This window comes from Melanerpes formicivorus, unplaced genomic scaffold, assembly GCF_026170545.1.
Source record: "Melanerpes formicivorus ecotype bairdi unplaced genomic scaffold, bMelFor1.0.p_v2 SCAF_1, whole genome shotgun sequence".
Lineage (NCBI taxonomy): Eukaryota > Metazoa > Chordata > Aves > Piciformes > Picidae > Melanerpes > Melanerpes formicivorus.
Window position 1 is genome coordinate 19,377,079 of NW_027142353.1, and position 288,358 is coordinate 19,665,436.

The window sequence follows — 288,358 nt, forward strand, 5'->3', positions numbered from 1 at the left end:
TTATTTTGCTGGAAAATTTCTAATGGACTCAAGTCAGGTGTACTACACTGTGGGGAATAGCGTAATAACACTGAAGAAGTTTATTGCATTCACAAAGTGTACTGTAGTCCTGTAGCATGGGGATATGAACTAAGATCCTAATCTTATTTTTTTTAATTGTTCTGCAATGATATCGAGTGGATTGCCTTAATACGTAGATATCAATTGCTTATCTTTGCAAAGCCCATGGACTTAGTCTCCAGATACTTACATCACATCACCTAAATCAATGCATGGTGCAGGCACCTACATACCTTTGCCAATCTCAAATTCAGGGGATGCCGTCTTACTCTCAGCCTGGAGAAGAGAAGGCTCCAGGGAGACCTCATTACAGCCTTTGAGTACTTAAAGGGAGCCTGTAAGAAAGACAGGGACAATTGTTTTAGCAACGCCTGTTGTGACAGGACAAGAGGTAATGGATTTGAATTAAAAGAGGACAGATTTAGACTAGATATATGGAAGAAATTGTTTACAGTGAGGATGCTGAAACACTGGAACAGGTTGCCTGGAGAGGTGGTAGAAGCTGCATCCCTGGAAACATTAAAGGTCAGATTGGATGGGGTTCTGAGCAGCTTGATTTAGTTGAAGATGGCCCTGCTTACTGCAGGGTGTTTGGACTTGGTAAACTTTAAAAATACCATCCAACTCAAGCTGTTCTATGATTCTATCATTCTGTTACAGCACTCAGGGGAATTTCTTCACAGCCAAAGTCCTGCACAACCAAATGCAACAGGAAGAGTTAGACATTATTATGAATATACTAATGTCACAAGAAATAACAGGTAAATCAGAAACCAAAATTTTCCAGTTCATGGAGCAGATCTGAAAAATTACTTCATGATTCTCAACAGCTAGGTGGTGTGTGTTAGCTTGTTAGGCTGATGTCATGTTTAATGCAACAACTACATCACATTCTGAGGACTTGCTTAGACACAGCCCCCCTTTGCCTTCTTTCTTTAGCCAGTAGTAAGTGGCTTGGCATATGCTCCGCAACTGGCCAAATCTGATAAATGTAGAAAAGGGAGAAAATTCAAATATTTACCATATTTCATGGTCTTCACTGTCTCATCCCATCCAACTCTGTCAAGCCTGTATCTCAAAGGCCTCAAAGTCTGGCTCTGACCTTCTCAAAAAACTGCAGGGGTAATGCACTTCAAACAGACAAGATGGCACAGAAAGACCTACTCACTAACTATCTGTCCTCATTTTGCTGGGATGAAAATCACAGGCCAGCCATGGGCTACAGGCCATCAGCAATTCTGAGTCAACCAGGAGAGCTGACTCAAGTTGGCTCACAGGTGTACCCCATACCATGAGCATCACACTCACTATAAAGGAGGAAGTTTGGTGAGGAGAGTGGAGTCTACTGCTATGTTTATGTCTTGGATTTCTACTTGTTCTGCTCCTTTCTGCTGTTTTTGTGGGCTCCCTTCCTGGATGTTATGACTGATGAACTTTTGTTGGGTTGAGTGTAACTTTACCTGTCTTGTACTAATGCTGATATTAATTTGGCTGTTTCATTAAGATTGTTTTCATTTCAAACTGTGTATCTTCTCTCCTTATGCTGATTTCCCTTTACTGCTGAGACTGTCAGTGGGTGATAGAGTAACTACTACAGTTTAGTCCTACATATGGGCTAAAACTAGTTTTTGGCTGGACTGGATGCATAAGAAGGGAACACTTAGTTTATTCTGTGTCACCTAGATAGCCTAAAACTGTCTCCAGTACTGCTTAGATTACTATTACAGAAGTGATGTTGTTCCATCAAGGGTATCCCTAGCAGAACAGTATTAGCAAATAAGGCTTTTAGCATTGGCTGGACATCCTGATACCCCTCTGAAGAGATGCAGCAGACCCTGTAGTCTAGCCTGTTTACTTTGAGAGAGGGAAAGTACTTTTCAGGACTCTTAGAAATGGATGTAGCATGCCCAAGCAGGCCATGTGGAAATGCAGCATCTCTGTCTCATGTTTGTAGAAAACAAGTCTTCTGGGTTTGTCCTGGAAAAATACCAGAGCCTGGTTTTGGCAGGAAGCTATGTTTTCAGACTGCAAGCTACTCCTTCAACAAGGGTGAAAACTAGGAATGTGCCTTGTAGCACTGAAGGGAGCTTGCTTATCTTCTTTTATCCTTGAGGCTTTCTCATTAGGTAGCTGTGTGTTGTTCTAACCACAGTACCTGACTTAGTTGCCTGGGCTGAGATGGCTGGAGCTGAAAGCAATAGGTAAAAAGCACATTTAATTCAGGAAATCTGGGAAAGTTTAATCTGATGTAGTTGAATCTGTCAGAATGCTAGTGGTTCAAGGCCTGCTGTTCACTGACAAACTTCTGAGTTTTCTGTGGTGGTCTGAGTGTAACAGTCCCCATGTTACACTGCCTTAGGAGGCGTATGGAGCACAGGACTGCTGCTCTTTGGGTACTGCTTGTACGAGTCTACATTTGCCGGTGGCCTTTGTGAGCAGAATTCAGCAATGGTAACTGGCTACTTTTGGATTGTGAATGTGTCTTGTTGCACGTGGGCCTTACTGGATGAAGTACTGCTTTTTCCTGACTTTGCCTATGTGCCCTCTGCCTTCCTGTAGTCTGAGCTCTTCTGAATCTGGAGTACCAGAAAGAGAATGACATCCAAGCATTCTGCCCAAAGCCAGCAGTTAAAACTGATTTACTGTAACATTGCTAATAAAATTAGGTCAAATAGTTAAATTGTTATAGTTGCCCAAATACTGTACATTCCCATTGTAAAAGTATTCTAACTGTACATTGAACCTTTTGATATGTTTTGGTAATTTTCATATTAATAAAGGTTATTTTTATTAATATTGCCATATAATTTATAATTAAAGGAAATATTATATTCCTTTATATTCCTTTTTACATTTGTAATGAAGATAATCTAAATTTTATCAATGGTTTTGTCTGCTGTGATCTGTTGTATGTCAGATCCATTTTCAGGCAGGGGAGGAGACCAACTGGATTGAGATGGTTTTTAAGGAAGTGGCTGTGTATATGACTATGTAAGAATACAGGTAGTGCATGCTCTCATTCTGTGACTCCTGTGATTCCTTGACTAATACAGAAACACATCTATGTAATAAAAATGAGAAGGTTAATTATCCCAGTACCTGTGCAGATGTTGTTGGTAATGCCTTTTATGTGAGAAACATGAACAAATAAGATATCTGAAGTTCAAGAGACAAAAGAAAGGAAATACTATGCCAAATTTTAAAAGACAAACCCTTAAGGAAAAAAAGTTTGAGAGTACAATATTAAAGAAAAATCTTGTCACTACTACACTCACTAGAAAGATTCTCTTCTGAATAGTCATTGTAAAATACCAAAGCTTCATATCCCAGAAACTAATGTGAAAATAGGAGGGTTAAATTATTATATATTTCTTTAGTTAAGTCTTCAGTTACATATGCCCTTGGCCTATAAATGCACTGATTTTAGAAGATAAACATGCTTTTACAGGGTCAGAAGAATAGAAATCTTTGAGTCAGATACTGCCTGAATCTAGTAATAAATACATCCTTGGTTTGAAAAGCTACCATCCTGTTTAACACTTTACCTTCTCTTTTCTTCATGGTTACTCAGTCTGTCTGTTCTATTTGTAGTCCTACTTAAGGCACCAAATGGCAGAAGGTTTTGTATGAGAAGAGGTGTAGTCTGGCAAAAGCCTAGCCTCCAGACTGGAGGGGTAGGACCACTGCATTACAGACATAACAGGGTAAGTCAGGGATATCTGCCATGTGCCTTTCAATCTGAATGTAGGGGAATTAAAAAACATTGCCCATGTACCACGAGTTTTAGAAACACTGGTTTGGAGTCAGTTTAAAAAGAATGCATGAACCTGTAGAGGAGCTGCTAGTCCTGGAAAGGAGAAGTTGACAAAAAGTCAATTAGTGATAGATTTAAATGTGGTCCCAGGAAAACTAAACATATTGAGAGCTTTTTAAAAAAATCAAAATCAAAAGTTTTGCCTCTAACAAACTCTAAATTTAACTTTTGTAGAGGGGATAGGTAGAGGAGTATTAGCTCTGTTGTTGAGACAGCATTAAAAAGACAGGTAAGGGGATATGCAGGGATTTTATATATATTAAAAAAAATTCAGTATTCTTCTGGCAAGACAATTTATTCTGGCTCTGTGGGGTTGTGTCAAAATCTAAATTGAGAGTAAAAGCAAAAGCAATATTTTGTTTAAAAAAAAAAATATGTTGTGGTTCTATTTGAAAGGGGTGGCCCTGTACATCAGGGAGGCTCTAGATGCAATGGAACTAGAGATCACAGATGATCAAGTTGAGTGCCTGGGGTTGAAAATTAGAGGGAAGGCTAACAAGGCTGACATCCTGATTGGAGTCTGTATTGGCCCCTTGTTGTTACTTGTACAAATTACGTGCACTCTAAACATGTTTTGCCAAGGGTACTTTTAGCATCATGTTCCATTAGGGAGATAAAGATGTGCCTATCATAAACATTTTGCTTTATGACCTGTAATAGTTCCCAGCTTGAAGTAAAACTCTAAGCTTATTTACTGGCTACTATAAGGCAGCACTAGCAGGAAGTCAAATGCAGGCCTTTATCAGTTAGGCATTTATGGAATTAGGCCATATTATGTTACTACTGAGTTAATGTGTGGGGTTTGGGGGGATATTTTGTGGAAGTTTTTTGTTTGGTTGTTTTTTTCTTTGTGTTCCTTTTGTAATGTTGCCACCCCTTTAGAAGAAAAGTACATTCTGTGAAGTGTCACCTAGTCCACACAAAGTGACAATCTACGGCACTTTGTTTCTGGTCTAAACTCACATCAGGTTAAATCTTTCTGAAAAAAAGTAAGAGCTGTGGGGATGCTTAGTGCTGCATTTCATATTTGGACTTACCTGAGAGGTTGTACAGAGAATGGGAACAGACTTTGTAGCCTACCGGGAGCTCAGTAGGATGCTACTTTTGTTTTAATTTCCAAAGTTCTTCTTGCTTCTATTTACCTGTTTGGGTGCTCTCACTCTCATTTATGTGCAGATATGTCCAACAAAACAGCTGGTTGTACTGAGTCACTCCTGCTGAACAGAAGCTCTGCAGGAGGAAGTAGGAGAGCACTTACCCAGTCCACCTACTCACAAATGTTCCAGTGCAGAAATTACTAATGTCATGGTGGTGGTCTTATGGGTGGACCTTCTTACTTCAAAGAATGACTTTTCTATGAGGAAATAGAATTCTTACAAAATTACTGAAGGAAAATATTTTTTAAATTTGGCAGATTGAATGACTCATTGAAAAGGTCATGATGTGTAGAACAAAAGCTGGCAAGATTGTTCTCATTCGTTTTCTATGATAATGTAGCTCCTGGGAATCGTGCTCCCAAAGCAGGAGCGCTATGCCAGTACTGGACAAAGAATGAAAAGGATAGCAAATCAGCAGAGGAGCTCAGCATCCAAGTGTGAAGATGATGATTTATCCAGTCCTCTAAAACTCTGTGTCATAAAGGTAACCTCGTAGGAAACTGACTGTTAGGGTTGACCAAGATTTTTCAGTCTTCATTTTCCTATGTTGAGGAGAGCAGGAAAGAAGGCCCATCAGGCATAGCTGTCATGTTGGAGGGGGGATTCAAAAAGATCCCATCTACATTGTTAGCAGCATGGCAGGTTTTTCTGAAACAAATTCCATCAGAGCCTCTCGCTGAGGAAGGATAATCACAGTTCTACTTGCACTCACTGGGAAGCTTTTGTGTTTCCTTTTAGTTACTGCCATATAGAGGAGTGGTAGTTTTGAAGGATATGAAATGCATTTAGTTACAGTAACAGAACTACAGCTATGACTACTGATAGAGCCCAAAGCTATCCCATCCACAGAGATAGGAGCCTATAAATATACACAATTTATCCCACCTATTCCTGCCTGCCCTCCCACCCCCAGTCACAGCTGAGAGGATTTGTAAAATAGTTTCCTATCTATCAGTTTAGTCTTGAATTTCAGTTGTTGTTGGGACCTGACACACATGATTGGCATGTTGGATAAGGCAGTGACTCCACACTTCACCATCTGCTGGTCATCATAGTACCTGACACAATCATCCTTCTTTCCTATCCCCCTTTCATGGTTAACTTCACCTCTGTGTGTGTTGGTTTTTCGTTTGTTTGGGGTTTTTTGTTTGATTGGTTTGGTTTGTGTGTGTGTTGGGTTTTTTGGTGGTGGTGGTTTGGTTTTATTATCATGCTCAGTCTTTTATCACTCCACCTTATTTTCCTTTCTTCCCTTTCTGGTACTACTTTGGACCCACATCCCCCTCAAGCTTTGCAAAATGCTTGCCCCCAGCTCCTCTTTTGTTATTATTCTCTGTGGTTCACCTAGTAGTCCTTACTGCCACAGCTGTTGTCCTTATGCTGACATTTCTAACTTCATGGTTACTTCTCTTCCTTGTACTGTGCATGGAAGTACCACTCCTCTTCTAAAAACATCCTCAACCTTTTAATACTTTTTCTGTTCTGAGCTATAAAGTTTGAAAGGCCATCATAATTAATAAGCAGGCAGGGAATTTGATCAGAGAGATAAGAATTGTTTGGAAAGGATGAGGACACTAACACAGAACAAGATGCAAATATAACAAATGCAAATAGGGCTACAGCATTCCCAGGAATGCTTCACAGCTTCAAAGCAAGAGTAGAAGGTGTGTGTGTATGCATGAGTTTACATTTCACTGGTTCAAGTCATGGCATGGGAAAGCTCTCCATTTCTCACCAACACTAACCTTCTGAATAGCAGCAAACATAAGTAACTCTTATCTCCCACAGAACAGGAAATGGTGATTTGGTTTGGTGTGATGTATCTGAAGCCATGGTGTTCTTCATTCACATTTACCCACCTGCCTGTTTCCTTTGGATAACACCCACTCTCTGGATTTGGGTGTGAAACCCTCATCCCATAGAAAATACATGAAGTGCAGAATACAAGGTGCACATCCCCAAAGTAATGCACAGTACTATAAGCACATCTGTGGTCTGTTCTCTGCTTTATCTTCCTGAAACTATTGTTAAATGCAAGGCTCAATTCTTGCCCTCCAAGTGCACTGTTGCTTATTCTCAGAGATCTAAATAAATGCCAAAAAAGACCAAGGTAGACATCTTTTTGACCCCAAAGTGATTAGAGTGCCCTTCTGTAAGAGCAAGCCTCCACGTATAGGAGACAAAATGTTCCACCTTGGTTTGTCTGATGCTGAGAAAAAAGTAGTTATGGCATGAGAGTAATAAGGAAAACCTCACTGCCTTCTGCTCTAACAGCAGTATGTATTGCTTCAGCCTTTTCTTCTCTAATGTAAACACAGCTGTTGTCATATTAGCCTGAAGCTACATTAAATCAAAATGGATTGAGAGCAAGAATAAACAACAATTGGCAAGTGTTAATCATGATACCTAATGTGTTGCTAGAACATACCCAGATGCATTAGTGATTAAGATGTAAGAATCTATGCACAATAAACCACTGGGCTTGTAAATATCCTTGGTTCCTGTGAGTCAATATTTATAGGTGATTGAATCATAGCATTGTAGAGTTATAAAATCATTTAAGTTGGAAAAGATCTTTAAGGTCATCAAGTCCAATCGTAAACCTAGCACTGCCAAGGCCAGCACTAAATCAAGGCCCTGAGTGCCATTACATGTCTTTTAAATACCTCCAGGGACTCAATTGCTTCCCTGGGTAGCCTGTTCAAATGCTTGATTATCCTTTTGCGGAAGAAATCTTTCCTAATGTCCAACCTAAACCTTAGGTGGTGCAGCATAGAATCCCAAAATCGCTTTGGCTGGAAGAGACATTAAGGATCAACAAGTTCAACTGTTACCCGGGTGCTTCCAATGACCACTAAACCATAGCCCTCAATACCACATCAGAAAAAGACTCTCAAGATCTAATCCAAACATTAGCTGAACACTGACAAGTCTTTGACTAAGCCATACCCCTAAGCACTATGTCTACACAACTCTTAAATCCTTCCAGGGATGGTGACCCCACCACTTCCCTAGGCAGCCTGTTCTAGTGCCTCACAACCCTTCCAGCAAAGATAATTTTTCTAATGTCCAACCTAAATATTGCCTGGAGCAACTTGAGGCTGTTTCTTCATGTAGTAGGATCATTTTGCTTCAAAAAGACCTCTAGGATCATCAAGTTCAATCGTCAACCTAACACCATCATGGCCATTAAGCCAGATTTCAAAGTGCTGTGTCTACACATTTCCTTTAATGTCTCCAGGGATGGTGGCTCCACAGTCTTGCTGGGTAGCCTGTTCCAATGCCTGATGACTCCTTCAGTAAATATTTCCTAATATCCAGTCTAAACTTCCCCTGGTGCAATTTGAGGCCATTTCATCTCATACTATCACTTGCTACTAGGTACAAGAGACCAACACCCACCTCACTACAACCTCCTTTTAGGTAGTTGTAGAATGCAATAAAATCTTCCTTGAGCTTCCTTGCCTCCAGGCTAAACAATCCCAGTTCCCTCAGTCGCTCCTTGTAGGACTTGTGTTCTAAAACCTTCACCAGGCTTGTTGTTCTTTGGACACACTCTAGCACCTCAATGCTATTCTTGTAGTGAGGGGCTCAAAACTGAACTCTACTTAAAGTGAGGCCTCATCAGTGTAGAGTACCAGGGACAACCACTTTCTTAGTCCTGCTGTCCACACTATTTGTGATACAAGCCAGGATACTGTTTGCCTTTTTGGCCACCTGGCCATGCTGCTTGCTTATATTCAGCCAGATGTTGACAAAAGCTCTGAGATCCTTTTGCACCAGGCAACTTTCCAGCCACTCTTCCCCAAGGCTGTAGTAGACCCAAGAGCATTACCCAGTATTTGCCCCTATTAAGTCAAACCATAACCCAACTTGAGGCCATTTTCCTTTGTCCTATCATCTATTACTTGGGAAAAGAGATCAACTCCCACCTTGCTATGACCTCCTTTCACAGAGCTGTAGAAAGTGAAAAGGTCTCTCCTGAGCCTCCCTTTCCCCAGGCTAAACAATTTATTGTATTTGGGTTTAAATGTACCATTTTAAAGGAAACCAAATAAGAGGATTTAGCACAAATATAATACAATAATTATACTGCAAGTCTAACAACATAAAATTCTGACTTAAAAAATTCATATGATTCAGAAAAAGTTTCCTATATTCTTGTTATGTAGTCCACCCTTGCCTGTGTCAGGCATCAAGTTCCAAAGAAAGAATTAAGGAAGAAGAGCCTTGTCCAGTGGTGTGTGTTAGGTGAGGAGGATATGTAGTCCAGGGTTATGTGGACAAAAAAATTGCCTTTTGCAAGCTTTGCTTTGTCAGACAACTGGTGATCTGCTGAGAGCTGCCTCCAGAACTGTCAGAGAAACTTCTGTTTCTTCTCAAATTAGGGATACCCCAGAAAAAAATGGAGATTTTGTGTGATCTAGCCAAAAAGTCAGGCCATGGACCTACGCATGCTAAACCCTGGTGAAGCAGCCAAGAGCTAAGGAAGGGCAACTAATAACAGTGTTGAAGGGCTGTTGGCCAAGGTTGAGAGTAATTATGTTTGCTGACATTTGGCATAGTTTGTGTTATGATTTGACTGCCTATACTTGATATAAGTGCCTTATATCCAGGTCAGATATGCCATTTTGAAGATGTCTCTGCTGGCTTGCGCTTATTTTTGTTAGGACAGAATTGCTTTTACCCTTTCTATCACCAGGTTTCCAGTGAAGTATTAAAACCTGTGTAAACCAGCCTCTCCTTTCCCAGCAGAAATGGGAAGAATACTTTTTTCTTACTTTCCTTTTTTTTTCTTTTCTTTTTTTTTTTCTTTTTTCTTTTTCTTCCTTCCCCCCTCCTCCCTGACCTTAGCACCTTTCCAGAATGCCTGGTCATTTTCTGTGCCTTCTGTGATCTCAAGCTAACAGCGTATGCACAGAGTTGTATATTTAACTTGTGAGGTGGAAATCAGGTGCAGTATAAGTGTGTTTCATTTGCTGTTAAAATTTACATGAGTGCTTAATTTTGTGACCTCTAAATATTATTTGACCTAGAAGCATTTTAATTTTTTTCTGTCTTCCTCCAGAATGCTGCAAGGCATTAGGCTTTTGCTTAGTCTATTCATGGTAGCAAATACCAACAAGGAATCTTAAAAGCAGTGAAAAAACAAATATAATATTTTTTAGGTTTATTGTTACTTGAAGTAAGTGCATAGACTGAAGATTTCTGCTGGCACCATCTGTAGTTTCTATTTTAAAGTCAGAAGTACTGTCTTATAAGAACAGAAATCATTTTAATGACGTCCAACCTCCCATCATAGTTGGTAAGCTTCAGTAGGGCAAAAGCCACACCGTGCGACTCATTTTAAGCAAGCTTTTCTGTGGCTTTATGTTACTAAAGGAAAAAGCTCAGATCGAAGTAGTAACTTATGAATTTGTCTGTGGTGCCTTCTGTCCCCTTGTTATTGCCAAGAATAACTTTCTTAGGTCTGGCAATGCCAAGTGAAATGTGATCAGGATCCACATGACCTTAATAGTGACATTTCGTTCTGAAAAGTGACTGATGTGCCTTTTCTTCTGGACCAGGTTGATTATTTGTGTTATTGCTAGAAGGAAAGGAATTCATTTGGGAAGAAAGGTAGTTTCTTTTGACTGTCTGTACAATGTGTGTTTTTCTGATTTTAGTATGGAAGTAGACTGGCTTCAGGAACAACCAGAAATGTCTGTGCCATAAGAGTGAACCTGTTGATTGATTTGCTGTGTGGCATATAAATGCATGAGTGCTCGCCATCAGCTTTTTCCTTCCTTCTTCACATTTTAGGCGAGGATGAACTTTCATACTTCCATTGTTGATGTCCTCTTCCTCTTGCCTATTTAGGTTGACATAAAGCAAAAGAGATGGAATAGAATAGAATAGAATAGAATAGAATAGAATAGAATAGAATAGAATAGAATAGAATAGAATAGAATAGAATAGACCAGGTTGGAAGAGACCTTTGAGATCATCGCGTCCAACCTATCATCCAACACTATCTAATCAATTAAACCATGCAACCAAGCACCCCATCAAGTCTCCTTCTAAACACCTCCGGTGATGGTGACTCCACCACCTCCCTGGGCAGCACATTCCAATGGCAAATCACTCTTTCTATGAAGAACTTCTTCCTAACATCCAGCCTAAACCTCCCCTGGCACAGCTTGAGATTGTGTCCTCTTGTTCTGGTGCTGGTTGCCTGGGAGAAGAGACCAACCCCCACCTGGCTACAACCTCCCTTCAGGTACTTGTAAGACAGCAGTAAGGTCCTCCTCTGAGCCTCCTCTTCTCCAGGCTAAGCAACCTCAGCTCCCTCAGCCTCTCCTCAGAGGGCTTGTGCTCCAAACCCCTCACCAGCTTTGTTGCCCTTCTCTGGACACATTCCAGCAAGTCAACATCTTTCCTAAACTATGGGGCCCAGAACTGGACACAGGACTCAAGGTGTGGCCTAACCAGTGCTGCGTTCAAGGGCACAATGACCTCCCTGTTCCTGCTGGCCACACTATTCCTGATACAGGCCAGGATGCCATTGGCCTTCTTGGCTACCTGGACACACTGCTGGCTCATGTTCAGCCTACTATCAACCAGTATCCCCTAGGTCCCTTTCTGCCTGGCTGCTCTCCAGCTACTCTGACCCCAGCCTGTAGCACTGCATGGGGTTGTTGTGGCTGATGTGCAGAACCCGGCACTTAGATGTGTTAAATCTCATGCTACTGGATTCTGCCCATCTGTCCAGCCTGTCAAGGTCCCCCTGCTGAGCTCTCCTACCCTCTAACAGATCAACACCTGCCCACATCTTGGTGTCATCTGCACACTTACTGATGATGGACTCAATCCCCTCATCCAGATCATTGATAAAGACATTGAACAGGATGGGGCCCAGCACTGAGCCCTGGGGGACACCACTAGTGACTGGCTGCCACCTGGATGTGACACCATTCACCACCACTCTCTGGGCACAGCCCTCCAGCCAGTTCCTAACCCAGCACAGAGTGCTGCTGTCCAAGCCATGGGCTGACAGCTTGCCCAGGAGTTTTCTGTGGGGGATGGTATCAAAGGCCTTGCTGAAGTCCAGGCAGACTACATCCACAGCCTTCCCCACATCCACCAGGCAGTCACCTGATCATAGAAGGAGATCAGGTTGGTGAGGCAAGACCTGCCCTTCCTGAATCCATGCTAGCTGGGCCTGATCCCTTGGCCATCTTGGAAGTGCTGTATGATTGCACTCAGGATGACCTGTTCCATAATCTTGCCTGGCACTGAGGTCAGGCTGACAGGTCTGGAATTCCCTGGTTCCTCCTTCTGGCTCTTCTTGTGGATGGGCACCATGTTGGCCATCTTCCAGTCATCTGGGACCTCTCCAGTGAGCCAGGACTGTTCCAAAATGATGGAGAGTGGCTTGGCCAGCTCATCTGCCAGCTCTCTCAGCACCCTAGGATGGATCTCATCCAGTCATGCAGATCATGCAGTGGAAACCAGAGTCACGAAAATAAGTTTGAAAAATGCAAGAGAATGTTGTAAACCTGGAAGAATCACAGGTTTTACTAACTCAACTGGAAGAATGTTGTTTGTTGATAATTTGCTACATGTCTTCTTACCTACTGTTGGAAACAGCTTTCTTACCAAAGCCACTTGAATTCCATATTTTCCAGTGCTGTATGTCCTAAATGTTGCTTTAGAAAATCAAGACAAAACTCTTATGCCTAAGATCCTCATCTATTCAGCAAAAGCACAGCATCACAGGAATCAGACCTACATGAAACTAAGTGGAGATCTACCATTCACCTTCAGGCTCTGACAACAAGTTTTAAAAAGTGCATTTCCCATTTGTTGTCTTGAAGTTATGGCAACACTCTGGCAATCTTGCCTAGCCAAATGAGTCCATGGACACTGACATTCTTGCAAAACACAGATGTCAGAAGGTCAGCTAATCCACTTCCTATCCTTGGACTAGGTTGCCTGTGTTGAACAAATATCATAACAGTGATTAATCTACTAAATGTCAGGGATGGAAAGTCTTTATTTCCTTAGGCCATCAGTCACAGTCTGCACAATATTTACAGAAGTTTGCTTTCTGATTGCTGACTCACCCTTGTCCTGGAGCTAGTTCAGTCTAATTTTTCTGTTACTGTAATTCACTGGTGCTTGGATATTATTCTAGGCTGTGCAGGCTGGTATTAAACTAGAAAAGCAAGAGATCAGGATAGGAAGGTGGCAAATAAAGTGCAAGATTTTCTGCAAGGTATCAGCTGATAGAGAATGTAAGGATAGGCTTTGCTCTCTGGAACCTGTATTATCAATATTAGAAATGTGGGTTAAAAAATGGAAGACTTGAAGCTGTAATGAATATAAGCACAATGTTTAATATCTGTTATCTGGTGAGAATAGAACAGTGAAATAAGTTTTTAGCTGCTTAGGAATGGAGAGATAAAGATATGTAGGTCAGGACAGCAATACTGTAAACACACATTAATTGGTGTTTTAACTAACAGCATAGGGACCTGCTGCCGAAAGCCTGCTGCAAGGTCATCCAAATAATCCTATGGAAACATCAGCCTCTAAGTATCTGTGCATGAAGCACAGAGATGAAATTGTTGGGGGCAACTGAACAAACAGGTGGGAGGTGTGTCAATTTTAACCTTTAGTACAACCTTTCTGATACTTTTCTACTGCATTAAATGTTTAATTCAACAGAAAATTTGAATCTTAGCAGATAATCAGCAGAAACTATTTAGTATGGATTAATGATTTTTAAATAGTTTTGTGTAAAGCAAATAAGTAGACATCCAAACATCAAAGCAACTAAACTATGGAAGCTAACAGAAATATTGTGTGTGCACATGAGATTTAGATAGAAAAATGTGAATGGAAATCAAAAGCTCTTCAGGAAGAATCATATTTGCCAGAACAACCTTAATGCAGTAGTTAAATATGGTGAGGTCTCTGGCTTAAACCCCAAACTAATTCAGTAGTGAAGATAGTAAGGGAAAGATTTAGTTGTTTAAACATAGGTGACTACTGTCATTCATAAGACATCAGCATGGGATGATTAGATACAACACAATTAATGAAAGACCTGAAACCTTCTGGAAAGGTAAATTTTGGCCAAGTAGAATATGTGTCTAAAATGCAAAAAGGCACCTATGCTTAGGTATCTAAATTGCGTTATAATTCAAGGAGGGAATAACTCAATTAGAATAAATAAGAAACTCTGGCATGTAGAAACTTGATACACAGATGTTAGAAAAGATATGGGGAAAACAGATGGCTGGGGGGATAACAAGAAGAAACAGGAAGAGCATCTGAGAAAGGCTGTTGGCATTACACACCGATGATCACATCAAAATGGTGAAATTATTTACAGCTGGGTTCTGCAACATTAATATTTCTGTGCTGCAGCTGAACAAGAACAGGCCAATGTGTCTGTACTGCAGGGTGAGAAACTACTCTCCAGTTGGTATGTCAGCAAGATGATGAAACAAGCCACTGGATAGTGACAAGCTGGGCTCACAGCCAGTGGGACAGCCTGCTTTCTTGTCCATGGCATGGCTGGAAAAAAAGGCTGCCTGTTTAGTTTGTCAGGCAGGCACATGGTCTGCTTTTATGCCTGGCTTCAATCAAAAACATGAAACCCAAACAATGTACTGTTGTAAAGCCTTCATGTTCTGCTATAATAGCTTGTCTTTGAGAAATGGCTGATGTCTTTCAAACAGCTTTGAATCTGATTCTGTTCCTAGTACTGCCTCAGAGATACCAAATCTTTTATCGGTACTTTTCAGACACACTCATGTACATCCGCTTAGTTTTCTAAGTACCTGTCTCAAGACCCTAGGGCATGATATATATTATTGTGCAGCCCTGAAATCAGTGACCATTTGCCTGAAAGGGAAATGTAATAGTGCTACGTCCTCTGAAAGACTAAGCTTTAGGCTCCTGTTGCATCAGGATCAGTGGCTATATTTCATCTTAAGATCCACATGCTTTTATTTGTCATCTGGAAATCAGTTGAAACTGCACATTACTTTCTAAAGGTTTCGAGAAAAGCAGATGATTGTGAGCTTGTCATACTCCAGCCATAAATGCCATAGAAATTGTACATGAAGGAGCTTGTCAGTGTGACTGTATTCAGAATGAGAAGAAGAGTAAAGCGAAAAAGCCTTAAGGCCTCACATCATATAGAAAATTATTTAGTGACTATTGCCTTTCTTGTGCACTGAATTAAATAGGGAATCTTGTATGTTTGCATCTTTGTGGTATCCTCTGTGATCATCAAATTTGTTTCCCTAGCACAACGTATATACATGATGGGTTTAACTCAGATACCCCTGGCTTAATTTGGCTGTTACCCTGTTTGAGTAGTTGCCTTTGCTAGACTGTTGTCCATATTATAGATTTATTAAGCTGCACTTTCATTAGTTTGTTATCTTGCTCTTTTCATGTTATGAATATATTGTTGCTATAGCAAAATATTCAATGGATAAATTGGAAGGTGCTTTTCTTTCCCCCTAAAATAGAAAGATTATTAACTTCATTACTGTGCTATTTTCCCTTTCTTCCATATGCAGTCTCAGATTTTCCTGAGCATACCTGTTGCTAATGGCTTTACACTTCTTTATTACTGCATCAGTTTCTAATGGTTACTTGCAGACTTGAGTTACAGATTAACCTGACTTTCAGGATATTCTTTTTGTTGTATTTTATTTTGCCCTTCCTTTTTAGTTTTCCACTCTCCAAAACTTCATACAGTGTTTTGGTTTGGACTTAGAAGTAAATATCATTTTAAAATCAAGTGGTGCCAATATTTGTCCCTGATAATGCTGGCAAAGGACAAAATATATTTAAGATTCGTTCTCTGTCCTTTTCCTACCTACCATCACAACACAATACCATTACAATACAATTACAACTGGAAAAGGTTTAACCTTTTGCTTCAATACTTTAAACTGTATTCTTAAAATAAATTACTTGTTCATTACTAGTGTTCTACTTCCTTACAAAATTAAGAAATGTTTGAATAATCTTTCATTGCACATCTTCACAAAGTAGTACAACTTCATTAATAAAACTCAAGTTTGAGGTTTATATCTTTCTCCTACTGTCTGGCCCAAACTTTATTGATATTTTGGGACTTGTATTGGGCTGCTATAGTTTTTAATTCTCTTATGAGTTATAAAAATTTGCTTCACAGAAATCTAAATCTGCCAGATTTTGCTGATGGGCAGAGCTTTTCTTCACATGTTTTTGTGAGGTCCTGGAATACATAAGCAATGTTTCATTAAAGCTTGTCCTTTAAAACCACAGGACTATTTCCCAAAGTTTGTTTCCTTCTTTTAATCTGGAAGGATCTACATGCAGTTGTTGACATGGGACTTACTTACTGCTTGCAAATTATGTGGCACATTGTCTAAGCTCAGGCAGCACACGCTGTTGCCAGCCCCATCAGTGTTTACTGACAGCAAGCTTAAGCTTAATTTGTCTGACTTACGGCTGTTACAACATTCTTGTAAGCATGAACTGATGCTGTTTCTTCTATAATAAAGTGTAGCCCAGACCTCTCTTTTATCTCAAAAACATATCAACTTTAACACCTACAATGAATTTCAGCCCTGTTAATTGTTTTTCTGTCTTTGCTGGGAAGAGACAGGGCTGGTCGCTTCTGGGGGGCATGAGGTGAATACACAGAACACCAGAACAGTAGCTGTCTTGCAGCTGTCTTTGCACCTGGCTCAGCTGGAGTGGGAAGGAGTCCAGGAGATCAGGGTTGTGATTAATTGCATAAAGTCTAGATGGGGTCAGTAACTAGTAGTGTATATCAGGGGTCAACATTGGGTCCAAAACTCTCCATCTTCTTCATAGATGATCTAGATTATGTGGCAGCGGGCACTCCCAGCAAGTTTAATGATGATACAAAAGTGTGAGGAGAGGCTGATATACCAGAGGGTTGTGCTGCCATACACAGGGACCAAAATGGGCTGAAGAAACTAGCTGACAGTGATCTCATGAAGAAGCATAAAATGAAGAACAACCTCAGCATCAAAGAGTGCTGCCAGCTAGAAAGCAGCTTGGCAGAATATGATCTGAGGATCCTCGTGTACTCCAAGTTGAACATGAGCCGGCAAAGTGTCCTTGTGGCAAAGGCTAACAGTGTTCTGGGCTGTATTAGGGGGAATGTTGCCAGCAGGTTAAGAAAGGTGATACTTTATCCCTGCTCGATATTGTGAGGCTACACATGGAATCCTGGGTTCAGTTCAGGACTCCCCAGTCAGCACAACAGAGACATGGACATGTAGGAGAGAGTTCATTGATAGGCTCTGTCTGTTATATGAGGAAAAGTTGAGAGAGCTGAGACTCTTTAGCCTGGAGAAGGCTCAAGGGGATCTCATTAGTATATGCAGTGGGTGCAAAGAGTCTGGAGCCAGGCTCTTCCCGGTGGTGCCCAGTGATGGGACCAAAGGCAATGGGCACAAACTGAAACATGGTATCTTCCCTCTGAAAATTAGGAGGGTGACAAACCACTGGCACAGGATGCCTAGAGATGTTGCGGAGGCACTGAAGATCTTCAAAAGCTATTTGGACAATTGCCTCTAGGCTGCCCTGCTTCAACAGGGGAGTTGGACAGGCTGACCTCCAGAAGTCCCTATCGAACTCAACCATCAGGTGATTCTCACGCCGCCGAGAAATAACAGCAGTGCAGCGCGGCGACCCTCGGCCATGCCGGGGAGGGTGCAGATCCCAACCCAGCGCGGCCTCCGGGGCTCCAACGCTTCAGCTCAGCCTTCGCGCTGGGGCGGGCGCCGCGGGGAAGTCGTGCCGGCAGGAGGCGTCCTGCGGCGGTTGGGCGGGACAAGACGGAGGGTGCTGGCTCTCCCGGAAACAGCGCCGGCCGGCGGCAAAGCGGCGGCGGCGGGTGCCGCGGTGGTGAGTTGTCTTTGGTCTTGTGCCCTGGCTGCCGCTGAGCGGGTGGGTTGGCGTGGCGGGCGACATGGAAGCGGTGCCCCGTGAGGAGAAGCCCAACCCGCTGGAGGATGCCAACTTCTGCTCCCGGCTTTTCTTCTGGTAAGTGCCCACGCGAGGGCAGGGGGGGAGGGTAGCAGCGCTGCTGCCGCGGCGAGGTGCGGCCGCGCCGGTGCTTAATGCAGCTCTCCCCGCCTGGCCGCTCAGCTGCGAGGCTCGCCCGGCGGTGTCTGGGGGGATGCCGAGCCCCGGCTAAGGGACTGCCCGGCTCGTACTTCAGTGTGGTACCCAGGAGAGTCCGAGCTCCTCCGCGGCGGGCAGGGGCGGGTGTGTGTGGGGGATGGGAGGCGGCGGCTGTCGCCCGAGCTTCTCCGTTGGCTGCCGGCAGTGACTTAGCAGCCGCGGCTCGGCACCCGCCCCTGCGGGCCCGGCGTGTCAGCCCTGCCGCCCGGGGCAGCCCCTTGCACGCAGGTGGCTGCGGGGAGCACGGCGAAGCGGAGCGAGGTCTCCTGAGGTGAATCCCGCGGCTGGTACCGGACAGTAATCCCCGTCCGCGGTCTGGGCACAAACCATCAGGCGACCTGCCCGCCTCGGTCAGGGCAGCTCTCAGCCGGCCGGCCGGGCGGCTCAAAGCGCAGCCTTGTTGCCCCTTGGAGCGCACGTTTAATTCTGTCGGCAGCTGCGTGGAGGGCGGGAGCGTCCTCTCCCTCCTCTCCTTTGGTCCTTCGTCCTGGGGCCGGATGCAAACCTGCTACCAGGCATTGTTTTGCTTCCCCGCTTGCATAACGGATCGCGGCCAGGTATTGCTCATCTCGGCAAGGCATCTGGCTTTTGGCGTGGGGCTTTCCGCGTCCGTGGGCGAGGTGGTTTCTGAGCCGCATAGCTGCGTGGGACTTCCCGGTGTAAGGGACGGCTGGGGCAGCAGCCAGCTGCTGTCAACCATGCTTCAGCTGCAGTCGTCTGCCTTGATGCTAGGTAGCTTAGAGCGTCCCGGAGAGAAAGCAGGGGGTATTACGTTGTCACCACAAACTTCTATGGAACCAGATGACTACCAGTCCAGAGTTAGTGCTTGTTCTCTTAGTGTGGATATATGTAGTTACTCAAAACAGTGAGGAATTACTGCTCAACAGATTAGTTGTTTTGAGGTATAATGGGAGAAGATGTGCAAGGGGAGAGAACTTTTCTGTCTTAGCAGATTCCTTTTGGAAGAGAGCAGTCACAGCGGTAGCGCTTGCCTTGATTCACCTTCCGTAGGCTGAGCCAGAGGACACGTGCCATGTTCTGTGATGAAGGAGGGGGAAGGAAGAGAGGGCACAGCATGTGAGGCTCTCTTTTTGGAAGCCTCTGAAACGCAAGTGAAAAAGTCTTTCATCCTATTAGCAACTCTGAGGAGGTGCAGAAATCCCTTTTGGAAGGTAGGGGGATTTTAAAAGTCCTGACAGTTTATCTAAACTGATTTTCAGTCAAGGATATTTTCTCAGAAGTACTCTCTGCAAAAAGAAAGAGGAGAAAAAAAAAAAAAAAAGGAGAAGGTTTATATTGTGCAGAACTTCTTGTGCCTGGCTTTCTGGCTTGCAATTTCTTCTTTTACACTGAGGTACCCACATGGGAAACAGCTTGGGAGATCCAGACAGAGCAAGATGAACCTCGATTGACCACCTAGCATTCCAAGGCCTCTTCTGATCCTGCACCCTTTCCCTTGCCGAGGTCTTATGGTGGCACTGGTAGTTCTGCCAAAACCAACCTGGCAAGGTGTGAAAAAAGGAAGTGTGCAGTGTTTGGAGATAGTTTTTTGACTGCTGCTATCACCCTTTTTTAGGCCTTTTGTATCAATTTTCATGTGTTGCAGTGAAGTGTTCAACAGCAACAATGAAATACCTTAAATTTCCCAAGTTTTAGGCAAGCACTTGAAAAGTTCTTTTTACCCCAATCTAATTTGTAGGTTCTCAGTTGTGCAAGGCCAGAGTAAGTGAAACTCTGTGCTTGTGGGTTGACAGGCCTCCTGAAAGTCCAGAGACTGACTGGAACATCATGCTTTCCAGTCAGATGGTAGTGTACAACTATAGGGCTTGTGCTTTCAAAAAGGGTTTAGTGGGGTGTGAAAAGCTCTAGAAGTTGCCTGTGCACTGGTTTTGAGGCTTTTACAGGCATAATAATTCACAGCAGTGGAAATACCCTTCTAAAGTCTCTTCTCTTACCTGTGCTGCAGGTGATCATGAAAAGTACCAGTATATTCTTGTTATTTGCTAGTCAGAAAGCATAACTATTTTCTTAGTGAAATATTTGCAGTGTCTTGAATTGAGTAAGCATCAGGGACTGTCACTCTTCTGCAAGATAATGCCGTTTTATATGAAATCATGAAAGTCTTTAAACACCCGTCATGGCGCATTGTGTTTTAAAAGTTGTTCTTCCTTCCTGCAAAGCTTACAGCAATTGACAGGCATATGTGCAAATACTGCTTCAGCACTGCTCCATTTAACTGCTGTCTCACACAAGAAGTTCTAGGGCTTTTCAGCTGGAGAATTGTAAAAACAATGCTAGAGGAGAGCTGTCTTGGGAGTAATGGCAACCACCACGATGCAGCTGTTCAAGTGTGCCTGCTCTGCTCTCTAAATCCCTGGTGTTGACTGCTTGTTGTCAGTGAGGGTAGAAAGTAGGACATCACAGGTAGCTGGGCAAGGATCTTTCTTATTTTTATTTAATTTTTGTTTTGCTGAAAAAGTAGAATTTTGCCAACTGTAAGGAAGCATACTCTCATTTGTTGCTAGTGGTGCAGAATTAAAGCTGAAATTGCTGCTTGGCAGAAACAGGATCAAACTCACAGGAGAAAAGAAGTCATGTTTTTATTGAATTATAAAACTAAGATAATGAGTGTGTAGGCTGAAGATACATTCTTCTCCCATTGTTCAAAGCTTGTCTTCTGGCTTTCAGGTTGTGACTTTGACAAGTATGAGCTTGATGAACATTAAACACTCTAGTAGTATGTTCATGGGAAAAAGGAGCATCTGTGTGTGAATGTTGTTATTTTTACAATGTATCCCTTGTGTAATAATAGGATGTTACAAGAAAAAAAAATATTTATGACAGAAGTATGAAGATGAAGGCAGTTGCAAAATATTTTGTTCTGCATCTCTCACTGAATTATCTTTGTTAACATAAGAATGTCAAAACCCAAATTGTTGGTCTGGATGTTCTAGATACTACTGCAGCTACCAACCTTCAGAGTCACAAGTTCCCGTGCTCACTAAATTTCTGTAAGCTCTGGCTGGTAATGCAGCAGTTAGCAGAGTTAGCAGTATTTGTGCGTATTTCTGATTCACTGCCTCCATGTTGTCTTGTTAATTTTTTGTTTTATTTGTTTGTTTTTAGTGTTTTAATTGCTGACTCAGCTTGCTGGTGAGAATGCATGCTCTGAAAGATGCATAGGAGGATTTGCTTTCCTTTTTAGGTCCAACCAAGAAAGAGAGAATTCAGTCCAGTGTTTTTTATGTTTAAACAACTGTTTCCTTGTAGAAAGTATTTTGAATTTAAAAAGCCTTATACTCTGTACTTTGCAGTTGAAAATAGCACTTTTCACATTATTTTTCAGCTGGGAGATGGCCTGGGGGTTATAAAATTAATAACTGCACACAGAGTATTTGTCTTTATGAATGTAGCAGGTATATTTTTCTGTACTTAGAGCATTTGCTAGCTACATGGCAGTTGAAGTTGTGTGCACTCTGTTGTTCATGCATCAAGTCAGCTTCAGTGGAAAGTTACAAAACGTGGGCTATGATTATCCAGTCTTTTAAAAATCTAACTTCTGGCCTGTTAATATGAGAAGGAGGGCAAGCTGGAACACCCTGGAAAGAGAATTTGGTGATTTTGTTCAGAGAAGTAAAAAACATTAAAGTCCTGCTAAATTTGATATATTTACTTTGAATAATACTAGCAATTACTTATCTGTTACAGTCTCACTATGACTAGACACTATCAGCATCCTGAGGCCAGATGTCTTTTTACATTATCACTTGACATGTGGCAATTGCAATTACAAGAGCAGTATTAAAACATGAGCTGAAAACTTGCTCAAAGGCATTTGCACAGTTATAATTCCAAGGAATAAACATCTGGTTTATCATGACTTGGTGGCATCTGACAGCATTGTTCTTGGATTACTAAGCATGTGCTTTAGGGACAATGACAAACTCAGTAAGTTTTCAGAGCTCGGACTTGGTGTGTAGTTAGAGAGGATTTAAAAAACCAAAACCTTTAGCTTCAGATTTCAGCATGAACTGAGCAAGGTAAGCTTAGACATATGTTACAGGTTTAGGGCTAGTGTCTGAATTGCAAATAGATTTTACCAGAGAATTGTAGTCCAGAGGATGAACACTTCAAAGGGACTGAATAGAACATAAGAGATCTGTTTATCCCATTTCATTCGTCTGCATTTCTATATAGTTTGAAAACACTACTTGTTTTCTCTCTCTTGCTCACTTCTTTCCCTCTATCTCTGCCTCTGACCTTGCTTGCTTGGCTTGCTGGTTTCTGTTTGGGTTATGGTAAAGAACAGCGACAGGACAAGAGATAATAACTTTTTTAGCTGGTAACAGCCCTCTGGGCTTTGTCCAGGGGGGTCTGAACTATTTTCCAGGGAGGTGTTGTGCTGTTGTTGATTTATATATATTTTTTTGTATATGTTTATTACCTTTTATATTTAGCCTACTTCTGTAAATAATAATTTCATTTAATTTCCTAATTCTGAGTAGTGTGGTGATTTACTCCTTCCAATTTGTATGGTGCTGCAAACCCAAACCACCACAACATATAAGAGGCAAGATTTTCACTGATCACAAACCTCTCTTGTAGTGGTGTAAATGACTACATACTTTCATTACTTTACGTTTTATATCCCTGTATCTTAGAACTGGGAGGACCACTGATTGATTTACTTGGACTTCTAAGTAAGCCTGAATAACATCTGCCTTTTAGTCCTGTAACTTGCCTCTCTTCAAAAGTGTATCTTGCCTTGTCCCACACATTTAAAGAAGTTAGGGAAAGAATTCATTGTGCTTCTTGGAAGTTTCAGCTGTAGTTTAGCAATGCCACTGGTAAAACTGGTCCATGTTCCTTATTGTGTTAGTGAATAGAGATTTGCCTCTGAGGATTTGACATTCACTTAAAGTAAAAGCAGCATCAGGCTTTGAGATATGCCTGGAATCTTGCCTGATACCCAGTAGATTCCTCCTGGCACTGCCTGAAATTGGTGATGGTTAGAACTCCTAGAGATACCTCAGGTCACTAACTGTTAATTAATTTATGGACGATAGTGGATGATAGTGGTACTGTAAGAAACTCCCAAGAAATATGTAAGCATCCTTAGTATAGAGAAGCAGAAAACCCATCTTCAAAGAATGAAATTACACTTGGTCCTGCTTGGTTTTGTTTTATCTCCTCATTGAAAGAAGACTGAGGATCATAGATACAACTTGTTTTAAAGATAATGCCTTGTTTGTTCCTTTATCAGGTATTTAATATCCTATAGTCAAATTTGAATCACTCATTCTCTTGAACTGCTGCAGTCATTTTTAAGTTCTGCTTGTTTGTTTCCAAGATTCACTTTATTATGCAGAAAAAAAATACTGTTAGAAAATTATTGTTTATGAGCTAGTGAAATTAAAATAGGTGAGTAAAGAGTGCTAGGTAGACTATATTGACCACAGGAAGTGTGTGTAAATTATCAGATATTAGCATTTGCTATCTACAATAAACATATGTTCTTAGATATACAATTAGATAAATGGTTTGGGTGTAATGAAATGCTGAGGCTATTTGTCATTGTGAGGCCTACATAAAGCATGCTGTGTCATTTAGCAGAGAAAAGGTCCCTATTACAATTCCTGCAAAGCTTCAAGATCAGAAGCATGTTCTGCTGGTTGTTGGTTTGTTGTTTGTTTTGGTTTTTGTTTTTTTTTGCTTGTTCATGTTTAATTTTTGTGTATTTGTTTTTGAGTTTTTCTATTTTTATTCAAAGTCAATTTCTCCCTCCACTCCTAGAAGAATTTTCAAGACTTGGAGTGGAGAGCAGAGATAACACAATTAGAGTATAGGAGTGGAAGATTAAGAAGGCAAATGATAATTACTATTCTTTTTTTTTTGAATTCTGACACTCAGTCTCCTGTAAGTGTGAGCAGCTGATTGTCATGCTTATTTCCATTACTTGTCAGAAAGTAAGTTCATACAGAAATTGCTACCATTAGGTTTTAGCGTGTGTGTTTTCCTTTGGAAATTGCTATCAGAGGTCACCATGCTCAACTAGACTTTCTGTGTAACTGTGGGTTCAAGATTTGAGCCTTTTTTGTTGTAGTTTCTTCTTTTTGTGTGTAAACTATAAAACAACAGTTTTTAAATGTTTCAGTAGTAACTAACCTGAGATTAGAAACTTGTTTGGATGACTAGTTCTTTTATGTGAAATGGAAGAACTCTTCCTTTTGCTCTATGTAATTACTTAGGCTATCCTTCAACACATGGTTTGTACTAACATTTGTTGTTGTAAGGCATGATCTTCAGACCTTTACATCAGATCTTTTGTATCTTGGATATTCTTCCTGATGTGTGGATGCCAGGGTTGGTATCAATATTTTACTGATATACTATACTTATACTTACTTATCCTGATATACTTATATGTGGTGTTCCAAAGACTCCCTTATTCCCTTCTAGGCCTTGCAGAAAATATTTGTCCTGTTTGTACTATTTTTCTTGCCATCCGAAATAGCAGGACATATGTTAGGGTAATTTTTCATACTTGATCAATGCAGGGTGGATGAACAGCATGAGAATAGCCTGCAGTAAGTGCAATCAAATACCAACTCAGTTACTGTCAGCATCAGAAAGTAGATATTCAGGCACCTGGCAGTGTACGCTGTGCTGTGAAAATGAGCTGAAGCAGAGTATCAAAGGTTAATACAGTCTGGCATTGAAACTGGAAGCTTGAAGGGTGTTTTTGAGTTATTATGTCTTTGAAGTAATTTCATTGTATTCCTATTTTTTCCTACTGTAAGCAATGAGAAAATCTACTCTTTAAGCCACAGTAAGCCATAGAGGGAAGTTGCAACCAAAACACCATTTGAAAAGCATCTCAGGAAATGTCAGAACTTACTCTGTTTACTTTATTAATCATAGATGATTGCCTTAGTAAGGGGAAGTGGGAATAGGCAGTTTACTGGGGAAAGGCAGTTTACTGAAGAGGACGGGTGAACATGTGAAATGGAGACAGGTTTAAAAATAAACTACAAACTCTTGTGGTTAACTTTATAAATTCTTGTGAAATATCACTGGAGACTGTCAGTATATAGCCTTCTGCCTGTATGTCTCATCCCAGCCGTGCTCCTCTGGCCTGAGAGCAAGTGCATAGCAGTGTTGGATTTGCATTGCTGATTCCAGTTGTGAAGGTAGGTAATGAACAGTCAAATGAAGCAGGTAGAAACCTGAGGTAAGCCACAGAGGATAACCAACTTGGATTTATAATCAAAAGGTCCTGTGAGGAAACCCCATTTATTTTACAAAAGTAAAGCTTCAAAGTAGATGATTAAAGAGAAAGAAATACATGTTATTTTGCAGCTTAGTAGTTGAAGTAGTGCTTCCAAGCAGCTCAAGGAGATGAAATCCTAGTGTTGCGGAAGAATTTGAATAAACAAAGACTCTCCTGTGCCACTGTTGAAAAATAACTGGACATTGAGTGTAAACGGATGATGCTTGTAATGTGATGTACAAATAGGCTTAAGAGGAGTGGGGAAAATGTAGTTTGTAAACTACCTCCTTAAGGAATGAGTTGATGAGAGTACATAGGATGTGGCTTTGACTAGGTGCTGTAAAATTATCCAGGAGTTGCTTATGCCTATAATTACAAATAAAGACAGACAAAAGGAGAAGATTTTTCTGACTAGAAGAAAGTAGTCTGTGTAGTCTTTTTTACTACTTGACCAGTGATGAAGCAAGGGCTTTTGTGAAACTGGTGAGAGCAAAATTTTGTACTTGGGCAGGGGAAAGTACAGTAATATGTTAATGACGAACTGTGGTGTAACTGTTGTGGGACTGGTCAGGGCAACTGAAGCCAGTGGGTCCCTCCAGGGCCCCAACAGACACATCATTTTATCTTGGCATGTTTTGTTTTTTTATTTCTATCAGCTTTGTAATGTAATGCAAATGATTTTGAGCTAATGTTTTGAGAGAGACTTTGTCAGTTCATGAAGAAATTACAGTATTTGCATGGGTTTCTGCAAATCTCTACAAGACTGCTCTGTAGTGTGGCACTGGTAGTTTTCAAGGCATTTGCAAGCAGGACATGATACAAATTCAGAGACAGAGAAGGGCTCCTTCCTGGGTTAATGAACCAGTTGAGCTGGATACTGCTATTAGCTTCATGTGCCTGTCTGTAATGTATTTTGTCCTTCAATGAAAGGAAATTCTTTTGGGATGGTAGCAAACCCAATTTCAAAGCTTTCTCATTTAGGACATTTTATTTAATGTGTGAAACAGAGTAGCTTGACTATTCTGACAGCATAGTGACCCTGCCTTTTTGACAGCAGAGCCTGATTCTATTGTATGCTGTCTCTGTGAAGAAGGGGATGACTTAAGACCTTCCCTTGAGGTCTCACTTCTCTTACAGGGCTGAGAAGACACTTGTCTGTCCTATCTTTTTCTGCAGGCAACATTAGAGGCTTTCCAAAATCCTGGTAGAATTGTTCTAATAACAGCTGGTAAAAATGGCATCTTCCTGACCAACCAAGTAAATTGTGACTGATTATGTTGTAATGTTACAGGGTGTGTAATGTCAGCGCTCAGGAGTAGGGAAATGCAGGAAGTGAATGTTTATATTCTGGTCTTTGTGTATCTGCTCATTCAGAAATGAATCACTTTCCTTTTTTATCAGTTCTCAAGGTACTGCTGTAGAGGTGGAAAGCGATCTGTGGTCAGAGCAGTGAGTTCCTGATTTGCAGTTTGCTATCTCTTGGGTTTGTACCAGGTTAGAATGCTTTTTCTAATTTAGTTTTTAACCTTTATTCCTAGTGACATCAGTATTCTGGCACTAACAGGGACTATATCTGGGCTTCTTTCCAGACTGATGTCTTTGATCAGCTAATCACTTTGATAGAACAAAGACATTCCCAGCAAAACAGAAGGTACTCAGGATTCTTTCATATACTCACATTTTTATGTATAGTTAATGCTAGTGAAAATTTGGGTTAAGGTATGATGTGAACCCTGTGTTTTGAGTGCCTAAAATGAGGTGATATGTAAGAATCAGCATTTTTAGCAAACAGGAAGGTACTTGGAGACAGAGAAGACAATGACTGAGGGAGAATCCTATTTTTACTTAAGTTGAACAGCTTCTTCAGAAAGAAATATAGAAATGACAGACTGAGGTATCATCTTTCTTCCTTGTCATGCTGCTCCTCTTCTTCAGGCAGTAGATTGTTATTGAGTCCATTTTATGTCCATCCTTGGGATAAGAGTAGTTTACATCACCGTCTATATATGCTTCCTTCAATTCTTTAGGTCATCTTTAATTTTGTTTATTATTTTAGCTTTTCTGAAGTTAAAGAATAATGCAGCTTGCACAGTTTCTGTGTTATAACAAATTCTACTTTTTAAAAGAATTTATTGGTTTTTTTAATGCTTCCTCAAAGACATCAGTGTTAGGTGATCTCTGGTTTAACAAGAGACATACCACTCTTAACAAGCAGTTTTCCTTTACGGCTAAGTTGAGGTTTCAGGGATGTTCTTGATGTAAGCCATTGCTTTACTTGCAAGCTTTCTTTAGCAGTGCTCTTATAGCACTCTTTAACTGAGCCTGCAGGCAGGAGAAGGTCTTGGTTGGTTTACTTGTTAGGAGTGTGTGACTGGAGTAACAGCAGGCTGTGTGAAATAGTAGGTTGGTCTCAGTTCTGCTCTAAGTGCCGAGAATTCCACAGGGCATAATCTGCATGTGGCATCCTGGTGGAAATTTTTGCTTTAATGACTGAGTATGAATATCTGCTAAGTTTTCTGTCTGAAAGTAGACCTTCCAGTGCAAAGTTCAAGATTGGAACTAGATGATCCTTGTGGTCCCTTCCAACCCTGAATGATACTATGATACTATGATACCTCAGTAAGGTGGTGAAACTTGAACTATTCTGTCATACTGAAAATTTGCAGTGGCCAAACAGAAGACCTTATTCTTGGGCTAAAAGTTCTTCAAGGACTAAGTGTCATTTAAAGTTTGAAAAGAGAAAGAATTGACCTTCTTCTAAAGATCTTCAAGTATAGCCTCCAATAACACAACTTAAAGCTTTTGTAAAAAACTTATATATTATTAAAACTTCCATAATAGTAGCTCTTGGAGATTGATGTTCTGGGGCAGAAAGCTCAACAATAGTTGATTTTTAATTATTTTTTCCTTTCTATGCCTTTTTTTTTCCCTCTGATGTGACAGAAACCTGTGGACTTGGGCTGAGTCTTTGACACGTTGTCCATTATAATAAATGAGTCACAAAATGAATTACCACAGTTTCCTGCATACTCTGGATTGATTTTGTTGTGGTTAATGGTTTACATGAGCTTGTAGTGCAATATATTACTGATTTCAAAATTATGGAAAAATATGAGAAGCTCTGAATTTGCAGTAGGTATCAGTGGAACGAGTAGCCTGAAATCCCTAAGATGTGTGGCAGTGTTTATTCTGCACTATTACCTTCATCTGCTGCTTGATTTGGAAATTCTGCCTCATAGTGTGTACAGTACTTGATTGGTATGCAGATGAGGAGCCAGAAGGGATATGACTGTAAGAACTCAGTGGAGGTGGATGTATCATCAGTATGGGGTTTTTGAGAGTTTCAGGCCAAAGGGTAGGTGAGGTGACTCCAGCAATCCTGTAAACATGAGACTGTTACCTTTCATCCAGTTACTGGATGTACTGTGTCTGTGGTCAACACTGCCTGCTGCTGTTGGCTGTAGTGCTGAATTGAACTGACATCAGGACAGAGCAGTTGCCCTCAACAGAAGTGTTGTTCTTGCTGTAGCTTGGTTGTGGTTTTTTACCATGTTTTGAAAAGTGGAAGTAAAGGAATGGAGTTCTACAGAGTAACATTAAAACCATTATTTCATTTTGCAAAGCTGTGTGTTTACACATTTTTGAGAGTCTTGTTTTCCTCCATGCATTCCTCCACATGCCAGCAATAGACAGCACTATGCAGCACTGGTGAGACCTTGAGTCCTGAGTCCAGTTTGGGGTTTCCTAGTACAGGAGACAGATAAATACTGGGGAGAGTCCAGTGAAGGGCCACAAGGATGATGAAGGGACTGGAATATCTGTCCTACAAAGAAAGGCTGAGAGAGTTGGGACTGTTCAGCTGGGAGAAGAGAAGGCTCAGGAGGATGTCATCAGTGAATATAAATACTTGAAGGGAGGGTGCAAAGTGAACGGAGCCAGGATTTTCTCAGTGACCAGAGGCAATGGGAAACATGGGAGGTTCCCTCTGAACATCAGGAACTACTTTTTCATTGTGAGAGTGACTGAACACTGGCACAGGTCATCCAGAGGAATTGTGAGGTCTCCTTCCTTGGAGATGTTCAAAAGGTGTTTGTACATGGCCCTTGGTAATTGGCTCTGGATTGTCTTGCTTGAGAAGAGGTTTGAACCACATGACATCCAGAGCTCTCTTCTAACCAGTCTCAGCCAGTTTGTGGTTCTGTAATAAATATCCTATTTATGCTCCTTGCTTGTTTATTTTCATGACCTAGGCAGCAGTAACTAGTGGAACCTTGTAAATATTTCCATAGATGTGAAAAGACTACCTCATCCTGATTCTCATACTAAAGGTGTTGGAGAAGAACTTGGTTCTCTGTCCTTCTCTGTCAGAAAGGAGACCTGTGTAGACTTACAGTCTACACTCTAGGCTAATACTGTTCCAAGAGGAGGAACACTTGGTATTGGCCACAAGTCAACTGAAGTCTGCAGATCTTTCCTGTAACTATCTGTCCTAGAGCAAACAGAGCTCTCTAGCAAGCAGAAATTGCCTGAATGGCTTTGAGATTATTTGCCTCATGTCTGCTTTTACGTATGGTTGACAGCAAGAACTGAGGCTGAAGAAGAAATGTTTCAATGGAGCAGATTAATTGGGTCAAACCAGGCAGAAGCTGGTTTGGTGGGTCTTTGAGACATTTTGTTAAAAGCTATAGGAAAATTGTGGCAATGATTTAGGCCCTGAGTCCATTTGACCATCCAATCCAAGTAACAGACTTGTCTGACAAGTACTTTCTAATTGTGCCTTTAACATACCACAAGAGCTTAAAAAGGGCTGTTAGGCATCAAAGATGCTGCTCTTAAGGATAGAGACTTAATCTTTGAATGAATCATACAAACACTGAATGAGTCACACAGACACTGTGCTAACATGCTAAAGTACTGAAGGAAAACCACTATTAATTCCATCTGTAACATGCAGTTGTGCTGTGGAGACTGTGAAAAAGATCTTTTCTAAAGTTCTGTCTTCAAAGAAACTCTCAGAGCCCCACCTCCTAGAGTGCCACCTGCCCTTCTACTCCCTATAAACCAATTGACAAAATTCTCATGAGGCAGCATATAGAAAATTTAATTGTAACGTGCCTGAGCAAGAAATGCAAAGCTGGTCAATGAGTATTCATAACCACTGTTGTGGTTGTGAATAAATAAATGCTGCTGTTGTAAACCATCCCAGTTTTGGCTTCTTGCATGTAGGTCTTCGATCAAGTAATACACTTACTCTGGTGCTCCTTTTAAAAAAGGTGGGCTGATGAAGTCAGGGAATAGTTATGCATCAAATTAAACAGCAGCTATGAGCTTTCATAAGCAATTGACATCAGACAAACACCTTGACATGGGTGCAAGAGTGTTTTTTTCCAAAACAAGTGCGTCTCTGATCACTTTGGCTGAGAAACTAATAGGAAACAAGCCTGAGAGGCAAAATCCACAGCTGTCCTGAAAACCAAGTATCATGGATTCGGTAGAGACAAACTGTGTGGCAAACTTAGGTTCCCACTAAGCCATGCTTGTTTCAGAGGCATCTCATGAAAAACTTGGTTACTTTTGTGCTTTTTTGCCACGCATCTGTTTGCTTTGTGGAGTACAGCTGAGACTGTTTGGATGTCCTTGACCTGTGTTTCAGGCTTGAAGAAAAATTTAGATGTGTAAAAGTTAGTCTTATTGTTCCTTGTCAGTATTATTTGATCTAACAAAATATTGTGTTTTCTGACAAACCTACAGTAGCTTTGTTTTCAAAGTGCTCTCATAAAATCCTGAGCTTTTAAAAATCTGTTTGCTAAATGAGCTATTAGCCAATAATTTGGTTTTTTGAACCCAACACGTTGTGGCAGGGTTTGCTTCTAAACATGGGTAAGATCACTTCTTGCAGTAATCAATTATTTACCCACTTTTTACATTTCAGTGGAACGTCTTTAAATTAGGAACTTCTAGTATTTGTCAAATTGTCAGCTGAGCTGCAGTTAGTATTTTCCTCATGTAAATGAAGAGCCCTGATAGTTACTAAAAGTGTCTTTTGATGTGTGGTACAATTTTATTTACAACTCTGTCAGTATTTTAATAATAAAATTAAGTTCTGTTTTTTCCTAAATATTTAAGGGAATACTGATTTTCCTTAAATATAAGGAAACACTGTAAGAAAGCAGTCACATTAAGGCCAAGAAGAGTTGTACTGTCTGTCTGGATGCCTGGGAGTAAGGTGCTATGGGGCATAAACAGCTTCAGGAAATGGAAAATATTTTGCTATTTGTAAAATAGGGGTGACTTAGAATCACATAGTAGTAGGGGCTGGAAGGGACCTCTGGAAATGATCTACTCCAGCCTCTCTGCTAATGCAGGTCCACCTGGATCAGGTTGCACAGGAAAACATCCAGTCAGGTTTTGGAAGTCTCTGGAGCAGGAGACTCTACAGCCTCTGGAGACAGCCTGTTCCAGTGCTCCATCACTCTTAAAGAAGTTTCTTCTTAAGTTCAAGTGAAACCTCTTGTGTTCTTGTTTGCACCTGTTTGTTTTGGGAAGATTAATAAATCTAAATCAATTCTTTGCACATCCCTTTTTTTCCCTTTCTTTTTTTTCTTTTGTTAATTTTATGAGTGTGAGGGACCTCCAAGTTTGTTGCAGGCTACAGAAGAAAATCTGACTTGTGCTGATGTCCAGGCAGTTTAACCAGCTCTGCTGCAGCAGGCAATTGCTCTAGTAATACGAAGGCTCTAGTGACTGTCAGTATTTATCTTTTTAGCACCTGTTTGTATTCCCTTCAGCATCTGTTGTCCAATTTGAGCATTTTTTTAAATGATGACTTCCAGAGCATACCAGTGTTTGCACCTCTTCTTGTGACAGATGTATATTGTTGATTTGCTCTGTTGCCTGACACAAGCATAATCTCAGGAACTCTTATGTCTGGTATTTAGTGTATGAGATGGATGGCCTGTGTCAGGAGTACTGCATGAGACAGTGCCATGGTCTAGTTGATTGGATAGGGCTGGGTGATACGTTGGACTGGATGATCTTGGAGGTCTCTTCCAACCTGGTTGCTTCTATGATTCTACGATTCTAAGTGTGGGGCTAAACTATGAAAAATGACTGGTATAACTGGAATGTATTTGTACTCCCAGCTGAATACTTGGCTTCTTTTGGACAAAGGTACCTAGAGTTATAGAGATGAAAGTGTTGCAGAGTTGAGAGTCTTGAGTGGACAAGCTTTTCCAGTAGGGGCTGGTGGTTCCATGTGTGAAAGGACAGTAAAAAGAATTTTGGGGGGAGTATGGATGAGGATAGGTAGCAAGAAGCATCTGGAGTTAAAGGGAGGACTACAGAGAAAAGGTAGCTGTATGGAGAAGGTGAGATGGAGGCAGAGAAAGAGGTGGCAACAGTGATACTGACTTCAGAGAGTGTTAGGAATCATAGCACAAGGGTAGACCATCTTTATTGCTTCTGATTGCAAGGGCGGCATTCTTGGTGGACCTCAGAGGATGACTGTAGTAATACTAGAGCAATCAGTATGGCTTAGCCCAGGACAGAAAAATGAGAAGGAAGTACATTGATTCAACTTTCTGACTCTCCTGCTGGGAGATCACAAGTGAGATTTTGACTTGGAGACTATTAATGAAAATTTTCTTATCTTATTCAGTTATTTTCCTGTGACAAGATTTGTGGGTAGTGGTGACATCTTTTATTGGATCAACAAATATAGTGAGAAAATTAAACTCTACGCCAGCTGATACAGAGTATTGCCTCTACTTACAGATGTTTTTATGCTTATGCATCTGTAGAAGAACACAGCTACAGAATGGAAGTATATATTATTTTTTTTCAAACTTGTGTAATAGGAATAGTTTGGTTTAAATGAATAATGAAACAAAAATGGATCTCTGCCATTTGTCTTGCTGCTTTCTAACTCACTTGAAACCACCAAATCCACTGCAATTGGAAGTCTAATCCTTGCTTCTCAAAGAGCATCTCTGTTTACAGGTGTTTCATGGATGAGTGGATTGGCACTGTAATTAATGGGTAACGGCAAAAATATCTTATGAACTCCAAAATTGTGGAGGCTGAAGAGGGAAAGGAAGACTATGGCAAAGTGTGATCACACTTAATAGCTGCACTGCTGATTAGCCTTCCTATTTGCGTAGCAGGCTTCAGAATTGGGCCTTTCTGGCTAAACAGCTTGTTAATATTTACTGTAATGTCACATTAGGCCTCTTTCTCATAAGTCTGTCTAGCACTGCTCTGTGAAGCTTCCTGTGAAAGCCCTATAATGGAATAGAATGCACTGGGTTGGAAGAAACCATTAAAGGTCATTTAGTCCAACTCCCCTGCAGTAAGCAGGGATGTACCCAAATAGGTATGTTGATTAGAGCCCCATCAAGCCTGACAAATGTCTCCAGGGAAGGGGTGTCCACCATGTGCCTTGGCAGCCACACTCATAATGTTCAATTGTCTTGGTTTCAGAGCAGACAGTTACCCCTTCCAAAAGGAGTAAAATAAAAATGCTTGAGACACAGAACTGGAAAGTGAAATGGAAATTCTTACACAAACAAAAAATACCCAAAGTTGTATTCAGCCTTGGCCCAGTCCTTTGGCCTGGTCTTAAAACAACTTCATTAGGCCAAAAACCTTCCAAAACCTACCCCCAACCAGGTCCCATTGCCAAACCTTGGTGTCCCCCCACCTCATCCCTGTTTCCCCTTCACGAGGCCCGATTAGCACCGTAGAAATGAACCACGCTGCTCAAGGCCAAAAGCCTCAACTCCCCCAAGAAAATACTAGAGAGATAACAGCTTGATGTGCTGAGAGAAGGGAGAGAGAGTTAAAAAGGGCAGAATAGCCTGTGCTGTCCATTTGTATAGGGGAGATGCAGGAATGATGGGATGAAATAACAAAAGATTAAGTTTTTCCGGTCTCCAAGTCCTGAGCTATCAAGTCCCTGGAAGACTTTTCTTCTCTATGGTTAAGACATGGTTAAGTTGGTGAGGGGTTTGGAACACAAGCCCTATGAGGAAAGACTGAGGGAGCTGGGGTTGCTCAGCCTGGAGAAGAGGAGACTCAGAGGTGACCTTATCATTCTCTACAACTACCTGAAGGGAGGTTGTAGACAGGTGGATGATGGTCTCTTCTCCCAGGCACCCAGTACCAGAACAAGAGGGCGCAGTCTCAGGCTGCGCCAGGGGAGGTTCAGGTTGGATATTAGGAAGAAGTTCTATACAGAAAGAGTGATTGGCCATTGGAATGGGCTGCCCAGGAAGGTGGTGGAGTCACCATCATTGGAGGTCTTCAGGAGGAGACTTGATGGGGTACTTGGTGCCATGGGTTAGCTGTTTGGGTGGGTTGGATTGGTTGATGGGTTGGACGCGATGATCTTGAAGGTCTCTTCCAACCTGGTTTGGTTTATTCTAAATAAAGTTTATTCTAAACATCCAGTCTTAAACGCACTAAACCAATCTAAATCTACCCTTCTCTAGTTTAAAACCATTATCCCTTGTCCAAGTGTGTCATAGGGTTGGGGGAAAGGCTGGGCCCTTTTCCCCCCCCGTGAGTAGAGGGAAGAAAATTGAAAGGAAAAAAACTGCACAGCCGGATTAGCAAAGGAGTGGGTGCTGTATATTTACAAAGCAGTTTAGGGAACGCAGGTTTATGTACAGAATTTACAGTATTTACAATATATACAGAAGTATACAACAAAGTGGTACAGAAATGAGAGTTCCCTCCTCTGCTGAGGGGGGTTCCCCACCCCTGTATCCCCCTTCTCTCCCCTTTTCCCCAGAGAGGGTTAGAAAGAGAGAGAGAAAAAAAAAAACAGTTGTTAGTTGGAAAGCAGTTAATACAGGCCTTGGAGTTTATCAGTTTCAAGGTCAGTTTGGCCGAAAGCCCAGAAAGCTGCAAGCTGCCGCAAGGAAGGAAAAAAAAAGAACTGAGACTAGTCCCACTGGGAACCAAACTTAAGGCAGTGCTTCTGCCTCTCCACCAATGAAATTAGTTTAGATCTGTCTTGCGTTTACAAACATTCGGCCATAGAATCCCTTTGTTAAAGGCACTGCCTCAAACGGTCACAAAGTGCTACATTTCCTTGTAAAAAGTCCCTCCCCAGCTTTTTTGTAGGGCCCCTTCAGGTACTGGAAGGCTGCTGTAAGCTCACCCTGGAACCTCCTCCTCTCCAGCCTGAACAACCTCAACTCTTTCAGCCTGTCTTCATAGGAGAGGTACACAGCCCTCTGATCATTTTTGTTGGCCTCCTCTGGACTCTCCTTCAAGTCCATGTCTTTCTTGTTTTGAGGGCCTCAGAACTGGACACAGTACTCCAGATGTGGTCTCACCAGACTAGAGTAGAGCAGAAGAATCACCTTTCTTGATCTGTTGTCCACTAATCATTCTATGGAGCCCAGTATGCAATTTGCCTTCTGGGCTGCAAGTTGTCATTGTTGGCTCACATCCATCTTCTCACCCACCAGTGTATGCCAAGTCCTTTTCTGCAGAGCTGCTCTCTTATCACATCCTCTCCCCAGCCAATACTGATAATGGGGAGTGTTCTGAGGCAGATGTAGGACCTTGCACTTGGCCTTGTTGGACCTCATGAGGTTCACCTCAGCCCACTTCTCCAGCTTGCCCAGATCCCTCTAGAGGACATCCTGTTCCTCTGGCATATTGACTGCACCAATTGTCTTGGTGTCATCTGCAAACTTTTGAGGGTGCACTGGATCCCACTGTTTATATAATTGTTGAAGGTACTGAACAGCACTGGTCCCATTACAGACCTGTGAGGGATACCAGTTGTTGCCTGTCTCCATATGGACATTGACCCATTGACCACTACCCCCTGGATGCGACCATCCAGCCAATTCCTTATCCACTGAGCAGTCCACCCATTAGAGAGACGGACGTTGTGGGGAACCGTGTCAAAACCCTTGCAGAAGTCCAGATAGATGACATCCATTACCCTTTCCTTGTCCACTGATGTAGAGTTAATTCATAGGCAAGAAAAAAACTGCACTAAAATGTGTGGATAAATGACTTGGAAGAAGAGGGTGAAAAAGGGGTAAAGTAATTAAATTAATGTGCGAACAAATTACTCTTGTGGTCCCCTGATCTTTTTACTAATAATTTGTATTTCAATAGGTGGTTGAATCCCTTATTTATTACTGGCCATAAACGGAAGCTTGAAGAAGATGATATGTATAAAGTGCTGCCAGAAGATTCCTCAGAGAAACTTGGAGAGGAGTTGCAGTGGTAAGGCGAAAAATGATTGTTCTCTTTCAGTGTTTTTCTGCTGGTGAAGGCGAGGGCCTAATTCCTATCCTAAAATTAGAAGTTACTGTAAAGTTTAACAAGGTCCACTGCTTAAAATGCTGAAGAACTAATTGTCACATTTAGTACTTGTTTATGATGGAAGCATTTTAGTTTTTTTAAGCTATAGATAATGAAAATGCATTAGAGTGTTTTCATTATGTCATTAATTTGATATCTTGCAGAATGCTTGGAAAAGACATCTTTTAGTCAACTGTTATTGGAGTAATCCTTAATAAATTAGTGTGAATCTTCTGGCCTGTGGTAAAACAGCTATGGAAACCTTTTGAATTTCTCTTTATAAAGAAAGTGAGCAAAATGGTTTAGGGTTTTTTTCTTGTTGTTTTTGGTTTTGAGCTCAAGCTAAGTTAAAGTTATAGCTTTGTGCCCCTTAATATGTGTGTATACAAATAGATGTGTGTTAAAAATATGCCCTTCTTTAGTAAAGTAGATAAAATGCCTTGGACATCTAAAAACTTGTGTCTACAAGGTGCTCTTACTCTGTTATATATATTCTTTCATGGACTGTGTAGAAATTTATGTTGTTATGGACCCAGGAGGATTTAGCTTTTTTTCTTAATAGTGAGATACTTCTGAGAGTAGTATTTCATGTAAATTGTCTTGAACCTTACAATAGAGAAAAATTTTTGTCTTAAAATAATCTCTGGTTAATTATAATTAGAGGAAGAGGTGTCTGCTAGTGAAAGGTATCCTCTGTATTAAGAAATTGTGGCATTACTCTGAAGGTAGAGCAAATTAACTTTGCTAGTAGTTTGATTTAGAGTCAAAAAGTAAGAACAAAGGTTATGACCAAGTCTTACATCATCCTGCTGTGGATGAGCTAACTAAAAAAAGAATGATGAGCCCACAGAAGTGCAGCTTTTAGCACTTTCATAGCTGAAATTCTTTGCCAAATTCCATGGTTGTGTCTTGAAGCAGTTTAGGGAACTTGCTGTGGAGGAAGATGGACTCTTGCCAGTGATTCCTACAGTAAAAGAGCATGCTTTCTGTGAGTCAGGAAATGGTAGAAAATACAGCATCAAAAAAAAAAAAAAGGAAAAAAAAAAGTGGTTTTTAATTCTTTAGTGTACTTGGCCAAGAAGCAGAGAATATGATTCATAAATAGCCAGCTAAGGAAGTAACTTTTTTTCATGAACTAGCAAACACCATGGACTCTACAGAGTCTCAATTTTGAATCTGAGGTATTTGGACAGTAGCTCTCTAATCCTTTTCTTAATTAAGAAAAATAAGGAAAAAAGATAAAAAAAGAGGTGTTAAAAAAAATCTCTTACCCATACTATGTACTTCAAACTCTTGTGCTTTGCTGCAGAAATAATTCAGCTTTCATGCTTTACAGTCATTTCAACATTAGAGAGCTTGACAAAATATATAGCCTCCAGAAGCAAAGAGGAGTATCCTGGCTGGCAAGTGTGCTTGAAGAGGCCTGCTTAAATTTTGATACTTTCTTGTTAAAGTGCTTATCATTACTGTCTTTGGTTTTAATGTTGAACAGATTGTGTCATACTTGTGGGCAGAGATGTAGTAATGCAAAGTTCTTTGCTGCTCTGCTGCTGTAATTCAGAAGCACATCTGGAGTCCTAAATGACAAAACTACCATAGACAGTTATCTGCACTTGTGCTTGTCCTCACAGAAGCATGTGGTGGATAAAAAGAAAGGGCCAGAGGTGAGAAAGCGTTGTGCCTCACAACCTTTCTGGGGAAGTGCAGAGCTTAGAGGAAGATAAAGACACTGCCCTGCTTCAGTTTAGTCCATAGTCAGGAGATCATATAATAGGCTCTTAACTAAGGTGAATGGCTTTCCAGTCTGAACTGGAAAGAGAAAAAAGAAAGAAAAGGTTCCTCTTTGTCAGGTATGTCAAGGACAGTAGTGGTTGACAAAGGTGAATTGTTTGTGATTCCACAAGATCAAATAGGCCTGTAATGCTAAGCACTACATGTTTTTGTGGATGAAGAAACATGATTATTAACTTACTATGTTTTTAGTTGCTGTATGAAACCCATCATGGCCATTTGGCTGAAAGTATTTTATTGCAGGTAATTGCCTTCTGTCTTTCAGCATGTTTGCATTTTATTTGTTAGGTACTGGGACAAAGAGGTACAAAAAGCGAAAAAGAGAGGAAAAATGCCACATTTAACAAAAGCCATTATTCTTTGTTACTGGAAGTCCTATTTAGTTTTTGGAATTTTCACAATGATTGAGGTAAGTGGTGTAAAATATCACACAATACTTCTTAGCTAACAGCAGTGTGAAACTTGGCCTCTTCAATTGCATGATATATACTGAGATACTGTAATATTCATGTATTCTCTCGGGAAAGTAAACCAGAGCCATAGGCCTGTAGAGACTGAGAAATTGAATTTGTAGCTGCTGGATTATGTGTGTGGAACAGAGAGCTGATTTCAGTGCTGTATTTTTGAAACTTTACAAACCATTCACTTGCTTTGTAAAGCTGAGCTGTATTTTGTGTATCTGAGTTGTGTCCAGTAGAAAAAGGGTTTTCTGCTATATGGAAATAGCTGTAAAGGACACTGTCGTCTTTTAAAATGGAAGCATAATACATGTTCATGTAGTTTTTATAACATCAGGCTTTGAATGGAAACTGATAGAGATATTTTTAATTATTCAGCTAAATTTTAATGTGGAACATATTTCTTTTGGATTACCTTGATAAAAATCGGGTTGATATTTTAGAGCTCAATAAGAAAACAATATGGGTTGTGACTTGTTTGCTGGGTTACAAACTTGGGCAGCATGGTATGATATGAAATTGCTAATACTTCTTTTTCTTTCAGGAAACCCTCAAAATAGTTCAGCCAATATTTTTGGGGAAAATTATTAATTACTTTGAAAACTATGATTCCTCACATGAGGTTGCTTTGAATTTTGCATATGGCTATGCAGCTGCTCTGTCTGTGTGCACACTTATTCTAGCCATAATGCACCACTTGTATTTCTACCATGTACAGCGGGCTGGCATGAAGCTGAGGGTAGCTATGTGCCACATGATTTATCGTAAGGTAAGCAAATACTGGGCTGTTTCTTTAGGGGAGTGTAAAAACACAGTTTGTAGTTATGTTCATGCTTGCAATTCCATTGAAGTTACTCATTTGTAGAAATGTAATGCATGTCAATATGTATCAGACCTTATATACAGGTGCCTTTGCTCTCTCTTTGGTAATACTGTCTGAATGACAGCTTCAGTCCTCCTAAGTGAAGGTGGTGAATTAAGTACCCTTAAAGCCCAAGAAGAGCTGCTATTTCTCTCATGCTATCACAAGAAGAGCCCCACATCCATTGCTGGTGGAAGGGTTGTGTGCTGGAGTGCTAGGAGGAAGTTGTCATTCAGCAGGAGAGGGGCAGAGCTCTCAGGGGATGCTGTCAGATACAGAACCTTTCAGTTTCATACTCAGGGATGATCTTGCACTTGGTTGTCACTATCTGCTTCAGCACTTTCACTTGCCTGGGAATTACTTCACTGTCCTATTCCCTCCCACCCACTCCCGCTGCCTCTGTTGTAGGTAATGTGAGATTTATTTCTGTTTTATTACAGCAGTGTTGTGAAAGCAGTGAGTTGCTTCTCTTGCAGGCCAGACAGGATGACCTCTGCTTGGGGCATTCATCAGATTAGTTCAGGAAGAGGCAGCTGTGCTGTGGGACTGCTGCTGCCCCCTCCAGGCTATCGAGTATGCCTAGCTTCTTCATAAAACATTTTGAGTTGGAAGGGATATTTAAAGGTCACCCTGTCCAACCACCCTGCAGTGAGCAGGAACATCTTTCTCTAGATCAGGTTGCTCAGAGCCCTCTCCACTCTCACCTTGATTGTTTACAAGGATTGTGTAGGGGAGCATAGAGGGATTGAAATCAGCCTTGCTGAGAAGGACTTGGGGGTACTGGTAGGTGAAAAGCTGGATGTGAGCTGGCAGTGTGTTCTTGCAGCCCGGAAGTCCAGTTATATCCTGTGCTGCATCAAAATAAGTGTGACCAGCAGGTCAAAGGAGGTGATTCTTCCCATCTGCTCTGGTGAGGCCTTATCTGGATTTGGCGGAGGAGACACGGTTCAGAATGAAGTGGAACCCTAAACCTAGGGTAGAGGAATTTCTTAGTAACATTTGCTGGTTTTACTGTAGGAGCACTGGAGTCCTTCATAGGCTGTGGTTTCTTAGCTGTCTGTGTGTCCTGATCAAGAAATAGCTGTCTTTCATTACAGATGGAGCAAAGACTGCTGTGGGATGGAAAGTGAAACAAGAGAAATTATAGATACAGGAAGGCCTTGAGTCACATCCAGGAGAAAATCCTGGCTTTGGTGTGCTCTGAGGAGCAAGCAATCCAGTTATGAATGTTTGCTTCTCTCCTCTGAAGCTATTGACAATATTCAAACGATTGAGCCCATGTCCACTTCTAAGCAGGAAGTCCTGGCTGAGGATGCTGGAAGGGAAGATCTTTTTGGCTTTAGTGCAGCTAAAATAGTCACCTGGCAGTTGTTACCTCAGCAAAGAAGTTTACTTGAAGGATTTGGACAGTAAATTCTCTTTAAAATGTAAAGAAATCCATATTAAACACAGGTAGTCTCCACTTATGGTGAACACTTGTAATACTGGTATAGGTCATACAAAGATTTTGGGCAAGGAGTAAAGTAAGGAGAGTAAAAATGTCCCCATTGTAAGTGATGATTGCTTTTCATGCACATATTTATTATCCTCCCTCTTCTCATACCTTGGAAATTATCCTCTGGGAGCTCAGCTCTAACATGTCACACTGCTTGCTTGTACATAAGCATCTCTCTAAGGTACTAATTTACCAAACTGATTATCATAGCACAGTTGGAAATTCGCAAAATATGTATAGCAATGTTATTTGTCGCTGTGTTGATATTAGCGTAGAAACATGGAAAATAAACATCCATAGTATGCATCTTTATTTCTAGAGATGTGGTTAAATGGAAAAGTGGTATTCCCTCTTCTCATAAATGAGGGTGAAGGCTGAGGTCACAGCGGAATGTTGATAAACCTTTGTAATCATTTGTCTTCGTTATCTTAGGCTTAGAGACAGGTTCTGCTTTTTTCTTTATCCTCATTCAGGCTTTTGAAGGAATCTGGATGCCAATTTACCAGCACTTTGTAGTGTTCATTAATTTTTGTAGTAAATAAAAACTTGTATTTGCAAGGATAAATGGATTGGATGAGATCATCCTTAATGGAGTACTTCAAATACTCATAACTCTTAAATTTTTTAACCTTTTTCATTTCCTGGAAAGTTAAAACCTTACTTGCAACAACTCTGTATTGAAACACCCAAGACCTTTTGTGATTGGTAAGAAGTATTAGTAATGCATGCAGAAACCTCCTAACAAAAACAGAAATGGAATCCATCTCATGACTCACTGTCTCATGTTGTAAAGCCGAAGGCTACTTATGGGAGGCTGATTATTTATGTTTTTCTTAAGACTTAACTCCTAGAAGTTCATTGAGATTTGGAATAAACCCGAAAGCAGTTCAAGCTGTGGAGTAGTAGGTTGAGACAGAAAGCAGCCAAAAAGGTGTCAGAATTTATTTGACTGAACAGTTACATTAAAAATGGAGAACTGACCACAGAAAGGAATAATGTGCTTTGGAGTTAATTATTTTGTCGTAGGGAGAGATTAAAACGCTAAGGCAGGAGCACGGAAGGCAAAGAATAGTTAAAGAATTGAAACAGGGCCTGTGCATTACATTGGAAGGAAAAAATGTTAAACATAAGACATGAAGTGCGCAAGCTGGTTTCAGTAGCTCATATAATGTCTTTGTTTAAAGAGTGGACAGGTATAATTTTACTCCCCCATAAGAGTAAAATAACATGATCCCATTGAATTGGAGAGAAGTACAGAAATTGTATTAAAAATGATAAAGAAAAAATACAGAACACCTGAATCCTAACACCTAATACATATTCCAAAAGAATACAGGATACATGAAAACCTCCCTAAAACCTTGCCATGTTGTCGTATAGTTGATCTAATTATCTTGAGCACAGCTTCCAGGACAAGATGTAAGCAGGTGAAGACGTTTATTATGTTATAAAGCAAAGTTGTATAGTCTTTTTGAAAGCATAGGTGTCACATCTTAATTGGCTGTTTTCTACTGGCATGCGTGTAATTAAGGCACACAATAGGTCAAAATACCAAAACAGTGTTTTAACACATCCAACCAAATTCTGCCTAGTTTCCCTCTTTCAGTTACAAGGTGTTTATATTCCTCTCTGAGCTGTAGACCAAACATAGTTTTCTCTAATTTGAACAAAGGCAAATCTTCCCCTACATTTCCCCAACCAGATTAAACCAAGAGTCCCACTGCTCCTTCCCCACCATTGCCTGCGTTCCATTAGGCCTAAACAGGCTAAAATTGTGCAGGACAAATTAGTCAGGTTTCTACAGGCCATAAACAGACCTGCTCCCCCACGTTACCAGATAAGGACTGCCTCTGGAAAGCTGAAAGGAGGGAGAAAAGATAAAAACTAACTCTGCAGCCAATTTTATAGGGATGTAGGCATTAAGGGAATGAAAAACAAAAGATTATGCTTTCTGGGGTGTATCCTGGGACTGTCTAGTCTCCCTGGAAGACTTCTTTGTGATGTAAGACCTCCTAGGGACATATAATTAAAATATACTTTCCTTCAGAAAGGGTGCTTGCTGGTAAATGTATGAAAAATTTATAGACAGAAATTCAAGCAGATCTTTGTGCTGAAAACAGCTGACAAATTTAAAACATAAGGTCAAACTACAGGTGCTTTTTAGGAAGGTGTGTGGCTCTGAATAATCTTTAGTAGTATTTCTTACTGTACTGAGTTAACAGAGTCTGCTCCTACAAGCCCTCCTTCCCCCCACACTGTCAGTACAGTATTGAATATTCATCAGCAGATTCAACTCACTGATTCAACTCAGTGTCAACCCTGACACTTGCCTTTGGAGTGAATTTGTAAGTGTTGTTATCAAAGCAGTGTTTAAAGCCACAGCAGACTGACTCACTGGGATGGAATTAATTTTCTTCATAGCAGCTCATATGGTGCCCTGTTTCACAGGTACTAGAAAGGGAAACTACTAAAATAGGACTTTTTGGTAAAAATTGATTATATAAGTAAAACTGCTGGTTTGTGGCCAGTGTTTCTGTTTCCTCTTGTACAGTGAATGGTGCCACATCCAGCTGGCGGCCAGTCAGTAGTGGAGTCCCCCAGGGATCAGTGCTGGGCCCCATCCTCTTTAACATCTTTATTGATGATCTGGATGAGGGCATTGAGTCCATCATCAGTAAATTTGCTGATGACACCAAGCTGGGGGCAGGAGTTGATCTGCTGGAGGGTAGAGAGGCTCTGCAGAGAGACCTCGACAGGCTGGACAGATGGGTAGAGTCCAACGTCATGAGATTTAACACATCCAAGTGCTGGGTTCTGCACATCGGCCACAACAACCCCATGCAGTGCTACAGGCTGGGGTCAGAGTGGCTGGAGAGCAGCCAGGCAGAGAGGGACCTGGGGGTGCTGGTTGATGGTAGGCTGAGCATGAGCCTGCAGTGTGCCCAGGCAGCCAGGAGGGCCAATGGCGTCCTGGCCTGCATCAGGAACAGTGTGGCCAGCAGGAGCAGGGAGGTCATTCTGCCCCTGTACTGGTTAGGCCACACCTCGAGTCCTGTGTCCAGTTCTGGGCCCCTCAATTTAGGAAGGATGTTGACTTGCTGGAGCATGTCCAGAGAAGGGCAACGAAGTTGGTGAGGGGCTTGGAACACAAGCCCTATGAGGAAAGGCTCAGGGAGCTGGGGTTGCTTAGCCTGGAGAAGAGGAGACTCAGGGGTGACCTTCTTGCTCTCTACAACTACCTGAAGGGGGGTTGTAGACAGGCAGAGATTGGTCTCTTCTCCTAGGCAGCCAGTACCAGAACAAGAGGACACAGTCTCAGGCTGCACCAGGGGAGGTTTAGGCTGGAGGTTAGGAGGAAGTTTTACACACAGAGAGTGATTGCCTCTTGGAATGGTCTGCCTGGGGAGGTGGTGGAATCGCCATCACTGGAGGTGTTCAGGAGGAGACTTGATGGGGTGCTTAGTTGCATGGGTTAGTTGAATAGGTGGTGTTGGATGATAGGTTGGACACGATGATCTTGAAGGTCTCTTCCAACCTGGTCTGGTCTGGTCTGGTCTGGTCTGGTCTATTCTATTCTATTCTATCAATAGTTTGTAATCTAGACAGGTCCACTCAGCCAGAAAAATGTAAGGCTTATTTCACTTACAAAAATTTTAAAAACCCCAACAAAACAAGAAATAAAACAGTACTACTTCAAAAGCAGTTTTGGAGCAGAATGGGAAGAAAAAACTGAAATTGCCTTGTCTGCATTGCCACTGCATGTGCGTGGCAGTCTCTTCCCTGAGAAGACAAATTAGTGACAGATGAGCACCCTTCTTTTGGCTGAAATGCTTGCGTTGTTCCTCCCAAGAGTCTCTTGGTCAAAATGAGCTGGTCTAGTGCATCTTGAGACTGCCTGCGATTTGCTGGCTATGTCTGAAATAGGAGAGGTCAGAAAGGTGACTCATGTGATGGGTCTGAGATAGACCTACACTGTGAGCCACTAGCAAGATGCCAATGAAGGGTTCTTGAGTGGTTCAGGTAGACCTCAAATAGCAGATAGGTCTATGTTGTAGAGTAGTAAGTTGCAGAAGGTGCTGTAAGCAGCCTACTCAGCAACTTCTTCAAACATGCATTACTTGAACTCCGGTTATTATGATCTATGCTTTTCTAGGATTTAACAGTTTTTTCTAGAAGCTTATCAACTTTGCTCTGTGGTGTGGAGGAAGTGTGATAGAAATGTGGATGTGCTGTGACTGCATTACCTGCAGGCAGCCTCACATGGAATTTCAGATGTGTGAGAGGCAAATGGCTTTACACAAGGAACGAAACAATGACTTGCTTAAATAATTAAATCTCATCTCTCATATCCCCAGTATGCTAGTTTTATTACTGGGTTCTCAGAGGAATTTTATAGTGGAGTTTTAAATGTTTTTGTCTGCTGGTTTCAATGAAGTGAGTGTTGGGATTCTCTCTGTGATTTAATACCTTTGAACAGTGAGGGGCAAGAGGTGTAAGACGCTTAATTTTAAATTTTGCTTTGAATAGTACTTTGATGTATGATATTCAGGTCCTAATAGTTGTTTGGAGAGGAAGAAGTAGATGCTCAGTGCCTGTAAATGTGAAGTATTTCTTAGGAGTGAACTACTCCTGTTACTGGATAAAATTTAACTTTTTTTTTGGTTAATTTGTTCTGCAAAACTGTTTTCAGCAGATGTAGAAGGAAGCAGGGTCTGTTGTCTGCATCTTTGAGCTATTTCAGTTTGCATCATTGGAGTAATGTTCAGGCTGCATGTTTCCAGATGTGATTTTTCTGAGGGTTATTTTACAATCACATAGTATTTTCTACTGATTTACTTATTTATTAGCCTATACAAATATTTGATATTTACCCTTGTTTTTCATAGCACATGCTAAACTTCATTTAATATAATTCAGAAATGCTATGATTTTACAAGTTATTAACAAGGGAAGTATTTATTAACTTGTAAAGGGATATTAATTCTGATTTGTGAAGAGACATAGCATAGTTAGCAACATTAGCAAGAACTGATAGTGTAAAATTAATAACTTGGGGTTTTTTTGTCTTCTATCAGGAATCTCATCCAAACCAAAATTCTTTCAATTGGCCAAATTTCCTGATTTTAATTCGGTCTTCAGGTAGAGTTTCCCTATTTAGAGTAGATGCTCATAATGTGGAGGACAGCAAAGCAGATGAGGAGTTACAGGCTCTTTTGTTCAGCTTTAATACTTTTGTGTTGCTATTTTTGCATTTTTAACCATTTTGGACCTGAAGGTAGTTACAGCACTTTTATTCTTGCAGTCCTTCCCTAGAGTCCTGGGGGTTTTGGGTTTTTTCTTTCTTTTTCTTTCATAATTGGGACTTTCTTCAGAGGACATTACCCATATATTATCTAAGGTTCCTGAACTGTGCCCAGATACTCTCAGGCAAAAGCTGAGCTGTGCCTTCAGGATTTGCCCTGATTATATTTGTATGTGGGGTCTGCTGTGTATAGGTGTACAGTGCTTTATAAGCTGTGACAATTTGAGGCTCTTCTGACTTTTTCAGGCACTTCGTCTCAGTAACGCAGCTATGGCAAAAACTACCACTGGTCAAATAGTAAATCTTCTGTCAAATGATGTGAACAAATTTGATCAGGTAAGAAGTATTACAAATCTTTTCAAGGGGCTTAAAAGATCTGGGGTTTGAGTTAAGAAACAATTATCAGGTGTAGACTAAAAGTTCTTATAATTTATTCTAGTTGCTTCTTGAACATCATGGAAATAAAAATGTTCTTTTAAAATATGGGAGGAAAATGTACTTTTCCTCTGCCTTACTATTTTTCTGCTGTTTTTTTAAGCTCAGAGGAATGTTGGTGCATGAAGATAAAATAAAATCAATGTAATATGCTTACACTCTGAAGGTCAGGCACCTGTGTGTAAACTTAGTCTCTGAATGCCTCTCACTGGATGCCTTATTAACTGCTTCATGCAAAGGTGCTTCCTCAACTTTGTATTAACAGAGTTTAACATTTTAGTTAAGTCCAAAAGCTAACTTTTGTTTCTTAACTATTTGCCTAGGTAACAATTTTCCTGCACTTCTTGTGGGCTGGACCAATACAAGCTATAGCAGTAACAGTGCTTCTCTGGATGGAGATAGGCCCATCGTGTCTTGCAGGAATGGCAGTTCTGATTATTCTTCTTCCTGTTCAGACATGCATTGGGAGGCTTTTTTCTTCCCTAAGGTAAGGTCATGTATGCTGGATTGTAGGTATTTTCTGTCCTGGGTTTGAAAATGTGCATACTGGATGCTGGTGGAATACTGCTCTGAGATCACCTTCTGTCTGGTGAGGATTTTGCTTTGTCTTTCTTTTGATGTGAGTTGCTATTTAGGGACTCAGTGTTCTATCTTCCAGGAATGCTGAAAAGAGCTGTTTCACATTAGATGTCTGGTATATGAAAAGACTTGAGCCACTTCTGCAGATCATGGGATAGAATTGTGTCACTCCTTGAGCTTTGCCTTCCTGCATTGATGCTTAGGGAGCAATGCTGTCAGTCTTCTGATAAGCTTGACTTACTGGGGTGTCCCGGTTTTGAGCCACGAGCTGTACAGGCCAAAGGGACAGAAAATAGATTTTACTCCTTTTCAGGGAGTAAAAATAAAAATACTGTACACTGATTGGAACTTTAAATGGAAATTCTGTACATACACAAAAGGCATTCAGGTATAATGAATACATTATACCTGCTCAGCCTGGAGAGGAGGAGACTCAGGGGTGACCTTATTGCTCTCTACAACTACCTGAAGGGGGGTTGTAAACAGGCAGAGGTTGGTCTCTTCTCCCAGGCAGCCAGCACCAGAACAAGAGGACACAGTCTCAGGCTGCGCCAGGGGAAGTTCAGGCTGGAGGTCAGGAGGAAGTTTTACACAGAGAGAGTGATTGCCCATTGGAATGGGCTGCCCGGGGAGGTGGTGGAGTTGCCGTCACTGGAGGTATTCAGGAGGAGACTTGATAGGGTGCTTGGTTACATGGGTTAGTTGATTAGGTGGTGTTGGGTGATAGGTTGGACGCGATGATCTTGAAGGTCTCTTCCAACCTGGTTTATTCTATTCTATTGACAAACTAGGCCAAGCCTACCAGGCCAAAGCCTTCCAGAAACCTCCACCCTAACCAGCCTCAGCACCCCCACCTCAGGCTTACCAGACTTCATCAGGCCTTGTGTAAGCTCAAATTCCCCTGCCAGCCAAAGCCGTACTGCCCCCCCACCCCGCCCCAACAAACCATGAGATTAAATGTGTGCACTCTTCTTGAGGAGGAGAGAGAAGGGGAGAGGAGAAGAAAATGCTACCGGTTGTGTGTTCCCTTAAATAGAGGAAACATCAGGAAATGGAATAGAATAACATATTACAATATCCTGGGACGACCTGTCTGTCCCCCTGTGACTTTCTGTCTTTTGAATGACTTATTCTTTGTGGTTATCTTGAAAGCGCCTGAGCCTCAAAACCACCACATGAGGCAATACAGAAATTGCAGCAGAAAGCTCTGAAAGTTTTGTGTTCAATGATCTTGCTCTTTCTCCTCCTAAAAGATGCAGAGAGAAAAAAGGGGAAGGAACTGGGAGAGAAAGGGAGAAAAACATGATGGTGGGTTTTGTGCCAGCTATGGGGTTTCCAACTGTAAGGTTCTAGGCTGTGGGGATATCAAAAGAGTTTGCAGTAATTTCTTATTATCAGACAAATTTAATTTGTTTTTCTGTGACTTGCTCTTAAAGACTTGGCTCAAGTGGGAATATTGAATTATATCTTCAATATGCTTGCTTCCTAACTTTCTTATGTAATTAATCATGCTCTACTATCTGCGCATCCTGAGTTCAAAAGTGGCTTTTGCATCTAAATATTTTTGTGTGTTTTACTGTGTACACATCTGCTTAGTAGGGTTATGCATCTTGTTTGCATTTGCATTCAGGGTAAATGGTTTCCTTCTATCTCTTTGGATAATTTTATTTTTATTTTTAAAGTCAGCTGCTGCTGTTTTCAAGTTGTATTTTAAGGCAAGTTTTCCAGAAGTCCTGAGAACAGCATTGGTGCTGCACAGCTAGGTATAAAGAGAGAGCTAATAGTTGCAAAATGAGACTGACTGATAGACTTCTATTTGTTACCACTATGATGATCTTCATGATGAGTTGCTATGCTCACAGGCTATTTCTCTAATAATGAGCCATTCAGTGTTCTCTGTTCATGTTATTTTTTTTTAAATAAACCTCTCTGTAGAGAAATTCCAATATTTTCTTACATGTGCATTTTTACTGCATGTACAATATGTATGCATAAGTATAAAGTTATTTCACTTGGGTTTTTTTTTAGTTTGAAGTTTTTGTGATTTTGAACTTTGAGTCAATAGTCAAAATGCTTTGCACTTCACTACAGTCTTATCCATGGCAGTAAGCATTATTATCCATGCTTTAGAGATGGGAAATGGGCACAAGGACATTAAGGGACTTGCCCAGGGTCAGACAACAAGGTGACAAATACCTGGAGAAAGTTCTTTACTGAGAGAGTTGCCATTGGAATGGGCTGCCCAGGGAGGTGGTGGAGTCACTGTCCCTGGAGGGGTTCAAGAGGGGATTGGACGTGGCACTTGGTGCCATGGTTTAGTCATGAGGTCTGTGGTGACAGGTTGGTCTTGATGATCTTTGAGGTCTCTTCCAACTTTGGTGATACTGTGATACGGTTTTAAAAAGTCAGTCAGTGGCAATGTAATGTTGTTCGGGATTTCCCACCATTCATTCAGCCACTTGTTTGCATGCAGTGCAAGGGAAAGAATTTGTTATCCAGAAAAGCTTTTGCTTGTCTGCGTGCGTACGGATCTTTGTATTTGCGAACAGAAATGTGCTGCGAACAGAAGGAGTTAATGGTAAAAATGAAATGGATTCCAGCTCTGTAATGATGAGTGTGTTCACACAGCAATTGCTGGGAATCTGTATGGATTTAGGGAGATCAGCATATGAAGAAGTAATTTAAGGATTAAAGCTTTTGCTAAAATCCAGGCACGCTCAGTGTGGCAGCTAATTTGTGCTATTATTCAGCATTGTGCTTGTGACCCAGTCTTGTAAAGGCAGATAGGCACACCAGTTTATGATACGGGCATTAGCTTCAGTGCTGTCGGAGCTTGCAGAAACAGACTCGGTATCCTCTGGAGTATGGTACACGCTGTATTGCTCAGTATCGCTTTCACATGCACAAGTACTAGAAGTTCTACAGAATACACAGTACTGCGTACAATATTTGAGAAATACTTCAGTTACTGGACTAATGAATATAAATAAAATGGTCTTAAGAGCTAAACCCTTCCACTGCTTAGTCCTGCATCTGCAATAGTCTCATGTAAAACCCTTCTTTAAAACTGTGTAAAACTTATACATGATTAAAACCCATTAAATATGCCTCATGAAGGCAAAAAGGATTTTTTTAGCTTGCTTAATTTAGAATGTTATTGGTATCACAGAGAAGACTTTTCAGATGCTTGAAGAATTTTCAGGTCTTTTCCTATTACACTCTTAAGCATGCTACATGAGCATGTGCTTCCTAGTCATCCTGATCTGCATGTACTCTGAATTTAGTATTTTTAAACCTGGAGAGTAGTCTTCCTGTCCTGCTAATTGCCGTCAATGTGCTGTAAGTTTGTGTACTCTACAGCTGCCTGAAAGAATGCTGTAATGTGGTGGAGTATGGTCTCTGTTGTCTCTTCTCCCAAGTAACAAGCAACAGGACAAGTGGAGCAGGCTGCCCAGGGAAGCAGTGAAGTCACCATCCCAGGAGATATTTAAGAGATGTATGAATGAGATGCTTAGGGACATGGTTTAGTGGTGATGGCAGTATTGCGTTTACAGTTGAACTTGATGATTCTAAAAGTTTTTTCCAACCAAAATGATTCTATGATTGTACTGTAAACCATTATATAATATTTTTGAGACTCTGGCTCCTGGCATATATGTACAAAATGTAGAGGAGTATAACTTAAAAACAAAAGAAACCCCAAACAAAACAAAACCAACACAGAAAAATACCTTCCTGGCCCCAACCTATTGAACATTGTAAAGCAAGTTGGAAGGCTATAGTTGCTATAACATTTCATCAGGAAAACTGAAAAATTACTTTGTGAGAATTATGGACTTATTGATTCATACAGTTTAAAAAAGACACTTCTATTAACTTTCTTATTTTGAGTCACCTTAACCTTCTGTTATCTGGAGACCAATTCTGGGAGTTAGGTCTGAAAGATGACTGTTTCAGAAGATTGCAGGTAAGAATTGTTTGCAGATGGGTAGCACAGGCTAAATTTTGCCTTTTGAAGTGGAGGTTTGTGTATGGAGAAGAAAAGATGAGTTCTCTCATTCTTTGAGGAATTGTTTTTCTTTTACTGTTTCTTTTTGAAAAAGGAAAAGATGATTTAGCAAAAGATAATCTTGTTCCTTGTCAGCACGGTTCTTTTAGGTTAAGCTGTCTTCCTCAGTCTTAATAAGAAGCCTTGACTGTGCTAGGGCTGAGTTCCTACATATCTTTTGTTAGTTTTCTTGTATAAATGTTTCTTAATACCATGCTTCAGCTATCCTAATATTATGGAATGCTGGTGCAGAGAAAATTTTTTTAAATGATGAGCAGGTGCCTGGAATTCTTTCTACTGAAGTGCTTTGAACATGGCTATTTCTTCCAGAGCATCTGAGAATTTTTACAGGGGTCAGCTTAACCTGACAAAACCTAGCCGCACCTTCTAAAAAGCTTGTGGTTTGTTTTATTGTTTTGGAATTTTGGTTGGTTGGTTGGTTTTGGTGTTTTTTGTTGTGTTTTTTTTCCTCTTTAAGTATGATCTCTGAATCTTAACTTTAATCAGTATATACGAAAACAAGTAGTTTAGCAAGAAAAGGCATTTTTCTCAAATTAAGGCCTGCCATAGCTCACTATGTGCTAAGTATGTTTGTCTGCATGAATGAATTCAGAATTGTAATAGGCTTTATTACCATGGTTTATGCATTCATTACATGGCTTCTAACTTAAAGGCTTTTTTCCTAATTAAAACTGTGACTTTATTATTTAATTGTACATTGTGGTGGGTTGAAAATTTCCCCCCCAATATAAAATTGCCAGACCAGCTCAGTTGGAAAAGCAAATGAAGCTGTATTTACAAGCAGAACTACAATCTGAAATATGAAATGCAATGAATATGTACAAAATATACAATGTTTACATATATATACAATTTATAAACAGCACAAGAACCTCCCTGGACAAAACCGGGGGCTACTGATAGCTTCCCCATTCCCTGCTCCCCTCCCTCCCCCCTGTACATGGGACAAGAGAAAGAGCAGGGAGTTGCTGTTAGTACTTAACCACAGCAAAAATGCATTCAAGGTCAGCAAAGCCAGCAGAAGCACAAGTTAGTATCTGCCAGAGTGAGGAAGCTGAAAAGGGAGAAAGATAGTTTACCAAACTAAGTATGTTAGTTATCTGACCAATGGGATTATTTAGGATTTACCTTTATTTTCTCTTTTACATCCAATGGCAATTTATTTACATTCTATCACTTTCTATTCAAGATCTGTGGAAAATTTTCTAGGCACAGCCTAAAACGACCACATTTTCCAGTTTGACCATCAATGCATATATAATGTGGAACTAAAATATGTGTATTTACCTTAGTGTCATTTGCAATTAATGCTTAAACAATATTTATTTCTTTTGAAAAATCTTGTCTTGATTAGCTCTAGCGATTGTACTGTTACTAAGTCATCTTTGCTTAATCTCCACCAATGGAGGCCAGTTTCTTTAACAACATCAGAAGAGCCTTGTGGGATGACATACTATTTTGACATTTCAAAACCATTAAAAAAAAAAATTTACTGTTTCTGGTTTCGTGGTGTTTGTTTTTTTTGTTTAGTTCTAAATTTAGTATTTGTAAACTTATTTGAGTTTTTCTGTTGTTTGTTTGTTTGTTTAAGGAAACACCTTTTTGTAAGGTGTGTGCTTGCAAAAACTGAGATAGAATTCTGAACATTGAGGTGACTTGCAGTTTCCAGGCAATATCTGGAATAGAGGCATACCAAGTCTGTCTGCTGCATGTCAGCTTTTAGATACTGTTCAGGAAGAACCTTGAATGCAATTACGATTACGTGAATCCTCTTTACAAACAAAAGTAAAAACTTCATCAATATGAGTGTGTTGTGTTATTATAAATAATCTCTTCTCCTATGAGAATCTGAGAATTTTTACTCTGTGCTATTTACAGAAGCAAGACAGCTGCCCTAACGGATGTCAGGATTAGGACCATGAATGAAGTCATAAGTGGTATGAAGATAATAAAGATGTATGCTTGGGAAAAATCATTTGCGGAACTTGTGAGTGGTTTAAGAAGGTAATCCTGGAAAGATATGGCTCGTTACATCATTTGTATCTGTTTCCATTTTTTGCATGTGTACAAGTACATTATTGTGTGCTCTATAGTGCAGTTTACTTGAACATATTTTGTTGGTTTTTAAAACTTTCTGTAGCATGAGTGAAGGAATGAAAATATGTTCTGTGGGGCCATAAAAAGAAAAAAAAACTACTTTGATATTTATAAATGATTTTTTTTATTCCTTGTTGTGATTGTATTTAACACCAGCAGCTGATAAACTGTAGTAGTTGTAATTAACAATTCTGTAGTTTAACGTTTCTGTAAACTGGAAGCAAGAAACCAATATACAGACATTTTCCTTATGAGAAATAGATAGAATCTGACTTTCTGTCCTGAGTGGTCCTGAGCATCCTCAAGTAGTACTCTGCTTTCCTTTCTGCATTTTTAAGTGTTACTCAAGACATCTGAGAAGGGGAGAGAGGAGAAAGACAACAACTTTGACATTCCCTTTCCCCTTTTTTTTCTTTTTTTTTTTCCCAACTGGCAAGACTATCTGAGTGTAGTACCCCAAGGCCTTTCATTTCAGGGGTCCATCACTTACTCATAAATTTGCTTTTTTTTCAATTAGTGTTTGTGCTTCTACTTGACAATATAAGAGAATTTGCTGCTCAGGTAGCTGTAGGATTTCAGGTGCATATTGTTCATCATCTGATTTTCATGTTAGGTTCCCCTCTAGCACCTGAGTAGAAGGCTGTTACTCTGCTGCAGACTTTCTGTTTATTTTATTTTTTAAGGAATTTATTTTCCTTTCTATCCACTTGCAGGCTTGCAAACTTGCTAATATTCCTTGAGGTGTTTCTTCCTATGCATATAATCCTTTCCTCCCTCAGATTATATGATCCTGCACTGATTGAATGTTCTTGATTGATTGAAAGCTTCACTCTCTTGCATGGAGCCAGAGAAGAGGATGTTTTATTTAAAGCTTCCTCAGTGGGTGTATCCACATCACTAAACTTTAGATTTCCAAGTTCAACACCTCATTAGAATTAGAGGCTTCCTTTTTAATGATGGAATGAAACAAGCTCTTCCAAAATGCATCCTTAGCCCTGTTTCTTTTCTCTAACTGCATGTGGAGCACTGTAGTCAAAAGTCTTAAATTCAGACAGGTGATTTATTGCTCAGTACTTCCACAGTGACACTTTATACTTCCTAAAACAACATCTGAACTCCTTTGTTGCTTTTTTTCCTACGGCTGTCCATATTAGTTTTCTTTTATATAAGTCTGTGCCTTAAGACAGTGTAGTGTATTACATATAGCCTGCAGGTAGGCTGTAATTTATTTGGTATTTATGGAGAGTAGTACAAAGAACTTGCTGATTGTCCAGATAGTGAGAGGATTATTAAGGATTATTAGAGGGTGGGAAAAGAGTTTCATCCAGGATTGTAGAAGTAATTGAATTAGACTCAATTCAAATAGTTTATATACAAATGTTCTTTCGCTGTACTCTGGATGAGATCAGAGATTGTGAACCCTTAAGCTGAAAAAATAAGTCTTTTGAAACTCTTTGAAAGTCTGTCAATTCGGCCAATTTGGCAAGTGTAGTGGGAAGGTTGCTTAACTAGCTTCCCAGTACTGCATCTGCGTCCTTCTCTCTAAGTCAGAACTTAAATTAATTCAAATTGCATAATCATAACTTGAATTTCTGATCTCTGTATGTAGTTCCAAGTGGAAGGTAATCAAAATGGTCAGGATTTTTTTGCTGAGGATTGCCAGAATATTTGGAAAGATAAATTAGCAATTTTCATGATTTCATATTTTCATACTTATTTCAAGCAGAGAAGGTTAGAATGTATGGGGAAGGACTATGATTGATAAAGAAAAACCTCTTACGTTTAGTAAGTTAAGCTTGATGGCATCCACAGTATAGATAGTGCAGTAACATTTTGAGGACGGGACTTGGTGAGTCATTTAGAAGTGAAACTAAAATTTAACTGAAGTAGAAATGGAGAACATAAAAAAAAAACCCAAACAACTGCATTAGCAGCTTTTGATTTGCTGGTGGGAGACATGCCTGTGCAGTTCTTCAGTCACTATTCAGGTTGAGTAATAGCCGACAGAACAACTGGCCTCACAGATCAATATTTTCTGAATTATGAGCAAGAATTTCTAGCGCAAAAGAAGCCAGGAGCCCAGGAGCAGGGTCTCTATGGGGAAGGATTTGGCTATCAAAAGAAATACTGCAAATCCTGTGGTCATGCTTGACAGCCAGCAGATACTTGAGCCATGGTTGAACTCTCAATCTTTGGAACTCTTGTCCTGTATTTTTGCAAGTGTATGTTAATCTTTTCAGAAGTTTTGTGACTGAGCTCTGCTGGATTTTGATGGTGGAAGGATAAAGTTTGTGGGTACTTTTTATACAGAGCTGTGGGGTTTTTTTTTTATTTTGTTTTTTTAATCTTTGGAATCTAATATACTACGTTGACCAAAGCAGGAAAAAAAAAAAAAGAATATTTTGGTTTCTGTCTCTGACAAATAATTATTTTCTATAGCTGTTACAGTAATTTTCCCCATTTATTTTCTCCCTTTTAAAATTCTATTATTTGCTACACCATATAACATACTTTCTTTACAATTCTTGAGATACGAGTTGGAGTGGTGCAAAAGGAGGAGAAAGGATATAAAAGTAAAATCCTGAGAATGTGTTTCCTTCACCCTATTGTTGAGGGCAACTGTGTTGAGAAATTGATGTGATTGTTTATATTTTGCATTTTTAGGAAGGAGATTGCTATGGTTATGAAAAGCTCCTACCTTCGAGGACTGAACTTAGCCTCTTTCTTTGTGGGAAGCAAAATAACAGTTTTCATGACTTTCATGGCGTATGTGCTACTTGGCAATGTTATCTCTGCAAGTCGGGTGTTTGTTGCAGTGTCCCTGTACGGTGCAGTGAGACTGACAGTAACTCTGTTCTTCCCTGCGGCTGTGGAGAGAGTATCCGAGGCAGTGATTAGCATACAACGAATCAAGGTAAGGTTATTGATTTGAATGGTATGTGGATTTCTTGTTCTAACATTGTTTTAATGTTGCTGACATTAAAGCAGCCTTATTTTGGTTTGGCAGTTTGGGTTTTTTAATAAAATAACCTCTTTTGAAAATGGAATGTGTTGCTGAGTATGCACATGCAAAAACATGACATGCACCGTAGGGCAGACTGAAATGTAGGGGAAAAGTGTACATGCAAAGAGGTGGTGTAGACATTGAAGTAAGAGGAATGTGTATACAGCTGTGTGTGGTGGGTTGTAATTATCCCCAAAATAAAATTTGCCAGACCAGCGCAGTTGGAAAGCAAATGAAGCTATATTTACAACCAGACTAAAATCTTCAAATATGAAATGCAATGAGTATATACAAAATATACAATATTTACACACAATTACAATTTATAAACAACACAAGAACCCCCCTGGACAAAACCAGGGGGTTACCAACAGCTTCCCCCTCTCACCCTCCTGGACAAGGGAAAGAGAAAGAGGACAAAAGCAGAGAGTAGCTTGTTAATATTTAGCCACAACAAGAACACAGTCAAGGTCAGCAACAGCCAAGCAAAAACACCAGCTAGTATCTCCTAGAGTGAAGCTAAAAAGGGAAGAAGTTAATTTATATAGCTAACTTTGTTAGTTATCAGACCAATGGGATTATTTAGACCACATCATTATTTTCCCTTTTACATCCAATAGTAATTTATTTACCTTCTACCACTATTCTACTCAATCTGTGGAAAATATTCCTAGTCATCAGCTTAAAACTACCACAGTGTGCAGATATGTTGTGAGATGCAGATACGTGTTCAGATGGGAGCTGGAGGTCAAGGCAGGCAGATGGGAACTGTAGCCTTCATAGCCTGTGTGTGCTGCACTACCCTGTCAGCTATAGGGGACAGATGTGAGCCTAGATGGTATCTCAGTACTGGAGTGAAAACTCAAATTCAGCAAGGATGAACATCAGTAATGCTGCTGATTTGGGCAGATGGACTTTATTTTGTTTGATTTGCCCTGTTTAGAGTGTGTTGTGAATAAAACAATCATGTTTGTCATATCTACTTTAGCATAAACTGCAAGAACAGAAGAAATAAATGCAAAATGAATTTTGAATTTAAAACTTAAAAAATCCCAAATTTTCAGGTTATCAAAATACAGAATGAAACCATGTCAGCCATTTTAGAACTTAATTGGGGGAAAAAATAATATTAGTCTAGAACAAGGAAAACAAACACTTTAGGTACAGTCAGATTGCTTTCATAGTGTCACTATGCCATTTTCTGATGAAAGTAGATAAAACCCACCTATTTTATTTTCTTCTTCATGTTCCTGAATGTAATAAATAATCTGGTAAATTTTCTGATTTACTGCTTACTGTGTGAAGCCCCACAAAAAGCTATACATTAAATAGGTAGCCTTTGAACTTCAAAGAAGCATTTTGTAAAAATGTATTCAAATGGAATTAGAAAAGGTTAATGTGTGAAAATCACAACCACATCACTATTTTAGGCTTTAACATTTATTATTACTGCTTCATCTAAACTGTGGGAGGGGAGAGAGGTGCTTGGGTTACTGGATGTTGCACACTGTCTTTTCTGTACTCCCCACATGCCCCATGTTCAGCTGCAGGGCAGTGCTCTTTCAAAGGATCTTTCGTGCTGTGCAAGTTGAGAGACTTGGATGGCTGAAAAGATGCTTTAGAAACAGGAGAATGACACTTGAGCAAAGGCAGTGATGATCTGTTCCTTTTTATCCTTGTCTCCATTTCCAGCATATCCTAGTGATCAGAGGCTTTTGCTTCTGATAGCTGGTTCAAACTCTCTTGCTCTTATGATTCCTTAAGGATGGTTTTTGGAAACTAGATCCAGAATTGAGATTTGTTGGATAAAGAATTGTCCTAATAAATCTGTAGCATCCTTGATGCCATCACCAGTTTTTTAGTTTCCATTTCCCAAATCATTTAAGGGCTGAACATTTTTTCTACTGAATGACAAGATGCTGCCATGCTGCCTGACCAAAGATGTGTTACTGAAATGTGAAGAAGTGGAAAGGAATTAAGAGAGTAGGAAGTATAGGACAAAAAAATAATTAAGATGATGGTCTCTTCTCCCAGGCAACCAGCACCAGAACAAGAGGACACAGTCTCAAGCTGCACCAGGGGAGGTTTAGGCTGGAGGTTAGGAAGAAGTTCTACACAGAGAGAGTGATTGCCCATTGAAATGGGCTGCCTGGGGAGGTGGTGGAGTCACCATCATTGGAGGTGTTCAGGAGGAGACTTGATGGGGTGCTTGGTTGCATGGTTTAGCTGATTAGGTGGGTTGGATAATAGGTTGGACTCAATGATCTTGAAGGTCTCTTCCAATCTGGTCTGGTCTGTTCTATTCTATATTTGGGCACAACTGAAATACTGTGTTTTTTTTTAAAGAAGATGCTTTCTCTTAGGTTTTTGTAGAACAAGTGAAGTTTTTGTGCTGATCTTCAAGCATGTTCAGATGGAGAGAAGGAAGCAGGAGATATGGTTCAGGTGACAATAAAGAATGATAGTCAGAAAGGAAGTAGTAGCCTTTCCTCCATGTTAATTTATGCATACATAAGAACTGTGTGGCAAAAAAATAGTGGCTTCATTTGTTTTTCACCTAAGCTCTCTTTTCCCTTCATTCTAGCTACACATCTGAGAGCCAGTTTGCATCTCTCCTTCAAGGTCATTCACTCTGTTGTGATGGAGCAGTAGGCTCAAGGTCCCTGTGTGAAACAAAGTGAGAGTGGTTGTTTTTCAGAGGGTTATTTTGGCAAATACACAAAATGAGGATAAGTTTCGGCTGGGTGCAAAAGATACAGGTTTCTCTTTCAAGGACACAACCATATCTCAAACTAATGTTTGCTTCTCAGCATCCTGTGGGTGGTAGAAGCTTTATTTTGCTTTGCATGGAAGATTGTCGAATACAAGAGAATGGAAGAATGTTGTAAGATAACATAGAGTCTCTAAGGCTTACTTATTGCATTAGGAAGTTTTATTTGTAGTGTTGATTTTTTTACATCTTAAAAATTCATGGTGTTAATCGTGTGACTTTTTTTTTCCTTCATTTGGACTAGTTTTATTTGAAATCTTCCATATGTGATAGTTTAACATCTTTTAGTTGGATGGCTTGCTAGGATTTAGGCATGGAGTGAAAGCTACTGCAAGAAAGAAAAATTCCCCTTAAACACAGAAACAATAGACTGATTCTCTGCTTGTAACTAGCATGGTATTTCAGCCGTCATCTAAATCCAAATGACACTTCTGAGGTATTTTCTTAAGCCAGACACCTCAGTAGTGATTTAAGCAGTGCCTGGAGTTGTTTTTTTCTTGCCTACTACTCTCTTATTCAGAGTTCTCTTTTACACATGTGTCCATTTGGGCCTGCCTGTCTAAAGCAGCTCTCAGAAATAGTCACCTGGGTGGACTGCTCAGGCATGTCACTTTTGCCTTTTGGTAGAGATAGATGCGTACGTGTATTGAGTTGCAGAATGCTGACTTAAAACACTTGACTTGTCACTGGTCTCTGAAGTGATACTCACCAGATGGAGCTTAAGCAGTACCTCTGTGCCTGTTAACACTCTTCTTGCCTTCCCATGGCTCCTGGCATCCTCCTACTGCTTCCTCTTGGTTACTTAGTTCTGAAAGCTTTCAGTAGCTATCTGCAAGCTGTTAGCTTAGTACTTGTTAACTAAGCTTGTCTTCTAAGATCAAGGTCTTCCTTCTACTCTCAAAATACTGTCTGCTAGAGCCTATTTAAGGACTCTGTGCCCTGGGATTCAAAATGTGAAAGAACTTTTTTTTGGTCTTAAAATAGTGCTAATTCTTATTCTTGAAAATTTTCTCTAGAATTTGCCCTTTTCCTTTCTAAATGTATTTGAAGTATTTATAGTGTAGCATCAGGCAAGTTATGCTAGAAACATGGCAGTGGTACAAACGTGCAAGTTTATGCAACTGGAAGGAAAGTCTCTCACTTGGATACGATGTAGAAGTACAATAGGAGTGGTGCAAGGAGCCACTTATGCAGATGCAAACAATTTAAATTTTTTTAAATGCCCAGAACTTTAAAGGTAGAGGTTCTGATAGTGTTCTGCCTCTTTTTTGTCACTTGAACAATGCTTAAAAGTGACAGTAGGCAGCTTCTTTCTATCTTGTCTCACTTGGGAGAATTATAACAACATAAGCTTTACCATCAAAGCAGTGAAATGATAAAGTGTTTCAGTGGGGGTTTCATTTCTTTGGCATGGGAAGAGGGAATCAAACAATTTTAAGATATATCAGTGTTTCAGGGAAAGGACTTGACAGATTCTTGAAGTCCATTTGCTTCAGGAATTCCTGTGTTATTGAGCAGTGGATTGATAAGAGTCCTGTAGCACTTCTGTGCTACTTAATCTGCACTTTAGGGTTTTTTGGGAGGACAGTTAGCTACATAGAGGTACACTGTTGAAAGAGTTGTACTTTGGTTTGGAAACGTAATCCTCACTCTGTTTGTGGTGGGCTTCCCTTCCCCCCCATAGTTAATGTCCTGTATTCTGCTTCCAAAACCATGTTCTTGGGTTCCTTTCTCAGTCTCACATTAGGCAATATCCTGTGGTTTTCTGTTACTGCAGAACTTTCTAATCCTCGATGAGGTCTCACACTTCGAGCCACAACGTCATGATAATAATGAGAATGCCATTCTTCATGTTCAGGATTTGACTTGCTATTGGGATAAGGTAAATTTACTTATATGAAATATAAAGTACATTGGTGGTGTGGGCATTTTAAGTCTAAATAGCAGTATATCTATGTATATTGTGCTGATATTTTTTATTCTGTTTTTTGTATGTGAGGATTGTTTTAGCATGTCAAGTTCTGTAGAACAGGGCTGAAAACACTATCAAGAGCATTTTAAAAGTAGCTGTTCATTAATACTGTATTTTATGTGAGAATATCTCTTGTTTTTAACAACATTGTAGCTGAGATACTTAAATTTGAGTTAAGGACAGACAGCACAGTAAGGTGGGCCTTAGCATGTAGGGTTTTCTTCTGTGAGCTGAATGCTGATGAGTCAGTCTAGAACCAGTACAATCTTTTATTTCTCATAGCACATCTGAAAACTCTAGAGACTAGTCTGCACATACTTGTTACTCTGTGTATTATAATTGAGGTTGTTGAGATACAGTTTTTTCTCTGCTTAAAATGCACTAAAACTGACAAAATGGTTAGACAAAGGGACAATACACAGGTGGTAAATCTGTTATGTATCAGTTTCCTTAAGGCAGGCAAAGAATGAGTGTTGGTTCTGTTTTAAAACTGCAGTTGAGTATTGTATCAATTTGCCTTCCTGTCCTGTGGTCAGTAGGCATTTCTCCTACAGCAATTTGTGATGAATTGTAGGAGCTATTATGAGGTGTCAAGAGAAGCTTCAGTTTCCATAAGAAATAAGAAAAGTTCAACATTAGTTGTGCCTATAAATTTCGTGACACACGTTTCCCTTTATATACCCTCTTCTCCTACTACGTTGGGTCCCATGAAAGTGTAAAAACATAGATGAGGATCTGCTTACAAGTACTGCTGCTCCTCAGCTATGAAAGAAAATTGCTGTTATTTATTCTGCATTACTTTCTCCAAGTTCTCTTTGACATAAATCTTTCTGAGACAGTGAAGAATTTTTTTTTAAGTTAATTGACATGAAAAACTTTATGGTAAATACATTTTGCTTTAGGACGTGTTTCTTAGTCTTTGTTTTCTTTCCAAACCAACTTTGGTACCACTGTTAACAATTTATAGGAAGTGGTTGCATAATATGCCCATAAAGCACCTTCTCTTTTTTTGTGTGTGTGAGTTGTTTATATTGCATAGAACAGGGCAGCATGACTGGAATTACTGGTTGTCTTTCAATTTTAAAAGAACAAACCCAAACCAATAAACCACCCACTGAACTGTCAATGTAACTTTCATTCTGATATTTAATTACAGTCAGTGTGCAGGGGAGAAGAATTGTTTTCCCTGAAATGTTAAGAGCTGCTCAGAAAGCTTGACTTACATACTCTCACAATGATACAAAAGAATTTTTATAGAGTTGCTGACTGAAAAGATTATGAGCTCTGAGATAGGGAAGCTATAAAAAGAATAATAAAAATATGCTATCCTTTGTCAAGTAACCCAGTTTAGCTTGCTACCCTGGCTAGGTTTCTCAAGACTTTTTGGATCTCTGTACAGACATTGTACAGCTGGGAGATAATTTTTGTTATTTTTAAAGATTGTGAGCCAAAAAAGATACTGAAAGTCTCAAACAAACTACAAATCCAAACCCACTGGAATTAAAGAAAAAGATTGTTTGTTAGGCTTTTAGGAAAACAACCTGACATGGTGTATTACAGGTTAGTAAAAGACAGAACCAATTAATTCATGGTCATGCTCCTGTTTTACTAAGTCAAGTTTTATCTTGAGTCCCACAGGCTAGTCTGATAGCAGTGTGGAACTATGTGTTCTTCAGTATGGGTTTTTACTCATGGGCCTTGAGTTTACAAAACAATCTGCTCAACTGAGCAACTTCAGATTTAAAATTCAAATGCTTAAACAGAAGCCAAAGTTATTTCTCGTAATATGAGTCACTTAAAGAGGAGCCAAGTAGTATAATACTTCTGTGCAATATGTGGCCTCTGTATCCCTTAGGTGGGATAAAATGCTATTTTCTCTTGACTGTAGGACATGTACAGGCTGCCCAAGATCACCTAAAGAGTTGCTGCCCCAGTGTGCTCTGTTGTGTCACTTCATGTCTTGGTTCCCTTGCTTCTGCTGGTATTAATGCTTGTATGCATGACCCAGTGATGAACCAGTTCAGAGGGATAAAACAATAGAAAAGGAATCACTTAGTATGGTTTGTTTGCTGATAGCTGACTTCCATGAACAACCCTTCTGCAGGGTTAGGCAAGAGCAAGCAGCAGCAGAATGGAAGTGAAAGACATGGATAGTTGACAGGTCACAGAAGAGCTGGGACATTTGTGTTAATGAGCTGTTACATGAACTAAGCTTTAATATTAGTCTGTGCTCTAAGTGCCTCAGTTTAGTGCCTAAAAATAGGTGTGACAAATTCAGGACAAATTGTCTTTAATGATTAGCAATGCTTATTTTAAAAAATGCCATGGGTGTTTGTGGCCATACTGATTGCTTGCCTTCCTACTTTTGTATAGAGTCTATGATATCTCAGAACACTGCTTTAATATATAATATTTGGGTATTAGTTTAATAACTCTTGTAAGGTGTTCTGTAATGCTTTTAGGCTCTTGTGATTTTTAATTTTTTTTTTCTTTAAAAGCTACGTAGGGGAGGAAATACCCTCACAGTTCTGTAAATACCAGAAGCACAACTTCAAGATGTCTGAATGCTCTGTGTGTCTGAAAGCTTATTTGTTTTTTTTCCATGTAGACTAATCGATTCAGTAAGAGATATTTTCTCTTTCTACAAACTTTGCATTTAAAACAAACTAAAACAAACAAACAAAAAGCACCCCACAACAACAACAAACAACCCACCCAAAAAAACCCCAACAAACCAAAAAATCTATGGCTAGCATTAGTTGGTAGAGTTCCCCTGAGCATAGCATTAGCTGAGCACCTGAGGTCTGTGCTCTGGGCTGAGAAAGAGAAATAATGGTAAAATGATGGTGGGGAAGTGGAGTGGAAAAAAGGCAAAAAGTCCCGTTGTTGCCACCTTGTGGAAATTAATAGTAGCAACAAAAGTAGTTTTGCAGAGTCAAGCAGCACACACAAGTCTGGGTTCTCACAGCGTGTCTCTGATTTTCATGTGAACCCTGAAGTCTATCTATGAGGAGGCAGCTGTGACAGGGGATGTGTGGATTTGAGTTCTGGGTATGGTGCTGCCTACTCACGTTAGAGTATTTCTCCTGGCTTGTGGAGATAAGTGTGTGCTAGCCCAGCTCTCCCAGCTGTTATAGGTGTGGATGTATGCTGTACTTGCATCTCTCCCAAATAATTTGAAGCAAGTTATTAGTTTCCCCTTTAGTAGTCCCAGAACCTGCTTCATGTGCCGTCTTCTCTGCTGGGTCAGGTCATAACCTCTTCAGTCCCTTAAACTTCAAAGAATGACTGGAGATTTTAAGTAGTCTACAAGCTGTTAAGATGTGCACTAAATATTCTTCACATAGCTCTTTCTTGAATCTTAAGACTGAGATTTTGTTTGATACTTTAAAAAAAGAGGGGGGGAGGAAGTGTTTCTATTAAAAAGCATATATTTTCAAGTTTGCATTTTAGTGTCAGTCATGCTTAGTGTGGTCTAAGATCCATGTAAAGGCAGATCCTATTACAAGGGTATTTTTCTTTAATGAGAGGGAGATACACCAGGCCCTTAGGAATTGTGGTTTAGCACAGCTACTAATGACATGAGCACCCTTTCTTTTCACAATGAACAGGCTTTTTTACTACCTTGAAAGAAGAGGTGCAAAATATGTTGGGAAATAAGCTCTTATGGGTAGTATAACAAAGGATAGGCACACTGAAAGGAATATTAAAGAAACAATCCTAGGGTAGTACCTCTTCACACAAATAGGCACTGTGTTGTCCATTTAAATTATCTTAGAATCCATGATACACAAGACAAAATAGTGTAAAATCAAATGATGTTTTTCTGTTTTCACTTTGGATAACACCTTGAAAAGAAGGAAAACAGACATGGCTTTCCTGGAGCTCCAAAAGAGCTCAAACCTTCCCTTTTCCCAGCATTTGTCTGCCTGCACCAGGTGTGCCAGGCTGGGGCTGTGAATGGTGCCATGGCCAGCAGAGAGCTCCTGTTTCTGAGGCTGCCACCCCAGCCCAATGCTGAGCTGCAGTGAGGATGTGTGGGCTTTGAGGAAGCACTGGTTCTGCTGCCTTTGGGTTCCTTACTCCTGAAACAATGTTTTATGTGTATTACTTCTGTGTGGTGAAGGAGCAGAGTCTTTCAAAACTGTTTGTGAGTTACTGAAGAGGCAATCTGTATGCCTGAATACGGGCACACGGGTTGCTAACTTATAGTTATTTATGCACATTGTTTTCTCTTTTAAAAGAGTTGCTTTGATGTTGTATATTTCATTACCCAGAGCTTTGCTTTTTCTCAAATCCGTAGAATTTAGAAAGCCCAGCACTTCAACAAATTTCATTTACTGTCAGACGAGGTGAATTACTGGCTGTGATTGGTCCTGTAGGAGCTGGAAAAGTAAGTCTTAATGCTTGCTCCATTCTGTGGGGGGTTTCTGAGTCTGTTAAAAGTGATTAGAGATTTAAAAATGTGCAGTTCAATTCTGTGGTATAACACATTTCACATCAAGATACAGGCATTCAAGAAAGGCAGGTGTCCTTCTGGGTGTGGGCAGGACATCATTCAGAGTTGAACAGTAATTTGTACATTGCTTCTAGACTGCATGTTAAGGGTACTAGTGCTCTTCTACTCTTAGCAGAAGTTTGAGTGGCAGGGTGAAATAGGTCATTGTGCCAGTAAACATTGCTTAATCTAGGATATCTTTAACGCAATCAAACGTCACAATTCTTATTTTACTTTTAAAATCTTTTGCAGTCTTCACTCTTAAGTGCTCTCCTTGGCGAGCTGCCTAATGACAAAGGTTTGATAAATGTCACTGGAAGAATTGCCTATGTTTCTCAGCAGCCTTGGGTGTTTTCTGGTACAGTCAGAAGTAATATACTCTTTGACAAGGAATATGAGAAAGAAAAATACGAAAAAGTTTTGAAAGTCTGTGCTCTTAAAAAGGTATGGTTTTCTCTTTGTGTTGTACTTTCACAATCTTTGTTTTTATCTTAGTGTTCTTTCATACGTGGGCTACAAGCTGCAATATATAACAAGCAAAATTGACTGAAGCAAATCATATCACTTACCAGGAAACAAACGCAATTGTTTTTGACATCCGTTATGAGCGCATTCTTGTAGTTCTGAAAACTTTCACTAGAGGGAGGTGAAGCACAGACAAATTAGGAAAAAGCTATTCCCAAATATTTAATTTCATAATTACATTTAGCCTTTGTCAGTGATACAGTAGGTCTGTGTAATTGCTGTAAAAGGTGGAAAACCGATAATCAGGCTAGAATGATTGATTTTGTAAATATCCTGTATGCTTAAAAAAAAGTCATGTATGTTATGCATTATGCATTACTAGTGACTGTCAAAAGAACCTTGGTGCCACGTATTGCAGAACTCGCTGAGCCCAAGAAGTTTTATGAAAAAATATTTTTGAAAGGTCTGTGTGCAAAGGAGTTTGTGACATGAGAGATAGAAGAGGATTAAGCCAGATTTGTCAAGAAACAGCCATTTTGCTTGGCAGCTAAAAAGGTTTTAGGCAGCATGTTACGATATTCCTGTCAGCAGAGACACAGGTGAAAAGTAGATGGTTACTGTGATGAAAATTTTATTGCAAGGTTTTTACACATGGTAGATAGAGTGTTAATATCTTCCTCTGGTATTCAGTCATGCTGTTGCCTAAACGTAAGGTTTTAGTGACTTTAAAAGACAGCAAACTGCACTGAAAACAACAACAACAAAACCCACCACTTCATCTTTGATGGTAGGCTTGCTTTCATAATTTTCTTTCAAATTTATGTATCTTATGAAAGCTGTTAATAAACTTTCAGAATATGTTTTTATATCTTAATATAAAACTTCTGTGTTTACTGAATAGGAAATACAATCATATGACATGGAACACCATGCAATTCTGTTCTCTTATTTGTAGTCCCGAGCCCTATAAATGATCCCAATTTATGTGATGAATGTTCTGGTTATTTCTCTCGGATACATTAGTCTAAGAGTAAAAGTAATACAATTCTTAGGGTCATTGGCAAGTGGAAGATAATTTACTGATAATAGTTCAGTTTTATTTATTGTGACAGCTCATTTCATTCTAGTAAAAAATAATTTAGTGTTATGGTTCCTACTTTTTATCTTCTGAATCACCAGCAAATACTACTTAACTCTAAGAACAGCAGAGCACTTCTCTCTGGCAAAGCTGTAAAAGAAAGTGAACTTTAAGATCTCACCTGGTTTTTTCCAGCTTTCTTAATTGTTTTGCCTGAAAATGCGAAGTCATAAAGTAACTGCAGGTATTTTATTTAGTATGAATCCTTACATTTTAAGTTGAGATAAGTTAATATTTTTCAAATAAGCAAATGTTCTGTTGAAGCAACTTTGTTGGTATTTGAAGTTAACATTATTAATTAAAAAAAAAATAAAATCATGCTGTCTGTTTTTTTTCTCATTAACAGGACTTAGAATTATTAGCAGATGGTGACCTAACAGTAATAGGAGATCGCGGAGCTACACTGAGCGGGGGACAGAAGGCCCGTGTAAATCTGGCCAGGCTAGTAGTTTTTGCTGTTACTAGAATTTACAAAATGTCAGACTTCAGTGACTAAAGTAAACACATCTACGACTTTATGATACTGACTTTTCTTTCAACCTTTCAGAGCTGTGTATCAAGATGCAGACATCTATCTTTTGGATGATCCGCTGAGCGCAGTTGATGCTGAAGTTGGAAGACATTTGTTTGAAAAGTATGTTACTGCTCTGTTTTCATTTAGAATACAATTTTTATCTTGTAATTCCTTATAGAAAGCTTGAGAGAGCAATTTTGGGGAAGATGGAACTCTTCACAGAATTCTGTGCATTCACTTTATTTTTTCTCCATTTTACCTCTTTGGAAGACATACTGTTTTTCCCTCTGTGTCTTTAATTTTGTTCTTTATTTTTAAAAGACTTTTAATTTTGGAATTATTAGTTTAGAATTGTCCTTTCAGTATTCAGGATTCCTAAGGTTGGAAGGGACCTCAAAGATCATCGTGTCCAACCTGTCACGACAGACCTCACCACTAGAGTAGGGAAGACACTACTGCCCACTGCAAGATTGAACTCATGACCTTCCCATTAAGGGTCTTATGTGCTACCAACTGAGCCACCTTCTCTTGCTTGCTTAATGTCATACATACATTTTCTTGATGAGAAAAACATCAGATTTCATACATGAGTATTGGGGTTTCTGAATCTCATGTTTTACAAATATTAGTACTGAGTGAAGCACAATATGGAGTGAGATTTTAAATTACTTTTTAGTTTGCAGATTTTTTGGGGCAGTAATAAGCAATTGATTCAAATGGCTAAGGGAGAAGACTGAACTCAGATTCTTGAGTGATTTTTCATTTTGGTTCTTGAATGGTTGAAAATTTCAGGTAGGTGAAACGGGGACTGTAGAGTAGGCTGTGAAGAGCAGACATAGAAGAAAACAGACTGTATGAGCTAACCATCAAAGAGAGAGATTGGACCTTCCTTTCTCCATTCTTGAAGAAATAGGAGAGTGTTCATTAAAGGTCAGGTTCCCCTCTCAATAATTTTCTTCTCAGTCTCTCTCTTCTTTCAAATTGCCTAATCTGCAGTACATAGTGAGTATGAGAATAATCCAGTCATTCCCAGCCAGTGATTCTTGCTTGCTTATTCTTAGCCTGCAGCTCTCTGTATCAAAAGCTATAATCTAGAATTTATTAGAAGGAAGAAGTTCCATTGACTGAATTCAGTAGGCTTTGATTTGAAGCCTTAAATTAGAGTGTTTTCTTGAGCATACTTGCATCCTTTGAATTCCACGCTCCAAATACATGAATTAATTTGATTTTACTCTTGTTCCCTCCTCTCCACCTCTAAACAATCATAAAAAAGTGTTCTTGCAAAAATGGTTGTCAAATTTGAATTGATTAGTACTGCATGTATGTTTCCTTTCCCTGTCTGGGGAAGCTTTTCATATCTGAGTTTGAAAATTGTATATCCTGCTGATGTTTACAGTTTGAAATCTGAAGATTGCTCTGAAACCCTGTCAACATTTTAGTTTATTGATTTCATCAAATAGCTAGTGTTTGTTTTTGTTAGCCAGCATGGAGTAAGAGTTTTATAATGCATTGGCTTTACGTTCATTACTCTGTGCAGGATCATTTTTGCCTGCCATGACTGATAGATGGAGTTCATTACTTCTGTAGTTCACCTGCTCTTTCAAGTTGCTTTAATGCCTATTGAAGCTACCTAGGCTTTACCTGCTGTTTTTCTGTTTCTGCACAAGATTGCTCTACAACTCCAGCACCTGACTGTTTCAGTGCCTGAGTTCTGAGTTCCCTAGCTCATGGGGTCTTTTCACAAAGTGGGAAAACACGAAAATACAGTAGTTGCTTGCTAAGGAGGTTGGCTTGCCTCTGCAATTTACTGTACATTTTATGTGAGCTGTGACATGAGAGCATCTATATCCTACTGCAAAATCTGAAATCTGGATTTTTGTACTTGAAAAATCATAAAGAAGATAGAAAACGTTGGTCTGTGGTGATGCCATGAGTTTTGCTGATAAATATTTGGGGATGGGGAACAGCAAGGAGGCTACTTCAGAGAATTGGAAACCCATCAAACTAGGTGGGGGTTCTTCGTTTGCTTTTGTTTAGTTTTTCTTCCTAACTCTGGGTCAATTTGAGACAGATGGAAGTAGAATGAAAGCATTTGGTGGAGAGAATGAACTAGGTTGGTAGTAGTGGCAAAGAGAGCTGAGCAATGCCTCTCAGATCAGGATCTTCAGGGAGGACTTTTATTACAAAGAGAAGTTGTCTTCTGAGGAGTATGTGGCAGCTGTAAAAGGTGCCGGGACTAGTGGGGAGAGTGTTATGTTCAGTAGCTCGCTTTGAAAAACAAGGCAGGGCATGTTCTTTAATTCTTCCTGAATAGTGCTAGAAATGTGGAAAAGACAGAGAGCACTTGTGCAAGAATCATTTCTTACAACATGGTGCTCTAAGGAATGTCCGAGACACCACTTCATACAAGCTGTCCCCAGGAGTCCAAACTGCGAGGCATAAAACAATGGACAAGATGGAGAAAATGGGATTATTTAATGAGAATCTGAAGTGGATATTGTTCAGTTCACCCACTTTTTTTTTTTTCTTGTCTTATTTTTTTCCCCTTGTAATTTTATATTTAATTAAATTAAGAATTGTTTTTAGAAGTATCTGGTCTATGTATGCAGCAAAGATAGGTACGTTCCTAGTTATTCCCTGAAGCTACAGTCTGTGGATGACTGGTTCATTAAATTTCACTTCTCCCTGTTCAGTTCAGCTACTGCAATAAACAGTTTAAAATATATGAATACTTTTCAAATTAGAAAGAATGCAAGTAGCATAGCTCCAGTGGGAAAAAAGTCCACAATATTATTAAGGGATTGTGTCTCTTAAGAATTTCTCCATAATATGGACAAGTTGTTCCATGGATGATGGAGCAGATAAAGCCAGTTTTCCAATGAATTCTTCTCTTCTGGTCAGATTCCCTGGGGCCTAGTAAGGTGTAAACTAGAAATTCCTTATTTTTGTATTATTTGTAGCCTCTTATCCAGTGAGTTCTCTTGATAGTTAACAGTAGGCATGCTTCAAACTTTTCTCAGTGGGGAGGCACTAGTGTAGTTTTGTGGGTTTGTATATATTTGTGTGTGTATATGAAAATACACATCTATTTATATATATATGTAAATAAAAATAGCTTTTCATTGCTTTCAAAGGAATGTGATATTTAAAAACCTTTAGTTTCTAAATGAGGGACAGCCATACAGATACAGCATAATTTTCCTCATGAAGTTTGGAATAGTCTGTGATGTTTTAAGAAAATCACTGTTGTGTTTGGATCCCAAGACATTTCCTACTCTTCCTGTGCATATTCGTAAACATATTTCTGTGGATTACATGGTTTCACATCACCTTTTGATAGAAGCTAAATTGTCCCATTCAGTGATACTGACTCAAAAGTTGAGTCTGTAAGTGAAGTTTTTATTCCATCAGTCTGTTGAGAGAGATGCTGTCTCTAGATACACAGATCTGAATATTTACTTTGTTTAAAGTAATTTGATGTTAGAACCCTTAGGAATCCATGAATACTTCCAGTCTGATATTTCTTAAAGTGAAGTATGCTTATGGATCTCCTGTGACACTGGAACTTTTGAGGGGAAAGTGCTATTATGGAGGTGTAGGTAATGAAAAGCAAGTGGAGCTCATCACTCATGTAAAACTAGCAGATAAAGCCTGCATGTCACGTTTCTGTAGAGGGTGGTTTTGGGTTTTCTTTATTGTTGTTGTTTGGTTGGGGTTTTTTTAATTTTTTTTTTTTTTTTTTTAAGTATTCAATATAAAAGCAGAAAACCCCACTTGCAGAACCCCAATATGGTTGTGTGCTTTAGTGGTCTGCAGGTCTGCAGTTGCAAAATGATACTATGAATACAAAAGCAGAAATGAGCTCAAGAAGGAGGTATGCAAATTATCACAGGAAAAGTTCATAGAGAACTACTTTAAATGCTAAGATCTCTGACTCAAGAGGTCACTAATACATGGACTCTGGAAGCTAGAAATATGTACCAAAGGAAGCATCACTCTGTGTTTACTCATATACTTTTTTCCCAGCCATCCTCTGCTGGCTGATGTTTGGAACAGAACCATGGATTTTGTGGATTGGTTGTACTTACATGTTAGCCCAGGGGAGGCTTGCTGACCATATAACCCTGGATAAGCATAGAAGTAGAGTGGCATGGTAGAAATAAGTGTGGGGGTTTTTGTCTCTGGCAAACACAGCACATTTTTTGTCATTTTTTGTTTCATTTGTTCTGAAGTTTTAGAAACTTTCAAATGTACAAAGACAACTGGGAAATGGTTCTCCCTAAACCACTTAAACGGAGAGGGAAGCAAATGTAGTAAGAGAATTCATATAACAAAGATTTTATGCCTGTGAGCACTTCAGCATGTGCTTTAATTTCATTTCAGTGGTTATTTCCATTGAAACAAACATAAATATTAACTAAAGGTAAACTTGAATGTGAACTTCCAAAAGGAAAGACTAAAAGAGTGGTAAGGAAGAAAACAAAATCACTAAAGAAGAGACACTCTGCAGAGGTGAAAGAAAGCTGGTTCTTGGAGATAAAAAACTTTAGAAAGATTAAAGAACAACTTGTCTCAAAGAAAATAAAACTTGATTGGGAAGAAAGAACAAATGAAAATACATATGCATGGAAAGTGCCAAGACACTGCCTTTGCATAGCGGAGCACTCTGGTGTCATACACCCCCTTCTGAATAAATGTCTTTTCCTGCATGCTTTGCAGTATCAAAGCTCAAGCTATTTTTTTTTTTTTTTTTTTTTTGGGTAAATGTGTAGAAATTTGTTGTTAAATTGCAATGGGTTTTCTAAATGGGTCATAATATTCTGTTAACACAGGTTTGCTAACTTAAAATGTTGTTTGTTTTGTTCATTTTTGTTGAATCGGAAGAGTGTAATTTATGGAGAGGTCTGTCCTGAGTCTGGTATTCCTGATGATGAATGAAGATTGTTCATGTTACATATTTGGGGGATAGAAAGCCAGGCAATGCTTCAGGCAGTTCTGGAGACAAGCAGGGATTTTGAATGTGTTGGTTACCGGATGTGAACTGATAGATGCACACAGCAAGGATAACTGCATAGTGTTGACTCCATGATCATACAATGAGCAGGGATTGGTATGGCAGCACTTTTGTGGAAAAGGAGATGCAGATTGCTGTAGGTCACAAATCCAGTGTGAATCAGCAGTATCATGTTATTGTTAAGTAAAAAGGTAGATCAGCTTTAGACTCCAGTGTAGCCTATCAAGAACATTGAGGGAGGCAGAGGTGGGGGAGAGGAAAATAAAAAGAAAAAAAGGGAGGGAGAGTGAGAAAGTTATTTTGGAGGTTGGTGGTTCCTCAGGGATTAGTCTCCTCTCCCTAGTATCAACTGGTAGAATGGGAGGAAATGGCCTCAAGTTGTGCCAGAGGAGGTTTAGAATGGGTATTAGGAAAAATTTCTTCATTGAAAGTGGTCAGGCATTGGAATAGGCTGTGCAGGGAGGTGGTGGAGTCACTGTCTCTGAAGGTATTCAAAATACACGTAGATGTGGCACTTCAGGACGTGGCTTAATGATCACGGTGGTGGTAGGTCAATGGTTGATCTTAGAGAGGTCTTCCAATTGAAATGCTTCTGTGAAAAGAAAGGGGTGGAGGGTGTGGGGAAGATAAGAATTGTTGAGATTTTATTTTGAGTGAGTCTGAAGGAGAGGGGAAAAAAATGCATGAAACAGTGAAAGACATGTATAAAGGGACTTTGCAGACAGCTGTAAACTGGTCTGCTGTCATACAGGAATCAGTAGATATAAATTGTACCAGAAGATGAAAATCTTGATTTTCATTACACAGAATTGTAATGGTAAAGGTAGCTTGCCTCTATAATACATTTTCAAGGATGTTGAAATTTCTGTTCTTGAGTGTCAAACAAAGATAATGAGCAACCTATACAACATCTTGTCAGGAATGGCTTAAGTTTAAATTGAGCCTTAACTCATAGTCCATCCCTGTTTTCCTTGTACTGAAGTGACTGATGAATCTCTGGGTCTTGTCTGTCCACACCTGTTCTGGCTCTGTGTTTGTGTCTGTATGTGCTTGTATGTTGAATAAATGTGGCAATGGTGACTGCGTTTTGTGCAGTAGTTTGTTCTGCTGCTATGCATTAAATGTGCCCACAGTCTAAGTAACAGTGTATGCCTCTTGAGAGAGTAATGAAGAAGGACAAGGGAAGGAAATGTTGTTGAGTTTTAAACAAGAAGTGAAAGGGTAGTGGTGTTGGTGGGCATCCTCCAGCAGACATCTGAACCCTTAGATGAAATATGTCTGTTATTGAGGCAGGCTTTACCTGGATTCTCTGCTTCATTAGTGAGAAAGGGAGACGCTGTCAGACGGTTCATCTAAAATTGAGTGTTTTATCTGGCATTGAAGATTGCTTTTCTTCAGCTACACAGAGCACTGTTTCTAAAAGTAAGTGTGTGATGAAACTAAGCCTTAGGGAACCAGTTAAAAACAGAAACACAGACTATTTTGTGGGGGTTTTTTGTTTGTTTTTCAGTTGTAAGACAATAGCAAGTTTTCAGTAATGAGGATTCAGTAAGCCCTCAGAGTTTTGTGCCAGCACTTTTATCACATTCCGTTTTGCTGAACCTCTCTTTGAACTCTGGTTTTGGTCTTCCATGGCAGCCAAGGCACCATACAAATTTAATAGTCATTGTAAAATCTGCAGAATGGATGCTGTCAAATGCAAGAGAGTATTTTTTTTAAAAAATCAAATTAAAAGGAGTTAGTTTTGAATGCAAAGCCCAAGTAGTTTGACATTAAGTATGTACTTAGTAAAAGATCAGTATATACTACTAGTTTTGCAACTTCTGTGCTTCTTGATGATACAGTATTTTAAATGGCAAAATTTTCTAGTGAGCTGTCTGTTCAGTGAGTTGTTTAGCTCGCTAATAGATCCAAGTATCTGCTCTTTGTTGCAATTTTTCCTCTCTGTGCTCATGCCAGTGAATTGTGACAACAATTTTTCTACTCACCTGTTAGCCACAAACTATTCAGCTGTCTTCTTTCTACCCAGATAGACATCAAATCGAGAGTTGTTGTTTTTTCAGAAATTCTCAATTCAGTGACCTGATAGATCAGTGGAAATTTGTATTTCCACAGAGGTCATTTTTACCTTCTCTCCTGAGATCAAGATCATGCAGGATGCTGTGCTGACAGCTCTGACAGTTGTAATTGGTTTGCTTTGATGCTGCGATAACTCACTCACTTTCTAACTTCTTTCTTTTATTTTTTACTTTTTTTTTTTTTTTTTTTAACTCCATCCCTTCCAAATGCAGACTTAAACTGCAGTGGACTCACTAGGATCAAGATTTAAAGTGCTTCAACCCTCATGGTTTTTTACATGATAGTTTGTCCTAGTAAGCTCTTAGATGTACATCAGGCGCACAGAAAATTCAGTGATCACAGTGGTACGTAGGCTATGGCACTATGTAAGGGAAAGCTAGATCTCTTCACAGCGGTACCTGATGTATTCTCTTTCAGCTGCTTTCCTGCCAGGCATGTACATATATTCTGTAGTCTCTCTCATCTTTGTCTAGTTTTCTGGAGAGGTTTTATTGAAGATATGTCTTCATACGTCTTTATTGAAGATATGTCTTGTTGCATGTCTTCAGCTGGTGCTCTAGTTGCCATGTGGCTTGCTTTGGTGACTGCTCAAAGGGTGGAGAGTAACCACACCAGAATAATCTCTCATAAAGAGCTTAGTGTATATAAATAGTTGCAACTGCTAAAATGGTTATGCTGCTACACATTCCTTGGTTACTTATCTTGGTCATCTAAAATGACATCATGGATTTATAGTCACTTCTTGAATGCTTTTAATTGTACTGTACAGTTTAATTGGTACAGTTTAATACACTTTCTGCCTGCAGTTATGCTGACTAATACTATTATTAACCATTTCATGGTACTCTAGGAGTCTAGTCTTTCTGGGAGTGATAAAATAGATTTTAAAAGCTGTGTAGATAGTTGGACGTGCAACATGAATGTATGAAACACAGTAAGCCACTGTTAAGCTTATGTTCTTTCTCTGCCTTGCTCCTTATTTGCATTTATACATTGAATTTGTACTACTGTATTGCTGTGGATTTACTTGTAGGCTCTTTTAGAGAACGGGGAGAGAGAAGCTTGAAGGGATGTTCTATCTGTTTTAACTTTGTTGTGATTTCCACTCTCCTGTGTCATGTTAGTGAATGGGAGTTAGCATGATAGCAAAAATGAACCAACAGTAGTGGATTTATTTATGAAGAAAAATCTGCCATGCCAAGGTTCCCATGTAGTTCAAAAGGTTCTCCTTAGAGCGGGCGGCAGCCTGGGCCTTCAGATTCCATTCCAGATCATCTGTATACTGATGAGGGGGGCTCCTAAAGTATATTCTTGCTTGGTTTTGTCTAGTAGTCCAGTTCATGGGCCCCAATACCAACAGTATGAGCAACAGCAAATTGAGTTGAGACAACAGGAATATGATCTTCAAAAAGGCACTGATGATTCAAACGGAGAATGCTCATATATACGCCTGGACTGGACACTTCAGGTCCAGGTCACATCAGTATTCTTTGTTAAGTTAGTGAATAGTTGAGAAAGTGCTGTCTCTTGAAGTGTTTGCCTCTGTGCTGTCTTGCTGTGAGGATAAAGGCAATGAGGATGTTGGCAGTGTTGGGTCTCAGTCTGTGCTGTCCCTCTTCTACATGAAGAGCTTGTACTTGCAGACCTCTAGACTTGGAAACCATTGCTCCACTGCTGTGGTTTTGTTGTTGGTCTTCTGTTGTTGTTGGTTTGGATTTATTTTTTGTGTCTCTGGCGGCCTTTCAAGGCTCTGCTGAAAAGATAAAGCTATATGGGATTGAACTGCAGTTGCCAAGCCCTTCTGGTCTGCCCAGTTGCTTCTTCATTTCTCTCTCTTCTGCGAAGGCTCTACAGTAAGTAAGGTACTGGAGGGGAAGTTAAGCCTTAATTGCATGAGAGAAGGTCAGAGATGGTTTAAGGATCTTGCTCCTCTATCTTTAATACATACATGGATGTATCTTGAACCAATAGTACTGTTTAGTTCTCCAGAACTCTCAGTGGCTCACTGTTAGACCAACTCTGAAAGCTCATCTCAGAAGTTACTTTTATTTGCTGTATTTTTACTTGATTGTTCTCTCTTACACTAGTTCTTATTTGTTAAATGCTTGCTTTGCAATTCAGCATGTGACACGTAGTAGGCAATTTTAATGAAGTATCCTTAATATCTTTCCTCCTCTTTCATCTCAGACTCTTCCCTACCTTGAAAACTTAGAAAATAAAAGAAGGAACATGTTTTTTAAGTGTAATTTTAATAAATCTAGTAAGCACAGGCTTTTTTTTTTTTTTTTTTTTTTCCTTCTTGTTTTAAATACTGTATAATTGAATAGAAGATCTTTTCCAGAAATGGTAAAAATGTTCTAGGATTCTTCTTTTTTTTTTTAATTGATCTTTTCCCCTCTTTGCAGATGTATTTGTCAGGCCTTACACCAGAAGATCACTGTTCTGGTCACTCATCAGTTGCAGTATCTTCGTGCTGCAAGCCAGATTCTGATTCTAAAAGAGGTAAGTGATTTCAGTTTCTACATGTTTGTCTCACGTACTTTCAAATTGTCCTTTTTAATCTGAGAATGGGCCGAGAGGGGAATATTTGTAGTTTGGAAATACATTTTCTGTCTACAAATGACCAGGTATGTTTTTAAAGCTTTATAATTGTTAATGAAATCAGTTGATTTTTGTTAGACTACTTACTGTCCCTGAAAAATCTGTTTCTGAATTTTTATGCATATACATAATCTTACATACTGACTTATCTTACATATGTGTAATACGCTGTGAGAGAATTACAGTATCACAGTATCACTTAGGTTGGAAAGGACCTCGAGGATCATCGAGTCCAACCTATCAACACAGACCCCATGACTAGACCATGGCACCAAGTGCCACGTCCAATCTCCTCTTGAACGCCTCCAGGGTCGATGACTTAACCACCTCCCTGGGCAACCCATTCCAATGACGAACGACTCGCTCAGTGAAGAACTTCCTCCTCACCTCGAGTCTAAACCTCCCCTGGCGCATCTTGAGACTGTGTCCCCTTGTTCTGGTGCTGGTTGCCTGGGAGAAGAGACCAACCCCTTCCTGGCTACAACCACCTTTCAGGTAGTTGTAGAGGGCAGTGAGGTCACCCCTGAGCCTCCTCTTCTCCAGGCCAAAGAATCCCAGCTCCCTCAGCCTCTCCTCATAGGGCTTGTGTTCAAGGCCTCTCACCAGCCTTGTTGCCCTCCTCTGGACACATTCAAGTGTTTCGATCTCCTTCTTAAACTGGGGGGCCCAGAACTGGAATTACTTATTTTGAGGCTATGTTAATGCCTTGCTTTTACTCTTACACTTCTGTGTGAATTAAGAAGTAATGTTGATTTTGCAAGCAGTCTCTTTTTTAAATTAAGGCTGAGAAATGATCACAGATACCTCGAGAATGAGCAAGCCTTTAGCAAAACCGGATTCTTGCAAACTTTGTTGTACCAGATATTCGCAAATAAAGGGGAAATGCAGGAACTTCAGCTGTTTGTGTTTTGCTATTTTTTAAAGTTGGATGTGTGAAGTATGTGAAATGACATTTGATGCATCACAAAGTTGCAAAAAAGGGACTCGAAGCATGTTTTTCTTCCCATTCAGATCTGTGTAAAAGTTACAGTAGCTTTCTAGAGCGGAGTTTGTGATAGAGTATAAGAAGTATGGAAATGGTCTGTGAGGCTCTTTGTAGAGGTCTGCAAAGACCAGAAAATTAAGCTGCTGTTTACCCCTAGCCTGGAATAATATAAAAAGGCTGATGGTTATATATGTAGTTTAACAGCTTGTTCTAAAGCTGCATGGCTGTCTCCTGCATATTCTCCAAGGAAGTGTATCTTGCCTAGTTGTAACTGGGACTTTTGTCATTCTGTTTGTATTCTCCTTGGCCTGGTTAACTGCCAGGAAGGGACTGGTTAGAGGGAGAAGAGCTTGTTTCTGCCTTTCTGAATGAGGGACTAGTATTTAAAGGCTTCATCTCAGTTACTGCGATGGGATATGCACTTAGCAGCCGCGGAATCACAGAGACAGTAAGGATAATAGGTAGGCAAAATTGTCCTTTACAGAAAGTGTATAATGAAGATAATCAAAGCTTATATTGATTGTAGGGTAAAATGGTGGGGAAAGGTACCTATTCAGAGTTCCTGAGATCTGGCATCGACTTTGCTTCCCTTTTGAAAAAAGATGAAGAGGTAGAACAGCCATCAGTTCCAGGAACGCCCAACCTGAAGCCTGCCAGGAGCCGAACCTTCTCAGAGTCCTCTGTCTGGTCCCAGGATTCATCTGTCCACTCAATGAAAGATGGAGCAGTGGAACAGCCACCAGTGAGTGCTTAAAGGATAGACAATTCTCAATTCTTGTCTGGTTTTTTAACTTTAATTTTGATAAGGCTTTCCCTACTGCATTTGAATTTCAGGGATTGTTGAACTGCATTAACAAGTGAGAGCTTGCCCACAATGGATCTGCCCAGCACTGTGCATGGTTGGCAGTCCTGCCACCCGAGCTGCAGAGGGCAGACATCGCACAGCTCTGCCCTATTCTGCTCAAACCCAACAGACTGAGTTTAGTCAGATTCAGCTTCAACTCTGCTGGATGCAGGAAGCATTCCTATAGGTGTCCAAAGAGACTGCACTGTCCTTCCTTCCTTCTGTTCTCTAACAGCAGTGCTCTAAGGGGCCATTACCACTGTTTTGGGTGGATTATTGCGTTTGTGCAGTGCTGAGCTTGCATTAATACTCCCTGAAATCCTGAGTTCTGGGAAGTGCATGCAGAAGAAGTGGCTTTATACAAAGTCTACATCTGCATGGCTGCCATTAACATACCCACATGATCTTGATCTGGCCCCAAAGGAGGTAACCTTGGGACACACTGCATTGCTCTCCCCAGACCTTCTGTTAGTGAAACTAAAACATGCCAGTTAGGCTTTGAGGTACCTTGTTATCTCTTGATCTGCAAAAGCAGCCCAAACGTTTCTGTTCTAGAGGTGGCCTTCTGCTGGTGTCTTGTGTTCACATAAAACAATGCAGGAGCCCTGTAACCCTGTGTTAGCACTGCTTTCATGGAGCACATGGAACAAATAATCCCTCAATGATTGTAACCTTTGTGCTATGGAGATATATTATTTATGTTTCTTTACTATGGTGAAAAGCAGTGAGAGTTATTTACCAAAAAGAAAAAAAAAATGTAAATATTGTTTCATGCTTTTTTTTGAGGAGTGGTTTTATGCCCAAAAGTAGTCAACTTAACTGGTATTATTAATGTTGCAGTGGTGATTCCACTATTAAATCCACAAAGGTGTGACAGATGTTTTAGCAGCATTATTGCTGTCTGTTGGAGGCAATGGGTGGCAGTGGCTGGAGAAATAAAATACCAAGATAGTTTTCTTTCCTTCTCTGGATGGGTAGGTGGTATTTCTTCCTTTACATCTGAGTCAGATTCCACTGCTGACAACAAAATCAAGTGTTCCATGTCCACTGATCTGACACTTATGTTTTCTATCACGTACGTCATCAGAAACCAACCAAACAAAACCAGAACTTGGTTTATTTGATTAGTTCTTTTGCCTTCTTTATGCCTGTCTCATTTTTCCCTTTTCTGTCTTTCAGTGTCCCTCATCCATTGTTTGCTTAATACCATTTCTTATTTGTTGTTTTACTTAACAAATGCTTTGTTGGTACTTAAAAGGAGGTGATTAGAACTTCATGAGTAATTTGTTACTTGGGGCATATGTTGATTGATTTTGGTGAAACTTGCAGAACATTATTTACTTTAAATACTTTTCTAAAAATGAAAGGTAACACACAGTTGCAGTCTTGGATCTTAGGAAAAATTTCTTTACTGAAAGATCAGTGAGGCACTGAAACAGGCTGCCCAGGGAGGTGGTGGAGTCAGCATCCCTGGAGGTGTTCGAGAAGTGTGTAGATGTGGCACTTTGGGATATAGTTTAGTGGTCGTGGTAGTTGGGTTATAGTTGTAATTGATGATCTTTCACAGATTGACAAATTGCATTGGATTGGAAGGGAACCTTAAAGGTTATACTGTCCAACTCCTGTAGTGAACAGGGACACCTCCCAGATAGATCAGGCTGCCCAGGGCCACATTGAGTCTGATCTTAAAGGTCTTTTCCAACCTTTATGAAGCTGAAAATATAATCTTCCCCCCAAGTCAAGGCCTTAGTTTCCAAAGCTGTTATGACTGAAAGCAGTATATAAGAAAATAAAAGCGTGGTTTAGTATTCAGTTAAAGTATTTCTGGTTGTAAATGAAGTAATTTTACGTTCTGTGATGCAATGCAAAATCAAATCGCCATGGTGTCATTTTGCAGCATAAATTTTTCGTCATTACTTGCACTGACAGTAATTTCTTTTTTCTCAAAGCTCTAGTTTCATCATTCAAGGTTTTTAACATGTAGCCACATTATCTCCTTATTTAAATATTTGCTAATTCTGAAACACTTTTCAAATGGCTTACTCTGAATCTCTAACTGCAAGGTAGATGGTTTTTATTCTGTTTATCTTTTTGTTTTCAGACTGAAAATGTGCTGGCTGCAGCGCCAGAGGAGAGTCGTTCTGAGGGAAAAATAAGCTTCAAGATCTACAGGAAATACTTTGCTGCAGGAGCAAACTACTTTGTGATTTTTGTACTTATACTATTCAATATTTTGGCACAGGTAAATTGTGGGGAGTCATAAGTCATACTGAATGTATTTTAGATTTGCCTTTTCATTTTTAACACAGTGTACGCTTGTAACTGTGATGTTTCATCTAAAACATTTGGGAGCATAGGAGCATGGTGTTCTTCAATAATTTTCAAGTATACTAGATCAAATTTTGTGTATGAGCATGAAGGTTTGGTGCAGTATTGAGAAGTCTTGCCCTAATACTTTTAAAAAAGTAATTACTGGCAGCATAGCCCAGAAGCCAGAATTGTAAGCCAGTCTGATTTTTAGAGATAGAGAAAAAAGTCATAAGGTGTATAAAGTAGTGGTTAATAAATGTGAACAGTCAGTATTTTTCCAGCTGGGAAGAGTAAAGAGTTTTACTGAGTATGGGAAGACAGAGTCTGACAGTGTTTAAAATGCGGCAAAAAAAAAGCTTGTCTGTTGGTAATGTGCAGTCTATGAGAAGGGTGAGAAGGGAGGCTCACTTCACACTGTTCAGCAAAGTAAGAAAGTGAGGAAGAGGATAGGCAAATGTTATGTGCAATGCAGACTGTTACAGGTATGTAAAAGAATTTGTAAACAAGAAAAATTGTTTTGAAACTTACTGAAAGAAATGGTGAGTCGGGGAAGCTGCGTGAAGGTAGCTTATTGCCTTTTTCTCTGTTTCCTGCTGAGAAAGCTTAAACTCATTTCATGGAAATGATTTGCCTTGTCTGTAAGAAATAATCTATATATTTAGATGTGTTACTTCCTTTTTGCTTGTCCTTGAATTAAGTCTGTTGGAAAGATAGCTGAGTGAGATTAAATCTCTACGGCAGACCAACCAGAACTTTAAATTCACGTGAACAGAGGTGTGTTTTGAGATAAGTAACACTCTTACAAGTTTGTAGTCACCCTTCTGCACAGAAGGAAGGTGGCAGTAATAGTTCCCTCCCTCTCTTCTCTCATCCTCCTTCAACCCTGTTTCTAGTAATTATCTCCTGTAAACACAAATTTCTGGACTGGTAACATCAGAGAGTTTGTTAATCAAAAAGCATTTGGAATATCTCAAGTAGCAAATTTAGGAACTGAAAAAATGAGTTCTTTAATGTGCAATTAACATACATTGGGAAGAACTACTGTATTTTGTTTGCTTAAGTGTACTGCTTTCCTTTAGTTTGCTATCATGTAAGGTAATTTAAGGTAACTTCTTTCTTTGTAGAGGATTCTAATGCACTTTCTAATGTGTTTTGCAAATTGCTGCTGATCTTGAAAGACTGGGTGGCATACTTTACTGAATATGTGATATTTTCCCAGAGAACATGAAAGAATAGCAAGGAAATTTAATTTTCTAATGTTTTCTTCAATTTGTAAGATGATTTTTGTGTTTACCCCTTTTACTCAAGGTGGCATATGTGCTCCAAGATTGGTGGCTTTCTTACTGGTAAGTTGACAATAAGAACTGGTCAATCATTTTTGCCTTTTCAGTCAAGTGCAGTTTGTCTAATAGAAATCAGTGTTCTGTAAGTGATGGGAATCTGTTCTAGGACACTTCAGAATATGGTTGGTATTTTTCTGCTCTCCACTCATTTTGCATGGGGGGAAAAGTAAAAGGTTAATTTTATGCTGAACTATATCCTGTGATTGCTTTTACTTGTGGTGCATGACATCAGTACATGGGATTTTCTTGAACTACAGTTTTTATCAGAGTTGAATGTAGAAGCTGTTAAACACACTCATGAACACTGGCAAAATGTGATCTGATGATCTTTATTTTCTCTGTGTATTTCCAAAGGGCAAATCATCAAGAAAAGTTGAATGTCACAACAAACGGAATTAATGGAGTAAATGGGACTGAACACCTAGACCTTACCTTTTACTTAGGAATTTACGCAGGTAGTTACATGTTCACATCTGTGTGTCTAAAGAACTATTTATTGTCTGAGCTGTCATAATAAACAGTTTTGAGAGGTGGCTGTGTGGAGAAATATGATTTCTATCAGTAACAGGGTAACGTCTTAATGTTAGGAGCTTGAGTCTTGGTTCCCGAGTAAATTCATTGGAATGAATAAAATCTAACAGAAGAAATAGGTTAACTCTTAATTTGCTTTGCCGAGATTTTGGAAAGTAAAGTAGAAATTGAGTGTTCAAAAAGTCAGTCACTGTGAGGTTATGGTTGTTGTCTATACTAATAGGTCATTGAGCTATTCTTCAGTCATTATATGCATAGGCAGGAGGAATGGATATTCATTCTGCGCTGTCCTTAAACTTGGCACGGCTGTATTCCTTCTGAAGTCCCATAGCAAAAGAACTATTTTTTAAAAAGCATCCTAGATGGGTATGCAAAACAAGATGTTAAAATGCATTTCAGTACTTTCAGTAGGTAGCCATATGCTTCTGAATATCCAGGAAAGTGTGTTGGTCCTTGTGTCTAGGCATCCAAACATCTTGAAATACTGCTATGGAATGTAGTAAAAATTGGCATAGAAAAATCATATGTAGAAGTATGCTCTCAAACTCTGCTATTTAGTACTTCTAGTGATGTGCAGTTTTGGATATGTAAACAATATATGAGAAATAGGAGAAAATAGGTGGAATACGGTAAGAATATGCATTGAATACATTCAGGTGAGAGGATAAGCACAGGATTTATTGTCTGGGTCTTTTACAGGGGAGATTCCTTATAATCTAAGTGTTTGTCAGAAAATACTATGCTTGGCCTGGAGAGCAACAACTTAGGAGCCAGATAAACTTGGCTCTTATTTTCTATGTGTAATGTCTTATTTCATGAGCTATTCCAGTGGACTACACAGTATGATTAAGTGTGGCAAACTTGTCTTTCTCTGACCAGAAAACCTAAACCACGTTATGGAAAATTTTATCCTTTAAGGCAATTTTCTTTAGAGATAGCAGAATGGCAGAAGTTACCTTTATATTGAAATGTTCAGATGCCTTAGTGAGATATTTGCCATAGTTGAACAGAGAGCACTGACTTGCCTATCTGAAGTTGTAAGTGAAGTTGAAAAAGTTATGAGAGAGTAAATTTCATACACAGTGCATAATAATCTGACCTTTTTCTATAATCTCTGAAATGGTATAAAATAATTTAACATCTTTATTTCTGATTGTCAGTGTCGGGAAAAAGGAATTAAAAAAAAAACAAACCAAAAACAACAACCCACCATGGTAGTTCCTTCTTAGTCCTTGTTGTTTTTGCGAGACAAAGATGTAGAGAAGTAAAATTTGTGTTAAGGGGAAACCCTGTTGTCCTGAATTAAGGTACCATTCTGTAAAGTGAGTGTTCAAAGAGTCCTTGTTGCTCTCATACTGAGGTAGTAAGCTTGTAAACAGGGAAAGCAAAAACCTTTGGCATGACACAGACAACGGACTTGAAAGTCACGTGCCCCCTCCTTCTCTAAGCCTTTTAAGGTGGTGAAGATCATGCCAGCAGCTTCTGGTGGCTTTCAAGCCTGAGTGAAGTTGTACAGAAATGTAGAGTTCCCAGGATGTGTTCCTCCTGTTCCCAGTCCCAGAGACTGCTATTAGGCATGGGCTTTGCTGCAGCCCCTGCTTAGTACCTCTTCATCTCCCTTTTTGCATGACCCAGCTTTCCTCTTTGAGTATGTGCAGTTTCGTTTAGAATAGTGTTTTCCATTTACCTTGCCTGTAACAGATCGTTCAGGACAAGGCAAACAAGCTCTCATCCCAGCCATGAGCATTTTCTTAACAAGAGAACAGCACAGAATGTGGGTAATAAACTGCAAGCAGGCAAATGAGACGGTGATGTTTTCTTGCACCCTGGGAGAATGCAGCAGTAAGCAGGATGGAATAGCTGGTTGACTTAACCACATCATATCATTTAAACCCTCACTCTTTCCCACTGTTCCTATAGCAGTACCTGAATTGTGTCCAGTTTCAACCTGTCCTTAGAATAAACAGTGCTTTATGTTGGTAACTAAGGTCTAATTTAATGGTGTCCTCAAGGCCTGAGCATCTGGGCTTGTGGTGGCTGTGCTTAATTTCTGGAGCCGATCACCTGGAGCCTGGAAGCACCACCAAATGTAAGGTTAACGCTTGGACTGTTCACCTTCATTGACTGGGACTTTGGGCAACCACATTGGAGATCACACAGAGCAAACAGTGCAGCAGCAATCTCAACATTCTTTGTTTCTGTCTTTTGCCCTGTAGCACCCATGTCTTGTGAGTGGAGATGTGCCCAGAAGAAAGACAAACAGTCTGCAGACCAATTCCCTAGAAGGGCTTGATTTCACATGGCATAAGGGATGCATCTTATGCTATATTAAAGAAATACACATAATTTCAATGATTTGATGTGGTTTACAAGGGGAGGAATGGCATGAGTGGTTTGGGCTGATTGAAAATAACTCAAGGTTGTCTCTAAATAGCCATGTATATATTACTTGGTTAATACCTGCTGGCAAATGTTGAATCTTCACAGTGACCTCTGCAAGCCACAATTATACACGGCACTGTGAAATGAATTTCTTAGCAGAGCTCTTACGCAGAAGCTTTTAATACAGATTTATTTCATGGGTTAACAGACATTTCCTAACATTTCTATAAAACTACCAATTCTTTTAAACAGAAAAAGAGAAATTGTTTAAACCAATGATACAATAGTAACTGAAGCTAGTGGCAAATATAAGATGCCTACATTCTGTGCTCAGTCTGAGAGGCTTAAATTTAGATTACTGCTATACACAAAAATCAACATTTTTTAATTGTTTTTTTTTAGTTCTATTTTGGTTTTACATTCTTTTCCTTGTGAAAGATCAGTATATGAATGCATGCTTTGTCCATGTTTTTTTAATTTCAGGTTTGACAGTGGCTACAATACTGTTTGGCATAATAAGAAGCCTTCTGGTGTTTCAAGTTCTTGTTAATGCTGGTCAGAATTTGCACAACAAAATGTTTCAGTCCATTTTGAAAGCTCCTGTCTTGTTTTTTGACAGAAATCCTATAGGTAAGTTTAATAGCAAAAATCTCCTTAATGTTTAATGTACCTCATTGATTATACTAACTATATTTTTTTTAACAATTACACTTTTACAGTATTTTTGCACATTCATGTGTTGTGGGTGGGTTTTTTTTCTGCTTTTACTTAAAAATTTTTAACAATGTGGTATCTTTAAATTTTGAAAGTCAGAATGTTGGCTTCTCTTCAAACACAGTCTACAGAAAAATGAATTACTTTGGTATCCTGCATTCACCTGCTAGATGCATTGCTGTTCTGATTCAGCCACACAGGAATGTCTTCTATATGCTGAATGTATATGCATACATTTTGTGAGGATGCCTTCTTGGGATTTTCTTTGAAAGCTTGACCCCAACAATTATTTACTCTTTTAAAGAAATAATCTTAAGCACACATAGTAATTCAAGGTTTTGAGAAAATATGTAGCTTACTGTCCTTGCAGAATGCATGAAAGTGTGAAGTGTGCAATTTAAAACTGTAATCCAGATCCTTATGTTCTTCAAAAGAAATGAGAGAGAAGCTGTGGTAGAGTGAACAGTGGGGAAGTGGGGTGGTGCTGATTTATTGGCCAGTCTTACATGAGAAACAGAAATCTGATGGTCTTCACTACCTTGAAGAAACAGAATGGAGGCTTGTTCTCATAGTTCCAATGGCCACTTAATGATTATAAGACTACATAGCTACATGTTTCAGAAGACTTACTAGTATTTTAAGGAAAAAAACAATTGTGGAAAAAAGCTTCATTATCATAGTACAATGAATGAAGCATACAATTTTTCCTATAAAAACAACAATGTACAACTTCAGAAGTTTAAGGCTGTGTTATGTGGTCTGCTTACATTGTGAGTCTGTGGTAGCATGAATGAAAGGCCACTGCGTAGGATTAGAAGTGAAACCTTAAGCTCAAGAGAGAGGTTAGTGAAGAGCTAATGAGAGCACATACATGAGAAGAAATAATATTACTGATGGGATTTGTTGTCACATAGGCAAGGATTTTCCTCTTTTTCCTCCCTTTTTTTCTTCTCTCTTTCTTTGTTGTTTGGTTTTGCTTTGGTTTGGTTTTGGTGGGTGTGTGTGCACAGTACATACATTAACTATATTTCGTTCATAGCAAACTAAGGACTACAGAGCAAACACCAGAGACAATGTAGAGTAATAAATAACGGTTTACATTGTAACCTACTGTGAAGCTTAAATTAGCATTGCTTTGTAAAAGTGACATTCATAATACCCGCCTATCACTGATAATTCAAACACTGTCACAACTTGGATATGTGTGTTTCTATTTATCAGCAGATACTTTATAGTAGAAGGCTAACTTCAGTGTGCATCTATTTCTTTGCTTTCATCCTTCTGTTGGTCATGGTAGCATGCAAAGGTACTGCTGTTCAGATTATTCATCTTTTGAGAAAAGGTAAATGGAAAAGATGACATGTGAGATAGACTTTTGTTCACAACTGCAGTATCTAGCAGTTGTGAAATTCTGGTTTTAATATCTGTGTTTCATTGTCTGATTTACACGGAGTTTTTTTACTCTGAATTTATCTTTTGGAACTTCAGAAGCTATATTTTTGCACTGGAGTAAGATTTGTGGGTTTTGTTGTTTTTTTTAATATGCCTTACTATGAAGTACATACTAAAAAATATTTGAAATTATAAAAGGCTCCTTTTTCTAGGGTTGTAACAATAATAGCCAAGCTGAACTACTAGTTACCATATCCCATATTAGCAAAGCTGATACTGCAGTGTCAGATCTGTCATTTACAGCATCAAATGTGTTCTCAGTATTTGTGCGAGTTGTCTAAGACATTAGCAGAAGCACTTGCTGAACTGAAGGTTGCTGCTTTATTTATTCCTAAGTAATCAGCAATTAAAAATACCATGGTTAGTATTTTGAACACATGGTGATCCATGTTTCAAAGTTGAGGAAGGAAGCTTAAATACATAGACATCCCAAGCTCTTGATAGTTCTTACTGGGGAAACAGTCTAATGAGCAGCATCAAGGAGTTGACTTTAGGAAATGGAAATACGTGATGAATCATGGCATGTCTGTCATCTCTCAACAGTGTAGATCCAATCAGAAATTATGCTTTGTGAATCACTTCAGGCATAAGCCCAAGATCTCTCTTTACAGACTGCATTAACAATAATATATAGGGAGGGGAAGGTCGTAAAGGGAATAGTAACGAGTGTATTTTTGGAACCTGGATTAAATAGCAGACATAGAAAAGGAGTGTGAGGACCACTCTTCTTTCTCCCTTCCCACCCAAAAGTATTTCTCGGTATACAGATTTCCCCTTTCTACAATTTGGCATGTGTCTAAAAATACTTAGACATTGCTACTTTAAGTTTGTTTTGCTTTGGAAGAACTTTATTAATAAACTGCTATCTCTCTTTAAGCATTTAACCCTAATGAGCTCGTAATCTTAAGTGAGTGAAGTTTATTGTGTTATTCAGGAAGAGTGATTGGGTATTTATGACTGAAATTCAAATTTATCATCAGATATCTGTAACGTGTCACTTTAAACAGCTGTAGTGTAAGCTTGATGGGAAGTTAGAGATTAAATGGTTGTATTTTTTGCTTTATCACATCCGACTTGTCTGCAACTGTTGATAGAGCTTCTTTATTTTATGGAGTCTAGAATTTGACTCTTGAAATTTTCTTTGCTCTTCTCTCCATATTCCAGCATGTATGTCAAGGTACCTGTAAGGAGAAAAATGTGGATAATTTCTACGTCACAGTGAATGCTTTATATATTCCTCTTCATGCATCACTTGCAGGAATAGAGGGATTGATTTCTGTGCTTGTCTGGCACAAGAGGGCAGCATGATCTGTTTTATCCCAACATTACAACAGCTAGTTAAAAGGATAACAAAATTTATCTCTAATGTTTTTAGAGATGATATTTAAGGAGTGAATTTTCATCCTCTTCACTGAGTAGTTGCAATGTGGTTCTGTTCCGTTGTCCTCATTATTTGGAGGCATAATATTTTCTCTTAATCTTATACATGGTAAGCTTTTCAGTTTCATGTAATGCTGAGTTCAGAAACTTTGTTGACTCTACAATTAGTGACCAAAAGTCAGGTAACTCTATAGAGTCTGATGCTTTGGCTCCATCATTCCTTTACATTTCTTTTCCAATCTGTTCATAACATTTAAAGCAAACTCAATAGAAAGCTAGATAAAAGGGTCCAAGACTTCAGCAGCAATGACTTGAATTGGGAGTTCCTTCTCTTGAAATTAGTTTCTTGCTGATATTTTAGGAGGCCCTAGTTTTGACAAGCTTCAGGATTTGATTGAAGATTACTTGCTTAGCTTGTAAATGAATTGTTCTTTTCAGGGATTTGGGGACAGAAATTTCTTTAGAGAAGGGCTGGTAATGTGGAACTGCATCACTGCCAGTAATGGTAGCTTTAGTGGAGATGGTGTGTAATTTTGAATTGCATTGAGTTTAGGAAACTGAAACTTGCTGCTGCTGTGCTGATGGGTGCTGTAAGAATGAATGATATGCATGAATTTGTTCAGATAACATAGGAATCTCTTTCTCCTCCAGAGATGTAAGATTCCTCTTTAACCAGAACCACTAAAGAAATACCTGCGAAAATCTAGCAACCTTTTTTATTTTTATTTTTAATTGTATCTTTCCAAACTCATGGTTCTTGGTTCATTGAGAGGAAAGAAATATTTTGGCAGACTTTACAGCATTTCTGGCCTTCTTAGAAAAAAGGAAACACTGAATGGTGCGATGATTTTTGTGACGTGTTAAATCAGCAGAATTATTTGTTTCCACACAAATGCTTTGTGGAAACAATAGGTAAACATTGATCCCTTTTGAGTGCTTAGGTAGAGCTTGACATTTTACCAGGTCATCAAGAGAAATACTCTCTTGTCTTGGCAGCCAGAAATTATGTTTTGAAATGATAGCTAATAGCAGCACACAAAAGCAAATTCCAAATATTAAAAGATAAAAACCATGAAAGCAAGCTGTTGTTATATTGCAGAGTTTGTTTTTTTCTTTAAGGCATAAGGATTTTAATTACGGAGTTCATAAATCAAGTGTTGAAACACCTATAATTTGACAAAGTTTCTTGATAGGATTAAAAGCGTGTTCATCAGTGCACAAGTGCCTATCTGCCTTTTATCTGACAGAAGTGTCAAATGTTAGAATGTTTAAATGGTATAATATTTGAAACAAATATGATATTTCAGCAGTCTGAAAATTACAATGCTGATAATGAGGTTGTTAAATTATACTCTATCAGTTGGATAGTGAAACTGCTCTAGTTAGTGTACGTTAATGTATGCTTGTTCACACAAGTGATTCTGCTGAACAAGTAGCATGTTTAAACAAGAAATACTGGTCTTAAACCCTGTGATTTACAGTAGGTGGTGTTTTGGCATATCATGCAGTTAACAAGGCAAAGCCTTATGTTAAAATATTTCATTTGTAGTCTCATTCATCACTGATATAAATATTCAGTAGCGATGCCAGAAAATGTATTGTATTCCTATTTGACTCAATGACTCAATTGCTTGTCTCTCTTCCTTTCTTTCTTTCTCTCTCTTTTTTCTTTTTGTTTTCTTTTTTAATCTTTTTTTTTTTTTTTTTATTGAAACAAGATCTCTGCTATCTGATACAATTTTCAGATATTTCCTTGTGGTCAAGATGAATTTTATGTGATCATAAAAAATGATACCAGCTGTTTTGACAGCTTTCATGTTCTCTTAAGCTGATAAAAAAAATATGTTGTCCTTAAAGCAGCAGGGGCATTGTTTTTGACTCTCTGTGCCAAGCTCTACAGCACATTCACGTGTGTGCAGGTTTGTTAGTTTATGTTGAAAAGAAGTCCCTATAGGACAGCCTTTTGTTGTAAAATAAAAACACAGATTCTGTCTTCCATGTTGGTAATCACTTGCATTTGTTGTTATTAAGATGGCAACACAATAGGATCCATCAATCATCAAGATCCTTAACAACCACACAGTGTTGTAAATATTATGTTTGGGTGTTTGAGTGGAACAGCTCGTCACTGAAGTAGGTGTGGTAATTAAAACCTGTTAGGTTGCTACATGTGCTAAGAAAAAAAAAAAACAACTTTAATGTTTTTTTCATATAACAATGGCAATATGTACTTTAAACCTTATCAGGGTGTGATTATTAAATGCTACTTTGTGGGAGTTGCTCATTTACAGTTAGTATTATCATGGCTTTTGTTAAGAGTTTAAATAGTCTTACACTTCCATGTGTTTTATCAGCATTATGATTCTGTCAGGAACCTTATAAAGTTGATTGCTATAGGAGTAGTCTTTAAAGTTAGCAAATAGTACTCTGGAGTTATGTTTACATTTATTATCTATTAGCATAACTCAGTTCAACTCTATCCTAGTTCTCTCTGCAATAATAATTGAATGAAACTTGGCTGAAAACTCATGAGACAAGCCCATTACATTTTTACTTTGCTTGTACTGACAGCCACTTCCAAGTGCAGTCTCCTGTGTTTCTGGCACAAGATTTCACGTTCTCTTCACAGAGATTTTCTATCTCCTTCGCATTAAGATCCCCTGGTGGGTAAAACAGCCTGCTGCGAAACTCATTTCTGACCATATGCTGACCTGCTCAGATACTGCAAAGTCTCCTTTTTTTCATTTGCTGAAGCAACTACAGAGAGCTGCTCTCATTCCACCTCAGCCAAGCAAAAGGAGGCAGGCAGGAGTTGACCAAGACAGAGAAACCCAATTAAAAGTATTGGCTTTAGAAGACTGCACAGAAGCTGTTCAGAGATATGTCTTTCCTGCAGGTGTAGCAGGAAAGTGAAAACGGAGTTGTGTTTTAGTATTGCATAGGTGGCAGGCTGTTCTGATTTGTGGCAAGAAGGAAGGAAATACTATTTGGAGACACTTGAAAAGAGAGAGAGAGAGACTGCAATAGTATTGATGGAAAAACTGCAAGGGGCTTAGAAAGAGGGCCTAGCTGAGGTGATGCAGCTGTGAATAAGCTTCTGGAGATAATCTGAAGCATGGAGGGCTTTTTTGGATTTGATAGTAACTATTCTAAATATTTATTTTTCTTTGCTATTTTTAATCAGCTTAAAAATTGCTGGATGCTGCTGTGACTGTTGTGGATAGTGGAGGTTGGAGCTGTCACATGGATAGAACTTCCTTTCTTACTCTTTGTTGATGCCTGTTATGGGTGGGAAACAAACATGTTTTGAAGAAATTAGGAAACATTTATCAAACCCCCACTTTCATTCCACCTTGGAACAAGGCAGAAGCATTTACAAAAACACTTAGTTCAGAGAAGAGCAGGGCAGAGATAATGAATAGCCAGATGATCAGAGCACATGACCTAATTGTGGCCTTCCAGTATCTGAAGGGGGCCTACAGGAAGGCTGGGGAGGGACTTCTCAGGATCTCAGGTAGTGATAGGACTAGGGGGAATGGAATGAAGCTGGAGGTGGGGAGATTCATGCTAGATGTGAGGAGGAGGTTCTTCACCATGAGAGTGGTGAAACCCTGGAATGGGTTGTCCAGGGAGGTGGTCGAGGCCCCGTCCCTGGGGTTGTTTAAGCCCAGGCTGGATGAGGCTCTGGCCAACCTGATCTAGTGTGGGGTGTCCCTGCCCATGGCAGGGGGGTTGGAACTAGATGATCCTTGTGGTCCCTTCCAACCCTGAATGATACTATGATACTATGTATTTAATGTGGGGAAGATAGTCCAGATCTTATCCCTCTCTGATTTGATGTAGACCTTGAACATGTGTCTCCCCCATCCCTTGCAAATCAGGCCCTTGGCTTGTCTGGGCTTCTTTACTCTGTCATAACCTTTCATTGCCACCTGTTACAGACACACAGACACAGTTAGACTGCTGTGGTGTTTGCACTAAAAGCAGGCCATTTTGTTAGATTTTGTGTTGGTTTTGTTTGTTTATTTGTTTGTTTTTATCTGAACAGCTGTAAATTAAAAAGAATGCTATCACACTGCAAACTCATTTCATAAGCATTATTATGCTTTATATGGCACAGAAATGTTTCTCCCAGATGATGCTAGATAATATGTACTGCAGCATCTGGATGACTTAATTTAGTCGTGTGGGGTTTTTTTGTGGTTTGGTTTGGGTGTTGGTGTTGTTGTTGGAGTGTTTGGTGGGGTCTGGTTGGTTGGTTGGTTTTGGTTTGTAGAGTGCCAGTATCCTGCAAATAATGCAACCAGTGAAGATTTGTTTCTGCCTGTGGTGATCTGAGAGAGTGTTTAGAAACAAAAGGCACTTCTCGATCCGAAATTAAAGTTTTAGTGTAGAAACTAACAGATGTTTTTAACGTGAATCTGCCTGTTTGGGCAACCCAGAAGAAAACCCAAAGATTAGAAATCAGCCGTAACAGAAGCAGAGGTCTTGAATCAAACCGGAATTCAGTGTACTGTTCAGTTTAAAAAATACAAACTTGATGCAGTTCATTACTCACAGTATCACTTAGGTTGGAAAGGACCTCGAGGATCATTGAGTCCAACCTATCAACACAGACCCCATGACTAGACCATGGCACCAAGTGCCACGTCCAATCTCCTCTTGAACGCCTCCAGGGTCGATGACTCAATCACCTCCCTGGGCAACCTGTTCCAATGCCGAATGACTCGCTCGGTGAAGAACTTCCTCCTCACTTCGAGTCTAAACCTCCCCTGGCGCAGCTTGAGACTGTGTCCCCTTGTTCTGGTGCTGGTTGCCTGGGAGAAGAGGCCAACCCCTTCCTGGCTACAACTACCCTTCAGGTAGTTGTAGAGGGCAATGAGGTCACCCCTGAGCCTCCTCTTCTCCAGGCTAAACAATCCCAGCTCCCTCAGCCTCTCCTCATAGGACTCAGATATTTCCAAATCGTGCAAGACAACATCTCTTGCATGCTTCCATCCTGTGTTCCACAACTATTCTTTTTACCCGTCAGAATCAGTAGGTACTTTGTCAGAAGCTTTTTGTATGTATTCAGGTGAACACGTATGCAGGACCTCTTCAGGTTTTGATTTGTGGTGTCATTTTAGGGAAGATAATGCTGCTTTCTCCAAATATAACATTGACAGGCTGCATATGTTGACAGCTACCAGTCTTAAATGAGCTTTCTGAAGTGTTTTAAAATTACATCAAGCATATGAAGAACACTTTTTGTTTAGTTACTGGACGATAGTCCTGTAATTAGAATAGTAGTATGTAATGGGCATAAATTATTGCTTGAAGCAATACCAGTCTTGAGGTAGGCAGCTGAAATGGGAAACTGCAGGTTTATGAGATTAGTTTTAATGATCATTTAATTTGGGTTCTCACTGAACATTTTTGAGGTGATCATCACCTGCATATTTTGTTGCCACAGCTTTTGATTTTGGCTTAAGAAGAATATTTAGTAGTGGTGGTTGCCAGTGGGAGGTTGTGGAATGAGGAGGTTTCTGAAAAGTCTGGAAAAGTTGAGCCTGCTTTAGCTATTACTGGGTAGGAAATTACATTTACATAGCCAACTGGTGTATGGCAGAAAGGTGTCAAAAAATCTTCATTCTCAGTTGTTTGGGTCAGAGTAGAAGTGCTGTGTGTACTGAGGAGGTGGCTTTGTTTTCATATTAAACTTGTCACTGCTGTAGAAGATTGACAGAGGAATGCTTACCTGTTTGACTTCTAGTTGTAGCCTTGTCTCATCCTCTTAGTTGCCAGTTAAAAAATAATGGAGGTTACTAATACTCCTTAAACTTGAGCTTTTGCGATGTGCTACTTATGCAGTGTTTATGACATCCGTAAACTCAACAGAAGTTTAAACTCCCAGTAAGTTCATGGTTTGTCTGTCCACTGGAATGGCCCTTTTCAGTTTTCATTCACAGTGTAACTGAATTTATCCTCTCCTTCTGTGTCTGGGAATGCTACTCTTCAGTCTCTCCCAACCCCTTTATACTGTTTTCTGCATATATTGTGCCTTTTTCAAGCATAAATCTTCAATAGCCTGTGTTAACGCTGGGACACAGTGCAGAATAATCTGAATGTGCATAGACAACTGAGAAAGTGAAAATTTCTAACATGGACATTACTGTTGGCAATTATAAGGTATAATGGATTAAAAATAGATGGTCCAACTCATCCTCTTTTTTAATCAGATGTGATGACATTTCTCTACGTGTGTGGTAAACCTGTTTTTTCCCGATGAAGTTATTGTCTGTTTAATATTGAAATGATGCAATGTACAATATTGCTAATTTGTGCACAGGCAAGAGATCCTCTGCTTTGTGGTAGGCTTCCCTTCACTGGGAATATGTGTTCTGTTGTCCCTGCATGTATTCATTTCTCGGCATAATTACATGCTCATCAGTTTAAGTGTTCACAACTCAGATACAGTTCAGTCTAAATTTTCAGACAGAGTTCCTACATCTATTTTTAAGATAACTAATTTCTTGTAGAGAAATACTTCTCTTGCTCCATCCTTTCTAGGACATACCCAAAGGACAGTTAGTGATTAGATGCCAAGGGCATTTGCTCAGTCTTGTTTGGGTTGGGGTTTTTTACCCTTCTCTCCTTTTTAATATAAACATTTTAAAGCTTTAAATAAAGTTTATATTATCTTGTTCATCTCTTCTTCCAGAGCACTTTTTAAGTGTTTATAATCTCTCATGCTGGTCTTTAAAGAGAAGATGGTGAGTGTCTGTCTTCACATAGAGAGATTTGCTTTAGAATGTTAAATGTTTTTATGCAGCAGTCTTCTCACTACATGGGATGATGACCAGCTTCAGAAGTACTACTGCTGTTTGTCACTTGTTTGCTTTCTCTTTCCCCTCACTGAAATAGATGCATATATTCTTGATGCTGGTCATCTTAATGAAGAACCTTCTATTTCTGTTATGATTTGTAAACATGAGTGAATGTGTGTCACCTAATGAGACAGGAGAAGGAGAAACTAAAAACAAACTGAAATGCTAGGGTTCCTATGCCTGTTAAGACCAGATTTGCTGTATGGCACTTGTTAAGTTATTGTTAACTATGAAGTACAACGGGCATCTTTGTTATGGTAAGATTATCCTTTCAGCAGTAGAGATTAGGGGTTCAGTGAGTAAAATATTACTATTTTCTGGCATAAAATAACAGAACTTCTTCAAATCCATTATTTCTATTTTTCCACTCATTTAGGATTCCAATTTGAAGAGCATGTATAAAGAGGAATGAACAGGCCAAGAAGAGCATTCACAAAGGTTAACATTAGCTGAAGTTTACCAAGTACATAATAGAGGCAAGTTCCTCCAGACCATTGTTGAGAGCACCAGCATTAGGCTATTGCTCTTGCTGGAGAAGAGCTCTTTCTTACCCACTGCAGTGTGGGTGTTCAGAGTACCTAGCTGTCTATGTCCTTAAGGTGGGCATCTTAATAACTTCAGTATTCTGCATTTACCACAGAATTTAAGAGAAAGGAATGAACCCTTTTTTTTTTTATATACGTATGTACACACATCTATAAAAACTGCACATTTTATATATACATATATCACAAAAATATGGGAAAAGAAAACATAAGCTTCGCCCAGTGTTAGTACAATACTTCTTTCCTTTCTCCCTTTCTTCATTTCCCAGTCTCCTTTTAGTAGTATAATTCTCCCCCTTCCCAATCTCAACAACCAGCCAAAAGTAAACAATTACTGCTAGCCTTCCAAAATATTTCTGGTATTTCCTGACTAAAAAATGGTAAAATGGTTCAAGGAAAAAGAGTTTGTAGTAGTTACCTTTAGTCAGTCAATGTTCCCTTGCACTTGTAGAAAAGTTAAAAAAAAAAAAAGTAAAAAATGGATGCTAATATGAGGAAATCTTATCTAAGAAGCTCTTTCAAAATAAAACCAAAAATGAGAGGGAAAAGAAGTGCCTTGAGGTTTTTATAAAGCTGACAAGTTTTAGTATTCTAAAGTTGTAGCGACAATGATCTTTTTTTCATAATCAAGCTACAAGTGTAGTTTAATCTGGAATTCAAAGCCATTCACTATTTAACCCCCCAAAAATCCCCAACAGAAAAAATGGAAAAAACAATCCCAACATATTTCTTTTTTTAAATTGAGATAAGAAAAAATAAACTCTGCTGCACCTGAATTTAATAACCAGTGTTGCTCAGCTACTACCAAAGGCTTAAGGAACAGTGTTTAGAAGTGATTGTTCGAAAATAAGTGTTTCTCAAAGATTATGAGGGCTTATACAGATGATTTTGTTCACCTGCTGAGTGTTCGAGAGTAAAAATGTCCAATCTGACACTTTCCAGAAGTGTTTGTTGACTTGAAAAATAGAAACATTCCTGTGGAAAAATGTGATTTCATTAATTGTTTTCACATTTTAGCCACACAATAATGCAACGTGATGATATATTTTTAATACAGAGACAAACGTTTTGCAAAATGCAAAATCCCAATTTCTGAAATTATATGTTTTCATCTTAAAATGTAGGGCTGTAAGTACTTCTTAATTTAACAACTCTGCTTCTGTTGTTTTTACTTTGAGATGCAGGATGTTCAAATGTTTATTGATTGTTTTTTATTAATTGTAAAGCAGGCATGGAGATGTTTTGAATAGACACCCAATTAAACAGGCAGAAGGAGAACAAGTTAATGTTATAGTTCCTGGAAAAAAACAAGAATATATTCATATAGTGACTCCATGAGGAGAAGGCACAAGAATAATATCCCATATAGTGACCTCCATCACTAGAATAGAATAGAATTTGACACATTTTTTGAGTTGTATCTGGATTACTACAAAGAAAAAGTGGTGGCTTTCCGCATGGAAGAAAAGGGCTTTTAAAAGACCCTTCACACCTCTTAGATTCAGTGTACAGCAGTGATTTGTACTTAATCTAATCTTTAAAGGCTTCATAAAGGTTCTTCATATTGAAGCTTGACCAGTATGATAGACAAAGCATGATACTGGTGTAAGAGGAAGTGTAATGGGTATAACCACTTGCTTCATCGACCAAATTTGTCACTTGCTATATATGTTTCTGCTGTATATCCAAAGCAATTCATAGCGGAAAGCAAGCAAGTCAGGCAGTTATTTTAATTAGTGACTATCCTCAAAAGCTCTGATACTTCAGTCTAATTCAGTCTTCTGATTTTCTGTTGATTCTTCCAAATGCTTCAGACTTACTCTGACAAAAGCCGCTTTCTTCACAATTGTCAAATTTCATTGAATCTCAAGTCTTGGTGATAGAGCTTAATTGTCAGTAAAATAAGTCTTGGTTTCTGTAAATTGTTTGATCCTCAATTGGTTTAGGAGTGACAATATCCTTTCTTTTACAGGGTTTAGATATTGTTTCCATGTGGCATATGGAGCAAAGTTGGACCAACTAAAATTACTTCAATTGTTTTTTGTCAGGAAGGCTTAGACAAAGAGCTTAGTCTCAGATCCTTTAAAGTTCAAGCATCTGCCACTAGGGGCAAAAATTATTTTCCTGTAGGCATTCATCTTTTATTGTAGATTTACTGTGCTGCTTCACTTGGTTGATAATCTAATTTAAAACTCAGAGATGAGTCATACCTCTTCAATGGGATGCACAGTTTGTTTAAATTCTCTGATGTCAGAACTTTTCAGTTCTTCCAGGATGTCTTTTCTGAGCAGACTGGTCCTTTGGGTGTTCCAGTGTGCTAAGGAGGAAAGAATACGACCTATGCAAGCAGTAATACCTTAGTGATAAAGTGTTACAAAACATCTCGGTTTGGTGTGGGTTTTTTTTTTTCAGTATTTGTTTGGGTTTCTAGTTCAGGCCATTTGTGATGTCTTAACTTAGGTCCTCATCATGCCAAGTGGACCATTGTGGACAAAATTCTGCAGGTATGATGGTGGTACCTTGTTAAACCTTCTGGAAGGTGGAGTATAACTCACCACATGGATCATGTGCTGTACTAGATATTTCTGTTTTATAGGACCAGCGTTTTCTATATCATCTGTGATATGACAGTTTTCCAGAAAAATACTGGATTTTTAAAGGGTACAGAATCTCACTGTCAAAGGGGTGTTTCAGCCCTCTTTCTTTGGAAAGCCAAAACACAAAGAAAACTCCAGTTTTCCAGAAGGTCCTAAAAGGTTTTAGAGCAATTCAAACACTTAAACTTGTTCCTGACCTGTTCCTGAAAGCATGGCCACTGTATAGTTGACCACTGCAGACTTTAGGAATTGAATGTTTCAATTTGGAATGTGAATTGCTATTTAAGGTCTTCCTCTCCAAACTCAGTCAGATGTAGACATTCAGAAAGTTAAGAGGCATTGTAGAATAGAATAGAATAGACCAGGTTGGAAGAGACCTTCAAGATCATCGTGTCCAACCTATCATCCAACACCACCCAACCAACTAAACCATGCAACCTTGCACCCCATCAAGTCTCCTCCTGAACACCTCCAGTGACGGTGACTCCACCACCTCCCCGGGCAGCCCATTCCAATGGGCAATCGCTCTCTCTGTGTAAAACTTCCTCCTGACCTCCAGCCTGAACTTCCCCTGGCGCAGCCTGAGACTGTGTCCTCTTGTTCTGGTGCTGGCTGCCTGGGAGAAGAGACCAACCCCCACCTGGCTACAACCCCCCTTCAGGTAGTTGTAGAGAGCAATAAGGTCACCCCTGTGTCTCCTCTTCTCCAGGCTAAGCAGCCCCAGCTCCCTCAGTCTTTCCTCATAGGGCTTGTGTTCCAAGCCCCTCACCAACTTTGTTGCCCTTCTCTGGACACATTCCAGCAAGTCAACATCCTTCCTAAACTGAGGGGCCCAGAACTGGACACAGTACTCGAGGTGTGGCCTAACCAGCGCAGTGTACAGGGGCAGAATGACCTCCCTGCTCCTACTGGCCACACTGTTCTTGATGCAGACCAGGATGCCATTGGCCCTCCTGGCTGCCTGGGCACACTGCAGGCTCATGTTCAGCCTACCATCTACCAGCACCACTCATCTGTGATGAAAAGTTTATTGGATGCTTTTCATATGCATTCTAAAGTTAAGCTACATTTTGAAAACATCAGAACAAACCTTTGTTCTCAGGATATTATAATTAACTACATTATAATAAACTACAGTGCTAAGATGTTAGTAATTAATAGTCTGTAATATTAATAGTGGTTGGGTTATTGACACAATCGTGCATTCTGTGGGTTTTTTTGCTTGAAGTTACAGTTTTGTTTCATGTGTTGTACCAAAGTATCCACACATTGATCCAGAATCAAATTCTGTGTTTATGCTGTTTCGTGAAAAGGGAAGGGAAAACAGAAGTGGTTTTCAGTAATTTAATTTCATTTTTGTATGTTCATTTTTCCATTTTAATCCTGCCTTATCAGAGATTTGGTTAATGCCTTTTTGAATGCAGAACAGCAGCAAGGCAATTGTTTTAAAACAGCCTTTCCCAAAATATCTGGGATCAGATTATGGTCAGTGATTGTTTGCAAAATGTTTACTGTTTATTCCAAAATATAACTTGTGGTTCAGGTCCATGGGAGGATTTTACAGTGTTTTGTATATTGGATGTCGATACCTGTAAGATAGATATTTTAGTCTTCACATTGCTCTTTTAGTTGTCCAGTTCTTGACAGTCCTCAAATTTCTTTCATCCTAGTGTGTTTGATGTAATTTCAACAGAAAAGCTACTAGTTTAAAAAACCAAACCCATACTGTGTGAAAATGGATTTCAGATATATAAATGCATAGGTAAGTGAACTACTAAGACCAAATGCTTATTTTCAAGGAAGAAAGAAAATGTTAATAGATAATTTCTCTACCTGAAATCTTAATTGATCGTGTGAAATCTTAAGACCCAGTATGAATGAAATTACACAAACTAATTAGAATATATTCTAAAGGGAGCACAGTCAGCTCAGTCGGTAGAGCATGGGACCCTTAATCTCAGAGTTGTGGGTTCAAGCCTGCAGTGAGCTGCTGTGTCCTTTATAGGTGGGTTGGATTGGTTGATAGGTTGGATGCGATGATCTTGAAGGTCTCTTCCAACCTGGTCCGGTCCGGTCCATTCCATTCCATTCCATTCCATTCCATTCTCTCACTTGAGATACAACTGGCTGTTGCCCCTGCAGTTATGTAGCTAGCAGAATGACATAAGCTCCTGTAAGAGCAGCTGAAAGCAAGTAACTAAAATCCTCTCAATTGTTATTTAAAGGCGTCTCTCTCAATAGATAGTGAGTCTAGCCACATCTAAGTATAACCCTGTGAATAGTCTATATGTATCAAATGCACATGATCATGCAGTGTGTCCTGCATGCAGCTTGCTGTCTCCATTAAGGTGATGGGCGTTTTGGCTTCCACACTTTAGAATTGGTAACTGTTTCAGAATCTGATCTCTCAACAGCTGTAAGGATTTACCATGCTTTTTATTTAAAATGCCCTTCCTGTTCTCTTTACAGCTGGAGTAGTTATTGTGGTTACCCTATTTGTGTCTTTTTGTCACTTTGCATTTCCAAAACATTAATATAGGCAATCTGTTAGTTGTAGCCACCTTCTGTTCTCACTTGTTTTGTCCCAAACTCTTCCATAGTCTCCACCCTATGCCTTACTGTGCTGGGCTTCATGCCTTAGTTGTGTGGGATGATACTTTAGTTTTTTTTTTCCAAGCATGCTTATTTGTATCCAGAAGTTGTGCTATTCCCTGGTGAATGGGAGTGGAAGAAGCAGTGTTGAAGGAAGAGGGAGGAGAGGAAATGAGGAGTGGATATGCAGTGAATGAAGCAGAGGGTGAAGGAGAGGGCATGTGCTAGCAGCCAGTCTGCACAGGGCAGAAATTCAAGTCAATATGTACAAAGCTCTCAATATCCAAACATCTCAAGTTTGGCAACTTCCGTGACTATTACTGCCACCTAGTCTTTTAACAGTTCTGTCTTACAGATCCTCCCTAGGGCCAGAGGGAGAGAAGTCTTTTTCTTGATCTCATGGCCCTGGTATTCTTTGAAGGAGTCTGACACGAGGTGTAGAAAGTAGTGCTTGAGCATTAACCTTCTTCTTATGCACGTGGTAACTGGAGCTGTTGGCATATTCCCGTGTTTTTTCCTCCCTCCATCATCATTTTGCCTGCTTATCTTTTATGCTTACATCTTTGTAGCTTCCTGCTCTCTGTGTAGTAAAGTTCATCCACAAGCTGGCTCTTCATCATCTTGATATCATCTCTCAAGATATAGCAGTATGATTGTAACCACAGTATAACTACACACTGTCAGTAGTTAGGGGTGGAGAAACTAATTAATTCCCTGACCCCTTTGTTTTCCTGTACTTGCATAAAAAAGGCACACATCTTGTCCTGCAACTTTCCATTCCAGCTTACTGCTACATCTTTTCTTTGCTTATTGTTCCTTTTATAGTCAACGGTGTTGGTTTCTCTTAACTGACACAACAAACTCTTCAGGGCAAGGCATGCTGCTGGCTATGTGATGGTCCAAAGTGCAGTCTGGTGAGGCTCTACCTCCCACTTCAGATCTATTAATCCACTTTTGGGTGTTTCTGTCATGCAAATAACAAATGGAACTGTTCTCAGGAGTCCCTTGTTGTGGGCGGCACTCTTCTATTTTTGTCTGTTTAATTATTTAGGAGTTCATAATGCTGGACAGTTGTAAATCAGAGCTTCACAGTGAAGTCTGTCTTTGAATTGAACAAAGGCAAAGTAGATTGTAAATTGTATTCACTTTTGTTTGAATGACTGTTCATTGAAGCCATTTTTTTTTCTCCATTGCATGTGTGAATATTTTTCTGTGTTCATTGAAGGTGAAAAAGTGTTGCTGTTAACATATTTCTGTTTATCATTGTAAGTTTCTATCTTACTATTTAAAAGCCATGACAAAATAGAGAATTACAGGGCTATGTTAGATTTTTCTTTAATTTTAAGCAATGTTTATATAAACACATGTTTTTAAAATAATTTAACCTCTAGCTGTCATATCTAGGGGAATGACTTTAAGCTATATTTCTATGTGAACATTAAAGGTTCTTTAGCCATGTATAAATCAAAATTAGTGTTTTAATATGTTCAGCAGCTACTTGTAGTATGTTTTTCTTCATTGTTTTTGAGGTGAAGCTTTCTAATAGTTGCCCAGTAGAGGGGAACCAGTAGAGTCAGATCTAGTGCAGTGAAACTTTTCACAACGCTTAGCATTTAATCATTTAATTATTAACATTTCTTTTCTTTTAATGAAGTGAATATAATATACAATACAGAAGTCATACTTTGTGTTTTTTTCTCATTTATGTGTATATTATACTCCGCATTTTCATTTCAGTGTTGTTAATTATAATTGAGACTGTAAAGAAATTTACAATATAGTGATACCTTTTTCCCGAGAAGCTAATGGCCCAAAGAAATGCATTGTCAGTCTACATCTAGATTTCTTTGGACAGCACTCATTGCTAGAAGAAAACACTCAAGATGTGGTTGCCATCAGGTTTTCTGAGACAAAAGATCTTTGGTTGTTTCTCAGGCAAGATTTGCAAGTGGAATTTGTTTCCAATAACAAAACCAACAAAGGTGAAGTCATCCTTCCTTACACCCTACAGACCACTCCACAAGAAAAGGTCTATTCCATGCTCTAAATTAGGCCAAGAAAAACAAAAAGGGGGGGTGGGGTGGGGGTGGTGGAACAACAACAAAAAAACCCAAACCACAACCACACAAATATAAGGGGAATTTGAATCCAGCAGTAGTTCCTCCCATGCTGATTGCTGTAGCCTTCAGGCGCACACTCAGTTTACCTTCTTCCGGTGCCATACTTATTTCCGGATTCATCCAAAGGGTGAATAGCTTTAAGAGCAGACACCTACCGCAGAGTTTCCTCTAGTAGAGAAATTAACATGCTTGCTGGAAAGGTGGGTGACCCACATGCAGTGCATGCTCTGTGACTGGTAAAAATAACATGTTCCCTGGTGTCCCTGTCCAACCGTCGCTTTTTGTGTAAGTGTCCTGATCCCTGAGCTTGGCTGTACCTTTATAAACAGGATGACTGATTTCCCAATATCTTCTTCTTTTGTGGTTTTCTGAAAGCTACCCAAGTTGTGAATCTGGTTGTTGCCAAATTTGCTGTAGGTTTACAATGATATGTGGTTTAAAATGTCCCAAATAGAAGCAAAACGTCTTTTTTTTTTGGGGGGGGGAGAATTTGGCAGTGGCAGTGTCCTTTTTAACACAGTAAATTTTCAAAGCACATATTTTGATTATATGCACAGCAAACTAACAGAGACACCATTCTAATTTTATGATAGTTAAACTAGAATTTCTCTTGAGTTCAGTGCTAATGAAATTTCATATGAGACAGGAAAAAAACCTCACTGAAAATTATCTAGTTTCATCCCCTGTGAATTCTGATTAGGCAAAGCTGTGCAGTTGCAGTGGCTTTTTTATAGTATGAGTAGTTAAAAAGGAAGAGATATTTCAGGAATCATTACATGGATACACAATGAATGAACTTCAGAGAGAATCTCTCCTTGCCAAACAGTTCGTATTTTCCAGAAGAGGAGAGAAAGAAAAAGAAACTGAAGCTAAAGAAAAAATGAATGATTGAACCAAAGGACCATGCCAAGCAGAAGACTAGGGTTTACAAAGTCAGATGAAGACATGAAATGCCTCTGCTGTTTGAGCTGCCCAAAGGCTTTATCCTCAAAATGGATGGGCTAGCCAGAGGCCAAAAGTCTTTGCTTGGCTTTCACAGCAAGAGTCTGTATAGAATTCCCCTTCGATGGTTTGAAAAAAGGAAGAAAATAGATTAACTGCACTGGAATCATTCTCTTCAGTGTGGGAGAGGATCTGAATATGTATGATTTATAAAATACAGGATAATAGTTGTTTTTTTTATATGATAGCAGTTTCAGCTGAAGATTTCAGGAGGCAAAACCTTTATGTTCAGTAATGTCCTGCTTGGTTATTGTCATGTTGGACTGCAGTGTTGATTGACCACTTCTATCTGAAATAGCTTGGGAAAAAAAGGAAGCAAGCCATTAAAAAGAAGCAAATTAAGATTCTTACTCAGTGACTTACCTTCAGGTGATGGAATGATATGAAAAGCCACACATTTGAGAAGAATTTCCAGAGCTATCTGAGATTTTCCGCCTTGACAATATTATTTGAAATACAGTATTCAAAGTCTGTTCTAATCTAGTCTTGATAGTAGCTATCACAAAGGAAAATTCCTTTTTGTTGTTGGAAAAAACCTTACCAGAAAGGTCACACATTATTTCCACTTTGGTTTTAATTCTTGTGCTGTTGCATGTTTATATGTAACCACCAAATCTGAAAGTAGGTCTAAAGGCTGTTTTTCTACTCTCATATAAAATTTTCAGCAACAGAATACTCTTAAGATATTCAGATATTTCAGCCCTTACTGATTTGTAGTGTTCAGTTTAATTCATTGTAAGCCCCCCCTCCAGCAAAACAACACTTGTGACATATTTTCAATCCAAATTGGATTTATAGCAGGCAGGACAACTAGACTGCACAAAATACTCTTTCAAAAAGTGGATGTGTTTCTGGCTAAGTAGTTTACAAATAATTAAATTTGTAATCTTGGTAGTAAAAAGCCAATATAAAACTATATTTCAAATATACTGTTCTGGGTTTAATTTATACATTGATGCTTTGTATTGTGGTGAGAAGTTGAAGTACGTAACTTTGCATCTGGCATAGAAAAAGAAGGTGGTGTAAATCAACAGAAAATTCTCCAGGTAGTGTACAACTTGACATCCTTTAAAGGCCAGTTGATAAGAAGTTGCAAGATGTTACCATTTTTTCTACTACTTTTTTTTCCCCCCTTCATCAGGTGGAATTAAGCTAGTGTCAACTGTACCTGCACCTCCTCCTGTGTTTACTGTTGATCTTTATTGGTTGGTTGGTTTGGGGGCTTTTTTTGGTGTTTTTTTGTTTGGTTTGTTTTTTTTTTTCTTTTTTTTAGTTGGATTCTGTGTCTTAAAAATATTTTGTTGTACTATACAGCAGAAATTAAGTTGTGCTGTATTTTTGGCATGTACCCTGGATTTGGTGTTTTGTTTTTTGTTTTTCATTTGTTTCAGTATTTCAGGATAACTTAAAATAGCTCTGCTGGATAATTGTGAGTTTTAAAAGAAGCAGAACGGATATACATACGTTTACTTCTGGAATTGTCAGAATCTTCATCACAGAATTATGCATGAAAGGTTCAGTATTACTCCAGGGAATTTTAGATATTTTTTTTTTTAATTATTTTTTTTAGGGGGGCAGGCAGGTGTCTGTTTTAATTGTCACTCTAATTTGAAGCAGAGATGTAGCTTTGTACCCAGGTTATGAGATAAAACTGTGTTGTATAGCCAGAAGTTTGTTCTTTTGAATAATTTTAATACTTCATTTCACAATAAATTACAATATAGAAACAAATCTTTGAATGTTAATAATTAGGGTAGGGGGTATCTTTGCAGGAATCAATAATGTGAAAATTGCTAATGAATATATTATCCCAGATTTGTCATGCTTTGTAAAAGAGATTATTTCATTAGAAGTACAATGCAGCACCAAAGTTCTGTTACAGCAGAAACTGGAGCCAACTTTGTTAATTGGTAATGATATCTAATATGAAAGGCAGTTAAGAATGCAAAAGGTATGAGCAATTTAAGAAAGAAGGAAAGTTGGACTACTTTTTTTTTTCTCCTTTGCAATCAAGATGAATTTGTGTGTTTCCTTTTTTAATGAAGACTTTATATATTTCTTTTGCTTTGTATCATGAGGAGATAGGCTTTTAACTGGTGATAACGTGTTAAAAAAACAACCAACTAGCAGTTGTGACACAGTTTAGAGAAGGGATAATTCAGCTTGAATGATGCATTGACGTTTGATCTTCTGCTAGTAGAGTAATTCTGATCAGTAGGTCATGCAAACACTGTGTGTTTCTAGTGGACTGGAAAGCTCAAGAAACAACTGTACAATTAGAATCAATGTATTCATTCTGTTTTATGTAGATGTCTCAATCAGCACTAAAAATAGAAATTAATTTCCAAATAAGCCCATTTTTCCGTTCTTATCTTTGTCATAGTGTTCTTTCTTTCTTCAAATCCCACACTTACAAATAAGATCAAACACAGTGTTCACATTTTCTTCTCATTTCCTAACTGTTTTCCTGTTTGACAGCATTCGCGTAAAAAGTCCTTTTCAAGTAGTAAATTAATTTGGATAGAAGGCATCCCACCTGAATTCATTACATGCTGGCAGTTTAGATAAATGGATATTATGATCTCAGCATATTTTGGCCCAGCACCACTGTGCCCATTTGCAAATGTCTAAGAAAGTGATAATATTCCTGTCAGTTTCAGGCTGCTAAAGAAAAAAAAATGGGGTAGGATTTCTTATTTATATTTATAGGATGCCTGTGGGGAAGACAGTAATGCTGTATATGGCAGTTTGTGTGGACATGCGGTGCTAAATGTATATTAAAAAAAAGATAACAGACCTATTGACGTTTCTTTGTAGCAATATGGATGAAAAGCTGGAGTAGATCAGTAATTGACAGCTATGCAGGAGATGCATTTCCAGATTTCTTTCTGAAAAAATATTTCACAAACTTACAATTCCTTTCAAAGTCACTAATCCATCTTTAATTATTTTCTTGATTTCATAGTTGTATTTTACAAGGTTGATGTAATGTCTGCTTTCTGCCAGCATTTGATATGGACAACCCACTTAGTCGTTGCTTTGATGAAATGGAAGGCTGCTTGTGGCAGCAGCACTTTTTTCTATTTTTTTTCATTTTTCTTTTTCCTTTTTTTATCCTCCCCCCCCCCTCTTTTTTTTTTTTCTTTTTCTCCTTTTCCTTCCTTCCCCCAGCACCAACCCCCACCCTCCCCATTTTTCTTTTTGGCATATGTGTGTGAACTGAGCATGGATAAAGACTTATCAGTCACTGGATGCCATAGCTTAACAGCAAGGTATTTAGGGAGCTGTCAGTTTATACCCCTGACAGAATGGGAAACATGCTCACAGGATCACAGAATGTTTGGGGTTGGAAGGGACCTCAAAAGATCATTGAGTCCAACCCCATTGCCAGAGCAGGATCACCAAAGGCAGGTAACACCGGAATGCATCCAGGCAGGTTTTGTGTGTCCAGAGGAAGCTCTGCAACCTCACTGGGCAGCCTGTTCCAGTGTTCTGTCACCCTCAAGTGAGAAAGTTTTTCCTTATGTTCACGTTGAACCTTCTATGCTTCTGTGTTCAATGTAGTTAAATTGATGGGCATTTAAACATACCCAGTTCTATACAACTATTTCTTTTATTCCTCCCTTTCAGCATGCCTTTTATGACCACATATACACATCTGAGCATTATTTTACTACCATGTGTATGTTTAAAATCACTGGTTTAATAAGCTGTAATTTGGACTGTTAAAGTATGTTATTTCTCTTGTTAGGGTAAGTTAACACCTCTACATACACAAAAGTTGAGGTGTGGTCTGTTGTAGTGCATCTCTCCAGGGTGAAGGGTGGTAATGACACCATGCCACAGTGGCCACCCTCACAGGTGATGCTCCAGTGTGTGGTGTCAGCAGAATGTGATGCGTGGGGGGGGCTTCACCTTCTCACTGAAAAAAGGAAGTGGCTGTGAAGCATGAACCTCCAGCTTGTCTTAGACAAGTAGAGATGTGATCTTTCCCTTGTGAGGCCACACCTTGAGCATACTGTTCATTTTTGGGGCCCTCACTACAAGGAAGACATTGAGGTGCTGGAGCAGGTACAAACTGGCAGTGCTATGAGGAGCATATGTCAGAACTGAGGTTTAGCCTGGAGAAAAGGAGGTTCAGGGGAGACCTTACTGCTCTCTACAATTACCTGAAAGAAGGTTGTAGTGAAATAGTGGTCAGAGTATTCAAAGTAACAAGTGATAGGAGAACAGGAAATAGCCTCAAGTTGCACCATTTGACATTCTGAAAAATTTCAAAACTGAAAGGGTTGTCAAACACTGGATCAGGCTGTCCAGAAAAATGGTGGAGTCACCATCCCTGGGGGTATTTAAAAACCATGTAGATGGGGTGGTTAGCTCAAGGTTTAGTGGTGAACTTGGCAGGGGTAGGTCAATGAGTGGACTCAATCTTAAATGTCTTCTCTAACCTAAATGGTTCTGTGATTCTATGATTAGACCAGAAGAACATCTTTATGGCATGACTTCTTGAAGCAAGTGTGCAGTCCCAATTGAGGTTGCTTACATTTAGTTACGTATGTATGACTAAGTACCTTTGTGAATCCGTTCCTAGTGGTACAAGCTGCTTTCAAGTGGGAGGTAATAGTGTTTGTTACTTTTTCTTCCTGGAGGCTGGGCAGCAAGGGAGTGTTCATGGCTTCACTGTTGCAGAGTAGATAAGGAGATTTTGAATATTTCTTTTTTTTCCCCCTGGTAAATACAGTGTACTTGTACAAGTAAATTGGTATCTAGGCCAGTTGCCATTGAGGAGTTGAGGCTACTATGCAAAGCAGTGTTTATTAATAACATTTGTTTATTGAACTAAAGTGTGATGCAACGAAAATTCTCTGGCTTGAGGATTAGCTTGGTCTCTGAGGGGAAAAAATTTCCAAGAGTGTGCACCCATGAGGGCAGACACACACACTTAGAAGTGCCAAAATCCTTCTGTCCCTAGCAGGACCTTCTCATAAAACCTTTTTATTTTCCAGAGAGGCAAATTAATGGATTACAGAAGTAGCAATAAAGTATTTCTGCAATGTGTGATGTGAAGTAAGTGTATATAAATGCTTTGTAAACTCTTTGCAAGATAGATGGAATCATTCTGCTCCCTCTATTGTGTTACACAGAAATATTTCAGTGAATGCAGTGCCCAGCAAAGTATACTAGAAATGCCAGGTGCATTTAGAAATAATGTACTACCTCTCTTGGAGTCCTTGATATTTGGAATTTAGGTTGCACAACATTGAATAATATTGGTGGCATTTGGCTGTTGCAGTGAACAATCCTAGTTTCTTTTCTGATGTTTACATCCTAAGTGTTGATTCAATCTGGATTATATTTCTTTCATCATGAAGTATGTATAAACATTTTAAATAGGTGTGGCAGACTGTCAAGTGTTTTCATTATTTGGGTGATAGGCTTGAACATCTATTCCAGAGTATCAATAGGCACCTGCAGAGGCAAAGTGGGTATGTAACACCTGAACACATTCTGATTCATGCAATTAAAACAGTTTACAGAGTGAGAAAGAAAAGAATATCACATACTGAGGTTTGGTGTCTTTTTCATGGAGAACAAAAGAGGTTTGATTCTTGCACTACAAGTTTAGCCTAACTATTGTGTAGTGGAGGAGGTTTAATGAATCATTGTTGAACTTTGATACTGCCAAGTATTTGACCATTAAATAGTCTGAAATGTGTACATAGCACTTTGGTGACAGACCCTTATTTAAGTGTGATTAATTGACATTGAATACTTATTTAATTACTTCGGAAGAAATCGTAACAACACTGTGTGTTCTGATTGAGTTATTTGATGTAAAAACAAACATAGGACTATTGAAGAGAGCACATTCCCTCTTGCAACTTGCTGCTGATGCTGCACACCACATGGAAGTCTGACAATGATTAAACTGGCAGATACTATTTACAAATTTGGATGCTGTTGTAGCATTGGTCTTGATCTCTTAAAAGACTTGTTAGTGATTTCATGACATTTTCATTGCCTTAGGAGGTTTATATTTAGTATTTTCTTTTTGCTTGTGAAGCCCAGACTGAAACTCACTGAGATAAGTAAAGGATGCAGGTATTAAGTAAGCTTGAATATCTTTATATGGTGAAAATACTGGGCTAGATTTAAGAATCATTGTTTTGTGTCTTGGATCTTTAACACAGAAATGTTCAGTTAAGGATTTGGGCTTTTTTGAAAATAAAAAGTATTGTGAGATGGAAATGTTGATAGTCTGTAGGTTTGGGAGACAATTATATTAGAAATTTTGGAGAGAGTTTTGGGGGGTCTTGCAGGTCCTGCCCTTTTGAATAGCAGGTGCAACAGTTTAATCTGAAGAACCATCCCCAAAAGTTAGTTTTGCAAATGCTAGTAGAAGCTGTAGTCATCACTGTCAGTGTTTCGAGTCCTGACTCAAAATGGCTACTTTACTTTTCATATCTGGAATGTTTTCTCTTGCATGCTTAATAATGCATAACTAAGCCACTGATTTGCTGTGCTTCCAGTAAGTGGAAACAGTTGTTTCTTCATACCTTGCGAAATAGACCTCATTTACTTGAAGGCATCCTTATAAATGTAGCAATCCTTCTGGATGCAATATCATAATGGCTATGGGGCATTTTGTGGATATTTGCAAAGCATAGCACTTCTCCTTGGAGATTTGCTCTCTCTTCTATATGGTGAAGGAACTTGCTTGCTTCAGTGGGTTACTGTAGCTTGTTTCTGCATAGGATGTTCTGAATAAAATGCCAGTTCAGTTACATCTGTGTGAACAGAATCTGAAATACATCTCCAGGCTTATATTTTCTCATACACAGTCACAGGAGTAATATAATTTAAAACCAGCAACATGACAAATAGGACTAGATCTTGTGACATCTGCTTTTAACAGTAGGAAGGCATTAATGGTCACTGAATAGTCATTACAAGAGGAAGATAGAATAGAACAGGTTGGAAGAGACCTTCAAGATCATCGTGTCCAACCTATCAACCAATCCAACCCACCTAATCAACTAAACCATGGCACCAAGCACCCCATCAAGTCTCCTCCTGAAGACCTCCAATGATGGTGACTCCACCACCTCCCCAGGCAGCCCATTCCAATGCACAATCACTCTCTCTGTATAGAACTTCTTCCTAACATCCAACCTAAACCTCCCATGGTGCAGCCCGAGACTGTGTCCTCTTGTTCCGGTGCTGGCTTCCTGGGAGAAGAGACCAACATCCGCCTGTCTACAACCTCCCTTCAGGTAGTTGTAGAGAACAATAAGGTCACCCCTGAGTCTCCTCTTCTCCAGGCTAAGCAGCCCCAGCTCCCTCAGCCTCACCTCATAGGGCTTGTGTTCCAAACCCCTCACCAACTTCTTTGCCCTTCTCTGGACACATTCCAGCAAGTCAACCTCCTTCCTAAACTGAGGGGCCCAGAACTGGACACAGTACTCGAGGTGTGGCCTAACCAGTGCAGTGGACAGGGGCAGAATTACCTCCCTGCTCCTGCTGACCACACTGTTCCTGATGCAGGCCAGGATGCCATTGGCCCTCCTGGCCGCCTGGGCACACTGCAGGCTCATGTTCATCCTACCATCAACCAGCACCCTCAGGTCCCTTTCTGCCTGGCCGCTCTCCAGCCACTCTGACCCCAGCCTGTAGCACTTCATGGGGTTGTTGTGGCCGATGTGCAGAACCCAGCACTTGGATGTGTTAAATCTCATGCCGTTGGATTCTGCCCATCTGTCCAGCCTGTCGAGGTCCCTCTGCAAAGCCTCTCTACCCTCCAGCAGATCAACACCTGCCCCCAGCTTGGTGTAGTCCGCAACCTCCTAGCAAGAAGCAAGGTGTTGTTTTCCTGAATGACTATGTGCAAACACTAAATAGACCATAAATGTTTGGGTTTTTTTCCCAATAATTTGAAAATTTAAAAAAAAAAAAAAAAAGTTCTACTACCAAAGATTGATCTGGATGTTTGCTGTGAAGCATCTGATTCATATCTCCACTATTTAGATTGTTTTAACTATATCAGGTGGACTGTAAAAGATACCAGTTTTCAAGGTTTGACTTTCTGATATACCATTTCTCTTGCTCACTTTTATTTTCCTCCATGTCATTTTACAGAATTACTGTTTTTCCATTTTAAAGAGGATTAGACAGATTAAAAGATGTACTCATGTTTTATTGATAATGTCAGATGAATTTCCACTTTTCTAGGAGCAGCTAACAGCTCTTTAGAAAGACTATTATACTTAACAATTTCATAAGGTGATTGCCAGAATACAGCTTTAGCAATTAATAAGCAACTTGATTACCAGTGGGAGCTGGAGTAGGTGGTATTTAGTGGATATATGGGAAAATAGTAAGATGGAGGACTACCAAGGCTGCCTCAGGTGAACTAAGTTTTCCTTCAAGACTGTGTTCCTTAAAGAACTTCACTGGAAGAGATGTTACTGTGGATGAGAGCATTGCCACAGTTGCTCTTGGTGTGCAGGATAAAAGGAAGTATTCTGGAACTCTTGTTTATATCTGTGCTGCTTGTTACCCCTGAGAACGCTGGGACAGATGTCTATCATGCTTGAAGCCTAAATCTCTTCTTGTCACAACACAGAACCTTTCTCAGGAGATGGTTGAAGGCTGTCACAACCTCTTGCTGAGCTCTTCTCCCTGGTATCCAGTTATAACACTTACGAGAATGGTTCACAGCTGTGCCAGAAGAGGTTTAGACTGGACTTTAGGTAGCATTTCATTGCTGAGAGGGTGATAAAACACTGGAATAGGCTTCCTAGAGAGGTGGTTGATCCATCAAGCCTGTCAGCATTCCAGGGGCATTTGAACAGTGCCACTAACATTTTTTAACTTTTGGTCAGCCCTGAATTAGTCTGGCAGTTGGACTAGATGATTGTTCTAGATCACTTCCAACTGACATAATCTATCCTATCCTAAGAACTGATGAAAAAAATCCCCAGAAATCCAGACTTAAAATCTGCAAATACCTCTTTGGGCAACTAAGCAGGTGATTCTGCATTGGAAATCATAGGGGATGGAAATGAGAGCTGAACTCCAAGATACTGCTGGAACTGAAATGAGTTAAACTGCTTTTGACAGCAAGCATTTTGTAATGGCTTCTCTCTTCTAGCCCTTAAGGCCTTGTCCATATTGTACAAAATGAGAGTAAGCACAGCACTTTTCCAGGAACAAGTCTGGATATGCTGTTCCACTTGTGTGATGAAGGAGATTGTGAAGGGGGTGTTCGATTCCTGGAGGTACCAACATTGGACTGGTCTGTGCTGTGATTGTAGAAAGTGGCCAGCCTGAGTGACCTTGCTGCCTCCTAACAGTGTTGCATGAGATAGCCTTTGTGCATTAGCTTTTTATGTCAGTCTGAAACCATTACAGATAAAACTTCAAATCTGGAGTTGGAGGGAAAGGGGGATTCTAAGGCTGAATTAATGTGGGGTTTGCTCACTATGGGAATAATCCTGTTGTGTACAGCTTGCAAACTGGGGAGTCTTGCAGCATTTCACCGAAGGGCTCAGCACTGTCACCTCCACTTGCTCTTTACTCTGAAATAAAGTGAAGTCACTCAGGAGGCAAGTGATAAATCTGGGCACTGATTGCTAATACCCTGAGCCAGATCCATCTTGTTTCCCTCATCTGCCCCTTCTGGACAGAGTGCTAAGGAAAACCCTGTCAGAAGGAAGCATTTAATGTCTGTAAATGATTTTTTTTTTTTTATTGCCAGTGTACTTGGTTCATTTGAAAACAACCTGGAATGTGTTATTTAGGGATATTGAGTCTTAGCTACAGCATGCATGCTGTGTATGCTAGATCACTCTTTCATGGCCAGCCTTCATGTAAGGAATCACAGGAAAAGGAAATCACAGGAAAAGGAAATTTTAAAAAACACTGCCTTGTTGGAGTTCCTTCTGATACATCTACCCCAACATGAAATCAGTGAAAGAGCACATCACCAGCTGCCATTTCCAGTAAAAAAGATAAAGGAGATTTTGCTGAGTCTTACGCTGCTATCTCTGTGTACAAAGCCTAAAAAATAGGATGAATTGTCTGCAGTAAGTAATTGCCTGTGCTAGTAAAATACTGCAGAACAAGCTGCTTACCACCAGTATCTCTCTTTGGAGTCATGTCCCAGGTCTTAGGATAAGGCGCTTTGTGTATTGCTTGGTGTGGAACAGAAATTGCCTCAAAAAAGGTCATTTGACATTATGCAACAAAAGTCAAAATTCTGATAGCCTTGAACACAAAGGTAGAATGATGGTTTCGATAGAAGATATTTTGGTATCTCTTATCTCTGAGTTATGTCTTCAACTCCATGGAAACTTTAAACTTAACAGCTTTCAGTTTAATGAGCTCCTTTGCGGGGAAGTCTTTTGTTGCCAGTGCAGTGAATGTGTTTGTACCAGTTAGGAGTAATAATAGAATCAAGATATATGGAGATAAAAAAGCAGTGCGAGTACATGTACAGACATTCCACACCTGTTGAAAAGGCCAAATTCCCATTTTTGGTTTAGTTTCTTTCCTGGTGAATAGAGATATTGAATAATAGAGGAAGATAGTAATCCATTTACGAGTGGCAGCATCATGGCTTCTAATTATCAAACAACTCTTGCTATAACTGATTTTTTTCACTGGAGTAGAACTTGGGAAAATAGAGAAGCATAAATGCTTCACTGACAGCAGATTAAAAATTGTTTTACTACCTTTAATAAAGATAGCATTGTCAAGGTTTTGAATAAATATAAATGGAAGACTGCATGAATGAAAACCTATCTGAAATTTTATTTCAGAAACACCTACAGTTTGATTCCATGTATGTAGCGGAGGGGCTGGAAGGAAAGTATCATAGTATCAGTCAGGGTTGGAAGGGACCACAAGGATCATCCACTTCCAACCCGCCTGCCATGGGCAGTGACACCCCACACTAGATCAGCCTGGCCAGAGCCTCATCCAGCCTGGGCTTAAACACCTCCAGGGATGGGGCCTCAACCACCTCCCTGGACAACCCATTCCAGGGCTTCACCACTCTCATGGGGAAGAACTTCCTCCTCACATCCAGCCTGAATCTCCCCACCTCCAGCTTCATTCCATTCCCCCTAGTCCTATCACTACCTGACATCCTGAGAAGTCCCTCCCAGCCTTCTTGTAGGCCCCCTTCAGATACTGGAAGGCGACAATTAGGTCACCTGGGAGCCTTCTCTTCTGCAGACTGAACAGCCCCAACTCCTTCAGTCTGTCCTCATAGGAGAGGTGCTCCAGCCCTCTGATCATCCTTGTGGCCCTTCTCTGGACACGTTCCAGCATGTCCATATCCCTCTTGTAATAGGGGCTCCAGAACTGGGCACAGTACTCCAGATGGGGTCTCACCAGAGCTGAGTAGAGGAGGAGAATCACCTCCCTTGACCTGCTGGCCAAACAGGTGGCCACAGGAAAGTACTACAAAAAGATGAGTTAGATCAACTAGCATCCATTTGGGACATGCACACACTAGTGAGTTTCAGTCAAGGATAGGAACAGACTCTGGCTGATGTTACTTGATGAAACTTGCATTAAGTTGGCTGAACTGTAAACCTTGCTCTGCTTATGCTGAGAATATAAAGCATGTGTGTTTCACCTGTTGGGTTCTATTGAACTATTATCTTCAAAGCCCATTTTAGTTTCTTCCTAGCAGTTAAAGTAAAGGTTTTATATTTAGGTGAAAGGCATTTGTAAAAAAATATTCTTCAAAATAGATTGCAGTGGTTATAAAAGATTCCCTTCATGGTGGTTTAAAAAAGTGTTTTTTATCTTCAGATTCCAGCAGTTTCCTTTTAACTGTTACTAATATGGTAAAGCATGGTGTGTTTAAGATATTTTCATCTTTTCAGGAATTATATATTTAATTTTTTTCTTCTCCAACCCTGTTTCTGTAGGAAGAATCTTAAATCGTTTCTCCAAAGATATTGGCCACATGGATGACTTGCTTCCATTGACGTTTTTGGACTTTGTGCAGGTAATTTGGTTACTCCTGTCAAAGGCTTCTGCACTGCATTCTGAATCAAGGTGCCTGTATGCTTTGGTGAAGATCAGCTATTTGTCACAGATGTTGTTGAGTTGAATGGAAGTGCTTGTTTGTGAAAGAAAGGTGCGGTTGAAATTTAATGTGTCAGTAAAAAGCTAACATGAGTAATAACTGGCAGGTAGGAGTGGCTGTACACAGCTTGCTATTATGTCAAGATTTCAGTTCATAGTAGCTACATGCTTGGTAAATTGCTCCTGATTTGCCTCCTAGCAATCTGGCAAGCTTATTGCTGTTATAAGAAATATGTCCATAGTAAAGAAACAATCAACTCACATGAAAAGATATCACAGATTAACCTAATTATGTGTCTACTTCCACAAAGAATCAAATGCTTACCACACCATTTTGGATTAAAATAGGTGTGGCTATTTACAAAGAAAAGATTAGTAGTAATAGGGTGAATATAATAGCCTTAATAGGAACAAGTGAAATAAGTTGCTGCAGACAAGAAAGATGGACAAAGCACTGAGATTTTTATGATGATGAAAGGATAAAGGATTATATATGACATCAAGGTAGTTTGTTTTTGTTGCAGTTGCTATTAATCCTCCTTGTAAAAAAGTGTGGAGGATAAAGTTGCAAAAAAATAGATCATACTATATGAAAATAACATGAATCAAGGAGTACTCTACTCTGGTGAGTAGCAGGGCCACAAAAATGATCACAGAGTTGGAGCACCTCTCCTATGAAGACAGGCTGAAAGAATTGGAGCTATTCAGCCTGGAGAAGAAAAGGCTCTGGGGAGACCTTATATAGTATATTCCTATACCTGTAGGGGACCTACAGGAATGCTGGGGAAGGCCTGTTTAGAAGGGCTTGTAATAATAAGATGAGGGGCAGTGGTCTGAAACTGGAGCAGAGTAGATTTATGTTAGACATATGGAGGAAGTGCTTTACAATGAGAGAGGTAAAATACTGAAACAGGTTGCCCAGGGATGTGATTGAGGCCCACTACCTGAAGACATTCAAGGTTAGAGTCGATGTGGCCCTGGGCAGCCTGATCTAGTTGGAGGTTTCCCTGCTTACTGCAGGGACTTGGGACAAGATGATCTTTGAGGGTCCCTTCCAACTCTATGCAATCTGTGAATACACAGAATCGTAGAATCTAGGGAAAAAAAAGTCTTAATAGATCAGACTGTCATGCACAAGTCAGATATATTTCTTAAAGTAATATTACTAACTTGGCTTCATTTCTTAGAGGGAACTTATTCAGGATCTAAACCTTGTTGTGACTTCCTTAAAGCTAAACCAAAGACATTTTAGGTTGAGGTGTTTAATCACATTGTTAATGCATAACTCTTGAAAATAGGAGGAAAAACAAATCCAGTAAGTTAGTAAAACACTTCTTAAGATGAAGTCTTTTTAGTAGTTCAGTGCAAGTGTTGAGTGTGTGTTTGTTTTCAAAAGTATTTCCAGCACCACCTGTCATTTTACCTATTGATTAAAGCAGCTGGGTGGGGAATGTGTGGGTATTGTGAGTTAGAGTTGCTTAAAATGAATATTAAGATTTTTAATTCATGGGCAAACTGTCTGGAGGATTACACTTTCTTTTTTTGTCAGAGGTAACCAACTTGTTGCTCCAAAAGAAAGCTAAGAAGGGAGCTAACCTGTGTGCACTGCACATGCAGAGTACAGTCATCTAGCAGCCCATTGTTGTTCGGCCACTGATACTTCAGGCAGTATATGTTTGTCGAAACTTAACTGTCTGGGATGAAAGAGTGAAGGCTGTGGCTTTGGATGTGATTGTCTTGTTCTTTCAAGCTTCCACTATGAGCCACATTTCATAAACATTTCCCCTTGTGTTGGTTAGTTTGTGCATTTGTTTTAAACTGCCTATGGAATAGTTTGTCAAATTTTGAAGTTTGTATTTTAAGTGGAAACTTTTTCTTTTCAAAAAAGTAAAGTTGCATGTCTAGTACACTATTAAAAAGAGACTAGGTTTCAAAGCTTACCTGTTCTGTTGGGCATCCAAACACAACATGTAGGAACTTACTGTTGATTCAATAATACACTGCTATCCATAGACAAAAGAACTTCCTTCTTGGCAAGTTTTCTAAAACTTACTATTCTTGATAGGCAAGTTGTTGGTTAGTGGCTGCCTTTTGAAATTCAATAGCAAAGATATGATATTTATATCTGAAGAAGCACAGATCTTTGCAAAGGATAACTGTTATCAATTATGATAGAGACCTTTTGTCACTTGCTTTGTTCGCAGGTGTCTTTTATAAGACTTCCTATAATCCCTTCAGGAAGAAATATTTTCTCCTTTCTAAAAACAGTATTAGCTAAATATAAAGGCTCTGATCCCAGCCATTGTTGTTGATTCTTTGAGAGACATTTCCCAACATTCATTGTTTAAATGGTTGTCAGGAGGAATCAACTGAAACTTAATAAACAATGCAGTAACTGGTTCATCTTACTTTGTGTGTAGAAGCTTTTCTTGAGCGGATTTGCATTGAAGAAGTCCTTTTTCTCAGTTATTGCTAGGATCATTGTGAAGCATTCCAGCCTTTTGCTATATTGGCAACTGTGTGTGTAATTTCTGCACAAAGAAACACAATGTGATTGGACATCCAAAAACTACAATATGAATCTCCTTTTAATACCTATAAATAAATAAAATCTACTAGTTTCAAGAATTTTGTAATTATACCACATACAGATTTTAAGGCAATGCTAAAAATTTCTAATGTGCCTAATAAGATTTATACACAGCACTACAGTCATAATGAGCATGATTAGTCTAGACAGCTATACTGGGTGAAAATTAATTCCTTAAACTAAAGGAACTGAATTTGCTACATCTTCTCTTGAGTCAATGAGGAAAAAACAATCACATCTCTTCAAGACAGTGGATAGCTGCTTCACACTTACTTGTTAAAGCAAAAACAAAAGGTATGTGGCAAGCACAAAAATGCATCATAGGCCTTGTGAATTCTTCTGAAAATCTGTCTAGATTTTGCAGAACTATTGCTTTGCAATAGCTCCTAAAGTAGCAGCTCTCACTGTTTTTAAAGTTTTCTGCCATCCTTTCTTTCATTAGTTTTAAGTGCACTCAAATATAGCACACCTGGTTATAGAGAGATTGAGGGCAAAAGGGTCTGTCTTCACTCAAAGGCAGTAATTTCTCTCTTAACTGACAAATTTTAACAGTTTATGAAATGTGTCACGTTAGTGCAATTTACTGTCCTTTTGTAGAAATGACTGCTGTATCCACGAGATGTGTAAATGAAAAAGAAGTCTCATTTATGAGAACACATTTATGGCTATGTTTGCCTATATGGCTGTTGAAGAGAATTCTGTGGGTAAATATGGAGAAACTGAAAAGAAACCAAATGTTAAGTTAGGCACTTTGATGCTTCAAATCTTTAATTGTACATTGACTGTCCAGGTCAAAGCTCACTGAAGTGAAAAATAAACTTTACAGTTTGTCATCTGGCCATAAGGTTTCATACCACCTCTTCTGGAAAAAAAAAAAAAAGCAAAGCAATGCTGTGTTCACTATGACAATTGTTATTTCTGCTAAATACAGCACTAAATATGTTTGTAAAACCAGATAGGAATTAATGTTTGTACGTCGTTTCATTACATTACTACTGTTAACCTCCTTAGCCTCAGTTCTGCATCTTCCTCTCTTTTTCCTGTCTTGAGTTATGTATTTTTGACAGGTATTTTCCAGCTATGTTACAATCTCCCTAGGTAAAGGACTACTTGTTTGAAGGCATTGCAGTGCTTTAAAACTTTCAAGGAGAATTTAAACGTTACTTCACTTAGACATGGATGCTTTATTTATGTATTTGTTAGCTTAATCAGAGGGCAGGCCTGGTTCTTAGGCTGATTCCTCCTTAAGCTCTGCAAGAGTGTAGAGTTCTGTTGGTATGGACTTTCAGTATTCAGTATTGCTAAGGTTGGAAGAGACCTCAAAGATCATCAAGTCCAACATGTCACCACAAACCTCATGACTAGAGTAGGGAGGACACTACTGCCCACTGCAGGCTTGAACTCATGACCTTCCCATTAAGGGTCTTATGAACTACCAACTGAGCCACTCAGTTCTCGACTAGTAGTTTAAAATATCGTGGTTAAAATGCATAGCAATGTTTAGCTCAGTGCATCCCTAATAAAACTCTGTACTCATTTGGGAAAAGGGCAGCCAAGGAAAAGAAGAATTTAATGAGGGTGTATTAGGAATTAATAATTGAATATATTTAATAGTATTTTGTGCACATTATCCCAGATATTTCTAAGCAACCAGTATTTTGAATGCTGTGTTTTTGAGGGCTTGTCAAAGGCTTGTTTTTAGTACTCACTTTTACCTGAGATAGATGTGCAGAGGCTTAACATCTTTAAACCATGGTCTCGGGTGATGCAGGTTGAAAATTGTATCTATAAACTGATTGAATGCATAGGGTGGTGAAATAGATTTCAGACTTTCTCTTTATTTTGTTAATTATTATGGTAAATTTCAAAGGGATGGTTTTCTTTGTAGTTTCTTGTCCTTTTAATTCTTTAGTGATCTTATTACCTGCTAATTGAGTTGATTTTCTGCTTTAGTTTCTAGTGAATTTGAGTAACTTAATGTGATGGCCCTTTCATTTTGATTTCTCAGCCTGTGTTGTGTTGCGGGGGGGAGGGGGGAGAATCATGATTGTTTTGTTTCTGGAGAACACTGTGAACATGTGAACTATCTGCAGCTGCCCTTGGAAAAGGGCAGTGATTTATTGAGGAAAACTGAATTGCAAAACCTTTTTCCTCCCCAAAATCAACAGCTTGACTGAGTTTAAATAACTGACTTTTCATATCCTTTCATCACACACAAAGACCTAATCCTGAGACTACTTGAGCCACCAATGTAGGCTGTGGCTGAGACCACCACTGAATGTGCCGTTCCCTTCTCACCACACACAAAACACATTGACTGCAGCTTTATGAAGTGAAAAAACTGAAGAAAAGGAAAATGTGAAGGAGGTGTCCACAGTCATTTCTTTAAAAAAAAAAAAGAAACAGAAAGAAAGAAATAAAGGGGGGAAAAGCTGCTGCATCTGGATATTAGGAACAAAAAGTGCCTCAGACTGGAATAATAGCTTGGGTCGCTTGCTTTCGTATGTGCACAAGAGTGGAACTGCCGTTCCTTGTTTCAGTACCACTGACCCTTGCATTTTAGTGTGTGAAGATGTCAGGGAAAGTGTGTAGAAGGAATTCCAGTATCTTTTAGTTTAACAATGACGTTGTTATTTTGTGATTTCTCTTGATGGGTGGAGTTCGGGGGGGGCGGGGGGGGGTGTGTGTTCTGTTGTTTTTTTCTAGTTTATCCAGGTTTTGTAAGTATGCACGTGGGAGTTTTAAGAGATATTTTTATTCATTAAAGAAGAGTTCTTTCTGTGTATTTGCATGTGTACTTTTTAAATATCACCATAAATTTGTTGTGTTAAATGCCAGCTTATATTCTCTTTAGCCTGGTATGTAGAGCAGACCTGTATCTTGGAGACACTTTTTGATTTCCCTTCTGTGGAATCCTGGTAGTTTTGCTTCAAGGTTAGATCACAAGATTCTGCAGTTGTCCTGAGGTTTAAATGAAAAATGAATTCTAAAAAACAGTTGCCTTCTGGCACTTGACTACTGGCATTTCACAAAATATTTTCTGTGGAACTGAAGTTCTGACTGTACATTCCCAAAATGCCTGCTGTAGTGCATCTTGTTAGTGCCTAATGAAAGACCATTTAAAACTTTAAAGAAAAATAATAGGAGTATATAGTTTTTTCTTTGGTTACTTTTGAGTTCTAATTTCAGAAAATGTTTAAATGGTCATTACCATAAAAAAAACAGGTTTTGGTGTAGTCATTTGGTAGCTGCGTGTGCTGTCAGTTTTGCTACATTCTTCAAAATAAAAAGGGATTGTACTCTTAAAGAAACAAAACAGCACCACCAAAACTTCACCACAAATGTCCTGCATGTTTACCTGGTCATCATCATCCCACTGAATCCCCAACCCCCTTCAAAAAAAAAAAAAAAAAAGGGAAAAAGACAAAGTAGGAGATTGAAGGAAGAGCAGGCTTGAGTTGCATTTGTGCCTCCAAGACCAACATGCAGGAGCTGGGAGTTTAGCACAGACACTTGTCTAAATAATACAGTTCTTTATTGACCCTTAATTCCTCTGTCCTTGGATGCCCTTATTGTTAAATCCCAGTAGCCAATTATTCTTGTTGATGGTGACTAGTAGTGAAGATAACTGATGCCAAAGCTGTTGCTGGTCTTTACCTGTCATCATACTTCTTTGAATGTAAAGATGAGTGTCTTGCATCTTACAAGCTGCACATTTACTCCTATTGATGGTACATGTGTAGGATAAGACATGTAAAGTCTGGAGTCACTACTAGTAGGTAGATTCCTTTTTACGCATGGACCTTAGTTGCCCTGGGAAGGCTAAATGCCTGTTACATGTGACAGCAGCCATATATAACCCAGACCAATCCTTTCCCTCACCTTTTTTGTCCTTTTATTTTTTTTTATATTAGTGTTTTTACAGAAATGGGTACATGTGTCATTTTCCACATGCTAGTGTCAAGGCAACAGGTATCATTGTAGCAGCAAAACTTACTTGTGTGAGAACATAATGACACTTTTGTAAAGTTTGTATTTACTTGGTATTGATAAGAGTTGAAGATATAATCCCCTATCTAACATGGGAAAGAAGATAAAATAATACTGGGGAAAAAAGTTACTGGCTTTTTGTCATCTTGCTTTCCTGTTTTTATTTTTTCCTCCATTTATATGATAAATGTGGATAATGGTTTTGTTACTGGGCTATTCCTTACATTTTCTGAATCAAAGGTGGGATATTTTGTTTCAAATGTAGTACTTGGAAAAATAAAGCTAGATTTCACTTAGTGTCTCTTTTTCTGGAGCATATGAGTATTGTGAGATACAGTCTTCCTCTTTAATTTTTCTAAGGTTTTAAGCAGATTGTGGCTTAGTGGTAGCTGTTCTTGCATTATTTTGGTATATTGGACTGAAATAATTGGAATGGGCTGCCCGGGGAGGTGGTGGAGTCACCAGCATTGGAGGTGTTCAGGAGGAGACTTGATAGGGTGCTTGGTACATGGGCTAGTTGATTAGGTGGGTTGGATTGGTTGATGGGTTGGATGCGATGATCTTGAAGGTCTATTCTATTCTATTCTGGAATACAAACATTTCAATCATGTTTACATTGACTTTTCTCCAAACTGATTCTCTGTTTCCCTTATCAGATTACTTTCAATACATTTGTAACAACTAGAAAGCAGGACAGTTGTGTGGAATTTCAGTGACATGTTCCCATTCTGTGTGTTTTGGAAATGTCCTCCCTTTCAGTTAAGGTGGAATTTGTAAAAGTTCCGGACTGAGATTCCATTTGTCTGGAGCTTTTTCTCTCTCTTAGAAGGTATTTTCTTGTTTACTCTTCTTACTGTGAAAGAGAGCTAAGGAATACTCTGAATGCAAGTGAACTGATGTTCAGCAGTTTTCTCCTCTTCTTTTTGGTCTATCTTTCTTTTCTGCTTTTAGTGCCAAAGTGGGATTTTTTTAATTAGTTGTTATTAGGTATATACCTGATTTTTTAAGCATTATTGCAGCCTCTCACATCTGTAGCTCAAGCCGATGATTATTTTTAAGACTTCTGAAGATCATTAACATTTCCAACACTTCACTGTAGTTAGAAATCTTTTAATTCTGCTGTCAGTCATAGAGTGTAACAATCCTGTTCCAAATGGTGATAAGTACAAATCTTCTAGATTGCCTTAAACTACTGATACACCACAGATAGCATAATGTGTGCTTGCAAACAAATTAGGATTTCACTGTTCGGCAAGGGGACTGGAGATTCCACTTTTGATGCAAGAACGAAGGAGAAACTTGGAGGTAATTTGAATTACTAAGCCATATAGCTGGGGTGTGTGTGTGTGTGCACATTTATGCCCAGAACACACATGTGAGACAAGGAGTTATCTTTATTAAAAAAAAAACAAACAACAATGTCTTGTAGAAATGTGCTGCCAGGGTTATTTGTGCATCTTGTGCAGAACATAAGATCTTTTTTCCTGCTGAAGCTGATACTGTAGCTGTCTGGTAAGCTGCAGTTGATTTTGAAAACTCCAGACAAGGCTGCTCTTCAAAAGTAGAGGTTGCGGTGTGGGCAGTTTGGTACTGCAAAAGATGATAGCTCACCTGGGAGCTGTCACATGTCTTTGGGAAGCATATATCACTTTGTGTTACTTCTGTGTTACAGGATAGTTTTGTACCATTTTCTGAAAATAGATTCATTTGGATTGCACTCTTGAAATAGTGAAAATCTGTGTGTTCAACAGGGCTCTTTCAAAGGTTTAGCAATAATAGCTAGTCCTGCAGTGTGGAAGAAGAGGATGCTGAACAATTGCATGTTCTTTTCTTTCACAGTCATGTCCCTGAATCTTTTTTTTCTGTTTTCCTTGCTGGGTTTTAAAATCAGTCTGGTGTTTAAACAAGTAAAGCTCTCTTAGTATGAAAGTCACTCGTATGCTAACAAGTTTAGATCTTTCCTTCTAAAACTGAAAACATGCTAGCTTTTGGCACCCAGTTTAGTCGTCCATCCTTCTGTTAAACATAATGTAACATTGAGAAGACGACTTTATTGTTGTTCTCACGTGATAATCTGGATACTTACGTTGGCAAGTGCATATTTGTTGATGATTTGCGATAAATAACTTTCTGAAAAGCATTCCTGATGGTCTTGGAACATAGTTCGCTGCCAAACAAGTTTCTTTTTACATCTTCAGATGGTGCTGAGTTCTGTACCTGCAGAGAATTGCTGAACTGGGTGAAACCTGATGGTGGTGGTGAGAGGCTGGTGATGATTAGTTACAACACGGTTGCTGAAAGCATTAGGCCACTGTGAAGCTGAGCAATCAGTGAATAGAACGCAGTACTGAAAGATTAGGAGTCAAGAATTTATTCTGAATAGGAATATAGTAGTTTATAACCCTATTAGAGTGGCAGACCTCTGGCAAAGTTAGTAAAAAACCCAGAGACAGGCTAAAAAGCATTTTTTGTCTGTCTGTTTTGAAAGAGTTGACTGGAAAAGAACAGAAAGTAGTCTTATTTCTTAGGATAGCTGATGTTGTAGTCCTTAATACTTTTCATAGTTTTCTTTGAACTGGGGCAGAGGGGCTGTTTTGGAACTTGGAGCAATACAAATAGTATTTCATGCTACCTAAAAATAAATGTATGAATAGTGTCTTAGAAATAGCAAGAACAAACACTAAAATGCTTAAAAGCTTGTAATTGCTGTAAGGCTATAGAGCTGTGTTACTGAAGAACTGCTAACTGTTTTTAACAGAGGAGCCCACAGTTCAGATGTAGCACTAAGCTTTTAAAGTTGCTGAAAGACCCAGAATTTACTTCCGGCAAAGCAATTAGAGTTGGCTGAACAGAAAAAGTCAGACAGTTGAAAATTAGGTATTTTGGGGGAGGGTGTGGGGCTGCTCTGATGTTATGGCCATGAGGGACAATATGCCTGAGGCAGGAAAGTTCACATCACTAAGCTTGCAAACTCACTTCAGTCAGTTTGGGGCAACACGATCTATGGTAAGCAAAATTTTGCCAGACAAACTAATATAATGGGAAGGGATACTTTTGGCTACCTGAGAAGAAGAGTGGCTACAGGAGGGCTGGATGGTGCCAGACCTTTTTCTGTGTTGTTTGAGGCAGGTTCTGGCAAGAACTGTTGAGAAAGTAAAGCATGTTCTACAGTCTCTCATTAATGCTTTTTCCTCAAGCTACCATCTAAAATTGTGCCAGGTACTGTGGACATTTGCAGAAGACAACAAACTTTGTATTGCTGAACAACAAATTATACTAACATCTTATATTATTTTTATAGGGAGATCAGAATAAAGTTAAAACTAACTCCTTACAACTTCAAGAAGAGGAACTCTCACTTTTGATGCAAGCAATAGTATAAACATCAACATGTATTCTCATTAACCAGTATCAAAAGAAAAACCATAAATTTTATTAAAAAGATATTTTAAAGACAAAATTACACACCTCAAGTCAGCCATTTTGAGTAAAACAAAGTAGAACTGTTTATGTAGTAGGATTACAGTACAAAAGTAGAGTTTCTACTTGAATATTTCCTGTCTTTCTTGTAATAAAGAAAGAAAACCACAGAAACTCTGTGATGTGGTTTGATATTCTGCTCTGGATGCAGCTGGCCTAAGTGCAGTGTTTATCACTCTGATATGCTCATTGCAATGTCTTCTTCCCAGGGAGGCTTGTAACCAGCTGCTTGTGCAGGTTTTCTTAGCCATAGCTGCAGGACAGTCAGTCCAAGTAGCCTGGTTTGGAAAAGCATGTTAAAAGACCTCTGACAACAAAACACCAAAAACAAATGAAGAAACCCAAACATACAAAAAGTTCAAGGAAAAAGAAAGTGTCAGAACTGGATTAGGGATTGATTGTGAGTGTAGTTATTTGGCAGAGCTAACAAGGAAATAATTTTAGTCAGGGAGAGGGGAGGAGGAACAAGGGTGATGCCAAGCAAGTATGAACAGAGTGAGGTTTTGTAGTTTCTTGACCTGGCTTTGCTTCAGACAGCACATCCTGACTGAGAGTGCCTTAAGTTAATGCATTTAAGGTTGTGAACTTAAAATCCCAGATAGGTAGGATATTCACTGTTGCTGTTATTAAATTATTATGGCTTCATGGCAGTGTCCATAGGCCAGTATAATCCTTGGGAGTGCATTTAGGGATCTAGGGAGTATGGATTGGGGGTGGAGCAGGGTAGGTGTGTTTAAATATTGGTAAAACTGGTCCTGGAACACTGCAGCTGTTGGATGAGTTTTGACTGCAGATTCAGTCATCAAAATTTAGGTATCTGCTTGTTGGGCTTTAGCTCTAGATAGAGAGCATGTAGTCAATACAGTTAGTAGACTCTAGAGAAATACTCAACCCTACGGTCAAAAGGTGTTCACGTAAAGGCTAGATGAATCACTTTCTAAACTAGGACAGGAGTTTCACTATGTAGGTCACGTGTAGACTCCCACATTCAAGTTTCTAAGTCTCAGATCCTGTCCTTTGGGGATCCATTCATGCATTAGAAATCCTGCCAGATCACCAGCTGCAATTCCAGAATGGTATGAATCCTATGATAGTAGGTCCTACATCATAGCTGTCATACCCATGTAGATGACGTGGTATCACAAATCACACTAGGAACTTATACATACACACAACTGCAAGCATATTCCCTTAGGCTTCTATTTTATAAGGAATACTGAAAGACATTGCAATGTCCATTTCAAAACAAAAGCAAGAAAAAGCACAAAACTTTTGTTTTTAATTATGGAAGAAAATGGAAAACCTTAAAGATTTGACTCCGTTGAGCTTGTCACAAAGAAGACACAGGAGTTTCACAAGGAGATAAAGGACTCTTTAAGTAGTCACTGGAGCGAAGTGCCAGAAGACCTGAGGAGTTTCTACATAAAGGTCAGGTGTCTTCTTCAAAGAAGTACTTAAGCATGGAATACTGAGCTGAGGGTGTAACTGTTGTGGAAAAGCTGTGATCTGTAGGATGGAAGGGTAGGCATTCTTACGAGACATCTTGAACTTTGCATTTTGCTGTTGCATTTTTATCCTTGAGAGTATTAAATGACTTCAGATGTAATATTTCTAATGCTACATAAATGGTATCATTTCTGCAACAAAGGGAAAGGTTTATAGCTTGTGATGTATATGGCTTCTGGCTTGTAACTTCCATGTTTTTACAGACTCGTATGTTGTTTGTTCCATGTTCTTTGCCTCATGTTAAATGTTTCCTATTGTGTAATGGAGGTACAGAAAACCCTTTTTCTTTCTAGAGTGAGGCCTTTTTGAGATCGAAACTCCAGGATATCTGCCACTCTCAGCACCTATAAGAATTATGAATGTGTAGGTCATCAGAAGATGAAGGGAAAGCACGTTTCGCAAGTGGATGTGCTGATCAGAGCATTCACTTCCCCAGAGGCTTATAGGAGAATATGCTTGCTCCAGTAAGACAGGAGGCAAAATAAGCCACAGTGAATGGAGTGACAGATCAGAGCATGAGGGAAATCTCTAGAGTCTTACGAGAAAGAGGATGACACCAAGAGAAAGAGCATGTGCTTTTCTGCATTCTAGGGATAAAATATGTGCAGTCTGAGAGTGGGAGATTCATCTTTCTCAAAAGAAACTGAACAAAATTTGAACATTGGACAACAAGGGTCTCTTTGGAAGCAAATTAGATTTCTCCATCCACGTCTTTTCAGTCTTGATGGCCTGTGTGTCTGTTTAATTTTTTATAAGGTAGCCTTGTTTCCAATACTGTACAGATAGCTATAAAATGTAATTAACCAGCTCACTTTTTAAAATTTATTTGGCTATTGTCTTCTGTACAGTCACTGCAGAAGCTTTTCAAGTGCTAAGATTAAAAACTACAATAAAAGATAGGAGTTTTATAGGCCGTACTCCTTTACTGCAGGGAAATCTTGCCTCCTTAGTCTTTTGATGCTATTTTCAGTTGTATGCTGATTCTGCTAGACAAGGTCTAAGTACTAAGGCCTGAGCAGTTCTTGCTGTGCAAATTGGAAACCTATCTCACTGCTTTTCTCCAGCAAGGAGAATTGTCGGGCTACTCTTGTTGTGTCAGCCTACTGATTAACTCGGGTCCTACAGCTTGCATGCAGTGAATTTGCTGGAAGCTGGGGCAGTCTCCAGCTGAAGAAGTTAGTTGTCTCTTGTGAAACTTGGGAGCTAGAACTTTTGCCTTACCTCATGTAGTAAGTGCATGATTACAGCCTGCAAATGATTGTGTCTGGCTTTCAGACTACTTCATTAAGAGTTAATTTATATGCAAGTTTGGTTTTCAAAAAAAAACAACACACATGACTGATCCACCCTATCATAAATTTTTATAATGATAAGGTGGTGCAGGCTCATCTAAAATTCCTTCCAAAGGCGGCGTCAGATTTTTACTTTAGTCATCCTAACCATCTTTTCCTTCCCTGTATTTTCACCGTAGCAAGACTTTGTTTACATGAGCTAGATCCGAATAGTTCTGCTCCTACTCCCACCCCCATTGGCAGTTCACAGCATTGTAGATTATCCTCACTATAACTTCAGGTTGACTTTCTTATTTTCTTACTATAAACATTTATTTTCCTCAGTATTCTATTCCTTGAAGCAGCTTTCTGCAACAATTCAGGTTTCACAGAATCACAGAATGTTAGGGTTTGGAAGTGACCTCGAAAGATCTACTCCAACACCCTTGCCAGAGCTGCAGGTTTGCAGCTGATGGTGTGAGGAGACTACTTTAGAAACTGCTTATTCCTAACTGTCTAGGAGGAGGTGGAGGGTAAAGGGTAAAACAGCAGCTATGTAAAGCATGTTTGGGATTGAGTTTTCAGAAGGAAGGAATGGACATTGATCTTCACTTGCCCATGAGTATGGAGCTGAGGGAGCCTTTAGAAATCAGTTAGTATGTGAGTGGCTGACAGGCTAGGAAGAGACAGTGAGCAGTACTAGGGAAAGCAGTGATGTAGACAGGAGAAAATTTGGAGGAAGTCAGGAATCTTTATTTCCTTTGTTCTTATCCCATGAAATAGAGTTTTAAAGAAGTACAAAGTAGAGAAGGGCTTGCAGTACTCCTGGTGAGGAGTCAGGATGCTTTGGTTTGTGCTGCCACAACTGTGTGCAGAACTGATCCAAGTGAAACACTGTGCACTCTTGCTGCCACCATAACTCCTTGTGGTGAAATCTAAGTAAAATGTTTGTAGTCTACTGGATATATCTAGAACATCAGACAAGACAGTGCTATCAACACCTTAACCTGCTCATGAGCCATATAGCGGTAATGGAGCTTCCTTCAGAGATCCTACCTCACACCTACTCTGCAGCTGCTTTCCTTAATAGTTTTGTGAGAGCCTATAACATGCTTTCAGGATCTATGAGATTCCAGGCTGTTGTACTGATAAATCTATCATGAGTTAAGATCTTGCCAAGAGCTGAAGACTAAACTGCTGACACATGCTGTCATAATGTGCAAGGCATGTGGCTTTGCTGTTTGGTCAGGGTAAAGTCAGAGACCCCTCAAGAGAAAAAAACAGATGTAGGGCAAGTAGTTGTGCTCAGTCTTATCTTTAGAGTGTGTGTCTGAGCTACCAGATACCAGAAGTTCAAACAATATATTTCATAGGCAACTCCACTGAAAGGGTTTGAAAATCTAGGTGGCTCTCTGGTATCTTGGCTTAGCTGATGTGTAGCTTAACTTTTCCAACTCAGTGAAGAGGCAAAGGGACAAAAGACATTTTTCTGTGAAGACATGTATTCTTGGGACCCAGTATCTGCCATCCTAAGCAACAAAGCTTCATTCCACAAGCTATATAGTTTTCTAAGAGTAAATGCAGGTTTAGCCCAGCTGTTCATGTTGTACTAGCTTCTTACAACACTTATGGCAGTGTGTAATGATTTCCCAATGCAATGTTTTGGGAGGAGAAAGCTCGCTTTCTCTGATAACAGGTTTTCTATCTAAATGAGACTAATTAGAAGCCTGTGTTGAAGGTTGGTCTTCCAGCTATCAGGTCTTTCAACTGAAAGTCAGTCTTTCAACAGTTCTTTACCCTGGAGTGAAAAAAAAAATGTTCCTGATTCATCAGGTATCTTTGGTCTGCTAATGGTTAGTTGTCCATTTCAGTAATCATCTATTACTTTCTTTGCAGACTATTCTGTGACTGCTGTAACATAAACACCAGTTTTCTAAAGATGTTTCTTAACAAACAATGCCAAAGAAAAAACATGAACTGCAAAATGAGCCATGTTAGATAATACAGTAAATTCTTCACATTGCTTGAAAAGAGATATTGCTCACATGTTATACAATGCATCTGCTTCTAAATTTCTTAGTTATGTTTTGATATTTAAGTGTTTCAATAGGATTAAATAGTTTTATACTTGTTCTAAATTAAAATCTTCTGGCAAAGAGTTTTTTATTTGTTTCTATTGTGTTGCAGACTCTCCTACAGATTCTTGGTGTGGTGGCTGTGGCTGTGGCAGTGATTCCTTGGATACTCATCCCCTTAATACCACTGTTTATTCTTTTCATTTTTCTTCGGAGATATTTCTTAGACACTTCAAGAGATATTAAGCGTCTAGAATCCACAAGTATGTAATTTGGTGGGACTTGATGTTAGTTTGAACCCTGCTCATTATTGTGTGAAATGCTAGTATTTTACAGACAATTCATCAAAGATTTTTTTCTTTTGCTATGCAAATAACTTCTTATTGCCTTGGTTCTCAACTAGTGAATTACATGCGCAACTGCTGTTTTGCGTAATGGTAAACCTTAGCTACGTCAGTTTAACTATCTGTAAGTAAAGCTAATTAAGAACATGTGAAGTTGCTGGTCTTTGGGATCGTGCATACACGTGCTAACACTCTTTCTGACCTAATCTGACTATTTTGCCTGATTTTAGTTGGGTGATAGTAAGAAATATTAAGTATTATGATTAATAAACATGAATGCCTTGTGTAATAAAAGTCAAAGAGTGTCTGGAGTGACAGCTGTTGTTGAAAGCATAACATTTTTTTGTATAAATTAATCTGCCTGCCTATCTGACTGATTCTATTTGAATAAGAGGACTCTGGTCAAAGATACTTCCTATTTAATCTAAAAGGAGGCAGTTCAGTAACTTGTATGGTTAAATATAAAGTAGTAGGATTAAAGACTAGTGTGGTACCAAAAGAATTAAAAGTGGTACTTCAGCTCTTGCTAAATTTCTCTCATTTCCCTTTGTAGCTAGAAGTCCAGTGTTCTCTCACTTGTCATCATCCCTCCAGGGACTTTGGACTATTCGGGCTTTGAAAGCAGAGGGAAGATTTCAAAAATTATTTGATGCACACCAAGACCTCCACTCAGGTTTGTGATGGATTTATGTGAAAAATCAAATACTTGTCTCTGTAGGAGGGAAATATCTTATGCCCTCAGCAACGTGCACGTAATGTACATTAAAATCAGTAGGAGCCATGCATTTGTCTCTTTAGGGTAAAATTTCTCTATTAGAACAAAAATGTCATTATCTGTCTAGATTTTGAGAATTTACTTTGGGCTGTAATATAATTTGAGATACTCATGCATATGTTTTAACATTGTCTAAGATAAACATTTTAAAGTATGCCTGATAAGAATATTTAAACAACAATTTTTGACATTTTCCTGGATCCCATCTTAAAAAAAAAAAAAAAGATAGAGAAGGGGAAACAAGCTCTATTGTGAGGCATTTAATATTAAGTAGTGTGCTAGGAGTGAGCTGAGATTTACAATTTTTACCCCAAAAGAGGAAACATAAGCCCCATTTTTAATAAAGTGGAAAAAAGGAAGACCCAAGGAACTGCAGTCTAGTCAATCTCACCTTCGTGCTGGCAAGTTCATGGAGAAGATCCTTCTGGAAACTATGCTAAAGCGCATGGGAAATAAGGAGGTGATGGGTGGCAAGCCACTGTGGCTTCACTAAGGGTAAATTGTGCCTAGCAGTTGTGGTGACCTTCTATGATGGGGTTTTACTATTCATGGTTAAGGGATGAGCAACTGATGTCATCTTCCTGGGCTTGCATAAATCATTTGACGCTGTCTCATAAAACATCCGTGTTTCTCTATTGGAGAGACATGGATTTGATGGATGGACCAGATAGTGGATAAGGATTTGGCTGGATGGTCACACTCAAAGAATTGTAGTCAGCAGCTCGATCTCCAAGTGGAGACCAGCTGTGAGTGACATTCCTCAGGGGTTAGTATTGGGATGAGTGCTATTTAACATCCTTGTCAGCAACATGGACAGTGGGATTGAGTGCACCCTCAGAAAGTTTGTTGACGACACTAAGCAGTGCAGTGCAGTCAATATGCTGGAAGGAAGGGATACCATCCAGAGGGACCTTGACAGGTTTGAGAAGTGGACTGATGCCAACCTCATGAAACTCAACAGGGTGAAGTACAAGTTCCTGCACATGGGTCAGGGCAATCTCAAGAAGAGATACAAGCTGCATGATAAGTGGATTGAGAGCAGCTGTGCAGAGAATGACGTGGGGGTATTTGGTTATGAGAAGCTCAACATGACCTAGCAGTTTGTATTTGCAGCCTGGAAATCAAACCATATCCTGGCTTGCATGCATCAAAATAAGTGTGACCAGCAGGCCAAGAGAGGTGATTCTTCCCCTCTACTCCATGCTCATGACAGCCCATCTGGAGTGCTGTATTCAGCTCTAGGGCCACCAACATAAGAAGGACACAGACATAGAGTCCAGAAGAGGGCCAAAAAGATAATTAAAGGACTGGAGCACCTCTCCTGTGAGGACGGGCTGAGAGAATTGGGATTGTTCAGCCCAGTGAAGAGAAGGCTCTGGGGACATGTTAGAGGAGCCTTCAGTACTCAAAAGGGAGATGGGGAGGGGCATGTAGGGCATTTGGTAAGGACATGGGATAATGGCTGTAAAGTGAAAGGGAGTGTATTCGAATTAGATGTCAGGAAGAAATTCTTCACTCTGAGTGGTGAGAATAAGTTGCCAGAAGTTGTGGGTGCTCCATCCCTGGAAGTATTCAAGGCTAGGTTGGATGGGACCTTGAGCAACCTAATCTAGTATGAGGGTATCACTGCCTGTGGAAAGGTGGTTGGATCTAGATGATCTTTAAGGTCCCTTTGAACCCAAACCATTCTATGATTGAATTTCCTTAGTCATAAGACATACGGTTCATGTAAGGAATATGTTCTATGACTTCTTTGTAATCTACAGACTTCTAAGGCTTCAGAACATATCAATTAATCTTTTCTGAAATACAGTTTATCACAGGCTGTAGAATCATTCACACTGACTTCCATATTGAGCTCAGTAACTTTTGACCAGGGAAATGTCTTCCAGGGAAGCATCTCTAGCTTTTCTTAGTAATTTCTAAGTAAGTTTTCCAAGTTGCTAGTTATTGGACTAAATCAATTTTACAGTAGATGATAGTTAGGGAATACAAAGTTGTTTTTTAAGCTTTGTATTAAAAGACCTCTTTAGTTGATATAGGGTACTTTATTTTGCATTTTAATGTCATACCTAAGGAACACAAGCACACCTTTTTCCAGTCTATTTTATGCCTTTCTCTTAACAAAACTGTCAGTAACACCCCTCCTGAGCAGCTCAGGAATTTGCTGTTGAGATCAAACTCCAATGCTTATAGTTTCACTCCTTTGCATACCAACATGTTTCTCTCCAGAGTGTTTCAGATATCCTAGCTTGCTTAGTGTGTCTATTGTTTTGGTCCTTGGGGGAAGTATGAGCCAGTAGTGTGCCTGTGCAGTGAAAAGAGGCCTGCAACATCAGGGATGTATTAACAGGAGCATAGCCAGTAGGAGGAGGGAAGTGATTATCCCCCCTCAGCACTTGTTAGCCCGCATCTGGTTTTGGTCCCCTAGATACATGTCAAGGGAGTAAGTAAAAAGAGAGACCTCTCCATGAGGAGAATCTGAGGAATTGGACTCGTTCAGCACATAGAAGAGAGAGCTTACAGAGGATTTACTAACTGCTTCCTTCTAGTACCTGCAGGGATGTTACCAAAATAATTAGAATAAACCTTTATTAGAATAAACCAAACCAGGTTGGAAGAGACCTTCAAGATCATCGTGTCCAACCCATCAACCAATCCAACCCACCCAAACAGCTAACCCATGGCACCAAGCACCCCATCAAGTCTCCTTCTGAACACCCTCAACGACGGCGACTCCACCACCTCCCCAGGCAACCTATTCCAATGGGCAATCACTCTTTCTGTATAGAACTTCTTCCTCACATCCAACCTGAACCTCCCCTGGCGCAGCCTGAGACTGTGTCCTCTTGTTCTGGTACTGGGTGCCTGGGAGAAGAGACCATCATCAGCCTGTCTACAACCTCCCTTCAGGTAGTTGTAGAGAGTGATAAGGTCACCCCTGAGTCTCCTCTTCTCCAGGCTAAGCAGCCCCAGCTCCCTCAGCCTCTCCTCATAGGGCTTGTGTTCCAAACCCCTCACCAACTTTGTTGCTCTTCTCTGGACTCGTTCCAGCAAGTCAACACCCTTCCTAAACTGAGGGGCCCAGAACTGGACACAGTACTCGAGGTGTGGCCTAACCAGTGCAGTGTACAGGGGCAGAATGACCTCCCTGCTCCTGCTGGCCACACTGTTCTTGATGCAGGCCAGGATGCCATTGGCCTTCTTGGCTGCCTGGGCACACTGCAGGCTTATGTTCAGCCTACCATGGTGCTCAGACTTTTCACAGTGATGTATGGTGGGGGGAGCAAGAAAATGGATATACGTTGTGACAAGAGAAGTTTTTCCTGATATCCAGGCCCTATATTCTAGATACAAGGAAAACACCTGTTCACCACGGGGAAGTTAAGCAGAGAAACAGGTTACCCAGATACATGCAGGCTGATTTTCAAAACTCAAACTGCATAAAGCATGGAGCTACATGGTCTGACCTCAGAGATGACCCTAGAGACCTCCTGAGGTTGCTTCCACCCTGAAAGATTCTTTGATACTAAATGTATGCAAGTCATAGGCTCTCTCAGCTCCTAGGTTTCAAAGAGGTACCTAAATTACCATGGTGAATTCAGTTTCTGGAGCTTGATTTTGGACTTGTTGCACCACTCTTTTCTGCATTATGTCATTCTGTGTGCCTAGATATTTCACAGTCCATTAGACCATATCAAATGTCTTGTTTAATGGAACTGACTGCTAAATGTGTGGTCAGCCATACGCAGTTACAGTTGATGTAAATGAGTCTAAGAAGTTACCAACTCTGGACCTTACCTGGCTGCTTCTTTTCATTCTCACTCTTCCCTCTACTACCCTCCAGAAGTTGTATGGAATTCTGTTGGTGAATTGTTGATTTGATCAGTCTGTAATCTGGCTACCCAAAACGGTGATCTGGCTTTAAACTAGACTTACCTCTTCACCTTTTTTACAAAAGGGAGGATTTTTTTTTTCTTTGAATCTTTCCCAGGAAAGGAATCTTTAGCAATGTTCCTTGGGCTAAGGAACATTGGAACACCACTGAACTTTAGTATGGAGTAATAACAAGCAATGCAGAAGGGATAACCTTCTGCTGGAACTTGGTAGCAGCTGGAGCAATTTCATCTGACTGCAGCTTAAGCAACAAATAATGCCATATTTTGTCATGGCTGTTTGGCCCAGAATTCAAACACTTTGCTTGCTTTATTGCAATGTTTTTTCCTGTTGTCTCCTCTATCATGTACTGTAATGTACCTCTCTGGGATGGAATTTAGCACCAAATTGTGGACACCTAATTGTGAGTGCCTAGTGGAGATGTTCACTTGTGAGCTTCCCTAGCTCCACTGACTGTACTAAGTAGCTCTTTAGGGGAGTTTAACCAGGTGCAGCTGACTTCTACAGACTTGACTCTGAGTTGTGTTGCGATGTTTTCTACCTAAAATGTTGTCAACTGTAGTCCAGCTACAGCAAATGTAGTTGTACTTCTGCATTTTGCATGATTCCCAAATCCACTAGAGTTACTAAAGATTTTCAATTTTAAATTAAGTGGACCATGCTTCAGGCCTTGACTGTTCTTTCCTTTGCTTCCTGTTACTGTATGCTATACTAGCTGTGGTTGCTATTAGTGTGAAAACTATGTTAGACCATTTCAGGAAAGCTAGACAGTATTCTAATCAACATCATCAGTCCATACATACATGTGCTTGAGGGTGCACCATGCAGTGCTGGTTTTTAACAACTTATAATATTAGCATGAGTTTTCTAATAACCCACTGTTATTATGTCTTTGTAAAATGCACTTTAGAGGCCTGGTTTCTATTTCTGACTACCTCGAGGTGGTTTGCTGTGCGTCTGGATGCCATCTGTGCCATTTTTGTTATAGTGGTTGCTTTTGGTTCCCTGCTCCTCGCCAACAGTAAGTACCAATGTTAGAAAAAGTTCACCCAGTAATTACCATGTATAGAAATGTCTAATTCTTTTTCGTAGATTGCTGTTTCTAATTATTTAAGGGCTGTAATTAAGTTAAATGTCTCTTTCTTGATCATGATCTCTTCCTCAGTCTAGGGCACTGGGGCTGTATCTGCTTTCCTGCAAATACTGGAGGCAGTTCAGATGTCTTCTGGGCTTAGGCATGCATCTGCCATCACCTGCAGATGTACAAACAAGCTTGCAAATCTTCTCTTTTGAGATTCTGGCTTCTAGAGCAATAACAACAAATAAATCCTTTTCTTTTTCCTCACCTTTGCCTTTCCTTTTTTGGGCCTACAGTGCTTTGCATTTCATACTGAAACACCCACAGATCTGCTGCTTAAAAACTTTTTTCCTTTCTGCACAAGGCACAGTAGGCCAGAAGGCAAGCTAGAATTCCTAGGACTACTCTTCTAATATTTTTACATCAGCAGGGTAGGTCAGTTCCAGAAAGAAAATCACCTTGTAATAATACATCCAGGATGTAATTGGGTTAGATGTACTAGAATGAGATAGTCATCTAAAGTGTGAAGGCAGAAGTAATTATCTTGGACATGAAAATTAGTGCTAATTTGCTGGGTTTGTTTCTTTTCTTTTTCCTTTGGATAAATTCTGTATATGCATGCATGTTTTAAAATTTGAACACTGTGCTGCTCAATACTGAAAATTTTGCTTGAGTTTGATATTGCAATACAAAAAAGCAAGTCAAAACAATGGTCCTGAATCTTTCCTTGCCTCTGGATAAGGAGTAGCTCCCTTGAAGTCAATAGAACTATGCTAGCATAAAGGTCAATTCAGTAAGAGGACAATTATTCTTAATGTTGGGGCAGACAATTTATTTTGTGAGAGTAGATCCACTGAACACAATAAATATTTATATAGAAGGGGGAAGAAATATTTTCTCCTTTTATTTTATGAGATCACTTACAAGAGTACAAAGTTGATGAAAACGTGTTTAATTTATTTTGAAATCATTTCAGTCTCATTTTATGCTTAGGTTTAAGGGCTGATCTAATTCCTTTAGCAAAAAATTAGAAGGTACTAATTCTCAGCCAGATAGGAATAACCCTAGCAAGCTACAAAATTATAGTCTTGAGACTGAACGTCAGACTTTTTATGTAGTGTTAGGCCAAGGAGAATGGAGATTACCTTTCAAATATACAGGCAATTTCGAAAACACAGAAAAAAACCCTGTATCAAGTAGCAGTTTCTGTCTGGAGCTACTCATTGCACGGATGGCAAGTGCAGTGTAACCAAACAAAATTCTGACCGTGATGCTTCCACCCTGTAAGTAACCTCATGACAGTGAAGTTAACTAGGATTTTTGTAATTACCAGTGTACCTGTTTGATTCTCTTTCTTTGCTTTGTTCTGCAGCTTTGAATGCGGGGCAGGTTGGTTTGGCGCTATCCTATGCAATCACCCTCATGGGAACATTCCAGTGGGGTGTTAGACAAAGTGCTGAAGTTGAAAACCTGGTAACGTTTATTTCTTCCTTTTCATTGCTTGGTTCCTTTTCATGGTTGTGACATGAGGCCTTAAGGATGGAGTTCTTCTTAAATTAACTTAGGTCATTAATACATTAGCAAGTGATTGTGGCACCACTTACAGTCTATAAAGAAAAATAGCCTCTTCTAAGGTATAATTTGACTAATTTCAAGTGTCCATTGATGTGCACAGTGACTGTCTCTCTTCATTCATAGTAAGAGAGGCTTTATAATCTCCCTTCACAGCAGAAAGGAGACTGTCTAGTCACAGTGCAGACAATTGCATTGCAGTGTGCTAAAATTACAAGAGATTAATCCCTCTCTATTAAGTAAGGTTTCCTTAAATTAAAAATTAAAAAAAAAAAAAAAAGATAAATTACTACTTCAAATTTTATTTATATCCCTCATGCCATTTTTAGCATCCTGTAAATTAATTGTGAAGGCCTGTATCTTCTTAATTTGTTGTAAGTTAATCAATATTTGAATGTCTTTATTTATATTGAGAGGATTACATTTTTCCATTCAAAGCAGAATACCTTCCACTAATTAAATATATTTACTAGCATGTTCTGGTATGACTGTTTACTTTCCAAAGTTAATGTATGAGACAAAATAGACTGTAAAAAGAACATACTGAGTATAAGCCTAGAGGTTTTGTGTTGTGTTGACAACTGAAGGTTACATGTAATTATGATTAGCTGACCACAGTCTTGGAAATACGTGTAGTCCTTTTGTAGAAGTTGCAAAGCCATGCTTAACAACAGATACACTGTAGAGTAGAGTAGAGTAGAATAGAATAGAATAGAATAGAATAGACCAGACCAGACCAGACCAGACCAGACCAGGTTGGAAGAGACCTTCAAGATCATCGTGTCCAACCTATCATCCAACACCGCCTAATCAACTAAACCATGGCACCAAGCAACCCGTGCAGTCTCCTGCTAAACACCTCCAGTGATGGTGACTCCACCACCTCCCCGGGCAGCCCATTCCAATGCGCAATCACTCTGTGTAGAATTTCTTCCTAACATCCAGTCTGAACCCTGGTGCAGCTTGAGACTGTGTCCTCTTGTTCTGGTGCTGGTTTCCTGGGAGAAGAGACCAGCCCCCCGCCTGTCTACAAGCTCCTTCAGGCAGTTGTAGAGAGCAATAAGGTTTCTCCTGAGGCTCCTCTTCTGCAGGCTAAGCAGCCCCAGCTCCCTCAGCCTCTCCTCATAGGGCTTGTGTTCCAAACCCCTCACTAACTTCGTTGCCGTTCTCTGGACACATTCCAGCAAGTCAACATCCTTCCTAAACTGAGAGGCCCAGAACTGGACACTGCACTTAATAATAATTTTCTATTTATAATTTTTTTTTTGTCAAGCACTTTGCTTCTTCAGAGCATTTTTCAGACATGAATAAACTAGTAGGTTTTTTTCTGTACCAGTTGGGAAATGTTGGAAGTGTCAGTCTGTGGGACTTTCTTATGTAGTGAGTTACTTTCTGGGAGGGTGTGATTTATAAGTCACTATTAATATGGTGACAGATATCCTGGATTATGGAGTTGCATGGGATAAACGTACTTAAAAGATGTGCTGGGAGTGAGCACAATGGTAGAGTGATGAGGACAAAAATGAATTATAAAGCCAGTAATTTGATGCTAGGAGCTATTTAGCATCTGCCTATAGCTCATATAGCAGTTTCATATCTGGCTTTGTCTTCCCAACACACAATGAAATGATGTCATCTTAGTCAAGACTGACAAGTTTCACAGCTTAAATTTCTTAATACTTAGAAATACTTTCTCAGTACTTACATTAGTAATTAAACCCACTGATTAGAAATGAATACTTATGTATGGATTTATGTATTGTGATAGATTTTGGGTGTGCGGTAGGACATGAGATGCATTCTTCCCACTTTTTCAGTTGTTTCAAGTAAGTATAGGATGGTACTAAATCTTATTTGTGCTCTTAATCTGTGCTTAGAAGAAAAATTCTGGAATAATTTGTGTTGAATCTTTCTAGTAAAAAACCACACGCACATACATATGCATGCACTATTTGCAATAAGCTGAAATGTATATAAATGTGTCTTCTGTCCTCTCCTTAGATGATATCAGTAGAAAGAGTAATGGAATACACAGAACTTGAAAAAGAAGCTCCTTGGGAGACCAACAAGCATCCACCACCTGAGTGGCCAAGCCAAGGAATGATAGCATTTGAAAATGTTAACTTCACTTACAGTCTAGATGGACCGTTGGTGTTGAGACATTTGTCCGTTTTAATTAAACCAAAAGAAAAGGTATGTGTGTATGTGTGTGTGTATGTATGTGGCCATCATTGACTATTCATAGAAATGAGGAGAAGATGATAAGTAGACAAGAAGCTGTGGGAAAAAATACATTATAAAGTCTACGAATGTTAGGAAATTAGTGAATGGTCTTTGAAAAAATAAGCCTTAGTCATATTTAATATCAAAAGCTGAAACCTCTAAATGTAACATAAATGCATCAGGGAACACAAGAGTTCTGTCTTTCAAAACGAAGGCTTAAACATATTTGATAATTTTCTGTTAAAATTTTGAGTTTTGTCAGAAAGTGGCAGACATTCATAAACTGATCAATCCCATAATGTTCCAATCCAAATCAAATGGAGCTTCTTTAGGAAGCTAAGGATTCAGTAGAAGGAACAAAAGGAATGAAGGATGATTCCATGTCAACAGAGAAGGTGAGCAGAGGCAATGAAAAATGAGGAATATGTGATCATTTTCACAGAGCCCCAAATGGAAGATAGAAGAAAGAAATACAAATGAGTTACATAACTTTAGAATTGGGAATTTTGTTTTTGTTCCTTTTGGCTACCAATCCAATTAACTACTGCTATTAATTAGATTGGTAGGCAAAAGAAGCATAGAAATAAAACCCATCCTCCTCTGCAAATTTGACTCTTCTTCCCCAATTTTGATGCTATCCCAATTGAAAGAATGCTGCAGGGAAGGTCTCCCCCCACAGATACAATTAAATTAAAGCCCTGCAGTGTTAATTTGTACTTTGCTACATTTCAAATGCACATGGACTTTTATGATTAGGATATCTTCCCTAGGAGGCTGGTTCAACTCTCCACAATCATTGCCTTGGCCTCCTTTGTATCATGCTTTTCTATTCAGTCCCAAACCTGTTTCATTCCTCAAGTGGAGCTCTTTAATAATGTGCGTTTTACAAGAATTCAACTCAGCTTTGCTGGATGGAGATGCTCTTACAGAATTAAGTATGGGTGAATTAAAAATGGTGCTTAAGAAGAAGAGCAAAAGGAATGTTTATCTCCTCCTTACTTTTCTTCCCCATTTGCCACCTCTCCAGCCGTTACATATCATTCCAATGTAATAGCAGAAAATATTTCAATTTCTTAAGGAGGGATAGAAATAAAATGAAAAATGGAAGAGATAGGAAGAGATAGTAGCAATATATGATTCAGTCCTTGGTGGGGGCAGGAGTGAGAGGGATGACTGGGGGGATTGATTTTTGTTGAGTGATCATCATGTGGTTTTGTCATCCTGAAGTGAATTTACCCAGCTTGAAATCATTGCCAAGAACTCTGTGTTTGTTTTCTATGATGTTTTGCAGTGTATTGCAGTAGACTGACATTGTGTAAAATAAATCTCTCAAGCATCTGTGCTCCTTATATTGGTTTTAATTATGGAGAAGCATCTCTACAGAACCAAGTTTCCAGATCTGCTAGGGATTCTGCCCATGTGGCTGTCAGTGAGAGCTCTTATGCCTGTTCAGACCCAGGGCTCATGCAGACTTATGGTGGCTGCAGTGCTGCTGGCAGGATGAACAAGTGTAAACTTCTGCCATGCTTGTGGTTTTTCTTGTCATCTCAGCGCCTAGATTGAGTAGCTACTGGTGCAGGTTGGGATCTTCTTGTCACAGCATTCAGTGATTCCCCACTGTTAAAGCAGGCTAGGAAGGACCCTCTGCTTCAACTATCTTTGCTAACATAGCGTAGAGAGACCACAGTGATCATCTAAGAAGCTCTGCAAGCAGCTGGCTGTGATGAACCTCTTCAGCTACTAGAGTTACAAAAAGAGAAGGTTAGCTTGTGCAGCCTTGGGATTCAAACACCACTCTCTTTGCTTTAGGATGCTTGTGCTTATTGACTACTATCTTCTCAAATGCCCTTGTCCTGACAGACCCTAAATTATACATTGTCCACAACAACCCCATGCAGTGCTACAGGCTGGGGTCAGAGTGGCTGGAGAGTGGCCAGGCAGAAGGGGACCTGGGGGTACTGGTTGATAGTAGGCTGAACATGAGCCAGCAGTGTGCCCAGGTGGCCAAGAAGGCCAATGGCATCCTGGCCTGTATCAGGAATAGTGTGGCCAGCAGGACCAGGCAAGTCATTGTGCCCCTGTACTCAGCACTGCTTAGGCCGCACCTTGAGTCCTGTGTCCAGTTCTGGGCCCCTCAGTTTAGGAATGATGTTGAGATGCTGGAACGTGTTCAGAGAAGGACAACAAAGCTGGTGAGGGTTTTGGAGCACAAGCCCTATGAGGAGAGGCTGAGGGAGCTGGGGTTGCTTAACCTGGAGAAGAGCAGGCTCAGAGGAGACCTTCTTGTGTCTACAGCTACCTGAAGGGAGGTTGTAGCCAGGTGGGGGTTGGTCTCTTCTCCCAGGCAACCAGCACCAGAACAAGAGAACACAGTCTCAAGCTGCTCCAGGGGAGGTTTAGGCTAGATGTTAGGAAGAAGTTCTTCTCAGAAGGAGTGATTGGCCATTGGAATGTGCTGCCCATGGAGGTGGTGGAGTCACCGTCACTGGAAGTGTTTAATAAGAGACTGGATGAGGCACTTAGTGCCATGGTTTAGTTGATTACATAGTGTTGGATGATAGGTTGGACTTGATGATCTTGAAGGTCTTTTCCAACCTTGTTAATTCTATTCTATTCTAAATCTGAGGGTATGGCTGCGTGAAGAAGTTAGGAGGACGGGTGTCTAGATTTATGGCATGGCATCTGTTCATTTAAGTACTCTCACAATGTAGGGTAAATGGGAGGTTGCCTGAGGGACAACAAAGATGTGGGCAGTTTCAGAGTAGCTGAAATGCTGTAAATCTCACTCTCATTTTTAATGCATCTCTACTTTGAAGTACAAGGAACGCTTGAGTGATGAGCCCAGCATAGCAGGTGTACTGCTGTGCCTTGGCTTACACAAGCCAACAAAATCCTGGCCATTTGATTCCTGTTAGGTGGCTAGGATGACTTCCATTTCCAGACTGTCACAGTGTTTGCACTGGCTATGAACATGGGCTTCTGAAGAATAGAATTTATTAAAAAGCATAAATTAATGTGGATGCTGAGAGCTGTTTCAAATTCATGTCTGTTTTCAGCAGCCTGTAGTCAGTTGGACCAAAAATACAAATAGATGCCTCTAAATACTGAAGAGCATAGTCCTTTCATTTGATGCCAAACTTAAAGTGGGATTTTGACAATATGCAGAGCAGCTGCATTTTTATTTTAAGTATCACTGTATTTTGTATGTTGGTTTTCTTTTTCTTTATATCCTTAATACAATACTTTGTATCACTGACATTTAAAGAGAAACAATTGAACCTTTGTTTTCACAACTCTGGGTGTCTGTGTTCTCCATTCAGCATTTTCTTTCTGAGCTGTAGTGTAACTGTTCAGAACTATTTCCCCTTTGTTTTGCTGATACAATTTAGAATACTAGACATTTTGTCATTTCTTATAACAGTTTTGCTTAAATTAGGCTGCATCTTTAATAATAAGCACTGTATAAATGTTAATTAGTTTGTATACAATAGTACAATAATGAATTGTTGGATGAAATTGTTGACTTGGAAAATAGAAGTAGAAAATACCTTTTAGATTATGCAGCATAATTTGCTCCTTAGAGTATACTTTTCCAGTGCTTTGTGTATTTTCCATCAAATGTGGGCACTGTTACTTTGTCTGAGTTTACTGTCTGTGACTGTTAGAAAGTTTCTCCTTGGTCTTCAATGTAATGTTTTCTGTGCTTAATTTAATTCCAGCAGTCATTAGTGCATACACCTGAGTCTCAGGCAGTGGGTAGTTGCCCTCTGGTGTCTGTACGTATACTCCTGAAGGTTTTCATGTTTCTTCCTTCCTTCTGCATCCCTACCACTTTGCCAGGCTATGTCATACATGTTTAACGCTTGTAAATCCTTCCTCATCAAATCAGTATCTCCAGCCCATATTAATTTTGTGTTGTACTTCTCTGAACTCTTTCCAGTGTGTTGATTTCTTTCTGGAAGTGTGATGATTAGAACTGAATGCAGGAAATAACAAATCCTGACAAATCAGATCTGTGTAGAGGGTTATGCTCATCACCTTCTCTGATAAAATCGGTTACTGTACCTTCTTTTCTCTAAGAATAGCTTACCTGAAGACAACATTAAAACAACAACAAAAAGTTTGTTGATCAAGTACAATTTGATTATCAGTAATTATAGATTTTCTCTCATTAATTAGTGGGCCTACTTTATCCCGAGTTGGTTTCATTGAAAGGTTTGTAGGTCTTAACCCTTTACTGTGAGCATTTCCACATTTCTCATTCATTGTCTATACCTCTCTGTCTCTGAAAGCATTGTTTTTAGATATTGCATACAGCTTCTGATTTATGTTTGGAACATACAGAAGCCTGAATAACTACGATTTTATTATTCACTGTTCCTTCTGTTTAGAAAGGAACTGCAGCTTGCTCGCCTGGCCCTGTAGTTTCAATACTTGTGTCCTCTCTATTGAAGCTGTCTGAAGCATGAATACAGGTTATAATCCTGCTAGTTTTGGCTTTAGAGTTTGCCTGCCTTAAAGTAATTCACCTTAATGATGCTAACAAAACCCAGTCTTGATTATTAAAATTAGGAATACTGCTTATACATTGTTCACAAAATGCTTTATGGGAGTCTCTTTTGGGGGGATTGAGAAGTAGATACATGCCTTGAATGATTTGTCTAACATCACCCAGCAAACCAGGTTTAGTATAAAATTTAGCAGCCTTGAATCACATTGCTCTGCACACCAAGCCACTTGTTTTTACACAATAAGCCACCATGCGTTAAGGGAAGATATTTCACCTTTGAATGTGATCCAAGAAATTATTGAGTATCCAAATGTCACCTGAATCCAAACTGATTTGTGGGGAGGTTTTTGCCTCAGAAAAATATTAATTATAAAGAATTTTTATTTGGTGCTTGTTCTACTATAAATCCTGTGATGTTGTAAAACTGTTGCTTGACATATTAATTTATCCTGAAAAGCCTGTGGTTTAATTGTACAGTCTTGGTTTGCTCTGTAGGTCGGAATAGTGGGAAGAACTGGAGCTGGGAAAAGCTCTCTGATAGCAGCCCTCTTTCGCTTGGCGGAACCTGAAGGGAAAATTTGGATTGATAAGTATTTGACGTCAGAGCTGGGACTTCATGACTTGCGGAAGAAAATTTCAATTATACCTCAGGTACGAGAGTGGTTTGGTTTGCTATAAACTTCTTCAATATAATGCTGTAGTATTTAAAATGTTTTGCTGGGATGTGTTCCCCCTGCATCCCTGTGTGCAGCAGACAGAAACTTCATTGATGTGTTACTTTTACTTAAACGAAGTCTTGATTATTTTAAGGTAAAGAGAGTCAGCTTGGAGGACTGGAGTATTTTCCTCCTTGTTTTGTCCTCTGTCTGTTTCTCTGGAATACTTGTGTGTAGGCATTAGCAGTGCACTGTCCTTTAGTACAGGAAAGAGCAGAGAAAATCTGACAGGAATATACCAGTCTTTAGCACTCTGAAGTCACTTTATCCTTTGACAGCAATTCCTGCTCAATGCATTACCTGAAGTTTCCTTAGCAAGGGCCTTTGAAGGATCACTTTCACCTGTCTAGCTACCCTTGTACAAACTAACTGAGTCTAGATCTAGAAAGAGCAAATGTGCCAACTAGCAGTGAGCTACCTACCTTTCCATTACTTGGAGAAGGTTGAACAGGAGAAGACCAGAGAAACAGGGAAAAAAGAGTGGGTCATTACAACTTGCTGAGTTCTAGAAGCTGAATGCAGTAAAGGCTACAATACAGGAGTCAAAAAATAGGATGGTGTTAGAAATAGCCTGCTGTCTAGTGCTAGAGTGGAAGAAAGGGCATTCCAAGAGTCCAGGTCTTCACTTCTATGATCTTACTTTCAAATGAGACATTGAGTCAGAGAAGGGTGATGTATCACCTCAAAACTTCCTAAAGGCAGAGCCTGTGCAGGTTAACATGTTTCATGAGAGCTCTGATCTCTTCCATGATTGCTTGCTCTCCAGTGGAGAGGGAGGAAGCTTATATGCTGCAAATGGAAAGTCTTGTTTTTGGAAAATAATTTGTCTGGGATGTTCTAGCAAGTAGATAGAACAGTAGGCTAGAAACCAGAGGAATTAGTTTACCATGCTTAGCATTAATTCTTAGATCACTGTCTTTATTACAGAAGCTGTATTTAGAGTTCTTACACTATCTTTTTATCAAAATGTTTGCTACCCTGTTGGCAGGATGACATTCAGAATGTATTACTCTCTTTAAATTGAAGATCTGATAAAAATGGTAATGCATAGTGGTTCTAAGCCTCTCTTGATTACCTGCTTTCTCCATACACCCCCTCAAGAATAGGAATCAGAGAAAAGAAGTAGGTATGCTATTATTAAAAAAAAAAAAGGTGCACCTTCAGCAATTGGATTGTTGCCTAATGCAGAATGTCTTTTGTTCCTGCATGCTGAAGGCTTTGTTATCGCAGTGGAGGTACTCACTTGGAACTAGTCATCCATTATATGTAAAGAGGACTTTATGTGGATATAAGTTCTATCCTTTTTGTTTGTGTACATCATTCTTTTCTCCTGAAAGCAGACGATCATTTGTTCCTTCAAGATCTGTGGCTTTTTGAAAGCCTTGCCCACAACTATTACAGGTGATGTCTAACTGTGGAAGAGTTCAACCAAGCTGTGTAAGAGAGAGAACTGAGAGGCAAACTGCTGGTCAAATGCAGTTGCTATATGTTGAGTGATGCAGATGCTCAAAGTTCACTGCATTTAATTATACATGGTATTTTTCATACGTTGGTCTATTGACGTGTCTGTAAAACTATTTTAATCCACTTGAATTCTGTGACTTAATATCATCAGATTTGTATGATAGGGATTTCATGATGGTTCCAAGGGGTTTTAAGTGTCCATAGGCTAGCAGGTAGCATTTCTTTTCCACACAAGAGAAGACTTGTCTCCACTAAACTATGCAAAAAATGTGAAGTGATGGTAGTGACAAGAGGAAGAGTTTAGAGTAAGATTTATACTACAGTAAACTGAGTGGTAGGCATTGTCTTGTACTGTGTCAATAATTTAAATAGTAATGAAGCATCATGTAGTTACTTTGCAGCAAACATCTCCAGAATTATGTGGGAAGCTAAGAAACTGTAGGGAGAGATGCTTATTAAATTTGTAAAATAAAGCATGCTAAACAGAACCATTCCTAGAGAGTGATGAGGCAAGGCTGGAGTTTTCTTAGAAGTTTAAATATCAACATGGAGAAATAAAAGTGCTTAGGCTTCTAATTGCTTGCTTGGACAGAGCTATGTGAAGGTTGTTTGTAAATCTTTTCTATGCAAATGCTGTCTGCCTCCCTGACTGCAAGCATTTTTACAACAATTATTTACAGGTTTGTCTTATTACTTTCCTCTCATAAACTAGACTAATTTAAATAATAATCTGTGTCAGAAATAGTAATTAAAAAATATCCTTATCTTCTGTTGCAGTACATGTCTGTTGCTGGGACTTTTGTAATACTTACAAACATTTAATAATTTTATAAATTCAGCCTCTTATTTTGCTAACCTATAAAAATGAATTGAAAAGGAAAATAAGTCTAACAATACTTCCAAAACACACCAATTGGTGCATTGAAATACATATTGCTAAGCAAATTACTTTCTGGGTGTTTTTGGGAAAAAAAAAAAGTTCTTTAACCTATTAATAGTTTTGTGGGGTTCTATTTTTTTTAAATCCTTTTGTTCATTCAACAGGTTTTTAGTGACATGTTGCTAATGCAACAGATATGTTCAAATAATGGACGTGTTACATCAAGAAATGCATAAGTTCTTTTACATTGTTTGTGGCATGTTCTGTCTTTGTTAATCCTTTTATACCACTCAGTGGTTTAGAAATTAAATAAAAGGGTTACGGTCTAAATTCTGTTTGATTTGCTGCAGCAATTTGGAGAAGCTGGGCATCACTAGAGTTAGATGGGGTGTAAGTCATGACAGAGGTTAATCTCAGAGTAAGATGAAGTTGTCTAATGTAAGTTAGACTTTATTTCCTAGGGGAGAAAAAGAAAACATTTTGCATAAGATTTCTCCAATGTAAAGAAGACTGACAACATGATGAATGGTCTTCATTTATGATTAGCACTATTGCAGCTTTTGACTTGTTGTCTTTATGTGTGGTATTAAGTGGAGTTTACCCCTAAAGTCATGTCAGTGCATGACTCTCAGGTCTGGTAACTCGCGTTAGTGAGTCCTGATCTGTTGCTTAAGGAGTTCTGGACCAAAAGTTGTCTTTCCGCTTCTCAAACACTACATTTCCTGGTGTGAATTGATTTGTGCTAGTTTGATTAATGTTATTGGTCTGACCAGGAACTGAAGTAGAGCATAACTTGATTCAGCAGCAGGTAAACCCACAGTGGTACCTAAATGGGAGAAGGTACCTATTTGACTCCGTGATATGTTTTGAGTTAGAGCTTTGCCCAGAAGTGCTCCAGTTCTATGTAAATTTTTGATGCCGTGGAAGTACACATTAACTTCCGTGTGCATAGGTTTAAACATTGTGTTGCAGTGGGGAAAAGTATTGCTCTTAGGCTCTGGTGGTAAAATTGAAAGGCTTTTATGGTATGAAATATTTTTTTTAAAATCCAATAACCAATCCACAACCAGAGAAGGATAACAGGGATGTATTGTGAGCTCTTTGATTCCTCTCCAGTTTATGTACTTAAAAAGCAAATTTTCAAAACTGCCCCAACATCATTTGGGAGTGTGAGTTCATTGACAGCGGTAGGTGCTGGTTTTCATTAACAATACCAGGAGGACAGCAATGATTTCATGTGTGTGTGTGTGTGTATATATCTTGTGGCATCAAAACAGTGGCATGTAAATGCCCTTGTGAGTACCGACATAACTGCGTACAGCAATTTGCAAACAGACCTGTCCTGTTTGCAAATACCATCATCCAGACTGGTTGAGCATTTGCCTCCCCCACTTTGAGCATGCTATTGTGAAACGCTCTTTTGCATTTCACAGAAGGTAACTTGTTGTTGGATGTTTCTGTGCCGGCTTTGATACAGATTATTTCTGATTATGATTAAACTACCTCTTGCAATATAAAACCTGTGTTTATAATGGAGCACTAATTTTACTGAATTTTAGGAGCCTGTTTTGTTCACTGGGACTATGAGGAAAAACTTGGATCCTTTCAATGAGTACACAGATGAAGAGCTGTGGAATGCCTTGGAAGAGGTGACTTGCTAAATCTAATAATGTGCATCTTATTTTTACTAGCCAAATAACACAACAGTGCTCGTGTGTTAGGTTGTAGATGTTTTCATCAGGTTTAGTAAGGGCATACCTGTTGATGGAAAAAGGTAGACCATTGTGTGTGCCTTTCTCTGTGTATTTGCATGTGTTTGTAGGCATGTACATTGTTATGTCTTTTATGAAAAAATTACCCTTTGGGATGATGCTTTGGTTACATTTTGATTCATATCTTACTTCTAATGAACATTAATAGATTCTTAACAATGTGCTTTAATGTTTTTGGAATTCTGATAACTGACACACTGTGTAATCCAACTTGGCACATACTCATTTTATGTCAGAATATAAAAGGTAAACCTTGCATACTTATTGTTGTGTCATCAGGCACACAATAGCTGATTTAAAAGAGTCTTACTCATCCCACAATATGTTGACATGTCAACAGGTGCAACTGAAGGAGGTTGTGGAAGAGCTGCCTAATAAAATGGAGATGCAGCTGGCAGAATCTGGATCTAATTTTAGTGTTGGTCAGAGACAGCTGGTGTGTCTTGCCAGAGCAGTTCTAAAAAAAAATCGGATCCTTATCATCGATGAAGCAACAGCAAATGTGGACCCGAGGTAAAAACAAAATGTCATGTTAAGATGGGTTGTTTTTTTCCTTTTAATATAATCATCTGTACTGTAGAGATGAAGTTAAATGCTTTATATTTCTTGTATTGGTGCTTCATGTCTTTAATGGTAGCATCATAACTGTCTATTCAAAAATGGAGTGGCTGAGCTTTGACTACAGAGCAGATTATATAGATTCACAGATTAATGGAACACCAGGTTGGAAGGGACCTCAAGGATTATCTAGTCCATCTAGGGTAAGAATATAGTTTAAATGAGATAGCCCAGAACCCTGCGAGCTAGGCCTTGAAACTGTCTAACGTAGGGGAATCCACCACTTCCCTTGGAAGTTTATTCCAATGTCTAATAGTTTGAATGGTGAAAAAGTGTTTTCTGGCATCAAATCCGAATCTCCCTAGTAGCAACTTGTACCCATAGAAACTTGTACCCGTAGAAACTAAGTGCTCAAAATATCTCTAATTTCAGTGCATTCCATAGAGTAGGTAAATGACTCTTCAGAGTTTGTTTCTACTGCAGCTGTAGAAAAGAAGACAAGAGCCTTCTTAGAAATGCCTATCAGTGACATCAGAATAGCCGTGAAACAAGTTGAGCTTTGTCAGTTTGTGACAAAAGAAGAAATGGAAGAAATGTCTCCAGGAAATAATAATAATAATTAAAAAATTGCTAATAAAAATATATAGAAAGGTGAAGAATAGGTATAAGCAAACCCAGATACCTCTATTACAAGATACTGTCCCTTCAGATAGTTCAAATACTAGTGTAGTAAGTTACAGAAAAAATAGTGGTGGTGGGGAAGGTAAGCTATCCTAAACACCCCAGGAATTGCAAAACAGAGATATTTTAAAGCTACAAAGGGACTCATTTATCATTCACTATTTTTGCCTTGTATAACTCGGGCCAGTAGAACTTTCCTGAATTCATTCCTGTTTGAACTAGAGTGTACTTCAAGTAAAACATCCAACCTCAATAGAAAAAAAAAATCAATGACAACCCTTGTTAAATTGTTCCAATAGCTAAGTACCCCCACTGTTAATTTTTGAAATGCTGGTGGAAATATTTTGGAAACAATACTGCAAACGTACTGCATCAATTAGTCTAAGCTGAATATATGGTTCCAACAAACTATGGCTTGAGGGAGAACTCAAAGTCCAAAGAGGACAATAACGCAGCAAGTCCCTCAAACAGATGCATTAAGGATTTTCTATGTCATCTGGGCGTGACTCATTTTTATAACATCTTCTTGGGGGAGAAGTGGTGCCACTAGGGTAGCTTTGCAGTTCAGCTGACAGTGTATTTCTAAAATCTTCAGAGAAGTGCAGTCCCTTCCCAGAGATTCTCCTTTGTCTTTTTTATCTCTCTTTCTTTCTTTTTTTTTTTCCCCTCCATTTTTGACTATTAGTTTATTTTTGGCTGAGCTCTGATAGATTAACCATGATTAATCATAGCTGTGGAAATTTAATACCATCTTACTCATCCTCCCTATTTCAGCATTTCACATGTGTGTGTTCTAAACTTGCACTATCCATGTAATTGATCTTGATTAATGTGTGCTGCAATATATATTATAATAAGGTAAATGTTTGTTTGTATCAACTCAAGGTATAACAATACAAATAATAGCTTGGAACTTCTTTGAATTCAGATTGCATTACAGTTGTTATTACCTTTTCCTTAATGTGTTGCTGTAACTAGAGCCAAGTATTTTTCAGCTGTGCAATCTGATAGGGCGCTCATGAGGAAATGCTGATGTGGGTTGCTTAACAGCAGTTAGGGAGGCATTTTTGGCATGTAAGGAAAACCTCCTCTTCTGATGCACAACCCCCATACCTGGCACCTTTGTCTCTAGGCTGGCGGCAAGCATGCCTCATATCAACCACCTGGGATAGAAAGCCATGGGGAGCTGGCACCAGCTCTGGAGATACTCTTTCTCTTTTTGTTTTTCTGGATCTTCATCTCTTTGCCTGAACCACTGCTTTCAACCATGCCATTCTCCAGTTCAACCTGGAAGCAAATGTGAGAAAGCAGGGTTAGGGCTTGAGAGGAGGAGAAGGAAGGGTGAGATGACATGAGGTAGCGGATGCCAGGATATGACAGCAGGGTGAGAGCTGTGCAGTGTACCTTTGCCAGGGCTTAGGGACACTGCAACTCAGCTAGGCCTTTGTTACTTGTGGCTGAGTGAAGCTGAGCAAAGGAGTTAAAGGAAGGAATTTGAAGTTTATCCTCTCTCCTTCTTGCATCTTTCAGCTCCCACATGTACCCTTATTTTTCCCCATTCCTCCATGTAGCTACCAGCTGCTCTGCATGCTGCAGGGGTGTCAGCACTGTTGTGAGGGAGAGGAGGAGCTTGCCATAAAGAAGTTTGCCCTAAGTCAGACTACTTGTGCATTTTACATGATGACTGACAGACATTTAATTGATCTTATCTTCTTGGTCCTGAAGCCAGCATTCTCACTTTGAAGAGTGGAGTAATTTTAAAGCATTTGAACCCTTCTGGAAAGTTGCATGGAAATCTGGACCAGTAGAGATGAAACTCTTTCTGTAGTCACTTTGGTAATATCTAGAAAGAAAATCCTTAGTAACTGAGACTAGTTTTTCAATGAGCCAGTTGAACTTAACAAGCTTCCTGTGCACTGACTACACTATTATGTGTTACCTTGTATTTTTGTTGCTTGGAGAGGACAAAACCTTTTGGGACCAGTGGTTTTTTACATGGGTTGCTCATTGAGTCTGGTAAAAACAGCCATTGCACTTAGTTCAGTTTATTAGCCAGCTTAACCTTGTAAAGTTTAACCTTTCATTACATCTAACTGCTATCTGTAACTGTTTCTCTTTTGGAGAAATTATCTAAAGCCACTCTGGAGTTGTGTAGTTGTGAGATACGCTTTCATGACAATTCCAGCAGGACTTTAGACAGAAGATAATGACTTACCCAGTTTTCTTTCAGGAGCTTAGTTGCTTCTCATTCAGGTCATATTTATTCTTGCTCTTTAGATAGTTTTCTTTTCACACATTCAAATAATTAAGGTATTCATGTTACACCAGATACTGGTTTGCTGTGATACTTGGTGTTAGATCCTCAAACTGTGGTACCAGTGGGACAGCTATACCACCATTTTGTGCTTTCTTATTGTATTGTTCCTTGCAATAGCGAGCATTATGATTCCCATTTTCATATAATCAGATTGATTGAGCTTCTGTCATCCAGCAGCCCTGGTTTTGGTATTCAGGTTGCATCTTTGGTTTCTAATGTGCCTGAAAGATGATGGCTTTTGATCCACTGAGATGGGTGATGGAATCATTTGGCATTTGCTTGGCCACTTTGTCAGTGTGGGTAGACACCACAAAGGGTTCATTTATGCTCTGAATAAAAAGACAGAAGTACTGCTTCCTTTGTCACTTTTCACAGGAGTAGTTTGCTCTAATTGACGTGTGATACAGTCTCTACTGTCTGTCAGCACATAATTCCATACACAGATCCTCTGCTCAGTCTTCTAGATTATCTTGTCTTTTAGATTTTCTTGCCTTTCCTACATTCTTCCTGAGGTTCCCCTGGAAGTTACTGATGATGCTTCTGCCTGCCACCCCAAAAACCATACTCCAAGTTCTGCCATGCACCTTAGAGAGGATCTGATCGAGTCATTATCAGCTGACATGTTTGCATGAGATTTCATACTGTGATATTTAAAGATGGAACTATTAGGTCTCTGATTACTTTGTAGAACGTTTGTCACACCCACAATATGGCTAGCAGTTTCTTATTAGGAATAAGCTTATATTCAAGAAAAACCTGTTTAAGATAATAGTCTGATAGTATCTATCAAAGAATGAGAAATGGTTTCTATTGTAAATGCAGGAAGAGGTGGTGCTATGAGGAATGCATGTAATAAAGGAAGATACAATAAATGAATACAGAGGACAGGGATGTTCAAGAATGAGGCATTCTCCTCAGATAACAGTAGGAGTAACCTGAGAATTATAAATAATTCTGAGCCCTTTCAAAAATGTTGTTTTCATAATTCCTGAGCAACCTATGATTCTTTGTGCTCTGTTGTAGCTCTGCAGGAAGATTTCCTTTACATAATTCTAGAGAGTATTGAACATTTCATTTCTGTTTCTTTATTCTAACAATAGCAGAGTGTTGTCACATATGGCCCTGTTTCTTCCCTTTTGAGAATAGTAAGGTCATTAAGGCATCACTGAGAAGACACGTGCAAAATAATACATGTGCATTAACACTAGGGTGAAAACACTGATACCGCAGTCATGTGGGATGTTAATGATGAAAACTGAATTTGTTCTGACTCCTCATGTCTCTTTCTCTGATTGCATACTGGCCTTTATTCAAAAGGAGAAGTTGAGGAACACCTGCTTCCCACCATGTTCTTTAGCTGTTTTTAGGAAGTAGGAGCACAAGGACCAAGCCTTCTCAGACTGTGGCCCAGAACCTGGTTCTTTTAAGCTCATGACAGAGCTTAAATGGTTCTGTCCCAGATGAAGATGATAATCATCATGCACGGGAACTCTTACTTAACTGTCTTCCTTCCTCTCTGATAATGCCTTCTGTCATCAGTGGGGATTTGGTTTTGTTGTACTGATTGCTTAATCTTATTTTGTTGTAGAAGTTATATTCAGTCCTCCAGAGTATGAGCTTATGCTCCCTACTGTGGAAACTAAATGGTTACTCCATTCCTCCAAGTCATCCTGTTCTTCCAAAGCTGTCTTTGTCCACTTTTTATTGTTAGTGCCTCCTGACATGATTGCATCAGAACAATTCTTTTCTTTTTGCTTAATTTATGAAGTGATACCAAACATTTATCATGTGTAGACAGATTGAGTGTAGAGTACTACTTCTGTCTAAAAAAAATATTATTTGTTAGAGGAAGACATATGTTGCATGAATCTCTGCTGCATTGTATTTGATTTTTCCAGTTAACAATTTTGAAGAATTGAGGCTTTGCAAACAACTGATTGAAGCCAATCTACCTGCCTAAATAGTTTATCCGGATATCTCCTTTGTTCTTTTTTAACCATATCTACAGAATGTATTATTCTTCATGTTGTATATAAAGTATTGTTTCATGTTTTAATAGAAATGCTGGCAATGAGACCCATGCCTTTAAGTGCCTGAATTCTGGGCTGGAGCTTCCTTGGCTGATCTAACTAAAACTGTTTTGGAGTTCTTTGTCTTCCTTCTGTCCTGGATGAGATTTTTAGTTTCTCTACCTTTTTCACCATTGTCACCTGTCATAGATTCATGCATGGTAAACAGGTTAACCTGTCCATTTCTCCCAATACAGAATTGAGGGGAAAGCTGCACACAAAAATGCTGGGTTGAGATAGAAAGAGTTGAGATTAAAAGTTTTACTGAGGAAAACAGATAATAATACAATGCACAATCACCTTAGTATATGATATTATATGATATGAAATATAATATAATATAATATAATATAATATAATATAATATAATATAATATAATATAATATAATATAATATAATATAATATAATATAATATAATATAATATAATATAATATAATATAATATTTAATGCACCTTAGGTTAGCCTTCTTGCAGAAACAGGAATGCAGCATAAAGCAGAAAACCAGGGAACTAGCCAGTTACCACCCGTCTCACCACCTTTCCTGTGGGAAAGAGCCAGAACCCAAAAGCAGCAACCAGAACAGGAAGCCTCTCATGATACAATCCAAACTTACTGCCCCATAATATTTTGCTCCAGCCTGCACCTTCATTTGAAGCTGGCATGAGGCAGGATGGTATGAACAGCAGCAGGTTAAAACTCAACTTATGACACACCAGTATTTGTTTTGAAGGATGATGGGCAGTATGTGAGTGCTCATATTGCCCGTTTTTGTGCCCAGATTGGCATCCAAGGCTTGCTATGCACTGTGGGCTTCCAGGTGCCTCTAGAGGGCATTCATCACCTGATGGCTGCCTAATTCAGGTTCTCTGATTCACCTTCCAACCATGTCTTTCCCCTTTCATTGACTTTAGAGATTTGCCCACTCAAAACTGACTGGTGTGCTTCAGATTAGGTGGCGGGAGTGTTTCTCTTGTACTTAGTTAGATGGCCAATTCATTTAGTGGGTTGAGGCTCTTAACTTCCCTTCTTTGAGTTCTGTGTTCCAGTTGCTACTTTTGATTTAAGGAATGTGTCACATTCTCTTTTTTTTTTTTCTGTGTTCAAGTTTTTGAGCTACTGCAGTTCTAGTTTAGTTTACCAACCACCTCCTTCATTTCAAGTGCAAAATATTATTAAATAAAGAACCTTAATTATAGGCTGGTTTGGGGTTCATTCTTCAGTTGATTTGCAATGAAGCACATTGACTTTCACCAACTTTTTTTTGCTGCTTCTACAAACTAAAGCTTGTAAGAAAACAACAACAACTTTCTTTTTTTGGTGTGGAAATCTATAGGAATATCTGACTCTGCATAACTTTCCTCTTTCTGTAATCAAAGACTGGGAAAATGGTCTCCTGAACAGAAACCCACTGCTCTTGCAAAACAAGAAACTCTTTCGTCCTCAAGTATTAGAGGATAGATTTCAGAGTATGTTTCACGATATGCCTCCAAGTCATCCAATGTAATGAGGGAAGAAGAAACACTCTAATGACTTCATAAGCATATTTCCTGCTATACAGTCATGTGTGATGGTCATAAAACCTGCCTGCTATTCAGTTATTCATGCAAACATGTTATTTTTGACTGTGTTGCTCTTGATGTGTTTCAGAACAGATGAATTCATTCAAAAGACGATCCGTGAAAAGTTTGCTCACTGCACTGTGCTGACCATTGCACACCGCTTGAACACCATTATTGACAGTGACAGGATTATGGTAAGACAGTTAACTGTTTAAGTGTTTATTTTCCCCCCTCCCCCCCTAAAGAATGATAATTTTATTGACTCATTTCTTCATTTTGATCCAAAAGTAGGAAGAATTGTAAGTCGCACATCCGGCTTACCGTAGTTCACCTAGCTATTCTAGTTACTGTGATAGGCAATTCATAAAACTGTAGAAGTAATGACCTGAAAAGACTTCTTACATTGTCTGGCCCTGTGGTTTCCAACCTGCAAGGCGTGAACCTATTGCGGGTGAGGTGCAGCAACAGACCTAGGCAAATAAACTCTGCCAGCCCTAGGAGCCTGTGATGACACACCCAAGAGGCTCTGGACAGAGTCAGCTGGATTCAGTCAGGTTCATTAATTCAGTCTCGGTGGGCTGAGGGAGGCAGTCGCAGTACTTAGTGGTGTGGGATGTGTGAGGAGGAAGTGGTAGAGGTTCTGGGGCAGGAGATGTGGTGGTAGCTGCCCTGGGGCAAGGGTGGTAGTGAAGAAGTGGAACTAGACTGGTGAGGTAATAAACATGGCCAGCTTTCTAAAGCAAGGTTCCAACAGCAAAGATGAAGCACTACCAATCCAGCACCCTCTGCCATCTTTGTTCCCAGCAGAGCAAGGATGTACTCTGCCACTGCGAAATAGCCTTTCTGCCATCTTGAAATGCTTGCTGAGTATTTTTATAAAGGCAGTGTGGCCTTCCTCAGCTCTTGGAAGAGGGGCTGGTTTCTGTGCTTGAAATGATGTACACCCTGCAGTTTTGCAGTTTTCTGTGATAGGAACAGAAGCGCTTTTCATTTTCTTCACAACCAGTTAATGAAGTAAGTGATGTAGGAGGAAAACTGAGTTTGTGAGTCAAACTCAGATTTAACTGGGTTTTAAGTAGAAATTACCCTTCACTTCTCAGTGGTGCCCTTAAGAAATACTTTCTGCAACTTTTGTTTTGTAAAGATGAACCATGATTATGCTTTCCATGTTTTCTTTACTGGATGCTCAAAAACATTTTAAATTCAGTGATTGAATTATGATGGTTGCCTGAAGTACACAAAATTAAACAAGTGGATCTACTGAGGTGAGTGGCATTCTGAGGGATAGAATAGATTGTGAACTGAGTGATTATAGTTTATTTACAAAGAGAGAAACCAGCATAACTGCCATAAGTAGTCATATAATTGCATGCAATAAATAAATATTTTCCTCACTAGTGAATACCTCCCCACATGTCTAATGGATATTTTGGTGTTTTCTACAACTAAAGTGAACAAAGGATTTGTGAGGAAACAGCTGTGACCTAATTAATGGCTCTGTGTGTTTGTTAGCTATCCAAAGGGATTTCTGTGGGTTTTGGTTTGTTAGTTACCATTAACATGTTATGCACAGAATGCTCTTTCCAAGAAGGTGCTTTCTTAGTTTTACTTTTTTCTTAGTTTTACTTTTAATATCATGCAGGTATAATGAAAATTAAATATGTAGAAATTGCCCTTTTCCCCAGATTGCTCAGTATTGTTACCAACTATGTAGCTACTCCACTGCATTTTTAGGTCTTATGCATTATTCTTAACCTTATGTTGTTTGTTTAGCTACTCTAGTTTACTCTTGCCATTTCTAGTTTCCTGAAAGTTTTTTATGCTCATACGTTGTCTAATACAGTCTCTTTTTTAATACCTTCGACTAAGAGTATTCAGGAACTGATTTGCAAGAAGATGTGACTTTCAGTCTGCAGTTGTTACTAACGCTTAAATATTTTTCATCCTTTTGCATTCCTTCATTTTGAACTTCTAGAATTTTGGGGAGAAAGAGGAGGGTGAGAGACATAGGACAGAAAGAAGGAATAAACTGACATGTGATGCCTTAACAAACCTATTTTCTTGACATCCTTATTCAGTTACTCATTCTGTCTCTGCAAAAATCAGAAATATTATGGCATATTTAGAATGATCACAGTTATGACAGATGTGCTTTTGTTACACTTTTAATTACTTGGGTTATTCAGGCATGTAACTCCTACTGGGAATATAGCAGAATTTTGGAAGAATAAGACAAATGTGTGTTAAAAGTGCAAGGAGAACAAACATTCCTCTATAAGTCTTAACTATTAATGAGTGCCATTAAGAATAAAAACAGCATTTATGGAAAATTAATAAGGTACTTAAATATCACAAAAATTGAGAAGGCTCAGCTAAAGAAAGTTTTCAATGTATTTTAAAATTTGTTTAGTCAATATTGTGTTTTACTAATTTTTAAGAGTAAAAATTCACAAACTGAAGTGCATTATTCTTCCATTACCCTCTAGTATTAAACCCTCTGATCTTATTTCTCCTTTAGCTGAGACCTCTCGGTGCAGTAACGCCTTCATTTATAAGCCATCCCAAAACTCTGTTGTTTGCTATTGATAAGTTTGCTGTGCTAAGCTTGGTAGAAGATGACAGAAGAATGGAGTAGTAACAATTGTCTTTTGACAAATAATGATTAGTTACTTTTCAAACCAATTTTGACCAAACTTGATCATCCCTCTGAAGGCAATAAAACAAGGGCAAGCTTGTTCTTGAACAAGTACACATAACCCGAACATAAACTATGGTTTCCCTCTTCTCCCATTGAATTGGATTGAAAGGAACCTCAGGAGGTCTCTAGTCTAACATCATGCTGAAAACAGGGTCAGGACTAATTTCAGATCAGGTTTCTTGGAGCCTTTTCCAGCTGGGTCATGAAAACCTTGAAAGATGGAGATTCCACAGTCTCTTTGGGCAGCCTGCCCCTGTGTTTAATTACATGTCACAAAATCTTTTCCTTATATCCGATTGAAACCTCCCTTCAGTTTATGGCAATCGTTTCCTGTTTTCCCATTGTCTGTCCTGTAAGAGCCTTGCTTCTGTCTTCTAACTAACTTCCGTGGATATGGGAAGATTGCTGTTAATTCACCTGAAGCCATCTGTTCTCCAGGGTGAGCAAGCCTGTCATCATGTCCTCACAGGTCAATTGCTCCAGTCCGCTGACTGTTCTGATGACCCTGTTTCAAACTTGCTTCAGTTTACCCTCAGCTTTCTGATTCTGAGGGACAACACCGGTCACCAAACACTGAAATAAAGCAATTCTCCTGGTCTGCGCTCTTCTTGATACCCATGGCACACTGTTTGACTCCTGTTTATCTTACTGACCACCCAGATGCCACTTGCTTCTCAACACAGCTCATTGTCAGGCAGTTACACCCCAGCTGACATGGATGCAGGGGATCAGTCCATTCCAGATTCAGGATGTTGCATCTGTTGTTGTTGACTGTCATGAAGTTCATGCTGACCTACTCCTTTAGCCTGTCTAGATCTCAATAGCTTTGAATGTCAACCCTGTCTTAAGTGAATTGCCTGCAGTCTCCAATTTGATATTGTCAGCAAGCTGCTGAGTTAATTCGATTTCATTTCTGGTTAAAGCAGAACTTTCCAAAAGGAAAAGCAAACACCTTTAGGCTTAACCAAAACATTTTTAAAAAAATTAGAAACTAATTTTGAGAAAGTCATGAGAAAATGTCAAGTTGGATGAGTATTTAAATAGGAACTGAACGTGAACTGTTGCATGTCTGCTCACACCCATCATAATAACCAGTTCTATTTTAGAAGAGAAGAAAAGCCTACTGGAAGAGGAAAAAAAGGAAGAATGTTTTATTCAACTGTAGACAAATCTGGCCTCAGGAGTTGTTTTAATTCTCGTTTGTTCCATTCCCAAAACCATACCTCTGGTTTCATAATCCAGGTCACGCCTTAAGAGTATTTCCATTATATCTGTCTTTGTGATAAACACATTTTATCAGAACTTCAAACGCTTAAAATCATTGAGGGAAGAGCTGTATTGTGTAACGTGATACTCTCTAACCCAATCACCTCAATGAGTAATACTACATTGCACTTGCATGGGACCTTTCATCTGCAAATTGTAACGCTCTTTACAAACATTAATTAATTAAACTTCAAACATCTGGGTGAGATAGGGAAGTATCCATACAATCTTTGGAACCAAAGTTGGAAAGACTTGCTAAGTCAGACCATCAAATAATACTACCATAAAATTATAATCCAGCGGTTTGCAAACTCTTTTTTTAAAATTTTTTTCCTCAACCCTTCTGTGCTTCTGCAGTATCTCCTAGGACAGGAGATTCTCATTCCTTCTTCTTCATTGGTTTGAGACTCCCAAGTTGTGACTCTTTCTGTCAGGTGCTAACAGTACCTGTTTGGGGTCTTTGGCACAGGCGACCACCCTGCTGCTTGGCAGAAGGGGAGGGTGAGGTAATGCTGCAGTTGCCTCTTTGATGGCAAATCCTGGCAGAAGCTCAACTCAGGCTCACTCCACTGGCCCCTCATTCCACATGGCTTCCCCGCTGCCACAACAGCTGCTTCCCTGTCCTGTCCTAACCTTAGAGGGTGAGTACCTTCTATGTAAATTTCATTTGCAGATCACCAAACCAGGAGCAGCCTGGAGCAGCCAAGAGGCACCACTCCCAAGACTTCCAGTGGGATCTCTTAAAATCCCCATCACCCACTCATACCTCTCCTCCCTACTTCCTTCTCCAGGTGGAGAAATACTTTTTTAAAACTATTTTTTAACAAAGTGGGGAAAACAGAAGCCTACAGAAATCGAAGCTTACCCAGGGACATAGTGGATCTGCAGCAAATTAAGTAGATGCATCTGGCAAGAGCCTGATGCAGTTGTGTGCTCTCCGTGCTATGCCATAGTCTCTCTACAAGAAAGCCACAGAGCAGTCAAAACTTGCGTGTTTTCCAGTGACAAGGTTGTTTCTCCATAGAGACTTTTCATATCAGTGCAGTACTTCTTTGAAATGGAAACTCTTAGTGCAAGCAGAACTTGATCTAAGTAATTAAAAACTGTCATTCAAATAGGAAGTTTTTCATGAGGAGAATTATGGGAAGAGATTTGATTTATTTGTGGGAAAACCTGTTCTGGTTGCATTCTGAAATTACTAATATTCAGGGTAACAATACAGTGTACTTCACAGCCAGACTTGAGTTGCCTTTTGGTTATTAGAAGATGACTTCCGAGGTCTTTCTAGTAGTCTCCCTCATTCAGTTGTTCTTATTTTTTCAGATCATACATTTACTGTGGTGAACATCTGGGCCTATATCTGAAAGTAAATCAGGCACTGTATTTCATGCTCTGTAGACTTCTAGCCTCAGCAGGGCAATCAGTCCACTGAGAGTAGGTGTAAACAACTTGAAACAAAGGAGGAGACATCCAGGCAGTTGGCATGGTGTGAGAGGAGTCACCTACAGCTAGACAAAAAAAAATACACAGTGCAGCAAACAAGGTGTGAGCACTTGTCTCTCTCTAGAATTTTGGTGTCTGACCCAGTGTTGAACATTAGTATTCTTCATCGAGCTGGAGATGAGACACCTAAGACAACATGATAGGATGGCAATGCCGCCCTTCTTTAGTATGGGAATGATGGCATTCTTTCAAGAAGTGCAGAAATCTGTGCTCTATATTGTCCTCTCTTTGAGGAGGTCTGGATGCAATGCTCCCCGTTACCTGGAAGATGCCATAACCACCAGCATACACAGGGCAGTCAAGTTAAGTTAAGTTAAGTCAAGTTTCACCGAGAGAGTCGTTCACCATTGGAATGTGCTGCCCAGGGAGGTGGTGGAGTCACTGTTCCTGGAGGTGTTCAAAAAAGGATTGGATGTGGCACTTGGAGCCGTGGTTTAGTTGTCAGGAGATGCTGGGTGACAGGTTGGACTTGATGATCCTTGAGGTCTTTTCCAACCTTATTGACTCTATGACTCTATTAAGGTCAGTCTCCAACCTTGATTTTGAAGAATTTTGCAGCCAGAAATCCAAATCATGGAAGAGAAGAAGCATGAGGAAATCTGAATCTGCAGCCCAGTAAGAACCAGAGCTCTTGAACATGTGAGGGAGCAGCTCCCTTCGTGTGAGCTTTCAGTGCAGTGATTGAGCTTCAGTTGAAGATACAGACAACATAAGAAGGTAGTGGTGGTGCACTTAAGTTAGTAATATTGAGTTAAAGCCTTACCTGCTGTGGTCTTCTTTTTTTGGCTTTTTTGGCTTTCCCACCTCCTCTCCCTCCTCTTATTGAAATATCAGTACTGGAGAACTGGTTTATAGTAAATCTTAGACATTTGTTTAGGGAGGCATTGTGTAAGTCAAAAGATACAAAACTGTGCAGTCATAGTTGTAGAAGAGCTCTCTGTGAAAACTATGCGTGTCGCCATTAGTGTCAACTCTCTCATCTTCACTGTATGTATATATAAAACTGTTACTCTGGTGGAGAGCTACCTGCAGTCAGGTACAGGCCCTCAAGGGCTTAGGATGTCTAAGAGAGGTCAATTGGCAAGACCATAAATTTTCCTGGAGCCTGGAATGGTAAAATATGAAACTTTGTGAAAAGTAAAGTAATTAAGGCTACATTCACAGCTATTTTATAGTCCTTTGGAATTCTAAAGTAGGAGAACTGCAAGGGTATAAAATGGATATTTTTTTATGAAAGAGGTTTTGACTTTGTCTTAGCCCAGAATGTGGAGTGTGGTGGTTATATGTGTCCTATTTAAGTCTATTCTGTTAAAAGAATAAAAGGAAGCTTAATGAATTATAGTAGTTTGAATGAAAGCCAATTTTCAAAACTATGGATCAGGTCTCCAAAGATACTTAGGCACCTACTTCTTCAGGGAGACCCTTCAGAGTTTTTAAGCAGTTCTGCCAGATGTTGTGAGTGATTAATGTCAACCTACATACTTGGATCTTGGCTGTGTTGAAGCCCATCTGGCCAACTGATGGAAAGCAAAGGGTCTGGGAACTGTTAGGTTTCTCCTTTCGTTTGGTAACTGAAGACTTGCAGTTTCTGGAAAAGATGAGCACTTAGGCAGTGATTTTTCAGAAATTATCAGTTTTGTTTTGAATCTGAAGAAAGGCAATTTTCATCATTCCTGGATCTTCTGCAACACAGTTGATGTTTAACAAGCCATAAGGGAAAACCAGATCTTTCCATGTTTTTTCGTGGAATTCAGTTATTGATTTCAGCAGTGAACACATTGTTTTCAAATCTGAGTAATTTATGCATCTTTACCATTAAGTGAAGATATTTTGGTATTTAGGACAGATTTTGCATAAAATACTGAGCTGTGTGCTATGGTTACATATCGGAGCAAGCACTGTCAGCTGAAGCAGTGTGTCTATGACAGTTGTAAATATTACACCTGGCTCAGCTGTCTCTGAAACAAGTCAAAACCCTAATGAGTCTGAATAGGTACTACGACTGTTGATTCTCTTTGCCAGTTTTAAGCCACACCTCTGCATAACACTGTCATCTTTGAGTTCTTAAAAGCTGCTCCCATTTCAAGAGGGCTGCCCAACAAGATTTTTCTTTTGCCTAAATAAAACAACTAATTATTGAGGCAATGCTTCAGCTGGGAGCATTCAAATGAAGAGCTGGATTTGAATTACTGCAGGAAGCAAAGCCAATGTTTGATGAACCTTGATCTCTCATTCTGTCAGGCATTTGTGTGTGAATGTGTTTTCAGGACAGGACAGTTGGATCATATTTCTTTGAAGAAAGAATGGAATCCAGACTATACTAGAAATACCAACACATCTTAAATTTTTTTTCTCTCTCTCTGCCAAATAATATATTAACTTTTAAAAAGCAAATAAGCACAGGACATGCTGGTGGCTGAGGCTTTGAGCAAGAGTTTCTGATAAGGCAGAAGTGTTTGCAAGTAAGTTGAGCCACAAGTTCATTGTCATCAGAAACTGATAAAACCAAGAGACATGCCCAGTCATCTACAACAATATTCTTACCCTCTTGAAAATTATAATATCCTTGTAGCTTATCTGACTTTCTGAGACCCTCAAAAGCCTTATTAAAGAGTGGGATTTATTAGGCTGAGCTATATCTTCTGTCACTTCAGGGCCATGTTTGAGCTATTCTGCAGTCTTGATTGAGAAATGTAGCTTTAAATTTTACACAGTTATTACTGGTTGACCAAGGAAGTGTTTTGTCAGCACATACTTCTGTTGGTAAGAACTGGCATGAGGTCCCTTCTTCATCTCTAAGGGGAAGGCTGAACTTGCACTGGTCTATCAGATGTTTTGAGGTGAGGAAATTGAACAATACAAGAAATACCAACAGTGATTGGTTACCAGGCTTCTTTCTTCCAACATACAGAAGGAGTTAATATCAAGTGATTATCAGTAGTATAAGACTCATTACTACATACTAATTCATATTTTTTCCCACAACATTACAGCCAGTTTACAGTGGCATACCATCAGACAGAGAAAAAGAAGGTAGATTTTTAAGTTTCTGCAAGAAAAGTAAACTTAACTCATACATGGAGCAATTTACCAGACAGCACTGAATGCTCAAGAATAATTTCTGTTTAAAGAAATCTGTGATTTCTGGTTACAGAACAAAATGTCTGAAGTTGCATTTCTGTGAAGGAGGGGAAGGTGGGCAGGGGGTACATGTCAAATCCCAGTGGCCAGTGAGACATTTGGCATTGTTACAGCAAAGGTAAGCTCTGCTGAGGTGAAATACTTGGAAAGTCTAAAAATAATAATTCAGATTATATGGAGGTAGACACCCAAGTGTGCTCTGCTTTGCTTGTACATACAATATATGAAATTTATAGTATTTGACACTATATTTTTTTCATTACTTGTAGAATATTTTGTATAGGAACCCTGAAGGAGCCTGGGGGAATGCTTAGATTGTATGTGAAAACTTCAAACAAATAAACAAACCCGAAGTGAGGGAGGAAAAAAAGCAGGGGGAAAAATAATAGAAGAACAGCAACTTGAAAATGGTTCTTGAGTTGATTTGCAGCCTTCTCAATATGCTTATATGCCTTCAATCCAGTTTAGATAGGTTGATATTTATAAACAGTTCTTCAGAGAAGTATGTACATGTTTCTAACATGTTACCACAAGTTATGATGAGACAGAAGATGCTTGTATCTGAGCTTAATGCCAACTGGAGCGCAGGCTGTTGATTCTTTCCCACAAAGCCATGTATTGTCTTGGGTAAATATATTTTTTATAATGTGATGTAACTAGAAGCATCTCCTGAATATTTTTCTCTTCCCAGGACTTTATTGAAGATCATCTTGATGTATGCTCTCTGAGGAAAACATTGTTCAAAGTTGTACTCCTCACAGAGTTTTGAACTTTAATAATAATTTTGTTGTTTGATGATGTCTTCTCCAAGTCTAAATTAAATCAGATGTATTCCCTTGGAAATAATTTGCTTGAATTATTTTCCTTTTGAATAGGAAATAAAAACATTTATGATCAACTCTTAAATGTCCCATTTTCCCTCTGGCTTTATGGTGAAGATGAACGTGAATAGGAATACTAGTCATTCCTCAATAATAATTGAAATCAATTCCCATGCCCCCCCTCCTCTGTTGCTGAACACTTCCAACCTTGTACTGTTTTTTTTCTTCAGAATGTTTTATAACTATTGTTCTCTTGGTTTGTCTGCTCTTCTTGCTGAAAGTTAGAAAATGCAGGATTTAAAACCTTCTCTCTTGAGTCTATGGATAGCCGTAAGTGCATGGTATTTGTTACAGTGTTTTTAAGAATCTGCGTTCTTTCTGTGCATAATTAAACTTTTTACTTAACATTAATCCACAAAGAATATTTTAAATTTACTTACAAAATGAATGTTTGCTTTTCCAAAGTCCTGTGCACTAGAACAATATTGATTGGTTGCAGAAATCATCAGGGAGAAAAGGTGCTGTCCTACTTCGACTGCCCAAGTCTCTGCTACAAGCTAGACTATCTTGATGTAATATCCTTGTCATTCATTGTCTCAATTCTCCCTTCCCTTACTGAAATGGATCTCTGATTTCTCTTTCACCATTTTATGTTTTCCTTTTTGTCTTCCCTCCTGTGCTTTTTTCATGCTTAATATATTAGATAAGAGGCTAAGGAGTAGAAATATTACAAAGTTTATGGACTTGGGGGGCACAGGCAGGGACAACCTAGGCAAAGTTGAGGTAGGTACCCTTATAAGGTACAGATGAGGTGAAATGCACAACTATTTTGTAGTTTCCAAATGTTATACAAATACAGTTTAATGGGTTTTTGGCATAGGCAAATAGTCCCATGCTAGCTTGACTTAATGCTCCATTTTCATGTTTTAGTAGCTATTAAGTTGCTAATGCTCTGTTTTCATGTTTGCCTTTGTAAGACAGTCAAATTCAGATACTATTTTTCTGTTTCTCTGTCCTTCCCTGCTATGTTTTTAATCTCTTTCGCTTTATGTCAAATAAAGTGCTGTTCAAAACTATGTTGCCCTCAACCCAACATGCTGCTTATCCTTTTGAATAAGTCACAACTGACCCCATTTCAGCCAGAATAAGGTATTGGGTGGAGTGGAATTAGGTGGCATGAGAGGATTTTATCTAAGAGTCTAGAATTTTAACCCTGTTTGAGCTAAGGTGTCTGAATAGAGCTACTTCAGTAAGGCTAGTTTGAAACTGGTCTTTGTTTATAGCTATTCACCTTTTACAAGGACATGAGCAATTCCATTGAATGAAAATTTCCCTGTGGGCCATCTTTTGCATGATCACCAGTAGCCAATTTTTTGTAAATTTTGTGCTGTTGGAGTTACTGTTGCACTTGAGAAAAACCTGTTGAACTCATAAGGATGTGACTACAGAACAGGTAAGGACAGTGCAGACACAGTAAAAGAAGGTAACCAGTGCAAGACCATGGAGAATCCAGCCCTGGTTTACAAATGGTTACTTTGGGTTTATGTAGCTTTTATGGTGATTGGTTTTATTTTACTCTGGACTGTCTGGGTGTTTTGTAGGCAGTTGACTCTCACAGAATGATTATCAGTCCTTATTTGGTATATTTTGCAAAGAGTCAGATTGAGGAGCTGAAAAGTGGAATGATTTGTCCAAAATACCCTTTCAATATCCATGTTGAAGTCTATAATGAAAGCCCAGTCTGATTCAGAGTCCTGTGCTCCTGCATGTGTCTTCCATAATCACCCTGCCAATCTGATTTCACCAGCTATGAGCTTCTCTGGCTTTTCTGCATCAAGTTTCACTGGTACAACTACCTTGGAATGCATCTGGGTATGATTTGGTCATACTGCGTGGTGATAAGTGTTGCATGCAAGTTGATCAGAAAATATGTGGCTGGTAAACACCAGATTCCACCTTTCCTGAATGATTACCTGGGTTTTTGAAGTCCTAATGATTTTAATTTGGCTTGGAGTCAGTGAGTAAGAGTATGCAAAGCCTTAGCCAAAGTACCTATTTATTTATTTAAATTTTATCAGCATGTATTTCTTCAAAGAAGAGTACCTATCTCTTTGTCTAAGCGCTTTTTAATAAATGTATACATATATAAACGCATAACTACCAAGTAAATCAGATTAAATTTTCCCCATTGTCTCATAGATGACAGCAGTTAGTAGAAACAGTGTTTTGCCTTGTTGAATGGGGTTTATAGTAGTATTTCTACAAGTCAGGAATACTCTGTCTGTTCAGTTTTGTTCTTTATTTGTCATTTCGAGTTCTTAGAAAAAGTATCAGGGCTTGTTTTCCCTGTGTTTGTTCTGTTGATTTTCATAACACAAGTTTAGTTTTATTCCCCAAGAAAAGGTATGAATAAGTTAAGAATTTGTTTAAATGGTGAATGATATTTTTCATGGCAAAACCCACTTTATCTATTCATCTTTTGGACTGGGCTGTTTAAAACTTGTCAAGGAAGAATAAATCCCGCCCCCCCCCCCCAGGTTCTCTGGGGGAGAAAGATTGTCTATGTTTCTGAGTGTTTCAGATGTTAAATGCTAAAATTTGAGTACTGCATTAATATAAATTTGAAAAACAAAACAAACCCAACCCACAAACCAGAAAAACACAACAACAACCAAACAATTAAAAAAAAAGACCCAAACACGGAAACCCCAAACTAACTTTACTTTTCTATTGTGGGTCTTTAACTTGTGAGAGACACATTTAATGAAGATGCATTTTGGATTTCTTTCTGAAGGAGTGGTTATGCTGAAAAATTCATGGCACCAGAGCTTTTCTATGCTGTGGCACTCCATTTTTACTTTCATGTAGAACTCTATGTAATAAATGAATTTGTTGCATTTTTAATCAAGCTGTCCTTAACGGTGACATAATGTTGTATATAAAATACTTTTATTGTATTTGTAATTAATCCTTAGATTGAATGGGATAGGACTAAGCACACTGAAAAACCAACATGTGCACAAGTATGCCTTTGCAGGTGATACACTGCATCTGTTGTATATTAAACTGCTATGTATTTTGTGCTATGCAACGTTACTAATATTTTAACATTTTTTCATGAACACTTCTTTAGCTGTTCACCAAACAGTACTGGAAATTGCTTTCAAAGGAAAACCATCATATAAGCTGGGTGTTCTAAGATGGTACTAGCTTTTGAAAATGGCGAATAACCTCTTGTAGGTTTCTGTGCATACAGTTTATAAAATCAGATGTAATTATGCTGCTGTTGTTGCCTGAGTTATTTTCCATTCAAATGCCATATAGTTAATTGAAGCGGAAGTGAAGGAGTCGGGGCCTTTCCCGTTGTGCTGGGTCCCTGGTGTCAAACAAGTTGGCAACGAACTTGGCAATGTATAATTTTCACACCCATGCAGGTAAAGAGATCAGTTCAGCTGTCCTAATGCACTGTGGGTTTTGTCATGGAGTGGTCCAGGCCACTTGGAGATCTGCTGAAGTCTTGGTCATCTGGATGTATTGCTTTAAGGAGCTGCACATGCAGAATGCACATTTGATATCTTCCTCACAGGACTTCGAATTAGTCTCAAAGCTTCTAGGAGTTTTTTCTTTCAAACAAGAGTTTGCAATCTATTGTTGTTATTTTGGAAGTTGTCCTCATACTACCTGAAATCAACAGCTCCAGTTTGGGGTTTTAAGATATTTTTTTTTTTCTTGTAAGTATGTACACCACCACTATGGCTAGGGTTGTGAGTCCCTGAAGTCCCTCTGTTGGGGCAATATCCTTTTCAATAGTATGCCATGTGTATTCAGTTTTTTATGTAAGAGCAAAAAATTTTCTGAATTGCTTTATTTTCTCACAGAAATTCTTTCTCTTTTTTTTTTTTTACCTCGCTGCTGCTACACATGGACTAATGTACTGAGCTTGTAGACTATTACCCAAATCTCTTTCTTGAGTCAATACCATTAATTTACAAGCCAGTTAAGTATTTGAGTGCATTGCATTTGTCAATATTGACTTTCTCCCTGCTATTGTGTTTCTCATTCTTTTAGATTAGTTAGGGGTATCTGAATCTCCTCTGCTCAAGACTTGCCTGCACATTTTTGTGTCATTTGCACGTTTGTCACTTTTCTGATAACTCCTTTTCTGATGACTAACGCATACGTAGCTACCACGTATGCCAGAATAATGTGGTTCCCACTAGTTCCTACCTGCTCCCTTCCCCAAAGAAGACTGCACTGTTTATTTCTAATCTCTGTTTTCTGTCTAGGTTCTTGAAAAAAAATTGTCTCTTGCAGTGCAGCTGTTTAGTTATACCAGATACCTTTCTGGAAGAGCATGTGAACCATTTTTCCTGTAGTTTTCTTCTAGTGCATTAATAATTATATCAGATTTGTGAGATACAATTTATTTTTTGCTAAAACTGTGGAGAACAAATTCTGCTTGTGACCTGTGTGTCTTCTCCTTGTGTTTTAATGATTGTTTTAACTAAATTGCTGTCTTATCTCCGACATTATATATATATATACTTGTCTAAAATTTCCCTGAATGAATCCCATAAGACTTTTCAAGATGAAGTGCAAGTACTTGCTACTGTGCTGTTCTTAAATAGTTATTAGTATGAGAATATCTTCTTGGAGGTTGAATCAGCTTATTCTTAATTTTGTGTTCTTATTTTTTACTGTATATATCCATAGTGCCTTACTGACTTAATGCCTTTTTAATTTCTCAATTGTTTTTACCTTTTCCCTATCTCTCTTTTGGGAACCTATGTCTCTGGTAGCATCTCATCTTTCCTTTTTTTTTTATGTAGAAAGAACAGGTTCAGAGTAAGTACCTTTGTAATACATATTTGGCAAGAACTCATGCAAGAAACTGTTTATCTTTTCAGCAACACCTTCAGTTTCCTTAATTACATCTTCATCTCCTGTAATCCAAAAGACCTACTTACTCTTCTTTAACCATCTTGGTGGTTATTGCGTGGTTTTCTTTACCCACAGCTGTTTACTTCAGAGACCATTTTAGGCCTCTTTGTTTCTTTCTTACACAATGAATCTTATAATTGCTTTGTTGGCTTCACACACATTGTATTTCCATATTTTGCATAACCTTGCACTGAATTCCTATAGGTGGAATAGCTGTAGGGCACCCTAAAATTGTACAACAGGTCTATAAACTGGAAAAGTGCTATGCTAGTTTGAAGAAGACGTATTTCATTTTCAGGATACTAAAATAATTTTAGCACTTGAAGTGCATGCATCCCCACCCCCCTTTTTGCTTGTAGTGTCTAACATTTGTTTTTTAATTTCTTATGTTAATATGTTGGGGTTTGCTGTTTTAATAGGTTTTAGATGCAGGAAGACTGAAAGAGTATGGTGAACCGTATATTTTGCTGCAAGAACAAGATGGCTTGTTTTACAAAATGGTGCAACAAGTGGGCAAGACTGAAGCAGCTTCTCTGATGGAGACAGCAAAACGGGTAATTTGAGAAGAACGGATAATTAAGTTTGTGTCTGCTGTTTGTTTAATCTCAAGTTAGCATATTCAGTGTTACAGTCAGCCTTCTGCTGAAGAATCTGTCGGCTTTGCAAGGCAAAGCACGTTTCAGTGCCCTATTTTTTTTTTTGGTGGGTTATACACAGACTTCCAAATGCTAAGTGTATTTATACACCCTAAATTGAAAGACTGTTTGCTTTTCTGCATGTACACAAAACAGTAAGTGTAAATGCATAGCAGAGTTCAGCATTTATCTGTTATTTCTATATTTTTAAAGGGCCCATTGTGAGGTTCTGTACCTGTGTTGTGGTCTCTGGGGATGTGATCAGACATTTTTTTTTGTGCGTTCTCTTACCTCCTTCTTACACCCTTGCTCTGTTCTCACATAGGATGAGCAGGGCTCAGTTAAGAAACGGCTGTTGAATGTTTTGTTGCCTCCTTCTTCCCTAAAAGGCTGTGTGCCTGGTTTACTGCTTACTGTTCAAATTCTACTCTGAGTACAGAATTATTAATGCAATTGTGAGCATTCCTCTGGCAATCAAAGTGTTTAAGAAACATCAATGGATTAATTTTCATAATATGCCTCTGAAGTGAGGATATATCATCTACACTTTTCAGATGGAAAGCTGAAGCACAGATAAGAAGATTAAAAAATAATAATAATGACCTGTGATTGAGGAACTTATCTTGACTAGTTTTTGGCTCGATTTCTTTTTTTCTTGATAATTTACCACACAGGATGTCCAGAACAAGATTTTCTTTCTGTCAGTGCCAATGAAGTTTCAGCACTGCTTCTGCTGAGACTGGCAGCACTGAGTTTGGCAGCAATTCACTTCATAGTCATGTAACTTTACTTTCATAATGCAAGTAAGGCAGTGATATTAGGCACATAGCAACCTAAGAGAGCCTTTCCAAGACAAGGCTCAAAGGTCTTATCTCAAACATTGAAATTTTCCTCTCCTCATGTTGCTGGATATGTGGATCAGAGCTGTTTCCAGGGAAACAGGAGACCAATAGATGGGAAGCACCACCCAAAAGACAGGAAACAACATGGCAGGTGCCTGGCTATTTCCTAGTAAAAATAGATAAATTTCCAGAAAGTTAGAAAAAAGATTGAAAAATTGTACTGTCATGGAAGCTGCATACTCATGTCAGGAGGCTATTTTAATAGATTTTTTCTGTAATTGGCAATGAGATTTCTGTGTCCATTCATATTCTTAGGATTTTTTTAGACCTGCTGAAACATTTTGTTGTTTTTTAAAGAATTTTTCAAGTGAAACTTTGGTGCTAAGAGCATACACTATAAATTAATGTCTGGTACTGATGGCATAACTGAGGAACCAGCTCTGTCCTTAAGTAGACTATGTTATGAGTCCTACCATCCTTCTCCATGTCTGCAGTGTAATTTCTTATATTTATTGCTAGAAAGGAATGGGTTATCCTTGGGTTTTTTGTGGCCTAAGTATGACAGTCTATAGGTTACAAAAATTGTGTTTTAAAAGACGGCTTCAAATTCACATTACAAGATTCTGTCTGTAAAGTGAAGGCAAGTTTTCTGTGGCTTGATTCTTGGAATGACAAGAGGTGAGCCTGTCCAGCTGTCTGATTCAGCCGTGTCATGCTGTCTCTCCTTCCTTCTCTGCAGCCCTTCCCAATAGCATAATTGCGTTCAAAGGTAATTCAAAATACATAAAAATAATTGCCTGGTGTTACTGGCCCATATAGTCATCTGTAGTTACCACATCACTGTTACATGATTTTGTACAGGAAGGGAAGAGACTACACTGAAATATGGTTTGATGAAAAAGTTTGCAAACTCCCAGGCTAGAAGGCAGATACAAGCTTTAGCATCTGCCGAGAATGGAAAGCATGGTGCTTATCCACACTCAGCCCAAAAATAGGAGAATCCAGAAACTATATCTCCAGTCAGCAGCTACCCAGAAGCACAATTGCAGTTCTAGAAAGTTTGAAGGACTTGGACATTAGTTCAAGGTTTTTATTATTGCTATCCCTTGTGCTTCATGCATACTTTCAGGGAAGTTGCTTAGTCAGAAAAGCTGATTCAAATGGCTTTTCCTTTTACACTAGTAAGTCTGTCACATGTATTGCTGCTGGTCTCATACATTCCTACTGTGGTTACTAAGAACTGTTTTTATGAAGAACAGCTTTTTGTCTGTTGTTGAAAAACAGCATGCTGCACATAAAAAAAAAATGGTAACATGACATATATACATACTTTTCAGAAGGCACTACAGTGGGTTGCTAAGTAAAATGGTTTGGAATGTGGCCATGCTTTGGCAATGACCATTTGATTTATTGCGTTCTGGACCTGAATCTTGTGCAGAACAAACTCATGCCAAGAGCTTCTTTCAGTAAAGTGGAACTTCAAATGCCTTTTCTGGAACAGTAGGGGCTCTGCATATATCCTTTAAGTGCAAATGAAGAGGGACTACATATCTTAAATTAGACGACTAACTTGGACATCTCTGAAGCAGCCTAATTTTCAAGAACATATTGGGGGCATCTTAGCTAAGCTTTACAAGGTAAAGCTCTTGCTGGAGCCTTAGATAGAGCTTCTGAATTGATCCAAGGCTGCTATTTGTGTGTCTCTCTTACTCACTCAGTATCACCATTTTTTTGTGCAAATGTAAAAAAAAAAAACCCAAACCTGACAAAACAAACCCCAACAACAAAAGAACACCACCAAGCCAATGCAGGCAAAACTCAAACTGGAGCCCACTGAGTATGTATTAACTAGCCTGTGAGTCTGACTGCAGTAGGGTTGGCATGGTGAGACTGTGTTTTTTATCTTTGTTTAGTTTGCAAGAAGCTATTAGTTGAAAATCCTACAGGAAAGTAAGAAATAGTCTTCAAACAGTTAAATGAGGGAGGGACATAGGGTGTGGGGGGAAGTGTTCATTTATTCAGATGAACAACAGTTGGTGTGTTCTCCATGCCCTTGGCAGCATTTAGAGAGGCTTTTCCATGAGCTTTGGTGGCATCAGAAAAGGACTGGTTTTCTGTCAATCAATTTTGGAGTACTTTGAGGGAAAAATAAATAAGAGTTGTTTTATTTTAAAGCTATGACAGATGTGTCAATATTCAAATACTAGGTGTTATCTCACTTCAGTGATTACTTTTAAAAAGGTTGCAGCTCTGTTGGCAGTGGAAGAAACTTATATAAAGACTTGGGCAATCTTGAGGGATTGGGCTCAGGGGAAGAATTGCAATGAGACAGTTGAAAAGCAGCTGCCATTTCATTGCGTCTCTAGTAATGTGCCAAGGTTTTCTATTAACTTTCCATTAAAAAAAAAAGAAGTCACATTCAAAAGCTGCGTTAAAAGTATGCCAAAGTTTTATGTTTTAAACCAGGCACGAGATGGGAATACACAACTAGCGCTGTCATCTCTGCAAGCCTGTGTGTGAGCAAGCACCTGATTAACTTTTTCTGTGTTGTATCTGATCATGCCCGGTTACTGAGGAATGTCTCTTAAGAAGACTTCCAAATCTTTTGTTGATTCAAATCAGGCCTTAATATTCTTTGAAGCTTCTATAAGATGCACATATCCTGCGCTAGCCCGTGTGCACAAAAGACGACAGTGGTATTTACAGGAATGTTTTTATGGAAGGATGCTTTCTTTTTTACCCCCCGTGCCTCATACATGTGTTCATACATATGAGAAGGACATTATTATCAAACAAGCTGAACTTTGTTGACAGCACTCTCCGATATAAATTGGAGAAATGTTCCATAAGCTGTAGTCAAAGCAGTCTGACTATGAGACCTGACTCGTGACACATGTCAGCTTCAGAAAGATAGTGTATTTTCTGTTTTTAAAGACTCAAACAAAACTTTTCACATTCTTCTTTGGAAAAAAAAATGCATTTGAAGTCCTTTTTCAACCCAAACACATTTTTAGATAAGAGCACACAAGTCTTGACATTATTTCATTTTGTTATGCGCATCTGTCAAGGAACAGAGATATGATACAGCAACTAAAAACTGATGATTGTGGAACAGTGAAACTTGACAGCATTTCATTTCCTTTATGTTCTGATTATACATTTATCAGGAAACCTGTATCTCTTCTAGCTGAGCTAGAAATTGGTAGAATTCAGGAACTCAAAGGCTTGGCAAAGAACTGTCCTATTATTTGGTATCATCTTACATTTTAGAGAAGTTGCTTGGTTGAGTCATTGTTAAAGCTTTTGCTTCTTCTTTCATTATTGTCATTCACTATCCAGAGATCACATTTCTATAGGCCCTATAACTGCTCTGCAGCACAAATTAAATGCTGGGATATTTCATACATATACCTCGAAGTTTCAATGGTTGTCAATCATGGTTTGTAAAATATAGGGATTACAACCTGATATTAACATCCAAATCCATTGTGTTCATTTTATGTGTGAAAATGAGAAACCCTTGTGCAGACACAAGATTTCACAGCTTCTTTGTCATCCTGTTTTTAATTTATATCCATGTTTTGAGCTAGTAAAATGATTTTACTTATCAGTTTAATGTTGTTACAAAAAGTATCTATTTATCTGAATTACCAGGATTTGAGTGGATCTACAGGTTGTGTAGTATTTTTCTCACACTTTGTTATAATGTAAGATCATATAGCAATTTTACTAATTTTACAGGAGACACACGTTTACTGAATGCCACCAGCCTGGACTTTCTGTCAGGATTCCTTAAGGACATGTATTTATCTCTACTCTGTTTATCTCCAGAAATTTAATTTGAAACCAAAAGGTGTTTGAAGCATAATTACTCACAGAATCTGTTTGTTTTTTTCCTAGGTGTACTTCAGTAAGAATTACCCAGAAGTTGTTCAGAATGGTCAACTTGCCACAGACTCCTCCTTGGATCCTTCCTCAGGGTTATGCATAACTGAAACTGCACTGTGATTCCTAATAACCTTAACTGTTTTCCATAGACTGGAAACCTGAGATCATCCAAACTGGGTGACAATGTTTGCAAGTGTCAATGGAGGAGGAAAGGGAGGGGGGTGATTCTTTGCACTGGATGTCCTTCCTATTTAAATACTGAGAAGAAAAATTTTACTATCCCTCTTTTCTTTAATTTCAGTGCAATATGTTTTCTCTTCCAACTAATTATGTTTGTGTTGCCAAGGAATTAGACAGACTCGGCTTTTATTTGAAAGTTATGTGTTAGAGATCTCTTATTTAAGCGGGTGCAGGACACCTAACAGGCTTAGAATGTATTTGGAGCTTATTAAAAAACAAGTGTCCTTTTTCTCTTTTGCAAATACTTTCAGAGCAACCAAACCAAATTTTTTTTTCATTGTCATTTTAGCACAACAGCTGTGACTAAACAGTGGGTTTGGTAATGTACAACATGGTCATCTAATGCAACTGTGTTTCTACCTGTCATGAGCAACTATGTGGGTTTGGAGGGGAAAAAAAAAAGATCGAACAAGCCAAAAATACTTTTTGATAGCAAAAATTACAATATACTGTGGGGTTTTTTTGATAGTTCAAATAATGCTGTTCAAGATGAATGTAGATACTCATTTTATTTTGCTAAAATCGAAATGCTGAAAAATCAATCTCAATCTTCTATATTGTAGAAGAAAATTACCATATTTGCACTGAAGAAGTATTTAAATAATTTAACATACATTCCTCTGCTTTTTTTTTTATCCAGGTTATCAAAGAAAAAAAGGTATTAAAATAACTTGAGGAAATGTTTGAATGACATGTCATTATACCTAAATGCTGTCTAGTACAAAGTTATCTTCAACACAACACATTGAAATGTATACATTATTTGCATTTACTGTGCCTTAATATTTGTGCCTTCAAGCCAAAGCTGTAACTGCAGGGTACACAACAAATTAATTAAATATATGTGTTTTTTAAAAAATAAATGTAACCTTAGTATGTTTAAAGTTTTGCATTAGGGGTTCTGTTGAACTCAAGCTGTTTGAAGTTACCATCCTACCAGAATAGGTAGGAAAGTACAACCTGTAGTTTTTGAATGGCAGTTCCTGATAGTTGGAAGGTTGCAGTGAGAGGGGGAGGTTTGGTATTCATGAGTTATGTCCTGATTCAGCAAAGCACTTTAACTCAAAGGCACTGTTTCTGTGTTTAAAAAAAAAGCAAGTGCTGTGCTGCTTTAGATTTTTTTTCCTTGTGTAGTGAGATACCTACTCTTCGAAGCCCAGTAGAAAATAAATCTATTCATTTTACTGTTTAAAGGGCACAGAAGAGATTAAAAGTCAGTGGATGTCTTCAGGACAAGGAAAATATTGTGCTTTTCAGAAAGTACTGAAGATGCTTGCTATTACCATTGTAAGACAAATGTTATTTACCCAGTGGTCTAAACTTAAGGCGAACACAAATGCTTCTCGTTTCAAGCAGTTCTACCAGCAAATAACTGATTCAAATACTAAGTTACTGTCGTCTTGTCAAAAAGTAAATTGAGGCCAAAGCTTGTGCCTCAGCACCAAGGTTCTTCTGGAAGGATTTTATCCTGCTCCAGAGTCAGCCCAGTGGTGAGAGGCAGAATTCTCTTTCCCCTTTTGATGAGATTTGCTGTCATGTTGTGAGGTGACAGGAGAAAGAGCATGGTCTCTTACTACCTGCAGTGCGAGTAGCTAGCTTCCCCTAGTGAGTGGGAGACAGGAAACAAACATCAGGCATCTGGTTTTGCTGGTAACATCCTCTTCTGTCATTATCAGAAAGTTACAAAATGAAATGTTTTTGTCCCTGGCAGATTCTGATGCTACTTCTGCAACATGTAGCACCTTACACTATAACAAATCCTGCTGAGAGCAGTGAAATTGAACTTCATGCAGTGATGTACAGCATGAGGCATGTACTACATTTGGTGCTAAATAGCAGATGGTCAGGGACAGCTACCTAGCCCCAAAGCCATGTGGCATGAATTGGCTGGTGTAAGCAGTGCTCATGGCTGGTCCTTAGAGTGCACCAGGTGCATGCACCTTTCAGTATCATTTGGCCCTTGGTCTTCTCTGGGATTATGCAGTTCACTTACGGACCTAGCACACAGTTATCATCTAGTGTGTTTTGTTGTGGCTTCCTTTTCAGTTCAAATTGTCTGAAGTAAGGATGGGGCAATTCTGCAGCTCAGTAGAGTGGTGTTTGTGTTGCAGAGGTCTGAGAAGATGGAGAGAAGGGTTTTGAGTGTGTAAAGTCACATGGGATAATACTGAGGGACTGCATAGCATGAAGAAAATTCAGCCTTGCATGGTCTTGTGTGTAACTGCCTTTTTTGGATGGGATCCATGGTGTGAATCACATCTGAACTCTGCTTAGGCTTCATCATGGAGAGACGTGGCTGGAGTGGTCCAAAACAGAGCTAGGATGAGCTGACCAATAAGGCAGTGTAAACAATGGAGTCTGGTGCTGGAGCTCATTTGTTTACCTTTTTTATTGAGCTGTGTTGACATATCAGGAGTCTAACTGTGTGTTACAATAGTGAGTTTATTTCTAAATAGTTACCTCTTTTAAGAGAGTAAGTATGATACCTAATATACATCGAGACTTCAAGTCCTCCAGAGAACAGTACGTTCTCCTGGCCATATGCATTGAGTTTACTTTTTTTTATCAGAACCACAGAGATATGCATGCGTAAACCAAGGGTATAATTACAGTTTTAGTTCATTTCAGCTCTGAAATGAATCTATGGTAAGTTATATTTCAGAGCAAAGCTCCAAAACGCTGGCTGCAGCAAACTCACTGGTATGAGACCCTGACAGATCTAGCTATCAGTCTATAAGCTAGAATTAATTTGATTCTGTAGCTTTTTGAATGCGCACAAAAATGTTAGGTATCTCTTAAAATGCTGATTCTGCTTCTTCATGTTTTGGCAGGACATTGCAAGCTGTAGGTATCAAATCTCAATGTATGAGGAAAAAAAAAAAGGTTTTACACCTGAAACCTATTAATTGCTGAGTAGAACAACTGATAACTTGTCATTCATTCCTGTCATTGGCATTATATCGTCTTCTTAGCTTAACAAAAATATTGTAGTCGGAAAATTTTGGTTTAGATTTTTCTGTTGGTTTCGTTGTCGATAGTTGTGTTGTTTAGATGACTGTTGGTTAAGATTGACTGACTCGTTTCATTTCAGATTAGTAAAAAAAGTTCAGTGTACCTGAAGAGCAAAACTCAAATGAGGGATGAGAAAGGCCTTCCTGTGGTAAAGTCTTGGTCTGTTAAATGGACAAATTGTCTGTCTGGCAATGTGTTTTATGTTTCCTCTTAAAGAAAAGTTAAAATAGCTCTAAACTTCCATTTTGCAAGTGTTCACACCTCCTTTGGAAATAGTAAAGCTGTTTACTATAAGATACATTCCTTTCTGGGATCCTGGAAAAAGAACTCAGTCTTCTGAGTTATTCAAGCCTTTAAAATATTTCTTCGCCATGAGGTGCCTTAAAGTATTCCAGAGTCTTATTTCTAATAGAGATAATTTTATACAGTAATACTGATAACCATCCGTTACAGAACTCTTGTTTGTTTGTTGTAAAAGACTAGAGCAGCCTCTACTTCTGATCTCAAGAATTGTTGTCCAGACATTCATTTTGGTCTATCTTTACTCCACCTCTCCTCAAAAGACCACTGAGAGAGTCAAAGACACCACAGTTCTCAAGGATAGATTGTCTCTTGTCTTGCTTATTTCAAGGGCAAAACTCTTTATTGAGAAGGAACCAGAGCTCATTTTTCAGACAGGCGTAGTCTTCTTCAATCTGACCTCTGGAAGAGGGAGACACTTCTTCTGAACAACATCAGTGATGCTGCTTGCTTGAGTGATGTTCATGATTTGTTTTAACCTTCCCAATAAATGTTTAAAATGAGACTGGGAAAAAAAAAAGTCTGAAGGGGACAAAAGATCCAAATGTTCTAGACACTTTCCTGAAAATGCTGCTGTTGGCATTAATCTGACCCTTCGAAAATATCTGACTTCAAAGTTTGCCCCTCTTTGGGTGGAGGAGAAAGAGTCAAAATCACTGATTTCCTGGGATGGTGATGAGCATCTGACACTTTGGCAGAAGAATGTGGCTTTCTGTATATGTTTTACATAGTGTAACAGCACACTGCTTTTTCATCAGTTTAACTCTGGGTTTGTTTTGTGTTTTGCATTTGTATAATAATTTGGTTTTGGTATTGCCGTGGAGCGATTTCTCTTGTTGACGTTCACATGACCACTTCTGTTATACAATAAAAGGTGTTTCTCAGAAGTGTGCAGAAGCCTATCGTCATTGCAGATGTGAGATTGAAGGCTGAAGTGCTGGGCTGAGCTAAGTCAGGTCATGCCTGAAATTTCACAGTATCACAGTATCACTTAGGTTGGAAAGGACCTCGAGGATCATCGAGTCCAACCTATCAACACAGACCCCATGACTAGACCATGGCACCAAGTGCCACGTCCAATCCCCTTTTGAATGCCTCCAGGGACAGTGACTCAACCACCTCCCTGGGCAACCCGTTCCAATGACGAATGACTCACTCGGTGAAGAACTTTCTCCTCACCTCGAGTCTAAACCTCCCCTGGCACAGCTTGAGACTGTGTCCCCTTGTTCTGGTGCTGGTTACCTGGGAGAAGAGGCCAACCCCTTCCTGGCTACAACCACCTTTCAGGTAGTTGTAGAGGGCAATGAGGTCACCCCTGAGCCTCCTCTTCTCCAGGCTAAATAATCCCAGCTCCCTCAGCCTCTCCTCATAGGGCTTGTGTTCAAGGCCTCTCACCAGCCTTGTTGCCCTTCTCTGGACACGTTCAAGTGTTTTGATGTCCTTCTTAAACTGAGGGGCCCAGAACTGGACACAGGACTCAAGGTGCGGCCTAACCAAAGCAGAGTACAGGGGCACAATGACTTCCCTGCTCCTGCTGGCCACACTATTCCTAATACAGGCCAGGATGCCATTGGCCCTCTTGGCCAGCTGGGCACACTGCTGGCTCATATTCAGGCGGCTGTCGATCAGCACCCCCAGGTCCCTCTCTGTTTGGGAGCTCTCCAGCCACTCTGACCCCAGCCTATAGCTCTGCATGGGATTGCCATAGCCAAAGTGCAGCACCTGGCACTTGGACTTGTTGAATGCCATTCCACTGGACTCTGCCCATCTGTCCAGTCAGTCGAGGTCCCTCTGCAGAGCCTTTCTACCCTCTAACTGACTAACATCTGCTCCTAACTTGGTGTCATCTGCAAACTTGCTGATGACTGACTCAACCCCTCTTCCAGATCATCAATGAAGATGTTAAAGAGGACGAGGCCCAGCACTGATCCCTGGGGGACACCACTGGTGACTGGCCGTCAGCTGGATGTGGCACCATTCACCACCACTCTCTGGGCCCGGCCCTCCAGCCAGTTCCTAACCCAGCACAGAGTGTAGTGGTCCAATCCACGAGCTGACAGCTTAGCCAGCAGTTTGCTGTGGGGGACGGTGTCAAAGGCCTTGCTGAAGTCCAGGTAGATCACATCCACATAATGATACATTCCAGCTTGATTTTACCAGTCTGTGGTCTGAGATCCTTAGATGTCATTATCAAGCTCTTTTGCTTCAGTGACAAGGGCTGAAAGCATAATACACGTAGATTTTCAAAAATTGTGACAGAAGAAACGCAGAGCAGTTATGCAAGTGCAGATCGGGTATGGTCTCTCCTTCAAGCAGCTGGCAAGCACAATAGACTGAAAGGCCAAAAGGTGGAACGTTAATGGACACAGAAGTGAAGTGGGTTAGCACAACCCAAAAATTCTGCATAATGTCTCAATCCTGCACTTCTGTCTGATGAGCTTGTTGCTCCATTTAACAAGATGTTCTGAAACTACTAGTTTCTGGAAACTGCTCAGTTTCTGTCAACTCCCTCAAGCACTTACATCTACTGTTTTGAGTCCATATTTTAGTACAAGATTAATTGTGCATTTGTCAATAATCCCCAAGTGCAGCAAGTTCCAGGGCTTGATACAACATGATCACTCTCTACAACTACCTGAAAGGAGGCTGTAGCAAAGTGGAGGCTGGTCTCCTCTCCCAGGTAACAAGTGATAGGATAAGAGGGAGCAGCCTCGAGTTGTACCACAGGAGGTTTGGGTGGGACATTAGGAAAGATTTCTTCACCAGAAGGGTTGTCAAGCACTGAAACAGACTACCCAAGAAAGTGGTCAAGTCATTCTCTCTGGGAGTGTTCAAAAGAGGTGTAGTTCTCAAGAATATGGTCTCATAGTTGACTTGGCAGTACTAGGTTAATGACTGCACTCAAAGATCTTAAAGGTCTTTTCCAACCTAAACAATTCTATGCTTTTATGAAATGTGATCTGTCCTTTTGTAACATGGCAAATTTCTCATGTTTCTACCAAAGGTCTGCTTCACAGCAGCCATGCAGCTTTCCTAATTGCCTGTAAGTGACTTTAGCTTAGGCTGTCACAGCACAAGTCACTCAGAGTATGCACAGTATCCTTATGGAGCATGCACTTGCCAAATCCATGTGCTCCTGTGTTAATGCAGCAGTTCATGCAGAAATGGGTGAGGTAGATTTGTTTGCTCAGCTGAAAGAGAGCTGCTGAAAAATAGCAAAGCCACAGATGTGTTTTATGAATCTTCTCACAAAACAAGCATCAATTTCATAAACTCAGTGTATAAAGCTGGTTCATGGATTTTGAGCAATATTACTATATTAAAAACAGGGTCATACTCTGACCTCTGAAATCAGGTTTCCACTGTCTGCACCCTGACACCACTTAACTCCCAAAATTGCCTGAAATCAATAGCCTCTTCCAGCTTGAGATACAAAATTCCCTGTGGGTTTTGGCCACAGATCCAGCACCTGCTCAAAAGTACAATAACCTTGAGAATAAACAAGGTAGTCCCACTGCCATTGAAGCACCGGGGCACATTCTAGTCTAATTTACTAGAGAGAGTCACTGCAAGGTGTTTAGCTCCTACATGCTTTCTTCAAATATGGCTGAGTTACAAGCTGCACCAAAGTTCTTGTCCCTCTCCTGCATGGGATACTCTGGATTTTTAGAGCATTCATTCAGGAAGTGGGAGACAGAAGTTGCCACTTGGGTCTTCTGTCTTCTGCAGAAGCATAATATTTCAGGATGGTTTTGATGGGACTGTTATCCCTGAGTGAGTGACATGGGGGATTGTTTCCTCTGGGATAAAGGAAATCCCAGGTTCAGGTCACAGTTCCGGGGAGTATTTAGGCATTTTGTTCAATGGTTTTCAGCAAAAACACCATGAGGAGCTGGGGATTCTGCCACAGGCCTCTTGTATTAGTGTAGCTGGGGTCTCAGGACAGCAGGATCCCTTTGCTTGTGTTCTCTTCTGCACTGTCACACCAGCTAGGCAGTGAAGGCTGAGACAGCACAGCTCCCACAGTGCACAGGCTTGCTGTTTGCAGTTAGCTATGGGCAGCTCTGTGAAAGAAAACACGTTTCTGCTTCCCCAAGGATATACTGTTGCCCTCAGTGCTGTTGCTGCCGTGTAGACCTCTGCTTTGAATGGGATGCTCTCTGTACCTGTCTCTTCCTACTGCAGCTATTCCTTGTGCAACATATGGGCAGTGAGTCTCCCTATAGACCAAGGTTTTTCTTTGAATCAACAAAGCTCAGAAGTGCTCTGAAATGCTAGCTGAAGGCTCTGTGTTGACTATGTCCCAAAGAATAAAATGCCAGTTTATGCAGTTCAAATTGCTGTGTGGCAGCCCAGGGGATGCGTGTCACTTGGTCACTCTGGTGCCTGAAGTATGGCTAATGAATTGTGTTGGGCACATACAACCTACAAAGGAACTATTGTGCTTTTTTAGCCTTTTTTTCTTTTTTCTTTTTTTTTTTTCTTTCTTGTTTTGTGTTTGCTTGGTTGGTTTTGGTTTTTTTGTTTGTTTGTTTGTTTGTTTGTTTTCTTTAAGTTTTGGAGACATTATAGGAGGCAAAGTGGGGTGGGACAGTAAAAAATAGTACCCTTTGTTTAATTCTAGTAAGCATTATTCCTCTCCGTTCCAGCACAGATATCAAATAAAGGAAGGAGTTATTTATCCTGAGAGCAGCCTCAAGAATGCAACTCTTCCTAATAGTGCTTATGCCAGTTCTTCATGGAGCCCTGTATTTTGCAGGAAAGAACCATAATTGCTGTATTGCATTCAGTTTGGTTGGGTGGGAAACACGACCTTAGCTTTATTAGTCAAATTGTCATTGTCAGCAAGACCTTGCTCTTGAATCTTACACGCCCAGATTTTCTTAACATAAAAGCCAGGCAAGCATAGGACATAGAGCCAGAGAGCACTGCCGAACTGTCTCTTGAAAACATTACAAGGATACCAAAAAAGAGGATTCCTGCCCTGCCCAGCTGAGGGGATTTGTGTTCATTCCGTACTGGCGAGACGATGGCATTGTACCAAGAATATGGACCGCTCTGTGTCTTGGTTGATTTAACATGTATGCGCTTTTGCAGAGTAGTGATTTCCGTGAGTGGAGTTACGCAAGTAATACACCGTGAGTCATTCATGCAGTGAATTAAGTGCCTCTCTCCCCACAACCAGGTTGTATCCTGACAATCATTCCTTCTTCGTTTTCTCTTTTTCCCTTCTTCTTCTTCTGTTGGTTTGGTTTGGGTTGTTTTTTGGTTTGGTTTGTTTTTTGTTGGGTTTGGGGTTTTTTTGAGGGGAATTACTCAACAAATCCTTTTGCAATGACTTTTAAGCATTCTTTGTTGAGCCCATAGGTATGTGGCTAACATGTAGTGATTTTACTTTTATATTTTTTTTTTAGTCATATTCATTATAGATCAGAGAAGCTGCTTAGTATTGCCTCTGTTGTTGTAAATGTCCATACCTGCAAATTTAAAGTTTTGTTTTCCCCTGGCTTTGGCACGCACACATGTGCTCATTTCTGTGAGCATCCGTGTCAGTAAGGCTAGATTTGCTTGAATGGCATGTCACGTCATGCATGCACATTGACACAGAAGGGAAGAATCTCAGAATCACAGAATTTCAGGGGCTGGAAAGGACCTCAAAAGATCATCTAGTCCAACCCCCCTGCCAGAGCAGGATCACCTACAGAGAGGGAGACTCCACAACCCCCCTGGGCAGCCTGTTCCAGTGCTCTGTCACCCTCACAGCGAAAAAAATTTTCCTCATATTTACGTGAAACTTCCTATGCCTCAACTTCCACCCATTGCCCCTTGTCCTGTCATTGGGCACCACCAAGAAGAGCCTGGATCTATCCTCTCAGGACTCACCCTTTACATATTTATAAACATCGATGAGGTCATAAAGGGAATCTGCCTCTTTCAAATATGTTTATGGAAAGATCTCTGTTGCCATTTCTAGCAGTGAAAAATAGAGACAGCTTCTTGAGATATTAGGAAGGTGCCTCTGCACATGCTAAGAGAATGTAGACAGCAATGAGTCTGCTGGGACAGAGCAGGGCTGCAGAGTCTCCCTGTGCTGGTTTTACTTGCCATGGTTCTTTGTGCATTTCTGTGCATGTAAGAAGTTGCAACAGATGCTGTGCAGAACCAGTTCTCATTGCTGAAAGCAGAAAGTGAAAGGCCGAGTATAAGATGGCAAGCAAGGTAAGCAAGAGCAGATGTTTATCCTGTGCCAGGCATGGTCAAAGCCAGCTCCCCTCAGGTGTTGTCCTTGCAAGCATGCTGGATGACTGTGCATCAGCTGGTTTTGAGTAACTGGGCTTGTTTTGGAGGAGGAGAAATATCTAGGGAGGGCTTCATAGGTCATGAAGGAAGCACTAGTGAGGTTCCCAACTGAGGTCTCCATCTTGCTCTTTTGTCCTCTTCAGGGTGCATTTTGGAGGGATAGCTCACAAAGCTCCTGGGTGCTCTGTGAGGAGGGTGTAACAACCCAGTGCTTATGAGGACCTCCTAATGGGTTGGTTAATTTGCTAATGGGGGTACCTTTGCTGCAGCCTAATGAATGTGAGTACAATGATTACTTAACAGAGAGACGTGTAGATCTCTGGGAGATGACTTTGCTGGATTGCCATAAGGAATGGGCAACAAACCAGTTGGAGCTGCTGATGCTGCTTTTCTTCCCAGCATTTTTTTTTTCTCCCCTCAAGAAGCAATTATTAGTTCATCCTTTCCCTGGAACTGATATTGGGGCAAACTTCTATCAGCTATTTCTATGTGTAATGTACCTTTCTGTGACTTTGCCTTGGTGGATGAAAGCTGCCGAGCTCACAAGATATTTAAGCTTTAGTACCGCAACTGTGGCTACTGTTGTTTGTAGCTGTTCAGCACTTTCATTTGCCCATCCTAAGGGGACTCTAATAAAGACTGGCCCCTGCTGTTAAATTGTTTGCATAATTCCTTCTTCTTCTTTTTTGTTTGTTTGTTTGTTTTCCCCACTGGGGAAGTTGCTTCTGCACTGCAAGAGCTGTCACCTGTGCTAGAGCTTTAGCACCTAATCATATCATAACTGAGTGAATCAAGCTGAATGTGTCCCTCTTCTCCAATCCATTGCATTGAAGTTGAGGAAAGGGTTTGATTTCTCACTTTGATTTATCTGGACAGCCCTTAATCCTGAGTTTCAGTGAGGAGCTGATTTATTGTCCAACATCTGCCACCCAGTGTGTCCGCTTGGGGGGGAAAGAAAAAAAAAAGAAAGGAAAAAAATGCAACCTCCTCTGCTGTAGGTAGGATCAGTCCCAAAGGGTATAAACTGAAGTCCATGTGTTCAGGCAGTTTGTCTGGAAAACCACTACCTGGAAACCCTAGAAACACCTAATTCTTTACCTCAGAAGTTATCAAGGTGCCCAGAACCACACTCCTTGGGATCTGCAGAGCTGCCAAGACCAGGCAGCCTGGTGCCTTGCATGTCTCCCTAGCATGGACAAAACAAGTGTTTTTTACTTGTTTAGGGGCTCAGCAGGCCCTGATAGCTGTACCTGGCACCTCCACACATAATGCCATGGCAGCTCCAGCTGCGTGACAGTCATGTAGGCATTCACAGACAGAGTGGAAGAAGAACAAATAAGAACTCTGCCTGCTGCTTCCTGGGAAGGTGCTCTCATGGATGCCTAAGGAGGGAGATGGGAGGAAGAGACCCTCTCCATCCATCACAGTGCCACCTTGCTGAGAGCTTTTCCTAGAGTCATGGTGCCAAGGAGAGAGGAGGAATTTGGATGCCACAGTCAGCGTACAAACCTCTTTGGATGACAAATATCAGGGGAGTGAGGTGGCCAGCCTCAGAGCAAGGTTTTGGCATCAGACACGCGCTCCCTGCTTGCTCTTCCCCACCCTGCCCCTGGCCTTCTGAGTCTGAAATTCCTCACTGTGGAGCAGTGCAGTTTCAAAGCAGGGGTGGAGGAGGATCCTCCACCCAAGGTAGCCTCCAGCCTGGTTGTTGGGGCGCTCTCATGGGATGTTGGGAGACATGGGTTGGGCCCCTCAGGCTGAGGCGGGAGAGGAACCCAGGCCTCCCACTTCCTCAGCATATATTTTGAATACCAAGGCATTATATAATAAAAGCTATCACCACCTTTTCTTCTTCCTGCTTTGTTTTTAGAAGACTGATCTATGTGGAGTCTTTTGAAAGAAAGGGCGTAGGTACCAATCTCCAAGAGAAGATTTCAGACAATGGGTCCCAAGCAGACAGGATTGCCTCACTCCAGCCTCAAGGGGCTTTTGGTGCAAGAGAGAATTCCAGATACACCCTTGTCCTCCACTTTTCCTGTTGCTTGCATGTAAGCAGCTGTGTGCTCCTTCAAGAAGATGCCCTGTATCCTGCCAGCTGTGTGGAGCTCAACGCTGAAGCATTCAGCTCTCACCATTGTAAGGAGTCTGAGTGCAGCTCATAAGCTGATGGAGGCCAGAGTACCTTGAAATGAAAAATTTCAGTGTCCAAACTTCTCCTGAGTCTAATGAGATCTGAAGCAAGATCAAGCAGGATGTACTTGTATATAATTGCATAAGCAGGTAAGACAATTTTTGTTGCTTTGAAAACTTTAGAAGACTTTAGACTAGAAATAAACCTCCACCTAAATCATTGCACTCTGTGAAGATTCATTTGAAAATGTCTGGGCAATCAATTCTGATGTAGCTCTCTGGCTGAAAAAGCCCAGACAGTCCCAGATGTCTCTTTGATGCAGAATCACAAAAAGATTCAAGTTTCCATTGCCCTAACTGAAGGGAAAGAAGTCTCTGCTTCCCAAAGCATAAATGTGTTGCACATGGAGCGTGTTAATCAATGGAGTCAAGTCTGGATCAACAGCAACTCATGTAACTTGTACTCAGTGGTGAGATTATACAAATAAAGCTTATGCAAATGCAGTTTTGCAATCTTGAAATTTTTGTGTATAACTTGCTTTTAAGACATTCTATCTATGGGAATCTGTTATTTCATCCCCATTTTCTAGGCATAAACCTCACTCCAGATGGGAGGAGGTCAGGTAAGCAGTAGGGTCTTCATGGAAGATTGAAGTCATCAGCTTATTGCAGCAGATACTGCAAACCGAAGAAGATTGGGCAACCAAAGCGAAGAAAGTATGTCACTGTCCTTGCCAAGAGAAGTTCCCGAAGGATGGCAAAGACCACCTGGAGCTCCTTCACTCACATCCTCATGATTATAAGTTGCCAGTGGGGCAATCATCTGCAGCTGATTAATTTTCAACCATTTTCTCTCTTCTCTGTAGATGTTCCTCAGTGATCATTACTACATGAAGGACACCAGCTCTGGCAGAGGGGATAGAGGCTTACTCCATTCTTGGAGTCAGTCAAGAAGTCTGAAAGGTATTAAATAGAAATCTTTCCCAGGATGTCCTGAAAGACTAATGTATATTTGAGGAAGTCCAACCACAGAAGAAATGGCTGGTTACCCTGGGCTTGGACTGATTGCCCAGATATGACGCTTCATGGACCCTCAGGTAGTTTTTGCTGGCTGTTGCAATGATATACCATCAGGAGATATTCATCACAGTGAAATAGAAAGAGGGTATTATAGAGGATCATTTCAATACCTTACACTCTTACACTTGGCTAATTGTGTTTGTTCATTAAGATAAAGATCAGCATTCAACTTCTCCTACATTTAGGTCAGCCTTCCAGTACATTTGCACTTGCAAGGGAGAGCTGCTTTAATGAGGGATAATGAAACTTGCTAGGCATTGCATCATGACTTCAGTGTTAATATCATTTACACATGATAAAATGCAAATAGACTGTCAATGCACAATCATGCTTAATCCTCTAAGCCCACACACACATGTGCTAAAACTAATCTCCCTAACAGTAAACAAAATATACATCTGTGCCTCCCTCTGTCCTTCTGAGAACATTCAGTTTGTCTGAACTACAGAGCGCATTAACTCTATCCATGCAGACAAAGAAACAGGTTGCCAGTGGCTCAGAAGTGCTCTGACTCCTGTAGAAACCCTCATCCTCAGTTTGTAGTTCACAGAAACATGACATTTCCATGAGACCTTACTGTAAACAACCCTGCTAAACAGGCCCACACTGTACTGCAGGCATTCGGAGAGCATTTGTAATACGTAACTCCAGATCACTCTCCCAGTGCACTTTGGCTGTCCAAGGCCTGTTTGTCCACCTTCTGTAGGCACTCTGAATTTTGAAATGGGCAGCTCAGTTGATGGGTAGCCAGCAGAGATGCTGAAACTCTTCTTCTTTGGAGATTTGTTCTGCTAGAAGGGTACCAGCACCACCCACCCACCTTTTTGGGTTTTTTTTACAACGGGGCTTTGGAGCTGGAATGAAGTACAAAAGGTGAAATACTAAGCTGAAGTGAGGTCTGTTAGTTACTAGCCATGTTCAATAAATAAATGTTCCAGAGGTTAATGGTCCATGTGTATTTTAAGAAATGCAATTTAAGCACAAAGTGGAATTAAATCTATTTTAGTGTAATTCTGTTGTGGGAAGTTCAGCTCACAATATAAGAATAGCTGAACTGCTGAACCACTTTCAGGTATCATTCACATAGGTGCTCGTAGCTCTGAGAGAAAAAAAATCTTTGGGTTGCACTGCTCTTTGAGACTGCTATGTCTCAGCTGCATGGTTTTAGCAACTTTCTGCATCTCTGCTTCTCTGAGAGGTGAAGTACTATTTTATCAACTTTTTGTTTGAATATAAACAAATTTGCATTAGTTCAGGACTGGTGAAGAACACTCTCTGGAAATTTCTCCCTGGCTTATGGAATGCAGGGTTGCAGCAACTATTCCCGATTTCTCAGTGCTGTCAGCAAAACACTGCTTCGGGTTTTAAGGGCCCAGAAAAATGCAACATGCAGCAGTTGCCTGATAAACCATTGAATGTGATCCTTGGGGAGATGTCCCACTGGTGAAGAAATCCTGAGGAGTAGCTGAACAAGCTCAGTGTCTTTCAAAGTCACTCTCCTCCTTTGATTACATAGGCTGCTATTTCAAGAAAGCTGTTTCATGAAGGTAGTAAAATTTCACTTCACAATGCCTACCAGCACAAGTCTTGCCATTTATAGTCAGACTTAGCAAACAAGGTCTGCACTCTGGAGAAGGGAAGTACCCCAGCCACTGACACTAGCTAAGCCTGGAATTCACTAAGTTGATCAGAGAGTTTTCATTGTTGAATACAGATGTGCCCTTTAGACACATTGGCCACAACAACCCCATGCAGTGCTACAGGCTGGGGTCAGAGTGGCTGGAGAGCGGCCAGGTAGAGAGGGACCTGGGGGTACTGCTGGACCTGGGTAGGCTGAACATGAGCCTGCAGTGTGCCCAGGCAGCCAAGAGGGCCAATGACATCCTGGCCTGCATCAAGAACAGTGTGGCCAGCAGGAGCAGGGAGGTCATTCTGCGCCTGTACACTGCACTGGTTAGGCCACACCTCGAGTACTGTGTCCAGTTCTGGGCCCCTCAGTTTAGGAAGGATGTTGACTTGCTGGAACGAGTCCAGAGAAGGGCAACGAAGTTGGTGAGGGGTTTGGAACACAAGCCCTATGAGGAGAGACTGAGGGAGCTGGGGTTGCTTAGCCTGGAGAAGAGGAGACTCAGGGGTGACCTTATTGCTCTCTACAACTACCTGAAGGGAGGTTGTAGACAGGTGGATGTTGGTCTCTTCTTCCAGGCTACCAGTACCAGAACAAGAGGACACAGTCTCAGGCTGCAGCAGGGGAGGTTTAGGTTGGATGTTAGGAAGAAGTTCTATACAGAGAGAGTGATTGCCCATTGGAATGGGCTGCTCGGGGAGGTGGTGGAGTCACCATCATTGGAGGTGTTTAAGAGGAGACTTGATGGGGTGCTTGGTGCCATGGTTTAGTTGTTTAGGTAGGTTGGATTGATTGATGGGTTGGATGTGATGATCTTGAAGGTCTCTTCCAACCTATTCTATTCTATTCTATTCTATTCTATTCTATTCTATTCTATTCTATTCTATTCTATTCTATTCTATTCTATTCTATTCTATTCTATTCTATTCTATTCTGTTCTAAGCTTGGGAATAGATCCTTGTGCCTACCTGTAATAACATTATGCTCCCACAGAAGCCATAAAGTTGGAAGGAAGGACCTGAAGAAACATGATGCCTTCATAGGAGCTGTCTGTGGACTCCTCCCAGCTGGACAGTGTACTCAGTTTGAGAATTATACATACTAGATCCTTCCTCTGATACCATCACTAGGGCACAGCCTTGGTTCCATTTGCCCCAGCTAAGTCAGACTTGGGTGAATCAGCCTCCCTCAGACTATGCAGCCTGATTCACGTGCTAGGAATCCAGCCTCTCCTTATTGTGGAGTAACCAGTGTAAGCTCCAGGAGTGGAGTTGCCTTTAGTATCAGCTCCGCAGGTGTTTTTGTACATGAACCAGAGGGGTGAGATGCCAGTCCTTTAGAACCCTGGTTGGCAGGAGTGTGCCTTGGTTTACTTAGACAGGATTTGCAAGAATGAGGCTGTGGAGGCAGAGGTGAGACCATGCTCCTAAAGAAAGCATACAGAGTTTTTGTCTAACCAGTAAGTTTTAGGGCTGGAGGTCTGTGCTGCACCAGGGCATGCTTAGAAGTGGGTGCAGCCCTGGAATGGTTTTGGCCTATGGTGGCTAACACCTGCCTAAGCAGTACAGAGTACAGCATGCATCAGGCTCTGCTTTTCAGGGGCCCTATGGATAGTGCCACGTGTTTTGGGGGGGAAGGATGGTTTACCCATGCAACTGCAAGTCATGCATGACATTGAGAGGATCTGCCATCCTGGTGCTAGAAACTTCTTTCACAGACATTAATGTGTATGTGAACACAGACTAGAACATGAGGTATGGGTATGATAATATGATACATACATGTATATACATGGATGCATATGTGCCTGTAAACATGCACACATACATACAGGCATACACTGCACTTCCATGCAATACCTGATTTTAATAACTACTGCAAACTGAGAACATGGCCTGTTGTTGTGTCTCTTTTTTAGGAGAAGCTAGGCCAACCTGAACCTTCTCTGAGCATCGCTGGGCTTCAGTGCCCTCAGCACAGCACACACGTGAGCTGTTTTTTCTCCCTCAAGGATGATGGGACTAGGGGTGATGAATCGTAGTGCTACAGCCCCTCCAGAGTGAGGTTGCTAAAGCCTGACTACATCTTCCTTCCCATCATTTTAGCACCATGTCCCAGGCACCTGATTTTGTTCCCTGTCTTTTGTGTAATTCTCTGGACTCTTCTCCACCAAAAACTCACAGACAAAGAATGCTTAACCTGCTATTTGTCGAAATTCTCATGGATGAGAAAATTAACACACACACACACCCTCTTTTTTTTGTTGTTGCCATGGTCACAGGAAAGGAATTAAAGCATCAAAGCCTTCCATTTCCTGATGATGGATTAAAGAAATTATTAATTTGTCTTACAAAAAGGCAGGTTGTGTCTGTGCAATTAATGTTAGAGGGCCCTTCATGAGGGAAATTTCAGCCTCCTGGGTGGAGAAGGCTAAAGCATCTGCTTATTCACCAGTTTAGATAGATGGGGCTGCTATGGGGGTCTGTTCTGTACCTCCTGCTTTCATTAGTCACTGCAGATAGGATTTGGCTGCCTAGGCAGTAGTTTCTGTGGGGCGCTGGATTAAAAATTCAAGCTCCCCTATAAATTAAGCCCTCTCCTTTATCCACTTTTTATGCTTCATCCATGATCTCTCAGGATTTTTCCGTTGCAGAGTGAGAACGAGAAAACTTAGGGGGAAAAAGCTACTTACATATAATTGTCTTTGATATGTTTCTACTCCTCTCTTATGCTCCTTTTTTTCTGGCTGCCTAGTGCCCAGCATCTACCAGTGTAGACAAGGTGGCTATTTATTTGGGAGCTTTTTACAAAGGGTGGTTTCATAATGGGATGCCTTCCACTGGAAGACTAGGAGCTTGACCATGGCCACCATACCTTCTCCAGTATATAGCACATTTTGATGCTCTGGGACTCTTCTCCATCTCGCATTGCTTGGTGACCTGCCCAAAGCAGGTGAAGGTGCAGGTGAAGAAGCCTCTGCAGGGAGCATCTGAATCTTACCTCACTTTTGAGGCTACTCATGCTCACCCCTTGGAGGAAAGATATATTGCCCTGTCTGCTTCTGTTACAGCTTCTTTTGCTTCACCTTTTTTTCACCGTTTCAGTGTTTTTCCTGAACAATTGCAGGAAAAACAATTTTGAATCCCACCATGTGCCTTCGAAATTAGGAAAACCAAGCAGCACCAAAATAGATATTTTGATTTGAGACACATTAAAACTCATTTGGCTCCACAGACAGACCCATTGTCCCAGGCTTCAAGAGATTCCCTGAGCCAAAAGGTGCTGCTTTGACCTTCCATTACTGGCAGCAATGTTGTCTAATGACAGAACATGCAGACTCTTAACTTTTTCCTTTTGTATTTGTTCTTGGTGCATTCAGGTAATTGAGCCCTTTTATTTACTTGAGCCCTTTTTCTTCCTCCTGAAAGGGAATGTCTTAATGCTATCCATTGAAACCCATGGAAGTAAATTGTTGCAAGATAATACCTGGTGAGCCAGTGCCAGCTGGGGTAAAGGGAGGCTGAGCAGCACTTGTGACATGGAGCGGTGCCTCATGCTAACCTCGTGGCTCATCCCTTTGATATGGTGTCTCTCAGGCACTCTGCTTTGCCTACCTTGCCGCGGGAAATGCAAGAACTTGTTTGTCACTTTTCCTTACGCTGAAAGGGCACAAAGGAGGAAAGGATCTTTGCTCTGAGTGGTAAGAAGCCCTGTCCCTTTGATCCTATTTATGGGATTCCCTTTCCCCTCCGAATGAAAAGAATGCTAGGACTACTTCTTGGAAAGGCTGAGTGCAATATGGAAACTCAACAGGAGTTTGCATACCCACCGTCTTTCTATGAGTAATGGAGTGTTGCTCTCCCAGGTGACCACATCCAGACCACACTCGGCTCTCATATCTTTCTGGAAGACACTGCCGCAGTCAGAATGGCTCCTTCAGTTGATTGAAAGATATGTTCCTGACTCGATGGGTCTGTAATTAAGAGCTTTAAAATCAATGTTGTAACTCCATGAAGAATGTTTCTTTAACATAATACAAGCCAAATGACCTACTACTCTCAGATGCTGAGCGGTAGACCTGAAATTCTCAGCTGTGGGAACAAAAGCCTTGATTACCTCTGTGTTTGTGCTATGGTCATGGGTCCTGGCTGTGTTGGTGTTACAATAGCGTTTTTGCATGCAAACACACCAGATACCTACAACGCCTAAAAAGTAGAATCCTTCACCATGTGTACCCTGGGTATAATTGTACACTCATTTAGCCCCCCTGGAATTTGGGTTGTTTATTTATTTATTTATTTATTCTCCTTTTGATCAGCCATGGGTACACAGTGTGCAGGGCTTAAAAAAGGCCCTGGAGGAGTTTAGCCTCTCCACAGAATGCATTTGAGTACTCATGTCATCTTCTCCACCATGTCTTTTCTCTCCAGCTGTGTTGAGTGATTGAGGTGGCAGCACAGGTGGCACCTCAACCCCTCCACAGCCCTTGATATCAAGCTTTTTATTTTGGCCAGCCTGAAGCAAATATGAATTGTGCTATCCTGTGGATCTTTGCTTTCTCCATATTCAATATTAGCAGGATATAATGCTTGCCATAATCTCTCCTTAAGCTGTTGTGGGTGTCCAAACACTGGTGGCCACATGCAGATATATCCTGATGTTCAGCATGAGAAGTGTGGTGAGGGAAAAGTTTATCTATCAAAAAAGAGGATAGGAGAAGCTGATGAAAAGCAAAAAGCCTTTATCCAGGCCACACTTACCTTCAATCAAGAGACAGAATTAGACTTACATGTAAATTTCTTTAAATTGAGAAGTCCACCTTGTAATTCAGAGAAAGCTGAAAAAAACCCACAGTATTACTCTCATCTGTCTTCCTATTTCCTTCCTCTGAGACTGAAGAAACCAAACACAGGTCCTCAGGGGAAGTCTGCAAATGTCTTCTATTCCGTGTCAGTCCTGCTGTGAGCCCTACATGCTTTCTAGAGAATGTGTTTATATGTTGCATCATATAAACTTTTCTTTCTGTCTCTTTTGCTTTCTTTCATGGATTCCTATGTGAAGGTTTCCATGTCATGGATAGCCTGATCCACAAGATAAGGAAAGCTGGGATTGGAGACTTTAGTCATGGAGTGACTCCTGTTATCTTTGACCCTACAGATACTGCCAACAGAAGCACACAAGCATCCAAGTATACATGTAGATGTGGTAATCTATTTCCAAAGGGATATACATCATCTTTTGTAAGCCTGTGGAAAACCAGAAGGGGAGCTAATGTTACAAAACCTAGGCTGTGGAAAACTCATTACGAATATGTGTTTCTTCCTCAAGAGGATGAAGGATAGAAATCCTGAAAAAAAAGAGCTTTATTTCCAGGCAGTCAAAGAAGGAAATCAATCCTGGGAGCAGAAGATGTGCACACTCATTGCTTGGGAGCTTGATGGCTAGCTCACTTGGAAGGGTGAGTTGCAGCTGAGGTAAATTCCTCTGGAACTTTCCAGCACCTTTTCTTCTGCAACTGCTCAGGTCTCTCTAGGCAGGTGGTCAGCTGTTGCCAGTGTTGCAGCTTCTCCTTTTCCTGCGCAAGGTGCTCAGCTCATTTTGTATCTACTACTAGATCCTGACAACTCCTTCCCAAAGTAACTCTGGTCTCATTTGCCAAATTTTTATCTCATGTAATGCACCTACCAGGAGGGCATCTGAAACCTATGCTGCCAATTCTGTTGTTCCACAGGAGCAGGTCTTTTCATTAATCAAACAAATGACATTGCCCCTGAATGCTATTAGACAAAATGCTCAAGTTTTAACCAAAGTCACTACCACAAAGAGCAAGAGACATTGTTTATGTGGAACCTGCTGATGTAGACATAACAGTATTCACATTCATTTTGTAATAGAAAATATTTTCTCTTATAGAATGAATATTGACATATAAATAGCTACATATTACCCCACAAAGGTCACACCTGGGAGTATCATATGGGACTGGCTGATAGGACACACGGCTGCAAGAGGTTTGAGCAACAGCTAGAAGCCAAGTGAGTATTGCTGATGTGTACAAAGTAGCACTAGATGTGTTGATGCTGGGACATGTATTGCTCTGGAAATCTGGTGGCAGAGAGGATGGACATAATGGCTGCCAGGCAGGCAGGCAGGAAGGCAGGAAGGAAGGAAGGCAGGAAGGCAGGCAGGAAGGAAGGCAGGAAGGCAGGAAGGCAGGAAGGAAGGCAGGAAGGCAGGAAGGAAGGCAGGAAGGCAGGCAGGAAGGAAGGCAGGAAGGCAGGAAGGAAGGCAGGAAGGCAGGCAGGAAGGAAGGCAGGAAGGCAGGAAGGAAGGCAGGAAGGCAAGAAGGAAGGAAGGCAAGAAGGCAGGAAGGCAGGAAGGCAGGCAGGCAGGAAAGAAGGAAGGCAGGCAAGAAGGAAGGCAGGCAAGAAGGAAGGCAGGCAGGCAGGAAAGAAGGAAGGCAGGAAAGAAAGAAGGCAGGAAGGAAGGAAGGAAGGAAGGAGAGTTTAGCTGCAGGAGTTTTCAGAATAAATACTAGAAATAGTTTGATTACATAACGAGGGTGATGGGTTACATGGGACAGAACAGCTGGTATATTGAGAGAGAAATGTTTATAATTTTGTAGAGACAACCAATGGAAATTTCTCTTTCAAACTCACAGAAAATAAAAAAAAAAAAAAAGAAAAGACAAAAAAGAGGAGATAGAATTATAACCTGACTCAATAAATTAAATATTTTGGTGGGGGAAAATGCAATTTCCTGCTCAGTTTACTCCCAGGAAGTCAGCTGAAAATAATGGCAAAACGTATAAAACTTCATGAACACTTATTACAACACATGAGGCACACTGGACTTTTGACAGTGAAACTAACAGCAGGGCAAAGCTGGATCCTCTCTTGCACCATAGCAGCATGAAGGACATTATCAGAAAGCTGCAGGCTTTGTGGCAACATGAATGGCAGATGGGATCACTCGTGGAAGTACTCAGGTGAGAACCATGCTTGAGGCCTGGCCTTTCACTGTGTCACCGATGCAATGGAGCTGGTGGAAGGGTTTCTGTCCTATACTGAGGCAGAAAGCAAGCAGTGTAAAATAACTGCAGCATCAAGGGTTACAGAGGAGTCCTAGGGGGTTGGAAACATGTCACCAAGGGGAGCCCCCTCTCACCCACATGCCCATAAATTTAAAGGTGTTTGTGAAGGTGTAATAGGAAAAGGCATCCCTGGAGAGGCTGATGCTTAGGTAAGGGCAAAGAAAATCACTGCTGAAGGATGGTAACCTAAATAAAAATATGCGTGCTGTGGACACAGATAGTTCTGCAGGCTGGGATAGCCAGTTTAGAAATATTCATCTTGCACAAGATGGATAGAAATATAATCTGGTTAACACCCTGGGTAGTGGGGAGAGACTGAAGATGAAGCTGGATATAGGATCATCACATAGCGGCTGTCATCCTGCTTTGGATTTAAAAAATCCTTCAGTGGCATTGCACTAATGCAGACACCGGTGTCACTGAGGATTTAAAACTCTAGAAAGATGGGAAAAGCCAACACAGGGGCAGGGTATCTGCACAGTACCAAGAGAATAATATCCGGCACTTCAGGGGCAGAAAAAGCCAGTGAAATTTAGCTAGGCCAAGGCTGCAGTAACACTGCCCTGCCTCTGCCCAGCATCTGAACATATCCCCCAGTTCAGGCCAGCTGTGTCCTTATATTGGGATGTTTCTTGGAGGAGTTTTGCCACAGCAGCTGCCTTTGGTGGAGCAAGGGCTTGTGCCTGCACCTCACCACAGATTTCAGCCAGACATGTCAAGTTAGGCAGGATGACTAAGGATCCAGCTATGTGAAATATTCAAGGAGAGGATCACCGGATCCTGAGGAATGTGAGTCACCGTTTCATATTTGGCACCCCGGGTCCCACCACAAAAGCGTGCTTCAGCACATAGCAGAGAAGCTTTCATGTCTCGAGTTGTGGCAAAGGGTTGCAAAAGGCTGTCACGGATAGTATCTCAATAGCAATTTCTGGCCACACCAAAGTGGTTGGATTTCTTTTTAAATGGTTATGGTAATAATTTACCATGTTACTAATTAGTCTATTAATTTTGAAATGATTCAGAACAAGAATGAAAGATGATGATTCATATGTATTGTTTATCAAGAAAGATTTCAGAAAGGGCAACTCCTTATTCCAAGTATATCACATTATGAAATCAACAGAAGAAGAAGAAAAAAAAAACAACTCAGAAAATAATGAAAAATCTGAGGCACACTGTTCAGCTACTGGGAATAAACAGACAAGCACATTATACATTCACGAAATTAATATGAATGGTATGAAAATAAAAATACATCCATATCATTCACCAAGTGTTGTAAGAAGAAGTAAACTTACTCCTCTCATCTTCTACACTTCCAATCAATTAAGTTTCTTCTGTCTCCTGGTGCATGATTATACACAGTTGCCTTTCGAAAAAGGATCATCTGCCTTGTTGGTGAATCTCTCATCCTAGTCCTATGCTCAGGTGTAACACCATTTCTTGGTCATTTTCCTCAGTGATTAGGATCCCTCTTCAGAGACAAATTCACTGACAATCTCCAGGAATTAGGGCAATAGGAAGACTTCCTCTTTGGTCCCAATGAAGTGTAGCAGTGTTGGTGCTTGAAAGCTGAACATAAGGCCGTTTTAATGCCTCCTGTTGTACTTTTATGACAGTAAGTGCTCCTTTTTGAATCACTGGAAAATATACTATTATTTAGTATAAATACATTTATTATAGTATACTACTAAATGCACTGTATTAAAAATATATGATGCAATATAATACAAAATATTATTTCATAGGAACAACCTCACTAATGCAAGGAGAAGCTATGAAAACATAGCTGGTTCATGAAAACACAGACCTAGTAAATCACAGTAAGGCTTGAGTTGGAAGGGACCTTAAAGACCATCCAGTTCCATGCCCCCTGCCACGGGCAGGGACACTTTCCACTAGACCAGGTCGCTCAAAGCCTCAGCCAGCCTGGTCTTAAACACTTCCAGGAATAAACACAGAACTTCTGAAAATTTTCAGATCAAAGCGATTATTTGTTCCTGGTTTCCAAGCAGCAAGATGATCTTTTAGATGGAATTGAGGGGTTCTGTAGATCAGACAGCCTCTGACCACCATAACAGCCTCTCTGAGAGGAGCTGAGCACTGCTTTTCCAGTTTGCAACAGGGATGTGTGTAGTCTGGCCCTTCTCCTTCCCTCAGCAGCCGCTAACCCCATGTCCTTCCTTGCAGTGTCCAGCAGATTGCCTTTTAGATGCCACTGGGCTGTGGCTTCACTATGCTAAATGTGACTGACTGCACCCCCCCTTTGTATTACACACACCCCCTCCCCACACCCCCTCCTCCCCCCCCATCACTGGAAAACTTCTGTTTTGCCTGCAGTGCAGGGCTGCGAGGGCAGGCACCCTCCCTGGATGGAGAACCTGACTCCCATCCCAAGTTTCCCTGCTTGGTAAGTACACTCTAATTTACATTCCTCCCGAGTTAGTAAGCTCGAGTTTAGCCTTGAATCCTTCTTGAAAATCCTGGACTGATTCATTTTCCCCCTGAAGAAGCTCCTCATAAACTCTGGCTCACCCCACATACATACATTTCATTTTAATTAAAAAATACCTTGCTGGCACGACAAGCTATGCAAGTTTTGCTAAAATATTAAATAATTCTTTAAAAAATACCTCAGAACCCTCAGGTCTCTGTCACAGAGAGATACAATACATCAAACATCTGTCCAGAATAGAACTCGGGATAGTCACAGCATTTCGAGGTTTAACTTCTTTCCATTTATCATTGTGGCATGTTTTGAATTTGGAGGCAAGTTCCTTTGCAGCATGATCATAGGCCACCTTTTTCTTTTCTCCCATCACTGTGTAAAGGTTTCTCTCAACATTTTTCTAATGCAAAGTCTTTTGCCACTTTTAAATATTATTTTTTTTTTAAAAAAGAAAATCTACTCCTCACATTTCCACCCATTTGGGGCACAGAAATAGGATGCCTTTCTCCATTTCAATTCCTTCCCTATCACATTAGTTGCTCAGTGATTTCTTTTCAGTTCTGCACTGTGCTTTGCCTCTTCCAATTTCCACTCCTAGTTTACAGTCATTGATTCTTTATATGCTGAGGATCTACTGCAGGCTGGCACATTTCACCCTGTGAAGCTATCCATTAGTCTCAAAGCACTATTTAAAACTCTTCAGCAAGTCCAACTTTGGGGCTTTAATATATCTGTGACAGTGACCTGTGTATAGTTTTGCTGTAGGGTTAGACCTGGGGATGGATATATGTGCTTTCTCCACATACTCAAGTCCCAAGCTCTCTGTCCCAGTGTTGGGGGAGGAGATATAATTCACAGAAACTTGTGTGAAGTATTGAGAGCTGTATAGGCAAGCCCAAGGAAATGCAGAGCAATAAGGTGGAGTGTAGGTGCTACTTTTGGTATGTGGTCAGGCAACTCCAGCTGCTGGGGTTCTTAACCAGCATCCTTTTGGAGTGTTGGGAGAGAGCAAATGAGAGTAAGCAGTCAAGGAAAGACATACTGTGATGTAAACCAGCGCAGGGACACTGCTGAACAAGTGCTACAGTGGTGTGTTAAGATGGTCCTCCACCTGGACTCTTATCCCTGATGTTATAACCCTTCTCTGAAGATGCAGCAGCCCACAGACTGAGGTTTCACTCAGCAGAGGCATAAGGGGCCTGGCTGGGTATTCCTAGTCAGCTGTTTCTACTATTGAGAGTACCTTAATCATGATGTGCTGGGTGCATCTTGCAGGGGATCATCTTCCTACCTTCTCAGTTAAGATGAGCTACTGTGCAGAGAAGCTGCTCAAATTACAAGACACCAGGGAGACAGTGAACAAATGCTAAAGGGAGTATACACAATGCCAATGTGCAAGCCATTGGTTTTGTCAGGTTGGAGTCCTATTTTTGTTATGTGTAGAATTATCAGTTGTGGTGGCTCTCTTCTATTGATCCCAGGGCTCAGCTTAGCTGACCACATAGCGAAGCTGTTGGTTTACTAGAGTTTCAGAGCTGAAAACAGGAGCAGCACAGTTAGAACACTGCAATGCCATGTTTGAGCAATTCAATTGCCCCTCTCAGCCTGGCTCAAGCACTGTCTTGCTGACAAGACATTCTCAACTCCACCACTACCTTATCTGCTTCTCACATAAGGGTCTCCCCACTGTGCTTCAGCTCAAAGCTTAGACATTCCTAGAGATGTCCCCAGGGAAATTATTTTGGTACCAGGGTGCATGTTGATATAACTTCTTATCATCCAAACTAATGTTTTAATCTGTTTTGGAGGCGCTCTTATAGTGACAGTTTTCTGGAGTGCATTTCTTGGCCGTATAAATTCCTTTGCTATTCATCCATGCACTTAATTTCAAGAGCAAGCCACCCGGATGACAAAGGCATTCCACCTCCAAGCCATTTTGCTGAGGTTTCCAGAAGTGTGGTCTGGTGGATTTAATATTTATTGTTATTTGTACAGCATTTAATACTTATTTATTGCCTGTATAGCAATAAACATGTTTGAGGCATGCAGTAGCTCAGCAAAACAAAGTCCAGCTAGACAGTATTAACAGACTGCATGCAAGGAGAGGAGGAGAAAAAGCAGCAAAACAATGTCACCAAGCTGAGACATTTCTTGAAAGTCATTGTAGTGAGAACAACTGTAACACAGGCTGCAGTAGTCTTGCGCACTGTCTGAGATAATGGCCCACACTATGTCTGATGGAGAAGGAGATAAGAAATTGCAGCATGGAGAACTACAGTGTTAGTTGTTCTTAAGAGAAATTTGCCTCAACTCTCATTATTGAGTTAGAAAAATGGTATGGGCTGTATGTGACTGATTATTGGCATGACCATGAATTTCTCGCCTTCCCTCTTCTGTCCCAAGACCTCAAATCAGTATCCTGTGGTCCCTCAGCAGCCTACAACTCCCTTGGCCATAAGTGCTCATCCGAAGCCTTTAAGATGCCTAGATTAGATGTAGAAGGCCAGGTCCCTGCAAGGTCAGTGCCTTACAGTAGAGCAGGTGAGTCAGCTAGAGCCACAAGCCTTTGTGGCTGTGCTTGACCTGTGCCACTGGGGAGAACCTCTGTACCAGCCTGCCCAGCCCATGGCATTGTTGTTTGGGTCAATGGCCTCTGGCTCTTCAACAGAGGTCTCTGCAACCACAGGACATGGACATAATGCAAAATAAATTTTTAGACAGCTCCCTTGTATAACTAGTCTCCTTGTGTTGGAATGTAACCTGGTTTTTATTCTTGCTAATGTACCATGACTCTCAATATTAATTCCATCCATATAAATAGTAGACCATTTTTAAAGCCTCTTTTTCTAGCCCTCAGTGGTATCTGTGGCTTAAGGTCCCACACACTAATTACACGTTGTGTAATAAAGTATTTCCTTTAGCAGCTCCTTAATTTATACAGCAGAAATTTTGTACAAGGCAGCATTTCACTTACCTTGCCCACATTTCCTATTATTCATTTCTTCTCAAAACTAGCATCCCAATTTTCAGTCAAGCATTTGTCCTCTCCCTTCTTGCCTGTTTTGGAACCAAGGATCAACCCTGAGCACAACATCCATTTCCGTATGTCCTCATAAGTTATGGTTTCAACATTACCTCCTAAATAATTTCAAACCCAGCTAACTATAGCTTGCATCCAAGTTTTCCTGGCCTCTGGCATTCCTCTTCTTTGTTCCTCCCCCCTCTGCCATGGACCTTTCTCTCCACCACCTTTCTCAGGGGTTTCCCATGCCCAACACCATGCAGGAAGTCCTGCATTTTTTGTCTTCTGAGACTTCTCCCATTCCCTGCCAAGTGACAATGCTCAAGACCAGAAATCTTGCCCATTTTTGGAGAAGTGACAGTAAAATCAGGGTTCTCTCAGGAAGCAGAGATGAAGCAAGAACACCCTTGTTGAAGATTTTGGAGGTTACTGAGCAGTGGTTTACCCTCTCTTTCTAGTCTTTAGGGTTTAAGTAATGAAGAAAAGATTCATAGCTTCTGTTTCATTGCAAGGTTAGACAAAGCTTTATAAAAGGACAGTGGGTAAAACATGCTTATCACCTTTTCCCAGAGGAGGTGCAAGGAATTTGCCCCATTTCCCACTTTACATTCCTGTTCTGCGAAGGAAAATCTTACACTGTTATCAAGGAAGTGGTAAGTAATGAGAGATACTACCAAATTCTTTAGGCCCAGAACAGTTTCAGCACTGTACTCACAGTAATATTCTCTGCTGTGCAGCGTGGGCTTGGCTGGCAGAAGGACAATGTGGCAGACCCAGGAGTTTAGCTACCTGTATAAACCCTTGTGAAAATACAGTCTGACATTGTTTTCTTCTGTGGTGCGATTTTCATTCTTCTACCTTTAAGTGTCTGCAGGTATTTCCGATTAAACCAATTTTGCAGAGACAGAATAGCCATAAAAATGCACTAACACTGCAGATATTTAAACTATGAGGTTCCCATCCAGGTGGTATTTTTTTAAATTAAATTTTGTGCAACCGTCAGTGCAGGAACTTTTTTTTCTTGGTTTCCTCAGTGTTGAGAATTTTGGGTGTGTAACCCTGTCTCTGTGTGTGCACATGTGCATCCGTGTTTTTTGCTAATTCAGAACTACCCTACTGAGGGTGCCTAATCTTTTTATGGATTGAAGCTCACAGAGAGTTTGTTGGTTTTGTGTGGTTTGGTTTTTTTTTCGGGGGGGGGGGGGGGGGAGATATTTTGTCTTTATTTCTCTTTGACAATTTCATTGTATTTATATGTACAGTTTTAATAGGTTCACCCCCAACTGTAAGTAAATAAATACATAAATAAGCAAATGCTAGGGTTTAGCATGCTGGGAGGCATGTGCTGAAGCTGAGGCTGAGACTCCACACACCAAGCTGAACAAAGTCATCTGTAGTTCTTGTACACAACATCTAATTTGTGGATTTAAAAGTCCATAACTGCTCATTGTCATGATGGATCATAATAGCTTTTGAGGCAGTTTTCAGCACCAACATGGTAAAAGATATTAATTTAAAATTGCTTTGCATACATACATTTTTCCCCAACTCTGACAGAGCATCAGTGCTGACCACTGTAATGAAAGGAGTCCATTATGAACTCTCTCTTGTTCCCAGAGGAAATATCTTGTAGAACAAATAAAGGGAACTATGTGAATGTACGCACACATATTTTTCTTATTGTGCTGACAGACAGAAATAAGACAAGAGTAAGGTAGCCTGGTACCTGGGAACTTCAACCTAGTGCTGTTTGTCTGTCATCTCCATCAATTCCATTTCACGATGCACAAGGCAGAGGCACTGAGAGTTTTTGCAAGCCAGCTCTTATTCACTACATCTGCATCTAGGTATTGCAGATAGTAGAAACTTCCATCAGGGGTCTCTGGCTTGCAGATGATCTTTCACATCATGTTAGCAGCATGTGGGAATTTGGAGAAGTCTGCAGAAGGAGTTTGAGCTTTTTTTACTCCATTTCTCTAAGAAACAAATTAACTGCACAAGGCATGGGCCTTGACCATGATGCAAGTGTGTCTGCACAGGGAGTCCCTGCATGGACATCTTGACCACACTGTAGTGCCAAGCCCCCTGGTGCAATCCCACCCATGGGTGCAGAGCATAATAAAAGCATCACTTAGAAACAGCAGCAACAACGAAAATCACAAATCAGCTGTTAGGTCTACATTTTTTTATCAAGCTGCTCGAAGTCATGACTCCTGGATGCTGTAAAAAACACAGGACTGGATCTGGAAATGGCTCATAAGAGGTGTCAGGCAGTCGCCTTCCCGGTGTTTCATTTTATGGCCGATGTGTCTGTCAGATTAGTGATGTGACTGCATGCATGTTGGGGGATCAGGGAATTAGAAACCATAAATGGACGTGCAAAACCTCAGACTGCTGTTCTTGAGTGCTCCTTGTTTGCAAGCGGCCTTGCTCAGAGTATCTCACTGCCTCTTGCCTAGACAAGCTTTAATAAGTCAGATGAGGAACAGATACGCCTGGAAAGCACAGACGAATCACTCGTCGTTTGGCTTTGAAATGTGGCAGCAGGAGAGGTGAGGAAAGGGCTCCTGAGGAGGCTTGGAATCTGAGTGACAAAAAAACATGAACCACTGTAAGGAGGATCTGCCTTCTGCTGCACACAGCAGCACATGTGAAGCATGTGACACAGCTCCCATCGATGCAGATGGCATATTGTGTATACTCTGATCACATGCATGTATGCTTACATACTTACATGTTTATATTTGTCTACAAGACTAGACTTTAAAATTCTGTACCATGGGTGTATTACATAGTACCTACAGGTCCAGGGACTGCTTTGGTAATTTGATTTTTTTTTTTTAATTAAATTAGAAAAATGTGAATTGCCTAGAGTCTGAGTAGCCCAAGTCTCATCTTCAAAAGTGATTTAGGAAGAGAGATGCATTTTGTACTGGCTTTTCTGAACTGAACCTATGTAAATCTTCAGTGTTGGATTCCTGTGATTTTGTGCAAGTGTTTGTGACGGCAGCAGTAGGCTGTCTGAGAGCTGTGTGCTGTGGGACTGGCCTGCAGTGCATGCAGAATTCCAGTACAACTGTGTTTCCATGAAATTCTTTCTGTGTGGTATCATTTTATTTCAATCATGCTTTGGGTCATAAGAAATGCATCCTTTCTCAAACAAGTGCCAGCAAAACCTTTATACTCTGGCCCAACATGGGCTACTCTGTATATGCTACCTTTTATTAAAGAAATATTTTGGAACAATCACAGAGAGTTTTTAATAATGTTATTGGCACTCCAGCCTTCTGCCTCAAAAGCCAGATGACTTGGGGCTCTGTAAACATCGGCAACACTTTCTTCATGTTGGTAGCCTTACTGACTTCAACTCTGTACAGTACCTGTAGCAAAACTGAGAGTGCAACTCAACCACATGAATAGTTTTGGGTTTTTTTTCCCTACTTTAAAACCTTTTACCATACATCATGCTGTCATAATTTTATGTTACAAGAAAGCTCAGGAATTTCCAGGATGACAAGCAAGCATCTCGCAGGAAAGCTAAAATCCCATGTTCACTTGGTGGAAACCTCTCTACCCTCCACTTACTGCACTGAAAATCTTTAAGCTGATCCCAAGAAAACCTTGTGTTGCATCTTGGCTATTGCAGTCCTGAGGAAGCTGAAAGACTTAAAGCATGAATTTAACCCAGAAGCCTTGGGCAAGCTCCAGTAGGTTTCTGTGTCAGATTGACAATCTAATGCCTGCTGCAGCCAGGAGCTGGTTGTCAGCTGGTGGCAGAGCACATGGTGGTGGTGGTTGCCTCTTAGGTTGGCTGAAGGCACAATTTACTGCAGACCTTCAACCACTTGCAGAATTTTGATTTGCTAGAAAAGGGAGAAATTTTTACCTGGCAGGTCAAATTTAAAAAGGAAAAACTTAAACGACAGCTGCTGTTAGATGTTTTGTGCTAGGGAATAGAGAGAGCAAAGCCAACAGAGAATGGTATGAGATGGGACAGAAAATGTAGATGACTATGTCTGGAAGGCATAAAAACATAATTCAGTATGCAGCTTTACAATTTATCACATACCTATCACCCTGCATGTGTTGTGGATGAGTGTGTGCAAACAGACAGGAGGATGCTGAGGGCATGTGGATACATGTGGACCTGCATGCATGCAGCAGGCCATAGGGAGCTTGCTGCAGTACCTTGAGTACCATCACTGTCATTACAACTACCCATTGACTCTGTGGGGCTGGCAGCAGACAGGTTCTTCTGGGAGTTTTTACACCGGCCCAGTGACAGGAGCACTTTGCTTTCCTGAGCACCTGCCAGCCAGCTGTGCACTCTCAAGTGGGGCAGTGCAATGGATGCTGGCTTTTCCCACTTGGCCAGTGTGCGGGCAGTGCAGAAGCAAACCATGCCTGGCTCCTGCCTTGCTGCTTCTGGGCTCCTGCTGTACAGCACCAGGAAGGCAAATCCCATCCTTCCCCTTACTGAATGTGTTGCTGCTGTAGAGAAAATAGATGTTGCCAGCCCCTCAGACCTGGCAGCGCTTCCTTAGCATGTGTATAGTTCCATATGAGAGCAATGGGGCCATGCATATTTGGGAGTGTCTGCGGAGGAAAGGTAGAGCAACCTTCTTGCCGGTACCATACAAAAAGTCCCCAGTTCCCACATGCTTCTGTCTGATCCATTTTGCAAAGAAAGTCCCAACACCAGGACTGGGAACAGGGACTGCCTTCCATCTTGTGGTTGCAGCTGTCCACAATGCTGTGTGTTAGCAGGAGATGCGTTTGGGAGTGTACTGCCCCTCTACTTGTAACACCTTTCATGACAGAGCATCCTGCATTCCACATCCCACACACCCCCTGTCTTGCACCCCGCATCCTGCAGCCCTTGTGGAACCTACCAGAGGGAGGAGTGGGAGCCCTGCCCGGTGTCATGGGGTGCACACATGGGGTGAGGGGAAAGTTAGAGGAGTTCAGGTCTGCTTTGATAACAGGCTGCCCTGCATGCTCAGCTCAGCCACCAGTGTCAAGGAAATATGTTGCAGCAGCACTGGCTGTAGCCAAGCTCTTGGCTTTTTGCCAGCTTTGAGAAAAAACAACCTTGAGTGTGTGGATGGGGCAGAATCCCTGGGGTGCAGCCTGCCCAGGCCCATGAGCCTGGAACTGGGACACCTTACCTTTGCAAGCTGGGCTGCAAACAAGCACCTAAGCCCACATCTGGCCTGAGTCAGCCTGCAACTTCTCTCCCCACTGCTGAGGTTAGAGGAAATTTGGAAGACAAAGTCTTTCCCCAGACTGTCAGCCCCTTTGTTGGGAGCTGAGAAGAAAACCTGTCAAAGTAAAGGAGGAGGCTAGGTGTGCCAAAAACTGAATTGCAAAGCAGAAAGGCAATTTTGGCTTAGCCAAAGTATCCTGAATTTCTTACTTAGGGAGAATAAAAGGCACGGTGTGAGTCTGCAGCTTAAGAGCCTTCCTAAAAGTGTCAATAATTTCCATACACAAAGAATTTATTTTAGCTCAGGATTTCAATGTAAAATGATTCAACTACAGTAAGTAGGACCACTTTATTGCTGTTCACAAATTCACATGCATTTATTCTGCTGAAAACTTGATATAGGGCATTTTTTGTATTCCCATTTATCGCTTGCCAAGAAATAATTAAGAATAGGAGCTAGAAGATTAATTTTAAATAAAAAATCTTCTCAAATGAAAATGTCAGGTCATAAAAATTCCTTTTAAATCATAACAGCATATAAATCTTTGAAATTAACCATGTAATTACAATGTCTATCAACTTTTACCTTGAGCTTTGAGCCTCTCTTTTTAATCTCCCATTCTTTTTTAATGAATAGCTATTTTGAAATTAAAAAGTACTGTTCATTACACATGCCCCACTATAATAGGGTTTTTATCATATTTGCTCTATTTAAAAATACTTGCTACTTTGTAATTATTCACACGCCGATCCCTTCCTATATTGAGTAGAAAATAAAAAATGAAATAGAAGTCAAAGGTGCTTTAGAGCTGAATGATTTACACAATTCATTAAGGACGGTGATTTTTCAGTTAGCATCAGATTAAATGGTTACTTACTCTCAAATAGCCCTTGGGGAGTTGAATTGCTGGGTAGCAAACAGATTAAAGTTTGCATTGAAAGAAAAATTGAATTCAGAGGTAATCAATAGCATAATAGGGGCAGTGAGTGGTGCCTGCTGCCTGAAATGAAATTACCATATTTTTAATCTTAATTTTCCACTCTGTTTATCTGACAGTGTGGATGTGCAATCCAAACAGATAATGAGAGAGTGGGATATTGACACTGCTGTCCTCTGGAGTGCTTGTTTTCAGTGATTAAATGCTGTGATCTGTGATTACTTTGTGCAGGGATGTCAGAGCTGCTGGCCAGGACTATGGGAGGGACACTAGCTCAGCAGCTGTAGCTCTCTGGTCTCTCAGGTCCTAATGTCTGAAATTCATTTTCTGCTGGCTATGCTGCTGGGGGGTGGGGGGGTGGGGGGGGGGTGGGAGGGAATGGGAGGAGGGAATTGTCTATTTATGTATATACTTCTGCTGCACAAATTACAATAATTAATCCCATTACTATTGTTGTCCTGATTCAAAAATGTTTAATTAGATCAATATGTAGAGCACCCTCTCTGTAAGCGCTATATTAACAAGCCACTGAACTTGCAAGGGATAGTAAGACATGAGTTATTATACAAAGAAGCACGACTAGGAAAGTTTGGAGGTAAAGTGAATCATCTTTGTGGCCGAATACGACAGATAATGGAAAGCGTGATTGTATCAGAAATCCAGCAAAGCCAGTTGGTACAGATATATGGAAATCTGAAATGTAAATAATACCCATTGTAAGTATAACATCCGCAGTCTTTTAAAATGCAAATGTAATGATAGAGATGTTTTTGTAAAAAACATAGAGGGATTTGGGAACAAAACACGAGTTTTAAATTGTAATACATTAACATAGCTAACACAACTGGAACAAGGAAAAATGTAATAACGCAATCTCCTCTTGACAAACATCCTCGAAGATTTCTTAATTCTAAGGAATACAAAATCTCAAAATATTCCTGGTGTTTGTCGCTTAACCCAAACATGGAGTGATCCATTTGCATTTTGATTAGAACCAGCAAGTTCAGTACCAGGGCCTGATCCTGCCTGATAATGGGATTACTGGGATGTAGCAAGGCTATTTGTGTTCCTCAGCCTTGCAGGGATCAGGCCCTGTAAGCAGAATTCGGGAAGCTTTTAAGTGTGTGCATATGTGCCTCTGTGATGGATGGGTGGGTTACTTGAACCGGAGTATGTCAGACCTTGGTGTTGTATTTATCGGTGACAACTATCACGTTCTCTGGAGAATTAACGCCTCTCTATAATACAGCTTCCGCATTTGATTACAGTCTGAATTGGACTTCTTACTTTTCTGGTATCACCACTGAGAGACTCTCCTGGTTCACCTTCCCAAACCTTTGTATTGGGGATTGTTTTGGTCTAATACAAGAGATTAGGATTTAAATCCATTATTAGCTATTCAGGTATTTTTAGGTTTGGGGATTCGGGGTTGTTTGTTTGTTTGTTTTATCTTTTACTACATTGGAGCATGGAAGGCAAGGCTTTATTTTCATGAGTACTGGGTTCTCACAGATACTGTTGCAGTCATTTATGTCTGCAATATTTTAATCCTTCTGGCAATTAGATGCAGTAAAAAGAGCTGAAGGACTCCATTGTGTAGCTCTGAGCTGAAAGCACAAGACCCTTGCTGTCTGTGAGTGTCCGCATCTTCGTGGCTGTTATGTTTCTTACCTCTAGCCTTACAGAAGGTGAGGAGGGTACACCTCACAGCAGATAGTTCAAAAATGGCCAATGATCAGATCCTTCTTCCCTTCCATATGTAGATGCATACTTGCATGTGTAGATGCATACATGCACACACTAGTCGTTTCTACAAGTTGGAACCAGGATATAAGGCAACAGATGATGCACAGCTGTTGCCTGATCAGATGTTCTTCAGCAGACACTCTAACATGTTGATTCACTTTTCATTTTGCTTTCCCCTCTCACTGAATACAGTTTGGATACTCAGGTGGAAGCAACACAAAAGAGCTTCTTTACCTAGAGAAACCAAATATTGGGAGCTCTTTAAGATCAAATCCCTGAAGGCTCAGAGAAAACCTTGTGGTGCTTATGGGAATAAAAACAGGAAATCAGCTGCTACTCCAAGAATTAATATGGACAGTGGAAATTGACATGGAAATGCCAACCCCCATATCAAAAACTTAAACATGGCAAACAAAAGGAATATCTGTACATATCAAATACATTTAAGATCTCCAACTGAAGTTGATGTTGTGAGATTTCCTCTACTGCTCTTCTTAAAGAAGTACTTTTTATAGAAGTACTTTTGAGGGAACCTGTTTCCACTCTAGAGGAACTGATAGTAAAAAAGGGAAAGACAAGGAGCTGATGGAGAAGGTCCAGAGGAGGGCCAGGGGGATGGAGCACCTCTGCTATGAGGTCAGGCTTAGGGAGCTGTTGTTCATCCTGGAAAAGCAGAAGCTCCGTGAAGACCTAATAGCAGCCTTCCAGTACCTGAAGGGGGCCTACAAGAAGGACGGAGAGAGACAAAGGCCTGTAGTGATAGGGTGAGGAGCAATGGCTTCAAACTAGAGAAGAGCAGATTTAGATTGGATATTAGGAACAGGTTCTTTACATTGAGAGTAGTGGAACACTGGAACAAGTTGCCTGGGGAGGTGGCTGGGGCCTCAACTGTGGAGATATTCAAAGTGAGGCTCAAGAGGGCTCTGGGCAACCTGATCTAGCTGCGGATGCTCCTGCTTAGTGCAGAGGGAGTTGGACTAGATGTCCTTTGGAGGTCCCTTCCAATCCAGACCATTCTATGATTCTATGATGTTAGAGGGAAATGAAAAAGGATGATAAATAAAAAAAATACTGCATGTGTGAGTCCTCCCAGTATGGAAGCCACATTACATACTGTAATCCCAAAGGCACAGGTCTGGAAGACCCCCATTTAGTTTCTACATATGGTAAGAATTTAGAATTTGATATAAACCAATATAACATACCAGAATGTAGGTCAATACACACCAACAGAAAGATCTGAAAGTGTTTGTTAATCCCTGTTAATATTGTTCTTCTAAGTAAATCACAGTTGGTTCTGTATCTTGCATGGTGCTGCTCTTCTTCTCTTACTTAATGCTTGCACAGATGAAGGCTCTGATGCAGCACTATTGCAATCAATGTAAGTTTTATCACGGACTTCTGTAGCAGCAAGACCAGGATCAAAATGCCTGTAGAGTTCTCCCCAGACTTAGCTCCCTATTAGTGACTGGCCCAAGGAGAAGATGCTCAGGACAGTACCATGAAAGCAGTTGCTTTTTAAAGGGAAACCTTAATTCTTTTCTTTTTTTTTTTCTGATTTCAAACCTGGCTGTTGGCTCAAATGAGATAATTACACAAATATTTCTGGCATGAATAGTCATGCATGCTAAATGACAATGCCTTTTCCAATGAATACTTAAATATTTGACCTTGAAATTTGCCTTTTTTTCTTCTTTTTTTTTTTTTTTTTTTGCAAATGCTTATGTCAGTAAAATTAAAATACACTGCAGTGCTTGAAAAGTGAGTGCAAAAGAGGCGTGAGTGTTGCAGAAGCAAATCCAGTAAATGTCTGACCAAACATTCGTGGCAGTATTCACCCACTTTTAGTAAGAAGGCAGTATCCAAAATATTCACATGATTAGAATCCTTGCTTTCAGCAGCTATTTAAGAGGACATTATTCTCATATTCATCTTGGAGTGTGCATTGAGGTGATACTTTGTCACCTCCATATGGTTAATGACATTGAGTTCCCCTCAGAATTGCCAATATCTCACTGAGTCACTTGCTTTACAATATTTCTTTGAAACTGTGTTCTCCTCAAATTACTGTATCTGCTGTGTTTGTCACATCCATTAATATAAAATGCAATGAATTAATATTAGCAGTATTTTTTTAAATTGCTAAGAAGTCTTGACATGAGAAACTCCTTTGATTCATGATGTGGGGTTCAGATTTGCCCTACTTATTCTGCAACATATTTTAGGTAAAGATGGCATAGGCATTTTCCACAGTTACTTAGAGTTTACAAACCTGCTGCAGTTGAGGAGTTTGTTTCAGGAGTTTCTGGAGGAGATGTCAGTAGGAGAAGCAATATGGTTGAAGTTGTTTCCCATACATTAACATCCAACCACCATTTGTAGAAAATATGGACTCAGATGTGAGCATCTCTTAGTCCTCTACCTTTCTTTAAAACAGGGACACCTACAGTGGTGATTGCTCTTTGCATTGTGTTGTCTGTATGTGCATCAAACTCCTTAGCAGCAGTTTAAAATGCTGACCTCTGAGACTCAGTAATATTGCTAATAAACACCCATTGAAATGGAAAGCGGCTAAAAAAGTGTTTGAACTTCTTTCCTGTCTTCTGACTATAGGGGTATACTCTAACCAAACGCTGGGGTTTATAAGAGCACAAAAGCTTTCTACTGCCCATATACCTGCAGTCACCACTTTAAGTATATTGAGCTTCCGAGCGCACAAAGGAGAGGCAGAAAATCCAAACCAATCTCTTCCCTTTCACTCCTTAAATCCTGACATGCTCCATCACCTCTTCAAAATAGTGAGCTGCCCTTCCCCAAAATAGAGAAAAGAAACAAAATCAAATGCAAAACAATGAAGAAGGGATAATCTGATCTTCAAATAAGGAGACATGTTGCTTGGGGCTTAAGCAGGGTGAAGTTTCACAATGATGTCACCTTCTTCTGAGAACGTGACCCCCATGAGAGGTGAAGGGTGAACTATAAATACCACTAATCCATTGTGTTTGTATATCTCTTAAATATGTGCCAAGTTTGGCATGGCTGACTCCACTGTCTGGCAAACTAGGAAGTCTTCACTACAGGCTTTGAATGGACAGTATTCATGGAAATTAAATGGCTGTTCTTCTTTCTCTAACTGAAGTACAGCTCATTAATGCATTTTCTTTAAAAATTAAACCTTTTTTTTTTGATCTTGTTTCTGAGAAAACTAAATCTGATTTCCACATGCAAACCAGAGAAGCCATTGCTTTTCATGCAGTCATCAACCTCCACCATATGTAGCTTTTTCCACCATCCTAATTTAAAGGCATATGAAGTCCCTTGTGTGTTTCTTTGTTTTAAGTATGTCCTCCAATCCAAACAGGAATGCATTTGGGAAAGTCACTGCCTGTGTGATGGAGGATCTCAGAGTGGATGACAGAATAGCCTCTCCTTGCCTGGTTGAAAATGTATTGGTAAGGTGGAAGAGAGCTACAATGGTACAGATTCCTATTTTTAAGAGATGTTCTCTGTGAGTGTGGCAGAACACTGGAACAGGCTGCCCAGGGAGGTTGTGGAGTCTCACTCTCTGGAGACAAGCCCTATGAGGAGAGACTGAGGGAGCTGGGGTTGCTTAGCCTGGAAAGGAGGAGACTCAGGGGTGACCTTATTGCTCTCTACAACTACCTGAAGGGAGGTTGTAGACAGGCGGATGTTGGTCTCTTCTCCCAGGCAGCCAGCACCAGAACAAGAGGACACAGTCTCAGGCTGTGCCAGGGGAGGTTTAGGTTGGATGTTAGGAAGAATTCTATGCAGAGAGAGTGATTGCCCATTGGAATTGGCTGCCCGGGGAGGTGGTGGAGTCACCATCATTGGAGGTGTTTAAGAGGAGACTTGATGGGGTGCTTGGTGCCATGGTTTAGTTGTTTAGGTGGGTTGGATTGGTTGATGGGTTGGACAAAATGATCTTAAAGGTCTCTTCCAACCTGGTTTATTCTATTCTATTCTATATTCAAAACCCACCTGGATGTGTTCCTATGTGATCTGGTATAGGTGATGGTGCTCTGGCAGGCCAGTTGGACTAGAGAATCTTTTGAGTTCTCTTCTAGCCCCTAACATTGTGTGATTCTGTGATTCGTGAAATATCTTGAGAATAGAAAAGTTTTATGATTTTTAAGGATATCAGTGTATAATATTTCTTTGAGCATCCTTGGAGAGTGTGTCAGTGTAGTAGGAGCCAAACTGCAAACTGATTGAGAAAACACTGTCCAAGCTCTTTCTGTGGTCCATGTGATGTCTGTTTGCTTTGAAAACCAGCAACATATGAAGCCCAAATATTTGTTGCATTTCAATACTATTTTTATTTAAAAGCACAGATATGTCTAGGTATAACAGCTAGTAAGAGAACCACAGGATAGGACCAAAATTAGTGCTCTGCCACTTGTGCCAGGCAATTTGTTTAATCCAGCGTTTTTCTGCAGAGAACATTACTAAGGGGGGAACGGGGAGCAGAGAAAAGGAGGATGAAGAGAAAAGAAAAGAAATATTTACTTCTGAGAAGAAAGACAGCCTTTGGCAAAATGTTGTGCCCCAGGAGGCACAGCTTTTCCATGCAAGGACAAATCCTGTAAAAATCCTTTTCTGTGACCATGAGAAATGTTTTTTTGACTCCCTCCCACCTAGACAGGTCTGCAAGCATTTTTGTTTCTCTCCCACTCATGTCTCTTTCACTGCATGAAAAAGGTTTCTTGTTTTCTTTGGTAAGGCTTTTGCAACCTGTTGGCATCCAGCTTTGTCATTGTATTAAGTAGATCCCCACTAGTTTTGATTGGGCAAAATATTCCTCCTTCCCATATTAAATTTGTGCATAGATACTCTTAGACTTTTTCCAATCCTGGGAAGGGTTTCCTGTGAGGATCACAAGATTATCAGTCAGTGATGATTCATTTTATTTCTCCAGGTTCTACTTTTTCTTTGTAGCAAAGACACTCCTAGTTTCTGCAGTCTGTGCAGTACTCATCATATCCAAATCTTAACCCAAGGACGAGACCCCTGGTTGGTGCCATAGTACCAATTCAGTAACATTTAAAACAGGAAAGACTAAATATTTGTATATCATATTGTTCTGGTTCATACATTCATACATGTATCAATTTTCACTACTGAGACTGCAGTCTCTGAAGAGCAGGAACTGTCCTTTATTGTCCTCGTGTGCAAGGGAGGTGGCTACAAGTCATATAGTGACTCACTCAGGCACCTGAACATGTGTGTAACATGATCTTAGATGTCTTAAAGCATCAAAGGCATCCATGTGGTCTAGAAGAATTGACGCAGGACCAACAGGACACAGTGTGGAGAGGTTATGGTGGCCAGGTAACATAACCCTAAGCATCTGACATGAGCCTATGCACCTCTCATTAGGCTGTGAACTCCACCACAGCGACTCTTCGTGGGCCGTGTTAGATGCCTGTGTCAGGCTAGAGTGCGTCAGTGCATGGGTACTCCACACAGGCTGGAAAGTCTGCCAGTAAACAACAAAAGTACTCGAGGAACATGAAAGTTTCAGCCTAACTTTTATTCAGCTGTTAATTAAGCCACTGGCTGTGTCTAGACTATGGGACCTGGGAGTATTGCCAAATGCCTGTGCGTGGCTTGTACACACACTGCTGTATCCTGGCTCCAGCCCGGGGCGTGATGCTCATGTTTTCTGCCTGTGATGCTCAGCCTTGCTGAGACCACCAGCACATGGTCAAGAGCACTGAATTTGGGCAGCCATGGTCCCCACTCTGAGACCCTCACAACACACAGCCAAAGGTTAGTGAGGACACAACCTCTGTAATCAAAACAGAAGATAACTTTTTTCCAGTTTTGTAGCCCCCTAAAAAGCTAGGTTGAAAATGTTGAAAAACAGTCTTCTAGACATGCTAATGAAATGCTAATAAAATAATGCAGCCAAATCCCACTAGCTTTGATAAATGAAGCAGGCAGCTAAGCTCAACCTCATGGTAAAGTTAAGTGATATTTAGTGATGCTGGGCAGACACCAATTATCTGCATTAACAGAAAGTAAAGCCAAATATTGTTACTCTGTCTGCTGAATGAAAGATATTAAGCAAGCCATCAAATATAAGTGCTTCTGGTTAGGCAAAATAAAGAAGTTGCCTCACTACTTAGAAGTTGACCATTTTTATTTGTTGACTGACTTATTACAAAAATAAAAAATAAAAACCAACCAACCTTGTTTGGGGTTAATATACATTTAAGGGTGTCTTACGGGAGAGCCTCAGAAACCTTCATGGTGTGCTTCATTCTGCATGTGGACTAATACAAGAGAACTGTGAGGAGAAGGAAGGGCATCTTGTCCAGGAATCGAAGGGAAATGCAAGCCCTGGAAGCACAATTCAATGGCATTCTAAGGACAAGGGCAGAGAAAATGTCAAGCATTGAGAAAAGAATTGTATGCTTTGACTAAATCACATCTCGTTTGCCTCATACCACAATGCTTCTGCAAGGTTGGTATATGGTTCACAGTTTAGAAGGGGATGGCAAAAAAGGTTCAGGTCCAGGGATTCAGAGTCACTTTTCTTCCTGAAATGTATGCGCCAGCTAGAGGTAGTATTTACCCAGAGATAACACGAGCGAGGAAGAAGCAGCTGGAGAAGAGATTAATCGTATCATCATAGATACAGCAGAATCAACTTTTCCTTAAGAGATGAGTGGCTTTTGTCCTTGGTTGAGATGAAACTTCAGAGCAGTCAGCTCATGTGCAGCCATCTAAAGGTTAGGAAAGAGAAAGCTAGTGCAGATGTTCTCTGCCAAGCAGAAGGACGCTGTCTGTACGCTTCTGCAGCTTCTCTGCATGGTCAGGTCTACCCAATGAGCAGAAGATATGTACTATACCAAACTCTTGGTTTCCTGAGAGCATCCAAACAGGGGCACTCTAGATGACACCTTCACGTTAGCAGCAGATCCAGATTCTGAGTTTGTTTTGAGGAACAGAGAATGTCATGTGATAAAAAAAACCACTGAGATAGCATAGACAAAAGGATGTCCAGTCACCAACTTGTGGTTTTTGGTTTGATAATGTCAGCTTGGGGCTTTGCCAGGCAGTCTCCAGAGGAGACCAAATCAGCAACACCATCTGAAGATGCTTGAAGCACAACCCGTCTGCCCCTGGTTTTGGCTAGTGTCTACCTACAAGGACTGCCACCTAATTTTTAACTCTGAAGAGTAGCTATGGACACATTTTAGAGATCAAAGGAGAAAGTAAATTCCCTCACTGTTCATACAGCTGTTCTACCTAAAACCTGGTATAATAAAGAATTACTGGCAAGACAGATTTTCTTTTTTTTTCTGGAGTAAAAACTTGCTATCAATCTAAGAAAAACAATTTGGAACGGAGACACCTGCCATAATATTATTTTCATTCGATACTATATTTCATTTGGGCTTGACTTTAAAAGGACATGTGTGCCCTGTGCGTGTTAGAAAAATGGTGGCTTCAACTGTGGAAACTGGAGTCAGTGGTCATGAAAACTTTTACCATGTGGCAGGTATATAATCTCCCTGTAACACCAGACCGTAATACATAATATATAGCCAGGAACTGAGCAGAAAAGTGAAAATCAGTCATTTACAAGTAGTCCCTTGTGTTGCACCTTTATTACAGAAAGGCTTTGCATACAGTCTGTCTTGCCAGCTTTTAGTGTGCCACTCTGCAAATGAAAGGGAGGAGGCAGAAGGCTTCCTGGACAGAGGTAATAATTTCTCTCCCTGTTAATGGTGAGTCCCGTGGAAAAGAAAATAATTCACACAGTGTAAGGCACGTAACCTACTGTGTATGTAAGTTAGCAGTGATATAGAGCCCTGATAATGCCAGCAAATGAGGAGCTAGAGCAACTAACTCCAAAGGCTGTAGGTCTTATAGGTATCACTTTCTTTTGGATCAATATGTTACAGCAATTCACATGCATTTGCCAGACCAGGATCTTTAAAGTTTTACTGGCTGTGATTGTACAGCTATTCAGGATAATTCTTCCTAGGTGCTAGCAATGGTAGTAAATGTTTATATTTATACTATGGTGGTGTCCAAAGGAACCAGTAGGGGAGCGTTATGCATAGAACTGTATTAAAAAAGGGAAAGATATAATCCCTTCCCTGTGGAGTTAACCATCTAGAGGACATAAATAAAGGGTAGAAGAATGGGAATAAAATGTACATGCAAATGAGTGTAGTAATGAATTGGGGCAGCTTTGTCAGTAGTAAGACTCTTCTTTTTTTTTAATTATTCCTTCATGAGAGAGATAAAGATGCACAATGGTTGCTAACAAGTCACTAGGAAATTCTAGGGGACTGGAATTCATTTTTGTTTTAGAAAAGTGGTTTTATTAAAACTTTCTAGTATTATTTTGTTTGCTTTTTTACATTATTCCTGGAGGAAAGCAAGCAAACATAAGTCACAAGCAATTTCTTCCTCCTTGGATGTGTAAACATTGGATCAGGTTTTTATTATCTATACTATGCCCAGTAATGAGCCGTGATTTGCAAGTCATGTGCATATACATTCAAGCCACATGAGAGATCCAACTGCTGGTGGCTGTCACAGCTGATTTTGGTACAGGGCTCACATGGCTAGCACATCGACTCCTCATGGGGCTGTTTGCAAAGCAAACTCCCACAAGTGCACAAACACACCAGGTGAACAATTCCTGATCCTTTAAAGAAAAAGAATTTAAAAAATCAGTTAAGTTACACTTCTCCCCTTTCCAAGCTCTAGTGGAAGGAGTAGGAGAATCACCCTAGCTTTGGGGAGATTGTGGGAATGGTTGACATCATTCCTGAACTGTCACCTCTGTGGTGCTACTGTGGGGCTGAAGTGGATGAGTGTGAGCTGGGGCTGCCTCTGCCCCAAACCCAGCCCTGCTGCCCACAGGAGAAGCTCTGGTGGTGAGCGAGCCCCAGCAGGAAAGAAGAGCATTCCTAAAGAAAGAAGAGCTCCTAAGTTTAGCTCCCTGAAATGTTGATTGTTTACCAGATAAAGTAGAATTCTTGGGGTGGATATTAGCAAAGAAGAAATTAATTAGGCAACTTCTGCAATCCTGTCAACACTACTCTGGCTCACTAGCACAAGCTGAGGCTTTTCACATTTTACTTGTCTTTCCCCCCCCCCCCCCCGAGCTTTTCCCAGGTAACAGGAAAAGTGAAGAAGATGACAGCTTTTTAAACTCGCCTCCCTGTAACTTAGCTTGACTGCAAGATGAAATTGCCTTTTCTCAGGTTTTCCTGGCATAATCCCTTCTTTCTTTTTGTTCTTCGTGACAACCTGTAATCCTGGAGCTGATCTAAAGATGCCTTGCTTTACATGTATCTGTGCTTATAAAACGTATTCTTCATCACTCTCCAGGAAAAAAAACTGTCCTAAGACACTGGGAGCAAAGCAGAGCTTCAAGCAACACAGTCAGAATTTCATTGTTTAACTTAAATAATGAAGGCTTAGGGGTTCTGGGTTTTATTTTTAAATGTTGGAAATGAAATATCATCATGGTGCCTGAGTTATGAACAATGTCACTATTCTTTCTCTGCTTAGGAGTCAAGAGTGATATTCCAGACTACCATGCTCTTAGCTGTGGGTAATATTGATTAGGTAGAATTTGGGCATAAATAGTTGGAAGAAAGGATTGCAAGGAACATTAATGCCCTTTTGTGTGCTGCTTTCTGGAAAATTTGATTCTTCTTTATTGTAGTTTGTCCTTTTCCTACATCACAGGAGTAGGAGTTGATTAAAGAAACATTATGCACAAACGTAATATAAAGTTGGCAACTTACATTTACATAACTTAAATTTTATTTTAAGAGGTGTAAATAAGGGGGGAGGGGGAGCTGCAAACCTTCAGGAATTCAAACAGAAGTTCTTTGGATATTGTCTTTTCAACATTATAAACAAATTCCTAATTGCCCAAGAGCAGAAAAATAGCTGAAGAGACTGCTGCTGCAGGAAAGGGAAGAAGGAGGTTTCAGTTTCTGAGACATATTAGAAATTAATTCTAAAATTAAAAGGACAGGCATTATTATGTGTTCTGACCTTAAATGCCTTTGTCTGACTCTTTGTTTCTTTTGGGAAGCTGCATAGAGCTGCTCCCTTTGAGAAAGCTATTTGGTAACTATCAGTGTCTCCCCCTAAATGACAGAGAGACAAGGTCTCCTGGTTGAGTCAGGTTAGAACTAGGTCTCTCATCTTTCCCACTCTGGGTTTTCTTCCCTCCCCCCCCTGCATTTTCATTGTTGTTTATGATTATGGCATAAACTCTACATCCCTCTTCTGCAATAGATGTTCATTATATCTGGATTTACTACTCTATTTTTTAAGTTCCATTTTTTCTTGCAGTTTTATGTTTTGCCTGTGCAACCAAACAATAACATCTCTTCATAGCTGAAATCATTACACTTAACCAAAGACCTTTCTGTTTTCTAGCTCAGAAATAAAATATTACAGGTGTGTCTGGAAGTGTCAAGTGGGAAAAAAACCCACACAACAAACCAAAATGGAAATGGTAAAAACAATAGCAGTATTAGAAGGGTTTGTTTATTCATATGATAATGGGCAGCTTTAATGTGAACTTTTTACATAGTTGAGCCAGTGAGATCAATTTAATCCGGGTGGGTTATTCTTCTCTTAGTTTAAAAGACCATTGAGTCCTCCTATTGGCTCACTGAGGGAGCTCTTCAGCATAGTGGCACGCTAAGGAAGCTGGTTGAAAGCCACCGAAATCAGCAGGAGCCTTGTAATTGACTCTGAATCAGGCCCCAACACTGTACATAGCTGCTCTCCCTCTGCAAAACTTTCTGTTTCTGAATACAATTGGATTACCTAAATAAAACTCTGTTTTCCCATTTAAATATTCAGTGTGAAATGATTCTTTATGGAGAAAATATTTTCCTCGCTTGTGTCTCCTGCGTGTTCAAATTCTGTAAGTGTTACTATTTATAACTGCTTCATCATCCTTTGTTCAGGTGACTAATTATAATAAAATATATTTTATGCATGAAACAGTATGAGACTCGTTTTTATACATTTCATTTAATTACTTTTTACTGTGACAAATCACATTGTTAGAAATGTACTAACAGATGGAGTAGATTTTTAAGTCGGTATAAATTATGACTCCTTAATTTTTGCAAGTGTTGAAGAATTTAATTGTCTCCATTCAAATTTTTGGCTTAACTCCTGTGGTTTTGACTTGTTAGGATTCCAGACATGCAACACAAGGAGCAGAGAATTTCTGGACTGTGCAGTGTCTTTTTCTTTTTCTTTTTCTTTTTTTTTTTTTTTGGGAGGGGGGGAAGGGGGGGGTAGGGGGGAAGAGGGGGGGGCAGGAGTGTGGGGGGGAAGAAAAAAAAAGCCCAAATTCCTAAGGAGGAGAGGAAGTTAAGACAAATAGGAAGGTCTGAACAGAAGTGCTCAAAATGGCCTGTCCCAGAGTGAGGGTTAGGATGTCGAAGAGCTCTCAATGAATAGCCCTCCTTGTCAGGGTTAGCAGAAGCAGGACTCTCTTGTGCTGCCCACATACCAGGTGCAATGAAATAAAAGCTCTGAGTGTGACCCCAGCCTAGGGGTGCAGAAAACTCTTATCCAAGTGAAAAATATGAGTTTGGGGTAGCTCCAGATAATTCTGAAACAGAGCTAGCAGTGAAAAATTATTTTAGGGGTGTCTTCTTGTCGATTTTTTTTTCCTTTTCTCTTTATTTTTTTTCTTTTCTTTTCTTTTCTTTTCTTTTCTTTTCTTTTCTTTTCTTTTCTTTTCTTTTCTTTGTCTTTTTTCTTTTCTTTTTTTTTTTCTTTTTTTCCTTTCCTTTCCTTTCCTTTCCTTTCCTTTCCTTTCCTTTTCCTTTCCTTTTCCTTTCCTTTCCTTTCCTTTCCTTTCCTTTCCTTTCCTTTCCTTTCCTTTCCTTTCCTTTCCTTTCCTTTCCTTTCCTTTCCTTTCCTTTCCTTTCCTTTCCTTTCCTTTCCTTTCCTTTCCTTTCCTTTCCTTTCCTTTCCTTTCCTTTCCTTTCCTTTCCTTTCCTTTCCTTTCCTTTCCTTTCCTTTCCTTTCCTTTCCTTTCCTTTCCTTTCCTTTCCTTTCCTTTCCTTCCCTTCCCTTCCCTTCCCTTCCCTTCCCTTCCCTTCCCTTCCCTTCCCTTCCCTTCCCTTCCCTTCCCTTCCCTTCCCTTCCCTTCCCTTCCCTTCCCTTCCCTTCCCTTCCCTTCCCTTCCCTTCCCTTCCCTTCCCTTCCCTTCCCTTCCCTTCCCCTTTCCTCTCTTTCCCACTCTTCCCCTTCTCTCCCTTACTCCCCTCCCCACCCCTTCCCGACTCCCCTCCCCACCCCTTCCCGACTCCCCTCCCATACTCCCTATCCCCTCTCCTCTCCCAACCTCTCCTCTCTGAACCTCTCCTCTCCTCTCTGAACCTGTCTGAACCTCTTCCCTCCCCTCCCCATTCCTCCCCTCTCCGCTCCACTTCGGTAATTTTAAATTTGACAGGGTGTCACTCCTGACACTTCACCCTTCCTCCCTTCCTCTTACAGAGGAGATCTGGCTCTCACAGCCTGGGAAGATGGGCCACCATGGGCAAAGCCACGTTTCTCACCCACTGCTCCATATCTGCCACTATTCTGCTCATATCTTCCCATACGTATCCTTTCATATCCGTTACTCCAAACCCTCCTCCTGCTGCTTCTGGAAGAGAATGAACATTAGCAGACTTTATCAACTGAAAAACTGCACTGCATGGTCAACTTGCAGGCACCTGCAGCTCCTTGCAGGACTTGTGATTGTCTTCAGACTGCCCAAGATTAAACTGTCTGAGCAGCACATTTCATCAGGTAGCATCAAGAATCTTCAAGAAAGGCCTCCTTGAACAGGTGATGATCATAATAATGCATCAATGGGAAACAGAGAAATAGCACAGGTGCCTGCTTGTTTGAGTTGTGCCCTCCCTTATAACATGGCTTTGCCACCTGCCTCAGCCCAGACCCTGTCCAATATGGGGAGAAGCTGCCAGGAACCCATGCAGCTGGTGGTAGTGGCTCGTGTGACCCTGGTGTGTGGTGCATGGTGACCCTGTGCAACGTGTTCCTGTGCAACCTGATCTAGGTGAACTTGCTTTAGCAGGAGGGTTGGGCTTATATGATCTCCAAATTCTCTTCTAACTCTCTAACTCCTACTGTTCTGTGATTCTGTGACTAGGTTTCCCAGAGGCACAAAATGAACATCACCAATTCAATTGCTTTCCTGTGTCCCACCACCCTTTACAGTGATTCCCTGCTACAATGTTTGCCTGCCTGATAGGTCTGTGCGTGGCTCATTCACTCCACTTGTGGGTCCAAGATTCCCTTGTAGTATGCTCCAGAGATCTCCTCATACCCTCACCTAAAAAAAGGCTTGTGCACATGTTCTCCAGTGGGTGGAGGACTTAAGCCTGTTCTTAAAACAGAGCAGATATTATTTACAATGACACTTTCTGTTTTCAGAGCCACTAACATCTGCCCATGAGGTTTCACTTGTACATAGCATACATGCAACGCAGAGCAGACATACAGGTGTGTAGAATAAATCCCACTGCACGTGTGATACTACTTCTGAAATTAAAACCCACTTTAAATCAATGAGGAATGTCATCAAGTCCTAGCAAGTGACTAAACTCATAGATCTGTGGCTATATGGCTACGGTCTTGACTAGCAGGCTGTTGTCTTTTCTGTGCTTGTCATTTTTGCATGGGTATTAGAGAATTTGGAAGGTCTGGATTTAGAGGTTGGCTTTGAAAGTTCAGCTGATTCAGAGTTTAGGAAGCACTAGCACAGATTCTGTACCCATTATCTCATGATTTAAATGTTCTCTGGTTTATATTAGCTAATGATTTAAGTGCCATTAGATAACTTTGTATGACATCCAATATGAAATAATCAAGCAGCTTAGTGTAACATTGGTCCCATCAATCAAACTCCCTATTCCTGCCACAGCATTGTTAATGAAATGTTGGTAAAAACCCCCACAGACCTGAGTATGGCATTAGAATTAAGGGGGTGAAAGGTGACTTTTTATTTGTTGTTGTTGTTGTCTTGGAGTCCCATTTAATTTCAGCAAAGAATCCAGAAGAGGCATGTGCTCAGAAAATGTTTTATAACTCCTACAATATCTTTCCTAATTATTATTTGTCTCTATGCTAATTTGCTGATAATACAGCAACATTCAATAGACAAGAAAGGCATCATCTCTTTTAAAAATATACTTGATACTGGAGGACGTGGTTCCTTTGAGGAAGGATCCTGGTAGTTCCTTTTGTCCTTCAATTTTTTGTGGTGAGATGAGTGCCAGCTCAAAAAGTAGGAATTTGTAATAATAAGCTCTGTTGTTACAATGGAGCTAAGTACAGATGATGTTTCTTGTTGTTTTGCCTGACTGATTTGTATGTGAGGGTGAAAATGTGTGGATATGAAGATAAAATGCTGTCACACGCAGCTCCCAGGCCTTTCAGTGGAGTCCTCTTAAAAAGATAAAATACCAGTAAATTAAAACCAAAACTGGAATCATTGCGCAGCTGCATAACAAGGCTGACCATGGGAGATGTGAGCAGTGTGACAGGGATCCAGAACATTTAGTCACCTTCCTCTCCAGTGGCTGAAGCCTCCAGAGAGACAGAGAAGATCTGCTGAAGTGGGAACTACTCAGACAACTGGGAGTATCCTCTAGAAGGCAGGGACAGACAGAGGAGTCAGAGTGGAGAAAGGCCCAAGGAGCAGTTGGTCATGAAGGGGCCAGTGTTTATTTTGAGGAGCTATGTTTTGAGAAGGTAGTAATAAAAGAAACCCCCAGGAAAGGTGCAAAGTTGGAAAGTGAGCCTGTCTGTACCTCTTCTGTTCAAAGCGGAGCTGGGACTCCAACTGCTCAAAAAGACATCTTCCTTTGAAAAAGTTTGAAGGTGAAAATTTCAGCCCTTTGTTGCAACCAGTTAAAGCTTTTCTAATTCCCCTTTAATTTGGGAGTGCTCAGAAAACTCTGAGTTTTTGCAGGTAGCTGACAAGCTCCTCGCCATTCTTTAATGAGCTCTTTTCTTTTACAGAGAGATGAGGATTGAATTATTGTTAATATACACAGAAGAGGGACATTAATTAATTCTGAGAAAGAGATTATATTTGACCTATTCTTATAATTATCACCTGAAGTACATAAATACTCAGATGGGACTGGGTTTTCTTAAGACTGTTTCGAGTTATCTTGAAGCCTTTTTCTGTTCAACACTGAGCAAAAAGCTGAAGTCTCTGTTCTGCTGCATGGTCCCAATACTTTACTACAGCACAGGCAACTTCATGCAGCCAGCTGTAGGGGAAAGCCTTGAGATTGCTGATTTTCTCCTCTCTGAAGATTTATGTGGCATTAAATAGGCAAAAAAAAAAAAAATACATCCTTCTTGTGAAGAAGAGGGGCAATGTAATAGGTTCAGGCTTTTTTATGTAAGAATCAAAATGCAGCACCAAATTCTGAAAAGGGTTTAATTAACAGCTTGGTTTTGCCAGACTTTTCTAGTGAAGAACTAACTTAGCTTATGGATTATAACTCCAAAAAAGAACTATTGATATGTTAATTGTATATGACTATGAATGGTTATTTATGGCATTGGATCTCTCTGCTAAACCAATTATGCTCTATTTGTGAGATTTGCATTATACTGCATCCATGGCATTTAATTAAACTCCTATTTCTCCTCTTTCTTTTTCTTTTTTTTTTCTTTTCTTTTTTGTTTTGTTTTTCTTTTCCAGCCTTACATGTATGATAAACTACACTAGTCACTCAGTGGTTAAAACTGAAATCAGCAATAAATTCAATCACTCTCACACATATCCTACTTGGTTTGTGATGTCCAGATTATTGCTAGCTCTGCCACCTTAAACATTAACTTACCAACCTACTAGATCAAGTTCAATTAAGTTTTATAACTATATTTTACATGTTTCTAGAACTGGAGGGATCAGTCACTCTGACTCTATTGGTAAAAACCCTATTCCCTGTTTTAATGTATGTTAAGTATATTTATGCAAACATAAAGGGGATGTTTAAAAACAGTGTAATAATGCAGTGTGCTGTAATATGTATGTTTCTTTTGGTCTCCTTCTGCCAGTTAATAAACAGTGTATAAAGTCAGCTGCAGTGCCAACGCTCTAATTCAGAACATATCAAAAGCTTTGCGTGGGCAAGGTAAATTGGGCTGATAGTGAGTCAGATGCTGGCTGGATCACTCGTTTGTTCATTCAGAGAATTTTTAATGTAGGACTAATTTTTGAGTAGTTGAATTTTTGTAAAGAAAATGAAATCCTTAAGGGGGCAATTTAGCTGGAATACTCTGAAACAGTTCAAGACAGATTACCTTTTCACAGCTGTTTCATGTAGAAAAGGATCACTTGCTTTCTCTTTCTTTTCTGTAAGTGTATTACAGTGCACCTATTGAAAAGGGCTGGTAGGGGTTAGTGGAGAAGGGGGTTAAATCATGATACAGGATACACTTCTTTGTTACTAGAAACTTACTTTGCTTCCTAGTCAGTGTCAGTGCCAAAAATGTTGTTTTGGGGATTTCTGTGGTTGAAGCATCCAAAAGTTGGAGTAAAGGGATAAATTTTTATCTTTCCTGCAGCCCTTGTACACCCATTGCTTTATTATTCAGACAGGATGCTGAAAAATCAAGAGAACAGGATCTGATCTTCCAATCCATATATATATATATATACACACACACACAAACATATGTATATACACATATACACACACATAAATATATATATAACTCTACTGTCAATGCTCAGGCAATGGCAAATAGCACAGAGCCAGTTCTTCAGTTTCGGAACATAATAATATCCTCTTCCTGGCCACAATGCTATTCATCACAGCCTTTTGCCAAATAACAGGCCTAAGTGGCCTGGAGGTCTTTCTGTGGACACTATTCCAGATTCAGCTTCCCAAAGAACATTTTGAAACATACCAGTCCTAAAATGTTTTTGGTCTTACTCAGAAGAACTCTCACTAACAAAATTCAGCTCTCAGATTTCTCTGTTCTCAAAGAGCCCAACTTCCTTCTGTCTCAACTGAAGTCTCAACAGAAAAGAGTTTTAGCATCTTATTTGCATCTTAGGTGCACAATTTAAAAGTTTAAAACACAAAGCAGAAACAATTTGAAGCTATTTTCTGTGTGTGATCATGAGGGTGCGAGAACATAGTCAGGATAATTGTATCAGAAGGGAATCTATTTAATTAAATTCCTTCTACTGTTGCACATTAGCAAGTAGGACCAATGCAAGAGCTTTTATTTAGCCTGGTTGCTGGGGCAAGTACAAAAGTGTTTATCACCATGACATTACTAGAGGAGCCATTGCTAGAATCTAGTTTGAGATAGCTGAGGGGAGGGGGAAAATGTAGCTCTTATTTCAGTTGGGTCAATTTGCAAATACTCAAATCTTCTATTGTTTGAAGGGTTTATTTTACGACACAGAGCCTATAGTTACTGCACCCCAAAAGTTCTTTTCTATGATTAGATGAAGCACAGACAAATCATGAAAAGACAATTGTACACTTTCTTGTGTTGCTTTATGGGCTTTAAGTGCCTACAAAAAAGGATTCCTTATGCTTTAATTTCTCTTTATTTTTTTGACTGTAAAGACCCATGGGGTAAATGCCAGTCCCACAATCCTGCAGTTATATGGTTACTGTCAGCCTGCTCAAATGATGCTTCCTGTTCATTAGGCGTCCTTTCATCTGACAACAATGTACTGGCTTTGCTGCAATTCTTAGTCAACGCCCATCTCTTCAATAGCCTGTGAATAGTATTAAATAGTGTTTATGCTAGCTATTGTTGCCTTTTGTGTGGTTTGTCTAATTCACAGAGAAAAGTCTGCTTTTGTGGTCTAAGGCTGGCTACGTCATGGCACGCCATGTGCCTTCTGATGGGATCCATTCCTGCTGAGTGATAACATTACAGGCCTGAACTCCTTTGCAATACAATCCAGCATTCTTAACACAGTCAATACACTCACAGGCAATCTAGTTTACTCTTTATATTAAGAGGTTTAGGGAGACAAAGCTCATCTAAATACCTGCTCGTGAAACAAATAAGATGAATTCAACTGATTTGAGAATTACTCCCCAGCTCCCACACAACTACACAATGAGCACCAGAAATCAAAAATTGGGGGAAAAAACCCCAAAACCTGAAGCTGTGCAAGGAATGCCCAAATATTCCAGGTAGAGTCATTCTGTGTAGACACGCACATGACACATTTTAGCAAATAAGGTGGCATTATTGTTTCTAGTTACTGTTCAGGAGGGGGCTTAATGCTAGAGTCAAAGCATCTGCTATTATTTGCTTAAACTGATCACAAAGAGAAAGGATATTGTACAGACGATTACATTATCCTGCAGCTCAGGAGTCTTTGTAGGACAGGTATGTTGCTGTGCCTTGAAAGGGCTTTTGCTGTAAGCAGATCATTAAAGGCTCAATGTGTAACTGATCTGTAGCTGTCTCTGGCTGTTGGTGTATATGAGTTTCTCTTGTCTAACTTTATGCTCCCTGTTCTAGGTATCTAAAATCTTACTGTTCTCCTTCCTTCTCTCTCTCAATCCCTCCCCTCCAACCTCATTACTGCACAGCTAAAGCTGCTTTTCAGCTTTACCTTGGGAAGTGTACAAATCCATGCAGATGCAACTGGAAAGTAAGGCTTATGCTGCTAAATTGTGCCATTTGTTTGTCCCAGGAGTTGTTATCCTCTGTGTGTCATGCTTTGAACAAGATGAAGAGTAGCTTCTAAACAATATGGCAATGAAAAGAATGCACACAAGTAATAATTACTACTTTGTAACTGCTTATGCTATCATACCCTCCGTGGCCAGAAGCAAGGAGGGAGGCAGGGGACAGGGTGGGGCTGAGAGTGGGTGGAGGCTGAACTTTGTGCATCATAGGAGAGCATTGCAGATTGCCCTCCTGATCAGCATAACAAAGGATGCCCATGTACCTGATCTTCTCTGAGGTAATATAGGACAGATCGACAAAGCATTTAGCACTGTAAAGCTCCTGGCAAACAAGAGGTGATGGGGTCAACACCCATAGACAGCTTGAAGATAGGCTTCTCCTGCAGTGGCCATTCTTTAGAGTCAGTTGGAAGAGACTATTTACTCCATCCTCATGGTGATGTCTGACACTGCTCTGTTGATATACACCTTAGAAGTGCTTATTTCTTGCTACTAATAGTAGCCAATGGGATAACGAGCCCAGAAGAAGACATGATAGACATCCATCTAAAGTTTGAAAAGATGAATCCCACCCATACCTACTTCAGGCTTGTGTGGATCTGGAACTTTGAGTTCTGCTGTCCTAGGCCTCATAGCTAAAAGCTTTTTTTCCAAGACAGGTAGCACAGAAGTCATGAAAGCTGTTATTAATTCTCTCTCTCTCTTGTTTTGTTGTTTTTTCTTTTAAGCTTTGGAACACCTCCAAGCTACATAGAAGGCAGTCATTCTTTCCATCTTAGAGTGAAAAATGAATTTAAAGAAATCTGTCTGTCATAAGAACACAAAAGCGTTTCCTGAATTACAGCCCTGACTTCTGAATGAGGGTGTTCTCCTGAAATGAGTCAGTGCAAGTGGAAAAGCATGTTCCCAAAAGAACAAGGAGGAACCTGGAAGTTTAGAGCTGTTGCTAGATAAGAGCTTCTTCCCCTGTATTCAGATCACCTTCCTAAGGAAACAAGTTGAGCAAATGCTCATCCAGAGGCAAGCCAGTGAAAAAGCCTATTGCCTGCACAAATGTATTACCCTGTTTTGCTCCTGAGAATGAATGAGGAGGTCTTTGACTAAGACTTTCAACTGAAGGCATTGGAAATGAACTAGGGTTGTCAGGAAAGCTGATTGATTTTGCAGGACCCATCCAAGCTGTACATTATAGTTTGGAGGAAGAGCATACCTTTTTCAAAAGACAATTTTTCAAAGTACTGGCCACGTTTGTGCTTTTGTGCAAGCAATAATGGTTTCATAAACATTTTCTGCAATCAGCATTTAGTAATACCCGGGAAGCTGGCAATTCTGACTAGATTTTACAGATATCAACTTTTTTGTGGCCATTAATACTTTTTTTTCCTTTCTGTTTATGTTCCCAGATTGATTTCCAATAGTTAAAATCTAAACAATAAAGGCAACGTTAGTTTTCAAGTCTGCAAATAGGACAGACAATGTATGCAGCCTCCTCATTGATTGACTCTTCTGTTTTTATAGATTTGCCCTCTTGAAAGAATCATTAAACACCAGAGAAAATGATTTGTTGCCATTGATTACATGACATACTGCTCTGACATACACAGTTTTTATATCTAAGTTATTAATTATGTTGTTAATGTAATTTGCAGACCATGAGATAAATCATTCAGCTTCTGACTGGATATTACTGGATATGTTGCATATATAAATATATCTCTGGGTGAGAAGGGAACTGCTACCAAGAATAATAGATTAGAAGGCTACTGGTTTGCCTTATGAATCATTATGAGCTAAGGAAAACTTCATATGCCCATTTATTCTATTATCTTGAAAATGCTGAGTTTCTCAGCATCTCTGCCATTTACGTGCTATAGTGATGCACATAATAATTTCAACACAGTGAAGACTTGCAGTTGTTCTGCTTATATTCATACTCTATCCTCTTTCTCTCAAGAACTTGACAGTTTAAGGATAATAAGCTACAGGACACAGGCTTAATTTGTGTCTTCCTGGAGGCTTCACTAAACACTTTTTTCCCTCTTCTGATGGAGGATACTTTGTGCTAGCTTAATTCTCTGTAAATTTCTTTTCCCAGCAATGATTGCCAAGAAATTAATTATGACAGCTGGTGTGGTGAATGTGTGTTGCAGTATTCTACTGCCACTAGTGACAGGTTCCTGTGCTTCAAAGCAGATTTCTCTGCAATTGTACCAACAAATTGTTTTTAAAAGTTCCCCGTTTTGTACTTTGTTTCAACAGGTCTAGCTCTTTCCTTAGCTTCAGAAGGGTTTAGCAGCAACTATTCAGTGGTTACCCTGGGAGCACACTGAAGATTATGCATGCTTGCCTGACATTTGACAGATGCCCTTAAAAGGCTCAGTTTCCTTTTCACAGAGGCCAGGGGGTTGAAGAGGGTAGAGGGCTAGAAAGACTTTTGAAGTGAGTGACATATGTTTAAATGTCAAGGTGGTCTTACTGAATCACTAAGCACAACCCTTGTACATCGAAACAGAGGCTAGGTGGGGAAATGTCCTTTTTAATTAGAGCTAAGAATTCACATCTTTTAGTATTCTTGAACCTACAGATGACATAGTTCTTCATTTGGAGGGTAAGCTGAGTATTGAAGATTAAATTTTGTGGCTAGCATATGCCAAGACTTCTTTGAAAATCTGTCCACATGTTGTGATGGTTTAACCCATGCACATCAACAAAAGCTCAGCTGAACCCAGTTGGAGAAGCCAATGAAGCTGTATTTTACAAGCAATAATGGAATGCAATGAATATGTACAGAGTATACAGTATTTACAATATTATACAAGTATTTACAAAAGGCAAACAGTAGAGAAATCCTCCTTGGGAAGGAGGATTCCACCTCGGGCAGGAGGATTCCACCTCGCCTCCCACCCAGCCTCTCCCTTCCCTTTTTCATCTGGTTAATTAGAAGAAAAGAGAAAATGAAAGATGTTAGGGGAATTTCAGTTAGCTCAAAAGTGTCATTAGTAAGTCATTAATGCTTATCTCAAGTTTTGCTGATAAGCAGTCTCTCAATGTCCAGGACAGCATGCATGCCAGCAAAAAGAGACGGAGTGAGACCGAGAAAAAAGAATGCAAGAGATATTGCTATGGTACATCTCACATCTGACCAACGAAATTCATTCAGAACAATCTTTGTTTTTCCTTTTACACCCAAGTGTAGATTTGCTCAGAATTTTTTAAAACAGCGCAGCCTAAACTGTCACACCTGTTAATAGTGACTAAAGCAGTTTTTAACAGATACTGCCTAAAATGTGAAATTCGAGGAAGTAAACTTTCTCCCCTCCCTGTTCAACTCCATTGACAAAGACACTGACATTGAGTATTGGCATGATAATAATTAGCAGAGCCACAATGGCAGCTGGGATACAGGTTGAGTGTAAAGAGCACAAGTATTCATTTTGTCTCTTAAAAGAACAGAAAATTTCACAGCCTGACGTGAGCCCAAACCCTTTTGTTGTTTGCTTTAGGAACTTTCTTGGCTTAGGAATGTTCACCATCTTGATAACAGAGCTTTATACTGAGGACTTCAACATCATCGACAAATTTTTTTAAAGCATTAGCACCACAGCCATTTCCAAACCTAAACAGGGAGGTGATCTTGCAGCAGGAATGTGCTCCTGGTTTTGGGACTGTGAGCACATCCTGGAAGAGTCCTGCCTGCAGAAACCGCCAAACACATGCTCACCTCTTCCTCTCACTTTTCCTTGAGGCCCACCAAAAGGAAAGTTGGGTCTTCAAACTATATGCAAGTCCATGTTCAACTGCATCTTCAAATGCCCAGTGCCTAGTGCAGATGACAGGGAAACTGAGGTCAGGACCATGAGCCTACTTGCTTCAGCAGGTAAAATGTGGAGACCTTAAAAGTCAGTATTGGAAAATGGCTGGCTTATTGGTTGTCCAGGTCCCTTTTAAAATCAACAGAAGAATTCTTGTCATCATTCTTGTTGCAGGTTTGAACTTCTCCAGAAGATATTATGTCTGTTTTTAATTAATCAATTATTTTGAGGTATTGTGTTTATATTTCATGCTCATGTGAAACTAACAGCACCAGCAGGAGTATGGAATGGTGCAGACACCTCTGGTTCAAGGTGCAGTGCCCAGCTGTCCTTATCAGTCTCAGATCTGATTTGTCCTGAGAAGATATTGCCAATTATGTCATAGTAGATAGACATCTTCTTGGGAGGAAAAAAAATGACCACCATCTTTTTAACTTGTCATCTAAATTGAATTCGAACTCAGCTCTCTAGAGAAACACTTCCACTGCATTAAACAACTGGGGGAATTAATGCTCTCATCGATCTTGCTCATCATTACAGATGTGTACACTTGCATCTGACTTCTCCATCACAGGGAGTCAAACCATGGCCCTGAAGGAGCAAAGCATGCTGGTTTCTCCAGCTGTGCAAAGTGGTGCCAGCCCTGCTGCTGGTCTCACAGAGACTCTGGATTCAAACTGATGTGAATAACTGAAATCAGAGGCTGGCCCTTATTAACTTCAGCGTCTCTTGCAAGTAGAAAAAGGAAAATGAAAACAAGTGTCAGTTAATGTTGATGAACAAGTTTAAGTGCAAGCTTCTGTTATAAAATACATATAAATAAATTTATGGTTCACTACATATTTGTATGTCACAAAGTTTCAAAGAAGAGTGTTTACAGTATGGAAATAGTTCCCATTTATCTGATAACTGTATATTTCACTGGGGCCACAGCTATAGTATAGTCAAACCTGCTTTTTCATTAATTGCACCTGAACTTCCCCACACTGACATTCTGTAATATTCTGTAATAAAGGTCCTTAATTCATATATATTGCATCTACTCCTAGAGGAGATTTTCCACACCCCTCCCTACTCCCCCCCCCCCCACTTCCCCCAGAAATTGTGGTTAAAGATTCTTTGAAGATAGAGGACGAAACACACAAAGCTACAGGGAGATCGTATTTTTGTTCTTGATGCTTCAAAATTTTAGAAAGTTTTAAAAAATATTTTCATGATTGCCTGGCCAATCTTATATAAGTATGTAAAAGATTTAGCTACTAAATACAAATCTTTTTTTTCATGTTTTGTTTTGTTCCCCTTATAAAGCTATTTTTTAATTATTTTTTAAGAGGATTGATTAAAATGTATGGAAAAAAAAGCATTTCAGAAAACTGAAAGCAAATTGACTGAGTGATAAAGAGGGCAGGAGGTAGACAAGCAAGAAGGAAGGAACAACATCCTAGGAGTGATGAAAAAAAGGTGATGGAAGGATTCAAAATTATCAGCACAATATAGGAAGTGGGTGGAGGACAGCAAGCAAATGTCTTTTCCTGTGTGCAGCTTCTGTGAGGGCCCTGATGGATGTGGGGAATGAGGCTAAGAAAACATAATACTGACAAGCTGTAAAAGGGGGAGGTAGGTCATGAAAAATCCCAGGAGACTGATGAAGAGAGACCGTATTGTTTAAGTCTATCTTAAATCTGGCTAAATTGTTTATCCCTGCTCTTTCTCCTTACTAGATTATTTCAGATCATCATTCTGAGGCTGAAAAACTTATATTGAACATTCAGGGGAAATCTATTCCCAGGCTATTTCTAATCCACCTTGAATGGTAGCTAAGAAATTAAATCAACTTCCTATAGCCTTCACTTCTTCCCTCGCCATGCACTTCTCACTGACAAAGTGGCAAGGCAAGCATAGTGTTGTTCATTAATAAAATGCTCGTAGATAAAAGATACAACATTAACATATAACAAGATTATAAAATCACAAATTTTATTCAGTCTTCTGTTGCAGTAGCCTCCCTGTCAGTTATTAATTTGACCTTTGCAAATACTCTTTACAGTACGTCACATGGATGCTTTCAAAACTGTGCACAAACCTCCAAAACACTGAAGCAGCCTTACAATGTAAAGTCAAGCATTCCACTGCTGGTAATGCAGTTTAAAATTTATTGGTCTCTGTAGGCTTAGTGAGTGCAGTTTTGCCTAAGGTTATATGGCAAGCATGGAGTGCAGCTAAAGCAGGACCCAAGTTTACATAACTGTTAAGTTCCCTAGTTCTAGATACACCCTCTATCTTCTTGCTGCTTATTGCTGCACTCTATTTCATTCCTGATGTGTCACCTCAAGCTTGTATGTGGACATTTGTAAATTTTAGGTCTTTAAAACTGCAAGTCAAAAAATGAGATAGAGGATAAGTTTAAGACCTACATAGCTCACTTTTTTTTTTAATCCACAAAAAACACCATTAATATTTTAGCAGGGTAATTCTCAGAAGTAAGATGTCCTCTTCCTTATCTCCCAGACACACAGAAAGAGGAAAACACTCCATCTAGTAGTACAGAATCATAGAATCAATAAGGTTGGAAGAGACCTCAAAGATCATGAAGTCCAACCTGTCACCTCATGGTGCCACGTCCAATCCCCTCTTGAACACCTCCAGGGATGGTGACTCCACCACCTCCTCAGGCAGCCCATTCCAATGGCTAACAGCTCTCTCTGTGAAGAACTTTCTACTCACCTCCAGCCTAAACTTCCCCTGGTGCAGCTTGAGACTGTGTCCTCTTGTTCTGGTGCTGGTTGCCTGGGAGAAGAGACCAACCCCACCTGGCTACAACCACCTTTCAGGTAGTTGTAGACAGCAAGAAGGTCTCCCCTGAGCCTTCTCTTCTCCAGGTTAAGCAACCCCAGCTCCCTCAGCCTCTCCTCATAGGACTTATGCTCGAGACCTCCCATCAGCCTCGTTGCCCTTCTCTGGACTCATTCAAGAGTCTCAATGTCCTTCTTAAATTGAGGGGCCCAGAGCTGGACACAGCACTCAAGGTGTGGCCTAACCAGTGCTGAGTACAAGGGCACAATGACTTCCCTGCTCCTGCTGGCCACACTATTTCTTGATGCAGGCCAGGATGCCATTGGCCTTCTTGGCCATCTGAGCACACTGCTGGCTCATGTTCAGTACTTTATGCTAGGCTACAGAGGAGCCCTACAGACATGATCTGCAGGTGCTCTTTGTGACTATAGATAGGCTCACTCCAGGGAACAGAGGGAAAATTGGTGTTGATTTGGCATGCTTTTTAGCACAAGCACTCTCACTCTTGGATGTGTCCAAACAGAGGCTAAATTGTTGGTTTGATTTCTTATAATCTGGCAACTAGTACACCAACAGCACTACCAAGTTACTGCAGTGTAACCATTTGCTGCCTCTCAAGCAAGCCACCATAAATGACATGGGACCTGTTCTCTGCCTGCAGCAGAAGGAAGGTAGCGTTTTCCTGCTTGATGAGCAGTTTGTTAAACCCCAGTAAATCTGTGGGATTCCAGCACCTACCCAAAACACTGTCCTTGGATGGCCCTTTATAGCACAGGGAAAAGCTCTGCCAAGCCACCAGGATCTATGCATAGGGTGTAGAAAGCAGTTCACTTCTCACGTTGCAAATCACTCACAGCTCAAGACTTATCCTCCTTTTGCATTTTGCCAAAATCCAAGGACCTGGGGTATTCAGGCACTTAGAGCTTTAGATAGGCATCTGCCAGTGCCAATGTGCCTCCTCAGATCTGCCTAGAGGCCTTCTGCCTAGATGCTGTTACCAGTTTTCTGAACCACATCCCTGTTTGCCAGCACATTAGCCCATTCATTTTCCTTTAAAAAATGTTGCAGAGCAATTAACAGCTCCATGAGGAACTGTTGACATTGCTAATGTTTACAGATTAGAAAATGTTAGTTCCGTGCAAATTATACTTAATTACTGTTGTAGGATAATAATTATTTTTCATTAATAGAGTCCTAAATCTTTGAAAGCCTTAAATACTGTATATCTCATTATGATACACAGTACAAACCCAGTGAAACCCTTTCATTAATTCATTAATGATTAGTTTGAAAAGCAATGTGTCAGATTATTATACATGCTACCAAGTACTATTAGTACACTGATATACACAGCTTAATTTAGAACTTTAATATTAGAGTTTTAGTTCTTCAACCATGGAAATTGAATAGAAAATTACTATGAAGATAAATTTTTCTTTGACTTTTTTCTTCAGCTGCACTTTCTACTATGTACTCTTTCTTTACAGTTCAAACAATAAGAAAAAAATAATTAAAATGTCTTTAACATGGAGGACTACTTAAAAAAAACCCCAAAACTAAATTTTATTTAGTTAATGGACTTCCATTCAGTCAAAACATTCAAATTGTCAGTGACATACCTTTTGAAAGTGGTGAACTCTCTCTCAACCCGGTTGGGATACCAGGCAGAACTGCTTGAGCAATTAAATAAAGTCTTAACTTTTGGACTTCTGCACTCTCACAATGCACTGATGCCAGGGAAATCAGGTCAAAAGGTTCATGAAAGGAAATTCATGGAATCACAGAATGGTTTGGGTTGGAAGGGTCCCTTGAGGTCATCTAATATAACACCCCTTCAGCAAGCAGGGACATCTTTCACTAGATCAGATTGCTCAGAGCCTCATCCAACCTGACTTTGAGTGTTTCCAGGGATGTGGTTTCTTCCACCCATCTACACAACGTGTTCCAATGTTTCACCAACCTCACTGTAAAAAATGTCTTCCTTATATCTAGTCTAAATCTACTCTCTTGTACTTTAAAACAATTATCCCTTGTCCTCTCACAAAAGGCCTCACTAAAAAGATTATCCCCATCTCTCTTATAAACACCCTTTAAGTCCCAAAAGGCTGTAATAAGGTCTCCCCAGACACACGATGTTAAGGAACATCATCTCATTAGAGAGAATGAAAGGGAGCACAGGTCTCATTCTATACACACTTTTTGTCTCAAGTGGAGATAAGGGGATACACCTAGCATAATGTAATACAGCAGTCTGGGATGGGCCGGGCAAATTGCACCCTAAAAGCTCCTCTCTCACCTCTGTGACTCTAGCCTGCAGATCTGCACCTCAGGCATAGACAGCTGCTTATTTAGGTAGGAAAGCTGGAACCACGTACTGTGTGATGAGTGCTCCCTGAGCCAGGCTCTCCTCTGTCACCCCTGTGTGCACCACCAGACCATTCAGGTCATTGAATCTAATTGAACTGGCATTATCACTACATTTGAATAGTAGATGACTGAAAAAAAGATGCATATATTTCTGCCTGAATGCACTCTTGCAGCAAACCAAGCCAAGATTAAATGCACATGCATTGTTGCTTTATTTTTGTGAACTCCATATAAAATATGGAGCCCAGTCATATGAGAAAAGATCTTTAAATGAGGGCTCTGGAAGTATGGCAAAGATGTTTTGCAGGGGATTCTGCAGTAACTTCTGCTTGGGAGTCTTTTTCTACAATTTCCATAAATTTTAACAATGTATTCAAACTTTGTCTAATGTTCCATTCAAATTTTTAATGTCAAATCATAATAGAGGAAAACACTGAAAAAAAATGAAAGCAGAATTCGGTGGTTTATACAAGTTGAAGTACACATTTCAGCACTTTCACATAGAAAATGCTGTTGATGTTGCATGCTTGCAAAAATTCTGAACTTTTTGAGTCTACTGTGCAGTAATAAAAGGTCTCACATTAGAAATATTTTGTGTTCATGAAGTTATTCATACCAAGCAGTTTCATATGCTTTAATGAACTGTATGTGAAGACATAAGGCATGCACTTAACCAACAAACAATGTATTTTCTCCACCCCATACTCAAGAGAATGCAAAATAAAATCCCTTATTTGCTTCTTTTGCATCTTTTGGGGATAGTAATATATGGTAAACATTGTCAGTGCTTTACACTGACAACTGTCTGTGGAAGGACCCAGAAGTTACCACAGGGTGTAAATTATCACTGACCTCCTGAAAAGAGTGTTCCAGACTGTGTCTGGGAACACCAGGAGTGGAGAGGTCCCTGTAGACCAATGAGTCTTTGAGGATCTCTTTTCATGCTCATTGGAAATCCTGAGATGTACAGAAAACTTCAGTTTCTGTGATGCTTTCTAAACCACAGGAATATATTTAACACATTAATAAAGTGAAAAAAAAGCCAAACAAACCCCAGCAACAACCCAGTTCCTGTCATCTCTCTTGATTTTTCACTTAGTAGACTTCTTTATGGATTAAAAAACTTTTTTTTTCTTCTTCTTGTAAGGAGTGTTCATTGAAGCCTGGCCAATAGATGGTATCACCCTTTCCAAAGTCTATGCTATGGGAGGCCTATGGAAGCATATCTGCTCAAGGCATTCATGCAAATTATTACTTACTGCCCTATATGCTCATAAATTAATAGCTTCTCTGTGGATGAAAAACAGAAATTAGACAACCATTAAGGTTGAACAATGTATAAAGAATATTAAATATTAATATATGAAATGAAAAAATATTGCAAGAGATATGAATAGATATGCCAGGAGCATAACAAGCCAAACCTAGGAATGTAAATAATAAAAACATGTTTTCAGCTAGATATTCTGGATGGTTTAGTATTCAAATTAAAGTTTGTTTTCCCATTCAATAAAAACAAAACAAAAAGTATTTACCGTTGTTGCCTTATTTGCATGAGAGTTCATTTTCCTCCTGTGAACAGAAACAGATCTTTAATCAGAAGCGAAGCAGGATGGAAAGGCCACTTTATCATCGGTGTGTTTTTCAAGGAGCATTTCAGTGAGGTGCAGATGGCAGCTCTGCAACTTCAAGAGCAAGAATACCCCTTACATTTTAAAGTGTTATTTGAATGAATAATTGCAAAGCTAGATTGTGCATTTTAATGACTTGTGTCGGCAGAAACTATAAAATTGAAATTGAAATTGGATGAAGAGTTTACTTAATAGTAGGATAAGGTTGCTTGTTGCTAAAGTATTGCAGCTGACTGCCTGTGTCACTTGTCTCTGGCAATGATGACTACTGTTAGAGACCTGTAGAAGTTGCAGGACCTGTCGTTTCACATGGTGCAGCAGCCACTAAAACCCATGTTAAAAGGACCTGATTTCTTTGTGGATTCAAGTCCATTTTTAAATTTGTCACATTCTGTTCAGCTTCAGCTTATTTCTGCTAATTCTGAATTAAATACTACTGTCCTGAGTCCCTGTGAGTATTATTGCAAAGGTACTCTGTATGGATTTTGACCTTGACCATCAATTCCTTCAGCCAGACCAGTCCTTGATTCAGCTTCCTGTTAGCTCCCTAGGAGTGACAAGTGTATCCATTATAAATATACATTTAGTAGAACACTGGATGGAGCATGCCTTTGCTTCCCTAGACTCAATTAAAAAAAAATTCATTTAGCCATGATGATGTTCATCTCCAAGGACTCAGGCTGGACTGTGTCATAGGATAGTTTCCACGTACTTGCCTAAACCCCTATCGTATCAAGGCAAAACAGCACCTCACTTTTAAATTGTATACATATATAGCTGTACTACCTTCACTTTAGTTAGGATGCAGAATCTGGACTGCTTCTCTGCTATAGGCTGCTTTGTGTGATTCATAGGAATGAGAAAATGGCAAGAAGGAATCTGGTGTATTAGGAGTAGACAGAATTTTTTTCTCAGGATATTCCCAAAACAGTCTAAAGAACATATCTGAGGATTTCAGATTCAGATACTTGGTTTAATCAACACACAGATACACACGCACTCAGAGCACATTCTGGCTCAGAAAACGATTAATTTCTAAATCTTTTGATTGATATCTATGATGGAAAAACCCCAACATACATCTTAGGAAGGAAAGCACTTGGCTCTGCCTGTAATTTGAAAAAAATCTGAATCTCAACTATACTTCAGTGCTAGTAGGAAAAATGCTTCCAAATGACTGCTGTAAAACACAATGAACAGAGAAGGCAAGATACCAATCCTTCTAAAGGCACATGAGAGTAATGTCTAACTGTCATTGTGCTTGGGGCTGTGTCCAACATCCAGAAAAATCCAAAATAACATTGCACAACTGTACTACCAGACATAAGGTCAATCAGGTTCAGCTCGAAAGGAGGTGGCATCTGTTACCTACCTCATGTTTTAGTAAATAGTCTGATTTTTATGTGACAAGTGCAAACACAGATACAAACTAATGGGAAAAGAAAAGCCCCAATTGTCCATTTGTGTCACATTGCAAACTGCTGGGTGAAAAACAGCCCACCATCATTTAATCATCCTGTTTTCTCTGTCCTTTTTTTGCTCATTACATTCATTACTGGTCACAAAAGACTGCTCACAAAACAGCTAGTGATTTTAATTTAATGCATCCTTTCTAAAACCTGCAGGGAAATTAAAGGAGGGAGAAACCTGGAGAAGGCTGGGGAGTAGGAGGGGGAAACGGGGCTTGGCACATCTGAAGCTTTAAATGCTAATAGTCAAACATTTCCCAAATAGATCTGAGCTGACCCTTAGCACATTGGGAGGGCTTAACTCATTAGTTTGCAAATTGAGTCAAATTGACACAAGGAGTTTCCTTGCAGTGCTTTTAAATCTCTGATGGAGGCTGATGAGTGACCTCTCAATCTGACAGGACAGAAGTTGACAAACCATTTCAGTATCACAAAATCCAATATAACAAAAAAAAAAAAAAAAACAAAACCAGGCAGATCATCAGGGGTTTTCCCCCACAATATATCAAACATTGTTGTTGCCACCTCCATTTAAATTTACAGGCATTATTGGTTTACAAATAGATTACTAAACAAGAGAGCAGCAGCCAACAAATGTAATCAGGACAGGTGAGAATCATGACAATATTTGGTTGGGACCATAGAAGGTCCATGGAGCACAACTCCCCTAGAGTGCCTTGATCTATCAAACAACACCCTTCCAAACTGTTCCACACTTACCAGTGTGGGGGCTTTTCTGGTAGATCTGATCTTTCAGGTCCCTGTTTCCTCTTCCGCTTAAATCAATAGAAAGGCTCCCACCAACCCTAGGAGGCTGAGAAGAAGGAAATATGCACAAGTGAAGGAGGCTGAAAAGGGCTGTGCTGGCATGAGCAGGACCTGGGACAGTGATAAGATTCATTCCCAAGCAAGTCATTCATACTGCAATGTCTGCCTGGGTGTCCATGCTGGAAGAGCGTCGGTAGCTATTGATCTGTCCAGACAGAGGTGCCTACATCCCCCTGAGCTCCCTCAGCTACTTTGATCAGATCTCCAGCAGCTGCCACAGACATCTGTCATGGGTTTAGCCAATTGAATCTGCTGCTGAATATTCAATACCATGCTGACATCATGCCAGCTTTAAAATGAAAGTGCTGGCTGGAGCAAAGTATCATGGGACTTGTAGTTCAGCTTGTAATAAGAGAGGCTTCCTGTTTTCAGTTGTTGTTTCCAGTTTCTGGCTTTGTGGTGTTGCCCTTTTCCACCAGGCTAGCTGCAGGCTTGGGGTGTGTGTGTGTATTTTATGGCGGCTTCTGATGCTGATGATGCTTTTGCTGTGTTTTTCTGCAAAACAGACTAAGGTAATTGTATATCATGTAATCTCATTTAACTCCTTAACTCAAACCAGGCATTTTTTTGGTGTTACTTTCCTTCACAATCTTGGTGGGAAATGCTTGTGAGAGTGGGCTGTCTTAAAACAACACAGTCTATTTTGGCCCCCAATGTGGTGCTTGAAAGGGGTTGAGAAAACAAGCAGCAAGATAAAGAGAAGATTTAATTAAGGCTTATTGTAATAATTTGGTGTACCTTCCCCCCCCCAGTATCTTCACCATGTTGATGAATTTGCTTATTGGGGGCTGCTGGGGCTGATGTGCTGGGGCCTGGCCCTGGTTATGTTACATAAAACCTTGTATTCCATGTGTTCTTCCTGGTGGTGCTTATCAGCTCAGCAACATGGCTTAAAGCTGTGGTGCTGCTGTGATGGTTACTGGCATGTTATGGTTCTACTAGCCACTTTGTGTACACATAATCTGACCTGAGTGATGGGCCAGATCTTGTCCAGAGTGATGTGGTTCTTTGCCAAGAACACTACCTGGCAATCTGCCATGAGGCTGGAAAATAATAAGTGGTAGGGCGTGTGGGAGAGTATGGGCAAGTGCCTAGGATGATGGTCACCTCCAACTTCTTGGAGTTTCACCCCTGAACAAGGTCAAAATCCTGACAAAATGGTAAAATATTTGGAAAAAGTAAGTTGTCAGCCTATTTCTGAGAGACATAAATCACTGTAGATGTTTTGGGGCTTGGCCAATGGGTCTATCCAACCCTTCTCATCATTGTCCAGGGTGCTCAGGGGCAAGAGAAAGTCTCTGGACCTACAGGCAGACCAGTAGGCACCATAGCTATTCAGACCCCAACAGCAGGCATTGCAGCTGCACCAGACAACATACCCATGTCAGTATCAGCGGTTCCTGTACCTGAAAAGAAACAAACAATGAGAGTAGTTCACTTGCAAAAGATGAGGATGAATGAGGCTCATCACAGGAACAAGAGGAAGAGCCAGAGGTGGTCACTTGGCCTTTATCCATGGCCTTGAAAGATGTCCAAGGACAGTGGGTGAAATGGCTATCAGGCTCCAGCAATACAAGGAAGTTTTACCTTCCTTTGTAGCGGCCTGTGTTTTGGCTGTGGAGGAACTGTCCTGGGAGGTCCATCAACTTAAAAAGAACATGTCCTGTCCCCCACCTGCACAGTTGTTTGTTTCAGCTATTGGAAGTAGGCACTTTCTTGTCCAAGGGAGAGAATCTGGGAGGTACACACAATGGTTTACCCTGTGGTTTTACTTATGAGATCACGGGGAGGACATGAGGAAGAGGGATGGAAAACCCACTTTAGATCTAGCTGTGCAAGTCAGTGAATTACAAGGAAATTCTCCCCAGAGGAATTTTGCCCCAGTTTCTGGTGGAAAATCACCCCCAAAAGAGCAGACAAACTGACACTGCTTCGGATCCTCCTGAAGGGAGACCTAAAGCATCTTTACAGGACACAAGTGATTTCAACATAAATTAAAGGGGCCTTGCCTCCAACCAGATGGAGGAGAGGGAGAGTTGGGTTTATTGGACTGTATGGATCTGATAAATTGGTAAGTTGAACCCACAAAAGTATAATGCTTTAGCAGATAATGGGCACACAGCATACTCTGATACCATCAGACTGCTGGTGTGACAGGGGGATCCCAACAGCTGGATGTGTTGGAAGCTGAGCAGGCCACAGTTTGCTTTCACTTGGAGGGGAGGAAGGACTCACTGGACTCAACTGTCCGAGAGGTGGAAATACAGCCCCACCATTTGGACTGGCCATGGACTGAACCCAACTGGAACAGGGTGGAGCTCCAGAACATCTGCAGGAAGAACTCTGTTGTGTACTACAAGGTGATCTCACTCTGAGTGAGAAAGGACAGTGAATGATGTATGATGTATGTTATACAATGTTCGGTGCTGCAGGGCATGACTTCAACAGCATAGAATCCTTAAGGGGTGAAGAATGTGGTGAGTTTAGCCAATTGAAGCTGCTGCTGAGTACTCAATACCATGCTGACATCATGCCAGCTTTAAAATGAAAGTGCTGGCCGGAGCAAAGTATCATGAGGCTCAAACTTCAGGTTGTAACGTGAGAGGCTTCCTGTTTCCAGTTGCAGCTTTCAGTTTCTGGCTTTGAGGTGTTGGCCTTTTCCACTGGGCTGGCTGTGGGCTTGAGGGGATTGTTTTATGGCTGCCTTCTGCTGCTGCATCTGCTTTTGCTGTGCTTTTCTGCAAAATAAACTAAGGTGATTGTGCATCATAATATCTCATTAAACTCCTTATTTCAACTCAAGGATATTTTTGTGTTACTTTCCCTCCTCATCTGGGGGAGGGAGGTGAGGCTTGTGAGAGTAGGCTGACTTAAACCAGTGCAAAATCTCAGCCTAAGCTCCTGTATTTCATCTGCCTGAACGCAGACATCCTAGATGGCAACACTGAACTTTCACCTTCATCAGCCCCATCCTATTTTGCCTCCTCACTAACTATCTTCTTTTGGATAGAAATTATGTGGAAGGAAAACCCCTGCTCCCATAGACAAACTCCAAAAGACCTTCATGGGTCCCCTGTCTACCACTGTGAAAAGATCTGGGTGGCTGGTTTTGATAGCAAGATGTCAAGGATGCACCACAATAAAAGTGTAAGACTTCTGCTTAGTTAAGTCACAGCAGACTGGGAAAAAAAATAACCACAACAAACATTACAAAATACTGACAGGACTGTTTAAATACAAATTTAATAAGGTAGATTTGTCCAAAGCATACAGAGTACAAGTCCTCTAATGCACTACTTTGTACATCTTCCTTAGGATGCAGTCCCAAGTCTATTGATCTTGACTTGACTTCCAAGTTACTTGCCTTGGAAATCTGTCTCAATGGGTCTCTTCTTCATATTCAAAATTTTTATATTTTATGTAAGGATCTTCAGATGTTTTTATCTGTATTCTCACACCTTCTACTGCCTTCTGCCAGAAATACGTCTGTTGTGATGCCCTAGTAAAGTAACTCATGAGTTACCAGTTATAACCACAATCAAGGAATGAAGGCAAACAGCCTTGGGAGACCAATTAAGTCATGTGGTTCTTTTGACAGACCATGTCCTAAAGTGCACCCTGTGGAAGACAAAAGGGAAAAAATATGTCCTTCAGAAATATTTCTTTGCGTTCCAGTGCTAAGGATATGAGTATGGATATGGGAACTAATTACTGCTGGCTAGTTAAAGTGTGGATGTGCCTCAAAGCTAGCTTACTTTAATTGCTCCTCTCCCCACAGTAAATTCTCCCTCTCTAGGCTGGCTGTTTACCCCTCATTTACTTGCTGAGGAGGAAACTCTCCTATATGTATTCCACAATAAGAGCTGGTGCACTGGCAGTTCTTGCAGGGCAGCTAACTTAGATGAAGTTTACACCTTCTTCCTCACAGTAACTTCTTTGTGTGACTATCCTACAAATTCAGAAAGTTCATTTAGCGGTGAAAAAGTGAGCTAGGTCTAATACAGCACCAGCACTTTCATGCTTAACTGCCTGCACAGTGTGGAGACCAGAGCTCAGCTTAGGCATCCAAAATCTCAGCTGGGTGTCCCCATCACATCCAACAGCAGGTACCACCATTTGTCTTGTTGGCAACTCAGTACTGCCTTGCGAGTGACTGCAAATCATTCCTTCAGTGCTGTAGCATGATCTGTGTCCTCTTTAGCTTGACTGTCTACCCAATGGAATTATACTGCAATGCCACCTAATTTTATTATCCTGACTGGAGTGCCTGTTTCCTTCTAAAAATTAAATAACTGAACACAAAATGCCTTTTCTTTTATTTGTTTGTTTTGTTTTGTTCTGTTCTGTTTGTTTGTGGTGTTGTGTTTTGTTTTGTTTTGTTTTGTTGAAAGGGAGAAGGGAGTGCCATAGGAAATGAGATGTTGAACTTTTTCATCCGGTCTGCCTCATTGATTATTTGTTCTCCTTTGCCTTATACTAGTGGGTGTTATTACTTTCCTTTATTCTCCTTTAATTTCTGTTATGTTGAAGAACTTTTTGGTCCCTCTTATGCCCCTTACTAATTGAAATGCATTTTGTTTCTCAGCTTTTTCGATTATATCTCTGTCGTATAACACTTAGTTTGGTGGGAGAATTTTAACAAGGGGGTTTCCAAGAGGCTTTACAGCTTCTCCTGCCAATGCAGCAAACCATTGTGTTGTAAACACATCCAGAGCTGCCTGATGATTGTGGGTTATTGTGTTCCGCACACTAATTACCCTCTATAGGGAGAGAGTGTGCAGAAACATTGTGAAAACCTTGTCTCCTCTTCCTCCAGCTTTTTGTTCCATTCTCACATTCTCCTCATCCAGCTTTTCTGCCACTCCTCAGCATCTCAGGCATTGTACAGTCCTTTTTGTCTTCTTTCTCCTTTGCAATGAATGTGGCATCAGTTTTCTTAACCACTCTTCTCTGCTGAAACACCTGAGGCCTCCTTCCATACTTGTTGCTCTTTTCTGCTCTGTTTCTACTGCTCCAATGCCTTGTAAAACAGCACCTGGTATAAACACACCATTTCAGGTGTGGTCTTACACTTTTCCAGCTGCTGCCAGACAGGAACTTTATTTCCAAGTTCAAAACTGTTCAGCTTTTTTCTTGGATTGTGTTCAACATTGCAGCAGCTCCATCAGGATCCTCGTTAGGGTCATCCAAGAAAAATTCTCTTGTCCATGCAAGTACATTTGCTGATACAAGGTACCAATTGCACACAATTTCTTCGACTTGCCTTTTTAGGCTCTGGGCATGTTAGGATAAGAACTATTCACCCAGTCTTTTTGCAATAACATCCCTTACTTCATGTCTGCTGCCATAAGATATAATAACTGTTAATCTACTGAGTGCCTGTACTAGAAGAGCTGCCTTGCTTGAATGGCTGAGAAGAGCTCTCTTGATGTTTGAAAACCTGATTCCCAAAATGCATAAAATGAAATCTGTGGGAAGAATCTTTTGTATAAGCCTTTCAAATTGTAGACACTGAGATAAGTCAAGGACCCAGCCCTGAGCTCTCTTTTTGAGACAATTCCCCATTAACTTGACAAAACAGTAACCCATATGAAGGACATTGAAAAAAATCCCCTCTAGCTTTTTTAACAGCTCCTTCAACCCTTCAAGCATTGCCCAGATCCTAGGTGCAGCAATGTGTGAGATTTGTGGCTCACTGCCATCCCAGGTGAGGCTTATCCCCATCCTACCCATCTCCTTTCCCCCTCTCCAGCTCTGGGAAAGGGCCTCTGCGGCACCCACCACAGCAAACAGCCAACGCAACCAGAGTGAGTTGATGCCTGGAGCCTTTATTTAAAGGAGGATGAACATGACTGCTACAGAGGCTTCTTTTGGATCCCCAGCCCAGATTGCAATGTCTAGAAGACCGTGGGCTTGGTTTCTACCTCACTGGAAAGAAATCATCTTCATCAAGAGCTTGAATGGTGGAGGTAAAATACCATACTGAGTGATGACAGGGCAGGAGAATGGAACTTATGAATATAATGTGCAAGAACACCTTCTGTATTTCATTATTTGTGGCTGGTATTTAAAAACCAGCACAACATTTTTAAAAATCTGTACACACATAACATCTGTTATCTCTTTTCTAATCCTTTAAATCCCTTAATTTACTCCAAAGTTGTTTAAACTGTTATCAACCTCTTTTGAGGGCTCTACATCTTAATCACGACTATATGACAAATATTTGATGATACAGTATGCGTTTGGCAAATACTTAGGACTCAAATGATAATACCAAAATAGAGGTTTCATATGATTACAGAGACTAAGGGATTAGAAATTAGATTTAAATGGATCCAAGGGGCAAATTCAAAGACTTCAAACATCTTTTTAAAAACAAGAGGCATGGTTTGGAAAAAAAAAAATCCTAAAGTGAATTTACTGATGATCTCTCCTCCAGAAAAATTCTATCACTTTATCAAGCTTATTTATTTATTTAAACTGCCTTTGAAGCTCTTTTATTTCAAAGGGGAGGGCGGGGGAATTAGTTCCCCTGCATACATTACACAAGGGGAAAAATAATACCCATGTAAAACCTCTTTGGGAACTTTCTCTTTTTCTATTTCGTGAGAAGTAGACATTTCCCCAGAGATGCTTTTTTTGAGTTTTGTTGTAAATTGAGCCTCCAGATAAATCCACCTGAGAATGAAGCTCTGAGAAATTATACATAATGACAAAGTCATTAAAGCTGATCTGGATACTGAGGAAGGGAGCTTGAGGAGCATCCAGTGGAGCATCCACATAATGACTGTCTCTCATCAGCAGCTAGCCCTTATAGAGGTCCAGTGTTCAGCATGATTGCCCACACATAGATAAGAAGTGTCATCCAAAGTGTCCTACATATCCTCACAGGGTTGGTAGGTGTGAGGCATCTCAGCAAGTCCTGTTACCTGGTGGAGCCTTGGCTGGCAAACTGGTGCCAGTTCAGGGTTACAGAATAGACCATGCCTCAGAAGGGCTCACCAGGTTAATGTGACCGTACGGCTGATGTGACCATATCACTGTCATTTCCAGACCTGTGCTTCCTGGCTAGAGCACTCCTGCACTGTGATGAAGGATACACTATGGACTCAATGAATCAGGGAATCACTGTTCCAGACTAGCACATCTCCTCGTCTCTCTTTTTTTCCAGGATGAGATAAGGTTGGGTCTGAACCTGTGGGATGCTCATTATCTCCAAGAGCTGCTGAGCACATTTAGGATCAGGTTCTGCAACAGTTTTAAGCTTCCATTCTTTTTCTTTTGTTTTTTCCCAAGTTAGATTTGGCTAGTTTCATGCCTGGAGCTAGCTTGCTAGAGGTTTGGATGAGTACTGGTGCCAAAGAAGGGAGGGGAAAGGAATGCACAGCCCAGGGTGGGGAGAGAGGGTGGATCACCTTGTCCTGAGCCACCCTGCAGCACCAACCTCCAAGGATGAGAGGTGCAAAACATCCTCCAGAAAATCTTCAGCATTATGGACACTGGAGACTTAAAGGCATGAAGTTTTCTTCTTCCTGTTTGTTTTGTTTTATTTTATTTATGACACTTATCCTCAAATAAGCCCCTAACCAAGCACAGCAAGATGCAATGAAAGTTACACTGTTCATCTTCTGAAAAGGATCCCTAATAGGGAAAAAGTGCCGGGAAATCCTACTGAGACACAGGGGCAGAGAGCACAACTGCTTTATTCCTTCAGGCAGAGAATTAGTGGCTGAACAGTCACAAACCCCAAGCCTTCAGGAGGCTGTGGACAGGGTGAAATGGGAAGCAGGAGGTTGAGACATGAGGACAGGTGCTGGAGACGGTAAGCATGCAGATGTCTTGCCAGGCTTCAGCGCCAGTGCCTATTCTTCTACTTGCTGTATGTTTCACTATGTAGCCATTAGCTCCTAAACAGTATCAGCGAGAGGCCCTCATGGATCCAAGGACCACCAGAAATCCTGCAGAAGAGAGTAAGAGTTACAAGGAGGAGGATTAGCACACCTGGCAGTAGAGTACATTTCCAGGTGGATTTCTGCTTGGACTAAAACTAGAAGAGACTATGGCCTGTGCTCTTAACCCAGCTCTTCCTATCACAACTTTTTTGCTGCCAAAAGCTTGGTAGTGTAATCCTCACTTGAAGGGATTTATGTACTAGGTGCTTACTACTTGCTAGGACTTTAAGTGTTTTGGTTTGGTTTTTTCCTATTATTTTCTGCTTTGATCTCCCTATACAAAACCTTGAAATGGAAAGTCATCACATAATAGCAAGAACACAAGAAATGCCACTGCCAGTAGATTAATAGCACTTAGTATAACAGTGATCTGAAAGAGTACATTTAAAATATGTTTTATCAGCATTGAAACTTCTGTCTTACAAAAAGGGAAAACTACCCTTTGCTGGGTGTGTGTTCTGAATAGAAAAGTCAGGAGTTTATGGATTCAAGAGGCTCTTTTGCTAATTCTTTGATTGATGCTTAGAATATTACAAAACAAACCAAAAAAACAACCAACCAACCAACCAAAAAAAAAACCAACACAAAAAATCTTGTGAACAAAAGGCAGGCTTTGGCTTTCATTCCTGCTCACACATCTGCTATCAACTCCAAACAAGCTCAACTCAGGTGTCTTGGACTACTATAAACTTCAGAAGCAAAGTTTAAGAAACAAGATGAATTCAAAAGAGTTCATGTTGTCAGCTACAAGAGTGAAAAAAAATGTTATCGGCTGTTTAAACACTGCTGACTAATGTATATTCAAAAGCAAATCAACGGAATTTCACCCACTCTTCAAGTATCAAGGAAAGCAGATGAGACCAGTGTCTCAGAGATATGGTGTCAAAAGATTTGTTTGGGTATTTTTAGGCGGTGGATGGAAGGGGAGAATCACATTAAAATGTAATGTTTGTCAATGGCAGTGATAAAAAAAGAAAACTTCCCTGGCCATTGCTGGCTGCCGCATGCAGCAATCTGAATACATTGGTAATGTGAGGGACTGATTAGTCCTGTAAGGCTGCCTACAGGTTAGCAGGCCTCATTTCAAATCTCTGACAGCAATATGTGTCGTTTCATGCTTCATCCTCATTCCCCATGTTCAACACAAACCGGGGTCACTCTATATATGGAAATCACTGTCTTCAGGGCAAAAAAATTAAAAAAGGTGAGATTGCCGCTTTAACCTCACTGGCCTCAGAAAATATGTTTTAGTCTGATACATTATACTAGTAGGAATTATTTATCAAGAAGATACAAGCTCGATATTTCAGAAATAATGAGATGTTCTGGTTTTGCAGCTGAAATTTTATGGTCCAGAGAGCATCAGCTATGAATCCACAGAATGAAGTAAACTTGCAATGAATGATACACAGCATGCAGCTGAAGTAAAATGGCTGTGCAAAGGGTAATATGAAAGTTATAACACAGTGCAAAGCTCACTATATCTAAAGTGCCTTTGTTGCTAAGCAGAGGCAGATATTTCAAAGACAGTGCAGGCATGAGATGCTCACAGCCTTTATTGAGGGAAGTTTTGCTTTGGAAAGGAATTGCCTGATGAGAAACTTTAGTTGTTGGCCCTCAACTCCTGTAGCTTAGAAGACCTACTGAAGAATTCATGGTAAGGTAATGTGGTAGCAGAATGCAATGTTCAGCTACTTGGCATGGAGAGATTAGCTAGGCTGTAGCAAAGGCTAGAGGTTCTCTCTTGGTATGAGGTGGATTTTCACTTGTACCTTCGTTTTGGTAGAACAAAAGCAGGTGTATAAATCTGTAAGTGCTGTTTTACACCACTCTTTCTTAGCAAAGGTCTGTGATTTGAACAAGATGGTGAGGAAGCTATGTCTGACCTCAAACTTTTGTCTGACTTTGTTTAGTTTACTTTCTTGTCCAATCAAACACACTGTGCAGAGAACTTACATTTGATCTTTTATTAGTCTCGGGTTAGGGCTCAACAGATTTAGACGTCACACACAGAATCAGTTACAGCATACATTTTGTCTTCCAAAGTAATTAACTCTTTTGACATGACTTGTGGGGGCTATGAACTCCATGTGACCTAACATGAGAAGGAACACAGCCATAAGGAGCCACAGTCAGCCCTTGCAGCTGTCCATATCCTTACATGGCCAATATGCAGGTGCTTTATAGCTACCACAGGTGACAGGGCTCAGACCAGGGTGGCAGTGCCACGGTGTCCTGTCCTTGCAGCCCTTTGCCATACCTGCTTCCCTTTCTACTGGTGCAATCTGGATGGCAGCTTACCATTTCTTTGATAGCATTTTACCACCTGTACAAGTTTGGGAAAAAGAACCACCATGTTTTGTAGGACAAGACCTACCGCTCTTCAAGTCAGCTTTTATCTGACTGAGCAGGAAAATACTGTTCCTGCCACTGAGATGGGAGAATAAGTCAGACTCTGAGCACCTGGGACTGTGTCAGATCCCAGCAGTTTAGGACTACTGAATCCACACTGCACATGCCAGTGAACACCTAGGGGCAACACTACATGCACAGCCCCTCCCAATGGCAGAGTTTGCTTCATGGATCTCGGGGTAAGATTCAACATAGGTACCTGCGGAAAGGATGGTGAAGAAAGGGTGATGATGGAGGGGATGGTGAGCACCAATGCTGCCTAAACCCCAGACTTCATCTAGATTGCTATCATCAGATACCAAAAAGAAAAGGCTTAGCAAGAGGGAACTATGTGAGTAAAATAACACCCAATACTTTATGTGGTTTGCACTGTAAAATGTGTTCAGTGTGTCTGTTTTAACTGGTCTGCTCCCTTTTGCTGACACAGGATATGATACAGCACTGATAAGGAGCTCATGCTCAGCTATCTAGTAGTAATGGTGTCACTTTGGTGATACATGAAGTGTCCTAGTTGGCCTTCAACTGTCTCCAGAAGAGCAGGGGGCTCTAGTCCTGTGCTATCTCTTCCAGTCCATGAAGAAACATGGCATACCCAGTTTATTTCACAACCACTGAATCCTCCACTGGAGAAAACATGTACTGTGGCTAAACATCTTATCTTTTCAGGCCTTCTTATTCAACATTCATATTTAGCAGATTTTAAGTTTGTGCAAAGATCAGAAAATTGCATATGACAGACCCAAGTCAATGTAAATATGATGTGGTATTTTAAGCCTTCTTGTTATGGTCCACACCTTGCACAGATCTGTGCTAGTGCTATAGCTGCCCATTGCCAGACTATTCCTATGTGTGCTCCTAGCCTTTGGCATCCATTTCTGTACTCATGTCTTTGGATCAACTCAATACCTACAGCGCGTCCAAGCCAGATTCCTCTTCACAGAACCCCAGAAACCCCAGGTTGGAATGTGCAGGGGCAGCTTTTCTAATAGGGTACAGAATGTTTGGGCTAAGACCTTTAAAAAATAGAGCCATTTTAAAAGTTTAATTGTACTACATGTGCCAGCAGAGGAACAGCTCCTTGGAATTGTTCTGGAATATCTTCTCATTGGCATAGAGCTTGAACTGAGGGATACTAAAGAACCATGAGAAATAGCAGACCTTAGTCTAAAGTTAAATTATTCTGAAGTATAATCCAAAGCTGTCTCATGTGACTTAATTAAGAAGTGTATCTCCACTTTGTTTTCACTGTCAATACACCCATAGAAAGCAGCAATGCAAATCTTAGATGATTGCTGAAACTCTAAGATGTGTTTAGGAGATACTTTTGAGGACCAATTAAGAAGAACATGCATCTCTTCTCACTCAATCGCTACAACAAGCTCTGTTTTACCCCTTCTAAATTAATGGGTGATTATCACTCAACATGTGGTAGTTTATCACAGAGAACAATCCACTTTAGGCCTCTGAATCATTGCCGTGCACAGAATCACCTGTCAGCTGCTCCAGCTATGGAAAGAAGGTATGTTACAGCTCTGGCTTTCACACCAGTGACTTTGAAGAATGAAGTTTCAGATCTGTGAGCGACTTGGGCCTGAAGGACCTGGTAAGAGTAGCCTAACAAGATGATAAGAATATATTGTCCTATGCTTGCTTCTGGATTTCTTATTTCTAAACATCTATCCTCAGCGACAAGGTGCAACCACTTCCTGAGTAAACTGATGGAAATCTGGCACTCAGTCTCCGCATCAACTGTGATTGTATATACATCTGGGAGTGCAAGCAAGAACTGAGATTAAGCATTCAAAATTATCTCCATTTCAGATTCATCTGACCTCATTTTAGGCACCAATCAGTTCACTCAATTTAGGAATCAAAATGCTGTGGCTTTTTTACACAGTCAAAGGGGAAGAGAAACTTCAACCTGTTTAGCATGAAGCCCAGCCACACATTGTGTGTGTGTGACCTTAGGTGGCATCAGTGTGAGTCTCCTCCTCTCTGTGCAACCTGACAGTGAGTGACTTTGCATCACAGACAGCAGGGTGGCCTGTTTTATTTACCCAAGTACTATGCTCATTATTCAAAACCATCCAGCACTGACCAATGCCAAGATGGTACCACTTGTAAGTATGAACAGAGCAATCACATGGATCTATAAAGACGTTGATGGCAATGTTCTTATTGCTGGTAAGTATGTTGGGACTTGTCCCTAGCAGTTGACAGAAACAAGAACAAAGTGGATTTTGACACTGAAAGAAGAAGTAAAAAACAAAGCCATGTACAAAATTGTGTCAAGAGGAAGGAAAAAAGAAGAAGAGTTCATCTGAAGGTGACTGAATGTTGCTTCAGAGCTGTTGGCTGGGTTTGGGGCCAGACTTGTGTATTAGTTAATATTTCTGATTTTCTTCTTAATATTTTCTTCTTATTGTGAGTCCAGATTCTATGCAACATTTCTGCAGAACAAAATGCATTTGTGAACTGCTGATTTTCTGCAATTAGTTTCTGATTTTTCAAATTTGTCCTTCGGTCCAAGGCTTTTGAGCCTCTATCAAGCAGCATTTTTGAGAGACTATGAGAAAAAAAAATCTTTGCAAAACAAAAACAGTATTTTCAGAATTCCACTCTACTGCTTTCAGACTATTTCCATCAACCCTCTTATTCATTTTGATTTATTTCCATCCATAAGCAGACTAACGCTTTTCTATGCTTTTATTGTTCTTCAAGAATAGGCCTTCTATTGGAGAAAAATAATGTCTCTACGACCACCACTTTGCTCAATGCAGATCTTCATTAATCTGCAGCCACAGTACAGGCTTTTAGCAGCAAGCACTTTTGATGGGAATTGAATTTGATACTGCATTATGGTTGTAGGGCTTCTCACAATAGACTGTGTTCTTTTCTGTGTCTGTGCACAATCAGAGAGACCCAATTAAATAATTTGGTGCAATAATGGAGAACAAAAGAGTATGAGGGCTTAAAGTGAGGGCTTCAGCATTTGTATTCTCCCTTTTCTGTATCATGTTAATTAATTTGCCTGAAAACCAAAAGAAAGAACATAATGTGAAAAGCATAGCTCATCTACAACATGGAGGCACTTTAAATGCAGATACCATACCAAATCAACATGTAACAAAGGAACATTCTTTGCATTTCCATAAGAAAAAAAAAAAAAATGAAGTTGCCAGCTAATGCTGAGTGATCCTGGTTGTGGCCACTGGAAATAACAGTAGCTATCTTGGGGTGGGGAGAACCCCATCTACTAAGGGCAGGAAAATACTTTGTGCCCCTTTGATAACATCTACAAATAAATAAGCAGTTTTGGAGCCTAATTGATGGGTGGAAGATGACTGGACTCAACAGAGACAAAAATCTTAATCTTTCTGGGCCTTTAACCTTTTTTTCTTTCTTTCTTTCTTTTTTTTTTTATAAACCTCAGGGTTCAATTCAAGTCTATTCTACCCACAAAAAGAAAAAAAACCAAACCTGAAAGCAGATGCTTCCAGAGAAGTCCAGCCCCTGCTCCTCTGATTTAGAAACTTTAACAGTATTTCAGCATGCTCCAGGGCAGTCTCTTCTCCACTGTCATTCCAGTGTGCACTAAGGCAGTCTCTGCTCCACTGTGATTCCAGTGTGTAGCTGAGTTTATCCAGCAGAAAAGATGCATTTTCCCCCTGCTGAAACAAATACTATAGGCCAGCAGTTATGCAGTCCTTATATGCACCTTGCAGCCTGGAAGTTGAGGTCAGTGAGTTGAGATTATCTGCATCTTGGAAGACAGGAGCTACTCTGCACTGTCCAGTGCTGTGTCCTCTGTAGTCCTCCTCTAAAGGCTAACCTCTGAAACCTGTAAAAGTGGCACATTTTTCCTGTAGCAAATCATTTATGCTATTAATTGTTTGAAATCCTGAAAGATGCAAACCCAAGGATTATCTTAGTTTCTCATTCATTAGCTAATGGGGGGGAAAAAAGCAAGAATATTTGCAGAGCTATGATCCAATTGTATTCATTATTATTGCCTGTGAAATATTACTCTAGGAATGTTTGTGGGAAAAATTTACCTAAAAGTTGTGAATCTTATTTCACAGTATATTAATAAAAAGCATCACATCTGGGTAAAAATATCACAATTCCAGGCTTCAGTCTGATTTAGACATTTGCACAATTACATCTTTTTAAAATAGAAAGATATACACCTTAGCTACAACTACCTTCTTCCTAGCTGGAAAAGCTGGAATTCTTCCTAGCATCACCCCTGTTGTAGCCCCTCACCTCTACAGAAAGCCGCTTAGTTTTGGATTTGAGCTATGCAGCAGTGTTGTAACTGCAGCTGCCAGGCTACCTGCATATCACACATCCTATTAAAAGTACTGAAAATGATCACCACATCACCCCTCATCAAGGTGTATTACATACCTTTGCTGCTACAGTGCTGTACTTCCCAGCAGAGATGTCTTTTTATATCAGCATTCTTCCTGAATATTACTTGTGTTGACAAGTTACTAGATGAAACCTGGGTGGGAGGATCTGGAGGTATCGCAAATGGCTAAGATATTTGAGGCTTTTAATCATTGCAATTATCTGTGCATTTCCAAACAACTCTTTATCTCTCTTTTTTTTTCTCTCTCTTTTTTCTTTCTCTCTTTTTTTTTTTTTGAAAGCAGAGGTCTTATCTCCCTTCCTTCTACTTGAACTTATTAAATATGTCACAGCAGCAGTGTGCTGCTTTGTTAATTGCCATTCATCCCCAAGATCAACTTTTCTGAGAAACATCACCACCAGCAATACTGGATCAACTACAGCACGGCAGGCTGCAACCCTACTTATCAGCCTGTTTGGTAATAGATGTGAGCTATCATGACAAGTGCTGCTCATTTCAGTAGGGCTTCAGCCCATAATTAAAATATATGAGGCTTATAGTTGTTGTGTTTCTACTTCTAGTGCAGGGACATAAAAACAGAATACCCTCCTTGGATTTTAGCAAGTTACTTCTGATCCAACATGGGGGGAAAAAAAAAAAAAAGGCATTTCTTCATATTCTCAGTTAATTCAGCCTAAAAGTGTCACACTTATTCAACAGCAGTTAAAATAGGCTGTGATGAGAGCATGACAATTTCCAGCTAAACTAGAGGATAATTAGAAATGCCCCGTAGCAGGCAAGTCAGTGCTTCAATTTATTTGCTGTTTATTACCAAGTCCCTGCCCCTTGGGTGTAATGACTGTAAAGCAGCACCTGCAGCTTCCCAGTGTTTGATTTAGTGCTGTAAATGGTGCTCAGAGAGTAGATTAAGCTGGAATGTGATCAAACCTTATTTGCAATCCGATTATACAAACTGCTCCTTGCACTGACCAGATTGAAGTAATTTCCCTATAGAAACGTTACACTCACTTTGGTGTAAAAATGATTAACATTTGCTGACTGTAGGTCAGCCTTTCACTTCTAGTGTAATTCTTTATCAGGCAGGATGCCCATCTTTTTTCTTGTGTTTGCCACATTTGTGTACCGTGCTGTATTTAACCAAAGGCTATAATCAACCCTCTTTTTTTTTTTTTCCAGGTCTTGTTGATGAATGATTGTAATAAATAAGCACTCTAGCATAAGCAGATTAAATAATTTTTTCCCCTGTTTGATTGTTCAGCAGTATTGACATGCTTAGTGATCTAACACAGAACAGCTACAGAACCTTCGAAGGAATTTCCATATTTTACTGAAAGCAGCTATTGAGGTATTTATAAACAAACATCCAGTACATACTTGGTGCTTTAACTTCAGTGTTGGGTGGGACGGCTGGGCACCTGCATCAGTCCAAGAACTAACCTATATTTCTTTCAGAAAGTGCCTGGTACTTGCTGCCACTACTAATCCTTTCACTCTTAAATAATCAGCAACATAAGGCTTCTTGGTTCCCAGTAGACTTTTTTTTTTCCTTTTTTTTTTTTTTTTCACCATATCAGGAATTCTGGATGTGAAAACTGTTTCTCAGACAATTAGCCTCTGGTAATGAAATGCAACCAAATATATTCTGCACACTGAAAGCAAACACTTGGCTCTCCACATATTTCTGTGACAATCAAAGAAATATTTTAGCCTGAAATGCATTATCAAGCCTGACTCAAATACCAGCAATAACATGTTTTGTTGTATAACATTTTAAAGCTGATTTTCTACAGACATTTTTGCTGTAACCCTTTAGAGACCATGGTCCTGAAGGTTTCACAGATCACTGCATTCACATCCAGTCTCCTAAACTGAGATTTGGGAGAATATGGCTTCTGCCTCAATCAACAGCCTTTGAAAGGAGATTCCTGAAATGGTTTGCAGTATGTACCAGGTACAACCATTCAGGCACTGTCCAGGGATCTCCAAATACACTGTGCATTTATTTATTTATTTATTTATTTTCTGTCTAATAGCCATGCTTACCTGGTGACAGCCTGCAATTTGCTCCTGCTTGGCTCCTGTGCACCATCTGTGCTGAGGCAGCACCACGTTTGTCCCAGCACAGCTAGGAGGGGCCACGAGCAGGTTTCTGCAACATATATATGTTCTGGCTGCTTTTATGATACCTGAAAGATTAGCATTAAGTCATGCCAAAAATATCCATTTAACTTCAGCAGCTTGAAGCTTCCTGTACAACAAGTGTTGAGGAAATTAACATCTGCAAGACAGCAGTCCGAGTTATGGGTTTACTTATATGCCTTTAATTTTACTCCCCGGATTGGAAAGAGAGAAAATTGGGCCCTGATGGATCTCACTGTCAAAGTAAATTTTATCCCAATCCCCTTGGAAAAAATATCAGATCCTTGCACCCATTGTAGAGGGCATCAGATCAGCCTATTTCTCTGAAATGACGGCAGGAAGCTTTTATTTCACCTTGTTTTCTGAAGACATCAGCAATCACCTACAACAGAAAACAGGAGCTGAGTTTCATGAAAACAACTAGTCACAACAAAACAATTTGTAATACAACTTTTCTTTAGTTTTACAGCAACAATTCACTTTCCTCTGGGCAAAGCTGCAGACGCACAATGACAGGAGTGTGCCATATAGGTGCATGGGGATGCTGCGCCGGGCACTGGGCTCATAAAGATAGCTCTTCATCATAAAGCTGAGGAGGAGCATTTTGATGGCCCTGATATTAAATTACATTATTTAGTGTTTTACAAATAAAGCTCCTTTCCTCCTAGCCCTGTGCAATGTCAAAAAGAAATAACAAATAGTTGCCTTTGCACTTTTACAGGGTGAAAAACAGAGACTCAATGACACCCCAATTCCCTGAGTCATACTGAATGTGCAGGCAATGTGAAGCTTGTCTGTATAGAAAGCATGACTGATGGGACAGGGCTCTTAATGCAGAGCTGCACAATGAGACCAGTATCAGGGTAAGCAGAAGACAGCTGGGTATTTAAGTGCCTGTAGCAACAATGCGGAGCTGTGTGATGTGCAAGTTCTTGCAGCTCAGACAGATTGAAAAAATGTATTTTGAGAGACTTCTGCAGACCATTTATAGTTTGAGTGACTTCTTCAGCATAGGAGATACACCTTCTGCTTTTGCTGTTGCTTCATCTTAATTCTTTCTCTGACCTTTTATGTCAGTTATTAAAACAATATCACATTTCTTTGTTTGTGTTTGTTTGTTCAGGGTTTGTTTGTTGTTGTTGGTTTTACTGTGATACACCATTTGGAGTTAATTTCAATGGGACATTTAGACCAGATTTGAAAATTGTCATGCTGGGAGCTGTTTGATGTCAACAGGAATTTGTATGCCTCTATGGGGATGTGAAGTAAAAGTCTGAGTATCTGGACCTGGCAACTTTCATTCAGGGAAAAGGAGACTTCTGTTTTGGTGGGAATGGATCTGAAAAAGGATCCCAGAAATTGTCCCTGATTCTGGTGAATTATTTCCATGTTTAAATGAGAAAAGGTTTTTCTAAGTTTGACATTTATTAGAGAAAAAGCAGTTGTACTTAACTAGCCTAGTAATCCAGACTAGCACATTATATTTTCCTGTTTGGTTTTTTGGGTTGGTTTTTTTTTTTTTTACCTTGCTGTTCCAGATGTCTTCTGACATCCTGCTCTTGCAGTTGTTTTGTGGGGGGATAGAGGGGAGGGTTATTTATTTAATCCAGTAAAAGGCATTTAACAGCAATCCCCAAGGCCTCGTTACAGCTAAGGAAAAGCTTGTCTTCAATTTGTACCTACTCTTCTGAGGAGGTTTGGGAAAGCCTCTGCAGTTTGTGTCGAGGGGAGGGAGCTGCTTCTCCCAGGGGACTGCCTCTCCCATTACCCTCTTGTTCAGTCTGGCAGCCAGCGGGAGTGGAAAGGAAAGTGACAGCCTACCAGCCCCAGCAATGATTTCAAACAAGGTAACAGTTTGTTGTTTCTTCAGTGGTGAGTGGAACACACTGAGTAACGTGTTTAAGAGGGTGAAATTTTGTACACTGGTTGTTATCTTGCTGCTGCCTCTGTTTTTTTCAAAGCTAATTGGAGGTTACCCTGTGTTTACAATGGAGCATATGGTGGCTGCTGAGGTATTTAAATACTTCAGATAAATGAAGACAAATGTCATGGTGAAGGTTTTCAGTTGTAGATGGAGGCTGAATAGACACTGAGTAAGTCTCGAGATGTGCTAGTTTCTATCTTCCAATAATTGGTCCTACCTGAAGTTATTAACATCAGGCACATTGAAATTAATTTAGCAGATCGATTTCAATTGTATTTTGAGAAAATATAAGTTTATATTAGGTAGATTACTATAAAATCCGCCAGGTTTTACTGTCTCTAATGGGAGTCATTCTTCCATCCACTGGGGTGGCATGGCTGGCCATGGGATCCCTGCAGAACCCTACTCCCTGTCCACCATCATGAAGCAGTTCCACTCCTCCTCTGTGCTGGCACTGAGCTCATGCACCTGTGGCCAGGGTGGCAAGTGGGTGTCACAAGGGACCCCTGTACTCTTAGGGACCACATGTACTCTCAGAGGTCCAAAATACCACCATCTCACACATCACTTCTGCTGGTGGCAAACTGCGATTTTACACCCTCTTCTGTCAGATTCTGGTGTCTGATTCCACAGCTTGTGGATGGTTAACATGTCCAGGTAAGGGCAAAACCATAGGGGCTCATTTGTGCAGACCTGCCTACAAAACCTGTGTTGTTTCAAGCTAGCCATGCTTCCCCAGGGCACTCCTCACTGGCTCCCAAAATAATGCTGCGCATTTCAGGATGGACGAAAAGCAGAATGGTTCTCATGATGTGAAAGCAGGAGGGAGGGACTGCCAAATTCATTTCTGATTCTCATTTAAGCCAAGATTTGAACCCAGATGGTCAGAGTTTTAGAAATATAATTAAAATGAATATCACATGTATTGGAAATATACTCTGTGTATCGTACGTGCATTGAGGTCAACACTATTTGACTGGGAAGGTCACTGGCTGTGTTATAACACTTGTCCTTCCCTCTCATGGCCAACATTTTGGGTAATTACAGGTACAAATGGCCATGGCTGATCCCAGTAGTCATCTGATCCCATGGCAAAAATTAAAGCACTTTAGTCCAGTGTGATGGCACCGTCACAGCCACTGAGGACTCAAGTGTTACGGGCCTTCTGTGTCACTCAACTCTCATAAGGCAGCAGATTTCAATCAGCCCTCTTCATTACTGCTACCCTTGGTTGAGTGCAAGGTGTGGTTGAAAGGTCGTTGTGATTTGCTAATAAAGTACTTGGAGTTTCAGCCTGGTATAGATTCATTGCAGAGGGATCTGCAAAAACCAACAGAAGCACCAAGAGATTGAAAAGGCACATTATAATTCACCATTAACCCAGAGAATCTGGCCCTCTGTGTCCATTCAGCTTTATATACTAAAGCCTCTCCTAACCTACTATGAAAAAAGTGGTAATGCAGCAGTAGTCCTGGGAGGTTGTTTGCTCTTGCTTTCCTTTAAATCCAGGACTGAGCTTTACAGATCTGTGAACCCCAGGAACTAAAGGAAGAGGAAACGCCTGTTCTGGCATGCAGATGGACCTTCACACCTTCCTCACCTTCCTCCCTTCTTCCTAGGGTTGGCCCAGGCTACTACATGCACCTAAAAATGCAAAATGCAGAAAATATTAATCTTGAGGGGCATAAATGATTCTATAAATGACATTAGCTCAGCACTATGGAAGCTATTTGTTGGCCTCATTAAGTAACATCATCGATATTCAGGGGTGACTAGGATATCTTGCAAAAGAAAATGGGTGTCTTGGTGCAGAACTCTGATGAAAAATGCAATAGGAAGCACAACAGTGGTAGTTTGAGGGATTACTCACAAGAATTTCTGCTGCCAACTTGGAGATTCCCACTTGGAAGAAAGTGAGGATGGGAAAGACTTGGGTATGTCAGCTGGTCAGAGATCCACAACTGAGCTGCCAGTTGTGAAGCAGCCAAGAAAAAAGCAGGAGAAAAAAAAGCCAAAAATGCCAAGAAAAAAACCCCAAAGGCACCAGCCAAGGTATTGCTAGTAAATGCAGAGAAATACTAAAGCCAGAATAGTAAAAGAGTGAGGAAAGAGCTGCCAAGTCAAGACAAATAAGCCCATGATGCTGCAGCTGCTGCCATTGCTGCCATACAGGCAGCAAGGCTGCTGGTCACCTGGCCCATGGGCAGAGGGTCTGGGGAAAGGGGGGCAGAAGTGGGCAAGAAAAAATACAGAGGAAGCTTCTTGGATAACTGGGAAAATGGAGATCCTCTTTTAAAAGAAGATATTGCAAGTGCTTGTCTTGTTTGGCCCAGCAAAACAAAGATGAAGTAGGATGCAGCTGCTCTTTGTATATCAGAGGAGGGCAGGAGAAGAATGAGTTGAAGGAAAATATTGGCACAAAATTTAATAGGGTTGAACTGATCCATGTCAATTTTCAGCTGAAAGTCAAAAGATTTTGAGAGTCAGGAAGTATCACATAGCAATTGGATGTGGGAAAATGAGCCACTTCCTAAGAAGCAGCAGAATAGTTTGATAAAACTTGAAAGAATTCTTGTTGCAGAGGAAGTTTCTGTGCCCCTTGTTTTCCAGGATAACCCCATGGATATCTGCTGCATAACTAAGGGACTCTGACAAGCAGCAGGGAGTTTTGCAGCCCATTCTTTTCCCCTTTAAAAAGCTTTAGCCCAAACACATGCTGGGAGCACTGAGGATCCCTGCCCAAGCAAGGCAACTGTTGGTGCCTGGCAGAGGACAGATGAGATGCAATACTCCCTAAGTGGTATCCTCCACTGGAAGAGAGAGTGGAGCTTCTCAGGCTGCTTGGCTTTCTTCTTATTTTTTTCTAGAAAGGTGGTCTCTGAAAATTAGCTGCAATGTGGAGGCTTAAGTAAGCAGTGTGTAGTAAATAATGTGGATTTCCACACTGCAAGTTCAACAGAAGAAACCAGCATTAGTTATGCTTCAGAGTACCACAAAATCTCCATAACTGAGGCAGACGCAAACTGCAGGTTTACGAATGGTTCCACTATCTAACTGTTCTCTGGTGCTGCCAAAGTCCTGTCCCAGCACGCGTGGCACATAACTGGGGAGTCACGGGCTGGAAACAGCCTGTTCTTTCAGTGTTCCCAAGCAGTAGTCAGCAATCTGGAGACAATTCCCAGGATGACACAGTGTTAACGAGCCTAGAGTGAAAGATAAGTGATACTGTTGTAAATAATAAAAATAAGGAAAGGTGGAGCAGAAGATTCACTTGTAGTAGCTACAATGCTAAATTATTACTTGCCCAACCCATGTGAGGTTTTAAAAGGGAGTTAAGTAGGTTTGCTCTAACATTTCAAAAGAAATGTAACTTTTGGCCTCTTCTAGACAAGATTATAGAGACTAACGCAATCCTATTCATAACAGGCAAGAAACTACTGTTAAAATTGGCTAATTACTACAAAAATCACCAGCAGACCATCCGATCTCTAACCTATTGCACTCAGAGATATCACTTTAACCCTGTAAAGTCCAGCTTTAAATGGCTTTTAATGTGATCTCAGGACGATGTCAATGACTGTCACTGCATGTTTTCCCCATCAGAACAACAAAATGGCTTTATGGTGGCAAACACATAGCGCATCACATCCACCCTAAGAAAGGGGTGATCCCTGAGCACTGGGGGGCTGGTGGTAACAAGTCATTGCCAGCCCTTGTACTGCCCAGTGAACTCCCTTGCAATATATTTCAGAATATGAAGCATTTAATGGGTTTCACAAATTTTTCAGGCTTGTCCAAATACTGCTCTACTTTCATTAATTTGCTCCTGCTTCCTATCAGAGCTCTGATTCTCAATAGCCACCCCAGTCTTATGCATGGCAAGCATCTGATCTTATCCATTATTAACACCCAGGACGCACACAAGGAGAGGGAACATTTTCAATGCGGCACATTTATGGGTGTTTCATAAGAATGGATTTTCAAGACACTTTTAATAGAGGCGAGGAGCAGAAAGACACTACAAACACTACCTGGTAAGAGACACAGTGACATGCGTGAAAGAAAACAATAAAGGGACTAGCAGCACTCTTCTGGGATGAGGAGCATGAAGAACGTGGCAGAAGAAAAAGAAGGAAAAAAAAAAAAAACAAGAAGAGGAAAATAAAAAGAAGCCTAAGATACAAGAAGGTCAGCATGAAAACTTTCCAGTTGGCTTTGTTAGAAACTGGGGTCAAAGGAAAGACTTTGTGAAGGGCATAAAATGATCTGTCCAAGGAGAGAGCTTTTCTTATAACAGTACCAGTGCTCGGATAAAGGATGCAATAATGCAGAAATGATGAGGAGTTTTAAGACTGTGGATAAATATTTTGGGTCTTTGAAGATTTCTCCAAAGAAGGATGGTTGCATAGTTGAAAAATAAAATAAGAACATACGGATGCAGTGTAGGTATGGCAAGAAGCAGAAAAGGAAAATGAAGGATGCCTCCATGGCTCTGTGTCCAAATACAGAAACAAGTGAGCTATTTTCAACAAAAAGAGAGAAAGTGGTACAGCATGAAAAAACTGTTGTGCGATACAGACTAATGTTTTGAGTGTGGAAACACAGGGGACTGGAAAGAGAGAAAGTCCTCCCATCCTTTCTGGTGACTGAATGGAAAACATCTCTCAGCATGATAATTTTGGGATGCAGAAAGGAATCTCGTACACACCATTTGCTATATTGATTGGAGGTGGGACTCGGCTGCCTAAATTCACAGTATCACAGTATCACAGTATAACTTAGGTTGGAAAGGACCTCGAGGATCATCAAGTCCAACCTATCAACACCGACCCCATGACTAGACCATGGCACCAAGTGCCACGTCCAATCTCCTCTTGAACGCCTCCAGGGATGGTGACTCAACCACCTCCCTGGGCAACCCGTTCCAATGACGAATGGAATTGGAATTGAGGTAATTGGAGTAGACTCCATTCAGCTGCCTCTCACAGTATCCAGTAATACTAGTCATATCTGCCAGAACTGTGGAGATCTCTTGGATAGAATAGAGTAGAATAGAATAGAATAGAATAGAATAGAATAGAATAGAATAGAATAGAATAGAATAGAATAGAATAGAATAGAATAGAATAGAATAGAATAGAATCAAATTGACCAGGTTGGAAGAGACCTCTGAGATCATTGAGTCCAACCTGTCATCCAACACTATCTAATCAACTAAACCATGGCACCAAGTACCCCATCCAGTCTCTTCCTAAACATCCAGAGAACATTAAACATTTATGTCTCCACAGTGACATCTCTGTCATGATCTCCCTTGATCTCAATAGTAGCCTGAAACACCAGCTTACATTAGATATCAGCACTGTAGACTTTTAAATTTGAATGCCCATGATCTGTATTTCACTTTAGGTAGTTGTAGTTTATTAAGATGAAGAGACCAAGCAGGGCTGAATTTTAAAGATGATTCACTTCAAATCTTCTTTAAAAATGTGAAATTGGATGAAAAATGGGGGTTGTGGGGGTATGGGGGGTGTGAAGAGGAGGGACAGGGCAGGGAAGGTGTTGGGTTTTTTTGAGGAGAACAGAGACCAGTTTGGTATTGGATTGATGTTTGGCCAACCTGTTCCCTTTCATCTCTAACTCATAATATTGTTATCTGAAACCAACTATAATGTATGCCTTTTCACATCCTGATTTATGAATTTCACGGTTTGAAGCAAGTATGACAATTCTGTCATGTACACATAAATGAGATACTGTAAGATTTGCCATCTCTGGGGCTATTTGTTAGAGGATTGTTGATTTCAGCACAGTTCCTATTTGATAGGTGTTCAGAGTATAAATGTTAAGTAGCAACTAGATTGTTTTATCTTGGTGAATTGGTTCAGGTGATACCTCAGTTATTTTGAGCTTTTACTGCCTATGATGAAGACAGCTGACTGAATCTAGACAGAGACACATCTTGCTGTTTCATGTCACAGGCATGCTCTGTGCCACTACAAGTGACAGAAAAAGGGGGAACTCAAAGTACTTTCCATTGATCAAATACAATGTCTAGATATTTGCAGTGCTAGGGTTTACGGCAGAACATTCCTGGCTGCATACTCAGTTCCCTGGGTACTGACAACACCATGTATCATTCATCTGCACTTTCATTGTTTCTCTTCTAAACTGCCAATCTTACAAGCAAGAGTGAGAAAAAGCAAGAAGGAAATAAAACACAGAAAACAAGAACAAGGAAAGTGATAAAAAATACAGGAATATAGGACAGTTAGGGACTTGCCATTAATTTTGGTCATCTGGTATTGCAAGCACACAGGCCACATCTGATCTACTTAACTCACTGAGATCCAGATGCCCACCCTCTTCCAAACAAAGGTTGATACAAACCCTCTGCTTTCTGACAGCAGAAAATACACTTTCCTAGCCAAAGTTTAGCCATGTCCAGTTTATATCTATTTGTTCCTTTGCCATCATTCTCTTTAAGTGAAGCAACTCTGCTCCATCTTTATGTCAGAGGGGTCAAGAGTGTGGATCAATCACATTTCATTCTAAGCAGGTAGTGAAGCTAGATCCTTATATGATAACAGATTCACTTTCCCTGATGATGATTCTCTAAATGCATGGGATTGAATTTTCATGATTGCTATGCCTAAAACTTTGCATTCAAAATGAGGCATCAACAACGTCCTCTACAGTGGTACAGATAACTTTTTCCCCTTACTGCTGGAAATACCTCAGCTTACTTGACACTGCTAGTGGATGAGTTAGAATCAGGATCCACAGTTAACCTTAATAGTTAGAAAACCTACAGCTTAAACCATTTGCAAGTATTTTTTGTATGGAGTTCTCCTACAAAAGTGAGATTTGTAAGTATGGCTCCTGTAGAAGCTCACTTATTTTGTCTTATTTTGACCATCTTCCTTTATGTGCTTCCTTTAACAGGTCACATGAAGTACATGTAATTTGGCTGAAGGGAGTTTGCATGCACAGAGTGAAGAGCTATCTATGAAAGTAGATGCAACATGCTACGAAACATGTCACACCTGCTGTATCATCAGCAAATGTTTCTGAAACTGGAGAGTCATCTGCTTTACACCATGTGAAAGTCAGAATAACTTAGAGGAAAAGCTGGTGTCTTATTAAAGACTTAGAAATGTCATCAATAAATATTCTGTCCTTGCTGTGATTACAGGATCACAGGATGTTAGGGGTTGGAAGGGAATTCCAGAGATCATCGAGTCCAACCCCCCTGCCAGAGGACCATGGAATCTAGCACAGGTCACACAGGTCATCCAGATGAGTCTTGAAAGTCTCCAGATAAAGAGACTCCACAAGCTCTCTGGGCAGCCTGTTCCAGTATTCTGTGACCCTCACAGTGAAGAAGTTCTTTCTCATGTTGAGCTGGAATCTCCTGTGCTGTACTTTATATATATATTACCCCTTGTCCTATCACAGGGTGAAACTGAGAGGAGCTTGGCCCCTCCCTGTAGACACCCAGCCCTCAGATATTTATAAACATTCACTAAATCCCCTCTCAGTCTTGCCTTGTCCAGACTAAAAAGCCCCAGGTCTCTCAGTCTCTCCTCACAGGGCATGTGGTCCTGTCTCTTAATCATCCTGGTAGCTCTCTGTTGGACTCTCTCGAGTAGATCCCTGTCCCTTTTGAACTGGGGAGCCCAGAACTGGATGCAACATCCCAGGTGAGGTCTCACGAGGGCAGAGTAGAGAGGCAGGAGAACCTCCCTCGATCTATTGGACACACTCCTCTTAATGCACCCCAGGATCCCATTGGCCATCTTGGGCACAAGGGCACATTGCTGTCACATGGATAACTTGTGATGCACCAGGGCTCCCAGGTCCTTCTCCACTGGCCTGCTCTCTAGCCAATCACTTCCTAACCTGTACTGGTGCAGTTTATTCTTCCTTCCCAGATGCAGGATCTGCACTTATCCTTCTTCTCCTTCATCCAGGGTCTGGAATTCACAAGGAAGTTCAGTTTCAGGAGTGAAAACTGAAGCAAAGAAGGCATTCAGCAGCTCTGCCTCCTCTGCATCCTCAGTTATCAGGGCTGCCTTCTCATTCAGTAGTGGGCCCACACTTTTCTATTCTTCCTTTTTCCACTGATATATTTGAAGAAGCCCTTCTTGTTCTCTTTTACCTCCTTTGCCAGTTTTAGTTCCAAGAGGGCTTCGGCCTTCGTGGTTGCCTTCCTACATGCCCTAGCAACTACTCTATAGTTCTCCCAAGTGACAAGTCCCTTCTACCATGAACTGTAAGTATCTTTCTTCCATGAGAATTCCTTCAGAAGCTCCTTGCTCATCCATGCAGGTCTCCTGGCACCTCTACCCAATTTTTCACTCAAGGGAACACACCTATCTTGGGCTTGGAGGAAGTGGCATTGAAAAATTGACCAACTTTCTTGGGGTCCTTTATTCCACACTTGACTCAGATTATTAATTATTCTAAAATTGGAGGCAGCCCTTCATATAAGTAGGAATTAGTGTCTTTTAAATGCAGTCCCGTCATCTCACATGTCCCCTGTGATTTACTCTTAAAACGCTAACGAAATTGCCACTGGGCAAATTATGCCTTTTTCTGCTTCTCAGTAGCAGCATCTTAAACTAAAAAGGAAAGATAACTGAACAAAAAATAGAGCTAGCTCAGCAAAACAGAGGGTAGTGCAACTACCTTTCATGAAAGGAGGCTGCAGGGAGATCTCCTAGTTCTCTACAACTACCTGAAAGGAGGTTGTAGGGAGGTGGAGGTTGATTTTCTCTTCCTGGTATCAAGAGATAGAGAGAAAATGGTCTGAAATTGTGCCAGGGAAGGTTTAGATTGGATATTAGGAATAAATAATTTGCTGAAAGTGTTTTCAGACATTGGAATAGGCTTCCCAGGGAGGTGGTGGAGTCACTCTCCCTGGACGTGTTCAAGAAACCTGTGGACATGGCACTTTGGGACATGATTTACTGGCCAAGGTGGTCTTAGGTTGACAGTTGGAGTCTGTGATCACAGAACCATGGAATGTTAGGGGTTGGAAAGGACCTCTAGAGATCATCTAGTCCAACCCAAATATATATATATATATATATATATATATATATATATTCTATATATATAAATATATATAGAATTTCCTCACTGAATAATGAGCATAAGGGAATGTGTTAGAGTATACTTACGTATGCCTGTAGGTCACCTTTAATTGGGCATCTATGGGCTTTTCATGCTGCTTTTTACAACTAAAATTTTCTTGACAAGTGTATTTGTACTGAAAATTTATGAGAGAAATACAATGGCATATAAATGGCCTGGCTCTATGAAAAATAAAGTAAAATTTCCATCACTAATTATATATCAGGCTGCACACCTTGATCAGAACAAAATCACTAACAAAAATCCACTGCAGCAGTGCAAACATTTCATCTGTATCATTGCACATAGAAACCCTTAAGCTTTGTGGACCATTTGCATTAAAGTAGCTTGTAGGCTCCTGGGCCACATTCCTGGATCTCCTAGTGTTTGCTCCTGTTTTTGTAATATTTACCACCTCTGTGTCTCCAAAGACTTTGTAAAGAGGAGTCAGCTAACTCTCCCTACATACTCAACAGCTGTAAAAGTTAATGACTCCTTTCTATGGCATTTCTATAGCCAAGCACCTGCTGGTAGATACAAAGGTGAGGGGGAAAGCCTGCAGTTACTACTCTGAGCAGCCCCTAACCATCTCTGGATCATAAGGAATACCTTAGTAATGGCTATATTATACTTTGTTTCCTCTGTTGGCTTCAACTTTACCTTTTTAATTCCCTGTAGCTCAGAAAAAAATTTACTGAGTCCTAAGCTGGGGGACTGTTGCTCTGACCTCCATTATTCCCAAGTAGGGAAAATATGGATCCAAAAAGAGAGGAGAAGATAAATTACAATGTAGTTTTGCATGACAAGCAATTCCTGTAGATCTTGCTAAAAAAAAAAAAAAAAAAAAAGAGAGAGAGAGAAAAAAAAACCAAACAGCCATAACAACAACAAAAATCCTACAAAATCCCCATGGTCAATCACAGACCAGGAGCAGAGAGTAATTTTTATAATCTACTATCCACAGAAAGTGAATGCTGCCTGGCAGAGATACATTAGCCAGCCTTGGTAAGTGTTCTCCATTCTTCCTAGCTGAGGCATTGCTCATTTTCATTGGATAAAGAGAAGTTTCATCTCCCTGAGTTTGGTGCTCTAGTTAGACATGAACGTTCCCCTCAGGATCAGTACTGGGCCCCATCCTCTTTAATACCTTCATTGATGATCTAGATGAGGGGGTCGAGTCAGTCATCAGCAAGTTTGCAGATGACACCAAGTTAGGAGCAGATGTTAGTCAGTTAGAGGGTAGAAAGGCTCTGCAGAGGGACCTCGACCGACTGGACAGGTGGGCAGAATCCAATGGAATGGCATTTAACAAGTCCAAGTGCCGAGTGCTGCACTTTGGCCATGGCAATCCCATGCAGAGCTACAGGCTGGGGTCAGAGTGGCTGGAGAGCTGCCAAACAGAGAGGGACCTGGGGGTGCTGATTGACAGCCACCTGAATATGAGCCAGCAGTGTGCCCAGGTGACCAAGAAGGCCAATGGCATCCTGGCCTGCATTAGGAATAGCGTGGCCAGCAGGAGCAGGGAAGTCATTGTGACCCTGTACTCTGCTTTGGTTAGGCCACACCTTGAGTACTGTGTCCAGTTCTGGGCCCCTCAGTTTAAGAAGGACATCGAAACACTTGAATGTGTCCAGAGAAGGGCAACAAGGCTGGGGAGAGGCCTTGAACACAAGCCCTATGAGGAGAGGCTGAGGGAGCTGGGATTGTTTATCCTGGAGAAGAGGAGGCTCAGGGGTGACCTCATTGCCCTCTACAACTACCTGAAAGGTGGTTGTAGCCAGGAAGGCGTTGGTCTCTTCTCCCAGGCAACCAGCACCAGAACAAGGGGACACAGTCTCAAGCTGCGCCAGGGGAGGCTTAGACTCGAGGTGAGGAGGAAGTTCTTCACTGAGCGAGTCATTCGTCATTGGAATGGGCTGCCCAGGGAGGTGGTGGAGTCACTGTCCCTGGAGGCGTTCAAGAGGAGATTGGACGTGGCACTTGGTGCCATGGTCTAGTCATGAGGTCCGTGGTGACAGGTTGGACTCGATGATCCTCGAGGTCTCTTCCAACCTTAGTTATACTGTGATACTGTGATACTGTGAACTATTTGGCTTCTCAGTGGTTTTTGTTTGGTTTTGGTTTGGTTTTGTGTTTTGGTTTTTTTTTATACTTCGCATACATATGTTTTATGGTAGATTTGCATGAGAGAGTACAGAAATTGATTCATCCTGACACAAGTGGTCTAGCTGCTACCCATGAACATTAAAAATACATCCCTCCATGGGTATACACTGTATGTTCCTAACAGTCAAAATGTTTGCCCTGTGATTAGTAAATGTCTGAGCACCTCCATATGCCATATGAAATTCCAGCTCCTTTGTAGTTTACCCCCAGAGCTGCCTTCTAAAAAGGTTTAGATTATGCTTCTTATAGGTTTCATTTAAAATAAAGGGATAATAGTTTTAGGACAGAAGACAGAGGAACAGGAGTAGAGGAATTAGCTAGGTTGTGGCTGAATATGGAGTAGTTTGACTTCCATGAAATGAATAGCCACTATTCAGGCACAGATTTCTTGGTACAATTGACTATGTTAAGGTTATATGACATCTCAGAGGGGTTTTTGAGCATCTTAAAGTATTCGTATTTCTCCCTTTCCAAAGACCATCACTTAGCACAGTAACAGGCAAACCAAAATTGTCACAGTGGATCTGTCCCAGGCTTCACTCTGTCCAGCAGTACGTCTTTGACAACAGCAGGCACTCAAAACCCCACAAATCCCCAGTGAGCAAATACAGAATAAAGACCTTTGCATTAAGTCTCATTTCCTCCTTTAATAGTTAGAGACTGACTTAAGACCCAAAGCATGACATTTAAGCTAATTAAGTATTTTAAAAAGTGAAAGTACAAGCTCTGGATATTCCTTGGGTTTTTTGGAGAGCACCCAGCACACAGACACATGGACTGGGCTGATCTCAGGGCTGATATGAGCCCTCATATGAGAGAAGGTCTTTCCATTTGCTGTCCATGGGCTCAGGATCATCTTCTACGTTAACATTTTGGATACATAGAAAGCAAGACCCAGGCCAATGTGGAAGGAAGAGGAACAGACTGCCAGCTATGCTCTTGTTGAACCTCATGAGGTTGGCTTGAGCTCATCTCTCCAACCTGTCAAGGTCCCTCAGGATGGATCCCTTCCCTGCAGCGTGCCTCCCACACCACACAGCTTGGTGTCGTCAGCAGACCTGCTGAGGGTGCACTCAATGCCACTGTCCATGTCGCCAAAGATATTAAACAAGACTTGTCCCATATACTGATCCCTGAGGGACTCGACTCGTCACTGGTCTCCACTTTGACATGGACTCATTGACATCCACTCCTTGGGTGTGTCCCTCAAGCTAGTTCTTTATCCACCAAATGGTCTGTCCATCAAACCTATACTGCACCAGCTTGGAGACCAGGATGTCATGCGGGACAGCGTCAAAGGCTTTGCTCAGGTCCAGGTAAATGATGTTGGTTGCTCAGCCTTCATCTGTTAATGTTGTGGTCTTGTCATAGAAGGCCACCAGGTTTGTCAGGCAGGATTTTTCCTTGGTGAAGCCATGCTGATTGCGCCCAATCACCTCTTCATTATTCTTCTGCCTCAGCTGTGCCTCCAGGAGGATTTGCTCCATGATCTTACCAGGCACAGAGGTGAGGCTGACTGACCTATAGTTCCCTGAGTCATCCCTCTATCCCTTTTTGAAAATGGGGGTTATGTTTCCCCTTTGCCAGTCAGTGGGGACTTCCCCAAACTGCCATGACTTTTGGAATATGATGGAGAGTGGTTTAGGAACCTCATCCACCAGTTGCCTCAGCACCCGTGGGTGTATCCCATCAGGTCACTTACAACGGGCAGTTCCTTCTTCCAGTTGCTTCTTCTGCCATTATCTTCTGTGATATCAAGAGTGCGGCTGGAGCCCTTGCCAGTGAAGGGCAATTCTAACTTTTCTAACCAGGTCTCTTGCTGCTTGGGCAGCTTCCTCATATGCCCCCCATTCCATCTGTCCTTTCTTCCACTCCTTGTACAGTTTCTTTCTATGTGACAGCATGTCCGGGAGCTCCTTGCTCATCCAGGCAGGTCTCCTAGCATTCTTTCCTGCCTTCCTCTCCTTATGGGTATACTTCGCTCCTGGGCATGAAGAAGGCGATCCTTGAATGCTGATCAGCTGTGCTGGGCCCCCCTTCCCTCTAAGGCTTTATCCCATGATACTTTGGCCAGCAGATCCCTGAAGCGATCAAAGTCTGCATGCCTAAAGTCCAGGGTCATAAGCTTGGAATACATCCTCCTAGATTTAGAATAAATATTTCGAATAAACCAAACCAGGTTGGAAGAGACCTTCAAGATCATCGCGTCCAACCCATCAACCAATCCAACCCACCCAAACAGCTAACCCATGGCACCAAGTACCCCATCAAGTCTCCTCCTGAACACCTCCAATGATGGCGACTCCACCACCTCCTTGGGCAGCCCATTCCAATGAGCAATCACTCATTCTGTATAGAACTTCTTCCTAACATCCAACCTGAACCTCCCCTGGTGCATCCTGAGACTGTGTGAGGATCTTAAATTTCAGTACATACAGTTCACAAAACTGATCAATGATTTAAGGAGATGTAAGTGAAGAAAAATGGAAATTTATTAATATGTACATATTCAAATCCCTTTTCTTGGATGGACCTATAATCAGAAGTGCCTGGACAACTACTGTGGTTTTCTTCATGTATGTGAAGTATTTACAGTATATTTACTGTAGCCACTTATAGTTTATGAGCTTTCTTTCTTTGCAAACTTTAATTTAATAACTCCTAATATCCTCAGTTGCTTTCATGCACAGTGTGCTTACTGAACTAAAGCCTTCTATTTCCTTCTGAATAGAAACCACTCCTGCTCAGACCTTGTGCAGCTAGGGATTTGAGTGCAGTAGACAATTTCAAAGACTGCTCTTTCTATTTAACAATCAGTGCATTAGGCTAAAATATTCACACAGATGCACCAGCAATTGAAAGGGTGTGCGGTGTAGTGACAAGGTCCTTCTGTTACCTGGAACTGTAGAATGATGAATGAGTATTAGTGGAATATTCTTTTGGCCTTTAGGTTTACCTTGATCTCCTCACAGAATGCAAATTGACATTATACCCACATTTCTATAGTATTTATTACTGTGGTCATGATGTGAGGGCTTTTTTCAATATGAATAGTGTAAAAGGGGAAACATATTACTGCAAAGAGGCATTATTGTGCTGGGAATGTATAAACAGCTGAGAAGAATAGAGCGACATGCTCATAATGGAAACTGAAAGCTCTTCATTTTGTCCTGATTGTCTACCCTTCCTTTTTAAACAACCTTCCTTTTTCCTAGCTATCAATACAAAGTTCTTTTTGGTAAAATGAAGTGCATTCATGCTGCCTGAAAGAAGCTTTTAAAGTTGATCTGTGCCCACACAAAAGGGAGGCAGTGTTTGAGCACATCAAGTTGAGGAAGCAAACTTGGTCAATGTTCATTACTCATGGCTTGACACTCTGAGCCTCCATATCATTTTGTAAAGAATCAGATAAACTTTCCTTGTGATAAACAACTGAAATAATTTTTCTTAGCTGTCAAGTCCTTTTCTCCCATTTCCAGCCTGTTCTCACACTCTTCCCAGCTCGTAAAAGCAACTGAGCACAGCTCTTTGGACTGATAAATGGGCTCCTTTCAATTGGTGGCAGGCTTCAGGAAAAAGAGATAATCCTGGATAATGTGGACACAGTTTTCATTTCATGTCACCCAATTAAACTGCAATTATCCGGAGTGCAACAGCAGAAAACCTGGAAAGAATGGTTGGAGAATGAGGAGCCCTGGCTCCCTGGGATTCTTTATACTACACACATTAGCCTAGATTTGTTCTATTCTGATAATAAAGTGCCAGTCTAAGCACTTAGCAGCACACAGCGAGAGGCAGACCAGCTGCAACCTGTAGCACTGAATGAAATACTATTGCAAGTGCCCTGGGAAATATCAGTTCGATCCAGACTAACTTTCGGGGAGATTATTTGAATGATTATTTGAATCAGGAATCCAAAACTCTGTGCCATGGTTAATTACATCCAGAGCAATGTGGTCAGGTGGTGCTCTGAACTGTGTGGTGAGGTTCAAATTACAGGTAAAACAAGGACAAAAAAAAAAGCGCCTTTTCTTAACATGACTCACAGTAGCACTGCAAGCCAAAATACAGCAGATATCAACCATTTTATTATGAAGGCAAACTGCACTAATGTATCTTATCTCTTCAGCATTTTGGCTGAGATCTAGGGTAGGATGAATTTAATATGTTAATATGTCTTATTAAGTTACCACTCTTGAAGTAAAATAAACTGGATAATCTAACAGATCTGTTTTATCTCTAATTACCATGATCCTGGTAAACTGCAATTAAATAAACAGATGGAGTTTTAAAGCTTGTGGCCTGGTGCATGGAAATATTTTAGTAACTGAAATGCATGTATTTGTTACTATTGCTTTATTTTGTTTACCCAGTACTGCAAGTGCACGGTGTCTGTCCTGTTGGCATGAGCTGTAAGCACGAGTACTAAAGTACCTCTTACAACAAAGTGTAAGTACTAAAGTGCCTCTTACAACAAAAGAGCTTTGCTCCCGAAATTCCCTACTCTTTGATCTCAATTTTTAAAATTTAATTTACTCCTATAAAAAGGACCAAACAGGGCTACTGCAGGCTTGCAGGCTGTGAGATAATTTAGGCAGTTTGGCCTACATTCCCTTTCCTGAGAGGTAAGATGGGCTTTAGGGTGTTACATTACAATACATTATGGACATATAATCACTTTTGCTTGGGGTCCCCTCAGACACTGGGATGTAGCAACAAAACTGAGAACCATCATCATCAGTGGCAACACCTGAGGGTGCATGTGAATTTGTGTGCCAAGTGGAGTATCTTAAGCGAAGTCCCACATAGGGGTTACTGGCCTCAGTGCAGTTAATCAGATTCATCTGTACTATGTAGCCAGGCAAAGAAGGCAAGGAGACAGCAATTCCTAAATCAGATTCAGAGCTCTTTACCATGATGATGGGAGATTCTTAGGTATCACTTCATCAGGCACCAGGTTTCATGTTTCTGTGCAAGCTGATAAACTATTTTTGCAGTATTTTTTTTGTTAGCAAGACATGTAATAGGAAAGACAAAACAGGATCTAAGACTGTAGTGATGAAGCACAGCTATTTCATAAACAGGTAGTTCAGGGACTGGAAACATTCTGTTTTACCTGAATTTTTCAGTTTGGCCCTATATCTAGGTATTTATCAAATGGAAAAATGCATTTCCCCATCCCACCTGGGAAAACCCCAGGTGCAGAAAGATTCAGATTCTTCAGAGATGTTAATAATATTGGGATTTCCCTGTTTCCAAAATAATACCATGCCTCCCACGCTCTTTATTCCATCTCTTCACATTCCTACCTGAAGCAGATTCTGGGCTGCTTTGAAGATTGCTTTTCTGTTTAAAACTTGAAAGCTACCTTGTTCCTCATGGAGCCTATTTAAATAGCAAAAAGCTACATGTTGATGTGCATACTAGTTGTGGAGTGCAAAGAGGGGCCACAGGAGGGGCATGGACAATTACACCTACAGCTGATGTTAATGGAGCAGCTCAGTTCCTCTGAAAAGGCAGGGGGCTTTATACCAATAGAGGCACACGTTTTAAGGTGTGGCAACTTTCTTTTAATTATTTTCTGATCTCAAGGAGCCTTAAAGCAGATGTCTTACCAAGAAAGGCAGTCAAAAGAGCTCTAACTGGTAGACTTCCTGGCAGCAATAGCAATGGAGAAACTGAAATAGAAGCCAACATGTTTTCCAAAGACAATCCTAAAATTTCAAAGATGAGCAGGACTGAAGAAGCAAGGGGAATCCACAGGAGATGCCAAAGATTGAGATGCTTATGTAGGTATAGAAAGGTGACTGTATTTGATTTAGGGAACAAAAGCTGCACAACAAAGCAAAATAAATCAATCTCTGATGGTTTTAGGAAGAAGGTCACATGCATGAACAACGTTAATCACTTGTTATGCCTCACATCCGTCCTGACAAGTGTCAGAATGTCAAGACATTGATCTTACTAAGTGATGTTTATCTATGTAAATACAGAAGTTAGATCCTGTGTATAACACAGTATAGTACATTAGTCTTTTAGCAGAGTCCATGGAGTGTAGAGAGTGTATTAACATTTGGCATTAACAGTGGAGAATGATGCATAGTCTTGTTATTCTGATTATACCATGCAGCATGCACATGCTAAGGTCCTTTCCCACAGAGATCTGCAATCCAAATAGGTGAAAGAGACAAACTTTTTCACAGCACCTTGGCTTGCCAGACACAGAACCTGGGCTTTCCAAATCTTAGCTCCGTTACCTCCCAGGAACTAGACAATGCTAAATAGAAGATCTGCATATCAGTCATGTAACTGTTTTATCATTGATTTTCTTCTTAGAAATACAAGAAGAATGTAAAACTACCCAAGCCAGATGCTGACTTCACTTACAGCTAGGGATAAAGTGTGGGGGGGGAGGTGGGGGGGGGGAGTGCCACACCTTCATATGGGTTGGATTGGTTGATGGGTTGGATGTGATGATCTTGAAGGTCTCTTCCAACCTGGTCTATTCTATTCTATTCTATTCTATTCCATGCCATGCCATGCCATGCCATGCCATGCCATGGCATTCCATTCCATTCCATTCCATTCCATTCCATTCCATTCCATTCCATTCCATTCCATTCCATTCCATTCTATTCTATTCTATTCTATTCTATTCTATTCTATTCTATTCTATTCTATTCTATTTCCTCATTTCTTTCTCCAAAGTGAAATGCTATCATGTGCTAATCTTTGGTAGAGGTTACTAGGTTATGTTTACAAGTCTCTTGAGAAATATACATATATACACTATATTCATATGTGATGCTTTAAATAATAATTTTGAATAATTTTCTATTTCAGTATGGAAAAGGCGCAGTCATGTCTTATAAGATACTTGATTTCAAAGGACTGTAATCTTCATGCAATCCTTCTCTCCATTTCTACCTATCTGTAATTTGTTATGAAGAAACAGAAACCCTGGGATGGCTGCAATTTATCTCCTGGCCTATTGTACCCCATAAAGTTGTTCTGAGAGAAGAAATGCTAACTCTTCAGGCTGTAGTTTTACCAAAATATCAACATATACTTTTCATAAGATCTTCATTATCTGATGGCATTTTACTTGACTACTAGGAGTCATTGTTTCCCTCAGAATGGAGCAGTGTCATATAACTTCACCCCCTGCTTTCCCTTTGGTTGCACAGCAGCCAGAAACAGGAATTAGAGACCCCCAAACCAAGTGAAGGCCAGGGATCTGAATGGAGCAGCTCTGTCTGAATCTCATGCTAATGAGATCAGGAAGGGAGGAAATGTTGAACTCCAACCCTGGGCTGCCAAGCAGCTCAGTCCTGCCTCTGCAGAGGGCAGAGCCAGCTGGTGGCAGGGAGGATCTCGAGGTACAGAAGGGATAAGGATGCTACCCAGCTGGCAGGAAAGGGAGCAAGAGTTTTGCTTATCTTAATAGCTCCTTTTGTTCAGGAATCACAGTAGCAGCCCTTATTTGCAAACTGGAATAAGTATAATTCACTCTGAGCTCTTGCACAGGTGCTCAGCACTGGAGTTTTTTCTCCATGCTTGCACAATGACTGTGGGGTTTTTTTTTTGTTTGTTTTTGGTTTTGTTTTTTTTTCCTTCCAAGGCTGCAGGAAGGAACTGGAAAGAGTTATTCAGACAAAAGTGTTGGCTACACATTTGAGTAAAGCACTGGCTGGCTTTTGTTGCTGTGTACATGGTGCCACCCATGAGCCCAGGCTATGATGACCTAGAGGGTGATACCACAATGAATGTTTCTTCTGGAGAATGTGTCACCTATTGTAGAAGCTTGCACATTGGTAATGAGACTAACTTGTTCCAGCAGATAATTGTCTGACAACCTCTCTTGCTAGCTGGGTAGATAAACAGTGTATTTTCTTTAAAATGGAGGGAAAAACAAGGTCTTGAGCATCTGCAGAGATGAAGTAAAACAGGAGTAACTCATAGTAAAATGAAGAACTTATGGAATCCAGTCTTGTTGAGCCATTTTTCTGAGAAGTTACACATAGTGAGGGGCTGTCTGACTGAATTTAAATGGGTTTATACCAGTTTGATGCAACTTACTTGCTTTTTATAACTTACTGTTTTTACTTTTATTTGCCTATTTTTTTGTTTGTTTTTTTTTTAATCTGGTGTTGGACTGCTCCAGTTTTTGGTAAAGGCTACCTGCCAAATATGGTGTTCTCTTTCTTTTTTTTTTTTCCCCCCTCCATTTGTGGTTTATAGCTTGCCCAAATCCACAAGAGGAGATAATTGATGTTGCCATATTGTGGCTATTGCATTAAATACTGTCCAGTTCATGGACAGAGCTTCTTAAAGCTCTGCTGCCCTCCAGTTCACTAGATGCTGAGGGACTGAAAATTTTAGTAGGCAGGATATCTGAGAATGAGAAGAAACTTATGAAATGTCTGTAAAGTAGTTACTTCAAATGGGCTGAAAGATGCTTGTGGATTAACAGTTTGAGGAACCTTAAAGCATGTCACTTTGCTTCTGTATAAAGTTTCTTCTATCTGTGTTAACTTCTGCTGTAATATAGCAGATGGAACAGTCCATTGCATGTGATTCAGGACCAAGTTAATTAGCCCACCATTAGAACACTTGAAACTAAGCCTATGCAAATATATTCCCTGCTGTTAAGATTGCTGTAAAGCTAGAAAGATGTTTGGGGGCAAAACAAATCCTCACTGTTAATGAGCACATCTTTTTCCAATAAATAAGGAAGAAGGATGCTGAAGTCTTTTGCTGTATGCTTTGCTGTGATTAGTAACCTTCTTCTGGTGTAAGATGTTTTACACTCTCTTTGCATCAGGCTGTCATTATATTAACAATTCTCAAATATTTCTGTTGCAATAAATTCAGTTACCCTTCATTAGTATTGAGCAGCTGTTGTGCCACAAATATATACATAAATGTATTTGCTGGAATTACCCACTATGGATTACAAATCATTTACTTAATTATTTGAAGTTATATAGTGTTACTATTGGCTTGTAATACGGATTCTTGAATGACCCTTCCCCCTCCCCCCCCCATATCTATTAATGAAAACCTCATTTCCATTAAATTTTATTCCATCAGGTTTTGCTCTTTGAAAAAGTGTCAACAAGCAAGCAATTTTTTTATTAGAGAAACCAGAAAGGTAAATAGATTTCCTCATTCTTAATGTAAATGTAGAAGGTAATATGCTGATTCATAACTATTGCAAACCAAGTTATAATATTTATTTACAAACCTAAAAGTAATTGTTAAAGAAAAGGATTTGGGAAGGATTATATTTTTCCCATTTTCTTTGCAATAAATATGAGAATGTAAGGTACTCAGCCAAATGATCTATGGTGGCTTTGGTCCATAGCTTACTATTTTTAACTTTATAATTTCAGAATCTAGAAGATCAAATTTGGTTTTCTTTTTGGTTTTTTTTTTTTGTTTGTTTGTTTACTTTAGTGCTTTGATTTAAGAAATAAAGAGTAGGTTTCTTATTCTCTCCCACAGATCTTTTCTTTGAAATCAATTAAATAATTATATAAGAACTGGGGCGATACATAGACCTCCAGAAGCCTGTCTTCATCTGAGCTAGGAAGCACTCAGGGCAGTATCTCCCATCCAACTCCCACTGAAGTTTGTTAGATGAAAAAATGCTTAACCAGTCATTGAGCATGAGAATAAGGAGGACTCTATGATGGGTGAATTAGTAGGGATCTGGGAATCAAAAAATCAATAACTTTTACAGCCTTAATTGAAATCCTCTTACAATGCTGGAACACAGAGGACTGTCTACCAGTGGATTTTACATTACTCTGACCTCACAAATCCAGACACCACAATGGCACATTGTCTTGCCTTTAACATCTGATGGAATAGTGGCCCAGCAAAGCATCCATGCCGCCTGCTACACGGTGGCTGCCTGAACAGGGTGACGAGGCTGTAGGCAGCAGCAGCTGCAGGATGGTCTGCTCATAGCTGTGGTGTATATGGGAATGAATGGTAACTAGAGTTGCTACTGCTGTTTTTATTTTGGCTAGTTGGCAGAAGTCTCTCTATTCTTTAGCTTTTGAATTAGGATGATGTAAGAGACCAAAGAACTATGCTAAATACCCCACTGTACGGATTATCAGAAAAGGCTGTCGATCTTGAGAGAGTCACCCAGAGTCACAGCTCATGGGATGTTAGGGGTTGGAAGGGACTCACACAGGATTATGAACAAATTCACAGGTAGTCAACAAGTTCATGGGCTGAAGAAGTGAATTTGTTCCTAATCCTCCATGACTCCAGGTGACTATTTTTCTGTAGACAGATAACACTCTATCTGTGGGAAGGCAGCTACTTTGTATGTGCACCCATGAAGGCTGTCTAATGCATGCCTATAGCCACACACAACCCTAGTTTCCGGGCTGCCTGTCCATATGCTTAAGCTGTCAGACCCTGTATGACCCTGGCTTTTTTTTTATGAAGCAAGAAGAGCAAGAGTGTTTGCATGAGTGTATCAGAAATGTAGAAGCTCAGGTGCTAGTTGTTATTAACGTACCATGCTGAAAATATGCACTGCCTGAGCCTTAGCCCTCCAAGATACTAGGTCTGTCACAGTGGTTAATAACTCCTTTTCTGTTAAGTTATTCCCTGGGTCTCATGCTGACTTTTGAAAATATAGACCTGATAATATGTACAAGGTCAAATTCAAAGAACCTTAAGAATAGTGAAAGTCTCCATGCCACCACCAGTCACTGAGACAAAAGCAGTCCTTACCCTAGTCCAGAGGTCTCACCTCCTACACCCAAGGGCACCTCTAATTAGTTTGTGCCACATCACCTAGCCTCAAACTGAATCCTGTTTCATACAGTCTTGTCAGAGCACTGCTTAATTTTGTTCATCCCACACTTCCAGCTGTCTCATGTGTGAGCACTCACCATCAGCTTCATTCCTCTGCTGTTGACTGCTGTGTTGACTGTTGTTGACTGCAGGGCTGTGCACTGAAGATGGAGTTCCTCAGGAGATTAATGATGTGCTGAACAAAGAGTTGTAGTTGATACCCTCTTGAACTCTGACACCTGACACTGGACACCTCCAGCTGTAAGAGTCAAGGGTTGAGCAAATAAGCAAATTTTGGACAAATACTGATTTCCCTCAGAATACCTGGGAGTTATAATACTTCTTTGATGTATTTGTCCTAGGTAGCTTTGCTTTCAGTGCTTTTCACATAAATGCTGGAGAAAATTATATTTTTATGGTTCTATAATTCTTAGAGAAAGTATTTTGAACTCTGCTTGTCTTTGCCTCTGGTCTATTTCTCTTAGAGGTGGGAGGAGAAGAAGGTAATTAAAGTGTTTGTCGCAACTGTAGTTGACAAAACAGACAAAAACACCAGTTCCCGTTCACCTTTCAGCAAGGGCTCCCTGCATGTCAACTGTCCTGACTGAGGACATGCATTAAAGTAGTTATTAATACCCCAAGACACAGAGGCTCAGGACTTCAGCCCTGTTCAAGTGGCATCATGTGGTTTTGCTCTCTCACCACCCCCAGCTGGCCCTCCCCGTTCATCAGCCTGCTGCCCTTTTGTGACATGAACCCCGCAGTTGGGAAGGCGCTAGGTATTGTTAGTACTGCTCCCTACAGTAGATTGGCAGCCAGGAGTGGTGGGGAATGACAGGTCCCATAATGCACCCTCATCGTGAAGATGGAGAGCGTCACCTCTGTAACGTTCCCAGCTTTCATTAGCCTGAATGCAATTGTGCTAGGTTTAATTTTTGGAGTGTTTGCAGTTTTTCCAGCAAATAGCTGTTTGAACACAGTGTCCCCATTATATCGCCACAGTCAAAGAGAGGAAAGATAAAGGCATTGTGCAAAGTTTCTGTGGCTTTGCAGACAAGGATTTATGTACTGGAGAACTCTCATCTGGCAGTCAATTTGCCTTTGTCTTTCAAAGTAGTGCAAGTATCAAGGGAGTATGCCCAAGAGTTTTATTTGCTATTTAGCAGATTACTGAAGTACTGGACATCTTTAGATCTGTTGCGAAGAAAAAATGCTTTTAAAATGATTTTATGAATTTCTGCTGAGGCTGAGGGGAGTGAAGTCCTTGAAATGCTACCCTTTGAACTGCTAGAGGGCCGTGTGACTGAGGGAAGGACTTGAGGCTGTACAGTTTCATGAGTTTAAAATGAGATGTCTCATAAAGGTTTGTCTAGCAGAGAGAAGAAGGAAAAATACATCTGTTACGATCTACTTTAAAGGGGTAACAGCTCTCTCTGGAACATTATAGTCCCTGGTTAGCATATATAAGGATAAACTGAGTCTTAAAAAAATCAACGTTTTCTAAACAGAAAGGGGTGATATTAATTTATCACTCCACTTGGTTTACTGCTCAGCTTTCAATACTCAAGAAGTATTACAGCTGATGGTATCAGTCCTGGCTAAAAGTTTCCCCCTCAGTCCTTCCCTAATACTTGATTCTGAGTGACACAGCTAAAATTGTAGTGAAGGCAGAGCCTGTAAGACCAGTCTTTATTGTCTGAAAGCAGAGCTGAATGGTATTCATCTAACACTTCTGAAAGTGGGTGAGAGCTGAGGGGAAAGCTGCTTACAAAAACATGTAATTTGGCATTAAAATCAACTGCTGCATTGGAGAGCCAGCAGTATAAA

At 40.2% G+C, this 288,358-nt stretch overlaps 1 protein-coding gene across 2 annotated transcripts; it reads left to right on the plus strand.

The window, feature by feature from the left end:
* Positions 1 to 17,899: 17,899 nt before the first annotated feature.
* On the plus strand, positions 17,900 to 183,254 carry ABCC4 (ATP binding cassette subfamily C member 4 (PEL blood group)). Of its 2 annotated transcripts, none has more exons than XM_068169145.1 (31): positions 17,900 to 18,102; positions 36,653 to 36,763; positions 38,921 to 39,041; positions 39,635 to 39,859; positions 46,996 to 47,085; positions 47,508 to 47,671; positions 53,711 to 53,836; positions 56,594 to 56,843; positions 61,481 to 61,585; positions 65,979 to 66,068; positions 66,426 to 66,617; positions 68,123 to 68,217; positions 68,324 to 68,410; positions 77,789 to 77,885; positions 79,496 to 79,711; positions 81,915 to 82,055; positions 83,432 to 83,469; positions 83,821 to 83,921; positions 86,863 to 87,009; positions 117,590 to 117,669; positions 132,774 to 132,924; positions 133,559 to 133,678; positions 138,588 to 138,698; positions 140,128 to 140,228; positions 142,329 to 142,520; positions 147,556 to 147,711; positions 151,680 to 151,769; positions 152,233 to 152,405; positions 159,169 to 159,274; positions 173,870 to 174,004; positions 178,828 to 183,254. In XM_068169145.1, exons 1-31 carry the CDS (start codon positions 18,029 to 18,031, stop codon positions 178,933 to 178,935), a joined length of 3,993 nt encoding a protein of 1,330 aa, XP_068025246.1. In that variant the 5' UTR covers positions 17,900 to 18,028; the 3' UTR covers positions 178,936 to 183,254. The 2 variants fall into 2 exon arrangements, with proteins under 2 accessions (XP_068025246.1, XP_068025322.1); XM_068169221.1 differs by lacking the exon at positions 17,900 to 18,102 and adding an exon at positions 18,713 to 18,800.
* Positions 183,255 to 288,358: the final 105,104 nt, after the last annotated feature.

What these genes read in the sequence shown, in the direction of transcription:
- ABCC4 (XM_068169145.1), top strand. Translation starts at nt 18,029, where the DNA reads ATGGAAGCGGTGCCCCGTGAGGAGAAGCCCAACCCGCTGGAGGATGCC. An exon ending in GTCCTGTAGGAGCTGGAAAA is followed by an intron (nt 66,069 to 66,425) that starts GTAAGTCTTAAT and finishes AATCTTTTGCAG; the next exon opens with TCTTCACTCTTAAGTGCTCT. An exon ending in GCCCGTGTAAATCTGGCCAG is followed by an intron (nt 68,218 to 68,323) that starts GCTAGTAGTTTT and finishes TCAACCTTTCAG; the next exon opens with AGCTGTGTATCAAGATGCAG.